This window comes from Schistocerca nitens, chromosome 8, assembly GCF_023898315.1.
Source record: "Schistocerca nitens isolate TAMUIC-IGC-003100 chromosome 8, iqSchNite1.1, whole genome shotgun sequence".
Lineage (NCBI taxonomy): Eukaryota > Metazoa > Arthropoda > Insecta > Orthoptera > Acrididae > Schistocerca > Schistocerca nitens.
The window spans coordinates 431886049-432174406 of NC_064621.1; the positions used below are offsets into that span (position 1 = coordinate 431886049).

Sequence of the window (288358 nt, forward strand, 5' to 3'; positions counted from 1 at the left end):
TCTCGAAAACGGCGAAGCTGGTAGAATGTTCATGTGCTACTGTCGTGAATATCTACGGAAAGGGGTAGGAGGACAGTGAAACTACCACTTGGCACTAAATGGCTGGAAGTCGACGACTCTTCACAGAACGTGGACTTCGAAGGCTTGTCTCCTCTGTAAAGTAGGATAGATGGTGATCTGTAGCACCGGTGCCGAAAGAGCACAATGCTGGTACAATCACAAGTGTTTCGGAACACACCGTTCACCGTAAATTGTTGAACATGGAGCTCCGCAGCAGACCACCCCTACGTCTTCACACGTTGACCCAAAGACACCATCAACTACGATTGCAGTGGGCACGGGACCATCGGGATTCGATAGTCGATCAATGGAAACGTGTCGGCTCTTCAGCTGAATCACATCTTTGCTACCCTAATTCGATATCAGTCTCCAGAAAAGCGGTCATCGAGGCGAACGGCAGCTCGAAACGTGCAACGCGCCACGACGCAGGCTGGTGGGAGCAGTATTATGCTGTGGGAGAGATTCTCCTGCGCCTGTATGGGACCTGTGGTAGCAATCGAAGACACGCTGACAGCTGCAAACCACATGCATCCCTTCAAACTTTGCGTCTTTCCCGACGGCAATGTAATCTTTCAGCAGCAAAATTGTCCATGTCTCGGAGCCAGAACCGTGCCGCAGTGATTTGAGGAGCACTATAGTGAACTCACTTTGATGTCTCGACGACCAAATTCGCCTGATGTAAATTCTATGGAACCAATCTGGATCGCTGTCGGGCGCCATCACCTCGTACGCATATCAGCTGCCCGTTATTTACGCGAATTACATGACCTGTGCGTAGACATCAAATGCCACATACTACCACAAACCTACCAGCAAACTGTCGGATCCCTGAATCGAAGAACCAGTGATTTATTTCGTTCCATAGACGGACAAACGAACTATTAAGCAGGTGGTCATAAAGTTTTGATTCATCAGTGCAATTGATGTCGTTGGACCAACATAGGAACACGTAGTGGGTCGTCTGTTCCGGAGCCGCAAGTTCAAAACTATGCGCTGAGTATTATGCTCCAAAACGCTTGTGCCTGTATCAGCAATGTACTCTGTCTTCCGAACAGCCATAGATCGTCGCGTCGTTTGTGCTGCTTCACAGAGCGGGCGAGCGTCCAACGTCCATGTTCTCGTCGCCTACTAATGGTTTCACAGTCCAACGACTTTCTATCCATGCTCACGGTAGTGGCACGCCAAGGACCGACCAATTCTTCCTTTTCGATGATGTTCATTCCTAGGCGTCGGCCATGAAACCTGTTCTTTGTGAAAGTGTGATTTCCCCATTTGGAGCCTTTATCGTTGCTAGAATGATTCCTGGCGCGTATCTGCTCCGCTTACGTACTTTCCTTAAATCGTCATCATACGGGACGAGGTAGCTAACGTTGACGTAGACGCGACGAGACATCCGACCTCACGAGAGACAGCGCCGTCGTCACATCGGACGAGCTGGTTAACGCGATTGGCCTTCTCAATGCCCTCCTGTGCCCGTTGTTGGCTTCATTTGGCTCGTAAACCACACAGTTGCCTTATGACGTGCGTAAAATACACTGCTGGCCACCGTAAATGCAACACCAAGAAAGACAAGAGGTAGCACAACAAGATTTATTTTGTAGATAACATGTTGACCAAGTATCAAATGATTACGTTTACAGACGTCTGTGACATGTGGTTCCTGCCAGAATCAGTAGCCAGAGTAGCCGCCATTGTTGGAGATCACCGCTGCCACACGTCTCGGCATTGAGTCAAAGAGACGTTGGATGTGTTCCTGGGGTACTGCAGCCCAAGCAGCTTCCACACGTTGCCAAAGATCATCTGGTGTGGCAGCTGGGGATGTAATCTGGGTCACTCGTTGAGCAACCATGGACCACATGTTTTCTATCGGCGAAAGATCCGGAGAGCGAGCCGGCCAGGGAAGCAATTCAATCTGGTTATTGACGAAGAACCTTTGGAGAATGCGTGCCACGTGTGGTCGCGCATTATCCTGTTGAAATATGGCTGTGGCCGAGCCCTGAAGGTAAGGAAGGACAACCGGCTCCAGCACCTCGGATATGTAGTGCCGGCTATTTAAAGTACCGGCAATGCGTACTAGAGGCGTGCGAGAGTAATATCCAATACCGCCCCATACCATAATACTCGGTGCAAGACCAGTGTGGCGGTGCATAATGCAGCTGTCCAGCATCCTCTCTCCACGGTGTCTCCACACTCGAATCCGACCATCGTGGTGCTGCAGACAGAAGCGTGCCTCGTCAGTAAAGACAACGTCATTCCATTCTGCCGTCCACATCCGTCTGTCATCACACCATTGGCGACGGAGACGTCTGTGGTTCTGCGTCAATGGTAGACGAAGCAATGGACGTCTTGCGGACAGACCACTCTGCTGTAAACGGCGTCGAATGGTACACGCAGACACTGGATGATGCGTTACAGACGCAATGTGCTGTGCTATGGTTCGGGATGTCACTGAGCGATCCGTCACTGCCATGCGCACAATTAGCCTATCAGCACGTGCAGTGGTGCACCGAGGTGAATGCGATCGACCACATCGGTCCGTCGTACCCTCCTGCATCCAACGGTCACATATCCGCATTACAGTTGTTTGGTTTCGTCCAACACGACTAGCGATTTCTCTGTATGATAATCCACAATCTCGGTAAGCCACTATCCTTCCTCTGTCGAACTCGGATACTTGATCAAACGATGTGCGCTGTTGTCTACGAGGCATAACTGATCGTCTTGTGAAACAACCACAAGGTAAACACACCTGTCGAAGGTACACTCGTCGAAATCGCCAAGCCTTAAATGGCGCTATGAGGTGGCGCCACAGGCGCGCGTGATGTGCGTCTGCGCTGAAATTCTAATCAGTTGCATATCTCATCGCTGCAAACCCATGGTGTAAATTTCACTTGATTCGGATGCTTCCTTCAGGGTGTTGCATTTACGGTGGCCAGCAGTGTAGCTGCGTTAACTCTGTTAGCGACTGTCGAAGAAGAGGCGAGAAAATCTTGAGGAAGATTCTGGTGTGCGGAATTAGTATTTAATTTAGGGACGACTAGACACTTCAACCGCAGCTCGTGGTCTTGCGGTAGCGTTCTCGGTTCCCGCGCACGGGGTCCCGTGTTCGATTCCCGGCGGGGTCAGGGAGTTTCCCTGCCTCGAGATGACTGGGTGTTGTTATGTCGTCTTCACCATCATCATTCATCCCCATTACGGTCGGAGGAAGCAATGGCAAACCACCTTCGCTAGGACCTTGCCTAGTACGGCGGTGCGGGTTTCCCGCATCGTCCCGTACACTCCTCGGAGTATGGGACCTCATCATCATCAGACACTCCAACAAGAACAACAAACAACAGGATTAGCGTTGCCACAACTTAACAAATATTCTCTAGTCCCCTAATGTTACATCAGTGCCCGTTCCCAACTGGCCATGGTTGATTGGCTAATGGAGATGGGTGCCTTCAATAACTGCTTACACAACATTACTGATTTACGTAATTTATTAATAACAGTTTATTGAGAAACAAGTCTTAAAACACTTCATAGAAAGGCTGGTTAAATAACTGTTCCTTTGATTAATCGGGTAATAAAGTCTAAACCAATAACAGTAGCAAACAAAATCACTTCCAAATAAAAACTTACAGAATCGTAATGGTAGAGAGGTACGTTACAAACTTCAAAATTCACTTTCACTTAACACACAGATATAAAAACATATCAAAAACTCACAGTTAGCATATTTGTCAAATTTTAATATTTATAACCTGCTGAACTACAGCGCAGAACTGACAATTTTCCTGATAACAGAAAATTATGTTCACAAGTAAGAAATATAATAACTTTATGACAACGCCCATCCGGCATTGGCCACACTTTCACACAATCGTAAATTTCGTTAAAAAGTAACAGTTACCGTTTAATCTCCACACAGTTAAGTAAACTAGTACCGCAGAAGTCACTGGAGGTTAATACATGTACCGTATTCCACTGCTTTCTTCTCCAATATCATGACATCATTATCGCTGGCGAACACGCTACAGCACAGTGTGTTTAGGTTGGGCCCACGGTGTCTTGTTTATCTACCGTGGCGAAACACCCACAAAGCATCGGCCACAGCTCGCCGTAAATTGCGTCCATACAATTGCAGAGTGCATGGCTTATCGTTCCACAGCACCGTTGAATTCCCAAGCGTCTCGGTTTCACCATCAGTTCATTACCACAGAGTGCCAAAATTATTAATGCACTATTGGGACCATCCAGACCCCAACACTCCGCCGTTCTGTCCTTCTCGCTAGGTACTCTCCAACCCTCCTCTCCTCGTCGCCAGAGGGCCACTCGCCGCCAACTCGGCGCCCCAGTATCTCTGGCGAGGCCAATATCGACCTTAACACTCGCGACCGGAACACAATGGTGCCGAAAATCGGCACACTGGACTCGTCAACGGCTTGAACAGCGCCCTGCTGGTCACTACATAATGCTGTACAATGATCTGAGATACGTACTAGTAGAAGTTATTCGTTAACTCAGTTCCCTTCCCGGTTTTAAATTGAGTCTACTTGAGGAATAGTGTCTAATGCCAGTTTATACATGGATAGTATATACATTGTCTACGTCGCATTGACTGTCAACATTCTGAAATCATGTAGATGTCAAGAATCTTTTAGAAAACGAAAAGTGAAAAAAGATTTGGAGCGAGGTGGATGCGAAACTGCTACTTCTCTCTTTGCAAACCAGAACCACGTCGCTACCACCTGCGCTACATCTTCGACACAGCAATTGAATTTTCTTATATGGTATTCACTGTTTAAAGACTGTATTGGTAATTAATGTGCAAATTGTGTCAAAAGATGCGCTTTTGATAGATTGTATTGTGCAGTATTACTGAAACTGTATACTTTCATTAATACACAAGTTATGACACTAAAAACATCAACTACAGGTAGTCTTCGACTACCGACATGTAGTTTCCCGTAATTTTATTATAAAAAAGTCTTAGCTAAAACGACGCGTTCTCGAGAGATCCTCTATCTGCTGCTGCTTTACAGTTTATATTCGTACCACGTACTCTTCTTCTTCTTCTTCTTAGCGTTTACCACGCACTAGCAGGGTCCGCTTGTTGACACATCTGCCTCCATTTGGGTCTGTCAGGGGCATCTTCATAGGTAGCATTGATGAATTTCATATCCTTCTTGATACAGTCCATCCATCGTCGGTTGGTTGGTTGGGTGGTTTATTTGGGGGAGGGGACCGAACAGGGAAGCCATAGGTCCCATCAGATTAGATAAGGATGAGGAAGGCAGACGGCCGTGCACTTTCAAAGGAACCATCCCGGCATTTCCCTAAAGCGATTTAGGTAAATCACGGAAAACCTAAATGAGGAGGGCTGCACGTCGGTTTGACCGTCGTCCTCCGAATGTGAGTCCAGTACGCTAACCACTGCGCTACCTCGCACGTGACCATCCATCATGTCTTGGGTCTGCCACTAGGTCGTCGGACATTTACGTCCAGGTGAATAGCTGTTTCTTCCATCGCGTCTGCTGTGCAGAGCATGACGTGACCGTACCATCTGAAGTTTGTCTGAGATGGGTGCAACTCCAAGTCACCGTCGAACGTCTACGTTTCTAGCATGGTCAAATCGGGTAAGCCCAAGAGAGCATCGGAGAGTACGCATTTTTATCTTTTGGAGAGTCTGCTCATGCTTCATTGTCGTTGGGCAACCCTCCGACCCATGAAGTGCGAATGGGCGTACAATAGTCTTGTAAACCCTTGGCTAAAGGCATAAAGACATATGGCGATGACACAGGAAGCCAGTCACATGGCGCCTTTTTATCCAGGCTGTGTAGCTTTCACCATCACTGCATACGAGTGAGCCAGGATATTTCCATTGCTCCACTTTCTTCAGGTCTTCACCACTGACTTTGATGGTTCCATCGGTTTGAATACCACACTCGATGTATTCTATCGTCTTGATATTCACAGGCCAAATTTACTAAGTAGTTGTTCCCATTGCTGCGTCTGTCTTGGAGGTCTTCACGGTATTACCTTGCCAGAAAGCATCGTCAGCTCATAGGAGTGACCAGGGGAAGAGGGGGGGGGGTGACTGTAGGTCTATGTCAGAGTGTCCATACAGAGGATAAGCAGCAGAGGTGACAGTGCTGAATCTTGATGTACTCCGACATTGATAGAAAAAGGGGGTGATGTTCCCACTGCAAATCAGTTCTTGCTGGAAACGTTTCGCTACAGCAGCTGAACCCATCAGATGTAGGCTTCAGCGAAATTGTGAGACCGATATACATGCCAAATAAGCTGATGTGGGACATGGTCGAAGACCTTTTCTAGACCTATGAACGACATCTCAATATACTTGTTCTTCTCAAGGCCTTAATAAGTAAGTGAGCTGCATGAATGGCATCTGTGGTTCCACTTCCTTTTGACAAAACCGCATTGATTTGGGGTGATAGAAACAATTGCGCGGAGCCTGATGTTTACAACCTTCTCAAAGATCTACATGGTGTGACAAAGCAGTCGAACTGGTCGATGCTGCCAGCATTCTCTCACATCACCTTTCCCCTTCCAGGTTGGCAGTGTGACACTAGTTATCCAGATGCTGGTATTATGTCCTCATCAATGATTCTGTTGAAGAGGGTAGTAAGAATTGTGGCAACTTCGTGGCCAAGGACTTTCCATACTTCAGATGGATTGTCATCAGGGCCAATAGGCTTCCCATTCTTCATCTTCTCGACCGCTTCCTTGACCTCCTGGATGGTAACTGGTAGTACAGGTCCAGCAACGGGATCAGCACTCATGGTCTAATTCCTCATTGCTGATTTTGGAGAAGTAATCACTCCATCTGCGGAGAATGTTGAGAGGGTCTCGAAGGAGTCGATGATCCTTTATATATTTGACATGACCAATGTCTTGGTTAGCTCGGTGGCGTGCTTTGGCGAGGCCATAAATTTTATTTACTCCTTCAGGTGTGTCTAGCTCATACACACGGTCATAGTAAGAAAATTTGCCTGTTGCAGCTATTCTCGTGCCATCCAACTTCTGCGTCTTATAACGTTGCAGATGTTCATTACTGCTGGACTGGGAACCATGCTAATGAAGATCTGCAACGCTACAAGAGGCAGAGACTGGATTCTACATACTCTATGAGAAAGAAATCCACGACATAAGACATTTAACGCCATACAATATAGTAACTCTTATGTTCTACTTGTAAAACGATGTCGCATCTCACTGACAACGTTCCTCTATATGAACCAAAAATCTGACAGTCCATATTAATTACTTCACCCTCTACAGTGTAGTGGAACATGGAATTCCACACCGTGACGTCACCAGCTCCTCGTTCGCGTACGCTTTCACGTTCAGTGGGAGGACAGCCTTACCATATCACGTGCACACAACGCCACTAGATGACATTCACGCTCACGGTGGACAGCGGTCATAGTGTTTTGACTCGGCACTGATATACAGAGACTGGGGAAAAAAGGTCACAGCGGGTTAGGGAACGTCGAATCGAGAAAAATTCTCCAGATAATGCGTGTCGGAAGTCCTCTGTTCTGGAAACGCTGTCATAAAATGGCAGCCAATCAGCGAAGAACGCGCAGAAGTACATTGTATCCCAAGAAGATAGCAGCGGCTCAGACGGCGGGAGCGATATGGTGAAAGTTCACAGGATTTACAAGAGGGGGCGTCCAACCGGATGTATTCGGTGCGGCGGAACACTTGTCGAGACTGAGAGTTGTCATTCCGCTTAGACTGTACCGAAATGCCGGCTGGAGTGGCCGAGCGGTTCTAGGCGTTACAGTTTGGAACCGCGCGACCGCTACGGTCGCAGGTTCGAATCCTGCCTCGGGCATGGATGTTTGTGATATCCTTAGGTTAGTTAGGTTTAAGTACTTCCAAGTTCTAGGGGACTGATGACCTCAGAAGTTAAGACCCGTAGTGCTCAGAGCCATTTTTTTTGTACCGAAATACATTCTTTTTATAACATGACAAAATTTCGACGTTTCATCATCATCTTGAGATTATCTGGAGGCAAACAGTCGCCAAAAAAGTTAACGAAGTATACAAACCAGAACGTAAAGCAAAATGAGAATGTAGAATTACAACGTGTCGTATATTTGTTTTTGAGCTAGTGGGATGCACGTATGTCTTACCCAACATCTTTGACGTTTTATTGTAGCCCAACCTACCTTGTTGCTTTCAACCTCTTTGCTTGGGATATCTTTCTGCCATCAAACTAGCCTCTTCAATGCGCAGTTGTCTGTGGTGGGTCGTGAGTGAAGTAGTGTGACGGACTGAGAGTTCTCAGAGAGCAACACCATTTAACTGTGTTGGCACACGAGCGGGCTAAAATGCCTCACATCTGCACTACCGAAGAATGTGCAGATATGCTGTACTTTTACGGCAGAGGGTTTACCAGATTTTTCGGCATATTGGGTGATACGAGTATTCTTCTAAGTTCCTCTTTTACTTCTGAACGTACAGTTCAACAACCTTTGCAAGGACAGCAACACATTGTTGAAATAATGCAGCATAATCCTACCACCAGAACATGTCGACTTTCTGCATGTATCAGCGTCCTACTAACTCGTGTAAAGCGAACATTTCATGAGGAAAACTTATACACAATTCATGAGCAGCGTGTCCACAATCTTCACTTTGGTGACAATGCCACATGATTTCAATCTTGTTACTAGTTAAATGCCGATCGGCATTTCATTCCATTAATGCTATTCTACATCTACATCTACATGACTACTCTGCAATTCACATTTAAGTGCTTGGCAGAGGGTTCGTCGAACCACAATCATACTATCTCTCTACCATTCCACTCCCGAACAGCGCGCGGGAAAAACGAACACCTAAACCTTTCTGTTCGAGCTCTGATTTCTCTTATTTTATTTTGATGATCATTCCTACCTATGTAGGTTGGGCTCAACAAAATATTTTCGCATTCCGAAGAGAAAGTTGGTGACTGAAATTTCGTAAATAGATCTCGCCGCGACGAAAAACGTCTTTGCTGTAATGATTTCCATCCCAATTCGCGTATCATATCTGCCACACTCTCTCACCTACTACGTGATAATACAAAACGAGCTGCCCTTTTTTGCACCCTTTCGATGTCCTCCGTCAATCCCACCTGGTAAGGATCCCACACCTCGCAGCAATATTCTAACAGAGGACGAACGAGTGTAGTGTAAGCTGTCTCTTTAGTGGACTTGCATCTTCTAAGAGTCCTGCCAATGAAACGCAATCTTTGGCTCGCCTTCCCCACAATATTATCTATGTGGTCTTTCCAAATGAAGTTGTTCGTAATTTTAACACCCAGGTACTTAGTTGAATTGACAGCCTTGAGAATTGTAGTATTTATCGAGTAATCGAATTCCAACGGATTTCTTTTGGAACTCATGTGGATCACCTCACACTTTTCGTTATTTAGCGTCAACTGCCACCTGCTACACCACACGGCAATCTTTTCTAAATCGCTTTGCAACTGATACTGGTCTTCGGATGACCTTACAAGACGGTAAATTACAGCATCATCTGCGAATAACCTAAGAGAACTGCTCAGATTGTCAGCCAGGTCATTTATATAGATCAGGAACAGCAGAGGTCCTAGGACACTTCCCTGGGGAACACCTGATATCACTTCAGTTTTACTCGATGATTTGCCGTCTATTACTACGAACTGCGACCTTCCTGACAGGAAATCACGAATCCAGTCGCACAACTGAGACGATACCCCATAGGCCCGCAGCTTGATTAGAAGTCGCTTGTGAGGAACGGTGTCAAAAGCTTTCCGGAAATCTAGAAATACGGAATCAACTTGGGATCCCCTGTCGATAGCGGCCATTACTTCGTGCGAATAAGGAACTAGCTGCGTTGCACAAGAACGATGTTTTCTGAAACCATTCTGATTACGTATCAATAGATCGTTCCCTTCGAGGTGATTCATAATGTTTGAATACAGTATATGCTCCAAAACCCTACTGCAAACCGACGTCAACGATATAGGTCTGTAGTTCGATGGATTATTCCTACTACCCTTCTTAAACACTGGTGCGACCTGCGAAACTTTCCAATCTGTAGGTACAGATGTATACGTGAGCGAGCGGTTGTATATGATTGCTAAGTAGGGAGCTGTTGTATCAGCGTAATCTGAAAGGAACCTAATCGGTATACAATCTGGACCTGAGGACTTGGGCCCGCATCTCGTGGTCGTGCGGTAGCGTTCTCGCTTCCCACGCCCGGGTTCCCGGGTTCGATTCCCGGCGGGGTCAGGGATTTTCTCTGCCTCGTGATGGCTGGGTGTTGTGTGCTGTCCTTAGGTTAGTTAGGTTTAAGTAGTTCTAAGTTCTAGGGGACTGATGACCATAGATGTTAAGTCCCATAGTGCTCAGAGCCATTTGAACCTGAAGACTTGTCCGTATCAAGCGATTTGAGTTGCTTCGCAACCCCTAAGGTATCTACTTCTAAGAAACTCATGCTAGCAGCTGTTCGTGTTTCAAATTCTGGAATATTCCATTCATCTTCCCTGGTGAAGGAATTTCGGAAAACTGCGTTCAATAACTCCGCTTTACTGATGAAGCCACGTTTATACGGAATGGAATCAACAGGACGTTTGCTCGGCCACGCGAACTGCATCGTACTTTCAGCATGACGGTGCCCTCCACATTTTACCAGATGTATGAGGCAACGTCTCAACCGCACGTACCCTAATCGCTGGATTGGCCGTGGTAGTACCGTTAACATGCCACCAAGATCGCCATATCTTACGCGATTAGTTTTTTGTGTATGGGGTTGGAAGGAGTTGAGCAATAAAGAAAATAAATAACAATGTACATTAAATGTGTTGCGCCTCGGAAGCCGTTCAGAGCAGGGCATATATCCATTTGAAGTTTTTTGCTTCAGATGATCGTTCGTGACATATCCCTGAGTATTGACCCTCCTGGGATAGCCTATGTAGTCAGATGTGTGATCAGTGTCCGATAAACAATTCCAAAGATAGCAAACGCTTCAAAATAAAGTTCACCGAATTATAACGAACGTTCCCCACTATACCCTCAACACACACTTTTGGCGAAACACAACAGAACAACCACCTACCTACGATATTATTCAGAGGAAATCAATCAATTGCGATATAAACACTACTTTTTCGTCTCACGATCACGTCAGTTGACTAGACCAAGAACCCTCGAGTCCATCTCTTAAATAACCAAAGACGACCCTCGCACGACACTTCAGGAATAGATACAAACAATCACACTATATACAGTTCGCATCCCCTCATTTTACTACTCATCTATAGCACAGTCTGAAATCAGACAGGTATGATGCTGTGGTGAGCTTCTGTTTGTTTATATGGCTAACAAGCTTTTTTTTTAATCTCATTTTGTTCGTTTTCGTTCGTTGTATCTGGTCGGGGAGGACGTCGAAAGACACCCGTTTCAGTTCGTTGTTGATCCATTAACTCAGTTTTTTTTTATTACAGAGGGCAGCTAGCTCTCTGCTCTAAGGTGCCGGCTGTTTAGGAATGGGCGGTTCTTGGCTGGATCAGAAGCTTAAACAACTTCAACAACCGCGCTAAAGGGAGAGTTGTGATAGGGTACGACAGGATGGTCTGTTTACCCGCGCTCTGTGAACGAACCTGATTTGTGATCATGGACGAGCGGAACATTTTCGAACCGCTTTTTGGTCAAATGTTTGAGCAGAGCGGAAACAATACTCAGTGGAAATTACACAATGGATTTTTTGTCCGAATTTTCACAGCAAAATAAGGGGTCGAAAATGGACAAACGAGGTACGAAATTGATTAACGCGGGGTCTAATGTTGTAAAGAAAGATTAATATATTTTTAAATATTTTCTATCACAGTCTCAGTCTCAATTAGTCGCACTTGATAGCTAATTTCGATCACATTTAATTGTCGTCTTCAGACCTAAAAAGTCGTTATGAAATAACTACTTCTGTAGATAACATACAATGAACTTATTTGAACTTTGAAAATTCTTAAATTTTTTACCCGAAAAAGCAGATAATGTAGATCGCCAATATTTAAATTTTGATTCTGTAAATTGTACCTGCTTGATTACAACTTGTGAGATGTCAATTTTTTTTAAAAAGAAGGACAGCATAAGCTTAACATAAAAGGAACAGAAACAGTACATTCCTGACAACATTCAGTGGTAGGAAGCATTTGACTAAATCCACTTTGCATCATACACACCAGCACATCGTGGCTGATGAATTGGGGACGCTGGAAAAAGGGAGGGATATGGTAGAACACTGATACTGTGCGGTAATGTAAAACAGGTGTTGTCTAAAAGATATAAGACAATCAATATAAAACGAAGGAAAAATTTAGATAATGCAGCTAACACTGATACATAAGACATATTGTTAAAATTCATAATGAAACTAATCTAAAACATTTAGTGCATTCAGTTTTCACCAGAAGGAATCTGAGGTGTGAAACTTCCTGGCAGGTTAAAACTGTGTGCCGGATCGAGACTCCAACTCGGGACTTTTTGCCTTTCGCGGAAAAGTGCTCTACCAGCTGAGCTACCCAGGCACGGCTTACACCCGCCCTCACAGCTTCAATTCTGCCAGTACCTTGCCTCCTACCTCCCAAATTTCATAGAAGCTCTCCTGCGAAGAGTTCGCAAGTTTGGAAGTGAAGTTTGGAAGGTAGGAGATGCGTTATTGCCAGAATTGAAGCTGTGAGGGCAGGTCGTGAGTCGTGCTTGGGTAGCTCAGTTGGTAGAGGTAGTGACGCGCGTACCTTAAATCGGTCTTTAAAGTTGGTCCACAATGACATATATACTGTTTCTGACAACGTTCGCTTTAATTTTATACAGACCTGATACACTAAATTTAAAACTTTATTTATTTTCATTATGTTTTAGTTTCAGTTGGTGAGTTTCGCTTGTGTGGAAGCCTGCCCTAACCCAGTTTACCAAAATTGTCGCATTATTGTACCTGACACTCTTCTTCCGTATTCAGTTGGCATGTAAATAGAGGTTTGTGCTTAACGTTCTTCTTTTGATGTAATACTATCTGTGTTTGCTCTGCCTCATACATCTGTCTTGCTTGTGCAGCTTAACCTGCACTGATGCAACTGGTGTTTGCGGGTTCATAACAAAACAGAGTTTCTTTTCAATATAATTAAATATTAAGTTAGAATTTTGAATTTTACGTTTCACTTCATTATGAAATTTCGCTGTAAGACTCTTATTTACATCATTTATAGTACTGTTCACGATAACTTTTCAGTTTTACACATGTAGTCATTTTCATTCATAATCACTACACTGTTCTCTTTATCGACATTTATATAATGCTTTGTGCTGTTTTAATTTCTTATTTAAACACCGTATTGTTCTCTTATCATTATTTTTACTTCCTATCTGTATTTGTATTTGAACTGTTTTAATACAATTATTAACAACAACATTTATTTGACCTTTCCAGCACATTTTGCCACAGCTATCATTTGCTTTGACGAAATAAATCTCGGGTGAACAGCCTGATATGAGTGTGCATAGGACACAATATTTCGGCAATCGACCACGTTGCCATCATCAGCGCACCTGATGATGGCAACGTGGTCGATTGCCGAAATATTGTGTCCTATGCACACTCATACCAGACTGTTCACCCGAGATTTATTTCGTCATAAAATACTCCTGGAGAAATTGAAGAATCACATCATTTGCTTTATTTTTTTTTTTTTTTGTCACTTAAAGTGAGCTGTAGAGTACATTTAAGTCCTTTTGAAAGAAGGGAAATATGGTCGTTAGTGAGTATAATATCTGTTAAATTAACAAATTTGTCATAGAACTTATGTCCCTTAATTTGATCTCTCTCTAGCCCCAAGAGTTTTTTTCTGACGTCTAGTTCTAGGGCTGTCTTTCTCGTACTTTACTTTGCTGTCAATAACTTGAGACGTAAAACTGTTACTGGATCCAAATTAAGCAACGTTTAAATGCCTTATGTACAGCTTGTGATTAGGATTGTCTTTATTAGCATACGCCTCCGTAATCACAAATTTGACCGACGAATTATCACTCATTTGATGCCCTTCTTGCACTGTTAGCTTCTTATTTTTGTCTGAATTCTTGCATGAATTGTATGAATTGTTTTTGGTGGGACAAGAATATTTTATCAGCAATAAGAAAAATGTGGGCAGGCTAACGGTTTATCTGTCTAATGGTATGATTCAGGACTACAGATTTAAATGTTGACCACAAAAGAAGACTAATAGCTCAGGAAATGGGTTATTTACAAAGCAGCACCAGAATATCAAGAATTGAGGAAAAAACTAAGGCAGAAGTAAGATCCGAATGAGGGCAAATGAAACAGTGATAGAATTGAAAGAAAATCGTTAAAGTGGTATGGGCAGCTGCTAGCAGTGCAAGATGAACTGCGGCCTAAGGAAAGTTTTGATCGGAAACCACTTGGCGGACCTAACTGCAGGATGGTCATATCAGTGAAATAATGGAGTACAGGGTGAAAAGTATTTAAACAGACAAACTCTGGGAGGTTGTAGGGGACATCAAAACAAATATTTTTCCCTGATCTCATTTATTCCTATGAGCATTATTTAAACCGGCGGAGGCCGTATTACGATCTTCAGTTGTTAGGGGGCGTATTACGCTCTATCTGTTCTAGTAAACTGCTGTCCACCAGTGCAGTAGTGCACTGTCTCTGTTTACTAATGGAGCGAAACACCTGGAGTGAGTACACTGATATGGTTGGTGCGTACTACGTAGCGCAACATAACGGACGAGCTGCACAGCGGGTTTATCAACAACAATATCCTAATCGCCGTATCCCGCATCATACGGCCTTTGCTGCTGTGTACCAACGTCTGCGTGAGTCCGGGTCATTTAGCAGATTACCTGGACAGGGACGCCGTCGCACGGTAAGAACGATGCAATTTGAGAAAGCTGTCTTACAGCATGTGGAGCGGGATCCTTCAATCAGCACTTGTGCAATTTCAAGTAACATGGGGACGAACCAGACGAATGTAAGAACAGTCCTTCGAGAGCAATTGTTACGTCCATTTCACTTACAGCGTGTCCACAACCTGGAACCAGTTGATTATCGACCCAGAGTATAGTTTTCGCAGTGGTACCTGGAACAATGTGAAATGCATCCTACATTTCCATCCTCTGCGTCGTTTACCGATGAAGCAACGTTCGGGCGTGATGGAGTCTTCAACATGCACAATTCGCATGTTTAGAGTGAGGATAACCCACATGCCACAGTTACTAGCGCTCATCAAGTGCGGTTTTTTGTTAATGTGTGGGTCGGTGTTGTTGTGGTCTGTTTAATTGAGCTGTATCTGTTACCTAGACCATTAAATGTCAGGCACTATTACAATTTTCTAGCCAGAGCATTGCCAGAATTGCTGGAAGACGTCCCGTTCCCTACAAGACAACGCATGTGGTTCCAACATGACAGGGCGCCGGCACATTTCAGTCGTCGTGTGCGTCGATTCCTGGACCGACGGTTCCCAGAAACGTGCATTGGCAGAGGTGGTCCTGTACCAAGGCCTGCTCGATCCCCAGATATGTCCCCTCTGGACTTTTTTGTGCGGGAGAGATGCGCAACCTTGTTTACGCAGTTCCTGTTGCATCAGAAGAGGATCTGGTTGCCCGGATAGTAGCAGCAGCAGGAACAATTCAGGATACTCCTGGGGTTTTTGCCCGTGTCAGACAGAACATGATCCGACAGTGTAACCTTTGTTTACGTGTCAATGGAGGCGTTTTTGAAAATCTACTGTAATTGATATTCGGTTGTGTTAATGTGTTGTCTCTTGGTCATAAAAAAATGGAAAAGTGTTTGTTGATTTAACTAATTTGCGGCCAGAGAAATTTTCCTCTACCGGTTTAAATACTCCTCATAGGAAAAAATGACATTAGGGAAAAATATTTGTTTTGATGTCCCCTACAACCTCCCAGAGTTTGTCGGTTTAAATACTTTTCACCCTGAATAACGGAGTATCACAGTGTATGTCAGAATGATCTCCTGAATAGGAGATGCTTGGCGGAATATGATAAGACTACACAAAACGTTGTTATTAATTGATCTTTTTATTAATTAATCTTGTAATAATAATACAGTTCTTGTATACTTTGGAGTCAAATCACATACATTCTTTATTCCATTTAATGGGAGGGGAGGTATTGGCATAAAGTTCCTGATCATCAGTTTTTGCACAAAATGTCCTGGGTTAAAATTCAAACATCTCTCCAATGTCTCATGAAGTAAGGACGTGTGTCACTGTTGATGGTGACCCGTCTTGAATGGGTATTTTAAACTCGCCGGCCTCCTCGGTGAGAGTAGCAGGTTTTGTGCTGGTACCAGATTTCACACTCTTCCTTCTTCCATAATCTCAACACGAACATGACACTACTCTCCACATACACCCATTACAGTCACCGACACATAACAGATACTCTTCATACACAGTTCGTACTTTGCAAAGAATAGGTACCTGTGGGTATGAAGGATAGGGAAAACCATTCCAATAAGGTACTTGAATCTGCAGTTCAAGATCTTCCAGTCATTTATGCCAAATACCTTCACTTTACTTTACTATTACAATTAATTTTAGAATTTAAAACTTAGTTTCTTAAAATAGTAACTGTCTCTCACTGCCTTAATTGGCACGTGAGAGGTGCCACAACTGTATCAATTCTTTAAAAATATTTATTATAACAGTCTCCATTACAATTAGTTATACTTGATAACTAGTTTTGATCACATTTAATGATCGTCTTCAGAACTAAAGGTAAAATAAAATAATACATTATAAATAACTAACTCGAAAGATAACATACTGAAATTGTTTGAACTCTAAAAATTCTTAATTTTTGTACCTGAATAAGCAGATAATATAGATTGAGAAAAATTAAAATTGAATATTCTTAAAATTGTACCTGATTTATCACAAATTGTGAGAAATCATATTTCTTTAAAAAAGAACATAGTTGTAAACTGTAACGTAAAAGAAACAGCACTACAGTACATTCCTGGTAATAATCCGTGGCATCAAAAATTTTACTAAATCCACTTTGCATCATACAGACACACACTTCATGGATGATGAATAGGGGAGGGATAAAAATAGGCTGAGGTATGGAAAAGCACTGACACTGTGGTTTATTTAAATGTAACACAGATACTGTGTAAAAGATGTAAAACAATTAATTTAAAACTATGCACCAATTTGGGTAGTGTAGTGAACATTGATACACAAAACACTTTATTGAAATTCATAATTACACTAAAACATTGATATAAAACTTTCACCCCAAAGTAACATTTACTGTTGAACATGAATGGAAAGACATAATCAATTTCTTTGATCCCTGTTACTAAAGAAAATGGTAGATATAAAGTCAACATCTACAGGAAACGCACATATCTCATTATAGCTTTTTCACCATGGCATCCAGCTGTATACGAAATGATACATTTCATCCCTCAGTTATCAGGTTACTTATGTTATCATTGACTGAGCAGGTCAGGAAGAATGAATTAGTCATTCTTAAGCAAATTGCTGTAAGTAATACACTAGCGCTATAAAAAATGTTTAAGTAGGAAATACTAACAGAAGCTGTAATTCTAGTAAGGCTTTGAATCAGTTAGAAAGTATTCAGTAAAATCATTTGTTTCATCTTTCATTACTACTTCTGACAGCTAACAAAAGATTAAACCTATTGCATATTCTTTATGTAAATTGAACATTAATAATGTAATATTTTATTTTTTGTCACTTTTACGGGAATTTAGTCTTGTGTGTACGATTTATTTCCTGTGTCATGGTTTTAGTTCTTCTTTTGTTGGAAAATAATCCCAAGTGGACTTGTCCTCTCTAGCTAACATGGAACATTACTTTAGTGAATCAATCGTAAGGGGGCAATTTCTATTTTGTATAGTTGTATCTTTTTATAACAGTTACAATTTCTGTTTATGTTGAACCATTCAACAGAAACAAGTGTATATAACTTAGTCTCCATTTGATTCAAACTTAATTTTTGTTTAAAAGGCTTGTATAAGACAATGTATATAATTTTATCCATCCTCTACAAAGATGGATAAAAATGATTACACTCTTATTTATGCTTTAGTTTATGCTACTCTGCTTTTATGTTTTAGTTTATACCACTCGATATGAAACATATATTAGTCTTCAATATAAAATAAGTTCATTTTATAATGTTCAACGGTTATTATGGAGAAAAGTAATAATGATCTTCTTCAGCAATAGACTTTAACTTTCTCTGTTTATTGCTTTTCAGTATTATGTAAGGCATTCTAGATTCACTGAACTTAGAATTTGGAACTCCTGGCTTCACACTATAATACCAAGCCTGAAGGCTTTGCTGTGATGCAATTAAATAACCTGCTAGACGCACTGAACTTGGAATTCATGGGCTAACATTGTATAATGCCAAGCCAATTGACTCTGTCAAAATGGTAGGATTACCTAACTTTCAGCTGTAAAATAATCATTACGATTAAATTTTTCATTATCACATAGATTTTCTTCTTTTAAAATTATGATATTTTTTGTAAAAATTTACAGTATCTTCTGGTGGTTCCTCTAGAGTACATTGCAGTCTGTTTAAATTAACAAGCAGTGGTGAAAGTTTCTGGTCAAATTTCACTTTTCATTTTAGTTCACAATTCCTTTATTTTCTAAAATCGCAAAATACTGTTTGCAATATTCAACGAAGACATCCGAATCTCAGCTTCCATTAGCCATGTAAAATCGTTGAGCTACTTCTCTGTGGCACAGCTGAAGCGTGTTTGCATCTTTGGACTGCTTCTTGGATCTTCAGCCAATGATAAATGTTGGCGGTTGTCGGGACAAGGAGGCCGTGTAGATTTGAAATGGGAATTGCATTGCATTGTACGGTGTTTTCGCAGCGAGGCAGCTCGGAGATCTGCGACGTTCGAGACTTCGGTTGACAGTGGTTAATACGTGATGTGTAGGTCATTTCAGTCGTATGATATAAATGTTTGAACGGCTCTTTTTGCAATCATTCTGCCTGCAGAACTTGCAGTGGGTTGTAATGTAATTTGGTATTAATGTATGTGGTGCCACAAAGGCTCAACTCGCTCACTTTCGTAAACTAGATGCTTACTTACAGGATCGAGTAATATCTATGCAATTCGTTACGTTGTGTATTCGTTCTTATCAACGGCTCCTGCATTATGAATGGTTTACTCTCTTACTGGAAGATGTATCTAAGGGACCTGTAATTTCATGCCAAGTACTAGAACTTCAGTTTATGTTACGTGCAATGAGGACCCATATGGGTTTTGTCATCTGTCTGAGTACAATATAGTAACTATATTTAGTATTCCTGATAATTATTTCGCTCTTCCTAAGCCATTAACTTATTCTACACGCTGGTGTGTCACCATCAAGTGGAGGGCTGTTGTTAATATCTTTGCCCCAGCAGTGATAAGTCAGTGTGCGAAATTTAAATTCATCACTCGTACTCAACTATTTCAGTTTCTTAATGTTAAATATCCATCGCTGCGTATGATTTCAGAACGTTGTTCCGAATCACAGATTGCTGTGGGAGACTATGCTGTGTGTTTGTTGGTGTAATAGTAAAATATTTTGTGTAACACACGGTACTGAGGTATCTCCTGTTTTCAGTGCAACGCATAGGTTTCGCTTTTGAATTACGCCATGTTCCTATTGGTTTGACGAAGCGTTTCGATAACAAATCGTTTTCGGGTCCAAGTTCCGTAATTAGAGCCACGAGGAAACATTCTCGTAGCACTACTTTTGACTATAATCTCATGTATCCACATTACATGATTTTTGGGTAGAACTTTATTATTATTTACCTGACGTTGATGTAGCGCACATTTAGGTGTGTGTGTGTGTGTGTGTGTGTGTGTGAATGTGTGCGAGTTGTGACTATTACGTTAATTACTTGTGGTCAGATCACATTTTCAATTGAAAACAGGGGCATTACCGTTGACTTTTTGGACCTTAAGTTCATAGATCAGGGCTTTATCTATCTACTCAGGGTTGCAGATCATGCACAAGGTCCATGGAGCCATAGTGATGGAGGTAACTGAATACACCCCAAGGAGACAGCGATTTGATACGAACAAAGTGAGTGATTATTTAAAAAATTTTAAGTAAACAGCACACCAACCAAAGAAGTTAATATTGCCTCATACTAGGCATCCTTCTCATTTGCCGTAAGATGCCCACAGCACATGCAAAACATTGTAAAGAACAACTTTAGTATCTACATATACATTTGTTAAATGTTTTGTATTGCCACTGTATACTGTAGATGAGTTTTGCACCTCGAAACGTGTTGCTTCATGAAATGATTTTTAAGAAAAAGAAGCGAAGGAAAAAAGTGGTAGTGGTCTCTGAAAAATGCTACGAGAAACGTTCTTAACTAGTAGATGCGCGAAGACTTGATACGAGGGCAGTTCAATAAGTAATGCAACACATTTTTTTTCTCGGCCAATTTTGGTTGAAAAAACCGGAAATTTCTTGTGGAATATTTTCAAACATTCCCGCTTCGTCTCGTATAGTTTCATTGACTTCCGACAGGTGGCAGCGCTGTACGGAGCTGTTAAAATGGCGTCTGTAACGGATGTGTGTTGCAAACAACGGGCAGTGATCGAGTTTCTTTTGGCGGAAAACCAGGGCATGTCAGAAATTCATAGGCGCTTGCAGAATGTCTACGGTGATCTGGCAGTGGACAAAAGCACGGTGAGTCGTTGGGCAAAGCGTGTGTCATCATCGCCGCAAGGTCAAGCAAGACTGTCTGATCTCCCGCGTGCGGGCCGGCCGTGCACAGCTGTGACTCCTGCAATGGCGGAGCGTCCGAACACACTCGTTCGAGATGATCGACGGATCACCATCAAACAACTCAGTGCTCAACTTGACATCTCTGTTGGTAGTGCTGTCACAATTGTTCACCAGTTGGGATATTCAAAGGTTTGTTCCCGCTGGGTCCCTCGTTGTCTAACCGAACACCATAAAGAGCAAAGGAGAACCATCTGTGCGGAATTGCTTGCTCGTCATGTGGCTGAGGGTGACAATTTCTTGTCAAAGATTGTTACAGGCGATGAAACATGGGTTCATCACTTCGAACCTGAAACAAAACGGCAATCAATGGAGTGGCGCCACACCCACTCCCCTACCAAGAAAAAGTTTAAAGCCATACCCTCAGCCGGTAAAGTCATGGTTACAGTCTTCTGGGACGCTGAAGGGGTTATTCTGTTCGATGTCCTTCCCCATGGTCAAACGATCAACTCTGAAGTGTATTGTGCTACTCTTCAGAAATTGAAGAAACGACTTCAGCGTGTTCGTAGGCACAAAAATCTGAACGAACTTCTCCTTCTTCATGACAACGCAAGACCTCACACAAGTCTTCGCACCCGAGAGGAGCTCACAAAACTTCAGTGGACTGTTCTTCCTCATGCACCCTACAGCCCCGATCTCGCACCGTCGGATTTCCACATGTTTGGCCCAATGAAGGACGCAATCCTTGGGAGGCACTACGCGGATGATGAAGAAGTTATTGATGCAGTATGACGTTGGCTCTGACATCTACCAGTGGAATGGTACCGTGCAGGCATACAGGCCCTCATTTCAAGGTGGCGTAAGGCCGTAGCATTGAATGGAGATTACGTCGAAAAATAGTGTTGTGTAGCTAAAAGATTGGGGAATAACCTGGTGTATTTCAATGCTGAATAAAACAACCCCTGTTTCAGAAAAAAATGTGTTGCATTACTTATTGAACTGCCCTCGTACTTATCGCGGGAACCTGATTAGAAAAAACCAGGAACCGGCATTAAGGGTACAAAGTACTAATATTCTCGGGCTTTCTACGTGTCTATCCCGTAGATACTGTGCAGATAAAATTCGGCTTGTAACGTAACAACTTGGATGGAGCCGTACCAGCAGTTATTTTTTTCCATCTTTTATCCGTGAACGGATGGAGAATAAACCTTAGTATATGGCTCAATAAACGGTTCTGCCAGGCACTTCATCAGAGTACAAATTCAGAAGCTGATGGCACTCAGACTGAAGCATAGAGAATAATTCATTTCGCAACAGGGCACCGACTATTGCAACACAACAAGTGTCAGCTTCATGCTATTACTCATGAACTCGCAAAGTAGAGTAGTGAAAGGAATACTCGTGATGAAATTATTTTAGTGAGTTTGTACAATGTGCTGAGAAATGAAAGCGCTGGTGAATATTGACTGAAGAAGTTTGCATAGCACATAAATCTTAGAATATACACTCCTGGAAATGGAAAAAAGAACACATTGACACCGGTGTGTCAGGCCCACCATACTTGCTCCGGACACTGCGAGAGGGCTGTACAAGCAATGATCACACGCACGGCACAGCGGACACACCAGGAACCGCGGTGTTGGCCGTCGAATGGCGCTAGCTGCGCAGCATTTGTGCACCGCCGCCGTCCGTGTCAGCCAGTTTGCCGTGGCATACGGAGCTCCATCGCAGTCTTTAACACTGGTAGCATGCCGCGACAGCGTGGACGTGAACCGCATGTGCAGTTGACGGACTTTGAGCGAGGGCGTATAGTGGGCATGCGGGAGGCCGGGTGGACGTACCGCCGAATTGCTCAACACGTGGGGCGTGAGGTCTCCACAGTACATCGATGTTGTCGCCAGTGGTCGGCGGAAGGTGCACGTGCCCGTCGACCTGGGACCGGACCGCAGCGACGCACGGATGCACGCCAAGACCGTAGGATCCTACGCAGTGCCGTAGGGGACCGCACCGCCACTTCCCAGCAAATTAGGGACACTGTTGCTCCTGGGGTATCGGCGAGGACCATTCGCAACCGTCTCCATGAAGCTGGGCTACGGTCCCGCACACCGTTAGGCCGTCTTCCGCTCACGCCCCAACATCGTGCAGCCCGCCTCCAGTGGAGTCGCGACAGGCGTGAATGGAGGGACGAATGGAGACGTGTCGTCTTCAGCGATGAGAGTCGCTTCTGCCTTGGTGCCAATGATGGTCGTATGCGTGTTTGGCGCCGTGCAGGTGAGCGCCACAATCAGGACTGCATACGACCGAGGCACACAGGGCCAACACCCGGCATCATGGTGTGGGGAGCGATCTCCTACACTGGCCGTACACCACTGGTGATCGTCGAGGGGACACTGAATAGTGCACGGTACATCCAAACCGTCATCGAACCCATCGTTCTACCATTCCTAGACCGGCAAGGGAACTTGCTGTTCCAACAGGAAAATGCACGTCCGCATGTATCCCATGCCACCCAACGTGCTCTAGAAGGTGTAAGTCAGCTACCCTGGCCAGCAAGATCTCCGGATCTGTCCCCCATTGAGCATGTTTGGGACTGGATGAAGCGTCGTCTCACGCGGTCTGCACGTCCAGCACGAACGCTGGCCCAACTGAGGCGCCAGGTGGAAATGGCATGGCAAGCCGTTCCACAGGACTACATCCAGCATCTCTACGATCGTCTCCATGGGAGAATAGCAGCCTGCATTGCTGCGAAAGGTGGATATACACTGTACTAGTGCCGACATTGTGCATGCTCTGTTGCCTGTGTCTATGTGCCTGTGGTTCTGTCAGTGTGATCATGTGATGTATCTGACCCCAGGAATGTGTCAATAAAGTTTCCCCTTCCTGGGACAATGAATTCACGGTGTTCTTATTTCCATTTCCAGGAGTGTATTATCAAGGGAGACAGAATAACTTTAGACGCAACGGACCAGCGTGCAGTTACGATTCAGGGAGAAGTTCTCCACCACGTGACCGACAAGAAAGAAACTATGGAATCTACCGACATGACGACAGACGATATGATCGTAACGACAGACCTGAATTTCATCAGAACTGGCGAGATTCAAACAGAGCAGGGCACTCTCGACAAGGTGAATTTGTAGAAGTTAGGTCTCCTAATCCCAATAACGGCGCACGCCAACAAAGAGATAGCAGACAATGACTCGCACCTCAGGCAGCCACGTGCGCCGGCTGGCTCAGAGAAAAATAACATAGATGCTAACATTGAGAAAAATTCCAGTATTCTTTACCGACGTATACCGTATGAGAATTGGTTCAAGTTGAAACTCTGTGTACTAGGAAAATTAAAGGTTTACACCACATTTCACATGTAACACCGTTTATTGAAAGATAATCCGCTTTTTAACTTTGTCTTTGCCATAAAACTTTTCACTTTACGTTACTAGTATGCTTTGTCAGACTTAGAATCTGTTAATATGCAACAATGTTTGAAGTTAAATATCCAGTCAAGAACCAAGAGAACTTATTTAAACAGAAATTAGGAATGCGTTGTTATTGTGAACAGACGACACAGTGTTATTGTGTGTGTACATTCTTGCTTGTTAGTTGCACGATTACGTAACGACTATAAGGCTCACATACTTAGAACATGTACCGGTACTGCTAATGATATCTTAATGCAACATTTTGGTTTACTTGAAAATACATTCTGTATTTAAAGTACTTTCAGTGAGATACCAGATGACACAGTGGTTAGTTTATGTGACAGCTACACGATTTTATCACGACGCTACTAATGAGTGACAATTTACAATGTTGCTTTTGCAGTGTTTCTGTTTTATATCTGCACAGTTTTCTGTTTTATTCTGGAAAGTAAAACATGTTTTAGTAGTAACTTTTGTGGTATAGCTATGGTGAGACAGCCTTTTCCGTAGCACAACAATACATTACAGTACAGTACTTTCTTCATCACAACAATAAGCGTAATAACTACGATATCTATACACAAAGCATTTCACTTTTGTTTGTCATGAGGTAAGTACATTGACTTCTGCAGAACTTAGCTTTCGGAGGACGATAACTACGAGAGTTCCACAGAGATTATCTTACAACATGACGCACAGTTTAGCGCTACAGTACACGTATTTGAGTGACTAATTTCGCACTTAAAACATTTATTTTTTAAGATATTTTAAGTACAATGATACAAGGGTTTTCCGTGATACATTTCATTCTATTGCTGTAACCTGCAACACCTGAGGGTATAATTACATTAATCCTCAGGGGGGTACACACTTACTTTGTGTACCATGTGTTTGGCAAGCACAAGGAGCCCTAGCTAATATGGCATTTGCTTATACAACTTTACACATCGGTACCACATTTCTCTAACACACAAATTACACAGGTATCGGATCATTTAACTGAGAGATAAACATTTTTTTTACTACGTCAGTGACACATGTTTACGCAATTACAGAGTTGGATTACTTCACACTTACGAAATTGTATTTTGTCTGTACTTTGTGAACTGTTCATATTTTTTCAGAACCATTGTGATACTATGAGAGCGTTGAATGATGTATTTGGTAAGGGAGCATGATTTTAAAGTACGTTTGAGTTAGATGACACTATTGAAATGAGCAGAGAATATTTTTTTAGGTTTTGACATTATTGCAGAAAGCTACGACGTTTTTGAGATTTGACTGAGATGTTATGATGTTATTTTTACGACGACGATGTGTATTATGCTGCTGAGGTATGTTTATGGTCAATAAGCTGATGCTATATGAGGAATTTGATTATGCTACGTATCTGTTATGATGAAATATTGAAGAAGTGTCGACGAATATTTATATGTGTAATAAGGTAAGGAATAATGAATAGTGGTTAGGGACTCTGACTTGTGAAAAACGATGTTGGAGACCAAGAATCGTACTTAAAGAGTTATGAAATGTGTGTATATGTGTAATGTATGACAATGCCGGCAAAAAGTTTTTGGACGCTGTCATATTTATAGGATTTTGTTTCTACACATTTGTAAGGCAAATTCTCGACCTTTGAATTTTTTTTTTTTATATGAGACTGTCATTGCAGCGCAAACTGCTGTCGTAAATATTTCGGTAAGGAAGCTAAGTGACCCAGGTGGCGCCCAGGTATGCCAGTCGCCTGGAGAAAAAGCCATTAGTGTGTGCCTTTCAGAGGCACAGGTGGAGAAAAAAAGGAGGCCATTATCCTCGCTATTGACATTCCTTTGTAGAAAGTATCGCAAATACGACACGCTCATTACTTGGAAAGGTACTTACATCTGCACACCTGATTATGACAAGAGTCTTTCTACCAGAGTTGAGAGAATTTCTACTAACTTATGAAATGTCACATGACTATTGAATGATATTTTTATGCTTTGCTTTTCATAGTTGCTTATTTCATTTGATATCTGGTTTCCAGCTATGTTGCAGCATTGGTTTTATAAAATAAAATTAAATGAATTTGCTAATGTGAACACTTTCTGTCAACAGATTTATTAAATAATTATTTTATGACCCACATTCTTCGAAAAAGAAACTCTTGGAATGGAAAGAACAATAAGAAGGGACTAATAACAGTAACTGCATATATAACTTTCTTTTCAAGTACTTGGTAATTTCTTTTGTAGAAATAGTTGTGGTGCACCACTTTAATTACATAGACATTAAGATGTGATTATACATTTCCTTTATCTGCATTGTTGTCTTTAGTGTACTATTTTTTCTGCTTGAGCTTTGTCATGCTTAGATATAAGTTATAGCATTTACTGCTGCTGTTTGCCAGGCATAGTGCTACTAAATTTCACTTTGTATTACTCTGTTAAGCCAGTTTTACTACGGATTTATTTTTCTTGTTTGCTGTGCATTGCCTTATATTAGTTGTAATATTGCATTTGCTTTGCTAATTTATGCTGCTTGCTTTGCCATTTGTATTTTTTATCATTGCTGTTTGTCTTAATTGTTTTGTGCTGCTGCATTGCCTCGTTTCTTAGTTAAGCATCTGAGCTCAGTAGATTTAAGTTAGCTTAAGATGGGGTAGCCTATATAAGAGAACGAGTTGTGATGAATTGGAAGAAATGCATTGAGAAGCTGTAAGAAAATGGTTTGGCCAAAAAAGTATTTTGAAAGGGGATATGAACAAAAAAGTAGGGTTTAGGGACAACAGGTTTAGGTAGGATTTTCTTGAAAAAAATTGATGAGGTAAGATAATGGAAAATAAATAATGAGGTAAGACATATGTGAACATATAAATACAGAAAGCATGCTTGGATATGATATTTTTTTTGGTGGAAACAAATGTTGAAATAAGAGGAAAGATCTACAGAACGAAGTTTTGGGTTGGACTGCAGTACCAAATGTCACACTGAAAACAAACCCTGTCCTTTCCCCCTGTGTTATTCTGCTGTGTGTTTGTGTACTCTTGTATATTTGTGTTTTTCCTGTCTTTATGTATTTAGCTGATATGAGTTATGTTGTGCAATTTTTCTAATAATATGTTATTTTCTTTGTAAAGATGTTTAGACATTATTTATTCTGTTCTGTTTTAATGCTCATGTGTGAAGTTAATGTTTCAAAAGTTATTCTGATCTTTTATATATGTACTTATGTCATAATTCTTGTAACATTGATGTGCATGTTTATTTCTATTCTTTTGTAAAGCCTGTTTTACTACAAATGTTATCTGTTTTGTTTTGTTCTTTAATGATGCGTTTTGTACCTTTGTAATTGTATTATTATGTTGTAAATTTATAATTGTATAGACACCAGTTCTTCAAATTAAGTATCATTTCACTGCACACGTTTCTGTTGGTCATAATATATGCACAGTATGTGAGAAGTTGGGACTGTTAGTGTTTGCACGTGTGTTAATAATTCAGCAAGGAACTGGTTAACAGCATTGCTGGTTATAAGGACATTTCAAACAATTTTTTTGTGAGTGGACAAGTGGTGGTTTATGGACTTGCTATATTCTCCGCAAGACTCTTCGATGGTGATTGTGCACCTGCACAGTCGCAACAGATGGTTGCTAGCCGTCTCTACAAGGACTACAGTGGGTCTGCATCTTTGATGGCCCACCAATACCATTATCTCTACAAGGACTATAGTGGGTCTGCATCTTTGATGGCCCACCAATACTGTAATCTCTACCAGGACTACAATGGGTCTGCTCTGAGACGACCTACCTACCAATATTCTTCAAAACTTCGACTGACTCTGCGGTGGGTTTGCTCTGTTGTGGCCCGTTACCTGTCTGCATGTCGAGAGTCAGCACTATCTTTCCGTTGGAAGGACAACACTACTTCTTCAAGACAGCATGGAAACCCACTACTTCCGTGTGCATTTTCTTTTACTGCTCAGACTTTGAAAAAAAAACTGCAATTTTACTGTGATGAATGATCAGGACTGTCTTTATGGACTGTGAGAAAATTTCAGCTTTTGACCAACATTGTATCAATAAGTGTGTGCATTTGATATCTTTGTTATTGTAATTATGAAAAATATTTTCAAATCTGCAGTGGCCACTGCCCAAAACAATTTGTAAAAATTTTTGTGGGGAGCATGGGGGCTATGTAAGTAGGCTGTTTATGTTTTCCTATTGGCAACGTTACGTAGCGCTCTGTATGAAAATCACTGGCTGTGCTGTGTGCAGTCTGTGGCTAGTTTGCATTGTTGTCTGCCATTGTAGTGTTGGGCAGCGGCAGCTGGATGTGAACAGCGCGTAGCGTTGCGCAGTTGGAGGTGAGCCGCCAGCAGTGGTGGATGTGGGGAGAGAAATGGCGGAGTTTTGATATTTGTAAGAATGGATGTTATGAACTCCTATATATATTATGACTTTTGATGACTATTAAGGTAAATACATTGTTTGTTCTCTATCAAAATCTTTCATTTGCTAACTATGCCTATCAGTAGTTAGTGCCTTCCGTAGTTTGAATCTTTTATTTAGCTGGCAGTAGTGGCGCTCGCTGTATTGCAGTAGTTCGAGTAACGAAGATTTTTGTGAGGTAAGTGATTTGTGAAAGGTATAGGTTAATGTTATAGTCAGGGCCATTCTTTTGTAGGGATTTTTTGAAAGTCAGATTGCATTGCGCTAAAAATATTGTGTGTCAGTTTAAGCACAGTCATGTATAATTGTTCTAAGGGGACATTTCAAAGTAAGTGAGGAGCATATTTTTTTTGTTTGTTGTTCTATATGGAACAAGGAGGATGAAGATGGCAGACTAGAACACTCAAGTAGAAGGAAGATAGTCTACACACACACTTTGTTAAATCAATAAGCAGTATTTTTTATTTTATTTATTTATTTATTTATTTATTTATTTATTTTTTTTTTTGAGAGAGGAAGTAATTGCTTATCTTGGCACACTGACAGTTGTTCAGCAACCGTACATTTTGATTTGGCTTGGCAAACATTGGTCTTGACATGATGACTATGACGTTGACTAACTATTATTGACTGTTATACATTGCTGCCACTACTACTTGATACACAAGTTGAACATAAAATTTTGGACAGAATTACATTTACACAGTTAACACTATTCAATTACACAGTAGTACTTAATGTGGATGAAAGATGAGTGAGTGTGTTTTGTGTGTTTTCCTTTCCTAATCCCAAATAATTGGTACCGACCTGTCTCCTAAATATTTTTTTATTTGTTTGTTGTGGTTTGCACTGACACCCATAATTATTATAGGTTTACTGGTATTTCCGCCCCTCGTGGTCTCGCGGTAGCGTTCTCGCTTCCCGAGCACGGGGTCCCGGGTTCGATTCCCGGCGGGGTCAGAGATTTTTCCTGCCTCGAGATGACTGGGTGTTGTTGTGTCGTCTTCATCATCATCATTCATCCCCATTACGGTCGGAGGAAGGCAACGGCAAACCACCTCCATTAGGACCTTGCCTAGTAAGGCGGTGCGGGTCTCTCGCATCGTTCCCCTACGCTCTGTAAAGAAGCATGGGACTTCATTTCATTTTTTCCAATATTTAATATGACAATTATCTGATATAATTTGTGTGTTTATTATAATTTGTATGTTTAGTGTAAGAGCATTGATAATAATTTTGTAAAAGCAATTGTGTGTGCCTTCAAACTGTTGTTCGTGCTTGCACCTATTCAACATTGCTGGGTGCCACTTGGAAATGTATAATTTCTGCTGATAAACTCTGATGAACTGTCTAATTAGTGATAGTGAATATTATGGACTGTTACGTGCACTTGTTCAACATGATGGGTGCCACTAGGAGATGTTTAATTTGTGCTAATGAACTCTGATGAACTGTCTAATTAGTGATAGTGAATATTATGGACTGTTACGTGCACTTGTTCAACATGACGGGTGCCACTAGGAGATGTTTAATTTGTGCTAATGAACTCTGATGAACTGGCTAATTAGTGTTAGTGAATATTATGGACTGTTACCTGCACCTGTTCAACATTGCTGGGTGCCACTGTTGGAACTGCTTCTACTGAGATAATGTCACTTGTTGGTGTCTGCACCTGCTCAACATTACTGGGTGCCACTGCTGGAACTGTTTCTACTGACATAATGTCACTTGTTGGTGTCTGCACCTGCTTAACATTGCTTGGTGCCACTGATGGAACTGCTTCTACTGAAATGATGTCGCTTGTTGGTGTCTGCACCTGTTCAACGTTACTGGGTGCCACTAATGGAACTGCTTCTACTGAAATGATGTTACTTGTTGGTGTCTGCGCCTGCTCGCCATTGCTGGGTGCCACTGTTGGAGCTGTTTAAACACTGCCGATGAAATGTTATGAGACTGCTATTTGCACCTGTTGTTCACTGCTGGGTGCTACTGTTGGAACTGTCAACTACTCTGAGGAGTTCTACTTGTTTATTGAACTACTGAAAGGATTTTATGTGAATATTTGTATAAACTGATTTTTTGTGTGTTTACTGTTTATGAGATGTTATGAGACTCTTACCTCCACCTATTCGTCATTGCTGGTGCTATTGATTGAATGATACTTGTGTAAACTATTATGTAAAATCACATGTATGCAAGCATTTGTATTCCTAACTGTATTTTATATATTAGGTTATTGAAGGGTCAGTGCAAAGCCAAATTTTATTTAGTTATGTGATATTTACTTATTAATATTACTTTTTAATTTTTGTCTGTATTTTTTGGACGAATTTGGTGGTATTTTCACCACCAATGCTGGCAAAAATACCATCAAATTCTAGCCCGTGGAGGAGGGGCATATGAAAGGTGGCTACACTGAGTCACAGCGCCAGAGACTGCGCCAAAGAGTATTATTCAGCCGCCTCCACTGGCAGTGCTTGTTCAGAAGTTCCCGTAGTTAGTGCTTGTTGAGATGTGGTAGTGGAGGGTGCTTATTGAGAAGTGGGCAGTAGGAGTTCCGATGTAGCCGTGACTAGTTGTGAGCATGTTGTATGCAGTTGTTCTGATGGGCTAGACAGCCGATGCTGTTCGATTGCGGATGTTGTAATGATCAGAGTGTATGTTTCGTCAATATATTAGAAGGTAATAATTTTTTTATTTTTATTTCAAATGTCTTAAACAATAATGCCTCTTTGTCACAGGTTCAGTCAACAAAGCATCTGGCTTGTGTTCATGTATTAGAGTGTAATTCTGGTTTCTATGTGCAAGTATAGTATTTCAGTTTTATTTAATTAATTCAGTTTAAATGGTATTTAAAATATCTTGTCTTTTTGAGGAAGAACCGTGCCAGATGTGTACGTTGAATCACACTTCCACACACAGAACAGTTACATTTGTGTTTTGTTGTTTCGTAGGTTTTATAGTTGCTGGAGACTTGTCAGGGCCAACCGGTTACGAGACTGCGTAATCGGACAGTCAGCTACTAAAATCAAAATTATTTGCATTATATTTAATTATGCCCCCATGCAATGTTGAGTCTAGATTTTGCTCACTCCAACTTGCATATGCTTTGACCATTGAATATCAAAAGCTAGGATACTTACCTACTTCCCATTGAGTACATGAGAGTTTTTTCATTGGTTCAAAAAGCAAATTTCCTCTTTCCTGTGATAAAAAATTTTCATGTGTAGAGATAACAATTTTAATAATCATCATTTCAATATGTCCAAGAATTAAATATTTTGTTACTGAGTGTCAAAAGTAATTGAACACGATTGTTGTTTATCACTTGACCCCTGAAAGCAACAGTTGATAAATTATATGTAGAATAAAAAAGGGAATAGCTGAGTTGTCTTTCTAGAATAGACCCTAAACTTTCACTTTTATTAATTCATGAATTCTAGGTACATGGCAGCATCATGCATATCTTTCGATCAGCACCTGATATTACCTGCCTTACAGGGCCAAGGTCATATTTATTTAGAATATCTGTTTGACACCCTGGGCTTGAGAAGACAGTTCAAATGTTTTGTCCATTTGCGCACTAAGTGGTAAGCTAAGTTTGCACACGTTAGTATACTCACTCTGCAGATGCAAAGGTCGGAAGTATGAGACATGCTGATCAATGGGTATAGACCACACTTTATTTTAAAGTATGCTTTGTTGAAGGAAGACATACAATTTTTAAAATCCGTGTTTGTAATACCGTTTTAATGTTTCCCATTATGTTTTTGTAACTCTGGGTCCGACAGAGAGTAAAAGAAATTATAATCACTACCTATTGTGAAAATTTAGGCATTACAGTTCTTGTTCGAGTACCTCCAGTCCTCTTCAGCAGCATGCCACGTAAGGGCCCTTGCCTTTGGTTTTTCTATCTGCTAGGCAAGTCGCTTAGTTGGGAAGGTGGAGATTATTGTACCCTTCCTCACCCTACTGTGCGTGCAAATTTCGATGGGTTCAGTCTAGAGGACACCGGTCGACCGGGACCTTGACCTGTTTAAAAGTAGTGAAAATACCGTCTAAATAGTGATGGTTATTTTATTTAATGTGGTCGTTTTCGGCCTAGTCTTAGGCTATCTTCAGGGTAGCACCATCAGCTGAAGCTGACATCCAGAACAGAAACCGCTCAGTTTCAGCGACAGAGTTCTACCGGCTGTTCAGGACGTCAGCTTCAGCTTTCGAGTTCGCTGTTTCTCAAAAGTTTTACCAGAAATCTTGACGTGTATGCCTGCTCTCAAGTTCCCATGCGCTCTAACAACGGGCTACTGTCGCCTCCAAATGGTGCACAGATCTGGATACTGCACGATTCGACCAGCCGACCAAACAAGGATCCACAATGTGGTCCCTTTCAAACTCGGGCACGTCCTGATAGTGCTACCTCACACGAGTTCGCGACGTTACCGTGTCCTTCACAGTCATCACAGTGTTCACCCCCCACTGATATTCTACTAGGCCTGGTAACAACACTGAACAATAGCAATGCACTCTGGGGGCCGTTCTACCTGTCACAGAGAATTATAAGATTAATCATTTTCATACCGGTCGATGGTGTGCACCTGAACGAAGCTACATTGACATCCCACTATGTTTTCTGAGTGCTCCACTTGTCAGGCAGCGTATACTAAAGCAGCTGTAGGAAACAGAGACTTACAGACCTCTTTCCTTCGTTGACTATGCGAATGGCATAGGACAGAAAATCACTAGCGTTGTATCGTAATGCCCTCAGCCAGGCACTGTACAGTGGCTTTAGTCGTTTACACCATATGTGAGAGGTAAAATGGCGTAAGTCCAGATCCCACTGTTTCGACTTACACTGAAGCGCCAGAGAAACTGGTATAGGCATGCGTATTCAAATGCTGTACAGAGATATGTAAACAGACGGAATACGGCGCTACAGTCGACAACGCCTGTAAAGACAACAATTTCAAATGGTTCAAATGGCTCTGAGCACTATGGGACTTAACTTCTGAGGTCATCAGTCCCCTAGAACTTAGAACTACTTAAACCTAACTAACCTAAGGACATCACACACATCCATGCCCGAGGTAGGATTCGAACCTGCGACCGTAGCGGTCGCGCGGTTCCAGACTGAAGCGCCTAGAACCGCTCGGCCACCACGGCCGGCAAAGACAACAAGTGTCTGGCGCAGTTGTTAGATCGGTTACCGCTGCTAAAATGGCAGGTTAGCAAGATTTAAGTGAGTTTGAACGTGGCGTTGCCGGCCGCTGTGGCCAAGCGGTTCTAGGCGCTTCAGTCCGGAACCGCGCTGCTGCTGCGGTCGCAGGTTCGAATCCTGCCTCGGGCATGAATGTGTGTGATGTCCTTCGGTTGGTTAGGTTTAAGTAGTTCTAAGTCTAGGGGACTGATGACCTCAGCTGTTAAGTCCCGTAGTGCTTAGAGCCATTTGATTTTTGAACGTCGTGTTATAGTCAGAGGAAGCGATGAAGTGGGAATTTTCTCGTACGATAATTTCACGAGTGTACCGTGGATATCAGGAATCCGGTAAAACATCAAATCTCCGACATCGCTAAGGCCGGAAAAATATCCTGCAAGAACGGGACCAACGACGACTGAAGAGAATCGCTCAACGTGACAGAAGTGCAACCCTCCCGCATATTGCTGCAGCTTTCAGTGCTGGGTCATCAACAACTGTCAGCGTGTTGACATTCAACGAAACATCATCGGCATGGGCTTTCGTCGCTGAAAGCCCAATCGTGTACCCTTGGTGACTGCACGACACAAAGCTTTACGCCTCGCCTGGGCCCATCAACACCGATATTGGACTGTTGGTGGCTGGAAACGTGTTGCCTGGTCGGACGAGTCTCGTTTCAAATTGTATCGAGAGGATGGACGTCTGTATGGAGACAACCTGATGAATCCATAGACCCTGCATGTCAGCAGGGGACTGTTCAGGCTGGTAGAGGCTCTGTAATGGTGTGGGGCGTGTGCAGTTGGACGTCTAGATACGACTCTGACAAGTAACACATACGTAAGCATTCGGTCTGATCACCTGCACCCATTCATGTCCATTGTGCACTTCGACGGACTTGCGTAATTCCAGCTGGACAATGTGACGCCCACACGTCCATAATTGCTACAGAGTTGCTCCAGGAACACTTTTCTGAGTTTAAATAGTTCCACTGGCCACCAAACTCACCAGACATGAACATTATTGAGCATATGTGGGATGCCTTGCAACGTGCTGTTCAGAAGAGATCTCCACCCCCTCGTACTCTTACGGATTTATGGACAGCCCTGCAGGATTCATGGTGTCAGTTCCCTCCAGCGCTACTTCAGACATTAATTGAGTTCATGCCACGTCGTGGTGCCGCACTTCTGCGTGCTCGCGGGTGCCCTACACGACATTAGACAAGTGTACCACTTTCTTTGTATTTTCAGTGTATGACCATGTTGGTATTCCTCACACATTGCATTACTTGTGAAATACGGATGGCAGTCGGTGGTCTATCCCATCGCCGATTTAGGTAGTTTTAAATGGGCATACGCCCTTTTAACGTTTTATAAAGCCGGACTGTCAGCGTTCTTCTTCCTCAAATGAAGCAGGGTCTTCAGTTAAATTTGCGGAAATTGGCCTCTCAGGTAGAGATACGAGGTGTGATCAAACGTAACGGGAATTTTTTAATTTCGCTGCCTTTGTAATCAGATTTTCCAAATTATTATATCTTGTCGGCACACATGTTCCTAAGGCATTTTTGCATTTTCAGCTGTTTTGAAGATTTAATTTAGCCGAGCGGTTCTAGGCGCTACAGACTGGAACCGCGCGACCGCTACGGTCACAGGTTCGAATCCTGCCTCGGGCATGGATGTGTGTGATGTCCTTAGGTTAGTTAGGTTTAAGTAGTTCTAAGTTCTAGAGGACTGATGACCTCAGAAGTTAAGTCCCATAGTGCTCAGAGCCATTTGAACCATTTTTTGAAGATTTAATTTACTGTTGACAGTCGAAAAGGTTATTCGTGTTTTCCAGTGCTCGAAGGATATTTACTTTCGAAAAAGATGAATCAAAGAACTTGCGCTGAATTTGCTTGAAAAATGGTACAAATTGCAGCATCACATTCGAAATGTTGATTGTGGTTTTTAGCGAATCTACTACAAGCAGGACAAGGGTTTACGAATAGTGTAACGTTTCAAAGCGGGTCGACAAGACGTTCAAGACGACGACCGCCATGGACGCCCTAGCACATCAGTTGTTGACGACAGTGTGGAAGAGGTAAAGAAAATTGTTATGGAAAATCGCCGGATCACCATCAGAGTGATTCTGATGATGTCTACATATCTGTGGCCCACGCCAAGCAGAATATTTGGAATGTTTTGGGCATGAAACGTGTAGCAGCAAAGTTTGTTCCGAAATTGTTGAATTTTGACCAGAAAAGACGTCGATTAGACATCGTTCGTGATTTGCTGAACGAACCCGACAACGATCCAGAAGCTCTAAAGAAAGTTGTAAGAAGTGACGAAACATGGGTATATGGGTATGATGTCGAAATTAATGTTGTCCCAGCCACTGTATTCACCGGACAAGGCCCCCTGCGACTTCTTTCTGTTCCCGAGGTTGAAGAGAACCATGAGAGGACGTTGTTTTGCTACCATTTTTTGAGAAACAGTATCACTCAACGCGTAAACACTGTAACGAGAACTGAATTCCAGAAATGCTTCCAGGATTGGAAAAAGCGCTGGCACAAATGTATTACATCTGAGGGGGATTACTTAAAGGGGACAAAGTTAATGCTGATGAATAAAGAAAGAGTCTTTAAGAAAAATAAAATTTCTCGTTACCTTTTGATCACATCTCGTATGTAGATGCTAGCTGGCGGGGAGAGAGCAATGAACCTTACGGCGTTCTGGGACGATTACCCAACCTCAACTCCACCTTGCTGAAATAACCTGTGGATTTCTGTGTAATTCCCGAGTGCACATTTAACGTTCAGATGGAGGCAGGGTACAATGCCGGTTGAATCCCGGAGGCAGCGAGCGTGCAGTAGTGGCGCGGTCCGCCGGTGGTTGGTGCGTGCCCTTCGGCGTGGGTGCTGTTTCCAGCGTTGCGCAGTCCCCGGCCGCCGGCTCCCCCTGTCTCACGGTCGCACCCTCCGCGTGTTCGCGGCCCGCGCCAGTCGATACAGCCGCCGTCGGCGTCCTCTGCGCAGCGGCACTGCGCAGCGCGGTCACGTGGCCTGCCCCCACCGCGTGCCGTCCGGGCTCTGCCCGGCTCCCGCCGAGGCGCGGCGTCTCCGTGCCCGCCAGTTATGTTCTGGCGTAAGGTCTGAGAGGTGGTGAGTGAATGTTGATGGGACTGGCTGGTGGGCCGGAGTATCCTTTGTGTTGAAGAGGGAGTGCACACTCGCTGGCGAGAGAATTGACACGGTTTCTGATCGGACCACAAGTCTTACCGACAGCTGCTGTCTCATTCTCGGGATCTGTTGGATGGCGTCTTTGAGGTAAGTCCCAATCGGTGTCGCATCTGTCAGGTACCCCTCCAGTCTACCGAGGCGAGTTTGACGGCAAGTTACCGGCTCGCGGCGGAGCAGTTGGCCTTATGGCGGGACCGGCGAACAAAGGAGCCTGCCAGGATGTAGCAGTATATCTCGTTATTGAATCCTCCTACCGGTACCCGTGAAGCCGGCAATTAGTGCGACCGGCGGTGAGCCTCAGGGGTGTTAAGTGCGTCCGCGGGAACCTTCTGGAGGCCCAGCTTCCTTTGTTCTGGCGGCGTGGCGGCGCGCCGGCAGACAAAGAACGCGTTGGGCCCGCCCAAAGCTGGCGGGCGGGAAAAGCGGACAGCGGCGCCCCAGACACCACCGGCGAGTCGACCGGTCTGCCTGCCTTTGTTTACAGGTTGCTCTCTTTTTCCTTCCCCGGTCTTGGTAGATAAGTCGCCGCTAATCACACTGCGCGCGTTCTCCGGTATTGTTGGGTAGTATCGATTATTTATTCCGCTCATTTAAAATTTGCTCTGTCGATCTGCGCAACCCGAACGAGTACATTCGTAAACAATAATATTGATGAACATGTCAAAATGAAAGTGAAAGATTTTTCTCCTCTGCTGAATTGGACATGTTAGTCATACAGCTTAGTTTTGTGATCATTTTCGACACATAGACACCACGATAACCGCATTTAGAAATCACTCGGAGCTGTATAAATAAACTCACATTTGCTTTGACCAATAGCGAAATAATGTTTTTCAGGATAAAGTACATCTGCATATCTGTTCGAATCCTGATTCACAGTACTTTCCGTGGGTCTACTTCAGGTAGCTACCCCGTCTAGAACGGTATGTAATAAGTCTATTGAACATACTGTCTAGAGGCAAGGGCGCATTAAAGATCTGTAAAAAGCGCGTAATTCGTGGTACAGTCGGAATCGAGAAAAGTAAAAGTATCCCTCCACCTTAATTAGCGACGAAAGACTGACAGTTAATTTCTCTACACTGATTCATGACGTGCCTCACACGTTTTTGTGCCCTCATCGCGCATGCTTGCGCAATAACTTTCATCGTTGTGTATCTGCAGTTCAAGACACTTGTCACAGATGCTGTAGTGTTGATAGTCATTCAGACTGCATTTGCTTCTGCTTCCATGTGTAGAATAGGAAATGTTTACCAATGTTTTGACCTTTTTACATACGTAGTAAGGGTTGAACGAAGGACTTGTACAACAGGTGGCCTGCGAAAGCAGACAGAACCTCGTCTTCGGCGATTTTGAACAGCACATAGTTATCAAAATGGTTTTCACATTAATTTAGTGACTTAATATTGAAGCAAGAACAAAAATTCCCCGCAGATATTCTTGATATTCCAGTACGTTTATATTTGAAAAAGTTGTTACCAAGCTCCTAGTAAATAAGTTACAAACACGCCCGGTAGGAAAACTGATCGTTCCTTCTTCGTGAATAGCTGTTTAGCAGTTTATTCCCGAAGGGCGTAAGTGTTCTTTGACCGGAGTTCCATATGCCATTTTTTCGTTTGGTTGCTGAGTGGTGGCGGCCGTCTTGTGTCTGCTCGGTGTTCTTTTCGTTTATTTAGCGGGTATGCAACGTCATGGTGCCAAAGTTGCCCGTGAATTTTTTCAAAACACCTGGCAAATACAGTCACCGCTTGTTCGTGCGATCGAGCGTTTTCAGTTTACTCGTGTGATGGTTGTTCCTCAAATGGACAGTTCGCGAGGAGTATTTTAGTAATGGTAGGTTTGTACTTCGGTAACATTGGAGAGACTGTGTTTTGTCGAACTGTCAACGTGACGAGAGGGGTGGAGGGGTTTCTATAATAGTCACACTGGTCGGATAGTAGTTGGTGAGAGATTCAGCAGCTGATTTAGTTTTGTAAGTTATAAAATGCCCTGTACTAAGTTTGTTGTTTTGTGAGCAAACTGAGGACGCAGCCATTTTCTTGATTCTGCGTAAAGATACACCGCAGTAAAAAATAAAAAAGCACCAGTAATTTATGTTAAAGTAGTACATGCACTCATAATAGCTGTCTTAATTTTGCAGGGCCCGAGTGTGTAATGCATCAAATGGATGATTCCCGGGCCACATAGCACATATTTTGCGCTGATTTCTCTCTCTCTCTCTCTCTCTCTCTCTCTCTCTCTCTCTCGCAGCAACTTGGTTAGTCTAGTTGTCAACATTAATTGAAATGTTTACGTATAAGATCACTATAGATGACCACTAGTGGCCATCCCGTGGGCAATCAGCCACAAAGAGCTGTGCGTAGTGGCAAACTTCTGCCTACGTTGTTAATGTAAGAAAGGCGTACATGACGTACAGCAAAGTATCTGTGTGTGTGTGTGTGTGTGTGTGTGTGTGTATAGAGGTTTTCTGAATCTACCATTCAGTAACGGATAGTGCATTACGTATGGAGGCGGCCATAGAGCGGGCTACGCTGCAGATATGTCACCACAGGTGTTTTATTTCGTGTTCGCTCTTTGGCTACAGTTGCGGTAATTCACAGGCAAATTAGTACCTTATTACCTAAAACAACCATCGGACTGCACCACATACGTCGTACCGCAACCAGTATTTCGAATGTGGTACTGTTATTCAAAGTTTGTTACCTATTGAAACGAGATTTTCCATTTTTCTCTAAAATCATCCATGGTTTAAAAACCCGTTTAGGTTTTTAAGGAAGCCAGAGACCGCCTCTAGGCAGTTGCTGTATGTTCATTTATGCTTCTACTACTTTGTATTGTAAACAAAGGAAGTTGAGAAGTCCCAGGAGTAAACATAAACAGTGCAGCTAATGGGATGAAAATTTGGATTATGCAACCATGAGCCAACATTGTGTAATGTTTACTTGTTAATACAACAAATGCAGGTGATTGCGATTTGCAGAAGGGAGAAGCGTCTTGATGTTGGGAGGATTAAAATTAGAGAATTAACCAAACAAAAGCTTTTCGTCAGTGTAGCTCATTTCACCGTTTCCTTTGATAAGAATGACTAAATTACATGGCAGCTGTTGATGGCGTGGGTCCACAAATTTCTTTGATTGCATGTTCAGCCGAACACTGTTAAGTTCTTTAATCGTGAAAGCGTTCTGTGCAGCGTCTTCATATCGCTCGAATGTGTACGGAACCAAGGTTACTCACTTGAATGAGCATGGAAGATGCGGTTTGGTTGAAGGGAAAGACAACTGATGTAAGAAGAAAGTATTAGGGCGTTAATAAAATTAGGGGGAAAGTCTTAAGTCTTCGTAGAGCTCTTGCATTCTTAATCTGAACAAATTAGTGCGTTACCACTGTCTCTACGCGCAAATTTCCGCCATGCACCCACAAAGGAACGCTCATTGTGAGTAGAATCCACAGACAGCTTTCTTACCTACTGGTGTTCTGCGGCGTTGTTTCACGCCTTCGTTTGTGACGTTTTCTCCTTCCTTCCGGTCGCATCGTGTTTCAGTATTGCGTAACAACTAACAAGGGCCCCTCAGCGCGCCCTTAAGAAACTGAGTCCCAAGTGCTGTTCGTAGCTGTCAAGACTACTTTACTGTTTGCTGTTAAGTTTGCTCTGTGGAGTACACGTTAGGTAGTGTGACCTTCAGGCTTTTATAGAGATGAGTGTTTTTATTTGTACTGGTAGTCGGTTTCACCACCTGATCTTTTGTGATCCTTCTAGGTTACAGTGAAAGTTCATTAATATTTTCTAAAAATTTGACGTACTTTGTTGCAGATAGTTTATGTATTTATGTGCGGTTTGGTGTTTTCCAGAAAATACCATCCATTCCTCCTGTGAATATTGGCAGTGTAATGTCATGCTACTGGCAATTTGCTGCGATAAGAGTTGTCATCAAAGAATGTCATGTGAGGGTTCGCTAATGGTTTTAGTTATTAAGCTGTAAAATTTACGTTGCTGATACATACGATTTTGGAGTGCTTGCACTTCTAGGAACGCAATGTTTATTAACAGGGTTCCAGAAAGCATATTTTTAAACACATCGTACTGAGTAAAGAGTAACAAAGAATTTAGACATCATTCGCCAGTCTTATTTTGTTGTTGCTAATGGTCATGGTTGTCGCCGGGAAGAGAAGCTTCAGTATCGTTGGCAGCCAGGATGCGGACAGCACTGTTTGTGATGTGTAACTTCCGTCGACGTTCTTTGGTTACATTGCTGCAGCAACTGTTAATTGTTGATACATGGTGACGCTACCAGTCAATTTGTTCGTTGGCATGTGACTCATACTAAGAGTTTGATTAAATGTCTTTTGTTCATCTCGCAGTGAAACGCACAATTAACCTACGTACGTTTGATACTCCCACATTGGTAAGGATGTGTTGTAGGTGCAACGTAATCTTCTCGCCACATGATATCTAAAGGTATTAAATTACTCTACATTTACTTTCTAGCAAGTTATACTAAACATGTATCAGAAAAGCCAAAGACCGTTGTAAAATTACTCTCCTTTGAAAATCTCAGGTTTATTGACCGTTTAAACACGTCTGTACTGGATATTTATTTGATGTCGTGAAGACTCGGCACGTGGTGGTTGTAATGCTCGAAACCATTTTGTGGTAAGAGATTGGATAATAATTACTGATTATCCAGTATAGAGCACTCAAGAGCCTAATTTGGAATGTTTGGCACTGCGTTGTAGGAAATTCAGTATAAATTGTTTAAAGGTGCGGTGTAGATAGTTTTTAATCGTTAAAGTCGGTTTACAGGATATAAAAAAAAGTTTATTCTGATACTGAACATTATTATCTTCAGTTCAGTATTTTATTAACATCGATTTATTTCTGTGTAAAATTTCAAAAGGTTGATAACAGTTAACGTCTTCATTTTACAGAAGTTGAGTATTTTCTTCCAGAATAGTTGACGATTGCTTTTATCACATTTATTCCATAGTTTACATATACACCATGATTTAACAATATCGTGTTGTGATTTCGTTGGGAGACTCGCATCGTCATAATTGTGTAATGAAATATTTTCTATGAATTTTAAATCGAAAGTTTAATTTTGAGAGTATATGTGGAATGTGATACGAACTGAAGTCGTCGTGTGTCATTGCGAAGGTGCATCTGTTGCAACTGGGTAGCTTCTCTTCAGTAATATCAAGCGTAGCCGTTTTGTGATAAAGCAGTGTCTGTCTATTCTACTTTGAAAGCGAAGCGTGTGAAAGCAGTAATGCAAACCATCATCCGTATCACCATATTGTAGAATGGAAATGTCTCGCTTTTTGTGATATAAATTTACGTATGTCCATACATTTAGTTGTCAAAGGTAAAGGAACCAATAATGCTGTGAGAACAGTGGTATTTCTAATTAAATTGTTTTAATTTTTTCTGCTCTTAACTTAAAAATAGCCACACAGCCGGCATAACGATAACACGAGCCGAGGTGGAGCTCCACACTTTTCGTGATTGTGAAGCAAATACACAGATGGAAATTAGCTTCTGCCGAGGAACTCATTAGGTTTGTCAACGATTGAACCCTAAAACTGACTTTGTAGGTAATGGAAATCACACCTGCAGTGAAGCGTTCGTATCTTTCGTTATTGTTTTGTTTGTATCAAATCCGTATACTTCTCCAGCTGTGTTGTCTTTATTTACATTGGCCTTAGATAGTGATGTGTGAATAGAGAATTGAAGCTATGTCAGGATTATATATAATTGTCGGACGAGGAGAATGCGTTTGTCTAGTGCGACAAAGGAAAAACGCTGGTTTGGGATCGTGTTGCATAATTTTATGCTGGGTTTTTAATATCTATCGTCTCGTGTCATGTGTACGCATATTTAAGCCAACACAAATAGGTTGACAGTAGTTGTTTACAGGGCCCAATGACTATAGCTGTTTACAGGGCAGTTGCCATAGCAACAGCCAATGTAAGAACGAATTTGGTCATACCGCCCTATACTGTTAATTATTGCCTATCTGTTTGCACTGCTCCTGGTACAAGTCTGTTGCAGACGATGATAGCCAGTGACATCTGATTGTTGTGATCCGCTTTCGTTGTTTCTCTGTGCAGCATGTTTTGAGTGACAGAATATGAAAAACTGTGTGCGATACTGCAGAGAAGGCTATTGTGAAGGGGATTCAGTAATGTACGTTAATAGAGAATCATGTGAATGAATTTGGTGAGAAACCAATACAGCTGTAGCTACCTCAGCCATATTCCGCGCGCAAGTAATAGTGGACTGACATCACTTTCTACATATTAAACTGTACTGGGCCAGTCACTTTTTCAATCGAGTTACAGCTTGACTGCTCTGAATCCCTCTTACTACTTCAGTGTACTGTTGTAACAAAACCTACCTGGGGTCAGTGATCATTTCGTGGCAGATGAAAAATGACACTATGCGCTTGGAGAGGCTATCGACGAAATATAATCGTGGAAAAAGAATTAATGTGTCTTAGCCAGGAGGGCGTTGATAAATGAGTAATAGGGTCCTTGCTACGAAGAAATAACAGAACTTACTTGTGACATCACTCTAGGCCAAGAGTTTTCCACTAACAAAACGCTTTGAGAATCCTGGTACTTCGAACACTGTTTATGTTGAATGTTAATATAGTTTTTGAAAAGTGTGGAACATGCCTTATTCAGGAATTACTTCAATTTTAAATCGTAACTAATAACACAGATTTCAGAACAAATGTTTAAAAAACATCGGAATAAGCCATGTTGTTAATAGTTTCACACGGACCACGTAACCCTGTAATAGGCAAATGTCAACGAAGGGGTTGCGTCAGGAAATGACTAAACCAAATATTGGAGACTTTGTTAATATAGACCTAAGTGTGCTGTGGTATTAACAGTGGATCGCTGCAGCCACTGATAACGGGAATGATCTGACTTGACAGGCTGCTTCAAGAAACCAAATAGACTTCCTCTGCAAGTCTTGTTCCATTGGCCCTATCTGGGTAACTGTTTTCTGTAATTTTTATCGCGAGAGCTCTGGCCATGCAAGGTAACCTTTTCCTCCCACTTTCGTGCTGTTTGTCATTATCTGTAAAATAACATTTTGTGACAAATGAATGTCGTCCATTAATAACCTCTTACTTTTGTTAAACACCTTTTTGTGCAGCGAGCACGTTAGACGATCTTCGCAACCATTTCGTAGTTACTTTTTGTGGAAGTGTACTCAAACGTGGTAAAATCTCTGTCCATCTTTCAGAGACGGTTGCGGGACTCAGCTGTTGGCTACAGGATGTCAAATCAAACACCTTACAGTCGTCTAATTGCCAGACTTATTTTATTTGGCTACCAGTTTCGACGGATTACTACGCCAGGGTCAGGGGCCTGGAAATGCAGTAGTCAAACGCCGAAGCTGCTAACCAAATAAAATAAGCTTGAAAATTAGCCCGTGAAATGCGTAAGTTCGTTCTTAAGAGAAATGGTTTTTTCTTTGACTAAAATGCCTCCTACAGCATATTAGCTTGATGTTCATATTAAGCATCCAACCTCTGTAAATTGCCTATAAGTTAATTACATATACACAGCCGCGAAAAGTGGGCACAATAGTAGTAAACTAGCACGATCACACCTAGATTGTGAGACGAAATTTCAGGTGTTAATACGTAGTAAAAGGAAATGTTTGAAGACAGTCCTCTGTCAAGATTTAACCACGATATAAAATCTGTCAGCGAGTTAAATTTGAAAACAGAAAAATTTTGTCCTTGAAAAATTTCTGTGAAATTCATCTTCATGGTGGTGGATATAAATTGCAAAACTGTGCTAGTAAAATAAAAATAAAATTGTAAATGGCCAAGCTGTAGCCCTATTTACATATGAGTGCAAATGATACCTACATGAAACTAACCACAGCAGTTGCTTCCCCATTTAAACAAAATTTTCTTCCTTAGCTGTATAGAAACAAGTAATTCAGACCTTGTAAGCAAAGCTAAATTCGTAGAACATTGTTACGAATGACTTAAGTTGGTACTATCACATTAATAATGTAGAGAAGATAAAATTTTATTGGCAGAACGTATAGTTGCAACAAAATCGGGTCGTTAAGACATCGTAAAAGTTCAAAAAAAGGGCGGCTCGTTCTTATCACGAAATAGTGGGTATCATGGATACGATTAGTGTTGGCAGAGCAGTAATCAAAAGAGAATTTTTGACACATTTTCACGAAATTGTCTGCTTTCTTCTCTAAACGCCAAGGTATTTCGTTACTTCCTAATTGCATAGAAACGACGACAGTGATTAATCACAGGTCGCTCGGAAAGATTTGTATATTAATCACTCCCAAGTGCTATTAGTGGAGTGGTAGGGATAATTTGAAAAACGTGGTCTTGCACACTCTGCCAAATATAGAAGTGTCAAATGCGCAGTAATCATGTTCCAGGCGTAATTGTGAAGGCAGATGGTGATTAACCTGCTGGCTTTGTCTAACATGTTAATATGAAAAAAATAAGTTGTTTAATATCTTGCCTCCTAATATACCCAGATGACTGTATGGTCTTCAGGTAAACAAAGTAAAACAATGAAATAGTGCCACTGACAGGATTATAATTATACTAATGAATTGTTCCATAAATTGCAAGTAGAGCAATTTCATATTCAAGCATGAAAAGCAAACTGCATTCTGTTCCACTAATATTAATTACAAAACCGTTTTTTATATCGCTGTATGATAACTGACCAGTGTCTACAAGTCACTGAACGAATAAGACTATACTTACAAGGGAACCTCTCCATCGCACCCCCCTCACATTTAGTTAAAAGTTGGCACAATCGATAGGCCTTGAAAAACTGAACACAAGTCAATCGCGAAAACAGGAAGAAGTTGAACTATGAAAAAATAAGCAAAATATACAAACTGAGTAGTCCATGCACTAGATAGGCAACATCGAGGATAGTGTGAGCTTAGGAGCGCGGTGGTCCCGCGGTTAGCGTGAGCAGCTACGGAACGAGAGGTCCTTGGTTCAAGTCTTCCCTTGAGTGAAGAGTTTACTTTCTTTTTCGCAAAGCTATGATCTGTCCGTTCGCTCATTGAAGTCTCTGTTCACTGTAATAAGTTAGTGTCTGTTTTGCGGCCGCACCGCAAAACCGTGCGATTAGTAGACGAAAGGACGTGCCTCTCCAATGGGAACCGAAAAAATTTCGCAAAGTCATAGGTCAACCGATTCCTCCACAGGAAAACACGTCTGATATATTCTATAAGACACTGGTGACGGCATGCGCGTCACATGACAGCAATATGTTATCGACCCACCTAACTTGCACACTTGGCGAGTGGGTAGCAAGATTCTTCTACCTTGCCCGATTTAGGTTTTCTTGTGGATGTGATAATCACTCCCAAAAAAGTGATGAAAACATAAGAGTTTGTCACATAAACTGCAACAAATGAATGCAACAATTTCACAGTCGCACAGTTTTCCCTGTGCTCTGTCAAAACTTATGTTTTTAACGTTTTCAAATTTTTCCGTGTGTAGACCGTCAAATCCTGCATATGTCCTGGAATTTTGGAGGGCGAAGTTGATTATGCATGAGTGCCTGAACGTTGATAATTGTCTGAAAATGAAAAATTGAACTTTTCACTCGAGCGAAGACTCTAACCAAGGACCTTTGGTACCGCTGCTGCTCACGCTAACCACGGGTCCACGGCGCCCCTGAGCTCACACTATCCTTGATGTTGCCTATCTTACGCATGGACTACTCAATTTGTATATTTTGCTTATTTTTTATAGTTCCTCACAACTTCTCCCTGTTTTCTCGATTGATCTGTGTTCAGTTTTTCAAGGCCTATCCACTGTGCCAGCTTATTACTAAATCTGAGGGGGGTGCGATGGGGAGGTTCCCTTGTTAGAGTACTGAAGATGTTAGTGGTGCACAGAATGTGGTCATGACATTCGGCACAAAATATCAGTGCTCATCATGTCAGTCATAAGTATCAAACATTTTAAAATTGTAAATTAGGTAAAATATTTTTTTGTTGGCCTACAGTTAACCCATTGATGGATTGGATTTACCTTTTCTCCCGGAACTGCTTCACTCTTTGCCTTTTCTTCCGCTCATTTGAGATAGTACCATCTTCTCGTGTATGCCCCACAAGCTACTGCCGTTATCGTCTATCCTTTTGTCAGAATTTCTGGCTAATTGGTCAATGTGTACTTTGTTTCCCCTCCACTTAACTCCTTTCGATCTCTTCGGGCCCATCTCCCACCTCTTTTAGAGCGCAGAATTTCTTTCTCCAGTTTGGAACTATCCATGTGTGCATAGTGTTAGATCTCAGTTTCAGTTAGTCCGCATTGCTCACTGTAGCCATTTAGTATCCATAGGCTTTGCTTCCGTTGACGTATTTTTGTGATAACAAGGAAGACCAAACTTCATCTTCACCTTCTCTATTACCGACCCACTGCTTTCGTTTGTTAGTTATCTCGCGGGTATTTAAATATGGCCACATTTTGCACGTTGCTATCTTGTGTGTTCTAGTCCTCAGTGATATTCAGTTTTTTGTATTGAAGGTGATCCTTAGTTTTACTGTTCTGGATATCTTACTCAAATATATTTCATAATTTAAACATATATTACATGTGTTTATACACACATTTTACCCGTATGTCGAGCGAATTTCACCCTGCAATTTGTGTTTCATGTAGCATCCTCTGAACTGAGAGTAGTGAGATGACATTTTACTGGTACATTTAGTGGCGCACGTAAATACTGTCCGAAACTAGTCGCGAGTGCAGTTACTAGTAAAGAAGCATTAAAACGACGTGCAGCAACGATAAAAAAGTAGTAAGTGATAAACTTACTTTCATCATTTTCTTGGTGGGCTGTCCGCGAGGAACTTTCGTATAGGTTTGGAGTTCAGTAAAGCTTTTGCCAGTCGCTAAGTGCTCATATTGCCCAATAGTGCAAGAATATAAAGTACGGGTATGTGTGCGTCCTGGGCTACTCTGCTTTTTCATCTTTAACTCAGCTCTTTTGGTAAGTAGTTCTTATCGTCACAACGAAACTTTTCAGTGGGCGAGTGATGTATGAAGTTAGGTTGAAGTCGGTCCAGTGACTTAGAAGATATGGGACTTACATGCATACTAGGTGTGAGAAAAAATAACGAATTGTTTTTTCTTAAACGATCTATCGTTATTGAACATCTACTTTGCCCCTTTCACTGTAATCCCCCTCAGATATACACTTGTCAGTGCTTTTTCCAATCTTGGAAGCATTTCTGGAATTCACTTTCCATTGTGGTGTTCGGCTCGTTCAGTGATTGTTTCTCAAAAATGTGGCAAAACGACTCCCTTTCATGGTCCTCTCCAGCCTCGGGAATAGAATGTCACACGGCGAATACGGTGGCTGAGGCAACATAACGGTTTGATTTTTTACTAAAAAATCACGAACAAACATTGAGTGTGAGACCTTTATCGGGGTGCAATTTCCAAGAGTCGTTTTTCCACAATCCTGATATTGTTCGGACTGCACGCAAACGGCGCAAACGCAAATCTTCCAGATAGTATTCCTTATTGACTTTACGACCATAAGGGAGGAACTAAAGATGCACTATCCCATTGTAATTTAACGAAAGACTGAGAAGAACCTTCATATGTGATCGAACTTGCCTAGTTTTTTACGTTGTTGGTTCATCAGGTAGTTCACATTGGGACGATTGGGCCTTAGTTTAGACGTCATACCAGTACAAACATGTTCAGTCACGTGTTATAATCTTTAGAAGTTCTGAATCGTTGTCGACTTCATTCAGCAATTCCTAAGGGAAGTCTACGCGACGAAATCCAATTTCGGAACAAACCTTGCCGGTACACGTTTCATGCTCAAAATATCTGGAAAAAATTGCTCGGCATGAGCCAAAGGATATGCCGACACCATCGGCATCCTCTGATAGTGATTCGGCGATTTTCCATAGCCATTATCTTTACTTCTTCCACATTGTCAGTAACTGATGTTCTATAATCCGTTCATCATAAGAATAAGCCTAATGTAAACACTGCACTATGTATTCTTCCGCGTTTGCTGGCACCTAATTGGATTTCCGTTTCTCGTGGGACTGCAGCCAAGCTGTCTAGAGTACTGTCAAGTTCGATAATAAGGGTACGTTTTAAGCTGTGCGTTACGCGCACATCGACTTAGCGATAATACGGGACAACAGATTTACCGTCCCATTTGTCTTGGACAGCACTGGCCGGCCAGCTGGTACAGCTAAAGTGCAGTGACGTGGTCAGCTGCGGTACACACGTAAGAAGACTATGGGAGGACCAATACAGATTCGAATGTCATTTAATTTTTAAGCACAATGAAATAATACACTGCAAATCTGCCACAATACGCTCTTTAGACGAAAACCGCAACACGTTATCGTTTTTAACTAATATACCATTGTAATTGAAATTGAGAACGATGAAAATTCCTGACTTAAGCACAGGGTAATTTCCTTGCATGAGCTGTGTGTAACGTAAGATTATTGAGATTTAACCATATAGTTAAATATTGAAGCCAGTGAAGGTATTACTTAGTCGTCTGGTAATCGCTTAGCTCCTTCCTTTTCCGTATCCGAGAAATACGTTTCAGTTCTGGAAGTGTTACATGCCACGTAGATAACGAACCTTTCAACATCATAATCCACGAAGCTAACCAGGCGCAGCATTCTCTTTTATGACGAGCCCTTCTATATCCCGCCAGCGTTCGGCAGTGACGCGTGAAAAAGCTGCATGCGTTAGTTCCAGTACGACTGGCAGCTTAACTTTAACCGTTTTGTTACTACTCGGGCCAAATCCCGCAGCTTGGCTCCAGATAGAGGCGATTCTAGAAGTCGATCGGGGGGGGGGGGGGGGGGACTGGAATATCTCGTAACAGAAGGAAAGTAGGAGTCCTCCACCGACATCTGGTTCACATGCCAATACGCTACCGACTGCACTACACGTTCGACGTGAGTTTTGTTAATAACTGCATTGCGTACAACTCGGGAAAACTTCGAAGCCGATTATCTCCATAAGTTTATGAAAAACATTAGGAACAGCCTATTTATCGGCACTCATTAACCATGATCCACGCGTGTGTTTCACTACAGAACAGAAAGCAGCCTCAACCATTTTCATAATGCGCATTAACTGCGCGACAGTAAAGAGCACAACGCTGCAGAGGCTGTGACTACACGATTTTTGAAATAAAAACTACATAGCTAAAGCGTGATTAAGAAAAACGTTGATGGCTGTTTATACATTTGAATATCTTAGTTTCATTTAACGTAACTTAGTAATACGATGCCTCACATAAGTTGGACCTACTTCCAGGAGCGTAACAACACGTGTACTTCTGCTACGGCTTTTGTGACCAATCATGGCGTTTTGTTTGTTTACATTGGGTTTATTCTTATGATGAACGGATATAGGACATCCAGAACGGTGGTTGTCAACGTCTTATTGACCCTCTCTGAAACGTACATGTTGTTGTTACCATTCGTAAACTCTTGTCTTACTCGTAGTAGTTTCGCCAAAAGCCATAGTCAACATTTCGAATGTGGTGTTGCACTTTTTCCGTTTTCAAGCGAAATGTAATGAAAGTTCTTTGATCTTTTTCGGAAGTAAAAATTCATCGCTCGCTGGAAAACACGTATAACGTTTTTTGCCTATCAACAATAAACTAAGTATTCAAAACCGCTGATAATGCAAACGTACGTCAGGAAAGTGTGTACCAAAAAGAAAAAAAATTGAAAATCGGATGTATAAATTCCCGTTGCTTTTTGATCACACACCATGTATATACATACGTACATTACATACATACATACATATACATTTTTAGAGTCTACATCTATATTCAGCAAACCGGCGCGAGGTGCAAGTCAGAGGTCACGTCCCATTGTACCTGTTATTAGGATTTCTTTCTGTTCCATTCGCTTATGGAGCGCGAGAAGAATGATTGTTAGAATACCTCTGTACGTGAAGTAATTATTCAGTCTTATACTCACGATCCCTAAGTGAGCGATACGTAAAGGGTTGTAATATATTCCTAAAGTAATCATTTAAAGCTCGATCTTGAAATTTATTTAATGGTCTTTCTCGGGATAGTTTACTACGTCTTTCTTAAAGAGTCCCATATTAGTTCCTTCAGTATCTGACACTCTGGCACGTATTAAACAAACCTGTGACCATTTGTGCTGCCCTTCTCTGTATACGTTCAGTACCCCCGTTTGTCCTGTCTGTACGGATCCCAAACAATAGAACAATATTCTAGGATCACAATATTGATTTGTAAGCACTTGTTTTGTAGACTGATTGCACTTCCTCAGTATTCTACCAACAAACCGAAGTTTACCACCTGCTTTACCCACGACTGAACTTGTGTGCTCATTCCATTTCATATCCCTACAAAGTGTTACACCCAGGCGTGCTTAAGAGTTTGCAGATTCCAACAGTAATAGGATATTACGGTTTTTCTTTTTGTGAAGTTTAAAATGAAGTACCGACTTTTTATAGGCCACGTCCAAGGTAGGTGGTGAAAACACTGGCAATTAACATGGTACCGACAAGAATCCTTCATCGGCCAGCATAGCAACCAGCTTTTAAGCGGAAAAAAATGCTGCTCCGGTCGGGCGGGCGGAGAAACTAGACATGGCGTGGCGTGCGGTGCGGCGGTGTCGCGTGGAGGGGGCACGGCCCAGTTGCTGCAGAGGAGCCGTGGGCAGCCGCCGCCTGAAAGTGAAAGCGGCGGGACCGGTTTGGCGGGCAGGCCGCGCGAAAGGCCAGCCCGCATCCCACAGGCATCTGTGTGTCTGCTCCGCTCCACCCCGGCCTGCAAGCGCGCACACTCTCAGCTGTCTCTCGATGCAGCTGCTCGCTGCTCTGCAGGCGCGCGGCCCGCCACCGAACCTTAGTTCTCCGTGGAGCGAATGAGTGCGAACACAAGAAGACGAGCACTCGGTTTGCTACTTTTCACCACGAGTTGCCCGTACACGAGCGTCCTCCCTAGACTGAACAGAAGCGAGCACAGGAATCGACGCATGCAAACATTAACACCTTTGAACTAAATCTTCTCGTCATACTGATGTGACAACCGTCTGTGCTCGACTCAACGTGCAATAACCACTCAGGCGGCAGCACTAGCAGTGGAGGGCAAATAGTGTGTGGCAGGGGAAGCTGCAAAAACATGTCAGGCTTAGTCGTAATGCAGAAAGTGATTCATCTGGCATCCAGAACATCGTGATCACTGGCTTTCGAATCAAGACTGGATGCATTTCCGAAAGTTGGTGAACTGTTCGTGTGCCGCCGTGGTTAAAGTACCGGGTGATTCAAAAAAGATTTCAGTTGTTCATTACAAACTACAAAGATAAATACATTGCGCATTTCACTGGATTAGGAAGGCTCAAAGTTTTGATACAACTTAGCTATTTATAACAAGAAGCCGACTACAGGATAAGAAGAATCAAAATATTTGTTGGAATTTGCGCCAAGTCAGTTCGCTGTGGAAGTGCAACGTGCATCCCTCTGTCGATCCCGCAAGAATCTGCCACTGTATAGGCAGATCTATGACTGGTGTGCAAAATTTTTGCAAATGTGCAAAGGGAGGTGGCCTGGACGGCCACGCACGTCTGATGAAAATGTCTAGCGTTCAGAAATGAGTTCACACGGAGCCCTTGGAAGCCCACAGGACGGGCTGGCCAGAAACATAAAACTTCCTCAATAGTGATGTTTTCTGGGATAGTACCTGTTTATGAACCCCTAAAAGTTGCAGTTACTGCAGTTGCATTCCGGCGACTAGAACAGAAGGTACGAATTTTGCATTTCAGTTCCACAGGAAATCGCAGAAGACACTATTTCCGTACTACCCATCTTTTCAGGTGAAATGGCGTTCCATGTATTGCAGGGCGTCCAATCGGGGGCCGCATGCGGCCAAAGCCAGTATCGAAGTGGCCCAGGACGTCTACACTATCGGCAAAAAGAAGTGGCCTTAATATTCTGACTATGTGAAGTTAGAATAAATTAAATTTTTTTAGATTCTGTCCACACCAAGGTATTCTCTCTTTGGTCCATTAGTTTTTCCTCTCAGCGGTTATTCAGTATATTATGTGGGGCCCAAAAATACTCTTCTTCCAAGTGGCCCATGTAAGCTAAAAGGCTGGAGACCCATGATTAATCACGTAAAGTAAATGCCTGATTGTAAGAATTTGGGGGTCACAGAATCCTGGCGTTGTCGTCGAACATGATTCACCGAAACTTAGTGTTTCGTGACGTTACTGTCCACAAACTTTGTGAACCTTTAGTTTTTACAGAGGAAACGGACAGGAATGTCATTCCTGGACATGTCGCAAACTTGATATATTATTCAACGAAGATTCCAGTCATTTAGTTTTTATGCATGACTGCGCCCCGTCTCACTTTCTCCTTGATGTGCGACGATATCTTACCACCAACCATTCCACAACGTTCGATTGGAAGAGTTGGACAAGCTCTTGTGCATTGCTGTTGGCCTCAAAGGTCACCAGCCTTCATACCTTGAGATTTTTTTCTATGAGTACATAAGACAGAACTTTGTCCTTCCTATGGCAACTGCTCATAAAGAGCTGAGAAATCGAATAGTTAAAGCAATCGAGTTCATAAAAAGGGACCTGTTGATTAGTGTGTGGAATAAAATGGATTAACGTTTCGATGTTTACCGAGCAACGTATGCTGCTCATTTTGAGTGCACTGTAAAAAAAAAAAAGTGCCAATGCGAACATAAAACTTCGAACCTTCTGCTGTCTAGTTGCATGCCCAGTGTTTAAATTTTTCATAGCTTGTCTTTAATACACAACTGAAACCTTCCGTCTTTTTGAATCACCGTGTATACCATGCATGGCAAAATGGCGCTACCCATAACTGACGCAGAGGCATCTGTGGTGCACCCCGTGCCATAGATGACTTTGGTTGGAAATGTGTATAAGTGAATAAAGTAAATCTGTTGAGCAGCCGACCGCTCCAATGAACCAAGAGGCTACCAACGCTGTGGACCGTTCGACGAACGTTGCTGCGTATGAGCCCCCGCAACAGGCGCCCGGTTCTTGCATCCATGCGGACTCCAGTTCATCGGCAGCTACGGCTGCAATTTGCACCCCTGAACAGCAACTGGAAGGTCACTGAGTGGCAATATGGGCGATCTCGGATGAATCACGCTTTGATGTTCCGTCGTACGGATGACACAACCAGAAACAGTCGTCGAAAAGGTCAAAGCTGGGGAGGGAGCGTTATGATCTGGAGAATATTTTCGTGACACCCCCTGGGTGATACTGTCATTCTGGAAGGCACAGCGGATTAACGTATGCATTTATCCTTAGGGTGACCATGTTTCATCCCTACTTGCAGATTGTTTTCCGCACGGTACCAGCAGGGCAGTGCAACGTGTCTCACAGCTCGCAGTATACGTGCGTAGTTTGAAGAGCAAGAGGATGACATTACCATACACTCCTGGCCACCAAACTCCCAGGATTCAAAGCTAGTCGAGCATCTGTGGAACCACCCCCATTGGGCTGTTCGTACCATGACTCCACATCCCGGTCTGTACCTCCCAGAACACCATGGACTCTTCCTACACATCTCGTAGCGGTCTGCGCTGAAAGATACTTTTCACGCGTGGTCGCATTGATGTGACTAGACGGTCTAACGTTAGTTGGCCGTCTTACAAGGGAACCTCCCCATCGCACCCCCCTCAGATTTAGTTATAAGCTGGCACAGTGGATAGACCTTGAAAAAATGAACACAGATCAATCGAGAAAACAGGAAGTTGTGGAACTATGAAAAAATAAGCAAAATATACAAACTAAGTAGTCCATGCGCAAGATAGGCAACATCAAGGATAATGTGAGCTCAGGAGCGCCGTGGTCCCGTGGTTAACGTGAGCAGCCGCGGAACGAGTGGTCCTTGGTTCAAGTCTTCCCTCAAGTGAAAAGTTTAATTTTTATTTTCAGACAATTATCTGTCGGTCCGTCCGATGCGAGGTAACTGCGCCGTAGTATGGAGACGTTACACCTAAACAAACCTCGAAACAGTCAGTCGAACACAGCGCACAAACTCTGTTATCATCACTTTTTTTGGGAGTGATTATCACATCCACAAGAACCTAAATCGGGCAAGGTAGAAGAATCTTCTTACCCATTCGCCAAATGTACAAGTTAGGTGGGTCGAGAACATATTCCTGTCATGTGACGCACATGCAGTCACCAGTGTCGTATTGAATAAATCAGACGTGTTTTCCTGTGGAGGAATCGGTTGACCTATGACCTTGCGATCAAATGTGTTCGGTTCCCATTGGAGTGGCACGTTCTTCCGTCTACTAATCGCACGGTTTTGCGGTGCGGTCGCAAAACACACACTAAACTTATTACAGTGAACAGAGGCGTCAATGAACGAATGGACAGATCAAAACTTTGCGAAAATAAAGTAAATTTTTCACTTGAGAGAAGACTTGAACCAAGGACCCTCTCGTTCCGCAGCTGCTCACCTTAAACACATGCCCACGGCGCTCCTGAGCTCACATTATCCTTGATGTTGCCTACCTTACGCATGGACTACTCAGTTTGTATATTTTGCTTCTTTTTTTCATAGTTCCAAACAACTTCTTCCTGTTTTCTCGATTGATCTGTGTTCAGTTTTTCAAGGCCTATCCACTGTGCCAACTTACAACCAAATGTGAGGGGGGTGCGATGGGGAGGTTCCCTTGTTAGAACCAGTGTTTCCAACCATTTTGACTGTTCTCAGTATTTTGTTTTTAATCAGTTGTTTCTCATACATACACTGGATAGCGCGGCGTTCATCTGAGCAGTTAATACCAGTTACTGGTTGTCACATCCCTGATTCTGAAGTCGCCACCGGTGTTGTGAAGATAACTCAAGTTTTAGTAGTCTTCCAATTGGATACCCATTTCCTGTAAATCGTCTATGACGTACACGTTTTCGGTTTTGAGTCAAAGAAATTGAAAGTGCGTATCCCACTGACGTGGTAGTCTTCCAACCAAAGAATGGTTTGGCTCTAGTATATCTGTACAAGCCTCGTGTCCGAAGAGCTGTTGCAACGTACAGCCATTTCAACTTACTGTGTTAATCCTGCAATCTCCCTCTATAATTTATATCCCCTACATTTCCCTCCATTACGAAACAGAAGATTCCTTGAAACCTGATGATGTGTCCTATCAACCGAATCATTTCACTAAAGTTGCGCCATGATTTTTTTTTCCTCCCCAGTTTGATTCGGTTTAGTACATCCTCGTTAGTTACTCGTTCTACTCACCTAGTCTTACGCATTCTTCTGTAGCATAAAGTTTCAAAAGCTTGTTTTCTTTCCCGAATTGCTTAAATTTATATTTGGTGCAATAAATTCGTCCTTTTCATAAATGCTATTCGTGCTATGACCAGTCTGCGTTTTATATCCTCCACTTCGTCTATGACCTACTCTTTTGCTGCGAAAATCTACTTTTAGGGTTTTATTTCCTAATCATATATTTAGCTTCATCTGTTTTAATCGGAATCATTCTTTTCCCTTGTCTTAATTTTGTTAATCGTCCTATGACCTATTTGCAAGACACTGTCCATTCCATTCAACTGCCCTTTAAATTCCGTTAGTATCTGACTGAATTATTCATCAGCAGACCGCGATTTTTTCCCCCACTGAAAAATTCCTTCTAAAATACCCCATTTTCCCTTTACATATCCGTAAAATTGATACACTGAAATGAATTTGAGACGTGTGTGTACTGCCTTTACAATACGGTATCCACCATTAACAAAAACTGCGTATTCTGTTCGTTGCACGACTTCGCAAATCTCAATTAAGAAGGCACTGTAACTTCACACAGTTCAGTTTGTGGCATGTTGACATCGGGATGAAGGTCTTTGATAAACGATTAAAGCGAGGTAATTTTAACTACACTCCAGATAGGGCAGTGTCCTTTTAAGTGGCGATCCTCCCCACTGCTCTCAGCCGTGGACGGTGAGACTCCTTTTACTTCAGTGCCCCTATTTTAATCCGCTACGCGCTCGTTAACAGCTGTCGCCTGATACATCTTCCCTTCTAGCAGATGACATGCGCTTAGCCGATCGCGTCCTTGAGTTTGTGTCAGTGAGATGACATTGGTCATTTGAAGCTCTTTCGGGGACCACAACCCCCCCTTCAATAGTAGTTTTTTAAGATTTCCTTCCGTTTTTAGTTTCTCTCCTTTTTGAATTTAACTCCCATTGCTGGTGATTTAACATTCGGTTTTTTACCCTTCCCTGAGCCACAGAATGGGCGCGTATGACTGTAGCAGTTTTGCGCCCTAAAACCATAAAAAAGCCCTTGTTGCAGATCTGTGCTTCACAAATTTAATATTTCGAAGTAAATAACGTATTGAAATCACAGTAGACGAACTTATGGAGTTGGTTGCTCGCTCGGGTGTGAACCAGGCTTAATGCGCTCCGTTCAGGGAATAAGCTGTTTAAATTCTGCACCATACGGAACAGCTGCAAGTTTCCCGTAGTTTTTATACCCAGAAACGTTCAGGGCGCCTGTTCTAGTCGTAACTGCTGCAGGAGTAGCAATCACATCTACATAATTACCAAACAGTCCACTTTATAGCACATAGCGAAGGGTGCCTCGCACTGTTACGACCTTACTTTCCTGGCCCCTTTCGCAAATGGCACGCGAGAGAAGTTTGTATATGTCTGTACTCACTTTAATCTCCCATCTTATTCGCCTGGCCCTTCCACTAGATTTTAATAATCGCGGTAGAATAATTTGTGTACGGCAATAGTGTTTCTTCTGAAAATCCCCCGAACATCTCCGCAGTACTGTCGTAGTGACTAAGCCTGTCAAATCTATGAATATGCCTCATAATTTTTCTGTAAGCTGGGCTGTGAGGATAGTCAGCAATCCAACGGTGCTAAAGTCGTCAGTCTAACGTGGTATAAATAATATTAGTCCCGAACGTACAGCTTTCATTCGAATCGTTCATTTTAGTTGGAAACCTTTTCTTAGTAACGGTTACGTTGAATGCCAGTTAATGGTGACTGGTTGAAGCATTTGTAATACTTTCGAATAACAGAAAAGTAACTTGCAGTTTTTCTTCAGTATCCTATCACATAACATGAAAAACGAAGGGAACATACGGCATAACGCTTTTACTTGTGAACCCGAGCCGTTAATTTCAAAGGGTCAGATTTGACGTTTGTTTTGAGAATCTAAATCATCTGGCTAAACTGTGACAGCTTCGTTAAGGTTCTGTCACTTCACCTCTGTGGATTTCATTCATTATCAAGATGGGCGCCATTGTCGTACAACTTGGTAGCAACTCCTAGCGCACTGTCGTACACTGGCAAAAGTTTCCCAGGCGGATGTTGCGTCGCACTGGTGATTTGGGTGTCACTCCTTACTCTTGAATAACTCATAGCGATTGAATTTTAGGTTAGTGTTGTGTATGGAGCTAATATAAAAAGTTGTTGAATTGTCAAGTTACTAGTCAGCTTTAATTTTTTAGTTTAAAACTCGATGCACATACTAGTGGTTAGTGTTATCATTCATTTTGTAGGCCTGTTTTGTCACTTACCAGTGGTGACCGTTAGGTATCGTCGTGTAGTCAAACAACGAACCAAGTCTGGCAACAAGGCTCGCTCCCCGCTGAGGACCCCCAATGGCTTGCCACAAATTTTTCTGTCCCGTTAGCCCCCGCGGGAATGCTTTAACCTTAGCGTTCGCAGCCGCCCTATTACTGAAAACGTCCCTTCTACCATCTCCTATAGATTTCCACGCGCCTTGAGGACGCGAAGTCGGTTGATTTCGAGCGGGCGCACTTGGTCTGTTTCGTTACGTGGGAGTGACAGTTCTAATGAGGCCGGTAAATATTTTCATTTTCTCATATTGTCACTCACTCTTCCTCCACCCAACGCATACACGCGCGACTCTTGCGTATTCATTATTCAGTAATAGTTTTCACTTGTTCATCTTACAGGTGCTATGATGGAGTATTATTTCGTATCTTTGTAGAGTTATGAAATGCAACAGGTGGTTTTGTTCAAATGGTTCAAATGGCTCTGAGCACTATGGGACTTAACATCTATGGTCATCAGTCCCCTAGAACTTAGAACTACTTAAACCTAACTAACCTAAGGACAGCACACAACACCCAGCCATCACGAGGCAGAGAAAATCCCTGACCCCGCCGGGAATCGAACCCGGGAACCCGGGTGTGGAAAGCGAGAATGCTACCGCACGACCACGAGATGCGGGCGGTGGTTTTGTGCGTTTGTCGTTTATGCCTCGGCTAGCTTAGATATTGTTTGTCGTGTACTAACTTTTGTGCACTGGATCAGATTAAACTGCAATTCTAGCTGTGTGAAGCACAGATGATTGTGTTTATTTCATTGTAGTGGGAGTGTAGTTACTGAAACCTGTTTAATGTACACTTACAAACGATTAGAGGTGATAAATGTATTGCTGATTTGAGTGAAGTTACTTGATATATATTTTTTTTTTTTTTTTTGCCGAATATAAACAGAAGTTAGTCGACAGTTTTTGACTGTTAGTCATTAAGGAAATAATATGCGAAAATGGATTCAGCTATGAAAGTGTTTAAAATTCAGCAGATATTTATACTCCTTTCACGTTTTTCTTTGTTCCTATGCTCTGCTACACACTAAACAGTGGTGATTGTGTCTGGTAGCTGCCGGTAACAAGCTAATTCGATCTATGTGACAAGGCCTAGAGGTTATTAGTTACTCCCTAATAGGATTTGGTCTGGGTTATATGGATCCATTGAAAAAGACGCTAGGCGGAGTTATTCATACTTTTAAAAAAAGCACAAATTTTTGTGTACTGTTTTGAAAATTCGATATTCATTTTGTTTCCAGCAAATTAATAAACATTAATGATAAACCCGAGATTTTCAATCTCTCTAAATGCTTCCTTGTGGAACATTCATTCTGCCACAATTCCTCGCATAACTAGAACCTGTCTATTCTAATTATATGGGAATATTATTGCAAACATCACGACTGGTTCTTACGGCATAATGCACGTGTGGAACCAAGAAAATTCTAAAAGACAGCGAGACAGTGAGACAGTGTCGTAGCAGTGGGGGAGGGGACGACGACACGTAGTTTTATGTCTCTCTCTCTCTCTCTCTCTCTCTCTCTCTCTCTGTCTGTGTGTGTGTGGGGGGGGGGGGGGGGAGGAGGAGGAGGAGGTTATAAGCAAACTTGATACTGAATCAATGCATGGTGTACTAACCTCAAGGTCACCATGTTGGTTTCTGCCATTCGTGCTTTTATAATTTTTTGCTGCATAGTGCTTTACCACAAGGAAGATAACTGAATACTGTTTTAATGGAATTTACGTAGGCCTACATGTTTCCTTCGTCGATGGGGTTGAACGTTATCTGTCGTTTTCAAAGCTCCTAACAAGTCTTTTGATGGGTTCCGGGGTTGATTGAACAAAGCGTGACTTCGTAGTTCAAATTTTGCCTCTTGCGGCTGGGTTTCTCTCGACGCGTGGCTGAGTAGTTAACAAAATCTGCTACGGTCCATTTCAGCGAGCAATGACGCGTGGTGTTGGCGATAGCAGACGCCGCTGTAGGAGCTATGTCTTAGGTGCCAGCGATTAACGGCCTGGTCTGTCCCACAGACTGAAATATGTAGTGCTGCGCCAAGGAACTACTTAGTTCAGTCACATAAGCATGGATGTTAACTGATATTGGTGAGTGTTGAAATACTCCCCCCGCAATGAAATTGGCGCATTTGTCTGCAACGGAACGCAGCCTTCCCCTGCGAGGCGAACATTATTCAGGATAGAGTTAAAAGCCTCCGAAAAATCCGTTAACAGTCTGGCTGTAAGTATTCGTGCTTGGTTTGTAAGATAATGGTCGTTGAGCTTTTTCGTAGCACATGGAATGTCAGTATAATTCATTGGTCATTGCAGGTAAACCTCAACTGGCAAAGAACTAATCCGGTAACAGTGTTAACATTCGTGGATTATGTTTTCAGTAGTAGTTAATTCGGTAGGATATTCACTATCGAATACGAATACTTTTCCTTGCATTTCTGTGTAAATTGCACATTAAGTGTGAATCAGCAAGTAAAATATTTTTATCGATTGTCTACATAACATGGAAATTAATAGTTCTCCTTTGAACCGACATAATAGTAATCACTTTTACTTAGAGGTGTTACATTGTTTGGAGGTAGTAAAAAGTGTTTAACTTTTTGAGAATCTGTATAGATTGTTAGTCGAGCTTGTTATTGTCAGTAGTATTGGAAGGAGTTAATTATTGTCTTAAGTATCCAGTTGAAAACAATAATTAAAACAGAATTGATTTATTTATTAAGAACAATTATTCGTGTTAGTTATTTGGCGGCCGGCCGGTGTGGCCGAGCGGTTCTAGGCGCTTCAGTCTGGAACCGCGCGACCGCTACGGTCGCAGGTTCGAATCCTGCCTCGGGCATGGGTGTGTGTGTGATGTCCTTAGGTTAGTTAGGTTTAAGTAGTTCTAAGTTCTAGGGGACTGATGACCTGAGATGTTAAGTCCCATAGTGCTCAGAGCCTTTTGAACCATTTTTTTACTTATTTGGCTGACAAATTTGTTATAGTGGAAAGTCAAACCGTCCAAGTTGTGTTGTAAGCAATAATTGCCCCGAATTTGGTATTTATATTGTCACAGTACACTGTGAATTACTGAGCCATTTAAATCGCATTGTATTCTTTTCGCGAAATTTCAATATACCGCATAGCCGATTGTCGCGAGAACTAAGCTTGTTTGGATTGCTGTCACTTCAGTACCAAGCACTCTCTCTATTGTGCAATTCTGTTTCAGTAATCATTGTACACTAGCTTCCATTCGGTATCTACAACGTTCTAAAGCATACGCTTTATTCTTGTTTCTGATGTTATCTAGCTTGCGTTCATTCGTGCGCACTGGAACCACCGCCGTAGAAGACATGAGGCGCCGCACATACATTCATAGCGACATATTTCTCGGCTGTCTGGCATTTGCTTAAATAACTGAAAACGTAATTGCGGTAATTATATTGCTACCTGAAATCATTTTCTTTGAAGCACTAATATCTTAAAAGATAAAATAGCAAGACACGAATTGTGCACAACGAAGCATTCGAAAAAAGAATAAAGCTTTTGGTGTGCATCCCATGCTCAACCAGCGTTGTAACACCTCTGGAAAATGTTTCTAAATATGGTTTCTTTCAGCACAGATTGGGTATCATTATGCTGATAATGTGTAAATATAGTAAGCTAATTAAAGATATTGAGTGCTGCGGAAGAAATAAGTTGTTAGAGCAAAATACGAGCGATTCGTATACAAAATTTGGAAAGTAGGCAAAGGAATGTGGTGTCCTAGAAGGTAAAATGCCTCGTTGATAAACCTGCTTAGCGCTCGATTCTGCGATGGCGTTTGCCTCGAGGGTATCTGGTTTGTAACCTGGTGCAGGGAGGAATTTTCATCGTGACTTTGGGCAGCAAAGATGAGATACGGTTGCATGCAGCGTCCTAGGTTAATTTACATACGTCTCTGCAGTGTTAAACCATGAGGGTTTACAGCAAAGTTAATGGTTAAACAAACTCGTACTACGCAAGAGCTGTGTCCAGTACTGGGGAACAGGCATGGGTGTCTGGGTGTTCTATAGAGTTGTTTCAATTTTATGCACAATATTTCCACGACCGACCCAGTTGCGCCCTCTTCTTCGGGCGCTGATAGTTTAGCTACTGTGCACCCGCTGCCTGCAATCCAACAAGACATTGAAACTATTGTTGGTCTCACGCAGCTGTTTGTACTACAGTGTTTTATTCCAGACTCTCAGTACGCCCCTTGACGCTTTTTCGTTTTTCAGAGCCGGCCTGATATTCCGTGAAACGCAAATTCTCCCGTCCTGCAACTCTGGTGGATGTGATGGCCCGCGGGATTTTAATAAATTGAAAGCCAGCCCCCAGACATTATTTTAAACTGAAACCGCCGATTATCTGTATTAGATTTTTTTACATCTTTATTTCGATGGATTTCTTAATTATGCTGTCCCAGAAAGTGTTTGCACCACAGTACTGCTGTCGTCGTATTTCATTTCACGATTACATTCGAGGCAGTGTTCGGCGGCAGCTGATTTGCTTGGTTGTTTTAGTCGGGTATGTGTCTGATGTTTATTTGAATCTCTCCTCGATTGTTCTGAAAGTGTGCCCCTCACAAGCCAAGCTATATTAGCACGCGGTGTGATACACACCTGGCATTCGGATACTTAGATTAACATTGTAAAGAAGACTTTTTGGTCTTAGTTGAAGAGAGCGAAATACACTGGATGTTTCCTTAAGAGTCGACCCATCGCCCCGCGTATTAGGCCAGCATCAGGTAGATAGCGATTATTGGCTCCTCTTCCGCGGTCCGTGTAAAACATCTTTCTTAGGCCTTCTTAATTTTGATTGCGTCGCCCTTTCAGTTTTATGATAGTAACACTGTTCATAGGTGTTGTAATACTTCGGCGAGACTTTGTCTGAAAATGTTAGACCTGTATGGACCAGAGTCTTTTGCACCAAATTTCTTTGTGATAGATGATGACGGCGACTTTAGCCTTCCAGACATTGGCCAACGTGCGTCGATTTTCTAAATCAGCAGTGCCCAATTACACCTACGACTAGTGTTACGTAGGACTGGATATTCAAATAATCAAATGGAATGCGCGATGCAATCAAAGTATAACTTCCGAAAGAGGTTGAGATTGGAACCGAGGAAGAGAAGCCAAAAAAGCGTATTCAACCTTATGCTGGCGCAGTTCCCGGAGAGATCGGTAGACTCCTAAGTAAACATGGCACCCAGTGTATTTTGCTCCCTTCAACGAAAATAGAAGTATTATTTGTAATTTTAAAGATAATATAGAACTCCGAAGATAGTGTGTGTCGCGTTCCGTGCGAATTGTAGCATGCCGTTTGTGGGACAGACTTCATAACAATCGAAGGAGAATGCAAAACATTGGCGACATACCCAGTGAAAACAACCAAGCAAATCTGCCTTGAATATAATCATGAAATAAAATACAAGGGTCCAGTATGTTGGTGCAAACGCAGTTCTGGGACAATATAATTAAGGACTCTCTCGAAATAAATATCAGAAAACTAAATAACAAGGACGGCTATTTCAGTTTTTTTAACGCGTGTGGTAGGGCGACTGGTTGTAAAATGCCTGAGCATTTGTAAGTTGGGACAAATGCCCTGGATAAATCCATGGGCAAATGGCCAAAATTCATAAATATCCTTACATTTGTGCGTTTTAAGATAAATTTACAAGCAACGCTTACAAAAAATATAAAGCTGATATTTTGCTATTGTGTGTTGGAAAATGTTTCTGCAACTCGATTCTTTATTAAATCTTTGTTAGTGTTGTCATTTTATCTTCACACCAGTGCTGTCCTACGAAAGCACATACAGAAAGAAGAATAGAAGTTAGTCACTCAAATGCCATTACAAATGACAACAAAGCATTTTTTTTCTTAAAACAGTTGTAACATTTGAAAATAAGTTTTTATCAAGAAACACAAGTAAGCTGCTTAATGTATTCAGTAATAATTTTGCCATCAGTAATCATTCTTCAATAATACTCAGATTTGACACTGAATATAAAGTGTGTTACATTACAAAACAAGATTTTATACCGGCGTATCACTGAACATCTGTTCAAAGTGGCGCCGCGCGCGCGATTTTGTGTGCGTGTACGAGAGAGAGAGAGAGGGTAGTAGTAAAAAGAAATAAATAAGACATATAAATATAAGCAGCTGTTAGCAACACCTAGCATTCCTTGGTACCGGAAGTTGGAATACTAGTAAAAGAAAAAGCTTCTGTTCTTTCCTTTTAATAAGGCAGTGAATGTTTCAGCCCACATTTTGGGCATTTTCAGCTGGTTCGGCCAGGTTTCCTGGAAAATGTCAGTTTATAAATGTCCTTTCTACTGGATACTTTCCCGTCCCAAATCACTAGGTGAGGCGTTCATTTACCAATCTCGCTGGCCCTCATATTCACCATAGTTCGAGAACTGAGGGAATTTGCGTTTCACGGAGTATCAGTGCCGGCTCTGAAAAACAGGAAGACATCAAAAGGACGTAGTGGGCGCCGGAAATCGAACTGGCTTTATAAATAGCGGCTTGCGACCAACAATAGTTACTTGTCTGCTTAGAGTCCAGAAAGCGATTACGCTTACCACAGAACTAGTAGCACCTGAAGATGACAGTGTCTGTCGTTGAAATATTATGCATAAAATAGAAAAAACTCGGCAGAATACCCGGGAGCACATCGTTAAACACGCTGAGAAAACGTGATCTCTCACACGCGGCTTGTTGTTCGAAAACGTTATGTTCATGGGATACGCAGGAGGTAAATCTAATTGCTGTCTTCACACATCGATATAGGACTGCCTTATGATGTCAATCTTTAGCGTCGGTGTGTCATGGGTAGTCGGGTTCTCCTACAGCGACCGAAAAATCTTACACATGAAAATATCTGGATTCTTTCACCAGCCGTCGCAGAATAGCACAGCAGGTTTTACAGGCTCAGATAAAACTCAGATAAAAAATGTGTAATTCACTTATTTTCTCCCACGACGCGTTTGGAGAGTTTATATTCTCATTTTCAAGTGGAAAACAGCGATATGTTGTTACATGTGTACCAGCTGAATGAAGTTAGTTATTTATGGTTTAATTTTGCTACAAAAATTATAACGGGCACATGCCACTAAGATTATACATTTGAAATGATGGAGTTACTTAACAACCTATTCCAGTGTACATAACCGTGCAGTTAGTAATAAATATTTTTGGCCTCATTTTTCACACAAACACGATCCACTAGTATAAACACACCAAAGAGCATGAATTAAAGATACGGTAATTTGCCTCAGATCATTCATAGCCAGTTTATATTGTGAATCAGCGATACAAACAGCTATTATAAAACTATTTCTCTCCTTACAACATCTTGTTAAAGTATTAAATTACAAAATACCTGACAGTGATTTTGTGAAGTAACATTTTTTGTTATCAGAGGAATGCCGTGTCCTGAATGTGTGTAACCATGGAAGATATGTTGGGTGTGTTGTATCTAACTGGATTGTGTTCTTTGAATCTAGTTCAAGTTATATATATATTAGCGTAACGAAGAGTAAAGTCGGTATCAACGAGTGTCGCAGATTGGCCTCTAACACGGTAAAAAAAGTTCATGCATGTGTTACTGAATAGGGCAACATTTTTGACCGTCTGTTACAGTTTGTCAGTTTACGAAATCTTAATGCAGTTGATTACTTTTGATTTGTGCGTTATTCCGATCGCCCTGTAGAACTTTCTCCTCTAGAGCGGTGGGTTGCCCTAACTGCGACACTGAAAGAGCATTTCTTGGCGTAAGTCGAGGCTTTTTTCGCGTCTTCTGGCCGCCAGCGTTGCAGGCTGTTGGGCTTGAGTAACGCGGGCGTTACAACAGCGGATCGGATCGGCGGGTTTTTTCTTCGGAAACGCGACGCCCGTGTCGGCCTAATTACCCAATAGCGCCGGCATTGGGGCAGACCGCCAGCCAGCAGGGGCAATTCTTCGCGTCGCTTGCTCAACGCCGTCATATCGGCTAGCTAGACTCCACGCTCAGCGGAGTCCGCACTCGATCGGTTTGAGAACGCGTTGTCTGGTTACTATAGGCTGCCAGGCAACCTGTTGAGGCAGCATCCTGCATCGGGCTGGGCCACTGGAGGTATTGTGCTACATTGGTTGATGTACTTCACTACCATTCGTAAGTAGCTCGGCACAAATCCACGTCGGACATAGACATGTAGGCTACGGACACACGAATGATTTTCGACAAAAGAAGAAATAGAATACCGCCTAAGCGAGGGTGGTTATCCAGCTTCGGAATTCACACTGCTGGTGCACAGACATCTTAAAGGTAGCAAGCAGCAGAATGCGTCCCGATCTATTTATCATCGGCAATTCCAGTTTATGACGCGGCGTCAGTGTTTCGCGCACCTATCAGACATTTGAGTGTTGAGAAGTGCGACATGGATTCTGTCGACGTACACATCATCTGTGTATTTACGATGTAAGATCCCGAGGCAAAAAAGGTACATGAAGAGTGAGTCGTGGCTAGCAATAACCATACCACGTTTCGGGAAGTGAGTGAACAAGTGAAACTGCAAGAAGGAAATAGTGTTGATATGTAGGAAAGTAAAGTTTTTACTTTATACCTTCGTACAAGAAAGTTCATATTCTCTTTCTGATAGTCATTTGAGATATAGCCCTTACAGTAAGTTTGCCAAGGCACTGCTACGTGATAACTCTCGCTGCAAATTGATCTCTCAAACTTTCCACTTGGTGCCTCCAGTTCCAAACGCAGTCATATTTCTCACGGACTCGACAGTGTGTCCTCAAAGTTGTAAGTCGGCAATAATTATAAGATTTTGAACGAAACCTGTTGAAACTATGTCAATAAATTCAACATACGTTTCTAAGAAACTAATACTAAACTCCACCCGAACAGACCATGAAAGCCCAACTGCCCCGACAGGCCGCAGTGTCATCCTCAGACCAAAGACGTCACTAGATACGGATGTGGAGGCGCATTTGGTCAGCACACCGCTCTCCCGGCCGTACGTCAGTTCTCGAGACCAGAGCCGCTACTTCTCAATATACATATCGGCCGGTGAAAAATCAGCCATTTACTTGCTAAAATACCAAAATGAACACTCAACAAAAAGTCCAGTGCTTGATAATCTGTCGTTGGAAAAAAAAAGTTAAGGTGTACAGTTTTTCTGCAAAAGGTTCTGAGGTCTGTGTATGGGCCAGTTCCCTCGTAAGCCACAAATGCAAATGAAAGGACAGTTTGCAAGAGGCAATTTAATGTCTGCACAAATTAATTTTATCTATATCAGTTGCTTTGAACAGTTCTGAGTCTTTTTGATGGCCGTAGCCTCGCACCTCAGTGTATGTGAAATAGTTGTTGCTATCGCTACAGGTACTAGAACAGTTGAAAAGATCAATCCCTGATCACTGTGTTTGATTAGAAATCAGTTTTCGCAGTAGATGAGTCTTGGTAATAAATTGAGATAGATAATACTCTAAAAAATATACAGCGTATTCTGGCAGAAGAAAGACTTTCTCTTTATTAACTTCGATGAGCGACTAATAAGATTGCGAAAGGTGAATTGCTGTCAAAGGAAACACTGTATGTTATACTTTCGAAGTTTCCTCAGTGCCCTGCCCTTCTGACTTCCAACTCTTGGCAGCTTGTCCTAACGTGTGTGATCGGCACACTTGCTAAGATTCCCGCCACGTTTTTTACCACTGGAAAATTTAGCACGTGGCCATAGCCATAAGTTTTAATGTAGCTTACCTAAATCTGTTACGGCAAAAACTACGATGGTAGCGATAAAAAGAACACTGCCAGATTTGCTTTCCCCGCTTACTGGCCCAGGAAGAAATGTGACTACTCCTAAGCTGCTTCACTCATTTTTCTTGGCTGTTAAGATTACAGGTTGGTCGTATTTTCGCTGTCTGTCAGCTTATTCCCATTATCATTTGGCAGTGCTGTATTTTTGGGGTCTGAAATATTAAGTGGATATAAAATTACGTGTTACAGGTTGGTATTTTGTGTAATAAAAATATCGATCAACGCGGTGTAACCTAAATATTTCAGTCCTGCTGAACTAATATCGGATACTAGGCACATGTTCAGCGACATCATTAAAAATACTCATACACTCATACAGAAAAGACACATTACACATGTTTTATCATAGTAAGCAAAGCTGTCATCCAGTTACGGCCCAGTAAGAAAACCCGAAACTTGAATAGAATGTCACAAAGAACAAACTGTTCGTGATGCAAGGAAATAAACATCGAACACACACGTTTAATGCTTCTTACGCAGTATGGGTTTTAATCATGTCGCTGAAGACGGCCGTAATTCCAGAAACTACTTCTACAACATTGTAAATATTCATTTTGCGTAGCTATAATCAGTATATCAGAAATGAGATGATCAAGCTGATGAGCACCAGTGATTTAAGTTTCTTTAAGATTACTTCTCGTTTGACAGTTGAGGCTTATGACAGCACATTTACATCCATACATTCGAATCCTGCCTCGGGCATGGATGTGTGTGATGTCCTTAGGTTAGTTAGGTGTAAGTAGTTCTAAGTTCTAGGGGACTGATGACCACGGATGTTAAGTCCCATGGTGCTCAGAACCATTTGAACATCCATACAGTTGCTGGTGCTTACTGCCTGTCTTCGAAGAAATAGTGGTTGAAGTGGCTGGTGTAACTTCAACACTTAAGCATAGCTATGTTGACAGTGCCTCTACCGAAAAAGAGGTGAACCGTGCGACAGTGTGAAACGTCCCCTTTTGAACAATTATACAGGACTGTCCTGAAACTGACACACAGTATTTTTAGCGCAACGCAATCTGACTTTCAAAACTCCCTACAAAAGAATGGCCCTGACTAACATTAACCTATACCTTTCACAAATCACTTACCTCACAAAAATCTTCGTTACTCGAACTACTGCAATACAGCGAGCGCCACTACTGCCAGCTAAATAAAAGATTCAAACTACGGAAGGCACTAACTACTGATAGGCATAGTTAGCAAATGAAAGATTTTAATAGAGAACAAACAATTATTTACCTTAATAGTCATAATATATATAGCAGTTAATGACATCCAGTCTTACAAATTTCAAAACTCCGCCATTTCTCTCCCCACATCCACCACTGCTGGCGGCTCACCTCCAACTGCGCAACGCTACGCGCTGTTAACAGACAACTGCCCAACGCTACAATGGCAGACAACAATGCAAACTAGCCACCGATTGCACATAGCACAGCCAGTGATTTTCATACAGAGCGCTACGTGGCGTTAACCAATAAAAAAACCTAAACAGCCTACTTACATAGCCCCATGCTTCCCACAAAAAATTTTACAAATTGTTTTGGGCAGTGGCCAATACAGATTTGAAAAATTCTTTCATAATTACAATAACAAAGAAATCAAATGCACACACTTACTGATACAATGTTGGTCAAAATCCATAAAGACAGTCCTGATCGTTCATCACAGCAAAATTGTAGTGTTTTTCTCAGTCTCAGCAGTAAAAGAAAATGCACATGGAAGTAGTGGATTTCCAAGCAGTCTTGAAGAAGTAGCGGTGTCCTTCCAACGGAAAGACAGTGCTGACTCTCGACATGCAGACAGGTAATGGGCCACAACAGAGCAAACCTACAGCAGAGTCAGTCGAAGTTTCGAAGAATATTGGTAGCTAGGTCATCACAGAGCAGACCACTGTAGTCTTGTTAGAGATTACGGTATTGGTGGGCCACCAGCGGTGCAGACCCACTGCAGTCCTTGTAGAAATAATGGTGTTGGTGAGTCATCAAAGGTGTAGACCCACTGTAGTCCTTACAGAGACGGCCAGCAACGATCTGTTGCGACTGTGCTGTGCTGTGTGCTGTCTGTGGCCTGTTTCCATTGTTGTCTGCCATTGTAGCGTTGGGCAGTTGTCTGTTAACAGCGCGTAGCGTTCCGCAGTTGGAGGTGAGCCGCCAGCAGTGGTGGATGTGGGGAGAGAAATGGCCGAGTTTTGAAATTTATAAGACTGGATGTCATTAACTGCTATATATATTATGACTATTAAGGTAAATACATTGTTTGTTCTCTATTAAAATCTTTCATTTGCTAACTATGCCTATCAGTAGTTGGTGCCTTCCGTAGTTTGAATCTTTTATTTAGCTGGCAGTAGTGGCGCTCGCTGTATTGCAGTAGTTCGAGTAACGAAGATTTTTGTGAGGTAAGTGATTTGTGAAAGGTATAGGTTAATGTTAGTCAGGGCCATTCTTTTGTAGGGAGTTTTGAAAGTCAGATTGCGTTGCGCTAAAAATACTGTGTGTCAGTTTAATCAGTCATGTATAATTTTTTTAACGGGAGGGACGTTTCAAGTGGAAGGGAACTGCGAAGCTGATAAACACGTATCAGCTTAACGTTGAACTTCATCAAGGTGAAGTCAACAGCGTGTTCGCCGTTTTTCATAGTATCAGTAATTAGAACCTTTATTCTTGCGGTAACAAGTACTATGCAGCCAAGATACCATCATTACGCTCACGTGTTGAGTGCTTAATCCCTGTATACGAAAATACATTTCTGAATCGTTTCTAACACTTCCTTGACGATGGGTCACATCGATGTTCTGACTAACTTGATGGCTACGGGAGGAAGAGAAATAATTTAGAAGCTTACGTCAGGGAGCTGTGTGAAATACTTCACGCGGTCGATCTTGTTTGTGCTGTTGTCAGCTATGGTCAACCGCTGCGGTTTACTGAAACTATGAGCACACGCTTCACAAATGGACACCGTCTGTGATTTGTTTGTACGTCAACGTGTCGTGTTCACCAGACAAAATGCAGCTCTTGTAAAGCCCTGTGAATACCAGCTAATAACAGCTGTTACATCAACCCTTGCACCGTCCAGGAGATTTTCATGAAAGACCATTTGTGCAGGCTGCTTTGTTGAACGAAAGTATTTAATGCACTGTAGCTATGAATAGGGTAAAGCTATTTACACTGAAGTATCTTCATTTTTCTAAGTGGCATTTTCACCAGATTTCTTGCGTCAATGGAAACAAGTTGTGTACCTGATCACCCAGTTACGACTGTTACCGTGGAAAGGCTGGTACAATGCGGAGTAAGCAGAACGGTCACCTTTCACTAACTGATTGCTGCTGCTTTGAGGTTGTCATCTCGGCAGCTAATGTGTAACATATCACCTGGTAGAGTTGACGAGTGCTTGTAGTGATAGCAATACTTGTGGTGCATAATATGTAGAGTAGCGTAGGGTGCTTGTCACTAACTTCTCTGGAAGTGTCATTCAGGCATGGCACATGTTTTCAGATGGTGAAGTAGATCCAGATACTCAGCCGCGTTAGTTGCAAACCTAACGTATCGTAGCCTCTCTTAAGGAGTGGAATGTACAAGCACCGTTTCAGCGTGTTCGTTCGAAATAGGATGCGGTGCAAGGATACTGTTAGTGCCTCATTGCATTTGCAGTCACGTGATCCACTGTAACATACTTCCACGCTAGTTTATATTTTAAAGGTCGTAAGGGCGTAGCAATGTAAAGGTGAAGCGAAAATAACCATGGCGAAAGCCTGTGGGTAAGACTTGAATTTCGTATTACCTTCAGCAACATAGCTAGGTGATTGGCGGTTAGTAAGCTTGACTCCTTTCCCGAAAAAGCTGTGTTCTAATCCCTGTCGAGCTACAGAGATGTATGTTTACCATAGTTTACCTAAATAGCGTTAACTCCTACCTTGGAAATGGGACTGTCTATATCTTTTACCAGAGTTGGTGCTGTCTCCAGTGACCTTGTTGCGTCGGAATATGAAATCTCTCTTCCATCGGCCAGGTTATGGGAAGATCAAAAATAAAGACGTCTCACCAGATTTCCGTTTCTTAACAAGCAGTCACTGATAACTATAGTTAATAGTGGCCTTGTACATAACTAGTGGGTACTTGAATCAGTAATGGAAGATAAGCGATTTGAAATTCCGGGAAAATGGAGAAATTAACAAATTTCCAAATTCTAATTCGTGTCATAGGTCAGTATCCATATTAAACGGCGTATGATACATTTCGTTGAGGTAGTCGTCACGATTTCTTGTCTAAAGCGTTGAAATCTTGATGGACAAGAGGGACGGTTCAATTCCCCATCCACCTATCATGGTGAATCTTTTCTCATATCGATCTTACCGGATGCTGGAATGACTCCATGAACTCGGTGTGACAACTTGGCAATGCCCTTAAACTCTCTCGCTCCAGTGCAAGCGGAAAGGTCAGTTTACAGTATACTGCCTATCAGCAATAAAAACCTGTAGCTTTCGTCAAGGACAATCTTAACAAGAGTGAAATCATAAGACTCCATCTAGATTCGCGGAGATTTTAAGAAAAATAAAACAGCTTTTGGACTATGATAAATTCTTAATTTACTTACTAAATCGACTGTTTTTCTTTCAACTCCTCTAATACAGAGTGACAATTATTGAACTATATTAAATAAAATCTTCAGAACTTCTGAAAGGTTTGCGTTAGGACGTTCAAACTGCACGATTGGCCGCGGGGCGTGATGGGAATTAGTATGTACATGTTCGGTACGGTGTAGCTACGAAGCCCACTTTCATTTGGATGGGTATCGTCAGTAAGAAAAATTGGCGCATTAGGGGGACTGAGAATCCGCATTTCGCGGTCGACAAGTATCTTCACCCTCAACGAGTGACTATGCGATGTGCAATGTCGTGTCACGGAATAATCGGTGCGATATTCGTTGATGACACGGTGAACGGTACGTGAATGTTTTTGAAAATGATTTCTTCCCCATTATCGAAAGTGACCGTGATTTCGAGAAGATGTGGTTCATGCAAGATGGAGCTCGACCCCATCGAAGCAGGAGTGTGTTTGTTGTCCTGGAGGAGCACTTCAAGACCGCATTCTGTCTCTGGGGCCGTAGGAGCACTTCAGGACCGCATTCTGTCTCTGGGGCCGTCATATTCTCCGGATCTGAACAGGTGCGACCCTTTCTTGTGGGACCATATTAAAGAAAAGATGTACAGCAATAATCCCAAAACCATTGGTGAGCCGAAAAGTTATTGAGGTTATCGGCAGCATCGATGTTCCGACACTTCCGATTTTCCGACAATTCAGCGGGTCGTGCAGAATTTCGCTGGTCGCTTGCGTCATATCGTCAATGATGGCAGGAATATTGAACATGTCATACCCTAAATCTGAATATCTGTAGTGGCGTTTACCTGTTGAATAAAGTATGTGCACGCCGTAGTTCGTAACTAATTCGCGTTTTTTTCGTATGGTTCAATAATTGTCATCCTGTATATTTCAGAACTTTGAAATCTTTATCAGATGCCCCAAATGTATTCCAAAACTATACCAACTGGCTGTTTATTAAAATTACTTGCCAGTTGACAATGCGTTGGAACTGGTTTCGAAGAATCAGTGCTCAACGTCACACCTAAGATGCCCACGACTTAAGACTTCAAATTCCTTGTCACGCACGCGCACGCACGCGCGCGCGCGCGCGCGCACGTTTCATACACAGAAGTAGCCAGACACTAATCATCACAGGGATCAGCTTAAAACAGGCAACTTGCATAAGACATTGGACGAGAACGAAATTTTTTGAGGCAGTACCTGTAGCAAAATAAATATCACGCAGAAACGGTATGTGGTGCTGCAACATAATGGATGAGTTAGTTCTTACGCGCAGATAATCTTCGGTTCGAGTCTCGGAAAGTTATAAAGTTTCATTTTAATTTTTTTCAAAATGACAATTACTTTCATTCAGGTATTTGGCTTGTCATATTTAATTCTTTGTCACGTCATTTTGACAATCGTGTAACTTTATTTTCCCTTGTTTTGTACTAGTCATTCTTTGTTTGGAATCTGCCTGTGTTGACTATAACCTGTAATAGATTGTCAAAAAGTACTGCTCATCGGTTGGTATCGCAATAGCTCGTGTAAAAAGTGAGGATAGTTTCCGGTAGCCAGTGAATCTGTGAAAATACATTTCGCTTTTTTTGCTGTACTGAAACTTTACTGATTAACAGTTCTGCCGCAGATTGACAGCCGTTTTCATGCATACATTGCGAGTCAGAAGGTTTTGTTAAGGTTAGAATAAGAGTGTAAATTCAGACCTGCAGAACGCATCGTCTGGTGCAGTTCCGTCATTGGTCACTTAAAATCAGCTCTCGACGCTCTCATTTCCGTCATACCTCGTGGCGGTCGCTTCGTACATTGTTCCGCGTTACACGTTAACCAGTATTTTTAAAGTGACCCGCCGTGGTTTTGTGACGTACGTAACCGATCGGGAGCCGGCAGGGGATGTGGCAGCTCAGTAACGGGAAGTGACAGACGCCTAACTATAAAGCAATATTAGAGTATAGCAAGTAATTTTAATCGAACTATAGGTCATTCGTCAAGGCCATATATACGAGCGGGAGATAGTGATCTGTCGATACGACGGGAAAACTTGCGAATCAGCTAAATCGATCCAGGCAAATGTTAAGATGGTTTCTTTGAAAGAGCATATGTGCTTTCCTTGCCCGCCCCCGAAACACAGCTTCTGCCGCGTCACTAATGACCTAGCTGTCGACGGGATACTAAACCCTAATCTTCCTCCCACCTTCCTTCCTAGAGAATGACGAAACAGTTTCTTTGCGTTTTTCAGATATGCAGAAGTTATCTCTAGTTGCACGATGCTAGCGCAGTACAAACCTCGGCGGAGCGCAACGTGAGGCGACTTTGCTGACTGCTCCTGTGTCGGCGTTCTGGGAAAGGCAGGCAGGCGAGCCGCTCTTCTCGCCGCGCCGGCCGGGAAGTGGCTTGTGTGAGATAAGCGCGCTGGCTGCATGTCTCCCAGCCCTTCCGTCCCACACCACTCGCGCCGGCGTCGCTTGCTCTGGCAGATAATGTTAGCCACAACACTCTAAATTGCAGAGCTAAGATTTTTTAAAAACTGATGTTTTGACCGCAATGAAATAGAGTGGTTAGCGGTTTCGGTCAAAATGTGGGCATCTTCAGACTATTTTTACCAGGTGTCTCCGACCCGTTGCCAGCATGCGGTCCAAAGAAATTATTAACGTGACCCAAGAAGCGCGCATCTCACACAGTAGATGAAAAATTCCATAAATTCAGTTTAGAGAAAGTTATAATAAATCCTAAAGACCGGATGAAATACGCAACTACACATTCAGATTTTATGCAGAGATTTGAAAAAATTTCAGGATTTTCAAAAAAATAATGAAAATTGTTGCATTTATGCGACAACTTTTATAAACAATACAGATGCATTCCATAAGATTTTCAGATGGAATGCATATAGTTGCAATCTGACTCCCAACTGAAATAAAAATTTGATTATGTGGTCTTTACAAATCATACCTGCCCAGAGACGAATCACTTGCAGCACAGACGTCTTGTATGTCGTCCTTGTGTGGAAGCATGTACGTTTGTGAAGTTACTTTCGTGCAGAGTAAAGATAAAACCAAAATCTCAGATGAACACCCTTAAAATTGCAACCATTCAGATCGAAATTTAAAGTGATAAATTAATTTTTCAAAGTCAAATCTCACATAATTCACATTCTTGCTTTTTCAGAGTGAAGAATCTCAAAATTTAACTACCTTTGACCTCTCTCTCTCTCTCTCTCTCTCTCTCTCTCTCTCTCTCTCTCTCTCCTTCCTCTGTGTCTGTCTGTCTGTCTGTCTGTCTGTGTGTGTGTGTGTGTGTGTGTGTGTGTGTGTGTGTGTCTCTGTGTGTGTGTGTGTGTGTGTGTGTGTGTGTGTGTGTGTCTCTGTGTGTGTGTGTGTGTGTGTGTGTGTGTGTGTGTGTGTCTCTCTGTGTGTGTGTGTGTGTGTGTGTGTGTGTCTGTGTCTGTGTGTCTCTCTGTGTGTGTGTGTGTGTGTGTGTGTGTGTGTGTGTGTGTGTGTCTGTCTCTCTCTGTGTGTGTGTGTGTGTGTGTGTGTGTGTGTGTGTGTGTGTGTGTGTGTGTGTGTGTGTGTGTGTGTGTCTCTCTGTGTGTGTGTGTGTGTGTCTCTCTGTGTGTGTGTGTGTGTGTGTGTGTGTGAGATCAAATGTACTCGTGTTCTTCTAATGTGGTGCAGGTAAGCAAAAAGGTGGACACAATTGATTTGTACCATGATGGTAGGCGGTGACGATGGACGGAGCAGGCGATGTTATTCCAGCAACTACTGCTCATCCATTTTTAAAGTATTTTAGCCAGACAGCTGTTTCTCTCCTCGAGAAATGTTCTCAGAGTAAGATTGTTTTGTCATAGAGTTCAGGCAAAACTGATAAAACCAGATAAAATTACATCACCCAATGATACAAACGAGCACTGAAATACTTAAGTTCAAACGTGAAAAAACTTTTCACTTGCTATGCAAAATGTATGGGACAGGCGTAATTTCTACATTCAGGGAGATCATTTCAAAGAAGACAGGTCTCGACACGTGTGAAGCATCAGTCTGTCACAGAATACTGACTCTGATTATTTACAGACGAATGGAAACACTGGTAGAAGTAGACTGTGGCGAAGATCAGCTGGGTTCCTGAGAAATGTTGGTATATGCGGTGTAATACTGGCCGTTCAACTTTGAATATCGTATACGTTGAGAGATGCAAACCTACGAGGGGCGTTCAATAAGTAATAAAAACACAATTTCTTTTCTGAAACCAGCTTTTACTCAGGATTCCAATACACCACATTGTTTCCCACTCTTTTGGCTACAGAATCCTATTTATCTACATTATCTCCGTACAAAGCGCCGGCCTTAAGCCACTTTACTTGGAAGGCCTATATGCCCGCATGGCACCATTCCACTGGTACGTAGAAGGCAACGTCTTTCTGCATCAATAAGTCATCCAAGTACTGCTTCCAGCGGAGTGCACCCGTCGTTGGGCAGACAGTCTTTGTTGCTATGATGACGCCACGGCCAAAGACTTCGTGTTCAGTGATATTTCTTCATAGATATTCTACGAGCGCCAATGCATATCTGCAATGGTCAGTTTTCTCGCCAGAGACCCACTGACAGCTCTCCGCTGGAACGCACTTTCGTTACGACGCCATTTTGAAGGTTGTATGTGTAGCGCCCCACTCTCACATTTATGGAACTATAGGGGCCGAAACGAGAATATTCCACGATCTCCCAAAACATATTCCACATTTTTCAAACGGAATTGGCCAGGGAAAAAAATTTGGATTACTTATTGAACGGTCCTCGTAGATTTCTTGGATTTGTAGATTAAAATGTTGCTTGGACTTGCCTGTTAGAAATTCTGAAGTTAACTGGGATAAAATGCAGAGAGAGGAAGGTTTTTCACAACGTATTCAGAAGACAGACAGCATTTTTGAGTTGTAATACATCAAAGGTAAGCAGCGGCTGAAAAGGGAATGAGATGGAATTGTAGCCTATCTCCGATGTTATTCATTGTGAACGTACTTTGAGCAAATGACGAAAAATGTGATAAGAGAATTAAGCTTTAAGGGAGTGGGAATGAAAACTTCTAGATTTGCCGTCTAAATTATATTTCTCTGAGAAGACGAAAGGCGTAGAAGAGCAGTAGCACGAAGTTGGTAGTGTCCAGAAAAGACGTAGTGTGAACACAAAAATCAAAGGAAGGGTAATAGAGTGTAGTCGAATTAAATCAGGCGACGCTGAGGAATTAGATTAGGAAATTAGATGCTAAAAGTAGAAGAGTTCTGACAGTGTACGTAACCACCCCCACCTCCCTCTCGCAGAGCTGAAACGTTGCCGTAGACATTGCCGATCTTTTCTGGTGTCTTTCTAGTCGCTCTCGAAATCTGTGATGCAGCCAAGATTAGTATTTTCACCCATTTCAAAATTATTATTGTAAGATCAATATAAAGCTCAATTAATAACATTTTGCTGTATCTATCTTCTGCGAAGTGTCTCTGTTCCTGGCATTGTTGCGTACATCGCGATGGTCCGTTACTTCATTGTTCTGTTCTTTCGAAGAACGTCGGTGCTTCCTGCGTTGGCGTCTGTCAGTTGGTTTGCATTAAAAAAAATTTGACTGCCGACCGTATGGCATTTTCAACACGTGTATAGACTAACATTGATCATTTTTATTTCAATTCTCTCTCTCAGCTTCATTTTAGCTCTTACTCAATTACTTTTTCCGATTCTTAATATTGTGGCGCCCCTTCGTAAATAGTTTCCACAGTCAGCCCACTGCGGGTCGGGGGGGGGGGGGTTAGAATAGGCTCAAGGTATTCCTGCCTGTCGTAAGAGGCGACTAAAAGGAGTCTCATACGTTTTGGCTTCTATGTAATGATGCCCTGTAGGGTTTGACCTCCATTTTTCAAAATTTTCCCGAAGAGCTAGCCAATTGGTGAAGGGCGCCTTACATGGTGCATAGTGCCCATCATACGCTCAGACCTCTCGCATCCTTCGTCGACGTGGATCTGCACTTCCGCCCATTGTCCAGCTGTTGGGTGAGGTCACACTCGGGTGGGGCCGCCATGTACCCTGTTGGTTGTAGCCCCCTGACCACAAAAGGGATCGCCCTGCTGATGCCGGCGCCGTTAATTCCCCCGCATATGCCAAGAAGTAGATGCCCCTCACTCTGGGGCATCGGGACTCGCGGCGATGACCATCCTGCCAGATGGCCTTTGCTACGGCTGGGTGGCGCCCGTGGGAAAGGCCCCTGGTCGGAGTGGGTGGCATCAGGGCGGATGACACGCGTAGTACGTCATCTTTTGCTGGTGGTCAAACACCAGCAGTCTGTAAGAGATAAAGGTCTAACTTCAATGCTAAGAAGTATGACCCCCAAATCTCCCCCCCCCCCTCCTCCTGGCCACACCATGGGACGAACACCAGGCTAACGATGGCAGCGAGGCTTATTCACTCCGGTACCCCATGTACGAGAGTTAATGGGGAGTCTTTGTCATGCGGACCAATAATTATAGCTATTACGCGTACTATGGTTTAAGATTAGTTAGTCCCGTTACCAACCGTGTACACACAAGTACTGACAGGAATATTCTAAACTGATTCGCTCAAACGCAGGCAGTGTTTGTTGGCGTAATTTCAGTAAGTTTTTGAGACCAAGTGTGCGTTTCATTTCATTTTGGAGTCCACGGCCGGCTGTGACGTAGGGCAGAGCGAGGCTGCTGACGCCTCCATGCTCTGGAACGCCTGACTTGGCACATGTTGTGGGAACCTGTGCGCACGACACCGCCAGGCACTCACGGATGCAGTGTTGGCGTTTGGACGCCTGAAGCTAATGAAAGAAGCCAACTTTCTATGTACTCTCCTTAATGCACCAACCAGCTAATCTTGGTTTTGAGTGGACAGGCTTTTCTTCATGCACAGCCGAGAAAGATTTAGTGCACTGACAACTAATAAGTCTTACATGTTCGTGAGTTTTGACCGTGTGAAATTATTTTGGTTATTGGTCTCAAGCCAGATTTGTTGCTAATATATTCATCTCCACATAAATACCATATTCTTGCGAAGTAAATAATACCATAGACAGTGGATATCAAGTTGTTTCAGAGCTGCGTTGTTTCGAGGGGGCTTTTGACGCGATTCCTCAAAACGGCTTACTAATCAAATCCTGTGCCTATGGAATACTGTCTCAGTGCTGCAGTTGGATTTCTGATAATTTATTAGAAGATTATAGTTCGTAACAACTGATGAAACAGAAGTAACATAAGGGGTTTCTTAAAGAACTGTTGTATGCCCTACACTGCTCTTAGACTATATTAACAATATGGGACACAATCTTAGCATCACTTATTGATTGTTGGCTTATAGCACCCTTATTTACCGTCTAGTAAAGTCACCAGATCATCAAAACTAATTGCAAACAGATTCAGACAAGATATCTGCGTGGTGCGAAAATTGGTGATTGCCCCTAAACGAGAAAATACGGTAGGTCTCTACAGGTGTTCTAAAAAGATCATAAATTCTGGTTACATGATAAATCACACAAATTGAAAGATAATCTTTTCAGTTATATACTTCAGGATTACATTTACAACTGTTTAAATTTGAAACATAACATAGAAAAAGTTTGGGGGGGGGGGGGAAGAGAACCAGATACTTTTATTGACACATCGTTTAGAATACGCAACAAATACAGAAGAGACTGCTTACACTACGCTTCTCGGCCCACTTTCGGAGTACTGTTGCGCGTATGAAATCTTTACCGGGTACGATTAACGGAAGAGATCTAAAAAGATCGAAGTACAGCTCGCATTGTATTATAGAACGTAAGGAGGTTAGGGTGGTAATCATAGAAACATAAGCGTTTTTAGTTGCGGCGAGATTTGTTAGAGATGTTTTAATCACGAATTTTTGAATGCCAAAATATTTTGACTCCCATCTACGTAGAGATCATGGCCATTGTAATAAACGAGAGAAATCTGAGCTTACATGGGAAGATTCAGGTGTTCTTTTTTTCCTACATGCTTTTAGAGCATAGTCTGAAATGTGTTCTTGGAACCCTCTGGCAAAAACATAAGTATGTAAGACTTCTAATGTTTTACATATTATTCTGACATTAGTCAACAACTGTTTCTTAGTCGTCTATCTCCCCTGACAGAACCAAGTTAATTTCTGCACGTCGTACATGCCCCGCCAGTGTCCATTTTTCAGGCAAAGGTGTTCGTTCCATCGATTTCCTCCCGTACCCGCTTCGTACTTAATTTGTTCACTTAATTTTTTTTTTACTTTCTTAGGTAGCATCACAAATCCGTGTTTTCGAGGGTCTAATTTACTCTTGCATAAAATATTGCTCTCAAGATGCATAGTTCCAGGGGTTTTCCAGATATACCTAATACGAGTAGGGTAGGGGGAGAGGGGGAGAAAAAAATTGTCAAGTTTCCAGCGGGGTTTGCACTGATAGGAAACTTCTTGGCAGATTAAAACTTCGTACCGTACCGAGACTCAAACTCGGGACCTTTGCCTTCGCGGGAAAGTGTTCTATCGACTGAGCTGCACAAGCACGAGCCACGTGAGTTATACTTCTATAACACAGTCGTAGAGCACTTGCGCGTGAAAGGTAAAAGTACCGTGTTAAATTCTCAGTTACACACAATTTTAATCTGGCAGGAAGTTTAATTCCATGCAGTTTTTTACTACCACTTCTGTGTCCATAAATTATTTTGCATAACGAGCCATTATAGTGTGTAGCCACCCCTACTCAGTCTGCAGCTGTGGCATCGATCGACGGTCAGTGTTGCTGTCAAACTATGCAAGCAGGATCGAACCGAAGCCCTTTAATACAGGGCATTCGTATTTAGTGTTGGGGCGCGACTACTGTTTCAAAGCACTCGTAGAGATAGTGTTAATGGTATTTTACGCAATTATCTCGTCTAGCCATATAAAGACGCAGTCGGTGTCATCGATAATGAATTGATCTGAGCTGGAGAGAGAGGGGGGGGGGTTGGGGAACGGGCAACAGTCAGTACAATTAGTGAAACCAGTGGCGTCGCAGTTAGGGCGAAAATATTCCATTGTGTGTGTGTGTGTGTGTGTGTGTGTGTGTGTGTGTGTGTGTGTAAACTTTATCCTAGGCCCACGCAGGATGCGTCAGCCACGAGTGGTTTTTGGCTGCAGTGTTGGCCGCGCGGAGAGGGACGGGCTCGTTACTTCCCCTCTGCGCCGTGGCGCGGCGCTGGAGAGGCTGCTGGCTCTCCACATGGCGTGCACCCGCCGTGCCGTGGAGGAGATGGGAGGCAGTGGCAGAGTGCTCCAGTGCTCCCGCACTGCTAGAGCGGGCCTGCAGCTCGCTGTTTAGGCACTCCGTACCGCGGGTAGCGAAGCTCTCCAACTGGCAGGCCTCTACTTCACGGGGGCGTCCTTCAAACCCCCTGGCTGACTTTTTTGGGCTAAACGTTCAAAGAATGCAAAGCGTTTTCCGCTCTTTATGAACCGCTTTGGATACGAAGACGAAATAATTCCCAGTGTTCCTGTTTTGGAACCTGTCTGCTATAAGCAATCTAATAGTAACGGATTACACGCCCCCTTTCGTCGACCTATTATCACCCATGACCCGACAGTAGCGATGAAATGTCATTGGAAATGTGATGTAATTCCGTAATCTATCATCGAAGCGAAGTCGATCGTGACAACTAAACACTCACAAACAAACTGTAACTTACATAAAGTGAATTTCATATTTCTGTATTTTAGGTGTTTGACAGCAGCAGAGTATTTTCTGGTGCTGAGTCCATTGATACAATACAATACTGACGAAATTTCAGGATTCCTGTAAGAAATTCGTATTTCGAATGTTGAAAAAAAAAGTCACCCCTTATTTTATTACTAACGAACTGGTAAAGACTGTAGTAGGATAATAGATTCCGTGAGGTACCAACTTGTTTGGCTAGTTCCATAATTGTACCTCACATAAAGGTAGCCGTAGCGTAATAGTAGAATTAAAGCAAAACTGTTTAGGAAAGTAACCATTATTTAGCAGATCTGCAGGATACAAAATGTTCTACATACAAAAGTTGGCCTAACGCATCAGCTGAATTAATATTAAAATATAAATCATATTATTAAATCCTCCGCAGCTCTGGAAGATTACAATCTCGGAAAATCCAAGCAGTGTTGGAATCACCAAAAAAACCTTACTTGAGAGGAGGCATTTTACAGATATATTATCAGTTGTTTCAAAGGCAGCAAAGGTTTCTCTCTTTTCTGGACGATAGACAGGTTTCTGGAAATCAGTGGAGTCAAGCAGTACTGCTGTCACATAAATTTAGTCACACAGATTTAACGTGAACATAATACTTCTAACTTAATCAATCAATCCATCCACCCATCCATACTAATGAAAAATATATGTTGCATGTTTCACATCTCATCCTAAGCTACTGGTTAGATTCCTACAGAACTTGGTATGCACATCCCTTACAGCCAGGCAACAGTCGCCATGTAAGAACCATCTACCTATTGTAGTTCAGGAGATGTGACATCATAATGACACCTGAAAATCCGCGTCATGCATGAAGTGTTAATAAAGTTATGTTTCACTACTGTCACACTCCCAGCACACGTGAGGAAATCCCCGACACCTGGCAGCGCCTTTGGAAGCTTTAAACTGCGAAATGCAAACGGCTATAGGCAAAAACAGTCGCCCTCTGTAGATCTGTGGAGAGACGTTGCTACAGAAACGCTTACAAAATCGCTACGTAAACAGGCGAAGTAGTGCGTCCAGCATACACACTTGATTTCTTGTTTCAGTTTCCAATAGAAAACTAGCTGCTAGTACTAATATAAATCAGTTAATCAGACAGCTAAATTATATTACAGGATACATTTTTAGACTTTGTTTTGAGACGTCACTTACCTTAACATGTGTGCAGGAGGATGTTTTTAAATGTAATATAATGATAAAATGACCATTTTGTGAGTTAACGTTGTAGGTCACGCAAAACTGCCATACTTTTAATTTTTATGAATGTCAATCAATGAAATGGAATCGTATGGCGTTATTGGGCATAAGATCCCGTATGGGGTTATTCGGCCACCTAGTGCAAGTCTTTTTATTTGACGAGACCGGCGACTTGCGCGACAACGACGACAATGGAATAACGCAACACCGTAGTCCAGATCCAACGAAGAGCGGCGCGTTCAGTCACAGTAGCCTTTAGCCGGCGTGAGAACGTCACGGAGTTGCTCAACAAACCCCATTGGCAGACGTTACAATAGAGGCCTTGTGCACCACAGAGATAATACTCCTGAAATTTTGAGAGTACTTTCCGGGAAGAGTCGGATATTACCTCCCCGCACATTCTATCTCACGTGATGACCACGAGGAGAAAATTGGAGAAATTAGAGCCAATACAGAGGCTCAGACGATCATTCTTTCCACGTGAGTGGAACAGCGTTGGAGGGACTCAGTGATTTAAAAAGTACCCTCTGCCACACACCATTAGGCGGCTTGGGAATATTATATAGATGTAGATGAACATGGCGAAACGTCTGCTCTGTGTATCAGCGTTTGGCGGTGACAAATTCGCGAGAGTCGTGAAAATTGGCACATTTCGCTGTTGCTGCGATGAAGCGTGATTATGAAATTTGCGAGCAGTGTCGGTAGTGGGAGCCTGGCCCTGTTGTGTGGCCGCTGCCTGTCGACTCGGCTGGTCGATACAGCGCCGCAGGTGGTTCCGTTTCGTCATCGTCCGGCGAGCAGGCCATTAATCCCGCCCCGCCCCTTCCCTTCCCACGGCGCCGCTATCGGACGAGCCCGACGCACACCGGAGAAGTAACTGCGAAACTCCCGCGCCGGGGCCGTAAACAAGCGCGGCACGCTCTTTCCGACCAAAAACTGCCCGCCGGCCGCGCACGACTCGCCGCTAAACAACTCGGTCGCGAGGAACAATGGCACCGCCTGATCGCAGCCCCCTCTTTACGGTCCACTAAACAAAACGAGGACTGCCGTTGCATAAATCTTCCACCTATCTGCGAACTGAGATAGCGTAAAACTTCACCCTGCAGGTTGATGTCGTGTTTCCAGACGTCCACAAAGCTCTAGGCATAGACGAGCAACGTTGCCACGGAAACTAAATTCCTATAAAAATCTTCGGATGTCATCTTTGAACTATTTGTCGATAATGTAGTCTCGTACGGAAGAGAAATGTGGACGATGAACAATGTAAGGATAAAGTAATGATACTGCTACGATTTATCGAATGTTACTGTTAGTCATTAGTTGCAGGGCTGAAGATCGCAAGTGGCACTAGAATGGCTAGTCATTTAGGTAGTGGGGTGAACTAAGCTACGGAAAAGGCGAGTACGCAGTCCGTCTGCAGAATCGATTCACGGGGTGACTAAGTAAGAACATAGGCGCAGGCCCATTGCCGCGAAGTAGCTATTCTATGGTTTCTTGTTGTTCAATAAGAAACGGTTCAATTATTTTACGACGACCGAAGGGAATAAAGGATAGTAGCGTGCTCAAAATTGTGAAGTGTGCGTGCCTGTGTTGTGCGTGCCTGTGTTGTGCGTGCCTGTGTTGTGCGTGCCTGTGTTGTGCGTGCCTGTGTTGTGCGTGCCTGTGTTGTGCGTGCCTGTGTTGTGCGTGCCTGTGTTGTGCGTGCCTGTGTTGTGCGTGCCTGTGTTGTGCGTGCCTGTGTTGTGCGTGCCTGTGTTGTGCGTGCCTGTGTTGTGCGTGCCTGTGTTGTGCGTGCGCTCGAAGTGAACTCACGATCGAGGTAGGAACATTTCATAGACTCGAAATGTAATAAACGAATTGTTATTCGAAAACTGTTCAATTTAAAAATCCCTTCTCATCATTGTGTATTTTTAGATAAGTTGAGATGCTGAGTTGAATTGGGAGAAGAGATTCACGAATCTCACGAGAACGTCTCTAAAAGAAGAGAGGTTGCAGGACCCACCCGGAGACATCAAGGATGAGTCAGTTTCGCAGTTCACAGAAGTGTAAGATGGGTTAGAAGACTTAATTGTAAGAGACGAAGGTTAAACTACTGCAGGCATGTTTAAATATGTACTGGATACAGAGTGTTTGACTATTACATGTACAGCCGCATTGGGCGAATAGAGAACAATGAAATAAACTAATAATGCTAATACACATATAATCGGAAACCAACGGTTGCCTTGATACGACGTAATACGACAGATTACATTGCAACATTCTTCCTAGGGTCCAAACTGTAAGTACGCACGTCGAGGACATTGTTCAACAACTGCCCCGCTAGACTCAAGTTCCCGTGAAGGAGGCTTCAGCACGACTCTTCATTCAAAAATCCTGGCGTGTTAAGAGTGCATAAACCACCACCCATAATGCTCTCCCAGAGTCTCTCTATGAACAGAGCTGTAATACACACAAACGTTTTAATATCCTGTCACAAAAAATCCAAAGGGGTTCTCATGTCTTAAGTTTGGCTACATACAGTGGTTTTCAGCCCATTTTTAGCTTCAGTTATACTCTTCTCCCGAAGAAACAAGGGCATCAATATATCTAGTTCACAAAATCATGTCATTTTATCCATAATACAACGTGGTGACTTACATGGCTTAACTAGATTGTTTAGGGAGATATCAGCGCGGTGTAATTGGTTAAAGAATAGATTCTGGGCCATTATATTAGTCTTCTATAGCTACAATTAACAAGAAATCGTCTTATGATCCTGTAACGTATTCCATTGAATGCTGATGCCAGTAATGACTGTGTGTGTGTGTGTGTGTGTGTGTGTGTGTGTGTGTGTGTGTGTGTGTGTGTGTGTGTACACTTCAGTGGCCAAGCAACTCATTGGACGTGTGTAATGGTACAGAGCCGTGCTGTAAGAGAATGGTTCTCTTTGCGCATCGCGCTGATCCGGGTTTCGTGCCCACGCGGCGGCTGGATTATTTTTACAGGCCTCAAAGGAAAAGGGGCCTGCGAGAGCTGCTTTAACAGGCCGCGTGAGTTATAAACACTGGCGCCGTAGACGCCTTGCTGGGTCCACGCATCGCCTTACTTTCACAGAAATCTGAGAACTGACAAGTATCATCTGACTGCGTAGTGGGTTTCGTCGTAGCGCTGAGCTCCTACAGAAGCTAATCAGGAACTCTGAGCTGCCACACCGCCTCAACAATGTCTCAGCCCGAGAGAGACGTTTACTGTTTAAATTTCCTATATATCAATTAAAGTACAGAGTGGGCGAGAAGTCCCCGCCACTTAGTATCGCATGGTAGTTGATTTTCTTTAGTGCAAGCACTTACGTAAGTGGTAATTAAGTGTCCATTATATCGGTATATACCCTGGATATTAAACCGGGGATACGGGGACTTTCCACTAATCACGCTTGTAACCACTGGTACAGCTTATCGAACCACTTAGAACCGCTCTGTAGGCACAGTTAGCCGCTTAGTGGAGTCTGTGGTGCCCACGAATTGTTCCTTTCACTTTCGGAGAAAAAACGGTCCGCGAATGTGATATCTGAGCAGTGTGGTGGATCAACTTAAGAATTCAGAAAAGCTTGTTTCGGCTTAAGTGTAAGCAGCGTATCTAGTGTACATGTGGTGAAATATCCATACGCTCTGAAGAAACCGGACATAATTCCTCCATACACTCTGTTTCCATTTCTGTTGGACGAGCATCATGAGTGGTGGTTTAGACATTGCACTGTAAAACAATTTGATCTATGTAAACTTGTAACAAATAGTACACTGAAGACAGAAATGGTTTTTGAGGTGACACATTATTGGATACCTCCTAATATCGTGTCAGACCTCGTTTTGCCGGCGTGCTGCAGCAACTCGACGTGGTTTGGACGCAACATGTCGTTGGAAGTCCCTGCAGATATATTGTGCCATGTTGCCCCCATAGTCATCCATAATAGCGAAACTGTTGCCGGCGTAGGATTTTGTGCGCGAACTGCTCTCTATTGTCTCCCATAAATGTTCCATGGGATTCATGTCAGGTGATGTGGGTGCCCAAATCATTCACTCGAATTGTCGAGAATATTCTGACATTCCGCAGTGTCGTCCGCAAAAGTTCCATCGTTGTTTCGGAACAAGACTTTCGTGAACGGCTGCAGGTGGTCTCCAAGTAACCGAACATAACGATTTCCAGTATATGATCGGTTTAGTTCGAACAAAGACCCAGCCCATTCCATGTAAACACAACCCACACCATTATCGAGCCGCCACCAGCTTTCACAGTGCCATTTAGATAGCCTCGTGAGGTCTGCGCCATCTCGAACCCCACCATCAGCTCTTACCAACCGAAATCTGGGCTCATCTGACCAGTCGACTGTTTTCCAATCTAGGGTCAAACCGACACGCTCACTAACCCAGCAGAGGCGCTGCAGGCGATGTGCTGTTAGCGGAGTGACTCCCGTCCGTCTTCCACAGCCGTAGCCGAATTTAGCTGCGCTGTCCTAAAGGGTACGTTCATCTTACGCCCCACACTGATTTCTACGGTTATTACACGCAGTGTTACTTGTCTGTTAGCACTGAAAAGTCTCCGCAAACGCAGCTGCTCTCGGTCATCTAATGAAGGCCATTGGCCACTGCGTTGTCAGTGACAAGAGGTATTGCTGATTGGGTGTTCTCGTCACACTCTTGACACTATGGATATCGGAATATTGAATTCCGTTAATATTTCGAAATGGAATGTGCATGCGTCTAGCTCCAACTACTGTTCCGCGTTTAAAGTTAAATTCCCGTCGTCCAGCCATAATCAAGTCGGAAACATTTTTTATATTAATCGCTTAGGTACAGACGACAGCTTCACCAATGCATTGCCCTTTTGTATCTTGTTTACGCGATACTACGGCTGTCTGTATGTGTACATATCGCTATCCTACGACTTTCGTCTCATTATTGTGGGATCACTGTAGTTGTATTACGCAACGCGTCAGAGAATGTTCAGTCAAAGAATGAGACCGGTTTGACTTACAAAGGATAGGATCTGCCGATACGATAGCGTAAAATCAGTTTTTCGTTAAATCTAATATGCCTCTGTAAGAACGTAGTGAAGTCTTTTCAACGAAGGCTGACACGCGGATAAACCTGCGCCTGGCAGTGCTGCAAGCCTTCGAGCCGTACTGCTCCCAGCGGCGCTCACACGCATTCGGCTGTGACGTCACCCCGCTGAGTAATTGCTACGAATACACGGGTTCAAACAGATAAGTAAAACAAGTGCCGGGCGGTGTGTGCTTGTGGGCGCCGGCTGCTGGTCACTGTGGGACACTCGTATTTGGGCGGGCTTCGTGGGTGGCTTCTATCTTAAAAACTCCACACCACACAGCGATAGGATGTGTTGGCATTGGCACAGAACAACAGAAACATTTAAATATTACTTGTCAAATCCTTATAGACTGGAATCAAATTGAAAAAAATTGTTTCTATATCCAAGCCGTTATTTATTATGCGGCATATGCAAAGACAACATATGATTATTTTTTTCTTCTACAGTAGAGGAAATCAGGGTAGAGGCATTAATATTTGCAGGAAAATTAAAATTATCAGTTGGAACAATGGTGCACAGTGCAAATGCAGTAATGCGAAATCTTGTGTAGAAAGGATTACTTTTGTGCAAAACAAGGGCCGCAAACAGTTGTGCTTTCCAGCTTGTTGCTGATTTACTGTTGCCAATAACTGCCAGACTTGTACAACAAAATTTTTTCAAATTACAATCATCCTACAGTCAAGGAAAGACTGCAGAAACCCGCTCTATCACACAAACATAAACAGGCTAGATTGGAGTTCACTGAAAAAATGTCATGGACTTCAGAATGGGATAAAGTGATCTTCAGTGATTAAAAGTTTAATTTAGATGCGCTGGATGAGTTTCGATAGTATTGACATGATCTGAGAACAGAGCAGTTAAGAATGAGCAGAAATTTTGATAGTGAAAGTGTTAAAATTTGCGTAGCCTTCCGTGCTAAAAGTCAGTCAAGCATTGTGTAGCGGAACACTAGAATGAACACAAACATCAACGCTAAGATGGTAGATACATAACTGATTTGAATGTACGATGACCTAGAGGACGAAAGTCTGTTTCGACAAGATAGAGCATTGTGTGTGTTTCTGCTACAATTAAAAAGTGGTTTGGATATAAATATATCTACCTTTTGCTGAGGCTTGCAGCCTGTAGGGCTTGTTTGGCAATGGAAGACAATTTGAGGCCGTGTGTGAGCTGAAAAGAGCGACAGAAGAGAGGGCGACGGTTTCACTGCAAGAGCTACCAACCCTAACAAAATAAATGCCCAAGTGTGTTTTTGAGGTAATTAGGTTGAACGAAGTACTGATACTGCAACAACTCGACCTGACAGTGAATGTCTTTATACCAGTTACATCCAAGAAATGCAAAAGCTTGATTGTGTCCCTCGTGCAACGAAAGAAACACTGTAATTAAATATGATTGTGCAGGTCTTACATGAATCTGCTACTTTCATAGTTCCATATAGTTAATTCGATACATACATGCAGGCATCTTTGTACCGTCACTTTCGTGGAACCGTGCAGATGTTGACACTGCTGTACAAGGAAGTTCGATGTAATGCATCGAACACTTCGTAACATTGCTTGTACCGACTGTCACCTTTTTGTTACCGTTGGAACGAACGCAAATTGATTTGTTGAGCGCAGTCCGTCGTAACCGTACCGAACATTTCAACACTATAAAAGGCCGCAAACAACTCGCAGATCCCTCCCTGAACTAACGGTCTATTTTATGTATTAGTGCTCTGATGCAATGGGAGATACTGTCGTTAAATAGTAATACTTGGACCTCATAAGTGCGTCGTTAATGCCGTAACGTAAAAATCTTGGCCTCATCTGCATTTCACAACCCCTAATTGAACACTTCGTTGAGTTTACAGCATGGTCACAAAACATAACTTTAACGGTACTTCGTCACGAAGAGCTCGAAATACGGGATCGAGATGACAGCAATAGCTGATATTGCGCTGCTCTGTTGTTAGTGCCCGTAACTTTATCCATTGAGACAGTACTGCGGGGTTTGTCGCCTCCCGGTTCCTCCTGAAACTAGTACAAAAGGAATAACATATATTAGTGTTACACTTCAGTCATATTCTTGGGATTTAATGAAGCTGAAGGTCAGTACTGCCAGCACAGCACACGTTCATATTTCTTCCTTACCATTGATCAGGAGGATGCAATTACTTCGCAGATTCCTCGACCGTATTTTGTTGTACCCAATCATTAACAAACGCACAACACTGTATTGTTTCATCGAAGATACTTAATTGCCTGTACGTTTAAGACTTCAGTCATAAATCACACAGATGCGCTCTTCCAATATCTGATGCATTGAACCATAGCTGTGTACTTCGTAACCTGCTTGTAATCTTTAAATTGCATGTGCCAGCCTCCATAGCTGGGAAGTTAGCGTAGAAGGCTGTCATGCGGCGGATCAGAGTTAGATCCTCGCTACTGCTAAGAATTTTTCGTTGGTGAGAGGAGTGGTACGGAGTGCACTCAACTTCGTGATGCCAATTGAGAAGTTGCGTGTCCACGGCCGGGAGAACGGTGTGCTGACCACGTGCTTTTCTGTACCGCATCCACATGACCCTGCAAAGCAGGGGATGATGCGACGGCCGGTCGACTTCCCTTGTGGCTTAGAGACTCGGACGAGGAGCTTGTTCTTTGTAATTATAGCTGCGACCCGTATATTACCCGCGGTGAAACAATTGTTCATAAAAATAAATAATGCTTGAACTCACTATCCACCTGAACCATCGCCACAAAAGTTTTCTCGCGGAGGTATCGAGGCGTGAGCCACTTGCGCCGCACGAAACTGCGCGACATCGGAAAATAAATAAAAAAAAAAATAAAAAAAAAATTGAGACGATGGGAGAAGTTAACAGGATACATGTCGCTCACGACACACTCGTGTATGTGAGGAAAATTACAGGATGTGCCGGAAAAGGGCGTAAATAATTTCGCGACGGTTTAACTTACACCTAGCAAGGAAAAGATCATCTAAGCGTTTGAACTGGAAAGGCAAGTTTGTTGGGATGATAGGAATTCGTGGTGTCTGTTTCATCTGCCAAAACAGTTAAAAACACTCCAAATGTAATGCAATCTTTTTGTGGATGACTGTTTAGTCACGTTACCCATCCCACGGGAACAGTGACTTTTTTTTTTTTTCGGAATAAAAGGTAGCCTATGTGTTAGGTCAGGATACAGGCTAGTTCCCTTCCAAAGTTCATCCAAATCAGTCCAGCTCCTTCAGCGTGAAGGAGTAACAAAAATACTAACTCGACGAAGAAAGAAAACAAACAATTTCTAATTCCGTTCAGCGCAAATTTGATAATCTTCGTACGTGCAGTCACATCATCGGCCCTCACGTGTGCGCCAGCTACCAGCGGATACCCTCGTATATCATCAAATCCAGCCTCACTAAAAGCCTGCCACACACTGCTTGTACATGCAAAGTCAAGACTTATGTCACCCAACATTTAAATGACACCGACGTTTTGAGTCTTGAAGCGTCTAAAGCTGTAAGACACGGCTGACGCTGATCGGCTAAATTGCATAGGATTTGTATGGATTAAACCCTTTGAGTCTCGTATAGCGTTGTATTAATTCCGTTGACTCGTATTGTACACGATATATTAAACGGCAAGTACAATACAGTTCTAAGTAAATAGCTTTTACTAAGAGTAATACTGTTCCACATTTCGCGCCATATTCTTCAAATCGATAAGTACTACACACTTTTAAAAGTAGCCTGTGTTAAATCAGAGTATAAGCTAATTACATTACGAAGTTATTCTAAATCCGTCCAGCCGTTTCAGCGCGAAGGAGTAACAAACACCCACAACTTCCGAATTTATAATGTATACGGATTAGGTAGGCAAATTTAAATTGCAGTGTAAACTGCTCACATCAGGAGTTCTAAGCTGGCTATTGCCTCTAGCGTTAAAGTTGCGTGTGTTACTAAGCGGCTCACTCGGGGGTACGGTCCCAGTTGCAAGCTGCCTAAGTAACGGCTTTTCAGGGGCAACAAGCATTAGGTATTCATTATAACGTACACTTGTCGCTTCAGGCAGGATGGTTCCTTCGAAAGGGCACGGCCGACTTCTTTCCCCATCCTTCCCTAATCCGATGGAACCGATGACCTTGCTGTTGTTTGGTTCCCCTACCCGAAATCATCCAACCAACCAATACGTGTTTTCAAACAGTTAGAAGCTGTCTGTCTTAAAGCAGCATAACGTACAGCTCGCAAATTAAACACCGTCGGAACAGACCTCGGAAGGCCCAATGGCTCCGACCGACAGCCGTGCCATCCTCACCGAAAGTTGTCACTGGATGTGAATATGGAGGAGCATCCAGTCGGCCCACTGCTCTTCCAGCGGTTTCAGCTTTAGTGATCTGAGCTGCTACTTCTCAATCAACTCCTCAATTGGCCTCACAAGGGCTGAGGGCACCCCACTTGTCAACAACAGTGCTCAGCAGACCCGGACAGTCACCCATCCAAATGATTCTCCAGCCCGACAGTGCTTAACTACAGTGATCTGGCAGGAACTTGAGTTACCACTGTGACAAGGCCGTTGGCACAGCCCACATATTACCCAGACTATAATCATACATTATTAGAGAATGAGAGCACTCCGCGACTTCTAACCAACTTTAGACACACTTAAAATTTTCCTCTCGCTCACAGCCTTTTCCTCTACAACAAAAGATAGGAAAAAAGTTATAGGTTCCTACATTTTCGGTGTTCATGCAGTAAACATGCATCATTAGGCAAGACTTGTTTTATCATTGACTCCATTTGCAATAAATTTTGCAGACAGTGTCAACGTGTACCATTGAATGTACCTGCAAAATATAATGATACAATACACAGTTCGCGAGATAAGTTTTCTATATGAAGTTAGTTACGCAAAGGAGTGTAAGGGTCTACTGCTATTCATATGACAGTGCATGTCAGCTAGGAACTGTTAGATCGTTATACTCTCCATACACTGTGCTTCAGAATGTGCTTTCACTTTCTCTCTAATTTTTCATAGCAGAAAAACCATGCACTACGCCATTCATGGTCCCGGGCGGATTTAAAGTAATGCATTTATTATAGAAGGCACTACGTAAACCTGAACTGAGCAGCCGGACGTCTTTGCTGAAGCGTGCCGGAGCGTCGCATAGCGGTCCAGGCGCTATCAAGCTAGCGCTGGCCGCTGCGCGCGCCGTGTTTTTGCCGTGCGTTGCCTTGCCTTGTAGGCCGTGACGCAACTCTGCAGGCGCGGACGGCGGCTTGAGAGTTACCACGCCTTCCAGATGGCGGCCAGATGCCCTCAGCTCCAAACAAGGCTTCCGCCTCCTGCGCCGACTAACGACTGTTTCGCGAACGCTGCAGACTTGGGTCACAACGGCCACGGCTTACACTTAGGACTTAAGACTACTTTTCGTTAGTATAATTTGTTTGCATTTAGGTTCGTAAATTTCACAATGGGTGATTCTAAAGAATTTAGTCCTGAAGTTCATTGTCAGTGTTGCGTACGACTTCGTACACAACGGTACGGATAGGTTGGCTACAGAGTGGAGCAGCAACTGTCGTCGTAGGAAAGTAGGACAGGAGCAGAAGTGAGCAGCGAAAAAGTACACAGCAAACAGAAGATTTACTTAACTTTCATTTCTCCAGTCGTTCGAAGACTCATTACAAATGATGTGGCAAGAAATAGTTCAGCTATCACAACATAAACTGTACTTAAGCACCAATGCGTAGCATCACGTGGCGAAGTTTCTCAGATCGAGTGAGGCTGAGTCGCTGCCGCTGGCCGTACTGCGACGGCAGAGGGCGCTCGAACTATAGAGCCGCTGGAGGTATCGCTCAGCGAGCAAGCTCTACTGGGTCCACCAGATACCGCACGTCCCCTGTGGGCGCTGGATGGAATCTTGTCATTCAGTTATCAATATCTAGACGCCTGTCGAGTGGTATCGATACATGATACCACTGTCAGCATCAGTTGCGTATGATCTTCCACAGTTTCCCTCGGTGACTGAAAGCTCATCTGTAGTGTGCTAGACGTATCAATAGGCTGATGTTTCCATCTGGGAGCCACCAGTTTCCATAGTGCAATGATACTATTTAACTTGTATTCTCAAACTGCAAACACAATTTTACATTGATAGTGTACTGCCAGTACCAAGCCCCTTCCTATCCCCACCATCGCAACTTCAAACATTTGATTGTAAATGAGTTAATGTGTTAAATATTTTATGCTAACCCATTACAACGGTTGAAGACACGGAATCCCAATTACTTTGGTTTTATTAGCTTTGGATTAATCATACGTAGATAAATTAAGTTCAGGAAAGTTTTTAAATTTTTTACGTGGCTGAAGCAGCAATGGTAGGATGAAATCTTCTTGAAGAAATAAATAGCCAGTCAGTTGCAAAAGGGAAAGAAGATTTATTTGTAACACCTTGACCCTGGTTTGGTGGTTCGGATTGTGGGGCGCTCAACTGCGCCGTTATCAGCGCCCGTACAAATTCTCAACCTTTACCCAGTCCAATCTCGCCACGTACATGAATGATGATGAAACGATGAGAACATCTCCAGGCAGGTGAAAATCCCTGACCCCGCTAGGAATAGAACCCGGGACCCCGTGTTCGGGAAGTGAGAACACGACCACGAGCTGCGGACGAAAACATGTTAAGAAATACTATGCACACAGGTATAATAGTATCTTGTTACGAATACAAGTACTTATTACGTTACGTGTTGTGGTGGAGGTATTTTGAAATATAGGCCAAAGGTGGGAGTAAAATATAGAATTGTACCTCTGTAACAGTTAAAATAGGCACATCCTGGTGGCTGTCATTTAGTATCACCTCTCCGATGTATAGCTAGTGCAATAACGTTGCCTGCGCAACTCTTGGGGTAAGTTTAGCTCCCAGCAAGAGAGGGCGCATGATAGTGAATAAACATTATGCTACACCTGCTTTAAACGTTAAAATTGCAAAGTATCAAGTTGTTGCTATTTAAGCTAGATATGATAGTTCTTAATTTCGAAACTTTAATTAAACATTTAAAGTAAGTATAGCATAATAATGCTCATTCACTATCGTGCACTCTCCTCGCACATACTACCAGTGCCTTCTCTTACTGGAAACTTACCTTAGCCCAAGAGTTGAGTATGCTACGCTAGCACTCCGCCTATACATTGGTGAGATAATACTAAATGAGTCACCATGATGTGCACGTTTTAACTGTTATAGAGGTAAAATTTTATGTTTTACTGTCGCCTTTCGGCTGTATTTTAACGTACCTCTGCCACAACATGTAACCCAGTCAACCTGAATATTTTTGGGTATTCGTAACGAGATACTAGTATTTCGGAAATGGAATGCCCCTTGCATCTAGCTCAAACTGCTATTCCGCGTTCAGTCTGTTAATTCCCGACGTGCGGCCATAATAACGTGTGAAACCTCAAAAAGAATCACCTGAGTACAAATAACTGCACTTCTATACCTTGCGTACGCGGTAGTACCCCCCCCCCCCCCCCCAATGATATATGTCATATCGCTATGCCGTCAATTTTGTCACCTCGGGTATGTTCAGGCCGGCCGAAGTGGCCGTGCGGTTAAAGGCGCTGCAGTCTGGAACCGCAAGGCCGCTACGGTCGCAGGTTCGAATCCTGCCTCGGGCATGGATATTTGTGATGTCCTTAGGTTAGTTAGGTTTAACTAGTTCTAAGTTCTAGGGGACTAATGACCTCAGCAGTTGAGTCCCATAGTGCTCAGAGCCATTTGAACCATTTTTGGTATGTTCAGCCGTAACACATCTGTCCTAACGAATGCCCACAATCCGGGTTGGAAGCGAAGGACACTTCAAATGATCTGCCAGGACGTTGCTCGTTAGTTACTAGGGTTCAACCGTTTATGAACTGTTGCAGAAAAAAACTCGTTTGCAAAAATTTTCGTGATTAATGCAACTTCCACCATACCGTAATATCGGAGAGAAGAAAACAAACGGCTCTGAGCACTATGGGACTGAACTTCTGAGGTCATCAGTCCCCTAGAACTTAGAACTACTAAAACCTAACTAACCTAAGGACATTACACACATCCATGCCCGAGGCAGAATTCGAACCTGCGACCGTAGCGGTCGCTCGGTTCCAGACTGTAGCCTCTAGAACCGCTCGGCCAGGCTGGCTCAGAGGGAAGATTTTTAACCCTTTCCCACCTGCAGAAAGCAAAAAACGGATGAACGAAATTCTTCGAGCAGGGTCACCATCTGTAAAAGCTATGTTAGGGTTGTTTTGATAACAATTTTTATCCGTTAGCTGTTCTTTAGCTCATCCCAGTGATGCAACCAGAAGTCATGAATGTGTAAAACTCCTCTGCAAACTTCCATTTGTACATAAATTTGACTTATTATTGAATGACTTTCGTAGTAAGAGATTGAGGCTTGCACATACAAATTAGCGTGGAGAGTTACACCAGACAAGTCTTCGAAATGGACTAAAATCTCTGAACGCTGACAAGTCAGCCTTTCGCTGTCAGTCGCGTCAGTAAGGTAGAAGGTTCTGGAGACTGCTTCTCTCTCCTTGCCGGTCAGATTGCGTGTGTTGTGCGGCGGTCGGCGCTTGGCATTTGCGCTGTGGCCTTCTGCAGAACTGCTCATTGCGGAGGCGCGGCGCGCCAGTTTTGTAATGCTACTCTCCTCTCGACTCCGCTCCTTTCCATTTGATTGAGACCGTTAACCTTCCAGTTCACGCCACCCGCTTGAAATCACCGGGGCGTTAACCCTAGTTACAGCCGTCTGGCTGAGAATAGATGGGCGTGAAAATGGCAGGAAACGCGCAATTCGGCCGCGTTTCTGCGCCACCTAATATCTCGTTCCCGGGAAGCAAGTCCCACAGGAGTTTCCCAGGCGGGCTGTTCGTTTGTACTTCCTCAGGTGACAGCGTTAAGTGGCGTTTCAGATACCGTAGAGCAATGCAGATCTTATTGAGAGCTTATTTCTTGGAAAGCAGTTGATGGGAGAAATTTGCGCTAATTCAGGGAAAACCTTTCTTAGTTTGCTGTCGCCAGAATTTGTTTTCGAAATTTAAAGATTTAAATTTCTGTCTTCAGATTTTTGTTTGAGGTAGAAACTTCAGAGGCACAAAAAGTGGAGCACTATGGCGGATGCCGGCACACGTTACTTCTTGATGTGCTAAGTGATTACAAACTGTTTTCCGTTTGGAGCACAGTCTGGTGCGAAGCTTTCTGCTGTATATTGCGTGTAATTTGTAGTGCCTTATTGAAAATGTAAGAGGGAGTGTATGAACTCCGATTTCGCCACATAGTACTCTCGCGATATCGCGATTTGTAAAAGGCTACTGTAGTACTGACTGAATGGCATAGCTGCCTAGAGGTACAGCGTCGCTAGGCATTGCTATAGGAATTTAAACAAAATTATTAGCCGCACGGTCTTAGGCGTCATGTCACGGTCCGCGCGGCTCGTCCCGTCGGAGGTTAGAGCCCTCCCTTGTGTGTGTGTGTGTGTGTGTGTGTGTGTGTATTTTGTCCTTAGCGTAAGTTAGATTAAGTAGTGCGTAAGCTTAGGAACCGTTGACCTCAGCAATTTGGTCGCATAAGACCTTACCACGCGTTTCCAAAATTATGTAGCGTGAAAAGTCGAGACAGAGGCAAAGATCTTCAGAGGCCGAGCGGACAACACGGCTCCGAGCTTGACACCCCTGTCAGACAGCGACTTAAGTGCTGACAGCTTGTATATTTTACGTACACCATTGATGCAGTACCAGATGACGTCGAACTATTCTGAATCATTATTCATCTTTCCCTGTGCTTTCCTTTCTCTCTCTCTCTCTCTCTCTCTCTCTCTCTAGAATACGATCTTAGCCACGAATAACAAATCCGCGCGGAGCTATTGGCGGAACACTGACTGCGATCTAACGGGCAGTTGTTGCCCGAATAACAGACAGCGGGGCTGAGAGATGGAATTAGAGGCTAGAATATTAGTGTTCTGCCTTAAATTACTGAAATTTTAACAATGATAAAAGTATTGTAATCAAACTGTGTATTTGTCACATGACTAGAACGACTTTTTTCTGTTCGCAAATACTATCTTGCAGACACTACTTCGTATTGTACTAAGATATTACAAACTGCTTTCTGTTTGAAGCAATATCTGGGGGCAAAGTTTTCTGCTGTACATTGCGGACTTCGGCGGCAGTTCTCTCAGGTTGGGAATCACTGCTAGAGACTCTGCGTAATTTTGATCCGAAATGTGTGTTTATGGTACATCACCTTTCTCTGTAGGCGTACGTGTGAAGATGGTGCTGCGCGCTCAGAGTAAGACGTGTTTAGATTTCGGATCAGTGACGAAATCTTGTGAAGTTCTTACTGCCTTTCATTTTCATAAGCATTTTATGTATATCTTTAAATTGCAGTATTTTCTTGAGCTAAAAATTTAAACGAAAGCACTGAGCGAACCGCTAGTAGTCAAAGCGTAGATCGCTAGCGGTATGGCTAGGTTGTCTGCTTTAGCGGGAAGAGGGGCATGTTTTCGTTGTACATTAGAGCAGAACAATCGGGATTAGCCGCCTGAAGTCAGAAAGCAGATGTACAAGAGTATAAATTCTCACACGTATTTTCCTCCAACACGCAGAAGACTCCCTAACAAGTACATGATGCGCACTTCTACGTGAAAGCGAAGCTCTGCAGTTCTGGTAGTCCGAACGGTAGACCCTTTCTCGACCGTTAATGAATTGGAGTTCATGCCCTCCCGCTTTGTTAGCAGACCTGCAGTCAATTATAGGCGCTTGTTTGCCGAATTTGCGTTTCATGTCTGCCCAATCTACTAGGTATGAGATGTTGGTATGCCGGGGATCTCCCATGTCTCATGTAAATTATCAGCCTACCACAATTTTTGAAAACAATATTTTGCATTGTTTTCCAGTCTATATTCGTATTTTAATGATTCATCGTAGACGGTGGACTTTTTGAAGATGGTTTGTGCTAATCTGAGAAATGTGGGGGGAGAGGAAATACTTTCGCGTAGCCTTTAGCATTTTTGAGTTTTATGTATTGTAACCATTCGGTCACACACAAATTTTTGTTATAACTTGTCACTTATGTCAATGTTTGTTCTGAAAAATGCTGGCAGGTTAAAGTATAGGTGCCCCTGTAACGGGCTTAGTCATCCGTTTCAAAGGGCGGAGGAAACAAGGCGCTACCACCTGTAATACGACTGCCATCAAACAGTCTCCCGTATGGACGTTAGTAATAAGCATCCCTGGAGCAGAGAAACAACGGGAGGAGTCGAAAACAGATGTCAGCAGGTCCAGATGGAATAACAGTTCGGTTTGTTAACGAGTACTCTACGGTATTGGCCCCGCAGTTAGCTTGCATTTATCGCGATTCTGTCGAACAGCACAGTGCCCCAAGCGACTGGGAAAAAGGGCAGGTGACTTGTGTATAACAAGGCCAAAGAAAGGACCCGCAAAACTACAGACCAATATCCCTAACGTCAGTTTACTGTGTACACCTTGAAATCATTCTCTGTTCGAATATAATAAATTTTCTTGAGACTGAGTCTTATGTCCACGAATCAGCACGATTCTACCGAAAGCATCGCTCGCACGAAACTCTGCTTGCGACCTTTCCTCAGATGACATGCTGTTGACTGTGGATGAAGGCTACAGGCAGATTCCATAGTTCTATATTTACGGAGAGCGTTTGACACGGTGCCCCACTCAAGACTGTTAAAAGAAGGCACGAGCTTGTAGAGTAGATTCACAGATATATGGGAGTGCCTCGAAGACTTCATAAGTTACAGAACACAATGTTGTTTTCGACGGCGAGTACTCTTGCTGTGGCATACTGTACGGTGTCGAAGTTCAGTGACTGTAGCAGGATTCAAGATGACTTAAAATCTCTGAGAGTCGTTTATAAGTAATGCCCCACATTTTTTAAAAAAAGCTATAAATATACATAGACAAATGTCCTTGTTGGTGCTTAACATTTGATTTTCGTTCCGTGCGCCGGTCAAGTTTCGAACCGTTTTCGCAGATCGCAGAGCCGTAGTATAGCGTCAGAGGCGTACGTCGCAAGCAGCGCGCTGTAATTGAATTCTTGTATGCATAAAAAGAAATGTTTGTGTTCAGTGTATGGCGATGCTGCAGTTGATATGAGTATAGTTGGGCGATGGATGAAGAAAATTACAGCTTCAGGAAATGCAGAAACAGAGCTCCATGATCAGCCGCGCTCGAGACGCCCTGGGTTGGAGGCCCTTGCCTCATCCACCCTGCAGTCGAGACCTGGCACCCTCAGACTTCCATCTCTGGTCCGCTTAGATTCACTACAGGCAACGTGGTTTGGAGATAAGTGTCAGTCATGCAGCGAAAACACGGCTATGCCAACAGGACAAGATCTTTTACCACCAGGGAATACATGCTTTTCCACAATGTTGGCGTACGGCCATAGAACGTGATGGACACTGCATAGAAAAGCAAGACATGTTGATGTATATTGTAACCAAATTCTGAACTTATCAACAAATATGTCCAGAGATAGAGAAGTAGGGCATCACTTTTTGAACGACCCTCGTACTTGGTCTGATGAATGGCAACTACCCCTAAATGTAGAAAATGTAAGTTAATGCTGAACCAGTAATTACAGCGTCAGTAGTGTCCTGCTTGAGTCATGTCGTTTTAATATCAGGGCGTAACGTTGCAAAACGATATGAAATGAAACGTTCATGTGAGGATTGTTGTAGGAAAGGCGAATGACCGACTACGGTTTATTGCGGAATTCCAAAAAAGTGTGGTTCATTTGTAAAGGAGACCGCATTTAGGACATCGCTGCGACATGTTTCTGAATACTGTTTGTGTTTGGGATCCGTACCAGGAAGACGCCGGAACAGTTTAGATTGGTTCAAATGGCTCTGAGCACTATGGGACTCAACATCTTAGGTCATAAGTCCCCTAGAACTTAGAACTACTTAAACCTAACTAACCTAAGGACATCACACACACCCATGCCCGAGGCAGGATTCGAACCTGCGACCGTAGCAGTCCCGCGGTTCCGGACTGCAGCGCCAGAACCACAGTTTAGATGCAGGCTGCTAGATGTGTAACCGGTAGATTCGAAATACACGTATTACGGTGACGCTTCGGGAACTCAAAAACGGGAATTCCAGAACGAAGGCGAGGTTCTTTTCGAGAACCACTAGTTTAGAGAACAGCAGTTTGAAGATGATTGCAGGAAGATTCTGCTGCCACCAGCATACATTTCGCGCAAGGACCACGAAGATAGGAGAGGTCAGCGTCCATACAAAAGTATAACAGTCTTTTTTCCCTAGTTCGTTTGCGAGTGGAACGGGAAAGGAAACGGCTAATAGTGGTACGGAGTACCCTCCGCCAAGCGGCGTAAGATGGATTGCGGAATATTGATACAGATGTAGTAAAACAGTGTGTTCAAACCGATCTAAAGGCTGACTGCAGCTTTAGCCCCATCTTACCGCCTCATACAGTATTTGTAACAGCGCTGATAACTGTGTGCTGCCAAAATAAGCAGTTTCGGTGCTAAACACTGCCAGACTCAGAGCACTTTGGGTATGCACCACCGTTTGCCTCTAAGGTTCACCCAACATTCTCCATAACGCGCACGCTAAGGAGCAGGCGCAGCGGGCTAGCTACCTGATAGTTGACGGGCTTGTTCAGCGAAAGCTGAGCGCCGGCGCCGGGATACTGCATGTTTACAGCGTCACGCAGGAAACGCAATGCGTCCGCCGCCTCCGGAGAAGTCGGACGGACACAACGGTGTCAAGGCGCAGCAGGCTATCATTGCTATGCAGCCGCTGCGTGCAGCATGAAGTCACCCGTGCACGAGGGCATTCAAGGCCGCCGCCGTCGCAATCGAGAGACGCGTGCCAGACTCCCGTCTTGTTTGTCTGCGAGCCTTTCGTGTTCATGTCTACAGCAATCTGCGGAATACAAAATCCCCGCGTAATTGGCTGATGTCGACGTCCATGCAACTGCAGTTTACAAGCCAGCCTATCGTTCGTGCGAACAAAGCCGGATTATACCGGTACGTTTTCTTTGTCATGTTAGTAATCAGGTGTGACACCACTAAGGGTATATAAAACATGAAAATGTCTATTGTGGTCTCGACAGATTTCTCACTCTTAGCGCATTAACCTTGTAATTAGGGCTACCCCAATAGATCAAACCCGCCCGTACGGCTCGGCAGACTTCCTCTCGTCCATCTCGCCGCGAGTTTAACTATAGTCAGATTGAAATTACTTAATAGTTAACAATTGGCGCGTTAGAGCTGGTTTGCTCCAATCGGGGAGCTCGAAGTCACGTCCGAACTGTTAGCCGTTAGCAAACTGCCACAACAATTCGTCAGTCATTATAATTAGAGATCCGCTTACATTAGAGAAGCTTCGCTCGACGTTGCGTGAAGCGGAATCTTTGAAGTATGCTAATCTTCGTTGCGATTGGGCCACCAGAGACCTAAATACAACTACCTAACGCAGTGTAGTAGAGTAGCTCAGTGGTTAGCGTATGAACTTGCTGCGTGGAACTCCATTGATTCGAGGCTCGTCAAATGAAGTCGAAGTTTTTCTAACTATAGCTAATCAAGACTATTATTTCTGTTCAGTTAATGGGTTAAATTTTATTTTTTATTTATAGTACTTTGCCAACTCATTTCCGTTACCGTATTGACTTTCTTTGCTCTTATTCTTCCTACTTTTTTTCGTTTGGAATCTTAATGTCATCTGTAATCAGCAAACCAGTGCCGATCAGGACTGCTTATCGGTTGGTAGCGCGGCAGCTCGTGTAGCCAGTGTGAGCGTAGCTTCTGTGAACCAATGACAGCGAGAAACTGCAGTTTGCTTTTAGCGCTAAAACTGATACGGAGATTCAAATTCTCTGACGGCAATGCAGATCTATGTTTTCGTCGTTTCACGTAAGTTCAAATGGCTCTGAGCACTATGGGACTCAACTGCTGTGGTCATAAGTCCCCTAGAACTTAGAACTACTTAAACCTAACTAACCTAAGGACAGCACACAACACCCAGCCATCACGAGGCAGAGAAAATCCCTGACCCCGCCGGGAATCGAACCCGGGCGTGGGAAGCGAGAACGCTACCGCACGACCACGAGATGCGGGCTTCACGTAAGTCGCTTAAGGGAAATGCCGGGTGGTACTTCGAAAAAGTACACGGCAGTTTTCTCAGTGGTCGTCAGATTGAGGCCCGCGGGACGAATGGAGCCCGTATAAAGTATTCGTGCGGTCCGCGGGTCTCGGCCATATTTTATACTAAGATGCATGTAATAATCGAATGAAAAATTAAGTCACGTTAAGACCTTCTAACAAGGGAAGGTAATAGTAAGATAGCCTAGTCGATAGCTCGTCAAAAACTGAACACAGAAAAAACATGAAACAGGAAAAAGGTGTACTGAATTGTGAAAAAGAAGCAAAATAGAAACAATGAACAGTCAAACCTCAAGATACGCAACATAGAGCGAATTTAAATAGCATCGGCGTCGTGGTTGTGGGGTCACGGTATTGGACTTCGAAAGGGGTGATCCGTGTGCATGTGCAAATCTCCCTCGTGGCCCTTTTTTCCCACAAAATTATGAACTGTAGTTCCGGTAATTTAGGCCTCTGTTGTATTCAGTTTTGTGTCTGTGTCTGTCTTGTAAAGTCTGTTTGCTATAACAAGGCGCAAGACGTACGCAACTCCGTTTCACATGTCACATCTTGAGTCTATCGTTCCGTTTTGGAAGTTTAGTCTCTTGAATATCTTTGTCTATGGGGCATCTCGCATGCTCTGAATGTTAATGACATTTTACTTGCGACGGTAATACCTGACTAGTCCAGTGCGTAGTATGACAATTGCCAAGACTACAGAAGAACAGACACGTCGATGACCTAACGGAAAGCTCATACTTTGTTTTGCTTCTTTTTACACAGTTCAGTACACCTTCCTGTTTTCATGCTTGATCTATGTTCAGTTTTTGTCTGTCTATCCTCTGGGCTGTCTTACCACTAAATCAGAGGGAGGGGTGCGAAGGGAGTTTCCCATGTCAGGAGTGTAGGTTTCCTACTCCGTAACCAACAAAAATACGTGGTGAGACAGTATTTTTAATTGACGGAGGTGAATTTGGTTTGGCCGCTGACCTCAGGAGCAGAGGGGTAAGCACCGTAGACAATGCGGGGTTTGTTGGTGTCGGCGGGGGGGGGGGAGATTATGTTTTGTTGTCTTTCAGTATCGACAACTTAACAACTTAAGGGCTTGGGCGAGTCAGTGAGCAGCTGCTGTGGTATAAATTTTAACACAGAAATAACGGGGATTCACGAGCGCACATTTTAGAAGCGGTTATATCTTCAAATCCAGTACTTTTTTTTGTAGGAAGTAATATGAAATTAAATTAAACTGTATTAGTTGTTGTACAACGCAGCGAGTATAAGGAAGACATTAGAAACACTTAGTACGCAACATTAGAAACATTCAGTAAACGTTTATGATCCTGTCTTAAATTGAATTTTACAATTACTGTTCTTAATCAGTTAATCATCCGCTCACACAGTCAGCACAATAAAACGTGGGCAGCAGTCTGAAACAGAACAACTGACACGAGATCTTCCGAAAGTGCTGACTCCTAACGATCAGTGCTAGGTGGTTCGGCTGCCAACTTATCGCGCCCTCAGTATAGCATGACTATTTGGGGCTCATAACGTACTACGAGGTGCATTCAAGTTCTAAGGCCTCTGATTTTTTTTTCTCCGGACTGGAAAGAGATAGAAACATGCGCATTGTTTTAAAATGAGGAAATACTTAAAATGGCGACGTTTTCCTTACTTGAACAGCGTGCAATCATTCGTTTTCTGAATTTGCGTGGTGTGAAACCAACTGAAATTCATAGACAGTCGAAGGAGACATGTGGTGATGGAGTTATGGATGTGCCGAAAGTGCGTTCGGGGGTGCGACAGTTTAATGAAGGCAGAACATCGTGTGACAACAAACCGAAACAACCTCGGGCTCACACAAGCCGGTCTGACGACATGATCGAGAAAGTGGAGAGAATTGTTTTGGGGGATCGCCGAATGACTGTTGAACAGATCGCCTCCAGAGTTGGCATTTCTGTGGGTTCTGTGCACACAATCCTGCATGGCGACCTGAAAATGCGAAAAGTGTCATCCAGGTTGGTGCCACGAATGCTGACGGACGACCACACGGCTGCCCGTGTGGCATGTTGCCAAGCAATGTTGACGCGCAACGACAGCATGAATGGGACTTTCTTTTCGTCGGTTGTGACAATGGATGAGACGCGGATGCCATTTTTCAATCCAGAAACAAAGCGCCAGTCAGTTCAATGGAAGCACACAGATTCACCGCCACCAAAAAAATTTCGGGTAACCGCCAGGGCTGAAAAAATGGTGTCCATGTTCTGGGACAGCGAGGGCGTAATCTTTACCCATTGCGTTCCAAAGGGCACTACGGTAACAGGTGAATTCTACGAAAATGTTTTGAAGAACAAATTCCTTCCAGCACTGCAACAAAAACGTCCGGGAAGGGCTGCGAGTGTGCTGTTTCACCAAGACAATGCACCCGCACATCGAGCTAACGTTACGCAACAGTTTCTTCGTGATAACAACTTTGAAGTGATTCCTCATGCTCCCTACTCACCTGACCTGGCTCCCAGTGACTTGGCTTTTTCCAACAATGAAAGACACTCTCCGTGGCCGCACATTCACCAGCCGTGCTGCTATTGCCTCAGCGATTTTCCAGTGGTCAAAACAGACTCCTAAAGAAGCCTTCGCCGCTGCCACAGAATCATGGCGTCAGCGTTGTGAAAAACGTGTGTCTGCAGGGCGATTACGTCGAGAAGTAACGCCAGTTTCATCGATTTCGGGTGAGTAGTTAATTAGAAAAAAAAATCGGAGACCTTAGAACTTCAATGCACCTCGTAATTTATGTAGCTCGGTACATGTGCGGCCCGAGGTGCTATCCAACAATGTCAGTATTGGTTCCCGAGCAAAAAGTTCAACCACCAGAATGGAACTATTACTCTTGGAAAGCGCAGTAGGACAATTAATCACCACTCAGTTTTAACTTCACAGAAAAATTGTTCATTGCATCGCGTAATCCGCCAAATGTCTCTTTTCATTTGTAGTAATTGCCATGTTAATTTCCTTTCATGTGTTCGTAAATATACGAAACGCCAGGCAGAAGTGAAAGAGACCTGAAAATTTAAGTTTGAGTTTTGCGCCAATTCTGAGCCATGGAATTAGAGTTTAAACACTCCAAACTCGTAATATATGCACAAGTTTGCTTCAGTTGAAAGGCACTGGCTTTGTTTTGGAAACCTGCATACAAATAGCAGACATTGTACAGCCTGGAGGCTGTTGGTGAAAGGCTGTGTACCTGATACTGCTAGGGTAGTGAAGTCCCGCCTGTAGTATTCGTCGTGTCTGGAGTGAAATGAGGTGATTGTTGCAGTTCAGATTTCTGCACATTTATTAGAATTCTCCTATATTAAAGGTGAATACTTGAACTTCATTTCTCATTCGGTTTGTGACCTCACATAGCCCCCCTATTAGTATCTCGAAGGCCCCCATAAATAAATCTGTCCTGAAGCCTGAGATCGCTTTGACTATCAATTTCACATTACTGTAGGATAGGAGAGCTTCTCTTTTCTTCCTCTCCCCCTCCCTTCCCTCGCAAATACGTTCCCTACTTTTAATGTGCCACAGATTTCTAGTACTTTCATGACAAATACTTAAATTAATGAATACGTAAAATATTTCAACGTAATTCTAGTATTGCCGCGAACTGCTCTGCATGCAGTGTGAAATAGTTGTTAGTGTCGATGGCTGGCCTGCTGCTCATCGCCAGTTCAAATCCAGTTACTAGTCAGATAATTTTTATTTAGTATATATCGTTTTTAGAAGGTTCTCGAAATTTATGTTCGTAATGTTTCCTTATTCTGAATACCAGTTAATATCTACCCCTAATCTTCAAAGAATTGGACTCCCATATACGAAACGTCGTATTTTCCGAACTATATGTTGTACAATTACGTAATTCTGCAGGTATATCCTTTGATATATTTGGATAGTCTGCGAAATGTATTGGGAACAGTTAGTATTAACCAAAGTAATGAGTTAAAATATGCATGATGCCGCAACTATAATGCATCATTTTTTCTATAGTCGTTGGGTGGGTGGCGTCAACGAACAAGTGTTTCGTAAAAGCTTCAGGTTTTGTGTGAAGTCAGTTGGAAGTCGCAAGTGCTGTCATTATTAAACACGGGATGAAAATAGCGGGAGTAATTTGCGCGTCGTCCTTGTTATAGCTCTTAACGAGTATATAATGACATTATTTTAAATATATGTATGAAATCTTGAAAATAAAGTTTTTGTTGCCACTAGAACCCATTAAACAGGCAATCTGCAACTAGGATTTAGTATCGTGCACCCGATTACCGATTGGTAACAAATATTCCATGTTCTTTATTATTTGTTTATGGCTTTTGGTCGTTACCCTTCCAGTTCGCGTTAAAATTGTTTTAAACTTTCTTGTAACAATCTGGACCATTAAACAATAATCATCAGATTCGCCCATTTAACATAAAACTAATGTTCCAAGAAAAAAGATACATTCATTTACTGTATTGCAAATGACCCCCCCCCATGAACCATGGACCTTGCCGTTGGTGGGGAGGCTTGCGTGCCTCAGCGATACAGATAGCCGTACCGTAGGTACAACCACAACGGAGGGGTATCTGTTGAGAGGCCAGACAAACGAGTGGTTCCTGAAGAGGGGCAGCAGCCTTTTCAGTAGTTGCAAGGGCAACAGTCTGGATGATTGACTGATCTGGTCTTGTAACAATAACCAAAACGGCCTTGCTGTGCTGGTACTGCGAACGACTGAAAGCAAGGGGAAACTACGGCCGTAATTTTTCCCGAGGGCATGCAGCTTTACTGTATGATTAAATGATGGCGTCCTCTTGGGTAAAATATTCCGGAGGTAAAATAGTCCCCCATTCGGATCTCCGGGCGGGGACTACTCAAGAGGATGTCGTTATCAGGAGAAAGAAAACTGGCGTTCTACGGATCGGAGCGTGGAATGTCAGGTCCCTTAATTGGGCAGGTAGGTTAGAAAATTTGAAAAGGGAAATGCATAGGTTAAAGTTAGATATAGTGGGAATTAGTGAAGTTCGGTGGCAGGAGGAACAAGACTTCTGGTCAGGTGACTACAGGGTTATAAACACAGTCAAATAGGGGTAATGCAGGAGTAGGTTTAATAATGAATAGGAAAATAGGAACGCGGGTAAGCTACTACAAACAGCTTAGTGAACGCATTATTGTGGCCAAGATAGATACGAAGCCCACACCTACTACAGTAGTAAAAGTTTATATGCCAACTAGCTCTGCAGATGACGAAGAAATTGAAGAAATGTATGATGAAATAAAAGAAATTATTCAGATTGTGAAGGGAGACGAAAATTTAAGTCATGGGTGACTGGAATTCGAGAGTAGGAAAAGGGAGAGAAGGAAACGTAGTAGGTGAATATGGATTGGGGCTAAGAAATGAAAGAGGAAGCCGCCTGGTAGAATTTTGCACAGAGCACAACTTAATCATAGCTAACACTTGGTTTAAGAATCGTGATAGAAGATAGTATACATGGAAGAACCCTGGAGATACTAAAAGGTATCAGATAGATTATATAATGGTAAGACAGAGATTTAGGAACCAGGTTTTAAATTGTAAGACATTTCCAGGGGCAGATGTGGACTCTGACCACAATCTGTTGGTTATGAACTATACATTAAAACTGAAGAAACTGCAAAAAGGTGGGAATTTAAGGAGATGGGACCTGGATAAAGTGAAAGAACCAGAGGTTGTAGAGAGTTTCAGGGAGAGCATAAGGGAACAATTGACTGGAATGGGGGAAAGAAATACAGTAGAAGAAGAATGGGTAGCTTTGAGGGATGAAGTAGTGAAGGTAGCAGAGGATCAAGTAGGTAAAAAGACGAGGGCTAGTAGAAATCCTTGGGTAACAGAAGAAATATTGAATTTAATTGATGAAAGGAGAAAATATAAAAATGCAGTAAATAAAGCAGGCAAAAAGGAATACAAACGTCTCAAAAATGAGATCGACAGGAAGTGCAAAATGGCTAAGCAGGGATGGTTAGATGTAGAGGCTTATCTCACTAGGGGTGAGATAGATACTGCCTACAGGAAAATTAAAGACCTTTGGAGAAAAGAGAACCACTTGTATGAACATCAAGAGCTCAGATGGAAACCCAGTTCTAAGCAAAGAAGGGAAAGCAGAAAGGTGGAAGGAGTATATAGAGGGTCTATACAAGGGCGATGTACTTGAGGACAATATTATGGAAATGGAAGAGGATGTAGATGAAGATGAAATGGGAGATACGATACTGCGTGAAGAGTTTGACAGAGAACTGAAAGACCCGAGTCGAAACAAGGCCCCCGGAGTTGACAACATTCCATTGGAACTACTGACGGCCTTGGGAGAGCCAGTCCTGACAAAACTCTACCATCTGGTGAGCAAGATGTATGGAACAGGCGAAATACCCTCAGACTTCAAGAAGAATATAATAATTCCAATCCCAAAGAAAGCAGGTCTTGACAGATGTGAGAATTACCGAACAATCAGTTTAATAAGCCACAGCTGCAAAATACTAACACGAATTCTTTACAGACGAATGGAAAAACTGGTAGAAGCCGACCTCGGGGAAGATCAGTTTGGATTCCGTAGAAATACTGGAACGCGTGAGGCAATACTGACCTTACGACTTATCTTAGAAGAAAGATTAAGAAAAGGCAAACCTACGTTTCTAGCATTTGTAGACTTAGAGAAAGCTTTTGACAATGTTGACTGGAATACTCTCTTTCAAATTCTAAAGGTGGCAGGGGTAAAATACAGGGAGCGAAAGGCTATTTACAATTTGTACAGGAACCAGATGGCAGTTATAAGAGTCGAGGGACATGAAAGGGAAGCAGCGGTTGGGAAGGGAGTGAGACAGGGTTGTAGCCTCTCCCCGATGTTATTCAATCTGTATATTGAGCAAGCAGTAAAGGAAACAAAAGATAAATTCGGAGTAGGTATTAAAATCCATGGAGAAGAAATAAAAACTTTGAGGTTCGCCGATGACATTGTAATTCTGTCAGAGACAGCAAAGGACTTGGAAGAGCAGTTGAACGGAGTGGATGGTGTCTTGAAGGGAGGATATAAGATGAACATCAACAAAAGCAAAACGAGGATAATGGAATGTACTCGAATTAAGTCGGGTGATGTTGAGGGTATTAGATTAGGAAATGAGACACTTAAAGTAGTAAAGGAGTTTTGCTATTTGGGGAGCAAAATAACTGATGATGGTCGAAGTAGAGAGGATATAAAATGTAGACTGGCAATGGCAAGGAAAGCGTTTCTGAAGAAGAGAAATTTGTTAACATCGAGTATAGATTTAAGTGTCAAGAAGTCTTTTCTGAAAGTATTTGTATGGAGTGTAGCCATGTATGGAAGTGAAACATGGACGATAAATAGTTTGGACAAGAAGAGAATAGAAGCTTTCGAAATGTGGTGCTACAGAAGAATGCTGAAGATTAGATGGGTAGATCACGTAACTAATGAGGAGGTATTGAATAGGATTGGGGAGAAGAGTAGTTTGTGGCACAACTTGACCAGAAGAAGGGATCGGTTGGTAGGACATGTTCTGAGGCATCAAGGGATTACCAATTTAGTATTGGAGGGCATCGTGGAGGGTAAAAATCGTAGGGGGAGACCAAGAGATACATACACTAAGCAGATTCAGAAGGATGTAGGTTGCAGTAGGTACTGGGAGATGAAGCTTGCACGGGATAGAGTAGCATGGAGAGCTGCATCAAACCAGTCTCAGGACTGAAGACCACAACAACAACAACATTGCAAATGAAAGGTGGTATAAAAAGAAGCGGTGGCTCTAGGCGTCAGTTCTGGTCTCCCCGTAAGTTCATTTCCATAATATAGTCTCAGGTGACAAGTCATGGGACACCACATAACATCGTGTTGGACCTCTTTTGGCCGAGCGTAGTGCAGCAACTCGATGTGGCGGGCTGGAGTTAATGTTCGAAATGACCTGTGTTACGTCCCGTAAATGATCGTTGGGGTTCAAGCCGGGCCATCTGGTTCACCAGATCATTCGCCCGAACTGTCCAGAACATTCTTCAAACCAATCGCGAACAAATGTGGACCAGTCACATTGCGTATTGCCATCCATAAAAAAAGCTACAGTTGTTGGTTATCAGACGTCTAAGAATGGCTGCAAATGATCTCAAAGGAGCCGAACAGCCATTTTTAGTCAGATTGGTTCAGTCGGACCAGGGAACCCAGTCCATTCCGTGTAGACACAGCCCACACCATCATGGAGCCACCACCGGCTTGCACAGTGCCTTGTTGACAACTTGGGTCCATGGTTTCGCGGGGTCCGCACCACACTCTAACCCCATCAGTTCTCACCAACTGAAATCGGGAGTCATCTGACCAGGCCACTGCTTTCCACTCGACTAGCCCACGTCCTCGTACAACTAGCAAAGGCACTAGCGTTGGTTGTCTGCTGCCATAGTCCATTTACGTGTTTTCGCCGCAATGTCCTAACGGATATGTTCGTCGAACGCCCCACATTGATTTCTGCAGTTATTTCCTGCTGTATTCTTTGTTAGCACCGGCAACTATACGCAAACGCCTCTGCTCTCTGTCTTTAAGTGAAGGCCGTGACCCAATCCATTGTTCGTCGTGAGACGTAATGCATAAAATATTGTATTCTCGGTACACTCATGACACCGTGGATCTCGGAATGTGGTATTCGCATAAGATTCACGAAATTGAATCCCTTGTCTAACTCCAACTACCATTCCGCGTTCTCGTCATGCGGTCATAACTTCAAAAACATTTTCACGTGAAACACCGGAGTACAAATGACAACTCAACTGATGCATTTTGTAAACCCTCGTCGCCAGTTCCGTAAAGGCCTCGTCGCTACTACTGTGGAGGCAGTGTGTGAAGAGTTCGTGAATGGCTTCTGGAGCAGTACACCGCTAAGACAATTCCCCTCTGCCACAAATGCAGAGCTCTACTCAAAGGTCAGATAACAGGATAGGAGAACGAAGGTCCTAAAACACTCCAACAAAGTCACACAAGTTAGTTCAAAAGGTTTACTTATCTTTGTGACTTGTTGAATGATTGTCTGAAACACTGCATGTAGTATAATACAAAAAAGACCCTCAATGGCTAGGGGCAAATAATCGTTGAACTTCACCGTACATAGCAAATGCAATTTTACAACAGTCTGTTCACTTCTAAGACTAAACGACATTCCCTTTCTATGTCATTTCTGGATGGGGAGTGGGCTAGAGCTGCTCTTCTATCTTCCGAGTAGGCTTCTGTCTGTTGTCCGGCCATTAGAGGATTGTACTCGGCCGGCAATTGGCCGAGGTGAAGTCGATATCTTCATCCTCAGCGCCGCCCCTGGCGCTGGTGGAACTGGCGCAAGTGGCGAATATCTATGGCACTGGCACCGTCTCACATCTTTGCGCCTGTAGTGCTTTTCCCTGGCTGTGTCTTGTTCGGACGACACAGCAATGCGCTGTCCTTTTATATCTTGTATACAAGATACTTCGGCCGTTCGTGTTTGCATGTCGCATGACTTTCGTCACTTCAGTGTAAATAATAGCACTGATCACCTAGGAGTCAGTTCTGCTCCAAGTGAAGTGTCCCTAATATACGTAATTTCTGTACTGTGTGTTGTAATCAGTTTACTAGCCTGTTTCCGGATTTGGACTGGATTGTGAGTAAGATGTGGTATTCGTTTACATCAGTGAATAGTACGGGGTCTGATGTTTTTCATTTTCACTATTTCAGAAAGATAGTTGATACATGGTTGTGGCTGCTTATGACCCTTAGAGCGCGTAAGTTTCATAAAGATATGATGATCCTCCACGAACCCCACAGAATGGAATGTACGTTTGAGATCAGGCGACCGTGGAGACCGGAGGCTCAATTGTACACCAGTAAGCGGTACACATACCAAATGCTTCCGTCTTCATTAACGTAGAAGATGTGCTCTTGTGAAATCGGGTAAATGTCTTTGAGACGCTCTGTACAACCGTGTGGGAGCGCTTTGCCAAGTAAGACGTCATCCTTGTTTGTTGTGACGGGTGTGTACGGCATCGGGAAGGGACATGGGGTCCATGGCGGTGGTTGCCGGGCCACGTGCACCCGGCGACGCCGAACAAAAGGCGTGGGAGCGCCGGCCCTGGCCGGACTGGTTCTCTGCTGAGCCGAGGCGCTGGGCGCTGCCCTCCCTTTGTTCAGGCTGCGTGCTTGCCGCTTGCTAGCTCCGGGCCCAGTTACACATCACGCACTCCCGTACCGTTTCTCACCAGCCTACCATCTCTCTCTCTCTCTCTCTCTCTCTCTCTCTCTCTCTCTCTCTCTGTGTGTGTGTGTGTGTGTGTGTGTGTGTGTGTGTGTGTGTGTGTGTGTGTGTGTGTGTGTGTGGTGGTGGTTGTTGTTGTTGTTGTTGTTGTACGCCCTCCCTGTTGGCATTTACTATTAAATTACCACCACACACGACTTTACTCTCCAGCAGCATCGAAACAGAACTTCTAAGAGTCCACTCGTAAACTGACGGAGGCTTCCGAATGTTACACTGACAACACCACCCATATCACGGTGCTCATCGGCTCGTGCCGATAGCGCCCGAAACAAGAATAACACCTGTTTCCTATTGCAGTAGTATTCACTTGTTGAATTTATATTACGTAGTTTCCAACTATCTTAACACGGGACAGGAGGCAAAGGCTTTCACTTGTTAAACACAGAGCATCATGTGGAAAGATGTGTTGATTAAGTACTTAAATTTTGGACGTCATAACTTCGACCAGTAACGAAAGATAGCGAGTTAACTATAAAGTGGCTATGTAAGGTAATAAGGAAAACATTTAACTTATTAGTTTCCTCAAAACGTCTTCAAAAAGCTGAGCGTAGCAAAACACACCGATCTAAAAACATTTTATTTCATACAAGAAGTTATATATTCTAGGAACATAACTTAACAAACATACATACTTTTGCGTGATGTAAACAGAACTGTTTCTTAGTAGATGCACAAAAGACGCGAAATATTACATAATCGCACCAGTCATGGTAGGATAAACATCGTAAACGCTTACGGAACATCTGCTCCGTGGCGGAAACGTACAGTGGCCCCTAACAGCTAGGCTGTACTGCATTATTGTTTTTTTTTCTATTCTGTTGTAGAGAACAGTTATCGATTCTGTTCACCATCCAGACAGACGCAACAGAACTGCCCGTAAGGGCGGTATAACGGATCAGTACCAAACCATATCTAAATTGAAATCAGTGAAGTAGTGAATGAATGATCAGTTGCAATGACTGAATTAACGAGGATCCGTCGCACATTTGTGTATTTTGCCAGACCTCATTCAGCTAATTTTACACGGTGTATTATTGACAATTTACCACAGTGTTGTAGAGGTGGTCGAGACGACCAATTTTGTACTAGATAGTTGTGGACTATGAAGTCGAGCAACTACCTCAAACTGGCCTACAAAAGCCACCTAACCTTGCGTGTCGCCCGAGATTTTCAGTATTCTCTCGCTCCTTTCGCGCAAACTGTCAGCCCTACAGAAAAATATGGCTTCCATTCTAGAAAATTAAGTGTAGTTTAACTTTGTAGTGGGGTAAGCTTTCTCACTAGGGGCCGTGGTTTTGGACTTGCTCATGAAAAACGAAAAAATGACGTTCAAACGACCCCCACTTAGGATTTCTCGTATGTCTTCCATGGCGCTCTCTACTACCGCTGTACAAAAATGTGAGTACACGAATAATTTAAAATATAATACTCTTTCTGGTCTTCATTTACTGGGCAGTTAAGCCACCGGCTTAATCGGCTAATCCCATATTCTTCTTGTAGTAGTAGTAGTAGTAGTAGTAGTAGTAGTAGTAGTAGTAGTAGTAGTAGTAGTAGTAGTAGTAGTAGAAGAAGAAGAAGAAGAAGAAGAAGAAGAAGATCTCGAGAAGAGACAAACGAAAGAAAACTCTTAAGATGTATATAAAAAAGTAATTGCGTTTGAAATTCGATCAAAACTTAAACCTGACATTGTAGTAGCCTTGTGAGGCCAGCCAAACAAAGTTTTGATACTTGGATGCTATTAAAATTTTTAAATATACTATTAAGCCAGTGGTATAATAGCCCAGTCAGTGAAGAAGAGTCCAGTATGGGAAATCATTCGTGTAGTACAAAATTTTTGTACGTTGCTAGGAGGGAGTGGCATTATCAAAGTACTAACAATCCTCACCGGATTTGCGGGGAAGGAGCGTTTGAAGGTCGCTTTTGTGTGTTTCTTGAATACCTCTAAAACCACCGTCTCTGGCGAAAACTTATCCCAGTCTACAATAGAGTAAAATGCCTGCAATAAACGTCATTCATTCTTTTGTCATGCGCTGTAGCTTACGTAGTACGTGGTTCGTCCCGACTTTTGTAAAACACTGTGGTACGTTGTAAACAGTTGTCTTTACATTATTAATACAATGCTGGATTGAATCTGTTAATTTAAAGACCAAGGTAAACATTTTATTTACGTAGATTGTGACACTACCTATGATGACGAGGAAGGTTTTGCATAAAAGATCGGCTTAGTTACTTTAAATGTCCACGTTTGGCACTTCTACAGAATTTCACATCGGACGCAAAAGTACGTCGTCGGGCGAGTACAGCGACAGGTGGTTGGTGACTAGGGAGACATCTCGCGTGGTCGGCAGCCCTTACTATTTAATTCCAGGTGACGCGTCTCCATCTGGTTATCTATATCCATACTCCGTCGTGGCAAAAGGTACTTTCTTATACCAGCTATTGGAGACTCCTTCCCGTTCAACATGTATAGAACGCGGTAAGAATGTTTGAATCCCTCTGTGCACGCTGTAATTAATCTAATCTTGTCCTCAGGATCCCTACGGGAGCGATACGTAGGGAATTCTATGCTGTATTTCTAGATTCAGCATTTAAAGCTGGCTCTTGAGGCTTTATAAATGGGCTTCATCTGGATAGACGCGAACTGTCTTCAGCATTCCTATGACACTCACGGGTCAAACAAACCTGAGACAATATATGCTGCCTCCCTGTACTCCAATGTCGCCTGTTAGTGCTATTTAGTTTATAGGTTCCACACAGTATAACGCTGTTATATGATACATCAGTGATAGCTTAAAAATCTCCTTCATAGATAGGGCATTTCTATAGTATTCTACCAATGAACCGAAGTTTACCATCAGACGTACTTAAGACTGATCTTATGTGATCGTCCCCTATCATACCTTCTACAAATTGTTGCATCCAGGTATTTGTATGAATTGACCAATTTCAACTTTGATTTGTTGATACTATAGTAACAACATTATTATTTTTCTATGTGGAGTGCATAGTTTAACTTTTCTGAACATATAAAGCAAGTTGCCAATTGTAGCAACACTTGGAAACCGTATAAAGATCTTCTACATATTAGTCAAGCATTTTTCAGGCGTTAGTAAATCCTATCTCCTGTTACATTGTTCCCTAGTATTCAGTTCGTGTCTCCGCGAATCCACCGCCTGCTTGTTCGATGAGATTTTCTCTGCATCTCGGTATTGCTCCTCTGTTGATCAGGTTGGTTCCCCCAGCATTCCCCCAGCTGTAATGCCATGCAGGAAATAAGTAGCCCACAAAGAAGCATGTAGTGGCGGCTTTAGTTCGGTGTGCCGTCCACCCACATGACACCTTGTCGTTGTCCGACAAGAGGATTATGAAACTAGCGCCAATCAAATGAATGACGCAGTATTGGCGAACCTCATGCCAGCTACACTTCAGGTGCGAAATGACTCTCACCAGTTTATGAATAGCACATTGTCCACTTACACACACACCTACTCCGACGGAATGATCCACCAATTCGTAAAGATTGTGAAATATCGTTTTCATCTCACCATATTTGACTACATCTGTTTGTGGAAAAGTTTACAGGGACGCTGAGAGTTGTCCTTAACGTAAACACACACAGCAGATAATGGGAAGTGTCACATTTCGAAATTTTGCGAAAAATCGTGTCTGCTACCTAAAGGGTTGGAGAGAGGATGTCGGTGAGCTCAGAGTGAATGGCGTTCCCACGGTAATAAGTGACCAACATTTTTTGAGAGTATTTGATTGTCAGTGATGAATGACATTTTGGGTCATTAACGCGACTTTCGGAGGGAAATTGCTATTAAAGTAACTGTCTTTTCTGACATGAGAGCTTCTTCATATCATGATCTTTAATTTGTCGACTAATAACTACTTCGTTAAGACTTCTCGAATTCTGTAAAACTTGAAAAATGACGACTTAGGATACGACTATAACTTGCGGAATTTTAAGTACAACAATGTCTTTGGTAGTACGTTGAACACCATCCCCTCTTTCGTTTTATATCCTACGTGAAGCGCCTGTTACTCGTTTGGGTAGGGTATAGCGTGTTTATAAAGCTCGATTCTATTGCTTGTTAATAAATGTCGACAGTAATTGCACCCGCCAAGAATTCACATCTGCAAGCAATCCAGCCAACGTAAACGAGAGGTTCCTCCAAGGTGTGCCGTTCCTGCCGAGTCAGTGTGTCTTATCCGTCGTCCACATAAAACACGTGCAGTGTCCTCCATCCTGGCATTGTCAGAACACCCTTCTGAGAGAATAGGAGACAGTTTTCTTGCTGAAGGACGTTAGCTTGTTACACGATTGTATGCAGTAAACCGTAAATGGAAATTACCTCCGGCTATATTTTTAGGATTAGACGTAATAGTAAAGTAGTCAGTGGCACAGAAGTGCGTGTTTATTATCGGTACACATTGGTTCGATCATTCCAACTGTGAGGGGTAGGGGTCAAACAAAATTTTGGTAGCTAGTTAAAAAATAATTTGGGTAGATATGGGGAGGAAAGAAGCCTGTTACTGCAGCACAGAACACTATTATTATTATTATTATTATTATTATTATTTTAGCTTTCTAGTTTTAAAAGTTGACCGCATAGTCTGCAAAAGTGAAGAAAAATTTAATTTGATGTTATGAAATTGCAACATATATTTCGCAAAAGTTTGGAAACCTCCTTTAACTACGTCTATTAATTTTTATTTTTGTTGGTCTTGCTGCAAATTTCACCAAAATTCGTCAAACCCCCCCCCCCCCTTTTAGGATGTCTTTCTTCGTCGCCTCCGGGTAGTAAATTGTAGATACCAAACTATTCTTTTCTCTCTTATGGCTGCAAAACATTGTTCTTAAGTGTTGATGCTATGGCACATTTAATATTCCCCTCTTTCGGCAGTAGCGGCTGGCACTCCGTTATCGTAAGAGGTGTTCGTGACTGCGTCCCTACCGATTTAGGTGGCGCTGTGGTAAAGATTGCCGTCTCATTTTTGTAAGAATTTAGTTTCATTTCCTGTTCGGCTACCCAGATTTAGGTCTTCCCTGGTTTCCATAAATTACTTCGCGTATACCCTTTCAGAAGGATACGACTGATTTTCTTCGCCGATCCGATATTGTATTCCATCTCAATGAGTTCGTCGTCGGGAACTTAAATAATGTTATCGATAGGTTCAGCCCACCTTTAATTTCGTCTCTATGAAATTACGCTAAGAACAACTTCTTAACACAGCTGTTTACGACATATCATTTGCCACTTTCGAAACTTAAAAGTGGACCTTATTTATGTCTATATGTATGTATTAAACCGGGGACTTAGAAACGACGGAGACGTCCCGCCGTTGCCCGCAGTGGTTCACAACCCCACAGCAGTCCACCCACCCCACCGCCGCTGCCACACCTATCCCAGGGTTATTGTGCGGTTACGCCCCCAGTGGACACCCCCGGGAACGTCTCACACCAGACGAGTGTAACTCCAATGTTTGTATCCGCCGGGCGGATTCGTGCCGGGGACCGGCACGTCTTCCCGCTCGGGAAACAGCGCGGTAGACCGCGCGGCTAGCCGGTCGGGCTAAAATAGGCTTAGGTGAAACTGAACAAAATTATCTTGCCAGTAAAATGTTTTAGTGCACTAAAGTGAGAGAAGTTTCACTCTAAAGAAAAATTAAAAATTCACACCTTTATTTGGTTAGGCAGCACTGGACTTCCAGAGAAACTAATACACTCTACGGCCTCCGATAGGTCATAAATTAGTGCACATAAATCATTTTATTATTAAGTTACGTGCACCTATGATTAATTTCCAATGTAGTTGCTGATATAATTAAGGCATTTGTAGTATATGTGGACAAGCTTTCCAGTAATACTCGCTTCATAAGTGTTTCTACCAGTGAATTGCGGCAATTTATGAGACTTGGGTATGATACGACCAACCTGAAACAAAAGGAACAGCAGTGGATGCACACACGTTAATGTAACAAATTAAACCTTCAACGTCCGAAAGGTTGTGGCTGCTGTGTTAGGGAACCGAAAATGTGTATTGCTTGTTGAGTTCCTGTAAACGGGGGCCACAATTAATACAACTGTTTCTTTTGAAACTTTAAGCGGAGAACCACTCAAAACAAGAGGCATGCTGACTTCTGGATTTGTTCTGACCAATGACGATGCCCATCCACACAGTGCTGATGCAAACCAACGGCTCCTTGAGTAACTTCAGTGGAAAATTTTAGATTGTCCGCCGTACAGTACCTATCTAGCACTGAGGGAGACCCTTCAATTCATCGACGGCAACATTTTATGTACAGGGTATTGGACATCTTATGCACATGTACAGAAAATGCGTCTATCGTTACCGTGATTAAGTCGAAAAGAGATCATTAATGTGTGAAACTTACAGTAATTCATTTATGGCTAACCAAAGGTTGAGAAAAAGAAAACAACGCGCGGTGTCTTTGCCTCGCTGAACATTTGTGTAAGTCGGAACTGCTTGTACGAAAAGCAACAGAGGGGACCCCTCAAAACTCTGTGCCTAGTTCGCCCGTCAAGTAGCCACGCGGAATCTGGTGGAGAAATTTTAGTGGAGAGGCAGCCGAGCGGAGCCTTTCCTGCTCTTTCTGCGCTGTTTGCTTTGTGACTACGGGCCCCTCCGGCGGCTTACGGACCACGGGAGGCGGACAATACGCCAGAAGTGCATTAGGCTTCCCTCGTGTGCTGGCTCGCTCTCGGGCTTCGTTGCTCGGGGAAAATCTCACGTTTCACAGCAGCTCGCTTACGTAAGCGCGATATTGCCCGCGTATTTTAATGGTATCTCAACGCCATGACAGCGGCCGAATGGTTGGTTGTGTGTGTGTGTGTGTGTGTGTGTGTGTGTGTGTGTGTGTGTGTGTGTGTGTGTGTGTGTCGTACTAACGAGCGCGCACGTGCCAGAAGATTATAGTATTACATTCTAATGTTGACACTGAGCCACCGAGCTACAGTGTTAAGTACCAGACTACGGATCCAAAAGAACTTCTAGTTCGATGGTCGGTGAGTCCGAAGGTTTTTGTCACTTTTTTTCATGACTGCTGTAGTCCGATTAAAATTACTTGACAGTTGACACATCGCGCACTGGAGCTGGCTTCCTCCAGTCAGAGCACTCAGCGTCATGCCCGAACCGCTTGCCGTTGCCAAACTGCCGCAATAATTGGTCAGTTCATTTTCACTTGCAGTTCCTTGTGCGGCTTTCTTGATGTATCCTGAATCACTGGTCTGGTACTTCTCATATACAGTTGTCTTCAGAGGTAGGCTTACATTAGATAAGCTTCGCACAACATTTTGAAGACTGCAATCATCGTTGCGACTGGGCTCCCACAGTTACAAATGCAATATTAAACTCAGTCGTGGTATAGCGCAATGTACAGGAGGTCGTAAGTTCGAATCACGTAAAATATAGTGGAACTTTATTTCTAAATCTATTTGAGTTTATAACTTTCATTCAGTTAATTTGTTTAAATGTATTTCCAATACTGTGTCGCATTATTTGCTCTTATTCTTCCTATCATTCTTCTTTCGTTTTGAATTTACTTGCGCCACCTATAATCTGTAAGAAAGTACCAACGAGGGCTAATCATCGGTTGGTAACGCAGCAGCTCGTGCAGCCAGTGTGAGGATGGATAGTTCCAGATGACCAATGATACCGAGAGATTACAGTTTGCTTTTAGCACTGAAACAGAATTTTGTACGCCTTGAGTTTGCTTGTAGAAGTTAGCTTCAATCGCTGTGAGCAGTGCCATCGCGGTTTTAGTTCTGCCGCAGATTCTTGATCGCCGTTTTCTAGGATACATTGCACATAAAGAGCGTGTGGTTAGCTTACAACAATAGTTTTTCATTGCTCCAAAACGCGTCGTTTGTCGCACTTAACTCATTGCTCACCTAAAATAAGCTGTCGACAGAGCATCTCACATTTCCGTTATATCTCGGGGCGGCCAATTACAACATTGCTCTGTGTCACACGTTAATCAGTATTTGTGAAGTGACCCGCCGTGTTCGTGTCACCTATAACAGAGCGGTACCCGACAGTCGATGAGGCAACACTTCTGCGACAAGTGACAGGCGTCAACTATAAAGTAATTTTAATCGGACTGTATACTCAAAATTAATTGTAGGTTCCGCTAAAACTGGCGGGGTGTGTTAATGAAAAGATTAGAGCAAGGCATAAGACGTCCAATAGGACCATGCCTATTACAGCACTATGGTGTTAAAGCCTACCGTTGGATTGATCGCGGCTTTCGCTAATAATGTTACACTAATAAACTTCGTAACACGGGAAGTGTTTATCACGAAGCACGACAGACATTGTCCGTTTTGGTTGTGGTTGTGGCACGCTCTGAACGACCTGCATCTCACGGAGCGTGCTTCTCACAAAGCTTTGCTACTTCAGCGCTCTCCCGCGGCAGTTTCCGGATGCATCTGGCGCGCTAATCTGTTTCTTTACGAAAATGGACGCGCGTACAATAGCTGCGTTATCTCTGTTAGCTATTGTCAAAGAACAGCTGAGAAAACCGCGAAGAAGATTCTGGACTCGATAATGCTGTACAGCGACCTGACAATACATATTAGAAGTTGCTACTGAACTCTGTTAAACCTTCATCCTATTTTACATTAAAAGTGAATATAGTTAGTATGTCAGTTTGCGTCCTCGATGTTGCATTGACTACCAAGACTCTAAAGTAGCGTACGCGTATATGCAAAATAGCTTCATAACGGGAATACTAAGAGCGGAAGACCAAGTAGTAGTCCTCGGATTAAATAGGGTGCAGTCTTTTTCGCCCCTACTGTTCAGTCGTCACATCGAAGACGCAATGATGGAAATAAAAGAAAGGTTTAAGAGTAGAATTAAAATCCAAGGTGAAAGGATATTAAGACTCGCTGGTGACATCGCTATCCTCAGTGAAAGCGAGAAAGAATTACAGAATTCGTGGAGTGGACCAAACAGCCTAATGAGTACAGAATATGGGTTGACGAGTAAGTCGAAGAAAGACGAAAGTAATGAAGTATCAGAAATAAGAACAGCGTGAAACTTACCAGGATTGCTGATCACAAAGTAGACGAAATTAGAATTCAGCTACCTAGACAGCAAAATAACCAAAGGCGGAAGGAGCAAGGACGACATAAAAAGCAGACTGGCATTGGCGATAAGCTCATTCCTGAGAACGAGAAGTATACTAGTAACGAACATACGCCCTAATTTGAGGAAGAAATTTAGAGTATGTACTTCTGGAGCACAGCATTGTGTGGTAGTGGAACATGGACTGTGGGAAAACAGGAAGTTGAAAGAATTGAAGCTTTTTTAAGATGTAGTGCTACAGACGAATGTTGAAAATTAAGTGGAATGATGTGACACTCTGCAGGAACGGCAAGGAAAGGAATAGAGGGGAAACATGGACAATAAGAAAGGAAATGATTATAAGACATCTGTTAAGACATCAGGGAGTAACTTCCATGGTACCAGAGGAAGCTGTAGAGGGCAGAAACCGTAGAGGAAGAGAGTGTGCAATACATCCAGCAAATAATTGACGACGTAGGTTGCAAGTGCTATTCTGATATAGAGAGGCTAGCACAGGAGAGGAATTTGTGGCTGGGTGCATCAAACCAGTCAGAAGACGATAATCAGACATAGAGGCAAGGGAAATGCGGAAACCATTATGGCAACGTTATTACCAAATGCGTCCGAACAGGACTAGTGTGCTGACGCGCTGTTTTCGTGGCTGCTGGAGGACATACACCAGAGACAGAACAATGTTGTAATGTTGCTGCTTTAATTTGTTCTGAAAGTGGTGCTGATATTAAAGACCATAAGTGTGTTAAAAGCTGTGAGCTACCTGAGGAAGTTAACCATGCATTACTGCGCAACTGTTTCACCAGGTATCCAGTCTAGCTTACCAAATTCCCACCCAGACTAACATTAATTATAATCTTTTAGTACTCATCTTTCGATAACCGGTGATTTATATATATAAAAAGACAATTTAAATAAAAAAATTAATCAGTTTATATTTGGACATTTATTTTAACATTGATCATTGTTCCGTTAAAATTTCAGCATATCAAACTTCATTCATTACTAAACTGGTGCCTTATTTAGGATTGTGAAAATGTGAGTTTGTAATCTTACGGAACACATCAAATAGGGAGCCAAGATTGAGAGACTACATACAACACTGCATTCATAAAATAACACACGAAGAACGTTGAAACATATCATAGAGGAAATTAACCATAACCAACCGATTCAATTTTCACCCAAAGAAGTTACGTTCGTAGCGCAATCCTGTCCGTCATGAAATTACCACACACTGGTATACTAAATTCATACTAACTCTCTGTGAAATCTTCCCGAAAAGAATAGCTGAGGGCTACTTTGATGTTTACACCACATGCTTCACGTGGGCAACTTGGTTTACACAAAGAGTGTAACTCCACAATAATTTTGATAATTAAAATAAATTACATCGATTGCAATTTACAAAAGAAAAACCTCGAACTGGTTACTATCGTCTTACCATTAACCTGATGGGTCAAACAATTGTATAAGCACGTGGTACTGGTCTCACAAAGTACACCCCACGTGGGTTGAACATAAAAGTTGCTATATTGAAAAATATTAAGACGAGACGTTATAATCTCACGCACATTCGCAATTAAGATTGATGATCTTAGTTAGCGTTACTGATCAACACGTGGTTCCACTTTACTCACAAAGTAGTGACAAAGCAACTACCGGAATATATTCTGAACTTCACACTCGAATTACACTGCGTAGCAATTTAAGATGACATTAGATATTTTAGATCCAAACCGGAAACAAAGGTGGTTAAATTTTCAGTTAGGCTGAACTTAACAAATACATTCTCCTACGGACTTAGCAGACACGCGCTTAGCCGGAGATCTTACCACTTCAGACGCTCGCCGCGGACAGACTGACCTGGGCTCCTACCGAGCGTGCTTCCCAAATACAAACGGAAGTGACCAGAGAGGCAGCTCCCTATACCAACATGACAAGGGACGGACAGGACCATACTAAGAATAGAAACCTCTCTGCTTTTAGAAAGCGTAGCTACCTGTTCCGATGTTGGTCTTACTGTTCTCTAGCAGACAGGCTTGTCTGCTACCATCAAGCATGCAACTAGAAATACATTTGCTCATTCATCCTCTCACACAGAAGGGAAGGGGATGACAGTATCTTATCATATACAGTATATAAAAGAAAGCGGATGTCGGTTCCGTATGAGACTGTGTGACATGAATTACATATAAACTGTGTTTTAAAGTGTAGTAGTGTGACAGATCGTTCTTGTTTATGTGTAAAAGTAACACGTTCCACTGCTCAGTCTCCTCCCAGATAGAAAAACCACAGTAAATTTAGATGAGGAATTTATGCCGTAAAGGACAACATATTTAAGAAATTAACATGAAAGGAATCCAACAGAGACCTTTCCATGTGTATGTCTGCGTAAAACGACCGTCGTGTAATGATGCGCCAAGTTCATTGCTGGTCGCGGTTCGACTCAGACTCCGGTAAATATGGGAGATCAGCCTCATTCATTATGGTAAAGTGGGAAGTACCCGCCCTATAGTCCTAATCTCTCCCCATGCATTTATCGCACCTCCGGTCCCTTCAGGCCTTGAAGAGTCGACAGTTCCTATCGGAGAAGGATGTGCAGCACGCAGTTACACTTCACGCAGCAGGGCACGGTGTTTTGCCAGGTAGTCGGTCGGTAGTTGGTGTGATGAATGGCAGCTAGCTTTAAATGCGGATTCGTAGCAGGAACAAACGTGTATGTTCGGATACAGTATTGAGTGTCCTGCTTGACGCAGTCACATTGTTTAAATGTCTGGGTGTGTAACGTTGCAAGAGATACGAACAGGAACTTTTTGATTTACCCTTATTTTATTCTTATCTAAAGAGAGAATGAAACTTAACAAGTCTTTTCGCCTGTAATAGCTCTGTGGTACCCGTTGTTGCCATTTCCGAATTTATACGGTTTTGCGTATATACATGGGGATTCAGCTAAGCTGTTAAATACCGTAATTCTGTTGGGATTTTCTGTGCCTGGGGACTGGGTGTTTGTGTTGTCCTAATCATTTCATCACCATCATTCGTGACAGTGGCTAGAATGGACTGCATAAAAAGTGGAACTTTGTACGGGCGCTGATGACCGCGCAGTTGAGCGCTCCCACAAACCAATCATCAACCACCTTATGAATTCTGAGAAAATCCTCACTAAATGACGTTCAGTCAGTTTTCATAGCTACGTTTATTACAGATAACGTTATCCTCTTTGCTTTGTCAAATGGCGCTACAGTAATTTCTTCCGTTTGTGTCGTAGTTCTAAGTAGTAGTTCTACTCTTCAAACTGCGATTGCTAGTTTCAGAGAAATTACTGTATTTAGAAGTATGTTTCCAACATGAAACAGATTGCTGCCCTATGCGAAAGTTCGTGATTTCACACTTCGCTTCGGATAAGAACGGAACAGTGTTCTGCACCGCCAGGATCCACGTATAAAAAGGGCACAAACGTTTACTTATTAAGAACGTGACATCGCCTTTTCGAGGTTTCTTGTATTAAATATGTGCGTTACATGCGAAACGAGAAACGATGCTAAATTTCTGTTCTTTTGTTACAGGTTAGTATGCTGAAAAGACTATGGGTGAGTAACAGTCCTTACTATACCAGTTGCTCTTGAAAGTAAATTCTTCTTAATGTTTTGAAACCAACCTACCGCCCACTTCGTATAAAGTTCCTTTCCTAACCATCACTCATGACTTGAAATGTTATCTACTAATCAGACGACGTGAAGAATAAATTTGGAGACATGTGGGTTTGTACGATATTTACTGCAGATGCAAATAGAGAAATGCAGTCGCCTTACAGAGCTACAGTCTGTATAAGAGGTTTATTCATGTTAATAACTCACTGACTTACGGAAAAAAGGAAAGAGAATAAAAGAATCACAGTAAAAACTTTTATTATTAGTTCGTCTGCTCTACATTCAACAACAAGGTTGAGACGAGATGTTGAGGGTGTAATAGTTGGATTGTGGCTGACGCAATTTTGAGTACTTCAAAGTGACTCAGTTGGTAATGCTTGGTATGCGTAAAATCATGTCATGCTACCTCGTAGTTAACATTCCTCGCTACTCTCGATATTCGTGTATCCTGGTTCTACCGTCGGAAGAGGGCAAATTAAATACATAGAGTACGACGTTACGAGAAACTGCCTCGATAAACTGCTCTTGAAGTTGTCAAAATCGATTTTTACCAAGTTAGGTTTCTCTGCACAATTAGATTGTTGAACAAAAGAATTATACTTCGTATTCGTTAGGTAAAACGGCGGTTAAAAAGTTTGTTTCGTGTTACTTGTCCTTTCATATGTCTAACATGTCGCCATATTGTGCATCCAGTCATACTGTGCAAACCACAGTGAAACGATATTCGCGGTGTACAACGTATCTCTGTCAAACCCAATTTTTTTCTGTAGGAGGGAAAATTTTTCTGTGGTAATGCTGTTAGGTGGTCTTCTAAAGGGTTTAGACGCAAGATTTATAAAAAAAGTATCCGTTTTCAAATTATATATCGTTCACTTTGCTTCATTTTATGGACTAAAATAGTTACGAACTATTCCCTACTGTAGTGAATAGTAAAATTATCATTCAATAATTACCATACAAAATAACAATAAAAATATCCAATTATACAGTGGAATATAACGAAACAACCGGGTATTTTGGTTGTCGTGGGCTGCTGCGCACTGCCACGAGCTGCTGAACACTGCATCAGACTTGCTGATATTTTTATAGGGATGCCCACAGTCGGCAGCACATGTGCATAAGAGGGTTGAACATTCGCAAATGTGTACTTTAGATTTGTATTGGGAAAAATACTTCAATTGCAACTAAGGCACAGTAAAAGTTAACGTACACACCTTTAATCAGAAGTCCTGAAAGGAGAATGCGCGTTTCTTCCTGTGTCTTTGGGGTCAGAACGCGGGAAGATAAATTATTCAGTGTATCTGTGCTAGCAGTAATTAACCTGAGGTTCACGGACTACTAAGAGAGCGATACATAAAGATCTGCAGTAGATTTCTGGATATGTCACTGCGGTTCTTGAAACTCAGTCGTAGGTAAAGCAAGTGGCACAGGTCGGATTGGCAACCCGCTGTAGAACACTGCTCAGGTGTGTGGGACCCGTACCAGATACGACCAGCAGGGGATATTGAATGGTGACAGGTTTGTTTGACGCTTGGAGTATCACGGTGACGCTGAGTGCCGACTCTTGGAGATAAACGTGAATACTCTTAATATATATATATATATATATATATATATATATATATATATATATATATATATATATATATATATATATAACCACCCTTACGTGTCGCTCACGTAGGAATCGTGAGGACAAGATTCAATTAATTGCAGCACCCACGGAGGCATTTAAACATTCTTACCGCGCTCCCTATGTGAATGGAACGCGAAGAAACCCTAATAGCGTACAATGTGACTTGGCCTCTGCCACGTAGTTAAGTGGTTTGCAGAGTATAGATCAGATGTACATGCAGACGCCGATTTTCAAGCGCCTGGTAATTCAGATTTTTTCAGGAATTCCTGAACGCTGTTCTGTGAGTGAAAAAAATTGACAATTCGTGCATTTGTTTGCCTACGTTAAATATCGCCATCAAAGCCCACTTCTAGGTAAGCCCAATAGATTAGTCTTCTGTGGCCAGTCAGCCTCCCAAAGAGACGCGAAAAAAAAAAGATAACTCTTATATAAGTCCCACAGTACTTTAGGAATTGGGCGCCCGGGTGTTGTGTAAACTGTATCCATTTTAGACAGAATGCATTTTCCTATTATCCTACCAATGAACGAACATACGTGTGCCATCCGCATTACCTGCGACTGAGTTTGTCCAACCATTCCATTTCATATCCCCAAAAATAACGTCTCGATTATTTGTTACAGCTTTGGCTCATTTATATTCTGTTTTCGTTTTGTAAAGTGCGCAGTTTTTCATTTCGGAGCTTTTTAAAACGCGTCGTCTATCTTTTCACCACCGCCTTGAAATGTTACGAACTAAATATTTGTATAGCTTCTACAGATAGTTACTTATATATTATTGCACCGTCTGCAAAGAGTCTGAGGTTACTATTATTGTCTGCCACATCACGAAAATAACGTGGTAGGGAGGATGAACACACTTTTTCGAGGCACACCAGAAGTTGCTTACTGTCCAGTCAAGGCTGCGTCCTCCATACTAAGAAATATAGTCTAATCACAAATTGTTGTTCTAAAACGTGTCCATGTATAAAAACCCATACAGTCGAGCGGTGACCGAAGTAACGATCAATTCTCAGAAAGGAAAGTGAAAAGGCTTTATTTGCGGCCAGTCATGAAAGGCGTGCATTCTCTCGATTACACCTTGGAGAGCAATAACGCTGTTACGCAGTCAGTGTTAGCAGTTGGGAATATTTCCTGCGATATGTAATTTGCTGAGAATTTAATACAGTTCTGTCCCGGCAGAGCCCCCCCTAAGTCGCGTAGCCACCACCCCTCCCTGTTAGAGGGATGCGGACGCTGGGACGGCAACGCCGCTGGGGCGTCGGCCGCACTCGGAGCACCCCGGCGCCCGCCGAGGCTGGCCGAAGCGCTGGCCCCACTGCGCAGGCGCGAGTGCGCGCGTTGCGCCGTGTTTACACTCGGCTTCCCCCTCCTCGGGGCCGGCGCGCCGTGGTATCTCAAGGTTGCGGCGTGCGTTGGGCACGCAGCGCACGTCCCGCTGCGTCTCTTTATGTAGCTGCGGCGTCTGCGCCCACGCGACAGGAGCCTCAGTTGGGCGCATCAGTCACGTTGCGTTCCAACAGCACACCACTTGTAAGATGTGAAGCTGCACAGAGGTTACAGAGCTGATAAGTTGCTATGTAACGTATTCAGATTATCTGATGACGAATTGGTAGTAAGATACAGCTAATAATATTTACTGTTATCCGAGGCTGAAATACAATAAAAAATTAGCCATGTGAAAAATTACTTAGAACAATAGTTGCCAGATACGAGAAGAGCCGAAAGAAAACATCCAACAAGTTTTTGCTAGGAGCCCAATCGTTCATAGCTGTAAAAGACCTGCCAAAAAGAATTGAAATACTGATTCTGTAATTTGGCCTTTTTTAATAACTACTGTGCAGTTCATATCAAACCGTTTGGTGGATTTCATTTTTCCAACCGTTCCACTCTAGAATAGCAAGAGGTAAATGAATGTGGAAATCTTTGTGCGAGCCCTTCTTTGTGTTGCTTTATTACGTTGGTCATTCGGCCCTATGTAGAAGGGAACTAGCAAAATATTGTCGCATTCGGATGATTTTGATGGCCGCAACTACAGCTACCCCAGCCCGTCTGTCATATCCGTGGCTTTCTCTCCTTCATTTCGCGAGAATAGGAAAGGAGCTGCCCTCCTTTGGACTTTCTCGGCGTCCTCCGTCAACAAAATGGTTCAAATGGCTCTGAGCACTATGGGACTTAACATCTGAGGTCATCAGTCCCCTAGAACTTAGAACTACTTAAACCTAACTAACCTAAGGACATCACACACATCCATGCCCGAGGCAGGATTCGAACCTGCGACCGTAGCGGTCGCTCGGCTCCAGACTGTAGCGCCTAGAACCGCACGGCGACTCCGGCCGGCCCTCCGTCAACCTACCTGGTAAGGTTCCCACGCCGCGGCAGGAAGACGAAGTTTACGGACAAGCAGAGTGTTAACGAAATCTCTTCAGTAAAATTGTTAAATTTTCGAAGGGATTTCCCAGTAAAACGGTCTTCGGTTCACCTTCCCCTCAACTCTCTCTGTGATGATGGTTCCAGTTCAGTTCTTCGTAATTGTAATCTGTGTATTTAATAGAATCGGCACTGTTAGTGGGAAATGCATAATTAAAGAAAAGTAAAATTTGCCTGGCTTTGAATGACGGCTGTTAGGTACACACAATTTTTGTCGTAGTTCGCTCTTAGATAAACTTCGTCCAGTGTTCTTTGTTTTTTAGTTGGCAGTGTGAGCTGCCATTTTCTACTAAATAATTTTTATTAACACAGTCCGATCTGAAGATAATAAAGTAAAATTTCTAATGACATAAAATCGTCGCTGTCAACGCCTGACAAAGATGCTACGTATCCTATCCATCGAAGACCAGTCTACCACAAATTGCGCGACAGAGCCTGCAAAATAACGGATCGTTTGAAGACCTCGTTCTCTGTATTTATTGGAACAAAAAGAGAATGACTAATTTCAAAAGCTGTATAAACACACACTTCACTGATTAGTACATGGTAGAATTAAGTTATTCTGAGAAATGTACATTAAAAAAAGTGTAGCAACGAATTTTGTCTTTGCTGTATTAGATAAAAATTTGCTCAGTATCGCCTTGCTTATTGTTTCGGTAAATAATAGATGATACACACTTCTTCAGATGACGGATCTTAGTCGTAAATTTACTGGCTCATTCGCCTGTACATATTTTAATGTTAGCTTGATCACCACCACCCAGTTGGTAGAAATCCAGATCTTTAAATCGTTAAGATAATTTGTTCGCGTCTTAGAATAGTGAAGAAATAAAAACTGTTTCTCATTAGTATTCAACCAGTACTCATTTGTACTAGTTTATTCATTTGTCAAAAATATATTCTTAAAACTGGTGCTTGAGAATTCCACTTCACAGGTTAGCATCGCGACGGAGCCCTTCGCAGATCGTACACGGCTGCACTAAGCTTAACCACCAAATTAAACTTAAACGTAATGTAACTGACAAGTAACGTAGCCCGATGAAACTTCATCCATACATAGAGCTGCTGCATGGTAGTACAGATAACTGAAAGAAATAACCTGTGAGACGAACAGAAATGACTCCTTTATTCGAAACAATAATTACATCGAAGTCGCCGCGATTTGTGATGTTCGCCTGAATGTTACAAAAGGCGGGTCATTGTTTTTAACAGTGTGTCTGATCACCATGAACGGCAGCTCGCAACGAAGCTGGTTTTTTAAAAGCACATTTCATTTCTTCTTCTGAGAGGAGAAGACGAGCCTTTCTAGGGCTTATCTGTTTGTCCTTTATCAGCCAGGTGTTACAATTTTTATTTTCTTTATTTCCAATTTTTCATATGTTTGATTAAATGCTACCACTTTATATTGAACATTTTTGGTTTTACATTGCTTTTTTGCGTGTTTAACAAGATAAATAAATTACCAAGAGAAATGAAATTAACAAGTGGAAATTGCATAAGATAAATGGAAGTGACAAGTTAATCCAATGGGAGATTCTTATAGTATATACACTTGTTTCTCATATGCTATTACTCAAAGAGGTAAATCGTCTCGTTCAAAGAGTTGCTCCACCAGCGCTGTTCTATGGGGTCGCACATTCAGACATAGAAAAGAAGTCTGACCGAATGCACCCCTGAGAAGACGCACATTGGGAAGGGAGTACAGTCACGCAGTTGACCGCTGATAGTTTCGTATTAAAAGATTCGGAGTCACTGCGCCGATGCAACATTATGCCTCCCCCACACAATGTTCCTATCTCAAAAACGGTCTTGCTCTAAAACGCTGGGCGTACCCTCGTATGGCGAGAGTTGGAACACTTAATGCATCCACGAACATTGGTGATCCAGGTATTACGGAAAGGGAAGGCGTAATGTTGCATGGGGTTACTGACCTCCAAATCTTTGAACACGGTACACTCGCCTATCAACGTTATTGTGAAACTGTACTCCATCCTTGCGTGGGTCTTCGCAACGGTGCGTTCGGCCCTGACTGCATTTTTATGGATGAAAAAATTCGCAATCGCATCGAACAACGCCGGGAGAGGAGCTTTGAAACGAAAGTACGTTTCCAGATCGGACTGACCTGTCCGTTTCCCCGTCGCCAGCACATTCACGTGCACCAGCGACGATCTAACAATCGTCAGCCGCGCTGGTGGAGAAAATGCAGAAATGCGATGTCCTGCCGTACCAACCATGTGCCATCCGTGGTGATCACACGCGCCTTGCCTCGCCACCATAAATCGCGTTGACGACAGTGCGATTACTGTCTTTATCAAGTCATTTCTGTTGTTGCACTTTTCTTCGCTACCTTCTATAATATATTGTAGCAGTCGTTTCCTATATGGTCAAAATGTCATCGAGCTATGTTTGTTTGGCAGTGACACACAATGCGAAAGTTACTTTCGTCCTTTCGGCCCATCATTGTAATAAGAGTTCTGTTAGGAAACTATCCTTAGATTTCACGAAGCGTGGGAAGTACTAGGGGAAAGGAATAGTCGGTGTATACTCTGGCCTAGTTAGGTCTGCATACTTAAGACTGCAGTGGCGAGGAAGTAACTACTTTTTGTGGACCTCAAGTGGTCTTCCAGAATGAGTGTTGCAGTTGATCCTGTCAAGTGTGAAACACGTTCGTTGAACATCTTAAAGCTATTAACATTAATGAAATTTGTGCTGTATACGGGCCGGACGTTGAGAGAAGGGACTGTTCGTCCATGGTGTCGATAAGAGCGGAAGGACCAATATTGTTGACAGAAGCGGCCATCTGTCTGTAGTTCGCAAGGGGAATGGACACACGAAAATTGGTGTATCAGAATAATTTTCTGGAGTAAAGATTGCCTCAGTCCTCCCGATGTTTCGCATGCGATCGTGACTAAACAAGTAGTTAGGGCACCCCAAGTTCTGCGTTCTTGAGGTTCAGAGCTCATTTCTGAGAATCAGAAATCTCATTGGATTTTGAACTTCGTTTTCCATTACTATGCGAAAGTAGCGCCGCTCGACAATATCGTGACCGGTGACGAGAAAGAAATTTCCTACGCCAGCGCGGATACAAAAGCCGAGTGCACGATTTCGGTTAAAATAAGCTCGTTAACCAAACCAGAAAGTATAAAAACTAGGTAGATATGCTACGGCTAATGGTTTTGCGACGCCAATGGAATGTTAGGTATTTTTGGAACACGCAAGGACATCGGTCGAAAAGCATATGAGACTGAGAAAACAGAAGTACTAAAAACGCCGCCTGCCTCTCGATGACCCGTGTCATGCTTCTGCAAGATGCTTCGCCCACACACTGCCTGACAAAGTATTCTCGACCCTGTTCAGATGGGACCGTAAGATAAATGGTAAATGCTTAAAAACAGGACTTGGCTAAGAGAAGTTACACACAAGTGTAGCTGTAGGATTCTTTTGATAAATTTGACTAGTCTGGTACTTAATTTACAGCCTGACGAAGATTGAGGTTTGGGTAGTCATCGAATATTGCGGAATAAGAAGTTTCTCTTTCCGTAGAGGGAAGTAACAGCTGTTACATTATTATGCTGGTTGGCGCGCGAGTCTCGAACTCGGGGCCTTTGTGTAAGAGTTGCGTGAGCAGTAGAGTTGGGGAGGAGGGCGACAGGTATGTTGGTGTTGCTGCCCTGCGGCGTTGCCAGACGCACGGGCGCAGCTGCTAGGGCCCAGCCTTCACCAAACTGTAACTCCGGCGCATTCACATCGCATTCTCCGACAATGTTCTGTAGCGATATTACTGTTAGGTGCAAGTGTCGGCACTTCCCTTTAGGTGCGCACAATATCCCTATATCGATAATTTCGTAGCGTTCTAAAAAAAGTCAATATCTATGTGGGAAACGTGAAGTGGGAGGAAAAACGGTCACTGTTTTGGTAGAATTAAAATTGATGTAGAATATATGTAGAAAACAAATTCTGTAATGAAATCTACATACCATTCACTGTCGGTTTTCAGTCAGAAGACTGGGTCAATCTTCTAAGAGACACGTCCCCGCATAGCTACAAAAATAACGTACATACATATGAACTCAACTAACCGTAGTAAGTCTTGGTTCCCTGCGAACCGCAGTCAGATTCAGTACCTCTTAATTACTTACCCGTTGCGCCTATCAAATCTAACATTCTGCTGTAGTACCACGTCCCAAAAGCGTCTGTCGTTTCTGAACTCCTTTATCATCCACATTTCACGCATACTATTCTACATTAAAGACATTCAGAAAAGACTAGCTAACACTTCAATTTCCATATTCATTGTTACCAAATATAAATTCTTCGCCGGCTGGAGTGGGCGAGCGGTTCTAGGCGCTACAGTTTGGAACCGCGCGACCGCTGCGGTCGCAGGTTCGAATCCTGCCTCGGGCATGGAAGTGTGTGATGTCCTTAGGTTAGTTAGGTTTAAGTAGTTCTAAGTTCTAGGGGACTGATGACCTCAGCAGTTGAGTCCCATAGTGCTCAGAGCCATTTGAACCATTTTTAAATTCTTCCTTTTTGTCAGTCTGCATTTTGTCATATCTAATTAGGCTGTCGTCGGATATTGCACTGCCCCTATAACAAAACTCGCCTACTGCTTTACTGTTCCATTTCGGAATCAATTTCCTCAGTATCGCCTGTTGTAATTAACTACGCCGTATTACTTAGGGGTTGTATTATTTGTAGATGTTGCAATGGTGATAACAGATTGCAGCATTAGCGTTGTGTACCCACTTGCCTTTGAAAATAGTTTCGGGTATTCAGATCTATGTTCAACAAACAAAGGTAAACGATGACGTTAATAAGTAACAGAACTGGTTTTCAATAAACTTCATCGTGCTGTGTGTTACTGAACGGCTCTGAATCTGAGAGGCCCCATTTTATGCAGCAGCAGTCACACGACATCCACAGCAATTAGCAAATTGGGAAGTTTCTCGTCTGGAGAAAGTTTCTCTGGCAAAGCTGAGTAACATATTACTGCAAATAGCCTGCTCATGGCCAGAAAAGGAGAAACGTTTATTCGTCGTAGCAGTCTTTGTCCTCGACAAGCACAGTGATCCTAACGAAACAAATCCTCTTTAACAGTGGCAAGTCCTGTACATTTTCCCCTAGAATATAAAAGGTCAAGAATTCATGTACCGACATGGCTGCTTTCGTGTCTAACGTTTTCTTCTTGAAAGGTGTAGCCATTCACTCGACAGGAATTTTGGCCACCAAAACATTTTCGCTGGTAATGATGTCACGTGTATTATGAAATGTAGGTCAAGGCGTAAATTTTTGTACTGAAATATTTATCCTTTGCTGTTTACATTTGGCTTACGGTTCTCTGAAGAGAAGACGGTTTGTATCAACTTTTGGCGATATAAAGCGTTCCTTCCGCCATCCTTACATCTCGGTCCCGTTGTTCTCCCATTCGTGGAAACAACTAAGTTTCTAGGGCTCACGTTGGACAGGAAACTGCGTTGGTCTCCGCATGTCTCCTATTTGGCGGCCCGTTGTACACGTTCCCTTAATGTCCTCAGGGTTCTTAGTGGTTAATCTTGGGGAGCGGATCGCACTGTCCTGCTTCGCTTGTATCGGTCCATAGTCCGATCGAAGCTGGATTATGGGAGCTTCGTCTACTCGTCTGCTCGGCCATCCCTCTTACGCCGTCTCAACTCCATCCACCATCGGGGGTTACGTCTTGCGACCGGAGCCTTCTACACTAGTCCTGTCGAGAGTCTTTATGCTGAAGCTGCCGAATTACCATTGACCTACCGGCGCGACGTACTGCTTTGTCGGTATGCCTGCCGGCTGTTGTCTATGCCCGACCACCCCTCTTACCAGTCCTTCTTCGCCGATTCTCTCGACCGTCAGTACGGGTTGTATGTGTCTGCCCTGCTGCCCCCCGGAGTCCGCTTCCGTCGCCTGCTTCGACAATTGGATTTTGCCCTCCCTACCACCTTCAGAGAGGGTGAGAGCCCGACACCACCTTGGCTCCAGGCTCCGGTTCATATTTACCTCGACCTCAGCTCACTCCCGAAGGAGGGTACTCCGGCTGCAGTGTATTGCTCACGGTTTGTCGAACTTCGTGCTCGACTTGCCGGTCACACCTTTATTTACACCGATGGCTCCAAAACTGACGATGGTGTCGGCTGTGCCTTTGTCGTCGGGGCCGCCACCTTTAAATACCGGCTCCTCGACCAATGTTCCAGCTTTACGGCCGAGCTTTTTGCTCTCTTTCAGGCCGTTCAGTATGCCCGCCGCCACCGCCATTCATCGTATGTACTCTGCTCTGACTCACTCAGTGCTCTTCAGAGCCTTGGAGCTCCCTATCCGGTCCATCCCTTGGTTCAACGGATACAGCAGTCCCTCCATTCTTTCGCTGATAATGGTTCTCCTGTCAGCTTTCTGTGGGTTCCCGGACATGTAGGAGTGCCTGGGAATGAGGCTGCGGATGCTGCAGCCAAGGCTGCAGTCCTCCTGCCTCGACCAGCCTCCGATTGTGTCCCGTCATCTGACGTTCGTGGGGATGTTTGTAAGAGGCTTGTGTCGTTGTGGTGGGATGCTTGGTCGTCCCTCCAAGGAAACAAGCTCCGGGCAGTAAAACCGCTCCCAACTGCTTGGACAACCTCCTCCCGACCATCTCGGCGAGAGGAGGTCCTTCTGACCAGGTTGCGGATTGGGCATTGCCGGTTTAGCCACCGCTACCTGCTCTCCGGTGACCCAGCCCCGCAGTGCCCTTGTGGTCAGGCATTAACAGTGCGCCATGTTTTATTGTCGTGTCCCCGCTTTAGTCAATCTCGTGTTGTCCTGTCTCTGCCATCTACTTTACCGGATATTTTAGCTGATGACGCTCGAGCAGCTGCTCGTGTTCTGCGTTTTATAACTTTGACTGGCTTGTCCGAAGACATCTAAATTTTTTACTTATTTTATCAGCATCTTTGTCAAGCCTTTCTGGTGTCCCCCCCTCCCCTTGAGTTTTACTAGATTCCATGTGCTCTAATAACTGTGACTGGGCGCTAATGACCTCAGTAGTTGAGCGCCCTTAAACCCCACAAAAAAAAATTGTATTTGATTTTTTACTCTTTTCTTGCAAATACACTCCTGGAAATGGAAAAAAGAACACATTGACACCGGTGTGTCAGACCCACCATACTTGCTCCGGACACTGCGAGAGGGCTGTACAAGCAATGATCACACGCACGGCACAGCGGACACACCAGGAACCGCGGTGTTGGCCGTCGAATGGTGCTAGCTGCGCAGCATTTGTGCACCGCCGCCGTCAGTGTCAGCCAGTTTGCCGTGGCATACGGAGCTCCATCGCAGTCTTTAACACTGGTAGCATGCCGCGACAGCGTGGACGTGAACCGTATGTGCAGTTGACGGACTTTGAGCGAGGGCGTATAGTGGGCATGCGGGAGGCCGGGTGGACGTACCGCCGAATTGCTCAGCACGTGGGGCGTGAGGTCTCCACAGTACATCGATGTTGTCGCCAGTGGTCGGCGGAAGGTGCACGTGCCCGTCGACCTGGGACCGGACCGCAGCGACGCACGGATGCACGCCAAGACCGTAGGATCCTACGCAGTGCCGTAGGGGACCGCACCGCCACTTCCCAGCAAATTAGGGACACTGTTGCTCCTGTGGTATCGGCGAGGACCATTCGCAACCGTCTCCATGACGCTGGGCTACGGTCCCGCACACCGTTAGGCCGTCTTCCGCTCACGCCCCAACATCGTGCAGCCCGCCTCCAGTGGTGTCGCGACAGGCGTGAATGGAGGGACGAATGGAGACGTGTCGTCTTCAGCGATGAGAGTCGCTTCTGCCTTGGTGCCAGTGATGGTCGTATGCGTGTTTGGCGCCGTGCAGGTGAGCGCCACAATCAGGACTGCATACGACCGAGGCACACAGGGCCAACACCCGGCATCATGGTGTGGGGAGCGATCTCCTACACTGGCCGTACACCACTGGTGATCGTCGAGGGGACACTGAATAGTGCACGGTACATCCAAACCGTCATCGAACCCATCGTTCTACCATTCCTAGACCGGCAAGGGAACTTGCTGTTCCAACAGGACAATGCACGTCCGCATGTATCCCGTGCCACCCAACGTGCTCTAGAAGGTGTAAGTCAACTACCCTGGCCAGCAAGATCTCCGGATCTGTCCCCCATTGAGCATGTTTGGGACTGGATGAAGCGTCGTCTCACGCGGTCTGCACGTCCAGCACGAACGCTGGTCCAACTGAGGCGCCAGGTGGAAATGGCACGGCAAGCCGTTCCACAGGACTACATCCAGCATCTCTACGATCGTCTCCATGGGAGAATAGCAGCCTGCATTGCTGCGAAAGGTGGATATACACTGTACTAGTGCCGACATTGTGCATGCTCTGTTGCCTGTGTCTATGTGCCTGTGGTTCTGTCAGTGTGATCATGTGATGTATCTGACCCCAGGAATGTGTCAATAAATTTTCCCCTTCCTGGGACAATGAATTCGCGGTGTTCTTATTTCAATTTCCAGGAGTGTATATAAAGACTAGGATTTTGCTAGTTATTCTAAATAAGTTCTGTCGTGATAACGAAACCAATAAAAATTAGTTAATAAAGCGCTGGTATCCTGCGATATTGCGATAAGTCAGTTCCAATATTACCGTGGTATGTATACCAAACAGCATATCTAATCTGGTGTTGGTACGTGCATAAGTCTCACAGACCCAGGCTGAAGAGTGTTGCTGAAGCAACTCTAGCTGCCCAGTAAAAACGCTTGGAAAGCTAGCTGAATTAATGGTTTTGTGGCATTTACTGCTCGGTGAAAGCTGACAATTACTGCTAATTCAGTAGCCTGGCTGGTTGTTGGCTACTGGCGAAACGATGGAACGCCTCCGCTCTAACGACAGGCTACTATTGCCGTTGACAGCTGCTTTAGTTCGGCGGGCCCTGAATTGCACAGTTCGACGTTTAAATGGTCACAACAACTTCAGTATAGTGGTGTTTCACAATATTTTTTTTACACTTGTATTGCTACTTGGAGGCTACCTGCGTCTTTCCCAGAGTCGACCTCTTAAGAGGTACTGTAGTTAACATTCCAATATTAAATGTTGGAAAAACCAGATTGGAAATAACAGTAATATGAAAAGGATGGTTGCTACTCACCATATAGCGGAGATGCTGAATCTCAGATTGGCATAACAGACTCTCAGAAAAATGAGCTTTCGGCCAACCAGGCCTTCGTAGGTGGTGGTGGTGGTGGTGGTGGTGGTGGTGTTACCCAATCCAGCCATATCACACTGTCAGCCATGCCTTCGATAAAGAACGCCCACGGAAGAACTGGTTTTAGGAAACCTTAATCAGTGTGAGGACGTTGATTTGAAAACGTTGCTGCTCACGAATTCAAATGCAACCTTACCCACTGCTTCACATCGACTAGTACTCAGATTGGGACTGACAAGTATTTGAAACCATGTGGATTACTACTGTAAAATTTTTTGAAAGAGCAGCCTTAAGTTATAAACATGATTTTTGGGTGCTGCACAACAAAGGTTAGAACTGTTAAGTCTTCACGCGCTGCTTCCAGTAAATACTTCGTTCCACGTCGTCGCTTTCTGGAGATTTTCTACTCCTTTTTCGTGCTGCTTCAGTGCATCATCAGTGAACTACTACTTCGCCAGTTTTAGAGTATGTAACTACTGTCAACATAAAAATAAACATGTGCAGGAGCTGGTGTTCTCTTCCTCCTCCTTGCAAGGCCAAGGGCAAAATGCGTGTTCGGACTTCCAGTGAGATTCTAATTAACTTAATCCTTTCCTCGGCCGTCCCTGGCCACTGTTCATGGGAGGTTTGTGTAGGAGCATGTGAATCAGAAACGTTAGATCGTTTCGTCAATCTGGTGTTCAGTTCTCTGTTAAGTTTTATGGTAAAGCCTTTAAATTGCAGTCGAATGTCTTAGTTTTTAATACGTTGAAATATGTAGATCTCAAAAAAATAAATAAATCTTCAGGAAGCTACTCTGGGATGATTCAATCCTTGATTGATCTTACGCTGAATAAAGTTATTCCTTCCGTAGAATAGGGCAGAAACTGCCATTATTTTGTAATTTTTGAAATGGCAGTGCATTGTCACACACATCTCGACATGTTTTGTCATTTCTAAGTTTTCTGTAATATCACATAACACTTGGTCGAACTATTGCCATATGTCTGACTTATTTCTTTGAAATACAATACTTCTGTGGAAAAGCTGATCTTCCCAAGATTACACTGAACCAGAAATGCTGCAGCAACTGCTTGCTCTTACCTACGTCCTCGCTTATTTCACACGAATTGTACAGAAAAGTGTTCTGAAAAACGGAGCCGCGCGGGATTAGCCGAGCGGTCTCAGCTGCAGAGTCCTCCCTCGTGTGTGTGTGTGTGTGTGTGTGTGTGTGTGTGTGTGTGTGTGTGTGTGTGTGTGTGTGTGTGTGTGTGTGTCCTTAGGATAATTTAGGTTAAGTAGTGTGTAAGCTTAGAGACTGATGACCTTATCAGTTAAGTCCCTTAAGATTTCACACACTTTTCAACATTTTTTAAAAAAGGAATCTTCGCATCAGACAAACGTTTTGTTTACCACCACCTTCTAAAGCCTCGGACTTCCTTCGGTTTCCCCAAGGTTGTTCCTTCCAATAACTTTGTTACAAACTTACTGTGCGTTTAGTGTCCATACATGTTTCTCCTGTGGTTGCTGCGAGGTTTCTCGGTACATTGTCTTGCAGAACATCTTCGTCTCGTTGTCCTCTTCGTCCCCGTCAGCCTTCGGCAACGCCACAGTTCCATCACGCTAACCGCTTTTTGTCTCAAACAGTGACCAGCTTTCACAGCCGTTTACAGAAGCACACGTCAGACAAATGTCTTGACATAGTTTTCTCCTCTCTGTACTAAAATTCTTCCACATTATTAGTCGTCTTCATCAGTTGAAAGGTTGTGTAGCTGCTTGCATGGTTTTATTTACATGCGACACGTATTTTCTATAGTCAAGATGAGTTGTTAATAGTTACAGGAAATTGAAGCACACAAGTGAAGGGGTCGGAGGGAGAAAGTACTAACCCTCAATTTAGTAAGAGATGAGCTGATCACGTGATTAGTGGTTTTTTCCGAATTCACCTCATGATAGTTAAAAGTAGTTCAAATGTACCGTTAAAACTAATGTAGGTAACATAAATTGCCCTGTCTCATTATGCTTATGTTCCTATCGGAATTTAGAAGACATTTTTGGACTCGGTTATGGGCGAACTCATATTGCACGCACTTTGAAGAGCAAGAAAGAAGAAATTTCGTTCGTTCGGTCAACACCTCACAAACAGCAGGATAATAATCAGATTCACAACCTGAGAAGGGGATGTTTGTGGCTTGTGTGTATGACTGGACTAGTGGATTGCACAGATAATAGACACCAGTTATAAGTTTAACGAAATTGTAGTGAACTTTATGCTACCACATGGACCAGCTGCTGGATATAGGTTTCCATCTGAAGGACAGCAACCACGCCATGAGTGCTCACTTCCTGTTCACAATGTTTCGAAGATTGTAAGTGCTCCAGTTCCTGTGGGTTCAACAGGAAGGCATCGCGCTATATCAAAGGAAGATACTGAAGCAGTGGAACACATTTTTAGTTCATTGACTGGCCAACTTCAGTACAAAAGAGTGCACAGAAGTTGTATAAATTGAAACCTTTGTCTCTGGACCCTTCACATACATTTGGAACCATTTAAAATGCTTGAAAACTGATTTTCTTACTCAAGTTTCATAAATAAGCCTAGGTTTTGATTTTTATGAGCCTGTTCCATGATCAGGTGGTAATAAAACAGGTTTTATGTATGGCAAAAATTGTTTATAAAACATATTCAACCTGAAAGTGGAAGCTGTCCTCATGGAATGTAGAACTATATGGTACTAATCAACAGAAAAATCCATTTTATGGATTGGAATTTTTGAAAAAAAAAAATTCCATAAATTATAAAGTTCATCACGCTATAGTAAAAGAACATTGACATATGTCCAAATGGAGCATTTCTTTGTAATCATTAAGCATTTACCTTTCAAATAAAAAAACCCAACAAAATATCTAGAACTGTTCGAGATACGGCATCTTAAAATTTTTCCAAAAATTCGCATCTTCAAAATGTGTGCTGTTTCATCTTTGGAGGCTATATCTCGGAACAGAAATTTTTTGGAAAAAAGTGTTCCTTACTTAATCCTTCATTTTAACATACACTAAATTAAATAACGTCAGAGACTATGAAGGTAAGATTTTTTTCCTAACCTGCCTCAATTGATATGGACTATGCAGTCTTAAACTGCGAAATGTTGCGGTGCAGGATTTTGTATACGTACTGGCCTCAGTTTTGTCCCACAAATGTTAAATGGGATCTGGGTGGCCAGATCATTTGCACAAATTGTAAGAATGTTCTCCTCCAACATGCGAGCAGTTCTGGTCCAGGACATGACATTACAGTTTGAAAACATGAAGTCCATGAATGAATGGGTGCGAATGGTCCCAAAGTAGCCGAACATAACCATTTCAATCAGTAATAGGTTCAGCTGGATCAGAGGACCCAGTACATTCGATGTAAATAGAACCCACACCATTATAGAGCTACCACCAGCTTGCACAGTAACTTGTTGACGATTTGGGTGTATGGCTTCGTAGGGTCAGTGCCACACTCTAACCCCACCATCAGCTCTTACCAACTGAAATTGGGACTCATGTGGCCAGACAACGGTTTTTCAGTCGTCTAGGGTCCAACCGATACGGTCTCTAGTCCAGGAGAGGCAATGTGCTGTTAACAAAAGCACTCGCGTCGGTCTGCTGCTACCATAGCCCATTAACGCCAAATTTCGCCGCATTTTTCTAACGGATACATTAGTCGTAAGCCCCACATTGATTTCTGCGGCTATTTCACACTTGTGTGTCAACACTGACACCCTTTCACAAACGCCACTGCTGTCGTCAACTGTATTGTCCGTGGTGAGAGGTAATGCCTGAAATGTGGTATTCTCAGCACACACTTTGACACTATGGCTCGGAACATTGTATTCCCAACAATTAGCAAAGTGGAATGTCCCGTGCGTCTAGCTCCAACTACCACTCCGCTTTCGAAGACTGTTAACTCCCATTCTGCGACCATAATCATGTTGGAGACTTTTTCATATGAGTATGATAGCTCCGCCAATTCACTTCTCTTATACCTTGTGTACGCGAGACATACTGCCATATGTATGTGTGCATATCGCTATCCCCATGACTTCTCACCTCAGTGTACACACACACACACACACACACACACACACACACACACACACACACACACACAGTAAGTGTACTTCCAGCAGGTAGGGTGCTTGTTTCAAAGACGGCACTTTCGTGCCCCGCTGCTATACCGGGCAGCCAAGGTAGCAACTATTTCCATTGTGGGTAAACCTAACCATTAAAGGAGCGTGAGCGAGCCCGTTGCCGGTCGGTGTTGCGTGTGTAGCTGCCGCTCGCGCCCTGCCGGTGTTCCGTGGTCAGGGCGGTGCGTGACCTTGGCCGCGCCGAGACACAGCCGGGCCCCGCAGTAGCAGCAGCAGCCAGTGGTGCTGTCTGGCAGCTGGGCCGTAAAACTGGCCGTCCGTCCGTCACACCGGCTTATACGGTGCACCTGGAACACATGCCTGCCGTCAGGTCTCACCGAATATTCCCAACATGTCAAGGGTTCCCACTACGTTGCTGTTGAACAGTTCAGTTAGATATACTCACTCCTGAGCGCTGCCTTGCCACGGCCCTTATCGATATGATTTGTAATTGCCTTCCGTCCCTAGTTCTAGCATGACCAGTCACTACTTTTACTTCTGATGATCATGTTGGAGACAGCTGTTGAAAGCGCGACGACTTTAATTGGAAGCGACGCAGCTTGAAAACGAATGCTTGTTTAGCATACTTCATTGATCACGTCGATGATCAGGTCTGCGAACATAAAAATCTTGGACTTAAGCCCCGTGTGAAAGCTCAACTCTGCGAAAACCAGCAACTTAATTTTTTCCTGTTAATACAACGGAGAGTGTCCTGAAAAGCGGTTATAAGATGGACTCCAGCAAAAGTAAAATAGGGTGAAGGAATGTAGACGAATTATATTGTCCAATCACATTGTGATCACTTACCTAGAGCCTAGATACCCACGTTTTGCAGCGCGGGCCTCTGCGAGGCGTGCAGGAAGTCATTGAGGTTCTGGAAGGTATCAACAGGGATGTGAAGCCATGGGAACTAAGTTTTTCGCGACGGCACGTAGGTATAAAACATTCTCGGTATTCTTGTCGCGTCAGTTCTAGACAAAACCTCGAGCTTTCGACGATTACCTCCATCGTCATCGTCAGGAGCTGTCTGTCGTCACTGCTGCTATGGTAGCCTCTATATAGCCCGAAGACGGCTTCTGATTGGTCGGCTTATGATTGGTCGGCGATTACGTACTGCTGTCTCAGACGGTGTCACTGAAGAACTGGAGAAATCGGCAATTGCGGAACACAGCCTCACGAACAAACATAAAATATTGTCCGATGAAACTAAAATTCTGTCCCATGCCTCCACGTACTGGGATTCTGTTATTAAGGAGGCTGTTGAAATAAGAATGAGCCAAAAGAACTTTAACCGCGATAGCGGATACCATCTAAGCTGTGCGTGGAAACGAGCGCTTGATGTAGATAAGCATCAGAGACGTTCCTTCGAAGGTCTACGTTCAAACTGAAGCGGTGGCGCCACCGGCGCACACAGTGACACAGTGTGAGACAGCAGTACGTAATAGTAGCAGTGAAAACAGTCAGCTCCTGACGATGACTATGGAGGTAATCGTCGAAAGCTCGAGATTTTATCTAGAACTGACGCGGCAAGAATACCCAGAATGTTTTATACGTGTGGAGCCATGCCGACTCCAGTGCCGTGGTGAACTGTGCTATTTTTCTCGGTTGAGGATCCATGGCGCGAACAGCCCTAGCGACGTGGTCCCACAGATTCTTGACTGGGTTAAAGTTCGGGGAGTTTGGTGGCCATGGGAGTAGGATAAACCGATCCTGGTGCTCGTCGAACCACGCACGCACACTGCGAGCTGTGTGACCATTCCACTGTTCTGCTGGCAGATGCCATCGTGCCGACCAAACACTGATGTAATGGTTGACATGATCCCCAAGGACAGCTGATCTCTCTTCATTAATTGTGCCCTCTGGAATGACGTTATCACCTAGGTAGTGCCACTAAAAGGTTTCACAGACCGTAGTGCTCAATCCTCCACTCTGGAGGCCATCTGTCCAATGGCGTATAAAACTTGATTCATCTGAAAAGGCAACCTGTCGCCTGTCAGTGGACGCCCAGTTGTGGTGTTGAGGCTCAAATTCCAGCCTTCGTCACCGATGAACAGCAGGCACTATTGGTAGCCCCTTGGTTCATCTGTGCGGTCGACTACTGGACAGTTGCAGGCCTATTCGCCCGTACATCTCTCTCCAGTCGTCCACCACCGCTGTCATCTATGGCCCGTGGTGCACCACAGTTTCCTCAAGAATTAGAGGTAGAGTTCCGGTCCAGCATAAAGTTTTAACCTTCAAATTATAACTACATTTGTGTTTAGCGTAACAAATGAATTTGCACGGCTGTTTACATCCCAGATTTGTCACATTTACCCAATAACTGTAACCCGGCAAAGCGATTTGGAAGACATAGGGTGGCAGCCCGAGATACACTTTGGAGAGGTAGTAACAGCGTAAGCTCCAATACTCTTTACAAATGGAGCGCTGTCGTATTCATACGTCCTGCACGGCAGGGATATTAAACACTGACCGGTGCTGTACTTTGAAAATGCTCGTCGCACACTAACACCGTGAGAGCATTGTCACAGTGCATTGTGCCTGAATAAACCACTGCCCCATGTCATAAAGATATAGGGTGTCCCAGGAGGAATTGTCAGTGTCCATTGATACGACAGGAACGATAATTGGAAAGAAAAGTCTGGTAAATATGGGCTCTAAAATACCTACTTAAAGAGCTATTAGCACTTCTTCAGTAGAACATAAATTTGATACCTTGGATGAAATACGGCTCCTTACTCTTAATATATGCAGTTTGTGGAGCCCTTTATACGTGTGGTGTCCCTCATAAGAGTTGTCAAGCGTGTTTTTGTGTTTTTGTAGATGTTTGCAGTTCCGTTTTTGCAATGTGGCCTGGCGCACCGGCCCGCGCTAACTGCTATCGCCATGGATCACGATGTTCAGTTGCTGCTGTAAACGTCATTTGTAACAGGTAAAGAAATAGCTTTCCGTCGACGCTGGGCGTCGCTTGAAAGCAAGGGTTAGCAGTATTTGTTGGGACAGAGCCTGAAAGCTACCTCAGCTTGGCGTACATAAGCTACAGCGCACAAACTATTACTTCTTGAGAAAAATTAATAGGACTTTTTAGTGCAGTTAAACTGTGTACCGAGACAAGTTTTCGCCGGAGGGTGTGGTTTGAGTTATTAAAGAAAAATTGACGAAAGTTAAACATGTTCTAACTTGGAAATCATTCGGAATAGACATCCGCTCATATAAAGATTCGTTTCTTCAGAATGGCTAATGCTGTCCCTCTCAAAGCATGTGTTTATATATATATATATATCATGATCAAATCCCGTAGCAAAATCGTTATATTATTTGTAATACCCAGAAGTTGCTGCCTACTAACAAATGTATTCCTTTCGAAGACTGGTATTTATTGTGAATACTTTATTGCGTCTTATTTGGGATAGATACTTCAATCTCACTTCTCTCAGCATAGGGGTACCTCCTGTCGCAATTTATCCATCTCGGAATTAACTCTCGGTAAATTTTGCTTGCTTCTTCCGTCACCTTTTCCTTCAGCACTCATCTTTTACTTTCTCATCAGTAATTTGCGGGGGCAGTTTCCCCTCTCTCTTCCCCTGCTTGCCTGGCGAAATAACAGTGCGTGCCACTTCACACTGGTACGTACGTGGCTGCATGCATCTAGTGACGCAACCAAATTTAGTTTGCGCTAAGGCGTTGTGTACGGTACACGTAGTTGAGTGATAGCTAATTAGCTCTGTGTACAGCAGGTTTGGGGGATGAGAGCCTTCTCTGGTAAGGTACCTGGGCGTTCAAACAATTAAAACCTTTTTTTACTTCACCGGCGAAGAACAGCTCATATTGCGTGGAGGCGATTCAGACCTGGGAACTGCGGGAAGCCGCCGTTGGTAGTGTGGTTACGAGTAGGGCTGTTGATAAAATATAGATGTCGATATTTTTCCAAAAAACCATGAACACGTGACAGTCAGATTGCACTGACGGTGGCAGTGTGAATGGAGTAACAAGATTTCTGATATGAAGAAATAGCACATCAGTCTCGTTAAACAATTTTAACGCAATTAGTGTGCTATTTCTTCACATTTGCGCTCCTCAGAAATAGTTCCTGGAAATAAACAAAAATCTAAAAAAGATTGGTCTTCGTGGTGGCGGGTACGTGGGAGGGTAAATGCTGCCTTAATAGGCGCGTTTGCAGAAATGAAAAAACCAGGAGGTAGACATAAAGTGTTCCGGACAAATCAGATAAGACGAAATTAAACGACTGACCCATCGGACATTTTTATTATGCCACTTCCATGGAGTTAAAAGTGGTTATCGCCAAGCGTGAACGTGGTTTTTTGCTTTTAGTTCTTGCTAGAAGGGAGATAATAAAGCTGCTAGCTTGTTGATGTACGGAATATCTAATAATAAATCAATACTTAAATGTACAGCTCTAAACCGGCAGCGTATTTGCGACGTGCAGCCGATACTTTCATAGGCCAGTGCATCTATATTGTTTCCGTCGACGTATCAGTACCTCGTCTCGATATATCGAGGGCCGCAAATGATTTTGTAAATATCGATATCGGATTACCAATATTTTGCAAATTATCAGCAGTCCTCGTTAAGAGACGGCTCGGAGCGCTGTAAGGAGACCACGCGCGCCCTATCTACTTCCGGAACTCCAACTAGTCAGGCCTTTCCGCAGCGCGCGAGGGACAAGATTGTAACAGTTGGAGCGACATCACAACCACACATACATACTCGTACATGTGCCAGCGTAGGCGCCGCACAAAGGAAGTTCCTGGTTCCCGGCATGTAACGAATTCTTGGAGTTCCTTGCTCGTCATGATTTCCATTTGTTTTGTAATTCTGTCGTGGAGATTGTCTTGTTTGAACAATCATAAATAATCTTTTCGTATATTAGCCTCTAAGAAATTGTAACTTAACTCCTGTCGTCGCCCTGTCAGTGTGAGATATGTTTAGTCAATAATTCAGTCAAAATATCGAGTGCCATGTCACAACCTTGGTACTGCACCGAGCGAGGTGGCGCAGTGGTTAGCACACTGGACTCGCATTCGGGAGGACGACGGTTCAATCCCGTCTCCGGCCATCCTGATTTAGGTTTTCCGTGATTTCCCTAAATCGTTTCAGGCAAATGCCGGGATGGTTCCTTTGAAAGGGCACGGCCGATTTCCTTCCCAATCCTTCCCTAACCCGAGCTTGCGGTCCGTCTCTAATGACCTCGTTGTCGACGGGACGTTAAACACTAACCACCACCACCACCACCACCACCACCACCACCACCACCACCTATGGTACTGGTTTTAGATTGTCGGGTATGTCTGCAGTATGTAAAAAGCGTTTACATCAAAAATCGTGAGTGTTGTTTTCCAATCACTTCACTCGCGCGACGTATTATTCGAACCTCCTTTCCACATATTTGGAACACACAAGAGTGCTGATTTCAGCTTGCGAAAACTGGTTTGCAGTAAGTAGCAGAGCTACTGTATAACTAAGATGTTTTCAGATGAACTGCATAAGTAAACAGTTTGGCCTTCCTGTCTACAGTTCTGCTGTTTATGCTGTAATTTTGTATCTGTCTGTCTAGTAATGCTGTAAATCTTGTCAGTCACGTTGGGATACGCTTTTGTGCTGCCTTTCCTGCAGTTTACGCTGTTAAATACGTTACCTGAAATACGAATAACGGTGCGACTCGAAATTTCTAAAATCAGCAAGTCTATGCCGAAGATGGAGAGTAGCGACCAGTGATAACTCTACTTAGAGCACTCGGCACCATGTCATGTAAACAGTTTTCCTACTACCTGATACGGAGTTGACGTTTAAAAATTCTGCTTAGAATGGAAGCATTATTGGAACCGACTGAAGCTAGTTCAAATTACGTATATTTTGGTTAGCTATTTAACAATATAGACGACTTCAACGAGGTCTTCCGCCGGATACAACTAGAGTAGAGCTGTCGGAAGAAAAACAGTTGTCAAATGTAAAAGTCAGTAAACTTTTCGACCTAGGTGTACTTAACGTTTTTAATGTACGCCTGCGAAAGTTAAGATTCTAAACGAATTTGCGATAGTCAGAGAACTACGTAGAGAGATACAGAAAGAGAAGAGGCTAGGCTTGAGTTGGAGCGGCCATAAGCGCAAACGATTTTCATGCTGTGACCAAAGTCAGTAAAGTATACGAAGGTCCAAGCCCGGGATGAACTACACTTCAGATACATGATGAAAACAATGGAACAAGCGGATCCAGCGACACTTAAAACTCGAACATAAACATTCTTTTATGAGACTAGGGTCTTATTATAGTGCCGTGGAGAAATGGCGTTTACATTGTTGTTATAACTCGTATTTTCAAGTGAGCAACCTCTACATCGAGAGAGTAACCGCAAAACTGTATCTATGGAGAAAACAAAATTTCCACAACGATGTTGGTGGTTTTTGTTAGATTTACCCATCTTCCAGCATAATTATACTTTTGTAAATGACTAGCCAGACAAATTGAATATTTGTGCTGTAAACAACGAAAAAGTTTTGGCCTAATTTTCCGTCGTCAAATTTTTGATACCGTTTTTACCCGTTCTCATAATGAATTGTTTACCGACACAGCATCCGAACTTTGAGTTTAGATCTTGCGAACCCGTAACACAAACAGAAAAGTCAAAATTCTAGATAGAAGACTATGCAATCATTTCTATTGGAGCAGTAGCAGCAAGGAGCACGTCAGAAAATTAAGTTTATCGGCCTAAAGCAGGATCATTGCAATACTGCTAAGATTAACCTATTCATTAACGAGCCTTATTGCCAGTTCGATTATGCATACATTCGGGTGGTGTGCTCACGGAAATGCAGGAGACGGCTGTCTGTGGGCTATTGACTTAATCTGAACGGAGCGGAAGCCACTTCCGTCGCCTTCAAAGGAAACGCCTGGTTGCAGAACACAGGTGTAGACCAGCAAAATGTCATGGCATTTGCAATCGTAAATCTGTTTTCACTTTTCTGTTTTTACTTGTTTTCATTATTTCGTGCATCAGGGTCAGCTCGTTCTCGTAGGTCACGGGGCGTTGCCCCAGCCTAGTTAAACCCGCGGTCTAAGCACTAAAATGGAAATAATCGTGGCATGTGGCAAGAAGGTTGTAGTTTTCCCGAAATTTCTCCAAAATTGGAAAAGAAACTAATTTGGAGTCGCTGACAACAGCACCTTGCACGGACAGTCGCCGAATCTCTTCAGGAACGTCGAAGTTACGTTCACACAAGTTCTGTTAGTGAACAGAGACGCGGCTTCAAAGAATGATGAGAGCTGTTATAAGATTCTAACACTTGCATTAATTTCAAAGTTCGTCAACGGAACTGCCTGTTAAAATACGGAAAGTGATGTTTCGCTGAACAGAAATGCGACTACAGGCATACAGGTGGCTAGCTACTGTAAAGTAGCGGCCTTCTGTTTGAGATCTGAAGTTGTTGGGCAAGAGTCTAAATTGGTCCTCTTCTATATCGATGGAGGATCTGTTGGAAGGTGAGTTGTTAGAACTTTTCGCTTGAAGTAACAAAACCGGATCGTGCAATAGCAGCTTTTGCGTCTGTGAGCCCTCATTTAGAATGGAAAATTAAGTGTAACGTTACGCGTAAGTAGCCGATCTAATCGGCCGCGCAGAATTGGTACAAGGTAAGGTGAATTTGTTTGCGAAGCTGTGCGGCGCCAGGGCCAAGAGCGGGTCGCCGCCTGGCAGGCGAACCAGGTGCGTCAGCGAAGGACCGGATGTGGGTAAATCCCAATACGGGGTTTTGGCGACGGACAGTCGCTTAGGTGGAGAAGAAATGACGGAGTGTCAGACAAGCTTAAAGATAGCGATTTAGAGCTCTCTGAACTTAGACAACAAATCCGGTACATGTGAAGGGGAATCTGAATACACCTGCCGTCTCTGAAAAATGAGGCGCATCCAGTGACACAACAACGTTTCAAAGTCTTTAAAATTACATAAGTTAATATTTCACAGCGAATAAACAATCCAAGAAATGCGCGGAGAAACGGGCTAACCATCAAATGTAAAAACTTGTAAGTGTTGCCATGTGTTGCTGGGTATGGGAACTATAAAAACTCTCATTGGTTTGACCCCTAAGTGATATTTTGGGGTGATACTGTCAGTTTGATAGTTCCCATAACCAAGATTTTACATTTGAGGGCTAGCCCGTTTTTCCACGCATGTCTTCAATTACACAGTGAACCTCTGAATTAAAAACTTTTAAACCTTAATACAATTTCAGCATGTGATATCCCAGATGATAGCATAGCATTGTAGTAGCTGTATGACCGAAAGCTACATATTTGTATCTATTTTATTTCTTGATTTATTAATTTATCTTTTCATTATGCAAATTTCTGTAATAACAACGTATCCTCCAGAATTACACAAGAAATGAATGCTACATGAATACCTCAAATTTTGTGATACGCGTGTTATTTAATGAACAGTTAACGATTTTGCCAGTAACCTTATTTAAATGTTGGCTGAAAGTGCAATTAAAGTGCTTGTTTGAAAGTGGTCAGTCGCATGTGTTAGTGGACACCACACTTCAAAAGGGAACCAAAAAACGCTTAATTTTAGAAGGCATAAATAATTGTTTAAACAAAATTTAAGGACGATCTGTTGTCATTCATCATGAACACACTTGAGCAAGAACGCTGGCTTATTTGTGAACCAACTATTACTTACAATTAATGTAAATTATGAGTGTAACATATTAGTTTAGTACGGGAAACGGGAAAGTTGGGTCAAATCATGTCTGCACAACGTAAGAACGATGTAATTTCGTAGGGACGGCCGTCAGCCAGTGGAAAAACACAGTCGTGAAACACTGCGGGAGCTATGTGGAGACGGAGTTCTCGAGTGAATCGCTCAAGGGTGCGATTCTGGACACTTAATGACGAGTGCTGGAAGGAGGCAGAGTTGCTGTAGTAACGAGATATCGATCGTGGAGGTTTTTGATTCTGGGATGGGGGACGGTCACTACCGTACATTCACTTCTGAAGGGGCTTGACTGTATTTCGAGAAGTCTGAACGTCCTCCAGAATAGGAGTCTTAAATATTTTCGCTTGATTTACAGAACTGAGAAGAGACAGCGTATAAGTTACTGTTTTTCTGTACTGCGTGAGTTAATTTGCGGATCATCATATTGAACTCTGAACTGTTTTGCGCTGGTGGATATTTTGTGTATTATGATAGCGAAATGGACTTAGTTTTCATGTATATTTGATGACTTTAGTCTGGGAAATTTGCAACCAATCTCCTAACACTCTCAACGTAACTATAATGCATTTGGTGAGGGTATTGTGTGTCTGGATTTTAACTGAATATTGTAGTAGGGCCACTTCCTGTTTCGAGATGTTCTTTCTGGATAATCATTATTCAACATAATTCTGCCGTCTGCATCAATTACAGACGTTATAATAGAACCCTTGTTACTAAATTACCCATTTAATTTTTATTTTGTATTTCTGTGTATGTTATTAACTCGTAATTCTAGCCAGTGCATAGACAATTTGATTGCAGGATCCAGAGCTACAGGTTGTTGCTTGCAGCGAATTAGCTGCGGGGCGGGAGAGCAAAAGTTTGCGTCTCGACTCTGTGACTGGGTCGAGTTACTCTTTTCTCAGCCGTACATAGCCAAAGTACCGAAAGTACGGATAACCACAGATAAATACGCAACTGGTTTTCTCGTATGAGCTACTGTTTTGAAGAGCTGCTGTTCAAGCAGTAACTGTTAGGTACCGTCACAATATCACTGGACGCAGCGGGAAGGCGAGTTGTTAACTGCTCGCTTGAAGTAGCAAGAACTGATCGTGAAATAGTAGCGTTTGCGTCTGCGAGCCCGCATTTAGAACGGAGAACTGCGTGCGCGAGATGAGTAGCCGGATGTAGCTACGTCGGCCGCTTCCTGTTTTCTGGCCAGGCGCCAGCTGCGTAGCTGTGATAAGCCAAGAGCCCGTGCACCTCTTATGAACCGCTATAAGCTAAACTGCTGTGACTTTTTGTCATCAACAGTTATTTCCGGTGTGTCGCCCTCCGCACTTTTCTACAACTTCTCGGTGTATTTGTTCTTGCTCTCCTGGCGTATTGTCCTTCCTCTTACTTAAGCATTTACGCACCAGCTACTCTCTCTCTCTAAAGCACTATTCTATTTTGGTGGCTACTGTTATCGCTACTCACAGCTGATATGCAGCAGTTCTTCGCATGTACAGTATTCACGTAAACTTGACATTGCTCTGGCTGTCGGTTGTCATTTAACCTTTCAGCTCCCCTCCCCCTTTTTTCCCCCCTCCTCTCTCCAGTGGTCTGTCACACTGTTACCTGCGTGAGAAAGCCCAAGTGGTGCACAAAATAGGAAACGAGCTAATGAAAGAGGAAAAGAACGTGCTGTTCACGCTAAACGTTGAACTACTCTATCGGTAGTAGAAATGGTGAAATCTCAACACCATTTGATGAAATCGGAAACTACATTGAATGTGTGGAGACAGTTGTGGTGGAGCCAGGAGTGAAAGTGACATTGTTGATGTTGACGGGGCAGTAAAGACGTGGCTAGTGCTTATAGCGTGACGATGAAATGAGGAAAGATCAGATGGCAAGAAAACTCACGAAGACCTTGTGGACGAAAAAGAACAAATGACGTGTTTTGGTGTAAGTGTTGATGTTGTGTTAAGGGTGCGAACAGTGAAAACAAAACTCTAAGTAACCCGGCGAAATGGGTCAGTAATGATGCTGTCAAATAGTTCGTGGCTGTTCACGGCGCTCGGCAAAACATGGAGCGTGACCACCATCAATGTTAAATGTTAATGAATTCGCAGATACGTCCTAGTTGCAATCTTTTTCACGATTTACATATTCTCAACAACAAAAAGTATAGTTGAACAAGAACTTTGAAAATACCGATTCTGATAATATTCTTTTTTTAGTGAATACTGTGTATGGAGATCCTTCGGGGTTGCAGAACGAGCACAGTTTCATTAATTGGCAGATGCAAACTTAAGTAAAATATACGAACGGATTAGTGCGAGTGAACTCCCAATCAAACGAAAATGCTTGTAGATTACTTTATATGTATGTATGTATGTATGTATGTATGTATGTATGTATGTATGTATGTAGTTACATTAGGAGAAAAGCAGCTACTTGAAGTCCGTTGCCCCAGCCTCCCCACCATTCAGCTGTTAACTCTCGTCGACATTATTATTATTATTATTATTATTATTATTATTATTATTATTATTATTACTTCCCTTTCTCAGACGTTATGTCTGGTTAGAAATGGAAAGTGACGCGGACCTTGATCAAGCGTGCATTTAGGAACGTTCGGGTAATTGTATATATACGTTTGGATGTAGCTGTATTGCGTTGATGTACTGGTGGATATTGTGTGATATGACTCCTGTAGTTGATAGTATAATCGGTATAATGTCAACTTTATCCTGATGCCACATGTCCTTGACTTCCTCAGCCAGTTGGATGTATTTTTCAATTTTTTCTCCTGTTTTCTTTTGTATATTTGTTGTATTTGATATGGATATTTCGATTAGTTGTGTTAATTTCTTCGTTTTATTGGTGAGTATGATGTCAGGTTTGTTATGTGGTGTTGTTTTATCTGTTACAATGGTTCTGTTACAGTATAATTTGTATTCATCATTGTCCAGTACATTTTGTGGTGCATACTTGTATGTGGGGATGTGTTGTTTTATTAGTTTATGTTGTATGGCAAGTTGTTGTTGTATTAGGATCTTTAATAATATGCTTGCTGTAATATCTGGTGTTTATTGTTTGATCCTGTATTGCAGTCATGAATCCTTACGTCTCACTGTATATATTGCCTTTCCTTAGCCATGTGTTGGATGCCTCTTGATCGATGTGTGGCTGTGTTAGATGATATGGGTGCTTGCCATGTAGCGTTTTCTTTTTCCAATTTACTTTCTTCGTATCTGTTGATGTTATGTGATCTAAAGGGTTGTAGAAGTGGTTATGAAATTGCAATGGTGTAGCCGATGTATTTATGAGTGATTGCTTTGTGTATTTTGCTAGTTTCTTCTCGTTCTATAAAGAATTTTCTTAAATTGTCTACCTGTTCATAATATAGGTTTTTATGTCGATAAATCCCCTTCCTCCTTCCTTTCTGCTTAATGTGAATCTTTCTGTTGCTGAATGTATGTGATGTATTCTATATTTGTGCCATTGTGATCGTGAAACTGTATTGAGTGCTTCTAGGTCTGTGGTACTCCAGTTCACTACTCCAAATGAGTAAGTCAATATTGGTATAGCTTAAGTATTTATAGCTTTTGTCTTGTTTCTTGCTGTCAATTCTGTTTTCAGTATTTTTGTTAGTCTTTGTCTATATTTTTCTTTTAGTTCTTCTTTAATATTTGTATTATCTATTCTGTGGGAAAAGTTAATAAAAGATGTTTAAAATCAACATAACTGTTGATTCGTTACATATGACAGAGCGAATGCATAACTTATTGGAGCTACTCTGAGACTCGCTCTTTAACATTTACGCCTGTTTCTACAGAGCAGTTGGATTATGTTAATCGTAAAGATAAGATACCAACAGAAAATTTGCAGTTGGTTAAAAATATGTGGAAGTTGCAACTAAGTTATTGTTTTGGAGGCTGAATTGAGTGTGTATTTAGAGCAACGTGGAAACCTGATTCAGTGTACTCAGCTGCTCTCTTAAATTTCGGCAGTCTAGAAAATATTCCTTGTCTTCTGGAGTACGTTAGTACTAAGCGCATTCCAACACTAAAGTCAGTCTTAATATTGTTAATCATAGTGGATCCTATTGATCGTCTTTTATCATCCCATCTTTGTCGACGCCCAAATCGCCCAAATGGCGTCATGTAGAGACTTCCACCAGGTGGCCGAACAACACCAGATGCGATCTCCCAGCCAGGAATGCCGTTTGATCAATTCTCTGTTAAGCATTTTTTCTTGTTGAAATATTGATCGCTCTGGTATCACTTGTAATCTTAGAGCGATAGCGAAAATAAACAGGTCTTCGAAATCCGTAATAGAAACTTTCAGTCTCGTGACATTACATTCGTTGACTTTGGGACACCAGCAAGGTGTCACCTTCCAGCATAACCTAGACTTCGGGCGACGTAGCATATCGTTTGTTTCCACAACTTACTAGTTGAGAAAATATAGAAGCAAGATATATATTGTCAGTGTTGTTATATCTCCGTCTGCACACATCTCACACTCGAAATCGTCACACGTCAAAACTGACATTCGATAAGGATCGTCTTGCACAAAGTTTCAGAGCCTCGCTGTTGTCAATGTTTAGACCCTTACAGAACACTGCTTCACAGCTTTTAGTGAATATTTCAACGGCTACGGAAAGAAACTGCAACACAAAAAATTAATGTAGGGTGATGAAATTTAGAGAACACTTTTGTCTAGGTAACATTTAAGTGATTAACATTGCAAGATCACAGGTTTATGTAAGCGCGAGATAAACCATTGCAAATTGGAAATGCTGGTACACTACTAACCGGCGTAACTGCTAGACGGTTGAATGCAAGCATGCAGACGGGCATGCATTGTTTTAAAAAATGGTTCAAATGGCTCTGAGCAATAAGAGACTTAATTGCTAAGGTCATCAGTCGCCTAGAACTTAATCTACTTAAACCAAACTAACCTAAGGACATCACACACTTCCATGCCCGAGGCAGGATTGCCGGCCATTGTTTCACAGGTGCCGGATGTTACTTTGTGATGTAGTAACATGCCTGTTGCACTTGGTCGTTCAATACAAGGACGGTTACTGTTGATTGTGATGACGCTGGAGTTAGGCATCCGATGATGCCCCATGTCTACTCTGTCGATGGTGATGGAGCAGGCCAAGGCAACGTGTTGACACTCTATGGAGAATGTTGAGATACAACAGCGGTATGTGGGCGACCGTTCTTCTGTTGGAAAACATCTCCTGGAATACTATTCGTGAATGGCAGCACAACAGGTAGTCACCAGACTGACGTACAAATTTGTAGTTAGGGTGGGTGGGATAACGACGGGAGTGCTCCTGCTGTCGCACGAAATCGCACCTCAGACCATAACTCAAGGTGTACGTCCAGTGTATCTAACGTGGAGACAGTTCGGTTGCAGGCACTCAGCTGACCGGTTGCAGGCCCTCAGGTGACGTCCTAACAAACTGTCTTCCGTGGCACCTAAACAGAACCAGCTTTCATCGGAAAACACAGCAGACCTACACCCAGCTCTCCAATGAAAGCTCTCGCTTGACACCACTGAAGTCTCAAATGGCGGTGGCTTGGGGTCAGTGGAATATACGCTACAGAGCATCTTACTCGGAGCTGACGTTGAAGTAACAGATTTGTAACAGTTCGTTGTCTCTGAGATGCTAATTACTGTTCAAATTGCTGCTGCAGATGCAGTACGACGCGCCAGAGCCATACTCCGAAAACGATGGTCTCTCTCGGTAGTGCCACGTAGCCGTCCGGAGTCTGGTGTTCTTGCGACCTTACATTCCCGTGACCATAGCTGCAAGCATTCATGTGCAGTGGCTACATTCCTGCCAAGTGTCTCTACAGTAACCTTGCCAGATTACACGACCTCGTTCAAACTCATTGAGGTGCTGAGTGGCGTCTTCATCGCCTTAAAGGCATTCTTGACTAACATCAACTCACTAAGTCCAATCAAATAGGTAACTAAAATCACGACCGTGAGTATTTACAGCAAACCTTGGTTTCATCCTTATAGTGGCGGTACTAGCGCCACTGTTATGCAACTCGTGCACAATTTGAATAGACATCCTTCAGATGTGGAAATGCCCCTACCAACTTAAATTTACGTCGCACAACTCCTGCTTCGTGTTGAGATATTTTTCCGACAAAATATTTTTGGACTTTCGTGGCGCTGTCACCGTAAATGTAGCACAGCCTCTGGCTGTACACCGTGGCCAAAATCCGCCGAGCCGGTGGCTGTGCAGTGGCAGCGTGTAATGAGAGGGCTGCACAAGTGTGCGCAAAGCGTCGGTTCCACGTGAGCCGCTTAACCGGCCTTGGTGCGCGCGCAATCCCGCCATGTCAAACCGCGCGTGGCCTTTGATGTCGGGCAGCGCGTCACTGCCGGCCCACCATTTGTGGCCAGTCGCGTAGCGGGATTACAGGGCCGCGCCCCTATTGCCTCGCCATCGGGAGACCGCCGTTGACGCCGCGTGTGGCCCGACAGCCAACTACAGCGTCCACGGCGCTTCTGAGACCGTATCACACTCTGAAGTGACTTGATCACTGATGTTTTATAAAAGACGTTTAATAAAATAGTGTATTGCTGTCATACTGTATCGTCTATAAAAGCTACGGTTTCATTTAAATTACTTGATAGTTGGCACTTCACGGGCTGCAGATGGTTTCGTTCCAGAGTGCTTAACGTTACGTCAGAATCGTTCGCCGTTACCAAGCTCCAACAACAGTCACTCAGTTCACATTGTTCTTTCTTGCTTTTTGAATCCCGCATCCTGGAACTGGCACTTTAATTTCGTATCTCATGACACACCTAAGCAAATGCTAACGACATACATAGTAAGAGTAGTAACCAAACTCTATTGGATCCTTCCGCTTTACACGCGATTCAGCATCACGTTTACGGTTGCTATAATCACAAACATCGCCTTACATGAGAAAAGTTTCGTAGTAGTGTAGTGGGTAGCGCATTAACGAGTGGTGTAGAACGTCGTAGGTTCGAAACTCGTGAAAGATTTTTAATTTTTAAACCTACATAAAAAACTTACTTAGGTAATGGACTTAAATATTTTTTTTAAATTCTAATATTTTGCCGCGTCATTTTCATATCGTATTGGCTTTGTCTTCAGTTTTCTTCATATCATTCTTTATTCATTTGGAATCTGCCAATATCGTTTATAATGTACTACTGCTCATCGGTTGGTAAAGCGTAAATTTTTCTATCGTGATTTTGCTCGTAGATGTTTTCATCGCCGTGAATAAAGTGATCGTTACTCAGTTTTGCCACAGATGATTATCCGCCTTTTCCGGATACGTTGCACATATAGAGGTTGGGGTTAGGTTGGGACAAGAGTTTAAATTCAGTGTTACAGGACGAGTTCGTTCATTGGTCAGTTAAAATCAGCTCTCGACAGAGCATCTTGCATTTCGGTCATACCTCGCGGCGGCCGCTTCCAACATTGCTCCGCGTTACACGTTAAGCATTAAGAAATAACTCGTGGTGTTAGTGTGTCACCTATAAATGAGCGGTAGCCGGCAGCCGATGTGGCAACACTGTAGCAGAAAGTGACAGACCCCAACTATTAAGTAAATTAATCTGACAATAGGCTCACACTAATTTCTACTAGCGTTGCCCAGAAAGTAATGCCCGCATTTTTTCTCAGCTGGAAACAGTGCTACGAATACGAAACGTTGCGTAAGTATTATTTAAAGTCTCCGACAGATGTGTAGCTGCAGGACTGTTTCAAAATGGCGTCTTTAGGTGATGTACGTTACAAACAACGTGCCGTCATTGAAGTTCTTACTGCAGCGAAAGAAACTGTGGGTAATATCGCCAAAGTCTATGGAGCATCTGCTGTCAACAGAACTACAGTTAGTAGCTGGACACGGAGGGTGAGGTCAGCAGAAGGCGGTTCGGCGGAGCTCGAAAGATTTGCGGCGGTCGGGGAGACCATCCACGGCGGTCACACCTGACATGTTGCAGTGAGCTGACGTCATTCGTGGAAGACATTTTGAGAAAGATGTGATTCACACAGTGAAGCTCTCTTCCGTCACCGGGACAAGGTTTCGTACGACAGGACATACCCTTGTTTCGCACTGGAGGAAGGCCTTAGAGCGGAATTGAGATTACATGGAAAAATAGGATGTGTAGATAAAACCCCATTATTTCGTGTGTGTAATTCTCTTTATGTTCAATGCAGAATTGTTGAAGAGAAAATGCGGTGCATTACATTCTGGTCAACGAACCTACAAAAGATACGGAGGTATTAAAATGTCGAAAGTCTTCCTAAGTAAAAATAGTCACGTCAACAGGGAAATATTCCGTGAAATTAATCATATGACGAAAATGTAACAGTTTTCATTACTTAAGAAAACACGTGACGGCGGCGGCTTTCCGTGTTTACCTGAACGTTGCACTCAGCGACCATTTGAACCCTCTGTACACAAGCGTATGCACGAGAAAGCAAATAGAATATCCCGCGGCGTTAAGTAATAGTCAATTATTGATACCCCCCATGCTTTAAAGTTGTGCCATAAATTTTTCTCTTCGGCATTCTTTTGTAACACCACATTTCAAAATCTTCTCACCTAAAGTGTTCGTACGTTAACAAATTTCTTTGAAAATGCTATTGCCACTCCGTGATCGAAGCAAAGAGGATATAAAAAGCAGTTATTTTGCTGCCCGTCTATTATGTCCAGCGTTTCATTTCGTAATGTAAATAGCTCATGACCTGATGTAATTAGACTAGTGTATTATAATTGAAGTTCGTTGATATTCTCCTTGTAACCTCTTCACGCTGTATTCTATTCAGCAGTAGTGTGTTGGGAGGGGTTTCAGGGAGTAGTTAAGCCAGGATGTCTCACACTTTCTCCGTCGCGCCCACCTACATGAAAAATTTGCACCCCCCCCCCCCCGCCACGTTTTCTGGTTTCCTTTCCTTCCTAAGTAATTCCCACGCTGGGCACAATAACGGCCCAAGATATCTATTTACTTATTATTGCTACTATGTTACTATAATAATAATCATCATTCTTCGAGGACATCACAGTTAAACTTTGATTATCATGCATTTGTCTTAAAGATGTTAAAGGTTAACAGATAAAACTAGTAGTTCATAAATAACCGCGGCTGCGTGTTCAGTTTATTGGAACTGAACAAATGTGTAAGACACTACAATCGTTTTTTACAAAAAGTTTTGTTTCCATCCGTATTGCTTTCAATTCATTTATAATGTTTTTATATTGGAAAGATCACGACATACTAATGACGATAGGACAATGGTCAACATTTAAATGCCAGTTTAAAACTTTTATGAAAAACTCGTCATCAAGAAAGAAAATAAACAAAACAAAAACGTACCTAGTTCAAAACTGGGAAATTTTCAGAAATTCACACATTTAGTGTGATGAGTGCTTGAACTCGCCAAGAACGCAGTTCCAGTCTTTGTCGAATCTTTCAAACAGCAGTTCGTAGATCCCCTCCCAGCTGTAGCCGAGACCCATGTTTCGTCGTGATTAATGCCATTGCGGAAAATGTCTCATATAATTAAGTTGAAGGGAAGGATAATATGTCCACTGCCCTTCTTGCTAAATTTGGTTATTCAGAGTCTGTACCCTAAAAATTTCTAGAGACTTAGATTTAAATTTATTTCGAAGTGTTCTATTATCAATTGAGTTCTATTAGCTCCTCATGTTTTGCTTTTGACAAGTGATGTGCTCCGATCGTATTGGTCGGATTGTGGATCCAGTCATACTCAGGTGGAGGTTCTCGAAATTGATCCTCGGACTGTTGATGAAGGGGCTGCGTAATGAATCATTACTCGCGACTTTCCTCGGCATTCCTACTGACAGGATCTACTAGTCAATTCTTGTGAAATAAGGCAGCAAATTAACGATGAGGGAGCTACCGAACTTGCTTCATGGAGGTGAGAATCAGACGCTGGCAGTATTTATCGGAAATCTTTTTCTTACATAATGTGAAATAAAAATATTTCAATGAAAACTGTAGCTCCACTTTATTACTGTCTGCACCCCCCTCCCAAGGTTTAAAGCAAGGTGCCGGCACACAACCTGCTCCCTTCCAATAGCACCACAAAGGGAGGTGAGGTCACAGAGATTAACGTCAGCATTCGACAGATGGTTCTTTCCACACTCTCATGCCATTACTGCGTGAGCCACTGTGGACAGATTTGAAATTTAACCAGGGACATTGACGCATAGTAATCGGGAAGTATGCACCACTGCTTCTCATCCCTATGCTGGCCATATACTAGTGAACTTTCTTCCCTTATGATTAGAACTATCTAGCTCATTCGAATACACTACCGTGTTCTATTGTAGCTTCACACAATCACAGCCACTGTTTTTCCTCGGGTCTGGTTTCAGTTTGTGGCGATTGACGTAGTGCCACGCTGAATTCATTTCAGCGCTTAATGTGCCTACCCGGAGAGAATTTTCACAAAACCGCCTTCCTTGCCTAGGCAATGCAGTACTATCACAAAAACAGCAGTACTATCACAAAAACAGCCTACCTCTTACTAATGAAAGGATGTGACAGTCAAATCGTGCTGCTCGTTAGAATTTCGTGTAGACGCTGGTAGATCTTGGACGCTCGTAGATCTTATTCTACGTTCACTAGAAAGGAAGAACGTGCTTCTCGTTACTGGACTGGTTGTTGAAGGGGTGAGAGAAGAAATCGAATTTTCCCCTTTCAGTTAATAACGCTATGTTAAGTGGCAGTTAAAATGCGGTTCGTTTAATAGCTCTATAAGGTGCCAGAATCTTCTTGTGGCTTTTTGTTAAGGTGTGTTTACACTGCACGATACGTGCTCCGTGAAAATGTTGCATGAAGCTGTTCAGCGTAGTGTAAACGCTTTTAGATATATTTTTTCATCTACGGAAAGGTGTTACATATGTCGATGCTAAGGGCGGCTACAATATCCCTAATACACGTTGTCGACATCCATCTGGAAGAAATTAGGGTTTCCTCAGACGGATAGACACAACCGCGCGATTTAGGACGAGCCACCTAGCTCCGCGCGCAAGAATGTCTGTATGGCGCACTCCTATCAAGTAGGCAGGTGTTAGGTTAAGCTGCGGTCAGATGCTTCCCGTACATATCAGCCAGCGCGTGCGGCATGCGTCGTTCTCGCGCATGCTATTGTGCGCTCTTCCGCAGATTCCTTTTCACAAACCACAATACGCGAGGCGATTATCGCGGACTCCCGATTCAGGACTAAGGACTTCAAGTTTCAGTGTGTACAAAGAGCAACGGTGCTTCTCCAAAGTGAGCTCCGTAGACTATATAAAAAGCAAATGGATTTTTTCTGTAGGCGTGGCTAAAGCTATCGCTGACGCTGAGGATAATATGGAATTCACCAAGAGGACAGTTACGAAACAGCAACGTAAAACCTGTAGCAAAGAGTCGTGTATCTGTGTAGTTAAAGAGGACAGTAACTACTGTATTTCGTGACAATAAAACGTTGGGCTAGTCTCGCATAATAAACACGTTAGGCTCTTAAGAATGTAGCATGGCTTCTCGCCAGGGTACCCGGAGGTACAAGTCTTAGAGTAGCCGTAAGAATTTTCTCCGAAGAAATGCTATTCCTCATAATTGTGTCGCCACGGCTGATACTGTCCTTGACAAAAGCCCAATAATATATTAGACTAACTGTACCTGGCCACGTTTTGCTGTGGCTCAGTCTGGTTAAATGGAAAATTATGTGAGAAGTGGATATATGCCATATATCCTCTCTCTCTCTCTCTCTCTCTCTCTCTCTCTCTCTCTCTCTGACTGGAACTAATGTACTAACCGCCAACATGCCACTCTGTCGCTAGTCCTCCAGTACGGGTTTCACTGTCCACACGTAGGCTGTTGCATGTTGTACTCCTGAACGCGGAGTCCATTAACTTCTCTCAGAGCACCTTGAGAGCCACGTGTCTGCTCGCGTTCAGCCGTGTGCTCCGATCCGCCTCAGTCGTTCTCGCGCTGTTAAAACCACACGAGTGAGGGCATTTATTACCCTAATGAGCTGTTGCCTGTCTTAAAGAACGCGTGTCGGGAGAGCGCCTCAGTCGAAGTCCGGAGACTGTAGCCTCTAAAAGTTACGCCGCCGATGGAGAAACGGGTTATCTAACGCACCGCCTGGCCAGTAATAAAAGCGAGAGGAGAGGAGGCGAGAGGAAGCGACTTTCACCGTCGCTTTCCGGCCGGCGTAACGCGTCTGCGTAACGTAACGGAACGCAGAGCTGCCGCGCAGCCTCGGGTTTCAGCTTTCACTGCGCGGCCGAGGCCGCTTCCCGTTGGTAAGCTCCCCGACCGCGGCGGTGGCGCCCGCTAGTCAGTCATCACGATCCTCCTCGCAGCCTACAGGTTCCCCTTTCACCCTGCATTATTGTATATTCCAACGAATCTAAACAGCTCACGTTTATATCTGCGACGTGCGAGGGCCTAAGCCGTCGTCACACGGACCGTGCCTTCGAACACAAACGTTGAGCGTGCCCATTTCAACCCGCTGCTGAAAACTCAGAAGTTAGATTTTTGCATATGAGGGTGATATGGTATACTCGATCGCAGCGGGCTACCGCTATAGTTGTCAGCTGTATCTCGCTCGCAGATCGCATAGTAAGAGATGGATGGGCGTAAAATTCCTACGTTAGCCCTGCTAAAACGGAAGTTTCCTCCCTTGTTCATATTCTAGTCACTTGTTACGCCTGTAGTATGCCTTGTGAACATGTTGTAAGGCAAAAAGGAAAGTACCATGTCCAGTCAGTAACGTCATCGGCTTTTAAAATTTCCATTACAAATAGTGCGGTACAAATTTACAAAGTTCTCCACATGAGATAAAAATTATTTCATTATTCTCAATTTTTAGTAAAACTCTTAAGTCACCCTTACTTTCATCACTGTACCTATTCAGTAGCAGAATCTTTAAGGCATATGATTACAAGACTTGAAATAAGAATACGCAAAAAGTTTTACTGCAAGCAGCGCAAGCTGTCTTGTACATAAAAACAATCAAAAAACTCAAACCTCCTAAAGAGTGCACTTCATTTATATGACCATTAAAATTACATTAAATCGAATATTATAGAATACATCTCTATTAAACTGATACATTATCAGAAGCTATTATAAAACGCGAAGGTCAGTAAAAAATATTTGGATCCAATGAGACCCAAACCAGCAACACGGCACCTGTTGAATAATGTACGACCATACTTTCTGATCATCTCCTCAAAGCTTTAACCATAGGTATGTTAAAGTGGCATTTTTTATAACAAATTCTACCAAGAACAATGGATTTTTGGTGGCTGTAGAACCTCAACATGCCATTGCTGTGAAATGGCTTACTTTCATAATACGCAAGTCAAAATAATTCTTTAACCACCTGCATGACGTTCTCGTCATTTCATTACATACACAAGAGCTTAAACAGAAAACCAATATGGCGTCTCGCGACTGTACTGAGGAGAGATGGCGTCATGTGACGTGCTATCGTTCTTCCATCTATCTGGTCTACATTTAGACACACTTTCAGAATATCTGACACGGTAGTTACTCCTTTGCACGTTCGGAAAGCCCTCTCCAACGTACTTGTCCCACGCTATGACGTCAGAAACTGTGCAAGCCCGATGTTTGAATGCACTGTCCTTGCGCCGACCCCTTTAGTCAAGGGAACAGGGAGTTATAGTGCCAAGAGAAAGAAAAATAACTAGTGAATAAAATAAAACGCTAACTTAACGTTTTAGGAAAACTATAATCTCCCCTACAAAAATAGGCACGAGTTTCGCAAACACATCTTGGAAAGACCAAGTTCGCCTCGTTCCTCCATAGATACACAGCGCTGTACATCGGCGGTCAGGTTGATGACTTATTTCTTGACTTCAGAAACGCATTTGACACAGTTCCACTGTCGTTTAGTGAAAAAAGAGCGTATAATACATACTGGATTCGAGTTTCCTTGCAAGTGAAACTCATCGCGTCTCTTAACGGAACAAAGTCGACAGATGTAAAGGCCATTTCAGGATTCCAACGAAGTGTGATAGAATTGTTACCACTTAAAATACATCTAATTGATGTATTTAACATAAGGTGCGTGAGGTTTGAGGCGGATGATGTTGGGTGTGAAAAGGAGTCAGAAGATCATATCGGACTGGCAGTTTACCCTGGGCATAAATAAATGTAACACAATGCGCGTTCACAAGAGAAGAAATCCACCGCTGTACGATTACACTGTTAGTGACAAATTGCGAACCAGAAACTACCGTAAAATACCTAGAAGCGACATGGTGACCACTGTAATGTATACCATTCAAAATAAACGAAGATATGAGATTGAAATGAAATGTATTAGACATGAAATGAAATTTAACACAAGAAATTTAGACCGCAAGGTTCGACTTACGAAAACTGCAAATATGCATGTAATGAAGCGAAAGCGTGCAATCTACACAACAGACCAACCGCTTCCGGATGTAATTGAAAGCTGAAAAAGTCAAATCTGAATACGTAATTAGTAGCAGGATTTCTGCTTTACTGCTATGAAATGAAAGTATGACTTCATGTGAAATTATAAATTACAAGAAAATGCGACCTTACAAGAGTGCGGAAGAAGAAAGGCTACACGTGTCTCGGTTATTTTTATGATCAAGAACGAAAATGTCAGTGGTGGCTATAGGGTAAATACAATATACAATTTTGTCTTTGAAGTGTAAGAAGAGATTAATTTATTACTCCGCATAAAAACTAATAATAAGGAAAGCCGATGTAGGAAGAATCTGAAGGAAATAAAATTCATCTACAAAACAAGTGGCTTACCAACACATGTTTGACCGATTCTTTTCTCGTCAGTCTCGGATTTTTACCAGGTTGGATTAGTACGGGGGGGCGGGGGGGGGGGCGGCACGTTTCGTCACGCGGTATCGTTTTGTGGGCACGAAAGATTTACGGCGCCCACACCAGGCCAACAAACAACAACCCACCGCTTCGTTGAAACATACTTGCTTAGTGTCTGCGGGCGGCAAATCTGAGCCAACGAAGCTGTTGGCATTCGTTGGGCTTCGGTCTCCTTCGGTAACACCAAAGCGTTGGCGGTGGTTTGGTCCCGAAAATCCTCTCCGAGTAGACAAGTAGTGTGTTCGTTGGTTCGGTAGGGATTTGTTACGTCTTTTGAACGGATGTGTATTCATTGTGTTTGAAATATACTTGAGTTGGGAGTGAAATACGGAGACTAATAATAATAATAATAATAATAGAGCAGTTATCAGAGACAATTGCGATTCCATATGGCCGAATCTCTTCATTTTTATCCGCCAGTTCCTGTTCCATTGGTCATTCAGGGTTCGGGTTGGTACTGTTTTTAGTTCTCCACGGACCCAGGAGACGGGCATCCCACAGGGTTCTGTCTTGAGTGTCCTTCTTTTCCTCATTGCTATCGATGGACTTGTGGCCTCTATCAGTCCTTTGGTCGCTCCTGCCCTGTATGTGGATGGTTTCTGCATTTGGGTTAGTTCCTCTTCGATGGCCTCTGCAATTCGGCAGCTCCAGGGAGCTATTCGGCGTGCCTCTGCATGGACCCTCCCACACTGGTTTCAATTCTCTCCTCTAAAATCGCGGGTGGTCCACTTCTGTCGCCGTACTACGATCCACCCTGATCCAGAGCTCTATCTCGATGCACAACGATTGCCTGTGGTCCCACAGTTTAGTTTCCTGGGTCTTCTTTTCGACAACAAGCTCACTTTGCTGCCCCATATCAGACTCCTGAAGGTAGGATGTCTCTGTAAACTCAATTCCTTCGCTTCCTTGCCCATTCCTCTTGGGGTACGGAACGTTCCCTCCTTCTCCGCCTTTATCGTGATCTAGTTCTGTCTCGCTTGGATTATGGTTGTCAAGTTTATGGTTCAGCTGCTCCTTCCACACTGCACGTGCTGGATCCAGTCCACCATTGTGGTATCCGTTTGGCCACCGTTGCCTTCCCTACTAGCCCTGTTCATAGTCTCCTGGTTGAAACTGGGATCTCCCCCCCCCCCCCCCCCCTCCTTCCTGTTCGGCTGTCCCAGCTTCTGGTGTCTTATGCACTCGCTATCCGTTCCTCTCCCACTCATCCTTCTTATTCTATCCTGTTCCCAGACTATGGGCGTCGCCCACCCGATTCCCGCCCTCGGGCGGGTTTACCGGTTGGGCTCCGCCTTGGGTCTCTTTGCCGTGATTTTCAGCTTCCTTCTTTGTCCTGTCTTCCTCGCTCCCTCCGCTCCACCCACCCCACCTGGTTAGTTCCTCGGCCTCGAATTCGGATGGATCTCCGCCGAGGTCCGAAAGATTCCATCCCCCCCGATGGTGTTCCATTCCCTTTTCCACCGAATTTTATGGGAATTTCGGGATGCTGTTGTGTTTTACACTGATGGCTCTAAATCTGCTGATCATGTGGGGTATACCTTCACGTCCTCTGTTGGAACAGAAAATAATCTGCTGCCACCTACATGTGGGGTGTCTACTGAGGAATTGATGGCAATTTCCCAGGCCCTTACCTCTATTAAACAGTCCCAACACAATCACGTTTTGTTATGTACGGACTCAATGAGTGGCCTTCTGGCCATTGACCGGTGTTTTTCGCGCCATCCCTTGGTCTCTGCCATCCATGACCATCTTGCTGATATTCACCGTGCTGCTTGTTTCGTTGACTTCCTTTGGGTCCCTGGCCATGTGGATATCCCGGGTAATGAGTTCGCTGATCGTTTTGCTGGGGGAGCAGTCACTTACTCCCAGTTTTCTGTAACCCCTGCTGCAGCGGATTTACGGCTTCACATCAACTCCCAATTCGCACAGTCATGGGCCAACTCTTGGGAGGCTACTCCCCTGTCTAATAAACTTCGTGAGATTAAGGTGACAACCAGGCCCGTGGCGCATTGGCCATACCAGGCTGACCCATGGTTTTCTTTTGCGTGATGAGCCACCCTCACTTTGTGGTTGTGGAGCCTTCCAGTCAGTAGCCCACATTTTGGTTGATTGCCCCCTTCTTTTGGCTCTGCGTGCTAAGTACAGACTCCCCCACACTTCACCTTTGATGTTGGCTGACGATTCCCGGATGGTCTCCCTGGTTCTCACTTTCCCCCGGGAAAGTGGTTTTTATTCTCAGTTTTAAGGTTTTAAGGTTTCAATCTCTCTCTGGTGTTGGGGCAGGGCGGTGAGTGTTGGGGTATCTCCCACTGTAACCCGTGTTTGGAGATTACCGACTCACGTCCCTGACAGAGATACTCTTTCCCCCCTGCGGGTCCGGGGATTAGAATAGGCCCGAGGTATTCCTGCCTGTCGTAAGAGGCGACTAAAAGGAGTCCATCCCCCTCACGGGGGTAGTTAGCGCCTGCGTCCGGAGACGGACGGTTTCACGACCTATAATCGTGGTCTTTTTGGTTTTTCACTTCTCGTTTCTTCCTTCCTTTTGTTGGTTCCTTTCTTTGCTCTTCTCCACTTCACTGTCTTCCTTACTCTTTCCCTTGACTCCTCCTTGCCTTCTCATTGCCTTTTTCTCCTTGCCTTCTCATTGCCTTCTTCTCCTTGCCTTCTCCTTGCCTCCTCCTCCTTGCTTTCTCATTGCCTTCTTCTCCTTGCCTTCTCTGGTCTCCGCCTCGGCGTTTGAGACAGTCTGTCCTCTTTCTCCCTCTCTCTTCTTTTTCCTCTTCTTCCTTCCTCCCTGTGCGTGTCTGAAGGCCGACCCACGCGTTCGCACGCGTAGCCGGTGACGGGGTAACGCGTAAGTCCCCGCCCTGGGTAGACATGTAAGGCACGCGCGTACCCCCTGGTAAAGGCCAGGCCTGGGGAGGGGTGATTGCCTGAGCTGATACCTTCTGACCATGCCGATTGGTCCCTCCGTCTGTTTCTCGGGAGGTGTGACCTGAGGTGTAAACATTCACCTAAGGCGGGAGTGCCCTCTGAGAGGGTCCCCACAAGGAAGGAGCGCGCCATCGGAGACGCTGGCAATCATGGGGGATTCATCCGCAATGGATTCTACTCCATCGCTTTCGACTTCGACCCATAAACGGAAACGTGACCAGCCAACAGTGACAAAAATACTACCGCCTGCCCCACAGTTCCTCGTAGTTTCTCGATCTGAGGACGGAAAGGATTTTTCCTCTGTCAACCCTTTCGTTATCCAGAAGGGCGTAGATGCCATAGCCGGATCTGTCAAATCTTGTACCAGGTTGCGTAACGGTACCTTATTACTAGAAACTGAGAGCGCCTTTCAGGCACAAAAACTGCTTCGGGCCACACTCCTGTACACATTCCCTGTCCGGGTGGAGGCTCACCGAACTTTGAATTCGTCTCGTGGTGTGGTCTACACTAGATCCCTCGACGGTTTGACTGACGAGGAGATTCAATCTTTCCTCGCTGAGCAGGGCGTGACGGCTGTCCATCGGGTCATGAAAAAGGTCAACAATGACCTTGTACCGACCCGGACACTTTTCTTAACCTTCGATAGTGTTAAGCTGCCATCGCGCATCAAGGCGGGCTACGAGGTTATTTCTGTTCGCCCCTATGTCCCGACACCTACGCGCTGCTACCAGTGTCAGCGTTTCAATCACACTCGACAGTCTTGTTCCAATGCGGCTAAATGTGTCACTTGTGGCAGGGATGCCCATGAGGGTGACTGTCCACCTCCGTCTCCTCGTTGTGTGAACTGTCAGGGTGACCATGCCGCATCCTCCCGCGACTGTCCTGTCTATAAGGAAGAACGCTGTATCCAGGAAATTAGAGTCAAAGAGAAAGTGTCCACCTCGGCTGCTCGCAAGCTATTGGCTAGTAGGAAGCCCACGCTGCTCCCAGCGGGGAAATACAGCACTGTCCTCGCCTCTCCTCGGACTACCCGGGAGGTCGCAACCCAGACATGCGATCTGACCTTCAGCACCACGGTCGTCCGTTCGGCCAGTGCTAAGATCGCGCGGTCGACGTCTCCTCTTCGTCCCATCACCCCACAGACACCAGCCCCTTCATCAGCTTCTGCTAAGACGAAGACCCAGAAGTCAGATGCACGGGCCTTCAAGAAGGAACCGTCCCGTGCAGACTTCCTACGTACCTCGACCTCCCAGCCTTCGTCCGGTACTTCCACCAAACGACTATCCAAGAAGGCTAATAGGAAGCACAGTTCTCCTTCTCCGCCACGGCGCATTTCTTCTCCTGCGCCACCCAGCGGTTGCCGCCCCAGGCCGTCATCCCTTTCGCCTGGCCGCACCGCTGGTAGCCGAACATCTGGCCGTTCACCGGCGGAGGAAGCTCCCCCTCCCGGCCATCTTCCCAAGATGGCCGATGAACCTATAGAACCAATGGACGATGACTGTCCGCCTACTGATAGCGGCGGCAGTGCTCGCTCGAAGCCAGGCCCTCAGCGGCCTTCGAGGTGACCCCTTCTCTCATCTTCCTTTTCTTCCGATGGCACTTATTAACTGGAATATTCGCAGCGTTCGCTCCAACCGAGAGGACTTGAAGTTGCTGCTCCGCTCGCATCGTCCGCTCGTCGTAGCCCTCCAGGAAACGAAGCTACGCCCATGCGATCAAATTGCCTTGGCACACTACACCTCTGTGCGTTTTGACCTACCCCCTGTGGTAGGTATCCCAGCTCATGGAGGGGTTATGTTGCTGGTCCGGGATGATATTTACTACGATCCCATCACGTTGCACACCGGCCTGCAGGCAGTTGCCATCCGCATTACTCTCCCCACTTTTACGTTTTCCTTTTGTACCGTTTACGCTCCATCGTCATCTGCCGTTACCAGGGCAGACATGACGCAACTTGTTGCTCAGCTACCTGCACCATTTTTGTTAACTGGAGACTTCAATGCCCACCATCCTCTTTGGGGCTCTCCAGCATCCTGCCCGAGGGGCTCCTTGTTAGCAGACCTTTTCAACCAGCTCAATCTTGTCTGCCTCAATACTGGCGCCCCTACTTTTCTTTCGGACACATCTCATACCTATTCCCATTTAGACCTCTCTATATGTACTCCCCAACTTGCACGCCGGTTTGAGTGGTATGCCCTTGCTGATACATATTCGAGCGACCACTTCCCGTGTATTATCCATCTCTTGCAGCATACTCCCTCTCCGTGCTCCTCTCGTTGGACCATCTCCAAGGCAGACTGGGGGCTCTTCTCTTCCAGGGCGACCTTTCAGGATCAAACCTTCACAAGCTGCGATCGTCAGGTCGCATACCTCACGGAAGTCATTCTCGCTGCTGCTGAATATTCCATCCCTCACCCTACCTCTTCTCCACGTCGCGTACCGGTCCCCTGGTGGACCGCAGCATGTAGGGACGCTATACGTGCTCGTCGACGTGCTTTACGCACCTTTCAACGCCACCCTACAGTGGCGAATTGTATTAATTATAAACGATTACGTGCTCAGTGTCGTCGTATTATTAAAGAAAGCAAGAAAGCCAGCTGGGCTGCTTTCACCAGCACCTTCAACAGTTCTACTCCTTCTTCTGTTGTCTGGGGTAGCCTGCGCCGGCTATCTGGCACTAAGGTCCACTCCCCAATTTCTGGCTTGAAGGTCGCGAATGAAGTCCTTGTGGCCCCTGAGGCTGTCTCCAATGCCTTCGGCCGCTTTTTCGCCGAGGTTTCGAGCTCCGCTCATTACCACCCTGCCTTCCTCCCCCGCAAACAGGCCGAGGAGGCTAGGCCACGTGACTTCCGCTCCTCGAATTGTGAAAGTTATAATGCCCCATTCACCATGCGGGAACTCGAAACCGCACTTGGCCGATCACGGTCCTCCGCTCCAGGGCCTGATTCTATTCATATTCAGATGCTGAAGAACCTTTCTCCTGCGGGTAAAGGTTTTCTTCTTCGTACATACAATCGCATCTGGATTGAGGGACATGTTCCCGCATGCTGGCGCGAGTCTATTGTTGTCCCGATTCCTAAGCCGGGGAAGGACAGGCACTTGCCTTCCAGTTATCGACCTATCTCGCTTACCAGCTGTGTCTGTAAAGTGATGGAGCGAATGGTTAACTCTCGATTGGTTTGGCTGCTCGAGTCTCGCCGCCTACTTACCAATGTACAATGTGGATTTCGAAGGCGCCGCTCTGCTGTCGACCATCTGGTTACCTTGTCGACCTTCATCATGAATAACTTCTTGCGGAAGCGCCCGACCGCGGCTGTGTTCTTTGATTTGGAGAAGGCTTACGACACCTGTTGGAGGGCGGGCATTCTCCGCACCATGCATACGTGGGGCTTTCGCGGTCGCCTCCCTCTTTTTATTCGTTCCTTTTTAATGGATCGACAGTTTCGGGTACGTGTGGGTTCTGTCCTGTCCGACACCTTTCGCCAGGAGAATGGGGTGCCACAGGGCTCAGTTTTGAGCGTCGCTCTCTTCGCCATCGCGATCAATCCAATAATGGATTGCCTCCCAGCTGATGTATCAGGCTCCCTTTTCGTGGACGATTTTACCATCTATTGCAGCGCGCAGTGTCCACGTGTCTTGGAGCGCTGTCTTCAGCGTTCTCTTGACCGTCTTTACTCCTGGAGTGTCGCCAATGGCTTCCGTTTTTCTGCCGAGAAGACGGTCTGTATTAACTTCTGGCGCTACAAAGAGTTTCTCCCACCGTCCTTACGACTCGGTCCCGTTGCTCTCCCACTCGTGGAGACAATCAAATTTTTAGGCCTTACCTTTGACAGGAAACTTAGCTGGTCTCCACATGTGTCATATTTGGCCGCCCGTTGTACCCGTTCTTTAAATGTCCTCCGTGTTCTCAGTGGTATGTCGTGGGGAGCGGATCGAACCGTCCTACTTCGTCTATATCGGTCGATCGTCCGCTCCAAGCTGGATTATGGGAGCTTCGTATACTCCTCTGCACGGCCATCCATCTTACGCCGCCTCAACTCCATACAACATCGGGGTTTACGACTTGCGATCGGAGCATTTTATACCAGTCCCGTAGAGAGTCTTCATGCTGACGCTGGCGAATTGCCACTCACCTACCGGCGCGATATACTGCTTTGTCGGTATGCCTGTCGGCTACTGTCAATGCCCGACCATCCTTCTTATCGTTCCTTTTTTGACGACTCTCTTGACCTTCAATACGGGTTGTATGTCTCTGCCTTGCTACCCCCTGGAGTTCGCTTTCGTCGCCTCCTTCAACACCTTCATTTTTCACTCCCTGCAACCCTTCGAGTGGGCGAGAGCCGCACGCCACCTTGGCTCCAGGCTCAGGTCCGCGTTCACCTCGACCTCAGCTCGCTCCCAAAAGAGGTCACCCCCGGTTCGGTCTACCACTCCCGTTTTTTGGAACTTCGTTCGAAGTTCAACAACATGACTTTCATTTATACGGATGGCTCTAAGACCAATGACGGGGTCGGGTGTTCCTTTATTGTCGGGGCACAAAGTTTCCAATACCGGCTCCATGGCCATTGTTCGGTCTTCACAGCTGAGCTCTTTGCCCTCTACCAGGCTGTTCTGTACATCTGCCGCCACCGACATTCTGCTTATGTCATCTGCTCAGATTCCCTGAGCGCCATCCAGAGCCTCAGTGATCCGTACCCGGTTCACCCTTTCGTACACCGGATCCAACGCTCTCTTCAGCAGCTGGTGGACGTCGGTACGCCGGTTAGCTTTATGTGGGTTCCTGGCCATGTCGGTATCCCTGGGAACGAAGCTGCAGATGCCGCGGCCAAGGCTGCGGTCCTCCAGCCTCGGACAGCTTCTTGTTGTGTCCCTTCGTCCGATTTTAGCAGGGTCATTTGTCGGCGCGTTGTGTCGCTGTGGCATGCCGATTGGGCTGCACTTACCGACAACAAGCTTCGGGCCTTAAAACCTCTTCCCGTGGCTTGGACGTCCTCCTCACGCCTTTCTCGGCGGGAGGAGGTCGTTTTAGCAAGGTTAAGAATTGGACACTGCCGGTTCAGCCATCGCCATCTGCTGACGGCTGCGCCGGCGCCGTTCTGCCCATGTGGGCACTTGCTGACGGTTCGTCACATTTTAATGTCCTGTCCCGATCTTAAAACACTGCGCCTCGATCTTAACCTGCCTACTACTTTAGATGCCATTTTAGCGGATGACCCACGAGCAGCTGCTCGTGTTCTTTGTTTTATCAATTTGACAAACCTCGCTAAGGACATTTGATGATGTTTTTTAATCCTATGCCTGTCAGTCTGTCTTTTATTGTGTTTTCCCTTTTAGTTGTTGTTGTCAACTTGTGCCTCGCGGTGCATTCTTAGAGTAGTCAGGGCGCTAATGACCATTGAAGTTGTGCGCCCGAAAACCACAAAAAAAAAAAAAATACTCTTTTCTTCCCCTTTTAATCTGTGTTTACCTTTTTTTTTTATAAGGATTGGTTAGTCTCCTTTTCCCATACGTACTTCTCCATTCTCGCGGTTGCACCTTTTAAGTCGCAGGTGGTCTTGCCTCTGCTGCTTCAGCATAGCGTTGGGTTCGTTCTCGTGCTGACTTCCCTCATTTTGTTTTTTACCATTGACAGCATGACTGCCCTTTTACATTTCTCGCCTTTTCCCTTTTATTGTTTTGACTTTCCTGAGATGTCACACTAGCGGAATGGACCACATTTGAAACAAGGGACTGATGACCTTGCTGTTTGGTGCCTTAAACCCCAAACAACCAACCAACCGAATCTCCTCGTCCCCCCAACTCCTTGGTTTGGCGTGGATAAGAGGCCGAACGCAAGTGCGTTGGCGACCCACGTTCGGTCGAATCTTTTTCCTGTCCTTCGTTGGCCTACCGTGCGCGCACCTTCACGGAGAAGCTCGAGAAACTCAAGTAGCAGACGGCACGATAGGCGCTCCGCATAACGATGTGGTCCCGAGAGAGCTTATTCCGGAAGTCGAGCTACACATAACTTACCTCCACAAACGTCTCGCGAAACAACCACAACGAGAAAACCCAAGAAATTAAAGATAATGAGTGTTGACGGCAATCATTGTCCCTGCGTTCGCGGATGTAATAGGCAAGAGGGGAAGAGATTATGGTAGCCGATGCAGCCTCCGCCACTCGCAGTCAGGTGGCTGGCGTAGTATAGGCTTAAATCTGTGATATCTCAACATGTTGCTGGATAATATTGTGATGGTTTTGATCCGTAACATGCAGTGTAACCTATTGGTGTCTTACTTGGCATGCTGCACACAATGGGGTCTTCCACGGGGTGCTTCTAAGGTCATCCAGTGTGAGAGTTGTTGCGACGACACATTAAAAGTTCCATCTGGTCCCAAGCATACTTAATTGGGTTAGTATCAGCAGATAACGGTGCTTTATGACCCTCTTGAGGAAGATGCTAACGAAGTGGGCGTGGTGGACAAGAGCGTGTCATGAACGAAATTTTGAGTTGTTGTTGTTGTTGTTGTTGTTGTTGTTGTTGTTTTGGTCTTCAGTCCTGAGACTGGTTTGATGCAGCTCTCCATGCTACTCTATCCTGTGCAAGTTTCTTCATCTCCCAGTACTTACTGCAACCTACATCCTTCTGAATCTGCTTAGTGTATTCATCTCTTGGTCTCCCTTTACGATTTTTACCCACCACGCTGCCCTCCAATACTAAATTGGTGATCCCTTGATGCCTCAGAACATGTCCTACCAACCGATCCCTTCTTCTAGTCAAGTTGTGCCACAAGCTCCTCTTCTCCCCAATTCTATTCAATACCTCCCCATTAGTTATTTGATCTACCCATCTAATATTAAGCATTCTTCTGTAGCACCACATTTCGAAAGCTTCTATTCTCTTCCTGTCCAAACTATTTATCGTCCATGTTTCACTTCCATACATGGCTACACTCCATACAAATACTTTCAGAAACGACTTCCTGACACTTAAATCTATACTCGATGTTAACAAATTCCTCTTCTTCAGAAACGCTTTCCTTGCCATTGCCAGTCTACATTTTATATCTTCTCTACTTCGACCATTATCAGTTATTTTGCTCCCCAAATAGCAAAACTCCTTTAGTACTTTGTCTCATTTCCTAATCTACTTCCCTCAGCATCACCATACTTAATTCAACTACATTCCATTATCCTCGTTTTGCTTTTCGTTATGTTCATCTCATATCATCCTTTCAAGGCACTGTCCATTCCGTTCAACTGCTCTTCCAAATCCTATGCTGTCTCTGAGAGAATTACTATGTCATCGGCGAACCTTAAAGGTTTTTATTTCTTCTCCATGGATTTTAATACCTACTCCGAACTTTTCTTTTGTTTCCTTTACTGCTTGCTCAATATACAGATTGAATAACATCGGGGAGAGGCTACAACCCTGTCTCACTCCCTTCCCAACCGCTGCTTCCCTTTCATGTCCCTCGACTCTTATAACTGCCATCTGGTTTCTGTACAAATTGTAAATAGCCTTTCGCTCCCTGTATTTTACCCCTGCCACCTTTAGAATTTGAAAGAGAGTATTCCAGTCAACATTGTCAAAAGCTTTCTCTAAGTCTACAAATGCTAGAAACGTAGGTTTGCCTTTCCTTAATCTTTCTTCTAAGATAAGTCGTAAGGGTAGTATTGCCTCACGTGTTCCAACATTTCTACGGAATCCAAACTGATCTTCCCCGAGGTCGGCTTCTATCCGTTTTTCCATTCGTCTGTAAAGAATTCGCGTTAGTATTTCGCAGCCGTGACTTATTAAACTGATAGTTCGGTAATTTTCACATCTGTCAACACCTGCTTTCTTTGGGATTGGAATTATTATATTCTTCTTGAAGTCTGAGGGTATTTCGCCTGTCTCATACATCTTGCTCACCAGATGGTAGAGTTTTGTCAGGACTGGCTCTCCCAGGGCCGTCAGTAGTTCCAATGGAATGTTGTCTACTCCAGGGGCCTTGTTTAGACTCAGGTCTTTCAGTGCTCTGTCAAACTCTTCACGCAGTATCATATCTCCCATTTCATCTACATCCTCTTCCATTTCCATAATATTGTCCTCAAGTACATCGCCCTTGTATAGACCCTCTATATACTCCTTCCACCTTTCTGCTTTCCCTTCTTTGCTTAGAACTGGGTTTCCATCAAAGCTCTTGATATTCATGCAAGTGGTTCTCCTTTCTCCAAAGGTCTCTTTATTTTTCCTGTAGGAAGTATCTATTTTACCCCTAGTGAGATAAGCCTCTACATCCTTACATTTGTCCTCTAGCCATGCCTGCTTAGTCATTTTACACTTCCTGTCTCTCATTTTTGAGATGTTTGTATTCCTTTTTGCCTGCTTCACTTACTGCATTTTTGTATTTTCTCCTTTCATCAATTAAATTCAGTATCTCTTCTGTTTTACCCAAGGATTTCTACTAGCCCTCGTCTTTTTACCTACTTGATCCTCTGCTGCCTTCACTATTTCATTCCTCAAAGCTACCCATTCTTCTTCTACTCTTTCTTTCACTCATTCCTGTCAATTGTTCCCTTACGCTCTCCCTGAAACTCTGTACAACCGCTGGTTCTTTCAGTGTATCCAGGTCCCATCTCCTTAAATTCCCACCTTTTTGCAGTTTCTTCAGTTTTAATCTACAGTTCATAACCAACAGATTGTGGTCAGAGTCCACATCTGCCCCTGGAAATATCTTAAAATTTAAAATCTGGTTCCTAAATCTGTCTTACCATTATATAATCTATCTGAAACCTTCTAGTATCTCCAGGGTTCTTCCATGTATACAACCTTCTTTCATGATTCTTGAACCAAGTGTTAGTTATGATTCAGTTATTCTCTGCGCAAAATTCTACCAGGCGGCTTCCTCTTTCATTTCTTAGCCCCAATCCATATTCACCTATGTTTCCTTCTCTCCCTTTTCCTACTCCCGAATTCCAGTCACCCATGACTATTAAATTTTCGTCTCCCTTCACTATCTGAATAATTTCTTTTATCTCATACATTTCATCAATTTCTTCGTCATCTGCAGAGCTAGTTGGCATATAAACTTGTACTACTGTAATAGGTGTGGGCTTTGTGTCTATCTTGGCCACAATAATGCGTTCACTATGCTGTTTGTAGTAGCTTACCCGCACGCCTATTTTTTAATTCATTATTAAATCTACTCCTGCATTACCTGTATTTCATTTTTTATTTATAACCCTGTATTCACCTGACCAAAAGTCTTGTTCCTCCTGCCACCGAACTTCACTAATTCCCACCATATCCAACTTTAACCTATCAGTTTCCCTTTTTAAATTGTCTAACCTACCTGCCCGATTAAGGGATCTGACATTCCACGCTCCGATCCGTAGAACGCCAGTTTTCTTTCTCCTGATAACAACGTCCTCTTGAGTAGTCCCCGCCCGGAGATCCGAATGGGGGACTATTTTACCTCCGGGCTATTTTACCTCCGGGCTATTTTACCTCCGGGCTATTTTACCTCCGGGCTATTTTACCTCCGGGCTATTTTACCCAAGAGGACACCATCATTTAACCATACAGCAAAGCTGCATGCCCTCGGGAAAAATTAGGTTATGGTTTCCCCTTGCTTTCAGCCGTTTGCAGTACCAGAACAGCAAGGCCATTTTGGTTAGTGTTAGAAGGCCAGATCAGTCAATCATCCAGACTGTTGCCACTGCAACTACTGAAAAGGCTTCTACCCCTCTTCAGGAACCACATGTTTGTCTGGCCTCTCAACAGATACCCCTCCGTTGTGGTTGCACCTACGGTACGGATATCTGTATCGTTGAGGCACGCAAGCCTCACCACCAACGGCAAGGTCCATGGTTCATGGGGATTTTGAGTGTAGGTCTGCAAAATAGAGAAGACTATGTCGATACTGCGCCTTACACTGTTAACGCCTAGAGGCCAAATTGATGGTGTGTGAACTGTTGCGCACTGTCTACGTCGACATGCCCTTGAAAGTTCCTTCGAAAACTCCGCCCACAGTTCTGATGGATTATCGTCCAGGTATCTAAGTTTCAGTTTTTATGCGTCCGCTGCTGTTGACGGTGGGTAACCACTATGAGAGATATATTCAATTTTTAGTGGCTCACAATAGCGGTTGAGTACTCAATTGATGTTGCTGTTGTGTATGCCTATACAGCGGTACGCTTCCTGTTGTGACAACTCTTCTCCCCTTCATGACAATGAGAGTGCTGTTTCAGCTTGAAGTTGAAGAGCAATATCGACAGAGTGAACAGTGTACGCGACTCACATTGTCCGGTTACGTATTGGAAACAGCACGATTTAATTATCTGCACTAAGAATACAGGACATTGAACTAGGCAATTTAGTTCTCCAACGTACTTTGAAACTTGGGCATTTCCATCTTCTTGACCCACCTGAAATCTGGGTATAGGCCTTTTTTACTCATTACACAATTCTCTCAGATCTCTACCAGTGATTGAGACTCAACTGAAGTGCAGCTCTAAGATGGCAGACCTCGACGGGAAATACTGATTGCTAGTTCATATATTCACCAGAAATTAAACCTATTCCTTGCTGCGGGCGGTCTTTTCGGCGCTGTTTCGCTATGTAGATGGATGTGAAACTTCATAAAACCGTGCCCACATAGTACCTTCCATCTTTTCAGTCCTCGTAGAGCCCTTATCGAGCTGCAGAAAGAGAAGAGTTCAACGCCATGATGCGCGTTCCCTTGCAGATTACATTTTCTTCTTCTTCTTCTTCGCGGCAACGCTATATGGTACCCCGAAAAGCAATACGTTCAATCAGAGTTCTGCAACCTGTTGAACATGGCTGCACAGTAACGTGACAAACTGGTGGGATGACTTAGTTCAGTACTAGGCTGTTAAGTCTTTTCTAGCGGCCCATTTGAGGGTATTTTCGGAAACATTCCACGTTACTCCACGAGGACGTATTAAGAAGTAATGTCTCCGAATTTTTATGTTTGAACTTCTATTTTTAAACTCTTAAAGATTTTTAAATAAAGCAAACGTAAGATTTTACATCTGTATTCTTCTGGTCTACACCTTTCTTTTTCAACATTATCACTTGGCGATGAACACATTTCTCCCAACGAGAGCCCGATTTGTTGATACCGTCACAGTAGAATCTTAGACGTCGTTGAGGCAGCCGCAACCTTATCTCTGCTTCCACCGCTTCATCACTATCAAAGTGGAGTCCTCGAAGATTCCCTTTAAATTTTTGGAACCAAATGAAAATGGGACCAAGTCAGAACTGTATGGATGATGGACGATGACAGTGATCCAAAGGCGTCGGGTTGTTGCAGATGTCTCAGCGCTCGTGCATCGTCTGACATTATGTTGCTGAAGGCGAGGGTGCCCCATGTGTGGACGAACTATCAGAATTCGTGCTTGGAGTTTCCTGAGGGTCTCGCAGTACTTGCAGATTTTACGGTAGTGCCTTCAGGCGTGAATTCAAAGTTCACCAGAGCTTGAACATCCCATAACTCGGAGCTTGTGCCGGAATTCCATTGGTACTATCTTAGTTTAGGGGTCAAAATGGTGAACCCAGCTTTCATCAACTGTCACAGAGTTAAGGACCTAATCTACCTTAATTGACTAATGTTTGATCTCTCTTGTTGCATCTCTTAGCATGCGTTAGTGGCACCCACTGTGCACAATTTTCTGTATCGCTCTTCTGCAATAATGGCCTGTACTCTCTCTAATGATGCGCCACACCTGCCTGAGAGTTGTGTGTTGCCCGACGATTTTCAGTGTCATCAACTCTGTTTCTGGTGAGTCCCATCGGTTGCTGTAAGCGGTCGTCCACCCAGAGCAGTGTCACACACGTTGAGCATAGCGCCACCGTTTCTTCATTACGAGCATGAACAACTCAACGTCGCTCATTACTGATGCCGATAAAACTATAATCGTACAGGTTTCGTTCCTCTATGGATTTCAATTGGAGGCGCGTTTTCTGCGGTTGGAAACTCGATTACAACTAACTCTCTCTCTCTCTCTCACACACACACACACGCGGTTTCGTTAACACCGTCATATTACATGTTACAATTGGGATCCCTCTAGCGGCAGAACGTTGCAGCTTGCGTCAGCAAAGCGGGAAACTCGACCGCGTAAAACGCACGACATGAGTACTTCAACCGGTATTGAGAACCGAATAAAAGTTTCGGAGGCATTACTTTTCAGCAAGCCCACGTAGTAATATCTGGCCTTCGACTGCACTTCACCGAACCAACCCAAAACATTTAATTCCCAAAAGTATTTTGTTACTCAGTTATGCCAATCAACAATAAAAAAAAAAGCATGAAAACAACGAAATGAATCTAGTAACTTGATCTGATGAACTTCTGTAAGAAAACTATTGTTGATGGCATCAACAAAGTTCATTTCCCAATTCTTCCAGTTTGATGAGTTTATTTTGTTGGTTATTTTTAATTCCCAAAAATCTTTTCTCAGTCCCGATTTCTTTTATGTCAAATGTCTGACAAGGGGACCCTCCACACTGTAAATCACGGGTTTTGATGCGCTTCAAATATGTTGTAGAGGCACTTACCCTGATGACCTGGCTATGCGGTTTTTTTTAGCGACGGGCCTGGGTTTTTGAGAAAATCGATTTTGAAGTTCATTGCGCTTTATATACCCGTAACATTACATATATTTCGAGCAAGTCAGCGTAGCGCAGCTGTGAAGGTTCACGGCTACCGCGCAAGAAGTACCGTGTTCGAATCCTGCTCCCATGTTTTTTTTATGTATGCAAGAACCGTCCGGAAAATTTGGACCTAACGTTCAAAAACGAGTTGACGAATTTACTGGGAAGTACAGAAATGTAGTCGTGTCCTGCACGAAATCGGGGAAGTACACGAAACTGGTGTACAAAGAATTTTTGCGTTCTGTAATTCATCCGTACATGGGATATAATTTTTTTTGTACACTATCGATTCGTGGGGAGGGCGAACCGATTCAGCTTTATACTATCATATATTCACTGATGAAAGGAAAGCGAGCACCTGCACCCTAAAGTGGTCCCACCAAAGTGCACTCATTATTTGCCAGCCCTGCGATGTTTGTTTTTGCTGACTGGTGAAAATCTTCACAAATTATTCAGAATGCTCCCGACTTGATGAAAGACAATACAGAGATCTCTTCTAGGGAAGATTCGATAAAATTACATTTGCTAATTATACATCAATTCAGCGGACCTAATTTTAAAAGCATGACTAGATGCGCATGGTCCGCATCGAAATTAGCGGATGAAAGATATCTTTTTGAATGCAACAGAATTGTTTACCGGTATCGCTTATGAAGAAACCGTGCGCCTGCAAGACTGTTGCTTTCATAAAATGCGCGTGGTGTTGTGAAAATTTGCTCTTCGGTTGTTTCTATGATAAGTATTACCCACAATATTGTTCTGGAACATCAAGCAATGTGGATGATGAAAAATTATATTTTGTAATATTGTATGATACAAAAATAACTAAACATATCTTTAGAATTTCGCACACCTTACACTGTATTGATATTCCTTGAAATAAAATTGAAAAATTAGGTCGATTTTGAAAACAAAAAGGTACATGAGCAGGATTCAAACAAGGTACCTCGAGCACGGCAGCCGTGAACCTTTACCGCTGCGCTACGCTACGCTGACTTGCTCGGAATACATGTTATGGTTAAACAAATCTCGCAATGAACTTCAAAATCGTTTTTCTCAAAAACCAAGGCGCGTCGCTAAAAAACAGGATAGCCAGGTACTCAGGGCAAGTGCCTCCACAACATACACTCCTGGAAATGGAAAAAAGAACACATTGACACCGGTGTGTCAGACCCACCATACTTGCTCCGGACACTGCGAGAGGGCTGTACAAGCAATGATCACACGCACGGCACAGCGGACACACCAGGAACCGCGGTGCTGGCCGTCGAATGGCGCTAGCTGCGCAGCATTTGTGCACCGCCGCCGTCAGTGTCAGCCAGTTTGCCGTGGCATACGGAGCTCCATCGCAGTCTTTAACACTGGTAGCATGCCGCGACAGCGTGGACGTGAACCGTATGTGCAGTTGACGGACTTTGAGCGAGGGCGTATAGTGGGCATGCGGGAGGCCGGGTGGACGTACCGCCGAATTGCTCAACACGTGGGGCGTGAGGTCTCCACAGTACATCGATGTTGTCGCCAGTGGTCGGCGGAAGGTGCACGTGCCCGTCGACCTGGGACCGGACGGCAGCGACGCACAGATGCACGCCAAGACCGTAGGATCCTACGCAGTGCCGTAGGGGACCGCACCGCCACTTCCCAGCAAATTAGGGACACTGTTGCTCCTGGGGTATCGGCGAGGACCATTCGCAACCGTCTCCATGAAGCTGGGCTACAGTCCCGCACACCGTTAGGCCGTCTTCCGCTCACGCCCCAACATCGTGCAGCCCGCCTCCAGTGGTGTCGCGACAGGCGTGAATGGAGGGACGAATGGAGACGTGTCGTCTTCAGCGATGAGAGTCGCTTCTGCCTTGGTGCCAATGATGGTCGTATGCGTGTTTGGCGCCGTGCAGGTGAGCGCCACAATCAGGACTGCATACGACCGAGGCACACAGGGCCAACACCCGGCATCATGGTGTGGGGAGCGATCTCCTACACTGGCCGTACACCACTGGTGATCGTCGAGGGGACACTGAATAGTGCACGGTACATCCAAACCGTCATCGAACCCATCGTTCTACCATTCCTAGACCGGCAAGGGAACTTGCTGTTCCAACAGGACAATGCACGTCCGCATGTATCCCGTGCCACCCAACGTGCTCTAGAAGGTGTAAGTCAACTACCCTGGCCAGCAAGATCTCCGGATCTGTCCCCCATTGAGCATGTTTGGGACTGGATGAAGCGTCGTCTCACGCGGTCTGCACGTCCAGCACGAACGCTGGTCCAACTGAGGCGCCAGGTGGAAATTTCATGGCAAGCCGTTCCACAGGACTACATCCAGCATCTCTACGATCGTCTCCATGGGAGAATAGCAGCCTGCATTGCTGCGAAAGGTGGATATACACTGTACTAGTGCCGACATTGTGCATGCTCTGTTGCCTGTGTCTATGTGCCTGTGGTTCTGTCAGTGTGATCATGTGATGTATCTGACCCCAGGAATGTGTCAATAAAGTTTCCCCTTCCTGGGACAATGAATTCACGGTGTTCTTATTTCAATTTCCAGGAGTGTATTTGATGCGCATCAAAACCCATGATTTACAGTATGGAGTGTCCCCTTGAGTTTTTTGTCATGGAATACGAAAAGAGTTTGAACATGTTACCTTTATTTCGTAACTTCAGGGACACTTCGGATTTAATCATGAGGGTATTATTATTTTTATTTTTTAAAGTATGGCTAATACAGACATATCATTAAATTAAATTACATATGCATATTTACATATGAAACTTAAGTTTGGCTTTACAATTGAATATTTAGTCTTTCAATCCAGCGCACTGCATCGGGAGTTGCTAGCAGGAAGTCCTCTTCAGCACTGTGATAGGCTCGAATCCTGCGTTCACTGACAATGTGAACAGTCTGGTATGAAGCCCCGCAAGCACAGGCTGGATTAGGCAGCTTTTCCCACTTATCCCTCCATACCCCTGCATCGGCCATGGCCGGTACGGACTCTTGTTGAGGGTAGTCCATGTCTTGCGTGCTAGCTCGAATCCACTTCGAAGTTCAGCACTTGAGAAGGTGTTATACAAGCGCACATGTCACTGCTTTCCACAGACCTTTCCGTTCTTCGAGTGGTTTGAAATTCTTAGCAATCATGTCAGCAGCATCGCACAGAGTTGGATGGCGTGATTTCAGTCTCTTAAGATTTAAAAGTGGCAGGTCGCTATGCACGGGTATGTTATAATTCCGGAAGATCTTGTGAAATTCCCTCATAAGAGTCGTACATCTGCGTAGATCAGGTGGCATTATATCGGTTAACAGTGGAAGCCAATAAACTAGAGTAGATCTGATTACGCCAGATATGCGCATTGTCGTATTCAACTCGGTGTCAACAAGCCTTTTGTGATGATTGTTCATCCAAACAGGTGCTCAATACTCGGCACTTGAGTACACCAAATCCAGAGCTAAAGATCCTCAGGTAGTTCCGCAATGCTTATGGAGGATCAGTTGGCAATGACATATCAACTAAACAACAGAAACTGTTCTTTTCTGAGCTCATTAACAAGAAACATTGGACCAACTATCAGACTCCAACAGAATAGGAGGGTATAATTCAGATAATTGAATCGAAAAGCTGACATCCATATTCATAGCAATAAAATAGTATGTACATTGTATAGACTAAATATCTCCGTTTCGGCATCAAAGTAATGTATCTTAAAAGTATTATATGCATAACAAGCAACCGCTTGACATAGGCCTTCCATAAGTTCAGTGTACCTTGGCACGATACTACTTCGAACTCACATCAGTTCTGTCAAGTTGGCAGTTTAAACTCCTTCCTGTCGAGAATTTCTGCGTACGCACATGGCACGCATGTCATTAATTTTTCTGATTTATTACTTTCGTCGGCGTAAAAATACTTTCGGAATTTGAGAAGTCAGCAGATTTTTTTTTTTCTCTGTACGCACGTCAGTGTAGTTTCGGCCGACGGTCCTGCAATTTATTTGAAGGAGCCAAGTGTCAAATTAATGTTGCTCGTTTTGCAGCGTGACACTATCATCAGTTACAATTACAAGCGATTAGTTCAGAAAAAGAACAGCACAAGGGGCTGGAGAGCTACCTCGATGCGTGGCTCTGAACATGATACGTACTCTCTGAAAAGGGCCAAAGCTACTGATTTCCTAATATTTGCTTTTATAACGGTTTTCTTGTATATACCACGGGAGCTGGAGAGGTGCCAGGTGCTATTTATTTGTAAAATGCGATTAGAGGAGGAATCGGCGGTTTTTCTGATAATCTTATCGGGAATGTAAGGGTTCTTTGTCATCACTCCCAACTCATATGATCCTGTCCTCCATTCCTTCCGTCCCCTGCTGATAAAAGATGCCTCCAACGTTTAGGATGGAAGTTACACTGACGATAGAGAATCCTTAACGCAGTAATTTGCTATAGTGTAAGATTGCTTACAGGGTTGAAGATTATTATCCTGGTAGCATGTTTGAAATCATAGTGAGTTGCTGCAAACTGTTCACACTGCTTAACTGCACTGATAAATAACAGAACCAAAACAGCGGGTTTTAAGTTCAGTTAGCGCCATATTAATTTTTATTAGGACGCAGCAGAGCGAAGACCAGTTCTTTATGCAGTCCTTCATAAAGTTGAAAGTTCAGAGTTCATTATTAATTCAGCCAAGCAAGAACCCTACTCATCGAAATCAGGCAGTAGTTAAAAAATTTAGTGGTAGCTCTGGGTTCACTTGCAAGTCCGTACAAATATTCACCTATAGCAGTTAACGGTTCCAGAATGAGACTTCCACTCTGTAGCGTAGGGTGTGCTGATATGAAGCTTCCTGGCTGATTAATACTGTGCCATATTCACAAAAACACAATAAGGAATTCTACCAAGTAGACATCTCATTATTCTCAATCCGCAGCTCGTGGTCCAGTAGCTAGCGTTGCTGCCTCTGGCTCACGGGGTCCAGGGTTAGGTTCCAAGCCGGGTTGTGGATTTTCTCTGCCCGGGGACAGGGTGTTAGTGTTATGCTCATCCTTTCATCGTCACAATCATCATTCGTGACAGTGGCTAGATTATAATGTGTAATGATAATAATAATAATAACAATAATAATAATAATAATAATAATAAAATTGGGACTGCGTACGGGCTTTTGACCGCGCGGTTCAGCACCAAAGATCGTTATTCACAATGTTGGTCTAGCCGCGTGTCGAGCACGGATAGCCAAATCGGTTAAGGCGACCGCTCACGTAAAGCGGGAAATACGGTTTGGAATCCCGCTCCGGAACAAATTTTCGTTGTCATTCTTTTTTTACAGCTGCTTGTTAGCAACTGCGAATGCACTTCGTGTATTTCTAGATGGCTGTAGTTTCCAACGGGTAGTAGCCATGGACAGCAAGGAAATACGCCATTCCACAGATCTACTGGAAAAATTCTAAATTTAATCTGTATCGATTTTAATTTCTTCAAACAAGGAGCCTAAATAGTCTGGTAGTTTCGTGGCAACAGCGTGAACTAAAGTTGAGAGACAGTATATGGAGAAAGTGTATAAAATTGCCACGTAAAGGCGAGGCACTATGGTGGAGCGGACTTCCAACGTGGTCAGGTGATCGTCACTTGTCATACGCCTGTAAGCGAGATTTCCACACTCCTAAACATCACTAGCTCCACTGTTTCCGATGTGATAGTGAAGTGGAAACGTGAAGGGACACGTACAGCAAAAAAAGCGTACAGGCCGACCTCGTCTGTCGACTGACAAGTGCTATGACAGTTAGGCGGATGTGAGAAAACTTAGGTTTTATGGTCGAACGGCTGCTCATAAGCCACACATCACGTTGGTAAATCCCAAACGACGCCTTCCTAGGTGTAAGGAGCGTAAACATTGGACGATTGATCAGCGGAAAAACGTTGTGTGGAGTGACGATCCGATAGCCGTGTGTGGGTGTGGCGAATGACCGGTGAACATCTGCCAACGTGTGTAGTGCCAACAGTAAAATTCGGAGGCGGTAGTGTTATGGTGTGTTCGTGTTTTTCATGGGTGGGGCTTGCGCCCCTTGTTCTTTAGCGAGGCACTATCATAGCACAGGCGTACATTGATCTTTTAAGCACCTTCTTGCTTCCCGCTATTGAAGAGCAAATTGGGGGTTAGCGATTGCATCTTCCAACACGATCGAGCACCTGCTCATAATGCACGGTCCGTACATCACACGACAATAACATCCCTATAATGGAATGGCCTGCACAGTGTCCTGACCTGAATTCCTATAGAACTCCTTTGGGATGTTTTGGAACGCCGGCTTCGTGCCAGGCCTCACCGACCGACATCGATAAATCTCTTCAGTGCAGCACTCCGTGAAGAATGGGATGCCGTTTCCCAAGAAACCTTCCAACGCCTGGTTGAACGTATGCCTGCGACAGTGGAAGCTGCCATCAAAGCTAAGGGTGGGCGAACACGATATTGAATTCCGGCATTACCTATGGAGGGCGCCACGAGCTTGTAATTCATTTTCAGCCAGATGTCTGTATACTTTTGATCACATAGTGTATGTGTTGATAACGGTCCGGCACGCCCGTAAGTTATTTGCTGTTGAATAAAACAAAGCCTGTTAGGTACTGTGCACAGCGTCGTTTGTTGCTACTGGACCTAGACAAGACGCGGAAATGAGATACGAAGTGGAACTGACACCTCCACCTGCGAAGAGGGTAAGCAGGCCACGTGGATATTTTTTTTGGTGGGGGGGAGGGGAGATCCTGAAATTTAGAGAGCGTACAATACTTGTAGGCTATCTTCCTCAGATTCTCACAAGTCAGGGGAGAGATGAGTATGAAGTATTTTAGCCGTGGTTCTAGGTCCGTAACGCTCTTTCAGTAAACAGAACCAGCCGATGTCAAAGATGCTATGAGATCTCGAAGACAGTGCGAGCTCTTCCCGAAAAGCAGTCTTACGTAACTAATCTTAGAGGATGATGATTTCTATTGCTTATTATAATGCGATAGTAATATTACAATGCACAGCAGCACCCAGTTATCTTCAGGCTCACTTACCGAGTGAAAATGTAAAAAGTAACTCAATACGATAGAGCCTCGGCAGCAGAGGGTAGTTCACAAAGAAGTCACTGTGAAAAAGTCTAACTAGTGTGTGCTAGTGTGCAGTAACAGGTAAAAGTTTTACACTGGGAACAATTTACCTAACCATATGGAACGTACCCATTGCTGAATTAGGGTCCTGCATCTCGTGAAATGGTGCTGCAAGTTGAAGTTTCTGCGGCATCAGCGTTGCACCTGATATCTGGACACCGAACAGATGTACAGAGCGATCCAAGGAACTGACGCGGCGGCAGTGTTGGAACATCTCGGCTGCTTCGCAGCGCCGCAGCTGCCCCGGCGCACTGCTCCTTGGAGGCCGAACCGGATGTCCCTGCGGAGGTTCAAGGACTCCGCCATTAAGGATATCCGGCCTCCACCTCCTCAACCCGTGCCGACGAAATTCCGCAGACCAGCGTATTGCCTACGCCAGGTTCACTAGTTGAAACGCATGTAAATGTTCCAGTCCATCCTTAGTCTTTTACGCTGGGATGAAAAATTCATGAGATACCTCCTAATACATGCTCGGACTTCCTTTTGCCCGGCGTAGTGCAGCAGCTTGACGTGACATGGACGCAACAAGTCTTTGAAACAAACAATCCTGTTGGCAGAACATCCGCAACGGAGTATTATAGCAGAGGTTGAAAATCTGCTACAGTTGTAAATTACTTTATCACACGACCGGCTTCGGACAGTTAAAAGCCCATCCTCAGGTGTCTTACTGAAAATAGTAAAAGACGGGAGGTAATTTACACACGCCGCTACACACACAAAAACAAATTTTTCCAAAAAGTTAAACTTTTTAAAAACATTTCAAAACCGCCGGTCGGGCAAGGTGCTACGGAACATATGCCAATGCGCAAGTGGCACCAGATAGTACTACGGACAACTGCCTGGGTAAGGAATATATACAAATGATATGACGACACTTAAGCTGAGCTGTGGTCCCCGAGCGCCGCGTGTACAAGGCGCGGTGTGCAGCCTATGAACGCAGAACAGGGAGTAGCGGATGCGAACGAGGCGGCAAATTGGTAAGCCAGAGTGGTAAAAGTGCTGCCATCTATTGACGGAGAGAACAGCACGGGTCCACTAGCCCGGCTGTTCACATTTTAAATTTAGTTGTTTACATTTAAAATGAAGAAAAAACGAAAAATTACATACAAAAAGTCATGTTCTTTTAACTGATGACTGTGGCGCGTAGTTCCACGTTGCCACTTATATACACGCACAAAGTTTAAAACTTGTTTGCCACTCGTGTAAAAGGAAAGTTCCATTGCGCTTCACGGTTTATATAATAATTTTATATCGCACCTTCCACTCAGTTTTACCACAGTTCTGGATCGATCTGTTCAATACGCTAAACATAATGCACTTTTAACTTATATCGTGTGTTTTTTGTATGTAATTTTTGGTTCATTCTTCATTTTAAATGTAAACCACAAAATTCAAATTTTGAACAGCCGGGCTAGTGGCGACGTATTGCCGGTGCAAGATTTTGTGCACAAACTGAGCTCTTCATTATGTCCGTGTCGGGGGATCTGGGTGGCCAGATCATTCGCTCGAATTGTTCAGAATGTTCTTCTAACTAATCGCGAACAATTGTGGCCCGGTGGCAGGGCACATTGTTATCCATAAAAATTCCATCGTTGTTTGAAAACAGGAAGTTTACGAATGGCTGCAAATGCTCACTAAGTAGACGAACATAAAAATTTTTGTCACTGATCGGTTCGATTGGACTAGAGGACCCAGTACAGTCCATTCCATATAAACACAGCCCTCACCATTATGGAACAACAAGTGTCCTGTTGACAACTGGGCTCCATGGCTCCGTGGGGTCTGCGCCCCACTCGAACCCTATCAGCTCTCAGCAACTGAGATTCGGACTCATCTGGCCAGGCCACGGTTTTCCAGTCGTCGAGGGTCGAGCCGATATGTTCGCTAGCCCGGGAGAGGCGCTGCAGGCGAGGTCGTGCTGTTAGCAAAGGCACTCGTGCCGGTCATCTGCTGCCACAGACCATTAACACCAAATGTTGCCGCACTAGCCCAACGGATAAGTTTGTCGTACCTCCCACATTGATGCCTGCGGTTATTTCACGCAGTGTTGCTTGTCTGTTATCACTGACAACTTTCGCAAACTTCAGGGCCACTGCGAAGCCCATGGTGAGAGGTATTGCCTGAAATCTGGTATTTTCGGCACACTCTTGACACTTTGGATCTCGGGTTATTGTATTCCCTAACGATTCCTGAAAGGGAGTATCCCTTGCGTCTAGCTCCAGCTACCATTCCGCTATGAAAGTATGTTTAATTCCCATCGTGCGGTCATAATGACGCCGGAAACCTTTTCAGACGAATCACCGGAATACAAATGGCAGCTCCGCCAATGCACTGCCCTGTCAATCCTTGTGTTCGCGATACTACTGCCACCTCTAAGTGTGCATCTCGCTATCCCATGACTTCAGTGTAGATGCTAAAGCTAAACGGCGGTAGACTAGTGTAGAAAGTAGTGTACAGAGTTCCTGTTACCGAAAAAGTGTGTACACACTCACTCACTCACTCACGCACTCTTTTTCGGTAACAGGAACTCTGTACACTACTTTCTACACTAGTCTACCGCCGTTTAGCTTTAGCATCTACACTGAAGTCTAATTCCCATCATGCGGTCATAATGACGGTCTGTACGTAACTAGAGTTACTGTGGTTGCTCTCCTTGTAAAGATATCCTTGGCTTTCTCGAAGGCATAGATAGATGGGTCTGCAGTTCGTGGTCTAGTGGTTAGCGTTGCTGCCTCTGGATCACGGAGTACCGGGTTAGATTCCCGGCCGAGTTGGGGACTTTCTGTTCCTGGGGACCGGGTGCTTGTGTTGTCCTCGTCATTTCATCATCATTTGTGTCAGTGGCTAAATTTGAATGTTTGAAAACTTGGACTGTGTAAAAATTGGGGCTTTGTGGGGACGCTGATGACCGCGCAGTTGAGCGCCCCGTAAGCCATACATCATCACATTCCTGTGACATAAGGGAAGTGGGGTTTTATGGGGTGCATGCGAGCACATTTACTGTGATGCATTTTTATTCTAGCAACAAAAAAGTTTCTCAGCAACGTAAATTCCTCCTTAATGGAAATCAGCAAGTTTGTTCCGTGGATCTATTCTTGGACCCTTCTTCATTGCAGCAATCAGTGATTTGCCGTAGGACATACCTTACTCAAAATTTTCAACAAATTGCAAGTCTGTGTTCGGTCTATTCATCTAAGAATTTTTAAAATTAAATGGTATGTCTGGCTATCAGATCTTCCCATTCTACCATGTTTTAGAATTCTGTAGTCTACTGCATCATTATGTGCTGTGTTTGTGTATAATTATGCTTCTATGTTCTATATTTATGTCCTTTATACTCTCCAATTATTATTGCACAGTGTTTGTACCGTAGTACTTCATAGTGTAACACCAGCTCTTCACAAACCCTACGCTATCGCATTTTATTATTGTGTTGTTTAATATGTATGGTACAGTTGACATCAGTTTAAAAGATATACCCATATATATTACTACATCCTGTATTATACAATGACGAAGCCTATTTCATTGTAAAATGATAATTGGTGAATATAAGTTACAGATTCTTCTTGACGAAATCCAATATGGCCCCACCCAGGTGCTTCGGCCAGTGTAAGTTTTTAAAAGCAGTACAACCACAGTACCTCTCGCAACATACATATCTACATCTACATCTATACTCCGCGAGCCACCTTACGGTGTGTGGCGGAGGGTACTTATTGTACCACTATCTGATCCCCCCTTCCCTGTTCCATTCACGAATTGTGCGTGGGAAGAACGACTGCTTGTAAGTCTCCGTATTTGCTCTAATTTCTCGGATCTTTTCGTTCTGATCATTACGCGAGATATATGTGGGCGGTAGTAATATGTTGCCCATCTCTTCCCGGAATGTGCTCTCTCGTAATTTCGATAATAAACCTCTCCGTATTGCGTAACGCCTTTCTTGAAGTGTCCGCCACTGGAGCTTGTTCAGCATCTCCGTAACGCTCTCGCGCTGACTAAATGTCCCCATGACGAATCGCGCTGCTTTTCGCTGGATCATGTCTATCTCTTCTATTAATCCAACCTGGTAAGGGTCCCATACTGATGAGCAATACTCAAGAATCGGACGAACAAGCGTTTTGTAAGCTACTTCTTTCGTCGATGAGTCACATTTTCTTAGAATTCTTCCTATGAATCTCAACCTGGCGCCTGCTTTTCCCACTATTTGTTTTATGTGATCATTCCACTTCAGATCGCTCCGGATAGTAACTCCTAAGTATTTTACGGTCGTTACCGCTTCCAATGATTTACCACCTATGGCATAATCGTACTGGAATGGATTTCTGCCCCTATGTATGCGCATTATATTACATTTATCTACGTTTAGGGAAAGCTGCCAGCTGTCGCACCATTCATTAATCCTCTGCAGGTCTTCCTGGAGTACGTACGAGTCTTCTGATGTTGCTACTTTCTTGTAGACAACCGTGTCATCTGCAAATAGCCTCACGGAGCTACCGATGTTGTCAACTAAGTCATTTATGTATATTGTAAACAATAAGGGTCCTATCACGCTTCCTTGCGGTACTCCCGAAATTACCTCTACATCTGCAGATTTTGAACCGTTAAGAATGACATACATATAAATAAAAGCGCGTGCCTGCGTGCGTGCTCCAGGCGCCAGTGTAAAGTTACGTCGCTTAGATATATAGGAAATACAGGTCTGTTTTAGGGCGTAACCGTTTACTGTCCAAGCCTTGAAATACTATCCCAAAAAAATTTAAAATTGAGGGAGAATATTACCAAAGCAAATACAAACTGTGCATTCCGATTTTTCTTTAAATTCTTATGCAAAACAAAAGTGGGACTTGGAGTTCCGTCAGGAAGTAATCGTGGTATCTGACCAGGTGAATTAGTTAACTTTTCTGGAAATGGGCATGAAAACTTAGAGTAGATTATAAACATCAAAACCATCACTTTCACGTCAGCAGGCCCCTAGTCTTAAGACGTAAGGAGTAAGACAATGTGCGACAGTCTTTTCCTGCCATCTGTGGACAGAGATTCCGACTACCACTGCCACGGTGTGTCCTGTGCTGCAGCAGACGTCCGACAGGACCCAGATGCGTGAATTCAACTCCATGACACCAGAAACAGGATGGGACTTAAAGTCCCGTTGGTCGGGAAAGTGTCGATGATGGAATCCTCTTGGGTGCAGTAGTCCCGATTCGGATGTTAGGTGTAGAGTACTCGGGAGGATTTAGGCATCATCGATGAGTGTCTCGGGCAGATACTGTAAAAAATATTAACAATCGAAGGGTAAGAGTAATTTAATGTAGTCGAATCGAATCGGGAGATGGTAATGGAATTAGAAAATAAGAGACGAAAAATAGTGCACTAGTTTACTATTTGGGCGTCAGCAGTAGCAAGGAAGACGTTTCTGAAAGAGGTATCTATCTCATCTGTTAGATATCTAATCTAAATTTAATGTCCACGGAATAACCGCCTCCTGTTATTATGCTCTCATGTAGTAGTCTCAAGTGTTCAGAAGTATTTTCTGAAAGCATTTGTCCAGAGTAAAGTTCGTATGGAAGTTAAAGGTGAAGGACGAGAAGAGAATACATGCTTCTAAAATGTGATGCTACAGAATAAAGCTGAAGATGAGAATATCGGATGACTAATGGATAGGTTCTGATTCTGATCAAAGAGAAAAGTACACCATGATTTTACTGGAAGAAGGGATTGGTTGACAGGATACATTCTGTGACACCAGGGAATAGCTAGTTAATTTAAAATATATATATATATTGCAGAGAGAGATACAGACTTAAATACAGTAAGTACACTGAAACGGATGTATTGTTCAGAGACTGAGGCTTGCACTAACGTGGTTAGCTCCATGAAACTGGATTTCGTACCAGATGCCACAACACGTTACCGGACCATCAGAACAACCATATTTTTCAGACCACACACAAATCGCCCCAGGGATGCAAATACAGTCGCAGACTACGCTGGTAAAGAGGCATATTCCAGCGGGAAACACACAACTCGATGCATCGTAGCATACTGGGTCAGGCTCACAGTTTCTTCGCTCGGGTGGCTAAAAACAGCTGTCCTGTTGAAGCGGCCAACTTACTCGGGGCCAGATTGTAGGAAATAACGCTTCCAGCGAATGCCTCGCGTACCGTGGGGAATTTTGTTCGCACCTCTCGAGGTGTAAGGCCGGATGGGCGTGTGTGGCACATGGGAGACTACCTCCGCGGTGTCACGTGACCTGGCGGCTGAGTCACCAGTTTCCGCGCGGCCTTGGAAATGCTAATGTTCGCCTTCGCCGCCGCAGAGGAGCACTGCCCTCCGTTGTGTGAGCCGCTGTGGCCACATTGGGAGGTGTTCTACTATAATCCAATGATTAAAGTATTATTCACAAGCGCAGAAATATTTCCTTCACAGAATGGGGTGTCACAAGGTTCGGTCTTGGGTCCTCTGCTGTTCTTAATATATATTTCTGACTTGCCATTCTATATTCACGAAGGAAGATGCAAAGCTGGTACTTTTTGCCGATGATAAAAGTATAGCTATCACACCCAACAGACAAGAATTAACTGGTGAAATTGTAAACGATGTTTTTGAGAAAATCATTAAGTGGTTCTCTGCAAATGGGCTATCATTCAACTTTGGCAAAACACAGTACATACAGTCCCACACAGTAAATGGAATGACACCATTAATAAATATAGACTTCGATCAGAAATAGGTAGCTAAGGTAGAATATTCAAAATTTCTAGCTGTATGCATTGATGAGAGGTTGAACTGGAAGCGCACGCACGCACGCGATCTGCTGAAACGTTTGAGTTCAGCTGCTTATGCTATTAGTGTCATTGCAAATTTTGGAGATATACATCTGAGTAAACAGCTTACTACGCCTATTTTCATTCTCTGCTTTCGTATGGCATCATATTCTGGGGTAACTCATCATTGAGTAAAAGAGTACTCATTGCACAAAAGCGTGCAATCAGAATAATTGCTGGAGCTCATCCAAGATCATACTGCAGGCTCTTATTTAAAGAGCTAGGGATCTTCACTGTAGCCCCTATAGCACGGGGGTTTTTTAGGTTAGAGGGACCCCCCCTTGGGCGAAACGATAAAATACCTGACGGCTTACCAGAGAGAACATCATCATCGTTGATAAAGAACGTCCGTCCTCAGAGACCAAAAACAGGAAAAGTTAACGTAATATTGGTAAACTGCAGGAGTATCCAGGGCAAGGTTCCTGAATTAGTATCTCTTATTGAAGGAAATAGTGCGCATATAGTATTAGGAACGGAAAGTTGGTTAAAACCGGAAGTGAACAGTAACGAAATCCTAGACACAGAATGGAATATATACCGCAAGGATAGGATAAACGCCAATGGTGGAGGAGTATTTATAGCAGTAAAGAATTCAATAATATCCAGTGAAGTTATTAGCGAATGCGAATGTGAAATAATCTGGGTTAAGTTAAGTATCAAAGGTGGGTCAGATATGATAGTCGGATGCTTCTATAGACCACCTGCATCAGCAACCGTAGTGGTTGAGCGCCTCAGAGAGAACCTGCAGAACGTCGTGAAGAAGTTTCGTGATCATACTATTGTAATAGGGGGAGACTTCAATCTACCAGGTATAGAATGGGATAGTCACACAATCAGAACTGGAGCCAGGGACAGAGACTCTTGTGACATTATCCTGACTGCCTTGTCCGAGAATTACTTCGAGCAGATAGTTAGAGAACCAACTCGTGAAGCTAACGTTTTAGACCTCATAGCAACAAATAGACCGGAACTTTTCGACTCCGTGAATGTAGAAGAGGGTATCAGTGATCATAAGTCAGTGGTTGCATCAATGACTACAAGTGTAATAAGAAATGCCAAGAAAGGAAGGAAAATATATTTGCTTAACAAGAGTGATAGGGCACAAATCGCAGAATATCTGAGTGACCACCATCAAACGTTCATTTCTGAGGAAGAGGATGTGGAACAAAAATGGAAAAAATTCAGAAACATCGTCCAGTACGCCTTGGATAAGTTCGTGCCGACTAAGGTCCAAAGCGAGGGGAAAGATCCACCGTGGTATAACAATCATGTACGAAAGGTGCTACGGAAACAAAGAAAGCTTCATCATAGGTTTAAGAGTAGTCGAATCATAGCTGATAAGGAAAAGCTGAACGAAGCGAAAAAGAGCGTAAAGAGAGCAATGAGAGAAGCATTCAACGAATTCGAACATAAAACATTGGCAAACAATCTAAACAAGAACCCTAAAAAGTTTTGGTCATATGTAAAATCGGTAAGCGGATCTAAATCCCCTATTCAGTCACTCGTTGACCACGATGGCACCGAAACAGAGGACGACCGAAGAAAGGCAGAAATACTGAATTCAGTGTTCCGAAACTGTTTCACTGCGGAAAATCGTAACACGGTCCCTGACTTCAGACGTCGCACGGACGCCAAAATGGAAAATATTGAAATAAACGATATCGGAATTGAAAAACAACTGCTATCACTTAGTAGCGGAAAAGCATCCGGACCAGACGAGATACCCTTAAGATTCTACAGTGATTATGCTAAAGAACTTGCCCCCTTTCTATCAGCAATTTATCGTAGATCTCTGGAAGAACGTAAAGTACCTAGCGACTGGAAGAAAGCGCAGGTCGTTCCCATTTTCAAGAAGGGTCATAAATCAGATGCGAATAATTATAGGCCTATTTCGCTTACGTCAATCTGTTGTAGAATAATGGAACATGTTTTATGTTCTCGTATTATGACGTTCTTAGATAATACAAATCTCCTTCATCATAACCAACATGGATTCCGCAAACAGAGATCATGTGAAACTCAGCTCGCCCTATTTGTCCAAGAAATTCACAGTGCCGTAGACACTGGCGAGCAGATTGATGCCGTATTCCTGGACTTCAGGAAGGCATTTGATACGGTTCCGCACTTACGTTTAGTGAAAAAAATACGAGCTTACGGAATATCGGACCAGGTTTGTGATTGGATTCAGGATTTCCTAGAAGAAAGAACACAACATGTCATTCTTAACGGTTCAAAATCTGCAGATGTAGAGGTAATTTCGGGAGTACCGCAAGGAAGCGTGATAGGACCTTTATTGTTTACAATATACATAAATGACTTAGTTGACAACATCGGTAGCTCCGTGAGGCTATTTGCAGATGACACGGTTGTCTACAAGAAAGTAGCAACATCAGAAGACTCGTACGTACTCCAGGAAGACCTGCAGAGGATTAATGAATGGTGCGACAGCTGGCAGCTTTCCCTAAACGTAGATAAATGTAATATAATGCGCATACATAGGGGCAGAAATCCATTCCAGTACGATTATGCCATAGGTGGTAAATCATTGGAAGCGGTAACGACCGTAAAATACTTAGGAGTTACTATCCGGAGCGATCTGAAGTGGAATGATCACATAAAACAAATAGTGGGAAAAGCAGGCGCCAGGTTGAGATTCATAGGAAGAATTCTAAGAAAATGTGACTCATCGACGAAAGAAGTAGCTTACAAAACGCTTGTTCGTCCGATTCTTGAGTATTGCTCATCAGTATGGGACCCTTACCAGGTTGGATTAATAGAAGAGATAGACATGATCCAGCGAAAAGCAGCGCGATTCGTCATGGGGACATTTAGTCAGCGCGAGAGCGTTACGGAGATGCTGAACAAGCTCCAGTGGCGGACACTTCAAGAAAGGCGTTACGCAATACGGAGAGGTTTATTATCGAAATTACGAGAGAGCACATTCCGGGAAGAGATGGGCAACATATTACTACCGCCCACATATATCTCGCGTAATGATCACAACGAAAAGATCCGAGAAATTAGAGCAAATACGGAGACTTACAAGCAGTCGTTCTTCCCACGCACAATTCGTGAATGGAACAGGGAAGGGGGGATCAGATAGTGGTACAATAAGTACCCTCCGCCACACACCGTAAGGTGGCTCGCGGAGTATAGATGTAGATGTAGATGTAGATATATATATATATATATATATATATATATATATATATATATATATATATACTGCTATTACTTTTGAATTCGTTCGGATTGTCAATAACAAATTTCATAAGTAAGTGTGTGTGTGTGTGTGTGTGTGTGTGTGTGTGTGTGTGTGTGTGTGTGTGTATATATTCACTTATGAAATTTGTTATTAACAATCCGAACGAATTCAAAAGTAATAGCAGTGTACATGGCTACAACACTAGGAGAAAGGATGATCTTCACTACTCAAGGTTAAATCTAACTTTGGCTCAGAAGGGGTAAAATATGCTGCCACAAGTCTTTGGTCACTTAACTAATAGCATCAAAAGTCTGACAGGTAGCCATATAGCATGTAAAAGGAAATTTAAAGCATTTCTTAATGGCAACTCCTACTCATTGGATGAATTTTTGGATATAGTAAGTGGGTAATTTCCCCAACCCCCACAAAAAGTAAAGATATTGAGTGTTGTGTAATATTTTGTGTAAGTAATATCTTGTATAGACACCTTTTATTAAAGTGACACGTTCCACATCATTACGAAGTGTCTTATTCATGATCTATGGAACAAGTACTAATCTCATCTATCGTGCAGACGCTGTTAATCATTCAAAGTAATCGAATTTTAGAACTTCTTCAGCTATAAATACAAACCGCCCTCTCCCCGGGGGACTCGGAGCTCCTTTCTGAGTACGTGCTTGGCTACCAAGGGGCCCCAGCCTTGGGCAGCATTACTTCCTTTCCGTGCTGTAGCCTTATACTGCCACTCTCTCTTTCCCTCACTGCCTCTCCATCGGATAATTTTCTTGGTGCAGATCCTGCTTGAAACTGGTTTATGATTGGGAATGGAGTTTCCACTTCCAGCGTTTCCTAAAACTTTCAATTACATAAGCACATGATTTCCATTGTTGAGTTTTCCTGTCACCAATTTTCAAAATTCTCCAGAAGTGCGGATCGTACAGGGAAGTTCGCCCAATGCGATGTACGCTCCACCGTTGTACCCGAGCAGTTTTTCATGGGGGTGTTGCATCAACTAAATGCAGTGTCGTAGCCCCCTGACTGCAACCGTTGCTGCGTGAGCTGAAAACTCCCCATCCGTGCCAAGGAGTATGTGCCTGTCGTGACTGTGGGGCCGGGTAGCCGTTGCAGAGGACGGGTGACGCCATGGGAGAGCCCTCGTTTGGAGTGGGTGGCACCATGCCGTACGAGCCGCAAATGAAGAGGATGAAGTTTTCTCCTGCTTGTGGCCATAGAGCCCCAGCAATTTCTATCAAAAGACAGTCCTCGTTTAATGCAGAGAGATAGATATGACACTAGAGAGTTTCGTTCCCTGGTTACACCGTGGGAGAAATCTAGGGTTAACCGGCAAGTCGAAAAATACTCCCCCCCCCCCCTCCCCAAATACTTCGTTTGCCTAAGGACTGATGGGGATTTCGTCTTCGCCACAAAGCCTTTATTCTGCGTAGAAACTGTAGAGGACAAGAATGAGATTTTCACTCTGCAGCGGAGTGTGCGCTGATATGAAACTTCCTGGCAGATTAAAACTGTGTGCCCGACCGAGACTCGAACTAGAGTTCGTGTCTCGGTCGGGCACACAGTTTTAATCTGCCAGGAAGTTTTATAGAGGACAAGTTTGAGAAAGTTGCAGCCATCTCGAAAATGAGTGGGCAATGTTGATCAAAACAGCATCTCCTCAGTGACGGGCACTACTCGTTTGTAATAAGCTGTGTGACAACGGTGATTGTCACTCCCCATAACAGCCTAAATTTGATTCAGGGCATCGTTAGCCACAGAGACCTACTCTTGCAATCTGATGAGCTACGTGCCAGCTTGGAGCGACGTGGTACACACCTCGTTCCTTATGTACATAGGGGGCCAAAGAACAACAGGATGGCCACCGGTGCCTTCATCTTTGCCCTTGAGGGCGATTCATTGCTTGAGAAGGTAAAGGTGGTGGTATACCGATGCGATGAGAAACCATATGTTCTCTCCCCCCTCCCCCCCCCCCCCCCCCACCTTCTCCGCATGCGGTGCTTCGTGTTCGGAATTTGGACACATGTCTTCGCGTTGTAGCGCTATGTCCATGTGTAGGACTGTGGACGACTGCTGCATGCAAACGCAACTTGTGCCTTCACCCCCAATCTGTTTGGGGAAAGCACCGTTCTTCCTGCTCCGGACAAACTACCTTACCACGAGGCCAGGAAGTAATACGAGCAGTTGCGTGTACAACAATGTCATATGATACGGTTAGGACGACGTCGCCCCATTTTGGCGACTGTACTCCCGCCCGTTACCTCATACTGTGGGACATCAGGGACGCTCACCCATGCCTGCCACTCTGATAGTTAAGGGCTCCCCTCTTGCTGCTTCCCCTACACTTGCCTTGGGATCAATGGTTTCCCGTCCAAAAGGGACATTGGTCCCCACCTCCCTGCCAGAGACGATCGCCTTCCTCCAGCTTCTCTTACTAGGAAGGACTGCCTTGGGATATCTCTTTCCAAGGTTTTAGCCGGTCTGCAACTGGATACCAGCCAGTGGCTGAAGAAACAGGGCTTCACGATCATCATCTTTACCTGAAACTGATTCGGAGGAGCCCTCACCATCATCGAAATCCTCTAAGAAGAAAAAAGGCAAGAAAAGTTCTCAAAGGAGGACACTTGGGCAACCTCCACGCAACTACATCCCGCCTGTTTCAATCCTGTGGCCTAGGCGGAGAATATGGCGGCCCCAGTTTGCACCACACAACGGAACCTGAAACCTGTCTGTTGATGCTATAACCCCCTGAACCAGTGGCAGCAGGTGACTTTGGACACACAACCGGCCTCTTTGGTCCTTTCATGGCCTCACTGTACAGCGACAACATTATTCTCCAGTGGAATTATAGTGGTTTCTTCCACCACCTGGCTGATTTACGACATCTTTGAAATACTTATCCTGCCTTCTGCATTGCCCTACCAGCAATCTGGACCGCGGCTCTTCGTGGATACCAGGGATACTACGAGAATCGTGCTACCTAATGACAGGGTGTCGGGCAGAGTTCGCACTTACGTTCTGAATGCTATAATACATCTTCAGAGGCTGTTGCTGTTCGGGTAAGGGTATTTCACAGTACTACCATCTGCAATGTTTATCTCCCTCCCCGATTGTGAAGATTGTTTGCGTTGGTTTCTGAGCTCCTCCCCCCCCCCCCCCCCCTCTTTCCTAACCATATGTGATTTCAACGCCCATAACTCTTTGGGAGGAGGGGGGGAGGGCAACCACGATCACTGCCTGTGATAAAACCTCGATAAATTCATGACACAACATGACCTTTCCCTCTGGAACACTGGTATCCCCACGCACTTCAGTGTGGTGCACAGAACTTTCTCGGCCGTTGACCTATCCATTAGGAGTCCGTGTCTTCTCTCATTCATCGACTGACGACCTGTTGTGAGCACTTCCCCATCTTCCTCTCCCTTCCTCAGCGTCACTCATGTGGACACTTCCCGCCACATGGAAATACTGATATGGCAGTCCAGAATACGATTACAGCCAATTTTTCGGCAGCTGATACAGCGATCTCTTGTTTCGTCTGGACCTATCAGACTTGATCCCTTCTGGGGACCTCTGCGACCAATTCTTCTCCATCCTGGGGTTCGGTGGTGGTGGTGGTGGTGGTGGTGGTGGTGGTGGTGGTGGTGGTGGTGGTGGTGGTGGCGGCGGCTCGAGGCTTGCCAGTCGCATGAACTTTGCTTGTACTCGCAAGGCATATATTCGACTGTGTTCCTTGCTGGATGGATGTAGTTTTCTCATTGTGGAATTGGTAGCCAACTCTCTTGCTCTTGAGTATATCTGTTCCTGCGTCGATTGGTTCTTTCTCGTCTGTGACGACTCCTTGAGCAGTTTGCAAGCTCTCGACCAGTGTTGACCCTCGCCATCCCTTGGTCATTGGTATCCAGGATTCCCTGCATGACCTTGAACAATGTGGATGCTCATTGTCCTTCGTCTGGACGCAAGGCCACGTCGGGATCTTGGTGAATGAACTAGCTGGTAGCCTAGTCAAACTAGCTACCAGTAAAGTCTCTTCAAATCGGTATTCCGGGAACACTTCAGATTTGTGTTAAGCTTTCGAGTTTTATTAAGACTCTGGAATACAGAATGATTCACTCTTACTTCACCAGACAAACCACAGGTGATAATGAGAGTACGGGGCTCCTCCACGCAGACCTCTCAGGACTCTGCCGTCCTTTGCCGGCTCCGCATCGGCCGTACGTTGCTGGCTCATGTTCATCTCCTCCGTCTCTAGTACAAAAACCCACTGTCGTTATGGTTCCCGTTTCTCGATGGTCAGCATTTTGCCTCAGCGCCTGACTCTAAGTTCTATTCGTGATGGGGCTCTTTCACCACCCTCTTTATGGGAGGGCCACTTAATATTAACAGCCCATTAAGGGGTTGGCAGAGCACTCCGTTGCCTCCTGTGCCCAGACTAGTACTCACACTGCCTTTTCCTTTACTCTCCTTCCCCCTCTTGCGTGGTCTATTAAACTAGTTCATGTTTTCTCTCTCTCTCTCTCTCTCTCTCTCTCTCTCTCTCTCTCTCTCTCTCTCTCTCTCCCTCTCCCTGTCCGTGTTGCTAGACTTTCCTAGGCAATTTCTGAATGGAGTACCTCTGGTAAGTGGCAGGTGCTGGGGGATGTTGGCCCCCCCCCCCCCTCATTGCATTCAGCTTTCAGGGGCTTCTTGCTGCTCGGAAGATGGGGCACCTTGCCTGCCTTTATTCCTCTCTCCTTTTCTTCTTGTCCGTTGTCACGCCTTCGTTGGCCTTTCGTATACCTTAGCCCCCCCTCCTCCCCCCGCCCACGGGTTTGCGCGGAGGCTCTTTCTGATTTCCAATCGTGTATGCCTGTATGTTAGAGGAGAATGGATTTGATGATATCTAATAGTTTGATCTCTTCAATCATCCAGCCAACAGATCACTGTTGCGACTAGTCACTTATGTACCAGTTGATTTCTATTAACAAGTTTTCTAGATCTTTTCAGATGAAGCACACAGTAGTTGCGTATTAATGTTTATAGCATGACGCGTGGTACTGGAGGTACCATATTGCAGCACAATGGGTAGCGCTCAAAATTCGTAGTCGTATTACAAATTAGTTAATGATTTATTTCATTTTCAGCACCTGAAAAGTCTGCTGGAAGTATATATATATATATATATATATATATATATATATATATATGTGTGTGTGTGTGTGTGTGTGTGTGTGTGTGTGTGTACTAAAGCTACGAATGGAAATTTGTAAAGTCTGGGATCCGAACCCCCGGGACTCCTGCTCTCTAGGCAGAGGCGCTAACCACTACGCCACCCTGGCACAGTGCCACGGACTAGCCTAGCCTAGCCCACTTGGTATTCCCCATGAAGTCGAACAGCATTGCTGAGGTGCGAATGGGACTTTGGATTGATGACGGAGGCGTGCTAGGGTAGTTCGTCCACTTGGGCAAAGCCACTAGTGCCAAGGTGGCTTAGTGGTTCACATATCTGCCTAGTGAGCAGGAGACCTGAGTTCGAATCCCAGGCTTCATACAAATTGTCACTTCTCGCTTCTGCCTGCACATATCCATCATAGATGTTTGAGACTTAATTTGGATGAATAAAGTGGGAGTAATTTGCGCAGAGTGTTCGCTACTTCAAGGCACACAGTTCGTAACTGTAATACTTGCCACAATGTTAACCTTCAGTATAAAGTTGTACTTCCTAACGAGTAAATTATGACAATTTAAATTTAATCAAAGGAAATAATGGAAAATTAGTGTTGCTCTTGGAAACCGCTATAGGGGAACCTGCAACTGCGTCGTGCCCAGGATTAGTCATTTAGTAATAAGGATGTCTACCTTAGTAACAAAGATGTCCGTCAGTTCCCATTTTCATTGCCTATCGGCCACAGAATTAAGCACTGTTCACTACAAACACTTGAGTGTCACTGTACAATTGAACACATTCGATGTCTGTAGACGGCCGACATGGTCATTGTGATGTAATGCAGAAGTTGCAAATGCCACCAGATAATTATCTGACACGGAACGTTAGTAGCTTTCTGACTCCCAGGGAGTAGTGTCCCAGTTAGCGAGTGCTGTTGGCTGAAACACCGAACTCATCCTTGCGTGAGGAGAATAGTTAAGTCCCATCTGGCGATATAAGTTCCAGTTTCCCGTGGGTTTACCTATATGGCTCAAAACGAATGCTGGAATGGTTCCTTTGGAAAGAACACGACTCGTATATCTCTACAGTTAGAGCTTGTGCCCTGTCTCCAACGACCTGGTCGTTGATTGTTCGTTAAGCCGTCGTCACAGAAACAAGGTAACTAACGTTATCTGATGTAGACGCGGGCGAGAAATCCAACATCACGAGATACAGCTCCGTCAGCACTCGGCGCATGGGACGGACTAGTACACATTATTTTGCACTCTTTAAGTGCTCCCCATTGGCAGTTGTGGCGTTAATTTAGCTCGCAAACCACACAGTTTAAGAAAATGGACGCGCGTAACATCCTTGCGGTAGCTGTATTAAAACACGCATTTCCTCCCTTGACACAGAGCGCATCTGTGTGCACACACACACACACACACACACACACACACACAATGTGATCAGAAGTATCCGCACAAGTTTTTCATATTAGGTGCATTATGCTGCCACCTGCTGCCAGGTACTCTGTATCAGCTACGTCAGAACTCATTGGGCATCGAAAGAGCAGAATGGTGCGCTCCGCGGAACTCAGGGACTTCGAACGTGGTCATGTGATTGGGTGTCACTTGCCATACGTCTGCAAGTGAGATTTCCACACTCCTAAACATCGCTAGGTCCACTGTTTCCTATGTGATAGTGAAGTGGAAACGTGAAGGGACACGTACAGCACAAAAGCGTACATGCCGATCTCGTCTGTTGCCTGACAAGAGACTGCCTACTGTTAAATAGGGTCGTAATGTGTGATAGGTAGACATCTATCCACACCATCACACAGGAATTCCAAACTGCATCAGTATCCACTGCAAGTACTACGACAGTTACGCCGGAAGTGAGAAAACTTTGATTTTATTTTCAAGTGGCTGCTCATAAGCCACATATCACACCAATAAATGCCAAACAACACCTCGCTTGGTGTAAGGAGTGTAAACACTGGACGATTGAACAGCGGAAAAACGTTGTGTGGAGTGACGAATTACGGATCCCTTGGGTCACTCTCTTCCAGGTTTCTGCTAGTGGGAAAGAAGACACCCACCAGTGGCTAAAGAGCCCGAAAGCAGCTGGTTTTAGGGCTTCACGCCCATCCGCTGTTCCGGAGACTGAGCCACGGAAATCCTCCCAGCTAAGGAAACCCAACGAGCAGCGCGAGAAATACAAAAAGAAAACCCCCAAGACTAAGGAAGTTGCGGTGGCACCCACACCACTGCTACCTATAAGCTCTGCGTCTGAGGATGGGGTGCAGATTTTGGCGTCCGCTGAGGACCTAGATCTCGCTAGACCCTCAGACACAATGGATGTAGATTGTTCAGGCAATAAGTCGGTGGCAGCAGGTGACTCTGATACATAAACCACCTCATTGAGTGCTCCATGTCTTCCCACTGTCGCGATGACGTCATCCTCCAGTGGAATTGCGGCAACTGTTAAGCTCCACACCTGCTATCCGCGTTGCCCTCCAGGAAACATGGTTCCCAGCAATGCGGACCCCTGCCCTCCGCGGCTATAAGGGATATTACAGGAACCGTAGCGACTATAATCGAGTGTCAGGTGGAGTTTGCGTTTATGTCCTAAACTCGATCTGTAGTGAACATGTGCCCCTTCAAAGCCATCTTGAGGTTGTCGCTGTCAGAATAAAGACGACGCAGGAAATAAGTCTGCAATGTATATCTTCCTCCATTTGGTGCCCTACCCCTAAATGTATTAGCTGCACTAGCTGATCACATCCCTAAACCTTTCCTACTTTTGGGAGATTCTAACACCCATAACCCCTTGTGGGGTGGCACCGTGCATACTGTCTCAGTTCGACCTCTGCCTCTTAAATACTGGGGCCGCCACTCATTTCAGTGTGGCTCAAGGTAGTTACTCGGCCATTGATTTATCAATTTGCAGCCCAGGACTTCACCCATCTATCAACTGGAGAGCACATGACTACCTGTGGGGTAGTGACCACTTCCCCATCTTCCTGTCACTGCCCAGCGTCAGGCCCGTGGACGCTTGCGCAGATGGGCTTTAAACAAGGCGGACTGGGAAACTTTCACCCCTGCTGTCACCGTTGACTCTCCCACACACGGTAACATCGACGTGATAGTTGAGCAGGTGACTAGCACAATCGTGTCTGCGGCAGTAAACGCGATCCTTCGCTACTTAAAGGCGCCCCCAGCGTAAGGCAGTCCCTTGGTGGTCGCCGGAAGTCGCTGAAGCAATTACGGAGCGTCGGCAAGCTCTACAGCGGCATAAGCGGCACCCTTCCTTAAAGCTCCGTGCTCGGGTTCGCCAACTTATCAAACGACGGAAGCAGGAATGTTGGTCGAGATACATCTCGACCATTGGGTGCCATACATCACCTTCCCAAGTCTGGGTAAAGATAAAACGTGTTTTCGGATACGAGACACCCCCCCCCCCCCCCCACAGGTGTTCCCGGTGTGACTATAAATGGCGTGTTATACCGACGCAACCACGATTGCCAACGGAGGCTGGAAGGGATCGTCCTCTCATTCAGTACATGCTACCATGAATCCTATAACGCCCCATTTACAGAGTGGAAGCTCCACAGTGCCCTTGCACATTGCCCCGACACAACACCTGGGCCTGGTCGCATCCACAGCCAAATGATTAAACATCTCTCATATGAGTACTGGCGAAATCTCGTTATCTTCAACTGGATCTGGTGCGATGGCATCTTTCCATCGCAATGGCGGGAGAGCACCACATTCTGGTGCTCAAACCCGCTAAAAACCCACTTGATGTGGATAGCTATTTGCCCATCAGCCTCACCACTGTTCTTTGTAAGCTGCTGGAACGTATGGTATGTCTGCGGTTGGGTTGGGCCCTGGAATCACGTGGCCTACTGGCTCCATGTCAGAGCGACTTCCGCCAGGGTCGCTCTATCACTGATAATCTTGTGTCCCTCGAGTCAGCCATCCGAACAGCCTTTTCCAGACGGCATAACTTGGTTGCCTTGTTTTTTGACTTACGTAAAGCATATGAAACGACCTAGCGTCATCATATCCTTGCCACATTGTATGAGGGGGGGGGGGTCTCCGGTGCCCGCACCCGATTTTTATCCAAAACTTCCTGTCCCTCCGTACTTTGTCTGATTTGGTGCCTCCCATAGTTCCATCCATATCCAGGAGACTGAAATCCCGCAGGGCTCTGTATTGTCTTTTTAGTGGGCATTAACGGTCTAGCTGCCGCTGTCGGGCCGTCCGTCTCACCTTCTCTGTAAGCAGACGATTTCTACTTTTCATACTGCTGCTCCAGTACTGGTGTTGCTGGGCGTCGCCTACAGGGAGCCATCCACAAGGCGCAGTCTTGGGCTCTAGCCCACGGCCTCCAATTTTCAGCCGCAAAGTTGTCTCACGCACTTCTGTCGGCGTCGTAACATTCATCCGGACCCAGAATATTACCTTCATGACGATCCACTCACTGTAGTGGAGACACATCGATTCTTAGGACTTGTTTTCGATGCACGATTGACTTGGCTACCTCACATTCGTCAGCTTAAGCGGAAGTGCTGGCAGCTCTTCAGAGCCCTTGTCCAATCCTTGTGGTTTATGGTTCGGCAACGCCCTCAGCGTTGCCTTTACTCGTCCCTGTACACCACTGCGGGGTTCGACCTGCGACAGGAGCTTTTAGGACAAGTCCGGTGACCAGCGTATTGGTGGAGGCTGGGGTCCCTCCATTGCATATCAGAGGTGTAAAACTGCTTGCCAGTTACACAGCACACATTCATAGTTCTGAGCATCACAATTAGTCTCCTTTTCCCGCCCGCGGCAGGCCATCTCTCGCATTGGTGGCCCAGGTCGTGGCTAAAGATTGCGGTTCTCGTGCGGTCCCTTCTCTCCGAACTGGAGTCCTTCCCTTTCCCACCTTTACTTGCGGTCCGTTCACATATGCCTCCATGGTGTACGCCTCGGCCGCAGCTTCGTCTGGACCTGTCACGTGGCACTAAGGACTCCGTTAACCCTGCGGCTCTCCAATGTCACTTCCTCTCGATTCTTGACGTGTTCCGGGACTCTGAAGTGGTTTACACCGACGGCTCGGTGGCTGATGGTCGCGCAGGCTTTGCCTACGTTCACGGCGTCCATGTTGAAACAGCATTCCTTACCTGATGGCTGCAGTGTATTCACTACAGAGCTGGTGGCCATTTCTCGTGCGTTTCAGTGTCTCCGTTCATGCCATGGGGAGTCTTTTCTTTTATGTACTGACTCCTTAAGCAGCATAAAAACTATCGATCAGTGCTATCCTCGTCATCCTTTGGTAGCGTCCATCAGGAGTCCCATCTATACGCTGAAGCGATCCAGTCATTCAGCGGTGTGCGTCCGGACCCCTGGTCATGTTGGAAGCAAAGGAAATGAACTTGCTGGCAGGTTGACCAAACAGACTACACGGAAACCACTTCTGGAGATGGGCATCCCTGCAACTGACCTGCGTTCGTCATTACGCCGCAAGGTTTTTCAGCTTTGAGAGACAGAATGGCAAAATATCAGTACGTACAACAAACTAAGATCAATTAAGGGGACAACGAATGTGTGGAACTCCTCGATAAGAGGGCCTCTCGCAGGGACTCTGTGGTTCTCTGCCGGCTCCGCATTGGTCATGCCTGGGCGACACACGGCTACCTCAGTGTCGGTGCGGCGCCCGGTTGACAGTGGCCCATATTACTCTGCTGTCCTTCTTTGGTTGCCCTGCAACTTAATCTTTGGTTGCTGGACTCATTATCATTGATTTCAGCAGACAACGCCTCATCGGCTGATTTGGTTTTACGTTTCATCCGTGTATGGATGAAATCTTAAAATCTTTCTTCATAATAGTGCACACGGATTCACGACTTCAGCTGAACTCAACGTGCGTGTCCTAGAGCAGTCAGCGCGTCTCACCATTGGTTTTCCGTTGTCCTTTTCTCCTTCGTAGGACCGGTGGCTTTTTTTGCAATACTTAATTCCTTTCTTTCACGGACAGGTAAACCACCTGAGAATCGTACTCCTGCTCCTGCTGGAAATATACCACGGCGTCCACTGTTGAAATGAAAACGGAAAAAGTCTCTGCAGTGGCGTGACACTTAGCATTTCGCAAATACGCGTCATACGCAAATATGCGGTGCTCTTCCTGCCACAGCTTCATCGCTGCTGAAACAGCGTCCGATAGCGAGAGCGCTGTTGGAGGTTCCGCCATTCCACCACGAGGGACATGGTACTAATCATTTCAAAAACGTCTGGTTCTCTTCAGTCGCTTGGTATCTATCATAGCAAGAACTTTCTTTTCGAAAGCCATTTTGCTGCTCACCCACGATGGGTTCGTAGTGTCTGTACAATTTATTTTTGGTGATATTGGCAAAAATTTACATGTAGAGTTCAGTAAGCTTACTATCCGGTGATCACAATTTTTAAAATGTCCATATTTTGAAGATAGGGATGACAGTTGGCTTACTGCAGCTTTCAGGTATACTATCTTCTGCCGAGATATTTAACATGTGATAATAATGATTCTGTGTTCAGCGTCACGGAGAACTACGTAGAGAACCATAACAGGGTGGTACAGACAAAACGAAAAAGTTACTTGAACCATCCGTTCACACGAATCCCTGCTAGTAAGTGTATAGAATCTGTTTTCCAGGAGATGGTAAAGTTAAACTGTTACCATCGGTTTTTTCGTCCTTTCCCAAAATAAATTAGGGCACTTACTGGCCAAAACTCTATCGGATCATTTTTTGCAAACTTTTATACATAAATACGTTACATTGAGTGATTAATTGAATGAAAAGTTGTTTTGAAAATTTTCAGTTTATTAGAACAAAAACTACAGACCGCCCATTTTTGGGACATTGGCCAAATGTGCTATCCAAATTCACAACCTTTTTCTCCATGCATAATATTGTAAGAAACAACACAAACAATAAATAAATGTTTTAATATTATTGAATGTCTATTCAGTATGAAATAAAGCAAAACACTAGTCGTGTACACCAATTGCACATATCACAATTTTTTTTTTCAGTAAGCACATCTCTTATGTGTTTTACTCTCTTCTGTGTTTTACTTGACACAATGAAATTATTTCCTGGATCTAGTCGTACATCTGTGCTCACCCATCCTCCCATCAATTTGCTTCCTTGTGTTCCTCTGCGTTTTGGTACTACTGATCCTGTTTTCTTTGATAGGTAAAACATCACTATTCTCTGTCGGACATCCAAAAGCGAGAGCTTCTCTCTAAAGTACCGGCTACATCTTGTAAAACAGACTCATTGTTCAATACATTTTTGTCAATGTCTTCATCTGTTATTACATCTGCATCGGGTGGAATAATCGCCAATTCTACATCATCTTCATCGTCACTCTCTTGATGGTGCGCTAGTTCTGCTAGAATTTCTTTAAGTGTAAGTCTACGCGGCATGTTTTTATCCTGTTGGAATCTTAAAATTCGAATAGAACATGAAAAAAGCAGATATAAAGAACGTACAATGCAATTCTTCTCTGTATAATACGTGTATACAAGAATAGGGCACATCAACAATAAATGATAGCGTAACATGCCATTGTCCCATTATTGGGGCGCATGAAATATATCGATATTGCACTTTTTGAAAAAATCTAAAGTATACTTAATCTTAGATGAACATCCATATGTTCATAACAAACACGCCCAGACAACTAAATCACAGCTCATTGTCTCCAGGAACTACCAGCAGACATACAGTGCTGCCAAGTGCGAGAACTAAAAATCGGCAAGTTTATAATTTTCCTGACGTGAAGTACTCAGAAAAAAGTTATTTATTTTACATTTACAGGCATTATAGCAGTTAGTTGAATCTACAGGTGCAACAATAAAGGCTTAGAGCTCCATTGCTAATGTAGAAATAAGTGAAGTATACGCGTCCCAAAAAAGGGACAACGGCCAGTAATGGGTTAAGGAGAGAAACTAAAACTCACGAAATAGTGAAGGAATGGCTGATACTTGTGTAGATTGCACTCCCTCCGTGTACTGCGGAGTGCGTTGTGTGTAGGTTTTATTATTATTATTATTATTGAACTCGGATTTATTCTCTTGTTTTCAGCTTCGATCAGCTAGAAAAGCAGTCCGTGGCTGTGCAACTCACGTCTTTATTCCTTCCAGACTTATCGTCCTAGTAAATTCAATCAATAATAATTTTCGAATGTGTGATAGCACTTTTCTGATGATGCTGGTGGGTACAAAATACGTTTAGAATGTCTGAGCAGCATGTAGGTAGTAGCTTTTCTCGTCAGCATAGGTTTCTGAATAGCAACAGAAATCTGTGCTCGGCACCCCCTTCTGTGGAGACATAACACAAAGACAAATGCACGTGTTAAAAATAAAAGCTTTCTAACTGGCGTTGTGATGTGTTCTTAGGGATACTCCATTTATTGATGTACATAATGGTGTTGAGTACCACGCAGTAAAAATAGGGCTATGTGGCGCCGTCGGCTCGTGCAGTTTTGGTGTCTAAGCGTGGCGTCACCCCGCCCCAACAGATGGGCTGTTTACCACTAGAGGATCCGTGGCGCCGTGGGCGGGGTTATGCAAACAGGCTGTAGGCTGGCGTCGACTGGTCGGCGGGCTGTGGTCGGAAGCGTCGACGTATCGATCGCTAGGCCAGTCCGGAATGGCGCCCACTGGTGGTTATGTCTCCTCGAAGCAGTGTGGAGAGTCGATTTGCATATAAAGCAACCTGGTTCTCTCTCACACACACACTGCACCTTCAGTTTACCCCTTCCGCGTTCGACTACATATTTCGAAAGCGAAGTTCCATTTTCGCGAAGGCTTGTTTCAGTGGCCTTTAAAATTCAGTAGCTCACTGCCGTATCCCGTAATAAACTTAAGAGGTAAACGCAATAGTTAAATGTTTTTAAGTATGACTCGTCGCATAATTAAACATTGTTTCGATGTATAAATGCGTTAAGATTTCAGAGCTGTGTGTTGGTGAACATCAGCGACTGAGTTGGCTGAAGTGACATTGAAAGAAAATCTCTCTCTCCACGGGCGCTACAATATAATCTTTATTCTATTACATAACACGGGTTTGGCATACAGCCCTTGATACTGATCGCTGGGAAGTGCATACTCTTAAATTGCAGACGGTACCGTTCGTCTAGCGAACCGCAAGCCTTGCATTCTCAAGATATGACGCCGACTAAGAGACTGTGGCGCCTCGTATCGTCCACCTACTTCGTCGAAGCACTTAACTGCAGCGACTTGATTCGAATGAAAAAGTAGTTTTGTCTGAGTACTGGTAGTCAAATTAACTTATTGTTTCTGCTTACGTATAGTCATCTGCAGCTACGAAACAAATTCCTCGGAAATATCTCGATGCCATTAACACAATCTTCGCTCGAGATCGAAGTTTATAGCCCAGAACAGCAGTGCTTCCGCGATGTTTTTCAAAGTGACTCTGCGCAGTTGGTGGTTTTTAAGTCTAGAAACAATACGCGATTACGGTTTTTTCTCCAAAAATATTAAGTCTTAAAACGACCATGAAATGAGGTCGTTAGACGTGACGCGTGACGGTGGCACATAAACACAAGCAGGACTAACTCAATCTTGGTCTCTTCCCATTTTATTTTAACGGTTAACCAGTTTAGAGTTCATAACCATAATCAGAAAGATAAGGGAAAAAAATTATTTAATTAAAAATAAATTTTTAATGTACCACATTTTTAAATTGGATTAAAAAGAATAGATTCCTAATCCCCAGACATAGTCCTGGAAATTTGTGATGGTGAGTTTTTAACAGCTACGCAAGTACTTGCAGGATATGAAACGAAAAACTTGGGGTGCATGCAGTAGATAATAAGCGGGGACCTATTTATGCATTAATTGTACTGTGTGTTCTATAAGGAATGGTCAGTATTCAGGGATGTGATAGGAACCATCATTCAAAGCAAAAAAAGTAAGCAAGGGCTCTAAAATGTATATCGTAAGAGCAATTAGCATATCTTGAAGATTATATGGTAATAGATCTCACAGTACGCACTTTAGAGCCCTTCGAATGACCGTTCCTGTTACGTCCTGGAATACTGACCATTCCATCCGGGACACAGTGTTGATTGCATGCGCCCTACGTTTTTCGGTTTAAATCTTGAGCGTATTTTCATAGTTGAAAATGGATTCGACCTCTCACTGACAAGGCTTACCAGCAGTCGTTCTTCCCGCAAACTGTTAGCGACTGGCACTGGAAAAAGGGAAATGGCCTTGGTAAACAAAATACTCTTCACCACACGCCAGACGAAAGATTTGCGTTTTATTGTCGTCCAGTTCTGATTAATTTTTAACTTTCGAAGCATGTGCTCATAAGCAGGTTAGTGTAAAATTGGAAAAAAAAATTGTATATAACAGGTGGCCAAGAACTGATTCACAGTGTGCAGGATATTAAAAAAAAGGTAAAAGTTTATATTCTTGGCGCCAGTGGCATTGGTGTGAGGTGCGGTTTAGTTATTAAATTATTATTAAATTATGGATTATTAAATTATGGATTTGAAACTGCCCCAACCACTAGCGCCAATAATTGTTAGTATCCAACCATTATTTAAGCATCACATACATTGTTAATCAGCTAAGTTCACGACTACACGGTCTCTGTATCAATGCATACATAAGGTAATTAGCTTACTTGTTTATCGTGACGATGCAACAGGTTCATGTTCAGGTTTCAGAATCCTGCAGCGTCTTTATTTTTATGCTCCTCATGTAGATAAGACGATGGCTGTGAATCTGAAACCAATTATTTGTCCAAGTAAATTAAAATGTGATATAAAGACAGAGTTCTACAGTTTATCAGAACAAAGCGGCTAACAGCTTGTTTCAAATATTCTTTTCATCAACATGAAGGAACTTCTTGGTATTTCGAAGTGCGGGGTATCACAGAAAAACTCCGAATAAACGAGTTCACTGTAACACAAGTTTAAGATAAAATAAAGAAAATTTCAAAAAAACGTGGCCGAAGTACCATAATTCTTTGTAAAGAGAAGCAGAAAATGGAACTAAAACTAAAAATATTGATTTTATATACCTTATTTGTTTTAATATTTCACATGAAAGGCGCATACAGATTTGTGAAAAAATATAACGAGTTGAATTTGCAAATAGATCAGGCATATTTTCTGCTTACTGTCTTTGAGTGTGTCCTCCTCCTCCTTCTGCTTCATCAGAATCTATTTAGTCATAATCTTTGTTCTTGTTGCACATAACAGGCAAAATTTCAGCATCGGTCAGGGTGCCATGTAATAGTCAAAATGTACGAAGTCATCAAATGGTAGATTTTTCTTCAAATTTAGTATGCAGGTTGGAAACTGAAACCTGTGGGGAAAAGTTCCTGAAGTAATAGATGTGGATCCTGTTACTTGTGCCCATGCTACAGAGTTTTGCACAGCATACAAAAATAGCATAAATGAAAATCAGGAAGCAGTGCCCATGGTACATTATCTTATGAGACTTGATGCCAAATTTTGGCGTGACAAACCTTCATATTTCAACAAGGGATAGATTGTAAAAAAAAACTCTTGGAATGAGATAATTTGTCAGAGCATTTTATGTCTGCCCATCAGAAAATTAGTGAACCATTAACTTCCCTACACATAGATAAGCTATACTATCAGCCTCAAAAATTACCAATTTTTTTTCTGGCTTTAACTTCTTGTATTTTAAAATTGACATGTGATTTAATTATTAGCACCACTGAAAAGAGTGCATTTAAAGATATAAGGACCTATTTTCATTCCAGTGCTCCTACATTTAATGTGCAAAACCTTTGGCTTAAATATTTGGGTTTTATCAATATTTAAATAGTGTTTCAACATCGGGTTTTTGAGTGTAGTTGGCTGTACCAGAATTGCTCGAAAGATAGCTCATTACACCTCCAGCAGTTCTTGGTTCCTGGTGATAACTGCAGTGATTCTGTTTACTAAGTCACCAGTTTAAAGTGTAAAAATCCTTATCTTAAATGTAAATAGGAAAGCAAGCACCCACAGAGAACTGGTCAACAACTGACAAAGAGAAAGTTTACTTGACTGGAACCCATAAGGAAATTGGTATGTCTTACCTTTGTTTCTATAATTTCTGTTAACAGAAGGAAAATACGTTAGTTTGCCTCATAAACAGGATTATTAGTTAAACCACTTGCTCACTTGTAGAAGCATGCAGGTAAAAAAAATTTAAGTTGTTCAAGGATTTGTCCCACTGGAGGTCTTCTGGAAAGCCACATAAACCTAAATAAAGATAACTGAAAAGGATTTTAGACTGCGCGTTGATAACAAAATGGTCTGGAAAAACATTTTTTTTGTAGTTCCACTATATGGAAACAGCTATATAACTAGAAGAATTTGGCAAATTTGAACACAACTTGGTGACTAGCTGGAGGAGAGAAGAAACCCAGCCTGGTAAGTAAGACAGTGGCACATGGGATAACCCACCTAGAATTATTTCAAAACTAGCTCATTTTGGCAGAATAATTAAACATTACTAGTGTTCTATTCCTACCAAAACCCAGTTCACGAATCTTTATCGCCAGATTTGACAAACCTGAAACAAAAATGTGAATTACAATCATTATCCAAAATTTATGTTTTTATTCCCATCAGAACGAGAGCTCAGGTTTTCGTGCAAATCCAGTGGAACCATCTTCAGTTAAGCATTGCTGTGCTCAAGAAAATAGATGTCCTTCTTTGGACGACAACAGACTGTTACACATTAGAATCTCTGCATTCATACTGCTATTGTTTGAATGAGAGCTCACTTCCCTTCTGCTTTCCTACACACACCAAACGGCAAGCTACTGTAACTACTTAGCATTCTCACTGCTTGGCATTTGCCCAGAAGATGCATTGTTCATAAATCCATGTTAGAGGAAAAACTCTTACCTCACTATTAGATATTATGTAACATTACTGTGGTTTTTTTTGTCATTATTATGTAAGAGAGTTTTATAGACTTAAATTTTCACATAAATTTCTCATGGAAAAACTGTGGTTTGTATTAGCATAGTTCATTGCCGGCAGGGATGAGTGGTGACTGAAGATGGCGACCCCGCCGCCTGCTGCCTCTGCTGTGGACGTCGCGCCTGGAGCCATCCCAAGCCCCGACGCAGTCAACGCCATATCTGAAACTCCAGACGCAGAACGCCTGAGCCTCAGCAGCAGCTGTTCCTCCTCTAGTTCCAGCTCACCTTGTGTGCTCTGCTCGGACACCCATCCACTCGAAGTGAGTGTTCCTTAATGATGATGTAGAATATAGAGTGCTTCTAGGGAAGACATTCACTTGAAAACTTAACTTTATCTCACTGTACATTCTTCGATAGTGATAGTCGCAGGAGAAATGCAGCTATGCATTAAATAATTATCTTAGATGTCATTATCTTTTGCAGCAGATCTAGAGCAGTTTGTAGTCGTATTTAACACATTGGGTTTTGTAGTAACTTCTTTCAACTATACCTTCTTTGTAGTTTATCCACTCCTTACTTTACAAAATCATCAGCTGACTGTGGAAGTAGTAATCGTCAGTTCTGTATGGGAAAATGCAAAATTCTTAGTAAATCTTTTCCATGGTAATACAGCTGCGTTTAGATCCAATTAAAATTCTTCAGGGCTGTATTATTAGTGCCACTTCAAAGCAAATGCTCCAATTAACAAATCTGAAGCGTACAAATTCCAGTCTGCTTTGATGCAGAATTAAATACATAGCTTTCCATTTTGCAGTATTTGTACTGTTGTTAGAGGTTTTGTTAATGAATTCTTTTCTCATACCTTCCCTAGCTTCTTTTGTATTTGTTTTCATTATTATTTCTGTAACAGAAATGAAAGTTTCTCTAATGATAAAATTTGTCACTGTATTATTGCACCTGGTAATTTTTACATTTAATATCTTACCTTTCTCCTTGAATGTATAGCATATCTTTAATTTTACACAAATTTGTGCAGGTTTACACTAAATAATTTGTTGAAATATTTGCTGCAGTATTTCCATTCTTCTGGTTAGATTTTTTGTTGAAGTATTAAATTCTTTGAATTTTAACTTTTGCACTGTCTGTTCCGTGATGTTTCCTGCTACACTTGACATTGCTTGGCTGATTAAACTGTGCTATCTTCCCTACCTGGGTCCTTACTTTTGTGCGATTTGTGTACGCGCTGTGCAGAAGAAACACATACGAACATTTTGCAATGCTGTATTCATCAAATTAATATGCTTGTTACAAAGCATACTCCTTACTACCTGCCTGTTTCATCTTACTGTCTTGGCTAAACTTCAACACCAAATTCTGTCTCTCATAAGTGTATGTACTTAACAGCTGTTTGTTATAAATACAGTGCTACAATTCGTAAATAGACAGAACTAAACTGTAATTCCAGTGCCAGATAGGGATCATAGGTTTCCTATTGTGCTAGATTTCAGGGTGCAGTTTTTTATGGATTTGCACTTCTGTGGAAGTTTCAATTTTCACTTCATGAGGCTGTTGAAGAAGCAGATGTTTTCTGATGTTGTTGCTGTAGATATTTAGCAATCCTGATACAGAAATCCAACAATTTCAGCACATTTGTGAAGACTGTATAAAAATCTTGTTCACCTTGCCAAGATAGGTCCATCAGATCACAAGAGCTACTCAGGTCCATTAAAAATTAGCTAGTGCATGCATTTAACTCATCTCATTTTGCCAAAAGTGCTTCTGTGATATGGCTACCTGTAAGTTTCTAAGCATTCATTAATTCATGCTTACCTCTAAACATGGTTAAAATTTCTAGAAGAAAAGTGCATGTAGCATTTATCCATACAAGAACATGGGAAACCTCTAGAGCATGTACAAAAATACATTTTAATTTTGTCTGCAGCCACATCTTTCACAGCCCTGCACTGGCTGTAGATCAAGAGATACAGGCGCAGTAGCACGTTGCTTTGACTGTAACCATTTCCTGTGCACTGCCTGCATGATGGCCCACCAGTTCATGCACTGCTTTGAGGGCCACACAGTCCATTCACTTGAGAAAGAAGAGCTAATGCAAGTGACAATTGGTGCCAACCCTAACAACAAAGCTGGTTCCCCTGTATTGTCACCAGGCATTCAGTTACAGGTATTAAGTGATTCTTAAGGAAGACAGTGGTGCATGTGTGTGCTTAGGGGAGGGCTGTAGTCTCAGTAAAAATTACAGGTGAGTTAGTTTTGAAGTGTTTCTTGTGAGCCTTTGTGGGGAACTTATAGTGGGGTTGTTGTTGTTACCAGTGAATGGTACTATTGTTTTCTGTAAAATTAAGAACAACTTGAAGTGGTGTGGTATTGTTGCTGTAGGAGTCTTCATTAGCTTCAAATTGCTTTCTACTGTTTCTACCACAGTGTAATATAATTTGATATCCTTATCAGGTAAAAGTAAATAGCCTGTTTAGTAACACTTGTCATTCTCTCTAGTAGTTGCATTTATTAAACAGATAAAAACAAATTCTGTTATGTAGGCAGTGGTTTTTAGTAATTGCTATCCATGCATGTCGACATGTGATGTGAAAGTGCTGAAAAATAAATTTTTTCTTTATAAATCTTGTATTAGAATTTTTCAGTCCTACTGTTTGAAACAAGAACTTGCCTGTTGTTCAACGAAATGTTACACTTTCCTCTATAATAGCTCTTTTACACTTAAGCACAAAAACCAATAATGATGCTGAAGCATCCATACCCTGTGCAGCACAGTTCATGCATGTAACATTGTTACTGAATTGCAGATGTTTGTTTCGTAACTTCTTTGCAATGATTTTCCTGATGACATTTGTGTTTTAATGGATATATGAAACCCTAAGACTTATCTTAGAAGCTAGATTAAGGAAGGGCAAACCTACGTTTCTAGCATTTGTAGACTTAGAGAAAGCTTTTGACAATGTTGACTGGAATACTCTTTCAAATTCTGAAGGTGGCAGGGGTAAAATACAGGGAGCGAAAGGCTATTTAAAATTTGTACAGAAACCAGATGGCAGTTATAAGAGTCGAGGGGCATGAAAGGGAAGCAGTGGTTGGGAAGGGAGTGAGACAGGGTTGTAGCCTCTCCCCGATGTTATTCAATCTGTATATTGAGCAAGCAGTAAAGGAAACAAAAGAAAAATTCGGAGTAGGTATTAAAATTCATGGAGAAGAAGTAAAAACTTTGAGGTTTGCCGATGACATTGTAATTCTGTCCGAGACAGCAAAGGACTTGGAAGAGGTGTTGAACGGAATGGACAGTGTCTTGAAAGGAGGATATAAGATGAACATCAACAAAAGCAAAACGAGGATAATGGAATGTAGTCGAATTAAGTCAGGTGATGCTGAGGGAATTGGATTAGAAAATGAGACACTTAAAGTAGTAAAGGAGTTTTGCTATTTGGGGAGCAAAATAACTGATGATGGTCAAAGTAGAGAAGATATAAAATGTAGACTGGCAATGGCAAGGAAAGCGTTTCTGAAGAAGAGAAATTTGTTAACATCGAGTATAGATTTAAGTGTCAGGAAGTCATTTCTGAAAGTATTTGTATGGAGTGTAGCCATGTATGGAAGTGAAACATGGACGATAAATGGTTTGGACAGGAAGAGAATAGAAGCTTTTGAAATGTGGTGCTACAGAAGAATGCTGGAGATTAGATGGGTAGATCATATAACTAATGAGGAGGTATTGAATAGGATTGGGGAGAAGAGAAGTTTGTGGCACAACTTGACTAGAAGAAGGGATCGGTTGGTAGGACATGTTCTGAGGCATCAACGGATCACCAATTTAGTATTGGAGGGCAGAGTGGAGGGTGAAAATCGTAGAGGGAGACCAAGAGATGAATACACTAAGCAGATTCAGAAGGATGTAGGTTGCGGTAGGTACTGGGAGATGAAGAAGCTTGCACGGGATAGAGTAGCATGGAGAGCTGCATCAAACCAGTCTCAGGACTGAAGACCACGTCAACAACAACATGAAACGTGTCTCGGTCGGGCACACAGTTTTAATCTGCCAGGAAGTTTCATATCAGTGCACACTCCGCTGCAGAGTGAAAATCTCATTCTGGAAACATGAAACATTGTTTGCTTTTTTGTAAAATTTATCAACAAAATAATCTAGCAATTTCGGAGTGGAAATAGGTACATTTACATTCATATTTGTAATGTAAATGTCCAGTAGACTTGTGCTGGTTCTAGGAAAGTTAGTTAACCAGTGGTGTATGCAAAGTTAAAAGTTCTGTACTTTGTGGCCTGTTTATTGGCTCTACTGCAGTAATCATAATGATCATTGTAACTAAATGATTTCCAGTAATTAAATATCTTGACATTAGCATTTGTCACAAATATTTTTATGATCAGTTAGTGATAAAACTGCCACTTCCTCTATAGCAATCACGTTGTCACCATTATTCAGTGATAGATAACTGAAACAATCATGTGCATGTCTTCATTGTCTGAGCAGATTAAATGTTCTACACATTTAGACGAATTACTGTTGTTTTTTCCCACTTTAATCCTCCTCCTGTAACTGTAGCACAAAGTATCCTCTGCCATACATTTCATGCCTTGTTGAGCATACTTCTTGGTGGCCAGAAGCCATGGGAAGGAAATGTATGTAATGTTGGTAGAAAGTCAGTCCTCCAGTACTGAAGCCTTTGTGTTGTGTCTGTCTCCATAGTCCTGTTTGAAATGAGTTCGGGCAATCTACATTCAAATCATTGGTGGTCTGACTTGTTGTAGACCTTCAGTTACCTCATACGGTTCTATGGCGGTAATGTAGTCTCCTGTGCAGCAGTTTATGCATGTGGAGAACATTATCTGCAATACTGAAATTCCTGGAAACCCGACTTCTTCTGTAAGCACAGATAAGCCTCAGATCTTCTGGCTTTCTTTATGCACCCCATCAATTACTCTAGTGTGCACACCTCTTCACAATGGTGTAGCAATTATGCCCATTGTTTCCAATCTGTCTTCCCCCTACAGTTTTGCCCTCTATGGCTCCCTGTAGTACCATGGATGTTATTCCATTATGTCTAATAACAAATGTCTTCTCATTCTTCCTGTCATTGTTCCTCATATATTCATTTTCTTGCCAATTACACAGACAACCACCTGATTGCTCATCAGAACAGTACACTTGAGTTTTCGGTATCTTTCTGTAACACACCATCTTGAGTACTTCAGTCCTTTTTTTATTTTATTTTTTCTTATTTTACCATAGTCTTTGATTTGCTTCAGTACAATGCATTGCTTCATGTATATATTCTCAGAATATTCCTGCTCAGATTAAGACCTACATTTGATACTAGTAGATGGCTATAAATGAAAAATGCTCTTTGTGCCTGTTTGAGTTCGATCCTTACATCCCCCTTGCTTCAGACATCTCGCATTATTTTGCTGCTGAGGTAATGGTATTCCTTCACCTAGTCTACTGTGCAGTTAACAATTTTGATAAGTTTGTATCCAACCGTGTTTCTGCTTTTTCTCGTTACTTTCTGAAGTTTAATCTCAATCGATAGTGTGAAATCAGTAAACTATTCATTCTATTTCAATAGTCCAGTAATTCTTTAATTTTCATTGACAGTAGTAATGTCATTTGTGAATCTTGCGATTGATATTATAAGGTTACGGTTGTAAGATTACTATCTGTGTTGAGGTAATTGGATTATGTTGAGTGAGGCTGAAGCTAAAATCTTTAGTGGAGTAATAGCTGAAGTCAGAAAGGTATCAAGAGTACTAAGCAATAGAGGAAAAAGAGAAGCAGGTGTGTTTATTCGTTTGTCATCATAAATAAGTGTTCCAATAAAATAAACAATTTTTATTTAACTGGTAAAGTAATAAGATTTTACTTCTATAGTAAAAACGAGTGACATAGTACATGGTGATTCATTTCTTTGTAGCGTAGGTGGTGCATCTTATCCAACAAGACAATCACAAGCTAGAGCATCAGAATGTAAGAAGGTACATTTTATGTTTACAACAAATTTTGTTGTACAAATTAATGTACAGGGTGTACTGTTCATCTAATGACTGCAAGCACAGGGTGGTTTGTCGGTCGTTGAAACCACACAGGCTGGTGAAATGGGCTCTTGCCTTGTAGGTTTCTTGCTCATCAGAGCTCATGGCTCTATGGCAAAGTTAGAGCAGATGAAATAGATTTCTTTTTTCCTGCAGACCTACAGGTTCTTGCACACACTTCGGCTGTTCGGTTTCAGATGTGAAGCTGTAGACCTGGGTCTCCGTCACAGTAACAAATTGGCTTACAAAATTAGTTTACTTTTTTGCCAAATATTTAAACCTTAACAAATCCAAAATTTTGCTATTGGTCAAAACGCAGCAAATGCAGTAGACAGAAACAGAAGTCCCCACATAAGAACAAAGACACCTCATTGAAGCTTGTATGCCTATGCGCTGATAGCTTTCCTATTCTCCGACAAAATTGTTTCGGCATAATGCAGTATGTAAATCCGTGACAGTGTTTTGCTTTTGCCAAAGCCTTATTAGAAATGCAAGAAGTGATATTTGTATTTGCATGTACAAAAGTAGCCTGTGAGTTGAAGATGGATGTTACACTACTAGGTTGCCACTCAACTGTGAAGTTTCTGCAGTGGATTGAAATAACAAATAGTTATTTATCTTGAAAATCATTTGACTGCAGACCAGTTGTGTGTAAACAAAATTTCATTGTTGTGACAAAACATAGTGACAAAACATCCCACATGTTTCAAAATGAATCCTGTGTCATGACTCTTGGCCCAGACTTTTTTCCCCGAAAACTGAGGAGTTAACACTAAACTCCTTAAGAGTTACCTTGTGTATGGCCCCATATTAATATGCTGTAGATTGTTGAAATCAGTGAATTACAGGTAATATGTTAGTATTAAAATTGAGGATGCCATGTTTAAATGGAGAAAGAGATGTGGCTGTAAGTGTTGAAAAATTATCTGTATAGCTGGAAGTTGATCTTTCGCTGAGCACCTCCAACAAATTTTTGCTGATATTTCTGATTGTATTTCTTTCTTGTTGTAAAAGTACCAGTATGGCAAATAAGTATTAAAGTTGACATTTGACTACTATTATTGTTCACTTCATACTTCAAAATCACTCTTTCCTGCCACACGCCCCCTAATTTCTGAACAACCTGTATAGTACCAACATAAAAATTCTGTTGACATCACCACTATCTGTGTCAAGCCAAGAACATTCACCTTCCTCCATACGGAACAAATGAACATGTTACTCTTTGCAGCTTCAAAAAGACCGCTTACCAGATGATGGCTTTTATTCTGGCACATAATGGGTTTTCTTTGTTTCATGGGAACGCTTTCAAAACATTCATTATTTTGTTGTTTGTACCTGAAGTAGAGTGATGCCTTCAAAAAATTTGATCCCAGATCAGTGGCTGCCTTGGCAAGTGCTGTGTAGAGTATTGACACACATTGGTAAAGTAGTAAATGGACTTTCTTTTAACAGTATTTTTTTCTTTCTCTCTTCAAATCAGCAACCAACAACACTTCTTGGTGAAAAGGGAACAAACAGTTCAGCTGCCTGGTGCGCTCGTCACAAGTCAGAAGCTGTGTCACTTTTCTGTCGCACGTGTCTTGTTGTGGCGTGTGCAGAGTGTGTACGTGTGGATCACAGTGGAGGTTCACATGAAATAGAGCGTGTTTCGGAAGCGGGTCCTAGACAACAAGAAATGGTGGCACGTACTGTTCTAGAGGGGCGTAGCAAAGCTGCAGACATAAGAGCTACTGTCAAAAATATAGAGCTAGCTGCCAGTCGACTACAGGTAATTGCTGAAAATCATCTCTGTCTAGTTCTTTATGGTTTCAGATACCATATGCATGATATAACATAAAGACTGCAATTTTTATTATAAATTCTGCTTAGTTTAGTCTGCAATGCTGAATGTAAACTTCTGTTTTTGTGTCTATGTAAATGTCAGTTTGTCAAGCTGTGGCTGATGGTTATAAAGCTTCAAAGAATTCTTAAAGTCAATAACTGTTGAGAGAGATGTTCCTAGATGTGGATGTGGATAGTGTAAACTGCCATAGGAGTTTCCAGCATCTTCTCTGATTTGATCTGTTAAATCAAAAATCATTGGTGAGTGGGGGATATAACAAAATTGATGTTCATACTTCTTATATTTGCCCAAAATGTTACTATTCTTCTATGCTTATGTCTCACGAAAGTAGTAGCAGAGACTTGATTCCCCCCCCCCCCCCCCCTAAAGTAAAGCAGCATATATATTGAAAGTTGTATTTTCTTTAGGCGTGCTTGCTTTTAAAAAATCTCTTAATACATTATTAATAATCGTATGATGATGATTACGGTAAATTAGTACGAAAGTATTGTCCTGTCAAGTTTGCCATATGTAGTACCAGACCTCCAAACAGCTTGTAAGAGTTTAAGCAAGGCAACAGGCACAATCCAGACTCCTGTACACACCAGTGGTTATGATAAGCAAATTTTGTATGTGTTGTAGAAAAGTACTTTAGCTTATGGCACACACACTAGCTGTGGGAAATGCTTTTTTGCTGATTACTAAATACTTCAGATTCTGATGTAAGAAAAGTTATTTCTATTGGATTTTGTGTTTTTGTTTTATTTTAAATGCCAGTTTTAATCTTACAGGTGCAGTACCATAAGGCTCAAAATGAGATACACGAAACATTCCAATTTTATCGCTCCATGATAGAAGAACGGAAGCAGGAACTTCTGAAGGAATTGGAGAGTATTTTCTCAGCTCGGCACATGTCTCTTGGAGCACTTGGACAGCGTGCACAAGAAGCTGCTGACAGAATTATCAACACTTGCGAATTTGCTGAGAGGTTAGCTAAACATGCATCTTTGCCAGAAACATTGATGCTTAGAAAGGTTCTTGATTCTCGGTTTGCCACATTCTCAAGCTATGGACAGGATGCTACTACTACACCAGTCATGACCAACTGTGACTTGGAGTTTGTCTCAAATTACCAGGCAATACAGGTGAGTTCTCAGATTATTTTCCACTCGTAGTATTAGACTTAACCTTCAAGACATGGCTCTTACTAGCAGTTACCACATACTGTTATTCAATAAGTCAGTCATTCATCATGAGTTCCTCTTGTCTTCCTTCTCAACACACAATTTGAAAGTCAAAGTGAATGGCATACTTACAGAAATGGTAGACTGGAACTGAACTAATAATGAATATTTAAAATTAAAGATTTTAACGTGTGTGTTGTTTCCTGAATAGTGCCAAAGACTAATGTTAGTAAATGTAAGCCAGTGTATTATTTAGTATCATGTAAACGGCTATCGTGTAACCACACCCAACAAACAAATTGTGTACATGCTTCTTGCAAATGGAGTCATTCCACATCATTCCAATAAAAAAACATTGGAAATACTGTACAGAATTTGTAACTAACAAAACTAAAGTATTGGAATAACACTGATCTTGGATATTTATCAAATGTTGGTTCAATAGATCACACACACAAAATTGGAACTCGGGAGTTACCTAGAGTAGACGTTTTTCATTAATGTAATACTTAATTTAGGTAAAATATTTTCACTTAGTTTAGCTTAAGAATTTCAGTTGTGGTTTTGCTTATGTATTCCATGTAAATACAATTTGTTCATTGTTATAGGTTGGTGTTCGTAACACATTTGGATATGTGCGATCCAGTGCAGGGTCTGAGTTACCTGCAGTAGGCCCTACTAAACAACCACCTATAGCTCGTCCAGTGAATGGAACTACAGTTGGAAGTCTCACAAATGGTGGCATAAATGGGCTTCATCATGCTCCTCAACAACCTACCAATGGAGTATTAGAGAGGCCGTATTCGAATGGGCTGGCACCATCACCGTCACCATTTGAGTCAAACATAATTTCAAAACGTTTCAGCAGTGCCAACAGTCTTGGGCCTTTTGGGGCAACTGTAAGTGGTGACATTAATGGATTAAATGGAAGCAATCCATACGAGAAATGGTCAAATGGTGGTTCGGAAGGAGGGAGTCCATTTCAGAATGGTTGTGGAAGTGGAGATGCATATGGCTTAACATCACATGACAGTGTACTTGAGCTCACATCCAAATTGGTTTCAGCTGCAGCATTTCCACCAAAGTCACAAATAAAGCGACAGAAGATGATATATCATTGTAAGTTTGGTGAATTTGGTGTAATGGAAGGCCAGTTTACAGAACCGAGTGGAGTTGCAGTAAATGCACAGAATGACATAATTGTAGCGGATACCAACAACCACCGCATACAGATATTTGACAGAGAAGGCCGATTCAAGTTCCAATTTGGTGAATGTGGAAAAAGAGATGGGCAGCTCTTGTATCCAAATCGTGTAGCTGTCGTTCGCACATCAGGTGATATTATCGTCACGGAGCGTTCACCAACTCATCAGATCCAAATCTACAACCAATATGGCCAGTTTGTGCGCAAATTTGGTGCCAACATTTTGCAGCACCCACGTGGTGTTACTGTTGATGGGAAAGGGCGTATTGTAGTTGTGGAATGCAAAGTTATGCGTGTTATCATCTTTGACCAGTCGGGCAACGTACTGCAGAAATTTGGTTGTTCTAAGCACTTGGAATTTCCAAATGGTGTTGTTGTTAATGATCGCCAGGAGATTTTTATAAGCGACAATCGTGCTCATTGTGTTAAAGTGTTCAATTATGAAGGTGCATACCTCAGGCAAATTGGTGGCGAAGGAATCACAAACTATCCCATTGGAGTTGGTATAAATTCTGCTGGTGAAATACTCATTGCAGACAATCATAACAATTTCAATTTAACAATCTTTACACAAGATGGACAGCTTGTATCTGCATTAGAGTCAAAAGTCAAACATGCGCAGTGCTTTGATGTTGCCCTCATGGATGATGGCTCTGTTGTCCTTGCAAGTAAGGATTACAGACTGTATATTTACCGTTATGTCCAAGTCCCTCCTATCGGCTTATGAATGCAGTATCACAAATTCAGTAAAAGTCTGAGGGACAATCTGTGCAAGAACAACTCCTTTTAATGTGGAATTGTGTATAAATCCAGCTTTTAGCATTGTGCATTTCTTTGTTATCTTGTCCTTGTCCTTTCTTACACAAATGTTAGTTTCCAGTACTTAACATCTCAAAATGAGAAACTGTTGTATTGACCATTCCTTTGTGCCATCGGATAAGTTTCTCTGTAGAGAACTTTCTCATAAATCCTGGCAGAAACATATCCTTTTTTTTTTATACACACATTGCTGTGAATTGCTCCATTCTGATGTTTAGATTGCATTCCATAATGGAATGTAACAGTTTCAGAATGACTGACTGAAGGAATGAAGTACTGGCTAAAGAAAAGTTTGAAAGTGGAGTAACCATTCCTAATGCTGTTAACTGTTCATGCATTTTTAAATGAGACAGGAGTGCAGATGAGCTTGTGTTCATGCAGATGTGTATTCTTTGAATCATATATACATAGTCTCCTCTCTTCATAATTATGAACAGTAGTGTTAGTTTTGTACTATGCTACAGTGTTAACTCTCACAGCTGCATGAAATACATTCTAAAGTCCCAGTTCTACCAATTGACCACTGAATAATTTATGTGCTTTTATGTATACCATTTCTGTGTTTCTCCCAGCTAACAGAAATGGGTGAAACATTTTGTTTTTTATATATTGTAACAATCTTCTGAGCAGTGTACCATTTAAAAGAAAAAGCAATGGTGCCTGGGCCATGTTGTATAGTTCTGGAAATCTTGCACCTGTTTCATAATAAGCTCTATTTTACTATAAGTGTTTTTGTGCCGTTTTGTGACATAGGAGTAGAATAGCTTAGAAATGACATTTATAAATTCACAAACAGAATGCTGTTATATATTTGATGAAGGGAGTCCAAAGATTTCTACAAAAAGGCAACACTGTTAACATAACAGCTTCCTGTTAAATTTTTATTTAAAAGAAAATTTTGAAGTGTTTGCTGTTTGAATGGCAGTGTTGGCTTTCCTTTGTTATACTGTTCTCATTTTATTATTTGTTATGTTCTTTGAAGTGCAACATTTCAAGATCAGTTATGTCCTAGTCACTCTGCGTAACATTGCCTACACCACTGTGACATAGCTACAGTCTTTGTCGGTGGCGAAGCACAAGAACATGACCAATTTATATTATTGTTTTGTATTTTCAGTTTGTTGTTGTTACTTTTTTCTGTAAGAAAATGCATTGAGTAGGATGTCATCAGTGACCTCCAGAACTGTGTTTTGATACAAGGTACTGCCACTAATAAGATATACTGAAGTTGATTATTGTGTGCGTGTATATATCTTTTTATACTTTCTGATTTCACTTTGAGGTAATTGTATGATCTGGAGATAGATTATAAATCCTTTCCATTACACCCTCAACAATATTTTAGTGCTTACATTTTGACGTGTCTTTGAAATAGAGCTGTAGTTTTTACTTGCGATAAACAGAAGGTTCCTGAGTTCTTAAAAAATATATACTGTTTTTGAAGTTCTCATTTGTTAGTTAGTTTCTTCTTTCAGATGAAATATTATGCCTATTGAGTTCTGAGAAATTCTGTTGTTTTGGTAGTGACCCCTTGCTATTCATATATATTAGTGATTTACGTTTAGTGAATTGCAACAGTCATCCAGTAGATATTTTTCTGAATTGTGTTGAAGGGATTTTTTAACATTGATTAATAAAAGCCATTGTCTGTTTCTTTGTTAGTACTTACAACTAAGTTCTCTTGTTTCTGAAATCTTTTGAACAAAGGAAAGTTGACAACTTTTAAAACTTGTTTTTTATACATAGGGAAAATTTTAAGTATTTTGCAATAGGACTTAGAAGTTCAGCAGTCTGTAGATGGTGCTTCATCTGCAAATGCTCTTATACTTGCAGCCTTATATATGAGAGATTTTTGTTAAAAATTTTGCAGCCTTTCATATAAAGAAGTAAGAAACAAAACATTTTATTTTTTCTATATAATCTTCCAGAAAAACCTTCTTTTACACAATAAATTTAATATTTCCTTCTGCTAGGTGTGTGCGTGACACTGATCTGCTGTAGGTTTTTGTTTAGAATAAAAACTTGGATTTAGGGTAATACTCAACTTCTATACTTTAAATCTGCAGGACATCAGCATGTCAGGTTCCATTGTAATTAAGTACAAAATTTTGTAAAATAGTGAATTGGAATGTTATGTATGAGAAGTGTAAAGTAATGGGTAAGACTGACAGGTTGAGTTTTAAAAAAAAAAAAATCTTGTACGCCTCTTTTTATAGTGAAGTTTCTACTCAGTTATTGAAAAAAAAATTGACTGTTCTTTAGGTTGGATAAGCTAAGCTGAAAGCAGTCCACTGGTTGAATGCTTTCAAATATTGTGTAATAATTATCTATTTTGATAGCATGTGTTGATACTTTAAAACTGTATGTTGTGGCTATTGTTAATTTCTGTAGGTCTGACAAATCTGTGATGGGTTGTGTGCTCCACAGAAAACTGTGTTGGTAACCTCAATTGTGGTGCAATTGAAGTGAAATATGCAATTCAATTTAAAGGGGGTATCATGCCTGTCCTTCATTGCTGCAAGCAGTTTTATCAAATACTTGTTAAACAAGTCAATTACTCTTGGGAACATTTATCCACTGGGTGTTTGAGATAGTATTTAAAAAATGTAGCGTTTTCCTGCTTTTTGTAACTGCGATACAATGCTCTAAACATAAAGTATCTCATCTAGTTTGTTACAATATTGTGGATTGCTTCTGTAAAGTTTTTGCCTTCCATCGAGGACTAATCATTGCAGTTTCCTCATATAAGGTTAGTGGAGAACTGTGAAGTATCTGAAACTGTTCCTTAAGTTACCCCTGTGAAACACACAAGGAGGACTTGATATTAGTTGTTAAATTTGTGAAAAAAATAATAATGAATATAATTTTTGTCATTGAATTACTGTTAAACTCAGTGTTGTAGTACTAGAACGAATATTTGGAGTCTGACATTTAAACAATTCTGCAGCTGTTCGAAGAAATAGTGAATAAGGGGCAGGAGTGGTTATGAAAACTAGTTTGTACAGTATTCATTACAAACAAGATGTTACAGAAGTGAGCACACACAGATTTCTTTTTAATATTCCAAAATAAAGTGATGGCAAATATTAAGATACATAGTAATTGAAATAGTCACTGATGATCCTTGGGCAGAGCAGACCCATGTTTTTCAAGGTACATGGAATAATGCAAGAAGACGGCAACACAGTGTATCTGAGTGCACATTGTATTTGGTTTTGTTTATTGTTCTTAATAGTGTATATTATCTTACAGAAACAAAAAAAAAACTAGTCTAGTACAATTAGGTTTCAACAGCATATTAGGTTTCCCATATCTGGACAATTCAGAAAGTGCTCACTTCTGATGACTATAGAAGAATTCAAATTACTCCTGTCAGAGCACCCAGTGACACCAGGTTTATAATCAGTTTTAGGAAGTGGCAGTTCCAGACTATTGTTAAAAAATATCATATAACACCAATAAACATTCTTAGCCTAATGTAGTTCGAAATTTTAAGATAAAAATGTGAGCACGTTTTCATTTTGTCAGAGCTTTAATTTTATAGCAAACATTTATTTGATAATGTGTAATTGATTACTATTCAAACTTCGCTTCTTATCGCACAAAAGTATTTTTTATAAAAGAAAAGCATTTGCAGGTGTCATTTTTAAAAGTCCATAGGGACTTTTATGATGTTTTTAGCCCTTCTTGTTCTAGCTCGATTTTAATCTGACTGATCTATCTGCAGCAGTTATCTTATTTGTCCATCCAGTTGAAGTCGCACAGACCAATTCATGACAAATGGTCCAATTTTTCAGAGCTGCTTTTATATAATCTTTTCACTAATAATTTGCTTCACTATTTTTTAAATGTGACCAGTTATTGGTTGCCCCTTGAACGTATTTTCTGTGAGCACATAGATTATTGAAGCTCACAGACTGTTTCCAAGATATATGCCAATGTAAGTGTATTTTTATGGTATAATAAAACTTGCAAAATAATATTGCCATGTTGTATTGTTCGTCATCTATATTTATGGAATCCTAAATAAGTGGGTAAACCTCTTTATAGTAAAAAATGTTGTGGTATTTACATTTTTGTAGTTTAGTCCTATTACCAGTTGAATATTGTTGACAAAACCGAAAAGTGTGCGGTGTATAATATCGTCAAAACACATGTAACATGTAGTATTGCTTCTTTTTTATCATGCTGTAGATAATTAGCTCAAATGAGAGCTGTTTTAACTGTGAATTTTCATGATACTTTGACAGATGACAAGAGTGTACTTAACACTTTAGTACTTACAGTTCTGTGGATGTTTCATGAAATTGAAGTCATGTTTGGGTAACTGAGAGGGGGCTCCAGAAATGAGAAGCTTGATGTTGTAGGCCTATTACTGCCACTTTTTGTTAGTTTATAAGGAAAGAATACAGTGTGTACTAAGTTATAGGACCAACAGGTTGTACTTGTGTGTATTGTAAATGTTATAATTTATTTAATAGAAATAATAGAATAATAGCACTTGAATTGGATTACCTTCTAAGGCAGGTGTTCTTACATTTCTTCGTTTAGTCAGATACTCATTTTATTGGAAATGTTGCTGCTATAAATCACTTTATTAAAACTAACAATTAAAATGATAAACGTTGTTGGAACATAACATATTTGTAAGGTTATTTGACCTGCATTGCAGTTCTATTTCATAGACTCAATGAGTCAGTTTACAAATTTAATTTAATATATTAAAATTAATTTGAGTTATTGCTGAAATTTTATATTTATTAATTTTTATCAGAAATGTATTCATCACAGAAATGTAAGAATAATCGCAATCTTGCATATTAAGTCCATTAGAAACAACATTTTTAATGTAATGTGTTGCTTGGTAGATCTGTAGGTAAAGTACTATTGTGTGTGTGTGTGTGTCTGTGTGCATGTATATATACTTATCTTTCATTCATAATGTCACTCTTGAATGATTGATTGACTGATTCAAATCCAAAAGATCTGTAAGGTCGTTGGTCCAATAATGGTGGTCCATTTTGTTACTCATATCTAAGGGTTTTTGGTACAAAATGAAGACTTTCCTTTCTTTTTAAGTATGATGTGCCAAGAGTTGATGGTACAGATGTTATCAAACTTAAGATTTGTGCATTGGTTACTTTGCTAGTCCTTTTTTGTGTGCAGACTGCAGTTCTGCCACAGTTCACTTAATGAGTTAAAAATATATGTTTGAAAAGTAAAAGTATCACAGGTATTGTTTTCAATGTATACATTTCTTTGAACCATGTTATTATACTGTTTTTATTGATGACATTAAGTTTGTTAGCATTCTGTTGTAGTTCATAAGAAACTGTCACTTCATTGCTTAAGCATGTTTGTTATTTCATCAAGTTTCTGCGAACTTGTTTTACTTAAGTTTGTGTTGTATTTATCACCAAGTATTTGTTGTTCATTTTATCTGTTTCTTTTTAATATTTTGGTTTATGTAACAATAATGTAGATTTTATAATTTGATATTTGCTTTCATTTTTATCTTTCATTGTTTTTTTTTATGTTACATTACTTGAATATTTGTGAGCAGGCGACACACCTTTTCCCAATTACGTTTGAACCTATGCTCAAATTTAAAAAGAAAATCTAAATAGGACACAACTGTCAAATTACTTGTTGATCTTAATGTTGTATGATACAGTCAGAATTTAAGAGCCCTTTTCTACCAATAATCCTTTTGGATTGTTGCAAGACTTTAGACAAAAAGTTGTTCAATCAAATATTTTGTACTGGAAATCTCTAAACGATGGATTTGTAATGTTGATATTTGTAATATTGTAGGTGTTTGGTATAGAGAGATCTGTCAGTGACATATCCTAATATATTTGTAAGCAAGGATTAAAAAAAAGTAGGATTTGTACCTGTAGTTTGACTGGCTTCATTTTTCTATATTAGATGCTTCGTAGTGTGAGGCTTCACTTTCATATGCATATTTGATTTTTGTAATTACCTTATTAATGCCAGACATAACAAGTCTTGGTACTTGCCTTCACTGTTTACAATTCAGTGACTGTATAGATGCAGGGGGGGATGGCAAAATAAAATTGTTGCCTAGTTTGTTAAAATTTGAATTTTGTCCTATACCTGCAACTCAAGGCGCAGACAAGGCCTATTTAACTCAACCTTTGAAGACTGAAATAAATGAATAATATTAAAAAAGAAAGAAAGCAGGCTTTTAAGTTTTTTAATGGAAGTTGTGGTATTGGTGTGTCATTTGATCTGCTTGTTACCAGTCAATTCTTTTAATATGGTTCACATATTAAGAAAAGGTACTGAATATTTAAAAGTTAACTTTATTTATTTTAAAATTGTCGATATTAAGAATATTTTACTGAAATATAACAAGAGGACACTTGTTTCTTTAATTTTGGCTTAAAGGTGATATACTCAAGGCTTAAAACTCGGTAGTTTGCTTCTGATCTCTGGCACTGTAATTTGTCATTTTACAGGCTGCTACTGTTCACCTGTTCCTAGCAATGTCAGTTTACTCAGTCTGTACTTTCTGTAGAATCAAATTCTGATTATAGATATTCAATAGTCTCTGTAAAATTGCTCCACAGGACATTATCAGGTACAAATTTGCGTAACATATTGAGTTCAAAAGCTGGCCACTTTGCCCATGTTGGCTATTTTTGCTTGGGAGGACTCTTTTTTTTAACAATTCACTGTTCATAGTATTATAACAGTGGACAATAATCTGTTGGTTTTAGTATGTTGCAAAGGAATTTTTCAGTATGTTGTTGCTCTGTTGTACCAAGTGTTGTTCGACAAAAAAAAATAACTTTACAAGCCTGAGCCTTAAACTGTTATTCATGTGTATCTGAAATGTAATGAACCAAATAACTAAATTGTTAAATTGTTCTGGGGTACTTTTATTTTATTGACAAACTTATTTGAAAATATCCATCATATACATTGGGGAGGGGGGGGGGGGGATTTTTCACTCCTGTAGCCTCATGACAATTGGGTGTAATTGAAATTCATCCATACTTCACACTGTACTGATGCATCTTTGATTATGTTTCTGAACGTCTTGTTTTATATGTCAGTAAATGCAATTAAACCAGCAGTATTTCTAACAACTGTTGTTCTGTCTGAATATCACAGGAACTGTGTATTAAACAGAACTCAGTTGTTTTGGTAACTGTCAAGTAAGTATACATTCACCATGAAGAATAAAAGCAATACCGTACTTTGTTGTGATTTAAACACAATTTTTTAGTGATCATTTGAAAAATCTGTAATGATTAGTTCAAGATTTCCAATGTACAGATTAATAATGTGTTACATGCAACATTCCAAAGACAAATATTTGACCATGTTATGCTCCCATATTATATCAGAAGCTCTGTATTTATATGTTATGTGGAGTACGTATTTGAAAGATGCCACAGAGTGTTGTGAGAATATTGAGGATATGTTTAGTTTTGTAATTCAGTAAGGAGCAGTTAAAAAAAAATATATGGTTCATTGTAGTTGAGCAGATATTTCATGATCTTGAATTTTTTGTTTCATTATTTTGTCAGAAGTTTCTATTTTTCCATAGAACATTTTTTCTTGTTAAAATGTGTGCCTAGTCATAGAGTTCAGGTCAGTTTTATGAAATAATACATAAAATTAAAAAAAAAAGACTGTTGTGGTGTTCCATGGATATAATTAAGATTGTTACACATTTACCACATGTTAATTGACAGAAGACAGAGCACAAGCTGTGAAATATCAGGTAGAATCATTCATTATGATACGTCAGTGGAGACAAAAGTTGAAATTCGAAAAGGCAGCGTCTTGTTATTTTTGTGTATGGGAGGTGGGAATCTGTTTCAGCAGTGTTCTGTTAGTACACACATTACAGAACAAAAATTACCATTGCTTTGAACTTTGCAGTGTCTGAAGTATCAATTCTACTTGAAAAGGGCTTAAACTTTTTCTTGTGAAAAGTTAATAAGACATGATTATAATGATCTTACAGCATTCAGGAAAAGAAATGGTGATCTGTAATGTTCTTCCTCATTATCCGGTACACTGAAAACAATTATTTGTTTCAAAATGTCATCTTATGTTAATGTCATATATTCATTATCACTTTTCCTTTTTGTTGAAAGGTTCTTGTAACTAGACAGTTAAGTCTTTCGTGTCATTTTGTTGTCTATGTATTACAATGGTATTCAATAAAATATTTTGTTTGCTTGAATTTCGACTTCTCTTAAATACCTTGATGGCATTGTAGTTAGCTGAATGTTACATGAAGAAATACAGTACATTGAAGACAACAAATTTGACCGTACAGTATGACTTAAGTCTGCAGTAAATTGAAATGTTTCACTCTTTTTTATGACAACATAATTGGTCAGTATATTAGACATTCTAGAACAAGTATGCTTCCTTTCTTACCTACATGTAGCTGCACTATTCTACCATGTTGTGTGAAACATTTGCTGTAGTAAAAGCCATTTTCCATGGTAACTGGCCACAGCAGTTGGTCTTCTGTTGAATATTTTACTTTCTTGCAATAGTGTAGCAAAATACAGATTGCTACTTACCGTAAAGAAGACATTTCAAGTTGCAGACAGGCACAATTAAGACACACTAAGTATTTGTTTTGTAAATAAAAAATGCCTTCTCTTGGTGCACTGTGTTTTGTTCTCCCAGTTGCATATAATGTCTTTCATTTTAAGGCATTAACAATGGGATCTATAATGATACACTTTTGTTTTGATATGTATTATTTGTAGATTTTAAAACAGTTAGTCTTCCTTTTTATGTAAATAAGTGGTTATTTACTGTTCTTCGTGTCTTTAGCTGGCATTTGTTTTTCCTCTCATCTGCTCACATGCTGGAGGTCACACCATCGCTCAATTTACGAAACATAAGCATGCTTTTTAGGTCTCTAACATTTTTCTTCCCACTTTTCGTTAGTCGTTGTTATGCACTATGTTTTCTACTAACATATACATTTGATCGAAAATGATTAAGTTAGACATAACTACTTATAGTTTTATTTACAACACAAATTTTTCTGTGCTTGTTGTAGGTGGTGGCCATGTAAACAGACTCGTTACGTACACAACTTTTGGCCACAGCTTTTGTCAGTATGAGACATACACCATCCATACACACAAGCAAGCACACCTCGCACACATGTGACCAACTTTCCAGTTACTTTCTTAAACATACCTTTGTGGGCATCTTAATATAAACAATAAACATCTCCCTCTGCTAAAATGTTGGGCATAAGCTTGAGTGAGGAGAAGCTTGTTTGATTGTCTCATCAAGTAGTATGGGTTTTTAGTCAAGTTGATTTAGACAAATCCCGATGGGGACTACTGTACACTTGTGCCACTTGTCTGTTAGCACTTCATTAATTTGTGAAAATAATCACTCTGAGTATGTGTTTGAAAGTGCAACCTAAACTGCCTTCAGTCCAACTGCAGCAAATTGGGGGTTATAGAGTTTTGTTGCCTCCAAGCATTTAATGATGTCCGCAGTGCCTGCTGAAAGCTGCTGTTCAATTAAATTCTGAAGAGATTTGTATTCCTTCAGAATATCTATGCTGCTAAGGGCTGCCATTCAAAGTACACATCAGAGACTCTTGGCCATGTCAACAGTAGTTTGTGATTACTATCCTGGGGTCGAAAAATAGTGTTAGGAATGGGAACAGATACTTACATGGATGTGTAGCCATGAGCTTTGCCACCTTTGATTGGAGATGCAGTCTGGTATGCGTAAGGGTTTCTCTCATTTCCGCCTAAAGACTCTCTCTCTTCACCTTATTCACAAGCTTGCTGGTTTCCTCATCAAAAATTCCATCTGCCACAGTAGCAAAGTCATTTTCCAGCTGTTTTTAATGTTATTCATTTGAGGTAGGATGATTTGAAGACTTAAGTAGACACTGATGTCCATCAGTGTTTGCATGTTCCTTAATGAACATGGTCTACACAAGAATTGAACTTACATCACCACAAGATGGTGAATTAATGTAATCGATTTCACTATGTCTTCAAAATTTTCTGCCACATAACTGGCTGTGGAAAACAATTTGGATCCATCTTAAAAACTCCAGATATAAATGTTTTCTCGTCCCGGTACTCGGGATAGCACTCTTTATGTTGGTTATAGTGGAGTTCATTTTCATTCAAAAGATGTTTGGAAAAAACATTTGCAGCCAGATTCAGCTTGTGTGCCCAACATTGAACATGGCGCAAACAGTCTCATATGAATGTTTTCGGCGAATTTACACACCTTTTCATATACATAGCACTGTCAGTTACAATAGCTTTAACTGTGTACACTGAATATTATAGTCTTGCAAAAAGACCCAGTATTGTACGAACACAATGAGTAGAGTTTGCTGTGTCAGAAAACTTACACTTGCAACAAAAAGTTTGTTCTCTACACACCTCAACAGTTTTTATAATCACGTCAAAAACATGACGACCTCTTTTGTCAGTGGTCTCATCTGCTAACACTAAAACATCCTTGCTAGCTAGTTGCTACATCACCTCATCCTTTCATCATTTTGAAGGTACAACAGTTTGCCTCATTGCCTTGACACATGAAATGTGACCGGCTCCTCAAACGAAAGTAACTCCACTGTAACCATTCAATTTAAAAATAATTTATATCTGTGCTAACAAAATTTATTACTTAAATATACAGTAGCAAGCTGAAAACTTCAATTTGATTATCATGTTATTTACTATTAGTAACCACAGCTTAGCTTCAATTAATTAATTCCTCCACTGCTGAAAATCATCTGTTTCCAGTTTATGAAGTGGAATGTTCACTTTTGTGTTTAAACAGTCCTTCGAGCCAGATATTCAGTAGTTTTTAGTTTTCTTGGCTACTTCAGAGGTGCAGCTGATCGAAGCTTGGGGCTTCATTTGCACATTGGAATTGACTTTATTTCCTTTGTGCTTCTTGCTCTGCACATTTAGTATAGTATCTTCTCTGTCTCAAAATATTATGCTGTTGCAGTATTTACAGAATATCAGAAGCATGCAGACCATCAGCTTCAAACTCCCGTGCTTTTTTGTTGGAATTACTGTGGGCTTCGGGATTTTTTACAATTACGAAAACTGCTTTTGTGAATGAGATCTAAGTAAACAGCGAGAAAGCACAACAAAAAGTGGACAGTACTTTGCTCTTTGGACAAAGGCATGAAGAATAACAACCACTTTGCATGGCCAAAGAATTATAGCGCGCACACACACAGACTGTGTGCGAGTGTATACCTGTCCCTTTTTCCCCCTAAGGTAAGTCTTTCCACTCCCGGGATTGGAATGACTCCTTACCCTCTCCCTTCAAACCCACATCCTTTAGTCTTTCCCTCTCCTTCCCTCTTTCCTGATGAAGCAACCGTGGGTTGCAAAAGCTTGAAATTTGTGTGTTTTATTGTATCTATCCATCAGCGCTTTCTCGTTTGGTAAGTCACAGAATCTCTGTTTTTTAATATACGAGGTGTCGCTAGAAAAAAACCGGACTAGTACTGGTGAAACAATAAAACGAATGCAATAAGGCTGAAAGTCGCGTGGCCTGTCACGTGACTCTCGCTCCGCCTACTGCTAGAGTTTCATCTGCCTCCTGCACTCAGTCTGCCCGTGGCGTCTGTTTTAAGTAGTTGACGTTTTGTCTGTGCGTCGGAAAATGTTGAGTGTACAGAAAGAACAGCGTGTTAACATCAAATTTTGTTTCAAACTAGGAAAATCTGCAAATGAAACGTTTGTAATGTTACAACAAGTGTACGGCGATGATTATCGCGAACACAAGTGTTTGAGTGGTTTAAACGATTTAAAGATGGCCGCGAAGACACCAGTGATGACACTCGCACTGGCAGACCATTGTCAGCAAAAACTGATGCAAACATTGAAAAAAATCGGTAAACTTGTTCGACAAGATCGCCGTTTAACAATCTGCTCTGATTGTTAAACGGCGATCTTGTCGAACAAGTTTACCGATTTTTTTCAATGTTTGCATCAGTTTTTGCTGACAATGGTCTGCCAGTGCGAGTGTCATCACTGGTGTCTTAGCGGCCATCTTTAAATCGTTTAAACCACTCAAACACTTGTGTTCGCGATAATCATCGCCGTACACTTGTTGTAACATTACAAACGTTTCACTTGCAGATTTTCCTAGTTTGAAACAAAATTTGATGTTAACACGCTGTTCTTTCTGTACACTCAACATTTTCCGACGCACAGACAAAACGTCAACTACTTAAAACAGATGCCACGGGCAGACTGAGTGCAGGAGGCAGATGAAACTCTAGCAGTAGGCGGAGCGAGAGTCACGTGACAGGCCACGCGACTTTCAGCATTATTGCATTCGTTTTATTGTTTCACCAGTACTAGTCCGGTTTTTTTTTCTAGCCACACCTTGTAACTACACAGTTATATTTATTGACATCAAAGACCCAATTTATTTGCATTACTAGAAAAGAAACATTGCAACCATTCACCACTGAAAGTTTTTCAAAAAAAAACATTGAAGTTACGACAAAATTCTCTTCTAAGACTTGACAATATATCACTGTAGTGGGAAAACAAGTACCCGGAGTCTAAATTTGAACATGGAAGACTCTCACTTCAACACGCCACCAGCCATTTGACAATGTCAACATATTCTGTTGGCATTGAAAGCTGCTTTTGCACTAAAGTGTGAAGGGATCTGTATCTCTTCAGAATATTGTACAGAGTTAAGACTTGCCATTAGAGGTGTCCATAAGACACACTGCCATGTTGTCATTTACTTCATCTATAAAATTTGGCTCTGGGAACAGGCATGATACATAAGTCTGTGACTACAAGAATTATCAGCCTAATTTGAAAGTGCAACACAGTGTGTTTCATTCACTTCTGCCTGAAGTGATTGTCACTTCATCTTCCCCAAAAGATTAATGGATTACTCATGGAAAAATTAATTTTTCCACAAGCAATATTCATTTTTAACTTGGAATATAGGTACTGTTTGATCCAGCAATGTCAGATGTTATGATATTTTTGTGCAACAAATCGTACCAAAAATGATTCGGTGTGGAGAGAGCATTAGCATGTTGTCAGTTTTGTAGTACATCTGTGTAAATATGTAAATAAAAAATTGCGGGACTTGAGCTTCACAAACAGGCAAATCAACATTGCGCCCACTCAGTTTGCTTCCAGTAGCCAATCAACGCACAGGACATGTGACCTAATGCAAACTTGTCCCATAAAACAGAATACAGTGGAATCTCAATAGCACGTTTTTGAAAGAACCACAGTTTTTGAACATCATAAGTGGAAAAACCTCCTACGGAAAATCACAATTTGATGATGTGTAGATGTTTCCATTGTGGGGTAATATAGTCTTCCTGACACCCTATTTCTATAAGTTATATTTCAAAATGCGTCTTTTTAAAGATCATGTTTGGAATATCAAACTTAGAAGCCCTAAGAATTTTATGTTAAGAGGTGTACAACTTTGTTTCCGCCGTTTTTTTCCCAACATTTAAGGCTTTAATGAAACGGATTGCTTACACCTGTATCATTCAAAGTATTTTCCATCTCTGGCCACTACTTTCTCTCATCTTTTGGGCAGTGTATGAATCCCGCGTCGAAAAAATTGTTCATCTTTTGAAGCGATCCACAAATCGATCCAAGATGTGACTTCTTCATGAGATTGGAACTGTTGGTCAGCCAGGCCATGCGCCATTGATATAAATAGGTGATGGTCAGAGGGAGCAGTGACAGGAGAATACAGCGGGTGGGGTAGGACTTCCCATTTTAACTTTTTGACCTCTTTTGCAACATGGGTTTGAGCGTTGTCATGCTGCAAAATCACTTTAATCATGCCTCTCACTGTATTGCGACAGTTTGTCTATTAATGCTCAGCTCAAACGCATTAATTGCATTCAATAATAAGCACCTGTGATTGTTTCACTTGGTTTTAACACCTCATAGTACGCGACGCCAAGCTGGTCACACCAAATGTAGAGCATTATCTTGGAGCTGTGAATATTCGGTTTGACCATCTATGTGGAAGCAGGGTCGGGATATCCCCACGATTTTTTGCATTTAGGGTTATCATAATGAACCCATTTTCCGTCCCTGGTCACAATGCGATGCAGAAAACCCTTCCATTTTTGCCTCTGAAGCAACTGTTCACAAACACACACATTCTGTTAAACGTCTCTTGGTTTCAGCCCACACGGGATCCAAGTTCCTCCTTTCTGAATCGTGCCCATAGCCTCGAGACGTTTTGAAATTAAATGCTTGCTGTGTCACTCTGACTAATGGTGCCAGTTCTTCTTGAGTCTGACAAGAGTCTTCACTCAGCATTGTCTCCAATTGTGAGAGACTCAGCTGCTGTTTCCTTCATATTCAAACAAAACAGTAACACCTCCCGCAAAGGACGAGAATTAGCTTCGTAAACTGACATTCTCAATCAAGAACAACTTTATGATGCAGACACAAATCGACTAATGTTTGAATAAGGTTATGTTGATAGAGGTCCAAGCTAACTGCCTGATGTTTGTGATCTGTTTCTTCCGACCTATTGGCAAACGGCGGAAGCAAAGTTGTACACCTTGTAGTATACAAGAAACAAAAGTGTTAAATAGGGCAACATAGGCCAAATACGATATCAGACATGTACACTTCTATCAGCTAATTTGAAAATCATGTGACGTGAATGTAATCTCTAGTGTCAAAATATGCACCTGACATTTGATGTAAAAATATATAATTACACTAAAATTGCAATATTTATTATACTTCTCAAAACTAAAGTCATTCATATAGCACCTCCATTAGTGAATCACTACTGCTATTGAATAGGAGTTGTCATTTTAACAAACTTTACATCAACTATAGCACAATAATGTATAGTGCATAGTCCTGACTTCACACTGTATTGCCTATCTTAGTTATCGTGTTCGCCTCATCTTCGTCAACTCCAAAACTCAATACATAATGCTTAACTGTGTGAAGTGCATCCATAGTTTTTGGTGTAGTGGGAACCAGAAAAGCTTCCAGGTCTTTCTCTTCACTTTCATCGTGTTTCTCTGCTATCTGTTCCTAAAAGACTTCATCAGTTGTCATGGACTGACAGACTGCAACACCTTTGTCAAATTCAAAATATTCATCAAAGCTAAGGTAGTCGGCATTTTCTTCTTGCCTCTTCATTTGCAGTCATTGTTAAGCTGCAATTACTTCATTTTCTAGTGTGATGTTCTGTAAGTATCCGCTGAAACCCAGGCGTCTTGAAGCAGTCTGAGATTGTGGTTTCTTACAAAATGCATAGCGTAAAAGATGGTAATGTTCCTCACTGTGGTATCAAGACAGGCCAGCCTCTTCCATACAAGAGTCTTCCTGTACATTTGTTTCTGAAATTTAATAATGCTTCGGTCAAGTGGCTGAAAGCAGTTTGTGCAATTGGGAGGAGAAAAAAACTACATTTATATTATGTACATTCGATGTAACTTGATAATGCTCTGCACACTGTTCGATAAATTGGGTGACTTTCCTACTTGGAACACCTATCCTTGCATCCCAGGTGCACAAGAATATTACAGATATAGTTGTTCCCCACACATCGCATTAGATGTATATTTACATGTAAATGTCCACACAATGTTGAAGCATTGTGCACTCTTCAACTTTCAAAATACGAGTGGCGTCAACTTTTCTGTTTCACTGCAACAGTAACACTTAGCCTCAAATTTCTCATTTTGGCATTTCTCTCCTCTGAATTTGAGAGTTTTGTCAGGCAGGAAATGAAAAAAATAAGCCTATTGCTGCAATAAAACATAAAGACTGTACTTTTCTATTATTGATGGAAGCATATAGTCTCTCTCTCTCTCTCTCTCTCTCTCTCTCTCTCTGTGTGTGTGTGTGTGTGTGTGTGTGTGTGTGTGTGTGTGTGTGTGTGTGTGTGTGTGTCCACACACTTTTGTGCCACATATATATTACTTTATTAAGAGTTTCTTTTGTCCACTTTAGTAGGAAGGTTCCAGTTCTGGAAACTGACCGTCGCATACGTGTTTTTGTTTGCTGCTTTCGTTTTGTAAACATACTGCTTGAATATCCTTCATTTTCTCACTATTGCATTTAATGTTCATGGAGGAATGTTCAGTATGTGAAATATCAGCAGAGCTCATGTGAATTTTTGCCCACTTCCTAAAAATGCGCTTCTCTTCGTTAACTGTATCAGGTCTTTTTATCCGGGACATAAGTGTAATGTTTAATGAGGGTTAAAACATCCTATTCAAATTATCTGCTGCTTACCAGTATTTTTCCTGCACAAGGGCAAGCTTAAAATTTTTTGGGGATATTCAAAGTACAATATTCATACAATTCCCAAAAGATGCAAACTGTAACTTCATAAACTACATGGTGGGTTGCTGAATGTAAGGCAGTCCATGAAAAAGATGCCAGGTGTAACAGACATAGTGAATTTCTGAATGTAACAGCTGTGCCCACTTTCCCTAGCAAAACTGCATGTAACTTGCATACATCTTTTGTCTTTTAAAGATTACTTAGTCGCTAGTCCCAATCGGTTTCGTCTCTGCTGGCCACTGATTCTGCCGCACAGAAATAAACAGTGCGTAATGAAGTGACAAATGGAAAAAATCTCAGTGTGGAAAAAAAAAAAGAAATTAAGAAATATTGGGAACACACTTGATTTAGTGAATTTATACATAGAATCACAAAATCAAGAAAATTATTGCTAGAGCCAGTCTACAATTAATACTCATAGCAAAGTTTCTGTGTACTTATTATTTCCAGAGCACTGTAAAAAGTTACAAAAAATGCTTCATGTGATATTAGAATTCTAGAGATCACACATGTATGTTTTATGGGGCAACTTTTAGCCATTTTGTCACATATCCTCCCCAGAAACCAAGCATGATTTTAAGATCAACTTGGTATTGCACATGAACGTCATCTGAGACAGTTTCCAACAAATTGTTCTGTTTTACACACGATCAGACGTCATACTTGAATTCATGTATTATCTCTCCAGAATCCGATCTTACACTAGCAGTGATCTATGTTACCTTTGTGGGACCTGCCCAGGGCACACTTTTGATTGGTTCTTCTTATCCACTAGTGACTATCTATAGTTACTGAAATTTGTAATTGCTCTGACTGTGAAATGAAGTTACAGAAATTATTGTCAACAAGTTCTCAGTGCAAGTAACATCAGGAGCATGGACGGTGGTGTGAATTAACATTTAAACAGTAAATATAAATAAGAAAAGATACGCTGTTGGCATCCAGCGTCTCAGAAAAATCTCTGCTATCCCTCTTATGTTCCAGCATGATACAGCTTCCACTAGACACACTGTTCTCACACTTGAAGACCCTCTGGCATGTAGTGGGATGTGTACACCTAATGATCGTATTACCTTGGTGCTAACTTCCAGTAATGAAAATTGAAATGCAGCAGGGAGGTGGTGTTGAATGGAAAGGTACTGAGCTATAATGGATTTATTAACGTTTCTAAAAATGCTAATGAATTTATTTTTTAAAAAAAGCAAAATTCCAAAATAACATCAACAGAACTGAAAAGATTAAATTTCAACAACACAACTGATAGCAAATACCTCAAAACAGCAACAGTGTAAAATCACTTCCTTTTAGTAAAGAATATTAAATGAAGTAAAAGGTACATTTACATTACAAAAAGTGAAACTTACGATCAAATGAATGTCACAAATATCAGTAATTATCAAAATGCCATTGCCTTCAAAGTAGCCAAGATGACCGACAAATGTGGTGCGAATTTATGATGATACAGGCTGTGGCAGAGGCAATGCCAGTAGCAATAATTCCTGTTTCTGTAGTAACATAGGATGATAGTTGCCGCTACAATGGCAGTAGAAACCTTAATTAAAAACTTCCACCATGGTACACAGGCATCTTTAACTGGACCACAGTTAACAAGAGATACAATCACATATCTTGTAACAGACAGAGAACTCATTAATTATTTAGTAAAAATTAAACATACTACAAATGCAGGAAACTTTGACTTGACTATTGAGGCATAAAATTTTCCTTAATTTTGTTTTTAGTAGATTCAAACAGTTAAGTAAACAGCTCAAGCTCATGATATAAGCCAACAGGTAACTATAGACATGCCTCAGAAATAAGGTACCTAGATTAAACAATTTTCACGGACTATAAAGTACAATTCGTATATATAACGACGGGCAACCAGGATACGGAGTCAAAATAGCCACCGCACGACACCAAGTGACGTGCGCACTAATTGGATGTTCACCGTGATTCGCTGTAAAATCCAGTGCCCATTGACAAATGCTTGCTTAGAGAGCACCGAGAGAAGGGTGTAACTAAGATTACTCGTAGTCAGAAACCCATGGGTATCATCCGACAGATGCCCACGCATCCAGTACTTGCAAAGGTCAGACCGGACTCCAATGCGGCACCACAGTGCACACAAACTGCTTGCAACTTCAATAGCAGAAGACATGCCGAGTACTCTGCATCCAGCTGAAGTAGCTTTTAATGAGCAATGTTCACTGTTGCGACCAGCACTCGGCCCCACCAAACCCGCAGTGAGCAAAGACACCACACTTGCCAACGGGCCACGGCAGATGCTTGGCCACAACAACACTTGCGCTCCTCGCTGCTCGTGTCACACTCGTCGTTCTCCAGATTGCTGCAGCCCTTAACTACCTTCTCTTCCGACCTGCCCTCTACCGGCAACAGTAACGCTCCATAAGTTCTTGTGCCCAGAGGGATTCCAAATCCATGTGAATTATCTAAATGAAACACGGGCACCCGGCACAATTCTGCTTGAAAAGGTGGTGTGGGGGATCCATTGGATTCTGCCCCAGCATCCTCGTTACCCCTGCCCACGAGTTGGCTTATACGGGCTCTTTTAAGTTTCTGGGAAAATGGATCTTGGATCAGAAAACTGACTGAGGAATAGCTGTTTTGACCGTATAAGGCCCAACAAATCTAGGAAGTATTTTAGCAGTGATCTTCTGAGCACCTTTACTTTGTGCTCAGAAATTCTTCAGAAATACTGTACTACCCACCGGTAACGAGACCGGAGGCCTTCCCTGAGTGTAGCAAGCAGCCTCCCTTCTATGCGCCAGCTGAGTATTTTCTTAGCAGCCTCCCAATTTTTTTCTTTATGGTTTCATGCTCACTATCCTCCGGGAACAAATTGTTGATCCCCCATAAGTTAGAAAGTGGAGAACTGACAGTATAAGAAAACATCAACTTGGCAGGAGTCATCTTGTGGGCCTCATGTCAAAGGAAAGTTTAGCCACCCAACAGATTGATCCCATTTGGTCTGCGAGTATGAGTGAAAGATGGTAAGAGCCGACTTCAATTACCAGTTCACTCTCTTTGCGAACGATGGCTGGGGGTATGGTGGTTATGTGGCCTGAGCTCCCAGTCGCTGCACATCGACAGCGCAGAAAGGTATGTATATAGCTTCTTTTCTGTGTTTACTTCGTAGATTCTTACTTAAATTGCGTGTGAGTTTCGTATAGGAGGTGTAATTTCGAGTTTTTGTTACTATAATTGTAAATTCAGGCAGATTGTAGCACAGTCGTTAGGTATTTGTACAGGTTAGTTCATACATTCTTTGCGTGTTTCCCTTGCGTTATCTAGGCTACGGACTCGTGTTTCAGTAACTGTTGTTCAACATTGATTAGAATGGACAGGGACTGTGATGGCTGTGTTCGGATGAGGGCTGAGTTGGCATCCCTTCACTCACAGCTGCAGGCGGCGCTGACTAAAGTCGCGCAGCTTGAGGCTGTTGCCAATGCGCACCACTGTGGGGAGCCGGACTTGGGTATCACGGGGATGTCAACCTCGTCCCGTCTGTCCCCAGATCAGTCTGCCGCTGTGGTTGCCCCGGTTGCTGCCCGCAGTGGGGCTGAGCCCTCGCCTGTGGTTGATTGGGAGGTCGTTCCAAGGCGTGGCAGGCAGCGGAAGACGTCCCCGGAGGCTGATCAGAAAGCCTCCCCAATACGTCTGACAAACAGGTTTCAGGTACTGTCTCTGGCTGAGCCAGATGTAGCTGCCTGCCCTGTTTCAGAGGATGGTTTTCAGCCTTCAAGGTCCGGGCAATCGCAGAGGGTGGGCTTATTGGTAGTTGGGAGCTCCAATGTTAGGCGCGTAATGTGGCCCCTTAGGGATATGGCGGCTAAGGAGGGGAAGAAATCCAGTGTGCACTCCGTGTGCATTCCAGGTGGAGTCATTCCTGATGTGGAAAGGGTCCTTTCAGATGCCATGAAGAGCACAGGTGGTGGCACATGTCGGCACTAATGATGTGTGTCGCTTTGGATCTGAGGAAATTCTCTCTGGATTCCAGCGGCTATCTGATTTGGTGAAGGCTGCCGGTCTTGCTTACGAGATGAAGGCAGAGCTCACCATCTGCAGCATCGTTGACAGAACCGACTGCGGACCTTTGGTGCAGAGCCGGGTGGAGGGTCTAAATCAGAGGCTCAGACGGTTTTGCGACCGTGTTGGCTGCAGATTCCTTGACTTGCACAATAGGGTGGTGGGGTTTCGGGTTCCGCTGAATAGGTCAGGAGTTCACTACACTCAGCTGGCGGCTACATGGGTAGTGGAGGGTGTGTGGCGTGGACTGGGCGGTTTTTTAGGTTAGAAGGCCTCGGGAAAGTACGGGGTGGGCTGCAATCTGAAAGGGTGCATGGCAAATACAGGACGTGGTTGGATCAAGGAACAGTCAGAATTGTAGTTGTAAATGGTTGTATTTGTGCTGGGAAAGTCCCTGAGTTTCAAGTGCTAATAGAAAGCACAGAAGCTGAAATCGTTATAGGTAAAGAAAGCTGGCTAAAGCCTGAAATAAGTTCTGCAGAAATTTTTACGAAGTCTCAGATGGTGTTCAGGAAAGATAGATTAGGCAGAATTGGTGGTGGAGTATTTGTGTCTGTCAGTAGTGGTTTATCTTGTAGTGAAGTCAAAGTAGATACTCCGTGCGAATTGGTATGGGTGGAGGTTATACTTAGCAGATGAACTAAGTTAATAATTGGCTCCTTCTACTGACCCCCAGACTCTGATGATATAGTTGCTGAACAGTTCAGAGAAAATTTGAGTCTCGTAACAAATAAATACCCCACTCATACGGTTATAGTTGGTGGGGACTTCAACCTTCCCTCAATATGTTTGCAAAAATACTTGTTCAAAACCGGTGGTAGGCAGAAAACATCTTCCGATATTGTCGTAAATGCTTTCTCCGAAAATTATTTCGAGCAGTTAGTCCACGAACCCACACGAATGGTAAATGATTGCGAAAACACACTTGACCTCAGCCACAAACAATCCAGAGCTTATAGAGAGCATCATGACTGACACAGGAATTAGTGATCACAAGGTCATTGTAGCTAGGCTCAATACCGTTTCTTCCAAATCCACCAGAAACAAACGCAAAATAATTTTATTTAAAAAAGCAGATAAAGTGTCACTAAAAGCCTTGCTAAGAGACAATCTCCATTCCTTCCGAACTGACTATGCAAAAGGAGACGAGATGTGGCTCAAATTCAAAAGTATAGTAGCAACAGCAATTGAGAGATTCGTACCTCATAAATTGGTAAGAGATGGAACTGATCCCCCATGGTACACAAAACAGGTCCGAACGCTGTTGCATAGGCAATGGAAAAAGCATGCGAAGTTCCGAAGAACGCGAAATCCCGAAGATTGGCTAAAATTTACAGACGCACAAAATTTGGCACGGACTTAAATGCGAGATGCCTTTAATAGGTTCCACAATGAAACATTGTCTCGAAATTTGGTAGAAAATCCTAAGAAATTCCGGTTGTACATAAAGTACACAAGCGGCAAGATGCAGTCAATACCTTCGCTGCGTAGTGCCGACGGTACTGTTACCAACGACTGTACCGCTAAAGTGGAGTTATTGAACGCAGTTTTCCGAAATTCCTTCACCAGGGAAGACGAATGGAATATTCCAGAGTTTGAAACACGAACAGCTGCTAGCATGAGTTTCTTAGAAGTAGATACCTTGGGGTTGCGAAGCAACTCAAATCACTTGATACGGGCAAGTCTTCAGGTCCAGATTGTATACCAATCAGGTTCCTTTCAGATTACGCTGATACAATAGCTCCCTACTTAGCAATCATATACAACCGCTCGCTCACCGATAGATCTGTACCTACAGATTGGAAAATTGCGCAGGTCGCACCAGTGTTTAAGAAGGGTAGTAGGAGTAATCCATCGAACTACAGACCTATATCATTGACGATGGTTTGCAGTAGGGTTTTGGAGCATATATTGTATTCAGAGATTATGAATCACCTCGAAGGGAATGATATGTTGATACGTAATCAGCATGGTTTCAGAAAACATCATTCTTGTGCAACGCAGCTCGCTCTTTATTCGCACGAAGTAATGGCTGCTATCGACAGGGGATCTCAAGTTGATTTCGTATTTCTAGATTTCCGGAAAGCTTTTGACACCTTTCCTCACAAGTGACTTATAATCAAGCTGCGGGTCTATGGGGTATCGTCTCAGTTGTGCCACTGGATTCGTGATTTCCTGTCAGGAAGGTCGCAGTTCGTAGTAATAGACGGCAAATCATCGAGTGAAATTGAAATGTTATCAGGTATTCCCCAGGGAAGTGTCCTGGGACCTCTGCTGTTCCTGATCTATATAAATGACCTGGGTGACAATCTGAGCAGTTCTCTTAGGTTGTTCGCAGATGATGCTGTAATTTACCGTCTAGTAAGGTCATCCGAAGACCAGTATCAGTTGCAAAGCGATTTAGAAAAGATTGCTGTATGGTGTGGCAGGTGGCAGTTGACACTAAATAACGAAAAATGTGAGGTGATCCACATGAGTACCAAAAGAAATCTGTTGGAATTTGATTACTCGATAAATAGTACAATTCTCAAGGCAGTCAATTCAACTAAGTACCTGGGTGTTAAAATTACGAACAACTTCATTTGGAAAGACCACATAGAAAATATTGTGGGGAAGGCGAGCCAAAGGTTGTGTTTCATTGGCAGGGCACTTAGAAGATGCAACAAGTCCACTAAAGAGACAGCTTACACTGCACTCGTTCGTCCTCTGTTAGAATATTGCTGCGTGGTGTGGGATCCTTAGCAGGTGGGATTGACGGAGGACATCGAAAGGGTGCAAAAAAGGGCAGCTCGTTTTGTATTATCACATAATAGGAGAGAGAATGTGGCAGATATGATATGCGAGTTGGGATGGAAGTCAAGACGTTTTTCGTCGCGGCGAGATCTATTTACGAAATTTCAGTCACCAACTTTCTCTTCCGAATGCGAAAATATTTTGTTGAGCCCAACCTACATAGGTAGGAATGATCATCAAAATAAAATAAGGGAAATCAGAGCTCGAACAGAAAGGTTTAGGTGTTCGTTTTTCCCACGCGCTGTTCGGGAGTGGAATGGTAGAGAGATAATATGATTGTGGTTCGATGAACCCTCTGCCAAGCACTTAAATGTGAATTGCAGAGTAATCATGTAGATGTAGACGTAGATATCCCACTACCAAAACGGAGACTTTTAAATTGTTTTGAGACAAATGCCGGTGCATTATCACTCACTAATACTCTGGGAGGACTAAACAAGGCAAACAACCGACCCAAAAGTTCAATACTGGTTCCCGATGTTCCTGACTTGCTCGGCATTAACCACACAAATCTAGAGAACACATCAACCATGATGAAGAGACACCTATTTCCATGCCAGGTGCATGGCAAGGGTCCAAGATAATCGACACAGATTTTGTTCATGGGGTTTTCCTCCCTGGTTGAAGTTAGTTCTCCTTTACACGTATGCTGAACAAGTTTTGCTTTACAGACTCTTGGCATCAGCCCACTAACTACTGAACGTCCCCATTTAAGGTGGGCCAGGTAAGGTGTTGCTATGTTTTCATGATGGTCTTATAAACACCCAAATGACCCGCATATAAGGACTTATGGAAATACTGAAACTCAGCCAGCACCAACCCCTTGGGGAGACACAACTTCTCTTTGCCATCATAACGAATCCCAAAACACAGAATTCACCTTTTAATGGAATATCACGGAACCTCTACCCCTTTAACTGAGGATCCTCATCCTGCTGCTGACTCAGATCACCAAACCAGCCCAGAATCTCGGCTAAAACTGCTCCCACACAAACATACTCCTGGTCACACTCACTGGATTGGCCATAATCATCTTCAGGAAACATTCGATGTAGGGCATCAGCCACTTTATTATCCATGCCCTTGATATGACGCACCTGAAAACGGAATACAGAAACTCTCACCGCCCATCTGGCTTGCGTCCTGTTTTCCACGGCCAAGCTGGAAGCCATGACAATGCTTGGTTGTTGGTTTCTAACAGGAAAGATTTATGTTCAAGATAGATCTTGAAACACTCCAAGCCAAATAACACCACCAACGCTTCTAACTCATATACCAAATGGTGGACTAAGATCTCGAGGCATAGCCAACTGGCTGTATTTCACCCTCGTTTTCTTGCAAGAGGACCATGGCAATCCTAGAATTAGAAGCATTGGTTTGGGGAACAAAATCCTTCTCAAAATAAGATATGGCCAAAACCGGAGCATTAGATAAAGTGACTTTCAGAGTGTCGAAGAATGCTTGCTGAGATTCGCCCCAAATAAGTTTCTCCCCCTTCCGCCTCAGTTGATTAAGAGGGGCCACTAGATGTGCAAACTTTGGCACAAATTTTTGAAAAAAATTTGTCATCCCGACGAATCTTGCAATATCCTTCTTATTCTGGGGCACTGGAAACTGATGGATGGCTTTAGGACGTCCTTGATCAGTTCTTACCCCACTGCCCGAAACTACGTGATCCCAGAAAGAAATTTCCTTCCTAGTCAGGCTAACTTTTCATGGCTTAACCATTAACCCCGCATTCTGCAGCCAGCATAACACCTGACCTAAATGCCTTAAGATTTCTTTAAAGTTCTCGCTATAAATCATGACATCATCTAGGTAAATACATACACACTTTAAGTCCCTCAACACAGAATCTGAAAGAAGGGACAACACAGCAGCTCCCATAGCCAAACGAAAAGGGACACGATTATATTCAAACATATTCCAGACAGTACAAAATGCAGTCAAGGGCTTTGTCTCCTCTGCTAACAGTATCTGATGATATGCTTGATTCAGATCCAGGATAGAAAAATACCACGCACCTACCTGAAAACCAGGTAAAACAATCATGTAGATCCGAAAGCGGGACTGAGTCTAAAGGCACCTTCTGGTTCAACTGGCGGTAATCAACGACTGCCCGGAACCCTTGATCCCCGGCCTCTGCCACTAAAAATACTGGAAAGGCATAGGAAGAGGTGGATGGATGAATAACCCCATCGTCCAATTGATGAATGATTATCTTGCGAAGTTCTTTCATTTTAGGGGGTGATAATCACTAAGGGGATTGCCAAGCTGGCATCTTGCCTGTTAGCTGAATGATGTATTTAATCTTATTAGTGGTGTGCGTCCAGGTACTGATTTAACACCTGTAATATAGCTTTGACCCGCTCAGTTCCAAATGTGAAACATTAAAGGAAGACCCATCTTCCACCACAGCACATATTCGTCATGATAGCTTATGATAACAAGGGGTACTTTCTTCCAGGACAAAATTTATTTAATTCAACATGCAACCAGTGTGTTCAAAGAAATCACACCCTAACAATACTGTTCAATCTTCAGATACAAAACCACATTTCCTATGATTGAAATTATCCCGCCATTAACACTCTGACACTTAACTTGGGACTTTTGGAGCTTAGGAAATTTACAAATTCGAGATAACCTACGATACCAAGATTCACTAAGTAGCGAAAGGTTGCTGCCAGAATCTAAAAACGCACAAACTGGCTCACGGCCTAAAGGGGCATGCATAAAAGGCAGATTCCCTGGAGCGGGCGCTCTGATTTTACAGGTCCTGCTTATTAATTTTACGCAGGCTTCCACAGAAACCTGCACCCTTCTGGCGTCAGCTCAGTTTCCCTTTCTCTCAGGGTGCCGAACATTCACGCACAAAATGTCCAGGCTGATTACAACGATAACAAGCACCCGACTTTATGGGTCTACACTCTAACAAACTTTCTCTGCCAACAGATCTCTCACCTATTAAGCTAGAATCATCTGGAATAGCGCCCCACCTCTTATCGCTAAAACAAAATTCCTCAATCTCTGTAACTAACCCATCAAGGTCCAAAAAACTTTGTGGCCTCTCAACAAAAAGCACTCGCGACCAATCCACAGGATGCATTCCTTCGATAATATTGTTCACAACTTCCAGTTCAGGCACATTAAGAGAGAACACTGTAACTGCCATTCTAATTTCCTCAATATACCAGGCCAAATTCTCCTCAGGACCCTGGACACAACAAAAATACCGATTATTGAGTCCTTAACGAAACCTGCTAGACAAACCATTTTCTAACAACTTTTGCCTAAACCCGGTGAGTGACATCCCCCCTGCAACAGTGTCAGCAATTACTATGCTAAGTTTGCCTTGGGCTAACGGATATATAGCCTGAAAAATGACAATATCAGCAAGTTGTAACACCCTGCCCTGATTCTGCAAACAAACTGTTAACCCTAACAAGTCAACAATTTGATCATTCGTGTCCATACCCAACTTTGAAATGCCCTGAAGTATAGTCAGAAGTGGATTAGGCAACTTACTAAATAAATTCCAGTTATGACAATTATCCCCCTCTACAGTACCAACTATGTTAGAACCATAACCTTCCCTGGGATCAGAACACTCTTCCTTCGCCGCATTCACTTGCCAGTTCAAGAGACTCCTATCAATCTGAAGCTTAATTACTTTATCCTTCAATCTTTCAATGACTGTCTTCTGCTTAGGATCTGAATTAATTACACTAAGGTTGCCAACGCGATTAACAAGGTGATTCATTTGTGCTGGAATGCGAAACAATTGTGCACACGTAGGCGCACTGCCCTGCTATAGCTGAAGGTTGGCCTGCAAGCTGTGCAGGAGGCTGTTGCAAACAGAACAACTGTTGCATACCTCACCTACGGTGTCCGTGTTGACAACAATTGCATGACTCAGCCACCCGTGCAGGCGCTGTACCTTTTCACCCATGCTACCTTCCTGATTTTCCCCATGTACAGCCAGCTCATACTTAATTTCTTGTTTTGTCAAATAAGAAATTCCGACCGCCGATCTTGGATCCATGTTCCACCATCGGTAACAAATACACCTGAAACCAAAAATATTCAAACAGTAATTTGGTTCACACAAATGTAATCATAAAATTTTACCCCTACCACTAGAAAGGATCAGAATCCTGCCACTCGTTTACAAGCTCGCTCTGCTACCAGTGAAATGCGGTAGGTAGCTTGTGTGGAGTGGAAAGGTACTGAGCCGTAATGGATTTATTAACGTTTCTTACTAATGAATTTATTTTTAAAAAAGCAAAATTCCAAGAATAACATTAACAAATTGCCTCCAGAACTGAAAAGATTAAATTTCAATAACACGACTGATAGCAAACACCTCAAAACGGCATCAGTACAAAATCACTTCCTTTTGGTAAAGAATATTAAATGAAGTAAAAATACCTTTACATTACAAACAGCAAAACATACGATCAAATGAATATGTCACAAATATCAACCATCAGCTACTGCCAGTAATTATCAAAATGCCATTGCCTTCGAGTAGCCAGAATGACTGACAAATTCGGTTCAAATTTATGATGATAGAAGTGGTGGCAGAGGCAATGCCAGTAGCAATAATTCCTCCTTCTCTAGTAACATAGGACAGCAATTGCCACTACGACAGTACTTGAAACCTTCATTAAAAACTTCCACATGGTACACAGGCATATTTAAGCAGACCATACTTAACAAGAGCTACAATCACCTATCCTGTAACACATAGACAACTCATTAATTATTTAGTAAAAATTAAACATACTACAAATGCAGAAAATCACAAATGTTATGCAGGAAACTTTGACTTGACTACTGAGGCATAAAATTTTCCTTAATTTTGTTTTCAGTAGATGCAAACAGTTAAGTAAACAGCTCAAGCTCATGATACAAGCCAACAGGTAACTATAGACATGCCTCAGAAATAAGGTAGCTAGATTAAACAGTTTTCACTGACTATAAAGTACAATTCATATATATAACTATGGGCAACCAGGTTACGAAGTCAAAACAGCCACCTCGCGACACCAAGTGACGTGCACATTAAAGATGAGTGTGTCACAGGCATATTTTTGGATCTTTCTAAGGCCTTTGATGCAGTTGACCACAAGATTCTGTTAAATAAATTAGAAGCAATAGGAGTAAGAGGGGTAGCTAATGACTGGTTTCGATCATACCTAGCAGATAGGGTACAAAGAGCAGAGATAACACATACTTTAAATAGATCTAAACATTTAGTAAAACACTTATCAGAACCAAAATACATTAATATAGGGGTTCTGCAATGTAGCATATTAGGACCAATCTATTACTGATATACATCAATGACTTTCCCAGTAGTGTTATTCATGGTGAAAGAATTCTCTTGGCTCATGACAGCATTATTTGTAGTCACTGAGAAAACAAGAGAACTCCTTGCAAAGAATGCTCTCAAGGAAGTTTATGACTGGTCAATAAGCAATGAAGTGACATTGAACACAAAGAAAACTAATGCCATGAATTTGAGTTTGAAGAGAGAAAATGACAATGTTAAATTAAATGTAGATGGCACCTCTACATACTGTGTAACAAATGCAAAATTTCTAGGAATGAATATTGATTCTCAGTTGAAGTGGTGTCAACACCAAAGGTACTTGCAAACAGAATATCTTTTTTTAGGAAATGCACAAAATATGGACATAATTTTCAAACTCCAGAAAAGAGCCATAAGAATCGTAACCAAAAATGGTAGTCGAGGTCGTAAAGATCTGTTCAAAACACTGGGGATTTTTTTATCTGCTCCATGTGAATATATTTACCAGTCAGTTTTACACATAAAAAATAACATTGATAATTACTGCACAAACAGTTCTGTCCATGACCATGGAACAAGAGCTAGACTCAATTTACATTTGCCAAGAAAAAATAAACATAAAACTCAAAACAGCATTTTCTATCAGGGAATAAAACTGTACAATAGATTACCAAAACAGATTAAAGAAATTGCAAAAATACACTTATTTAAAAAGGCAGCTAAAAAGTACCTGATATGCATACATTGAAGGATTACTTAGATAAAACAGAGTAGGGGTTTGGTAAAAAAAAGTTATTCAAATAAATAATAATAATAATGATTATAAAACATCCAACATTCCACATAACACCTTCACACAATGTTTTTTTCCTTTTCTAGAAAAAATTACCCCCAAGCTATGCATTGCACAATACTAACGCCTCTTCCTCTTTCTGAGCTCAACATCTCACTCATAAAAGAGGGACGCTGAGTTAGTTTTTCAGGGTAGCAAATGGGAAGTTGTGGTACAGAAAATGGCCCAGAGATCACCTGTGTGTGTGTGTGTGTGTGTGTGTGTGTGTGTGTGTGAAGTGTTATGAAACAATGTCTGTATAGTTTGTGCAGTGATTGATAGTGAGATATGAGTAAACAGTGTGGCATTACATTATTTAATAAGTTATTTGTAAAAAAAAAAAAAAAAAAAAAAAAGTATTGTATACCAGGAGTAAAACTAATGATTGCATCTAACCAGAAATCTGTAAATTTATGTGTATATGAATTAGCTGATTTTAAATTGATCTAAACTTGTAAATACTTTGACCTGTCCTATATCCTAAAGCTACTACTACTACTACTACTACTACTAATCGGATGCTCATCGTGATTTCTCATAAAATCCAGCACCCATTGACAGATGCTTGCTTAGAGAGTGCCAAGAGAAGGATGTAACTAAGACTACTCGTTGTCGGAAACCCATGGATCTCATCTGGCAGACATCACCACGTCCAGTACTTGCAAAGGTCAGACCGGACTCCAACCTGGCACCACAACGGGCACAAATTGCTTACAACTTCAATAGCAGAGGACACGCCGAATACTGTGTGTCCTGTTGAAGTAGCTTTTAATGAGCAATGTTCATGGTTGCGACCAACACTCGGCCCCACGAAACCCGCAGTGAGCAAAGGCACCACTCATGCCAACGGGCCAAGGCAGATGCTTGGCCACAACAACACACCACCTCATTTTGCGCACCTTGCCGCCTGTGTTACACTCACCATTCTCCAGGTTGCTGCGGCCCTTAACTACCTTCTCCTCCGACCTGCCCTCTACTGGCAACAGTAACACTCCCTGCACTTTTGAGGCCATAGGGATTCCAAATCCGTGAGAATTACATGAAATTAAACAGGGGCACATGGCACAAAAGTCTTTCTACATTGTATGTTAAAATGTAACAGAAAATGTAGGCAGAGATGTGGAATAAACTCTACACCAGCACACAGTTTGACAAGTTGATGAAATGCTTAACATCAACAAACAACACCAGCGACTGAATTACACATTATTCTGTACATTGTTTGGCCGCTACAGAAGTTGGAAGTCATCGGAGCTACTGCCAACCTATACAAACTACTTTTGCACATCATTCTACCATAGCAAACAATCTGTATGACTTGCCAAGGTACCTGCACAGAATAGCACTCTCTCTCTGCACCACACTCCTTCTTGACAGCAAAAGTCGCACCATCCAAACAGTACCAATACCACCAAATTTGAAAGCGCTAAGTGAGGAGGGAGACCACACAAATGAATCGTTTTAACACACATTTAATGCAATTGGGAGTGGTATTTCCAAAAATGGACATAGTATGTGAGGAGAACATGGTAATGAAGGACGTACTAGCAATATTACACTGTAAAGAATATTTATTTCTATATTTATTCAATATTATTTTTACTGTTTTACAAATGAAGTTTGTGGTGACAACACAATCTCTTGCGTAGGCTGGGGACTAAGTCGGATTGAAAGCTGCGACTCTATCTTGTTTACGTTGTTAGAAAACAAAAGTGCCTTATTTGATGTTTTTCATATTTCTGCTTGCATATCATGAAAATATCTAGTTTATTTGATACATCACATTAAAAATCTTTCAAAAATGTGTCATGTTCATGTGTCTGATGTTGCATCTAGAGCCATAGTCCTTTATACGAGGTATCAACTGCCGTTTTAAGATTACACACAGTTCTCAGAATTGAGAAAATAGACAAAATCCAACATTTCGGTGTCTATTAGTTACCAATATTAGTAAACTTCTGGCGTCACTTACATTATTTTTACACAGGAATGGGGAAAATGCCAAGTTTTGTGAAAGCTAGTAAAAACCAGTGATTATGCATTGTCGCAAAAATTTGCAGATCTCACATTATTTTTGCTCTGCATCATTTATGCAAAATTTTTCTATTCCACATTATGGCTCCTAACAGCTAAGGCATTTTGGTAGGGAGAAAAATTGGAAATTGTTTATACACAAATGTGTGGGCAAATACCTGTCTAGGAATCTACTCAACATTTGTTAATATTATTAATAGATTGCACAAAATATGAGACTTGGCAGCTAATGCCATAAATGTTGTCCTAGTAACATTGTGGTACTGAGCCAACAAACACTAGGAAAATTGACATGGGTTGCTCCTACCACAAACGCTGCTCCTCTCCAGGTGTCAAATAAAATATCACTATACAGGCTAAACTTATAACTATAATAAATGCACAACTGTTCCTCACTTTGTAAATCATTCCGTGCTCAGTGCTCGTAGTAACTCTCCCTTTGCCAGAGGCAGTGGTCTGTGGCGCATCACTACCTTAAAATAGCTCAGAGGTCACCAAACATTTTGCACAGCAGACCAGATAACTAACAAAATCACGAGTGTGGGCAGCGTCAACATTTTGTACAACACTTGCAAGCAACTCCGAAGAAAAAGATGGAAAACAAAGTTCAACATTCTGTGTTAATTGTAGGTGAGTGGCAAGCAATGCACAAAATCAAGGACAGCCAACATAGATTGACAGAAAAAAATCACAATACCAAAAAATAATTAATCTGGAGTAACAAAATTTTGGGAATACATTTGTCTAGGTAAAGTGATTAACATTGCAAGATCACACATTAATGTAAGTGCAAAACAAGCCATTGCAAATGTGAAACGCTGGTACATTAATAACGGATGTAACTGGCAGAATGTTGAATGCAAGCATTCAAACATTGAATGTACTGTGTTGTACGTGTGCCAGATGTCAGTTTACGGGACGGAGTTGCACTCGGTCAGTCACTACAAGGACGCTTAATGCCGATTGTGGATGACGCCGGAGTTGTCGTCCGATGACATCCCACGTGTGCTCGATTGGAAACAGATCTGATGATCTCGTCGGAAAACATCCCCTGGAATGCTGTTCACGAATGCAAGCACAACAGGTCAGTCAAATCACCAGTTTGATGAACAAATTTGCAGGAAGGGCGCACGAGATAACCACAATAGCGCTCCTGCTGTCGTACAAAAGCTCAGACCGTAACTCCAGGTGTAGGTCCAGTGTGCCTAGCACGCAGACAGATTGGTTGCAGACCCTCAACTGGCCTCCTCCTAACCAACACTGAGACAAAACCAGCTTTCATCAGAAAACACAAGAGATCTCCACCCTGCCCCCAAATGAGATCTTGATTGACACTATTGAAGTTGCAGGTGGTGGTGGTTTATTGTTGGTGGCGTCTGGCTCGGAGCTGTCCTTGAAGTAACCAGTTTGTCATGTCACTGTGGTGCTGCAGACACAGTGCAACGCACCAGAAGCATATGCCGAACATGACGGTCTTCCCTCAGTAGTGCCACGTGGCCGTCCGGAGCCCATTCTTCTGCAGCCTGTGACCACCGCTGCCTGCAATCGTCTATAGTGGCTACGTTTCTGCCAAGCCTCTCTGTAGTATTGGAAAAGGAACATCCAGCATCTCGTTGCCCTATTACGTGACCTTATTCAAACTGATAATGGCATCTTTGTAGCCTTAAAGGCATTTGTGACTGACGTCAACTCACCACATCCAATCTTGAAGGTAACTAAAGCTCATGGCAGTTACAGCACGTATTAAAGGCAAACCTGATTTGCGTTGTCATAGTGGCACTACTAGCACCTCTCTTATGCGACTGGTGTGAACTTTGAACAGACAAAATATTTTTGAAACACGCCTACCGAATTCCATTTGTCACACAACTTGTTGGCTTTGCGATTTTTTTTTTGTCATTTTATTTATTTACAAAAAAGTTATCAAAGGAGGCAATGGTAGCGAAAGGTAGTAACGTCAGACCTAGTGTGCACATACTCGAATCTCACAAACTAAGCAACAAAATACATTAGCGAGATTTGTTAAACTGTTCAAGATATCATCAGTGTGTGGTTTGGTATTGCTGCACTCAATAAAGAGAATTGCTTTCAAATGTTCTTCAGTCAATCTCATTTGGTGTGTGGATTTCACATGCTTCCTTTTTGAAAATGTTTGCCATACCAGCATCAAATTTTGGAAACTCAACATCAGATAAGCAGCGGTCAAATTCAAGAAGTTTTTCTTCTCTGTGATTCTATTTCAACAGTATTGGTTAAAAACAGTCTTGGTTCCAATTTTAGATTTTTTTATTTTTCAACAATGCATTTCACCTCATTTAGGCATCTTCAGGTTATCTTTTCTAGATGGACGCAAGAGGCACCAAGATCTGCATAACGAGTTCCCATGCGCTCCTGTGAACGGGAACACATTATGCAGATCTTGGTGCCTCTTGCGTCCATCTAGAAAAGATAACCTGAAGATGCTTAAATAAGGTGAAATGCGTCGTTGAAAAATAAAAAAAATAAAATTGCAACTAAGACTGTTTTTAACCAATACTGTTAAGCACTGGTTTGCTGTATGCCACATATGGATTGGAAGAATTTCTATTTCAACAATTCATTTGTTTGTAGATCATTGGCTCCAAGTGTATCATCATGGTTACAATGAAACAGATTCTGGAACAGAAGAATCTCACTCTCAGCTCTGTCGTGATCTGAAAATCTCTCCAAAAAATGCTTCAAATCACCAATGAAACAAATGGAAAATCCAGGATGGAATGTAACAGTATAAGAGAAAGGAAGTTGCTACTCACCATATAGCAGAGATGCCTAGTCACAGATAGGCACAAAAAAAAGCTCTCACGATTAAAGCCTTCGGCCATTAAGGCCTTCGTTAACAATAGACACAAATACACGCATGCTAGCATTAGCACTAGCACTAGCGCACACACACACACACACACACACACACACACACACACACACACACACACACACACACACACACACACACACACACAATTGCAGTCTCAGGCAACTGAAACCACACTGTGAGCAGCAGCACCAGTGCATGATGGGAGTGGCGTCTGGGTGGGGGTAAGGGGGAGGCTGGGGCAGGGAGGGGGAGGAATAATATGTGGGGGTGGTGGACAGTGAAGTGCTGCAGATTAGACGGAGGGCAGGGTAAGAGGTGGGGAGTGGGGAGGAAGTAGCAGAAAAGGAGAGAAATAAAAAGACTGGGTGAGGTGGCGGAATGACGGCTGTGCAGTGCTGGAATGGGAACAGGGCAGGGGCTGAATGGACGAGGACAATAACTAATGAAGGTTGAGGCCAGGAGGGTTGCAGGAACATAGGATGTATTGCAGGGAAAGTTCCCACCTGTGCAATTCAGAAAAGCTGGTGTTGGTGGGAAGGACCCATATGGCACAGGCTGTGAAGCAGTCATTGAAATGAAGGATGCCATGTTTGGCAGCGTGTTCAGCAACAGGGTGGTCCACTTGTTTCTTGGCCACAGTTTGTCGTTAGCCATTCCTGTGGGGAAAGAGCTTGTTGGTTGTCATTCCTACATAGAAAGCAGCACAGTGGTTGAAGTTTATCTTGTAGACCACATGCCTGGTTTCATATGTAGCCTTGCCTTTGATGGGATAGGTGATGAAACTTCCTGCCAGATTAAAACTGTGTGCTGGACTGAGACTCGAACTCGGGACCTTTGTCTTTCATGGGCAAGTGCTCTACCATCTGATATTGGGGAGGCATGGCTTTGCCACAGCCTGCGGGATGTTTCCAGAATGAAATTTTCAGTCTGCAGTGGAGTGTGCTCATTTGGGTAGCTCAGTTAGTAGAGCACTCGCCCGCGAAAGGCAAAGGTCCCGAGTTCGAGTCTCGGTCCAGTACACAGTTTTAATCTGCTAGGAAGTTTCATATCAGCGCACTCTCCACTGCAGAGTGAAAATTTCATTCTGGAAACATCCCCAGGCTGTGGCAAAGCCATGTTTCCACAAAATTCTTTCTTCCAGAAGTGCTAGTTTGCAAGTTTCACAGGAGAGCTTCTGTGAAATTTGGAAGGTAGGAGACGAGATACTGGCAGAAGTGAAGCTGTGAGGACATGGTGTGAGTTGTGCTTGGGTAGCTCAGATGGTATAGCACTTGCCAGTGAAAGGCAAAGGTCCCAAGTTCAAGTCTTGGTCCAGCACAGTTTTAATCTGCCAGGAAGTTTCATGTCAGCGTACACTCTGCTCCAGAGTGAAAATTTCATTCAGGGATAGGTGATGTTAGTGACCAGACTGGAATAAGTGGTGGTGGGAGGACGTATGGGACAGGTCTTGCATCCAGGTCTATTACAGAGGTGTGAGCCATGAGGTAAGGGATTGGGAGCAGGGGTTGTGTAAGGATGGACGAGTATATTGTGTAGGTTCGGTGGGCAGTAGAATATCACTGTGGGAGGGGTGGGAAGGATAGCGGGCACAACATTTCTCATTTCAGGGTACGACAAGAGGTAATTGAAACCCTGGCGGAGAATGTAATTCAGTTGTTCCAGTCCTGGGTGGTACTGAGTTATGAGGGGAATGCTCCTCTGTGGCCGGACGGTGGGGCTCTGGAAAGTGGTGGGAGACTGGAAAGGTAAAGCACGGTAGATACAAATACAAAAACAAATCTCCTGAGTCATGAGGTATCTGCCTTGGGTATCCACATGAGGAATCCACATAGCAGCTTCAAGCCTGCATGCCTTCAGAGACCTGGAAGTGACACCCAAATGACATGTACATGACCAGCAGCACATTTCGAGTAAGCTTAGTTTGACACAGACACCACCTTGTCCCCTGGCTGAATGGTCCACCAGAAATCTCAGAAATAACAGCTAAATATTCCACTCACAGCAATTTGTTCCCATTGCAGATGTAACAATGATGATAAATTTCATTGTACATGCTTGTACCAGGCAGAAATGGAGTAAATAAGCACAAGTCTTTATTAAAAGGAAGAGGTGCCAAGAACTCCTCTTGTGTGCCAACCTCTTTATCTCAAAGTAGCACTTGCAACCTATGTCCTCAACTATTTGCTGGATGTGTTCCAATCTCTGTCTTCCTCAACCATTTTCGCCCTCTACATCTCCCTCAGGTACCATCGAAGTCATTCCCTGATGTCTTAACGGATGTCCTGTCATCCTGTCCCTTCTCCTTGTCAGTGTTTTCCATATATTCCTTTCCTCTCCGATTCTGCCCAGAATCTACTCATTCCTTACCTTATCAGCCCACCTAATTTTCAATGTTTGTCTGTAGTACCACTTCTCAGATGCTTCGATTCTGTTCTGTTCTGGTTTTGCCACAGTCCATGTTTCTCAACCATACAATGCTGCACTCCAAATATGCGTTCTCAGAAATTTCTTCCTCAAATTAAGGCGTATGTTTGATACTAGTAGACCACTCTTGTCCAGAAATGCCTTTTTTGCCAGTGCTAATCTGCTTTTTATGTCCTCCTTGCTCCATCTATCATTGCTTATTTTGCTACCAAGGTAGCATAATTCCTTAACTTCATCTACTTTGTGACCATCAATCCTGATGTTAAGTTTCTCACTGTGCTCATTACTTGCATCTTTCTTCTGTTTACTCTCAATCCATATTCTGTACTCATTAGACTGTTCACTCTATTCAGCAGATCATGTAACTTTTCTTCACTTTCACTCAGGATGGCAATGTCATCAGCTAATCATATCATTGATATCCTTTCACCATGAATTTTAATTCCACTCCTGAACCTTTCTCTTATTTATGTCACTGCTTCCTCATTGTACAGATTGAACAGCAGGGTGAAAGACTACATCCCTGTCTTACACCCCTTTTAATCTGAGCACTTTGTTCTTGGTTGTCCACTCTTATTATTCCCACTCAGCTCTTGTACATATTGAATATTATCCATCTCTCCCTATAGCTTACCCCTATTTTTCTCAGAATGTCAAACATCTTGCATCATTTTACACTGGCAAAAGCTTTTTCCAAGCCAACAAATCCTATGAACGTGTCTTGAGTTTTCTTTAGTCTTGCTTCCATTATCAACTGCAGCATCAGAATTGCATCTCTGGTGCCTTTACGTTCCCTAAAGCCAAAATGATTGTCGTCCAACACATGCTCAATTTTCTTTTCCATTCTTCTGTATGTTATTCTTGTCGTCAACTTGGATGCATGAGCTGTTAAGCTGACTGTGCAATAATTCTCATACTTGACAGCTCTTGAAGTCTTCACAATTGTGTGGATGTTATTTTTCCGAAACTCACATAGTATGTCGCCAGACTCATACATTCTACAACCACTTCCCCCAGTGATTTTAGAAATTCTGATGGAATGTTATCCATCCCTTCTGCCTTATTTGATAATAAGTCCTCCAAAGCTCTCTTAAATTCTGATCCTAATACTGGATCCCTTATCTCTTCTAAACTGACTCCTGTTTCTTCTTCTACTATATCAGACAAATCTTCCCCCTCATAGACACTGATAGACAAGGATGGGTATCCAACTCAGTGCCACGTGACCAAATAACCAAAGGAAGGACTGGGCCAATTTTGGTTCATTTGCACACACTAGATGGGAGGTACCACAGACTTTATTTAACATTAAGTTAGCCTTGACTGTACAAGCTAGTGATCTTTATCAATTTATGAGTTATTTTAAAAACAATGGTAACAACTTAGCCAGATAAAATTTCCCACACACAGCCTGAAGGGCTAATTAAAGAAATACAATTAAAAACTCAGTAATTAACTAGTACTTGAAAAGTTAATTTTGAAACAGGCCTGAAGGCTATCTTAAACACATGCTATTTGAAAACAAGCTATTTGACTGAATAATTAACAAGACACATTAAACAGAAGCAAAATGTTTAGCAAAGGAATCACAGTAATAGGTAGACTTTAAAATTTCCACAGATAATAATTACAATCAGCAAAAAAATAACTGAAGATTTGGTTCTCAATTCTAAATTAGTGTGAGTTCTTTCACATTTTGCTCATACATGACCTGGCTGTTACACTACAGCCAGTTCGCAAATCACCAGTTTAATGTAGGAGTTTCCACAAGTCTACAACAGACTAAAACATTAAATTACCAGCCAGTACTGACAACTGAATACAATAATAAGAGAAATGAGAATGTAAACTGAATTATGCTGGCCCCACGTTATAAGTTGGTGCCGCAAGGAAACATTTTGTTACTGAAATACAAGTTTGCAGCCCCAGCTGCCAACTAAACAAACACACATGAGATACCAACACACCAGACAAATTGTACACAGCAGATACACCTTTCATGAAAACCGAGCATAAAATATCTTAATATAGGGAGGGGCATATTGAGCCGACACAGAGATCAGATCAATAAGTACAGTCATGCAATTCGAATTGCGTAACAACTAGCAGACTGCTGATTTCAATGCTGATCTAGCAAAACTGGAATGGATAGCCTCTAACAAATCCCACCTGTGCGTCTCACACAAACACCAAGGCCGTCATTCCATAATTCCTTATGAGTTGCAACTAGCACATTGCACCATGCCAAGATCCCATAGTGAAACCTCTAGAAGCATACGCATACTCATTCCTCTCCAGCAAGGCCAGGTGTCTTTTACTTCCTCATACAGGCCACTACTTCCCGCTAAAAGCACACAACATGCAATGTACACGCTATCACATGCCAAACCAATGCAGAACTCTCTGTATGACCACTCGCATTGACAGCCAAGGCATGCCTCTCTACTGCCCACCCCTCCAAAGACTCTCCCCCTGTGCTCACTAACCTCTCTGACAAAGATCACTAGTTGTAAATAGGAAAGATAAATTAGCCAATTGCTGATGGTGATCAGCCATTTGGCTCAGATGCCTCCAGTGTTCTCTTTCCGCCTATCTGCTCTCTCCTCTGCATTTAACAATGGAATTTAAGTTGCACTCTTAATGTTACCGCCTCTGCTTTTAATTTCACAGAAGATTGTTTTGACTTTCCTATATGCTGAGTCAGTCCTCTGCCACTCATTTCTTTTTCAATTTCTTCATCGTTTTCATGCAGCCACTTTGTCTTAGCTTCTGTGCACTTCCTATTTATTTCATTCCTCAGCATCTTATATTTGTGTATTCCTGAATTTCTCTGAACATTTTTAGACTCTCTTCTTTCATTGATCAACTAAAGAATTACTTCTGTTACCTATGATTTCTTCGTAGTTACCTTCTTTGTACCTACATTTTTCTTTCCAACTTCTGTGACTGCCCTTTTTAGAGATGTCGATTCCTCTTCAATTGCATTGCCCACTGAGCTGTTCCTTATTGCTATGTCTATAGCCTAAGAGAACTCAAGTGCATCTCATCCCTCCTTAGTACTTCCGTATTGCATATTTTTGCGTATTGATTCTTCCTGACTAATCTCTTAAACTTCAGCCTACTCTTCATCACTACTACATTGTGATCTGTGTCTATATCTGCTCCTGGGTATGCCTTAGAATCCAGTATCTGATTTCGGAATCTCTGCCTGACCATGGTGTAATCTAACTGAAATCTTCCTGTATGATCTGGTCTTTTCCCAGTATTCCTCCTCCTTTATTACACAGAACACAATCAGTCTTTCTCTTCACTCATTCCTTGTTCCAAGCCCATATTCTCCTGTAACCTTTTCTTCTGCTCCTTCCCCTACAACTGCATTTCGGTTCCCCATGACTATTAAATTTTCATCTCCCATTACGTACCACATTACCCTTCAATAACCTCATATACTTTCTTTATCTATTCATCTCCAGCTTGTGACATCAGCATGTATACCTGAACTATCATTGTCAGTGTTAATTTTCATCTCCCATTATGTACCACATTACCCTTCAATAACCTCATATACTTTCTGTATCTATTCATCTGCAGCTTGTGACATCAGCATGTATACCTGAACTATCATTGTCGGTGTTGTTTTGCTGTTGATTCGGATAAGAACAACCCTATCACTGATCTATTTTCAGTAAAAAACTCTCTGGTCTACCTTCCTATTCATAATGAATCTTACTCCTAGCTGTTATACCATTTTTTTGCTGCTGTTGATACTACCCAATACTCATCTGACCATAAATTCTTGTCTTCTTTCCACTTCACTTCTCTGATCCCTACTATATTGAGACTGAGCCTTTGCACTTCCCTTTTCAGATTTTCTAGCTTCCCTACCATGTTCAAGCTTCTGCTGCGACTCGTAGAATGTTATCCTTCCGTAGGTTATTCAATCTTTTTCTCGTGGTCATCTCTCCTTTGGCAGTCCCCTCCTGGAGATCTGAATGGGAGACTATTCCAGAATCTTTTGCCAATGGAAAGATCATCATGACACTGTTTCAATTACAGGCTACATGTCCTGTGGATACACATTATGTGTCTTTAATGCAGTGGTGTCCATTGACTTCTGCATCCTCATGCCTTTGATCATTGCTTTAGGGGCAATTCCCCATCCCAAGGACAAGAGAATGCCCTGAAACTGTGTCCACTTCTCAACCCTCATTTGACAAGGTCGTTTGGCAGAATGAGAGTGACTTCTTATGCTGGAAGTCTTCAGCCGCCAATACTGATTAATAATAAAAATTTAAGCGGTGGCAGGTTTTGAATGCAGGACCAAGGATGTTTTGATTAATAATCAAAGACACTAACCCCAGACCACAGGGGAGCTATATATGTGGCTATACGAAATTGTGAAAACGTCAACATGTTGTTGTTGTGGTCTTCAGTCCTGAGACTGGTTTGATGCAGCTCTCCATGCAACATCAACATATAGAAACACTTAATGTAATTATTATGATGATTATGACCTTCTTAAAAAGATAAGCAATGATAAACAATAATTTGTAGTTTATTTTTGAAATGTATGTTTCAAAGATGATTTTGTACAGATAGGTCAATAAATGATAGTATTTTCTTTGCTACATGTTGTTAGAGGTAAATTTTGTCTTTGGATAGTTAGTAGCCCAATTTTGAAGTGCGAAAATGGAGTACAAGTTATGTGCATTGTGTTAGCATCGTGGTTGATGTTTATTTGCACTCTTGACATGAAATGATTGAAAATATATGTGTTCAACATCACACAGTCCACCAGTGTTCATATTATTTAGCAAAATGAATCTGAGCATCCTCTAGATCAGTATAAATAATTACATTTGAGAATGGGCTTTGAGCCTACAACTTATAACAAAGAAGAAGAATAACAGATGAGTATTAAGAAAACTGTTTATTCAAATTCTACCGCTGTTACCATTCTCTGCAGTGTTTCACTATCTCAGAGTGTCAAGTGCTGTGGAAATGTGACCATCCGCTCAAATTATTAACTTACTTCAGAATTAATAAATCAAAATGGCTCTGAGCACTAAGGGACTTAACTTCTGAGGTCATCAGTCACCTAGAACTTAGAACTACTTAAACCTAACTAACCTAGGGACATTGCACACATCCATGCCCAAGGCAGGATTCGAACCTGCGATCGTAGCGGTTCCAGACTGTAGCGCCAAGAACCGCTCGGCCACTACGGCCGGCTAATAAATCAGCTTTGGGCTGCCATAGGATGGTGACAGAGTATGCATCTATTATGCTGATTAAAAATATATGACAGACCTGATCATGCTTGTTGCCAAAATTCGTGCTATTTGTAATTACAAGTGTGCTACATAGCTGTTATGACAGAGATTTTTGACTATAAATAAAAATGGTTTACCCTGGATCATGCTACCGGACCTCTAAAAAACTATGTACCAGACTTTATCAAAGTCTATTTCACATTTCATTACTCCTTGAATTGCTTTGCATATGACACTACATATCTCTCCGGCTACTAAAAACTGGAGTGTTAATCGCAGTCTTTCATCAGGTTGTGTTGGTCATCAGTAATTACTGTTCTGCTTTTAAATATCCTGCTCAGTTGTACTGAGAAGTTAGACTCGAAATCAAGGGGGGAAAAAAATATCCCGAATCTAAGCCGCACCTGAAATTTGAGACTCGAAATTCAATGGGAGAGCAAAGATTTAGACCGCACCTCCAAATCGAAACAATGTTGGACCATTGTAACATGAGACACAATTTAGGTCGAATGGATGAAGATACAGCTACAGTAGTTTGGTTCGAGTCGTAAGCTTAAGCAGTTAAGCTTTGCCACGTAGCCATGCTATGCGTCCGGCGCTCCGTCCGTATTTATACGGGAACCTTCCTTTTTCACGTGCTTCGTCGGGTTTGAATCGATTGCTTACTTTGCTTTGATCTGATGAGTGCAGTTCTTCGTTATAGGTGTTACGTCACTCTAAGCTGAAAATGCATTATTGCACTATGTCATGTATTATTCGTCGCATTCTGAATTTCTGATAATGACTGTTTACGACCTGTCGCCGCCCGCGGGATGCATTGCTTTTGTGAGAGCTATCACCGCTTACAATAAAAAAAAAAAGAGAGAAATTGTCTCACTAGCAAAACAATGGCAAGAGACTGCTATTTTTTGTTACTTACACTGCTGCTTTCTTTGATAAAGATCAACAAGAACCAAGTAATAGACTGCGTATGACAGAAGGTGCTCGCAAAAAGAGTTTAGCGAAAATTTTTCTTCGTTTGAAAATCTTTGCAGACGCATCTTTAGTACATTACATTCTGCACAGAAATTAGAGTCATATTAGATTTAAAAATCTAATCAGTTGCCGTGCTTCATTTCTGACTGTATCACTATTCAGCATAAGAATAATACGAATATAAACATGACATGATGTGTATATTCTTCCGCGTTTGCTGTTGTCTCGCTCAAGTTTCGTAGTTTATTAGGCAGACAGGATTTAAATGTGATAGCAGCAAACACAAGAATACATGGCATAATGTTTACATTCGTATTATTCTTATGACGAAGAGGATACTATATGTGATTCACGATTCATAAAAGTTCCTATTAGAAACTATCTCTTGTCACAGGTAGGATAAAATTCAGAATGTTGAGTTGGCCATATTGACATACATCCTTCGACCATAAATATCTATGGTCGAAGCATACATCCCAAACAGTCTTGCTAGTCGGATTTTCGTAGTAGATTTTTAGTGATGACTTCAAATGCAGTGTGTGTTGTTGTATTCAGTCCGTAGACTGGTTTGATGGAGCTCTCCACGCTATTCTATACTGTGTAATGTAGAGTAGCAACATTTATAAAATAAGAATGAAAATAACTTAGAAATTAAACGCTGAAATTTAAAACAAAATTTTATTAGGTTTGTAATACATTTTATACGAAATGTTAAAAATATCAGTCATAATTCTGAATCACTATCACTCGATTCTTTGTTGCTCATTTCTTCATACAGAGCATCGCCCTCCGTACCATCTAGTGCATTGGATATCGAACATTTTTTAAATGCTTGTTGCACAGTCTTATTTGGAACACACTTCCTTGCGTCATAAATCCATTGGCACACTTGCGACAAACTTGCACGTTTTACACGTCCTGTTGGTGTCAGTTGTCTGTCGCCGTTCCGGAGCCAGTCTGTGTACATGCGTTTGAGCTTGTCTGTAATGGTTTATTCAAACAGGCGTCAAGTGGTTGCAGAATTGACGTCATCTTGCCTGGAATTACTGCAAAGTCCGTTTTGCTTTCGTCTAATTCTCGTTTTACTGCAGGTGTTGTATGGCTTGCGTACGCATCTAATACCAACAGACTGCGTAAACCAAGCATTGCGCCAGGACGACGATTCCACACACGCCTAATCCATTCCAGCACCATGTCCTCCGAAAACCACCCAGTTTCGTTTGCTCGTACAATTACAGTTTTTGGAAACAATTCCGATTTCGGTAAAGTCTTTCGCTTGAAAACTATGAATGGCGGTAATTTATGTCCTTCTGCTGTGGAAGCAAGCATGACGGACATCCGCTGTTTTTCACCCTGTGATGTAAGAACACTGATGTCTTTCTTTCCTTTGGCGTCAACCGTATAATTTGACGGCATGTCAAAATATACGGGAGGTTGGTCAGCATTTCCTATCTGACCAAGAAGGTATTCCTTTTCTGTGCGCCGCCTGATTATGAAGCGCTGAAATCCCACAAGTTTTTCTTCGTAATTTTTCGGCAGCTTCTGTGCAACTGAAGTTCGCCTCCGAAGTGGAAAACCCCAGCGCTTCATAAACAGATCAATCCAGCTGGGACTAGCCATAAAATTTTCGATTTTTTGCTCTCTGGCAATTCCATGTGCCTTAATTTTTAAAACTTCGGCGTTCACAGGTAGGAATTACTGACGCTGTTACTTAACAAATTCAATTAAAATCACTTCTAGCGCATGATATCGCCCACACTTTGGCCCACTAAATGCTTTCCTGCTATTTGAACATTCAAATAATTTGTCTCTCTGCAGTCGCCATCGCCTGACGTTGCTCTCATCAATCCCATAGGCTATCGCAGACCTGCAGCACGATTAGAACTTTGTTCCGCATAAGAAATAACTCCCCTCTTGAATTCGGAACTATAATGAAAGCACTTCATTATGGTTCACTAACACCAACAAGCACTTCCAAAAATTTCTCGAAGCAATAGGTGCCGCTACGTGAAATCTTAATGAGCCCCAGCGTATCGACTCGTGCAACAATCCTAAAGCCTTGTGCATTGTTGTTACTTTCGTGTAACGAATTTTTTTTTTTTTTTTTTTTTGCTACAAATATTTGAAAGGCTACAACATTCGAAGATGAACAACACGGAATTTCTATTTACTTCGTTGGATAAAGTATGAAAATGCAGTGGTCGAAACTTCGGGTGGAGAAAAAAGCTCGTCTTCTACCTTTGTTTTTTTAAATTTATTTACTGACGCAGAGGTTTTGGCGCTAGTATTTATCTTTGTGCCTGCAAAGCATACCTGTGTAGCGCTACATATATTTGACGGCAGAAGTTAGTTGTGGCGGCACCTACCTACATTTTTCAGAACTTCCGCTTACTTTGCACTCGATTCTAAGTCGCAGGCGGTTTTTTGGATTACAAAAACCGAAAAAAGCGGGGCTTAGATTCGAGTAAATACGGTATGTTCAATGTAAGCTCTGACTTAAGTTCAGTGCGCAGTGCAATACCTCCATACAGTTCATAATTATGTGCATTTCTTGAACAAAAAAATGGTTCAAATGGCTCTGAGCACTATGGGACTGAACATCTGAGGTCATCAGTCCCCTAGAACTTAGAACTACTTATACCTAACTAACCTAAGGACATCACACACATCCATGCCCGAGGCAGGATTCGAACTTGCGACCGTAGCGGTCGCGCGATTCCAGACTGAAGCGCCTTTAACCGCTTGGCCACACTGGCCGGCGATTTCCTGAACACTTCAGCACAACAAACCATGCTGAAAATGATGAAATTTGGAGAGTTGTTTAATGTGGTACACCACAAAACCTGTGTGTTTTCATGATACGCCAATGTAAATACAGAAACCACCAAATACGACATGTTAGCTTCACATGAGGATGAATAAAATGTGATTGTTGGTACCAGAATCTCTTACAAAAGGTAAAGATAAAAAAAAATTAGTACAGCTGGACAGGAACCTCCTTTCATAGGCATCATAACTCGATGTCTTGATGCACATGGCCACTGTGAGTACATGAAACAATCAACATTATTATGGATCTTAAGATATCCTGAAGGTCGTACTGTCAATATGTCATTACTGACATTTGATTACAAGAACTGTACCAAGGATGATATTTTTATGTTTTAAATCTTCATTGCGTTGTTCCATCGAAACATTGAAACAGCATACTGCGTTTTAACGGAAAAAAAGCAAAAAGCCACAAAACCAATACGGTGAATGTCACATCGAGTATCATATTGGTTTGACATCACTTCCCACAGCAGTTGCTAGCAGGGGGGAGGAGAAGGGAGGGTGAAATAGGCATTAACGTTTGCTGGCACTCACTATCTCTAGCCGGTAGTGATCGATTGCACACGTGACGGATTTCTGCGATCCGTCACTCCTATGTGGGAACTCTATAACACGATCTCAAGATGGCAGTGAGTGATGATAGTAAATCACGTTTAAAGTGGAAGAAAACTAGTGAAAAGCACAGAAATAGTTTTAGTGACTAGATTGTGGTGTAGGAAGTCCTTCCACAATGATTGTGTAGGCCCAAGTAACAGTGAAGCTTTTTCTGAGAGGTGTTCAAAATAGCATATATGTTATTGTGAAGCTTGCATCAAAAGGCTAGTCATCAAACTTTTCAGTGAAAAAGGAACACAGAAACGTAAAAAATTAGAGTATTGTGTTAAGAATAATGTCAGCTTATTAAAATTAGTACAAAATCTTTTCAAGTTAACAAGTGAACTACCAAATGATAACTCGTCAATAAATACAGAGCTCGAAACAATTCTCATTTCAAATTCAAGATTAGAAAAATGTTTGTTGCAGTTGCCAAAGTACTTTGAAAAATGAACTGAAGAAACCACTGGCAACAGCAATGCCACCGAAGGTGCCTGACGAGACATAGGAATTTAGAGTTGTCGTCAGACATATGATGTAATTTGAACAGATGCTCCACAAGTGCAAACCGTGATACGGAGTTGTCCTCGTACAAAGGGGGCAGCTTTGGCAGACGGCCAGGGGATGGGACAAAGGCGGCTTCGGTGCATCTTGGAAGGCCTGCTGGTCCATGGTAGGAGGGGACGTACTGCAGCTCGGCACCATAGGCGTAGGTGTGTAATTGGCAAGCACGTCCGAAGAAACGGCGGGTTGCATTGTCCTTGACGAGTGGCGAAAACGCGATGGTCGGTACTTTTGTATCCTGCCTGGATGACGGCACGTGGGTCTGCTCCCGAAAACTTAAAGGTTGGCCGAATGAAGGAAGCAAGTAGGAGCAGGTGAGGTAAAACACGTCGGTGCTGCAAGTAAGTAAAAAGGGTTTACTGGTGCATGAATATATACATAAGTTTGTACAGATGAGCACGTAGGTGCGAAGCCTTAGTAGACCCATCGTAAGTGGTGCAAAGTCTCTATACCAAAGTCTCTCGATGAACTGGGCGAAAGTTGAGCGGCGCTCGTAGAGGTGTACAGCGTTGGCTAGAGGGCGCTGTGGTCGGCGAAGATCTTCCGCTCTCGTAGCGCCAACCTAAGAACGGGCACCTACGCTGCGGCATCGTAGCTATCGATACCACAGGTAACCTGGCAACGAGTGGTTGCGCAGCACGTGTGACGGTCCAGTAAACTGTACTGGAGGTTAGAGATACAGATCTGAAATTGTCCACCTGGGAAATGACGAGGAAGGCCGGCGCGGCATACACAGGCGGAACCGTGGGAGAGGCGAGCGGCTGAACGGTCGGAATCGGGGCCCTCTCCTGCGTGTGTGTATGTGGGGGGTGGGGGGGGGGGGGGTTGGTACTTCGTGCGACAACAGTGTGAGTTTTCTGTGCACATCGGGAACACACCCCGTGTGGTCGGACTATAAATTACCAGTGAAACTTGCTGAAGATCGCATTGTATCGGTAAAACGTTCCTGGAAGGCGAAGCTCTGTAAGATGTGCTCGAGCCCATTTGATCGAAAAACTGAGCAACACGTCTGGTAGGTGAGCAAGGGGAATTTCGTGCATGAAAATGTCCATCGTTAGTTTGTGAGTGAGGCAAAACCGGAATAGGTTGATAGTTGTTGATAGCATGTGCGTTTTGCAGAAATGGTGGCATTGCACACGGCACGACTGTAACCAACATTGTGGCCCCTTGAGAGTCAAAGTGCGTGTGTGAATTAGATCACTTTGAACATTACACGAGCAATCGGTAGTTACACAGTTTTGAAAATTATCCATTTCACATGTTGGCAGCACAGTCCGGTGACACAAAACCTGAGTCCATCGTTTGAGCTAAGGGTGTAGCACTCGACTGTTGTAGAACAACAAATTTTGAGGTTAACTTGGTTGGAGATTGTGAATCATTGTTGATTAGTGGAGAGCCGGCCATTGTGAATCACTGCCGGCTGTTGGCAAAGGATTGGAGTGGCCTGGTTGTCATAGTTGGGCCTCCAAATCTTCGAACAAAGCATTGGGTGAGGTAGCCATGGCATCATGCGCATAACCTGTTGATTAACAGCACCTGGCGTGGTAGTCGCGGAAAACGTTGAAACTTTGGGGTCACCAGTAGGGGAACGGGATACGATTATTGGTCAAATGCAATAACTATCCCCATTAAATTTCACATAGAGATATACTTCGTAGTTAGTCATAAACATGTACACAGTTTGAGATACAGAACAGAACTAAAAACTAACATGGAGGCTCGGCAGGGCAATAAGAGTCCGAAGATGGTGTTAATCGTGGTCGATACGACCTATCAATGCCACAGTCCTTTTGGTATGATTGGAGCCATGAACCAATGGTACCACCCAAACCATAATATTCTGCCTTTTTCAAAAGGCTTAGATGGTTTACACAATCAAAGGCTTTTGAGAGGTCGCAAAAAATAACTACTGGAGTCATTTTTTTGTTCATGGCTTCCAGAATTTGGTTGGTGAAACAGAATACTGCTTGTTCTGTAGAAAGACCAGCACGAAATCCAAACTGACTCTTGTTTAGGATATTGTGGAAGCTAAGATGGTTGACAATCAACCTGTGCAAGAATTTTTGAAAAGATGGTTAAGAGGGAGATTGGGTGATAGTTTGTAACATTGTTTGTCTCACCTTTTTTTGAAGAGTGGTATCACTACAGCCAGTTTTAGCCTGTCAGGGACTATTCCCTCTTGCAGAGATGTATTGAATATGTTGCATAAGACTGGACTTATATATTTATAGCAATATTTCACTATTTTACAGGAAATATTGTCCACACCAACACACTTTTTATTTTCAAATGAGGTAATAATTCTTTCAATCTCTTTTACTGTAACATGAGGTAAGTATAATTGTGGGGGACTATTACTGATAGCTATCTGTAGAAGAGGCAATGATTTGTCCACACAACCACGACAGCTTGTCTTCTCTGCTGCTGACTAAAAGTGCCTGTTGAAGATTTCTGCAACCATGTCAGGTTTCTTCACAATATTGGTACCTTCTTTAATTTCAATGGGTGTCCTGTTCCCCATTTTTTTGCCTGTTTCCCACTTCATTACATTCCAAATTGTTTTTATTTTGTTGTCAGACTTATCAATTTTAGACTTAATGCACATATTTTTTGACTTATTGATTACCTTCTTTAGGGTGCAACAGTAAAGTTTGTAGTGCTGACATTTCTTTGGATCATTACAAGTTCTGAGGGAATAATATAGCATCCTCTTTGTTCTGCAGGATGTTTTTATTCTTGCAGTGATCCATGACTTATTGACAGTGCTTATATGACTGTTTCTAATTTTTTTTGGGGGGGGGGGGATGTGATTCAATGGTAGACATAAATTCATTCAGAAATATATTATACTTTTTGTTCACATCTGTTTCATTGAAAACTGGACTCCAATCTATCTCTTGCAGGCTGGTGTTGAAATTTTGGAATTTTCAGACCTGTTGCTCAGCTTGATGTCAGTGAGAGTAAGCAATTGACCACCATGATCTGAAAGGCTAAGAATTGGATGTACACTTATATTGTTGACTCTTGACTTATCTATAAATATGTTGTCAATCAGACTCTGACAGTTGTCAGTAACTCTATTTGAAAAATTTACTACTGTTGTCAGATTATAAGAATCAACTAGATTTTCTAGATCTGCTTTACCATTGCTTTCATTTAGGAAATCTACACTGAAATCACCTGTAATTATTAGATCCTTGGATTTTGAGTACACTTGCGATAAGACAGAATCTAACTTCCTCAGGAACACCTTTATGTACCCCGAGGAAGCTCTGTATAGTGCTAACACTACAACTGTATGGTCACTTACATTAATTTCTGTGCCACATATTTCAATATCTTGTTCAATACAGTGACTCTTTAAATTCAATGTGCTATATGATATGTCCTTTATCTCTTGTGGGTCATCTAAATGAACAGTAATTTCGTTAACTTTGTTTATAAGTCCTTCTTCATTATGGTGAAAAATTGTCATAGCTTTGGTATTTGCTGCAAGCAGCTGCTTTTGCCTAAAAAATCATTTTTTGGGCTCAGAAACAAGAGGCTCATTGTTAACAGTTTCACGGAAATACTGAGCTTGAAAATTATTGTGATGGGATTGCTAGAGTCACTTAAGGGGAATAGGTTCCGAGTGAGGAGATATTTTGTTGATTTCTTTTGTGATTGCTGAATTTAAAAGAGTATCTAAGGTTTGTTTACCTGACCTGTTAAGGTGCATACCGTGTCTGGTAAACAACTCTGTTTGAAAATTACTCATATCTACAACACAAGTATTGCTAAACTGTTACAAATCTTTGCTAGTGTAGAGTTTGTTTAAGAGACAGCTTCACTTACACAGGACTATGGGATTAAGTCGTGTCTCTTTGGAATGTTCACAATAAATACCTTAGAATACTGAAACGCCGTTAATTTCTCCTTGAGTGATAGTGTAACATCAAAACTTTCATTGCAGGCTACATCGTTCGAAACACCTATTATAATCACATAATCGTTTTTTACTCTTTCAGGATCGCAGCCTGCTACGCCCACATCCCGTGGTCGTGCGGTAGCGTTCTCGCTTCCCACACCCGGATTCCCGGGTTCGATTCCCGGCGGGGTCAGGGATTTTCTCTGCCTCGTGATGGCTGGGTGTTGTGTGATGTCCTTAGGTTAGTTAGGTTTAAGTAGTTCTAAGTTCTAGGGGACTGATGACCATCGATGTTAAGTCCCATAGCGCTCAGAGCCATTTGAACCATTTTTTTTCGCAGCCTGCTACGACTTCCGGAATTTTCGCTCCAGGTTTCACGATTCCACAAACATCAGCACTATTAAAACTGTTTTTTACCATTTCGGCCATACCTCTTCCATGAGTGTATGCAAAAATATGAATGCGCTTTGCTGTTTTATTTACAGCAGAAATTTCTCTTCTCGACGCTGGAACTTCAGGCTTTGGCAAATCAAACGTAACTTTTTAAGACAATTTACACTTTCGGAACGTTTGCGAAGGTCGCTTTAACATTCGAATTCAGATTTAGTTCTGAGTCACTCACTGGAAAAGTGTTACTAGAACAGTGTATATTAAATTTACTTACATTCTCAAACCTCCTAACATTTACTGTCGGTGGCATTTTTGTGCCTAATGCGTTCCGTTTGTTGGATACTTTCTTCCATTCAGCCAAATAGTCGACATTCTTTTTCGGTAGATCACCCATGTTTTGCTTCGATTTCAGTTGCATATTTTCGTACTTCAGGCTGTCGTTTTCTCATCTGACGCTGTTGATTACACATTGTAAACCTGAAATACCGTACGTTCATTTCCCTTTTGCAATTCACACACGCTATCTTTTAGCTGCATCGCTATAATTCATTTTAGCAGCAAAATCACGCACACCCATATTCGTTGCCATCTTGTCACATCTCCCTCAAACTTGTGTAGTCCAGATGACTTTAACAATTGTTTTATTGACATTGTGGAAATCACCATAAATGCAAACCCAGACTTACAATCTAGACCCTACAGCTACTGTAAGAAATGACAAAAGGCGGACCATCATAAACAGTAGAAAAAAGAAAGATTGTAAGATCATATATGCCTTTTCATTATCAGAATGTATATAGAATGTCTACTGATGTCCTCAACAAAATTATTTATGAGATTGCTGAACCATTAACTATGAAATTAATCTGTGTCTCTCTGTTGGTATATTTCCCGACTGCCGGGACAGTGCCACTTTATAAAAAAATGTTACCCAGACATGACAACAAGCTTCACATCAATTTCAATAATTCCATTGTAACGTGACGTCCTCTTCTAGCATTACTTTTCCTCAACAGTAGTTGTCGATACCAGTATTATTTTTCGAATTTTGGACAAGTCAGTTATTATCTCAGTTGCTTTTCTGAAAACTTTCATATAATTTTATACACAGTATGTTATATTTCAAGCTAAAATCTATGAAAAGGAATTACTTTATAAAATATTTTAATCTTGATGTTGTAATAGATAAGTACTAGTTCAGAATATACAGTTAAAATTATTTTTTTAGAAACATTTGAAGTTACAAATTATTGGCAGAATTAAAATTTCTTTTATTAATCACGCGATCTCGTGCTGTTTACTATGTTTATTACTGGATTTATTTATAAAATAATAATCGAAACTAATAATGTAACAGAAACTAATACAAACTCATTTGTTGAGAAAAATGGTAAATCCTTTAGAATATTGTTATTTCCACAGAGTGTGAGAGTTATAAACATGCTTCTGATGTGATTGCATGTATTTTTGTGCGAACAATGTTATTTTGGCTTTGTTAATGTGAAAAATCAAAATTCTGTATGATATACTAAAATGTGAGCAAATATATTTACTTAAAAAATGGTGCAACAACAATCTTCAGATTTATTTACTTCAAACCAACCATGAGGACCTGGTGTGATATTTTCAGCTACAAGAATTAGATCCTAGACAATAAGAACCAACTCAACATGACAAGCTAAGTAAACTAGAAAGTTTATTGTAATCTTTGCTCCTCTAAAATCTTAAAATACTTTGGTTATTAATTACTTGGACTGAATATTGTTTAATGTGGACAATAGATTAAAGTAGGAAGGAGGGGGGGATTACACAGTCTTTGCTAAAATCACTGAGACTGGAAAGAAACACCAAATCTCTAAGTACATTGAAATTAATGAACGCTTTTCAAATGCATAACATGGCTTCAGCAAAGACATATCTACAACAACAGCAGCAGCAGCACTGGTTACTGGGATAAATCACAGTTGCGAAAGAAAAAAATCTTTAGCTCTGACACTTTATGACCTTAGTAAGGCATTTGACTGCATTCCTCATAGTGTTCTTCTAAATAACCTCAGTCTGTATGGAGTTGGGGGTACTGTTCTGGTAACACTCATATCTTATCTAGAAAACAGAAGGCAGATTGTATCAATCCAAGGAATACAATCATGTGAATGAAAGCTGGAATACTCTGTGCCACAGGGATTAGTAATGGCCCTCCTCCTGTGTCCCAGTTTTTGCAAATGGTTTAAGTTCTCATGGAAAATTCTTGCAGTTTGCAGATGACTCATCTTTGTACCTAAAAGGCATCAATGCCAGCAAGGCTCAAGAAGAGACAAATGCTTTGTTTGATGTGACAAAGGGATGATTTGCTATAAACAAATGAAAATAAAAGAAGAAGAAAAGCAAAAATTGGTATGTAACCTCAGTGACAAATGATAACTAAACTGTGTTGCGGCTGTGAACATTCTGGACAGCAAATTCACTGCATATGTGTGTGAAATACTGTCATGAGTAATTTACCTCCAGAGAAAATTGTAACATGACACAACTGATCATTATCTGCTAATAGATTATTGTTCATTGTTTCACGGCTATATCAGTTATGGCCTATTACTATGGGGTCATGCTACAGGATGGAAGAAAGTACTATTACTCCAAAAATAGGCAATAAGAATCATAATACTGATTAGGAGTCGGGAGCATCACAGGCCAATATTCACAAGATTGGAAATAATGACTGTTTCCAGTCATTATGTATTTTTGTGCCTCCTTTATATTAAGGAAACTCTATATTTATTCAGCAAGAGTATGAGATATGTGATCACAACACACATAAAAGTACCAACCAGTCAGCTGTTCGAAACAAGAGACAGTTTTCCAACAATAGTCCTGAGAAATGTTCAGATCACTACCCATGGAATTGCATGTCCTGCCACTGGAAAGATCCAAGGAAAAAATTTAAGAGGCTTAGTTTAAAGCCTTTGTACTCCGTACAGGGAATTTTTGACCATGAAGAAAGTGAATGGATTTACTGCACTTTCCTCAAAACTAGGAAATCTATCAGAGAAGTAAAATGTCAATAGCAGATGAAATACATCTGTAGTAAAAGGCTTAATCTGTTCAAAATTTTTGTACTGTGACATTTTTTCTTCCACAATATATTAGTTTTGCAATGTTTGATGCAGTCTATACACTAATGGCTTATGAATGACAAAGACTTTATAGTAGTAAATAAGGTAATAATATCCCCTCAGAACTCCATTTGTTTTGTTGTGCAGCTGCTGAGTCACCTGTCTTTCCCACTCCTGCTTCACATTGGCCTGCGATCCCCTCCTTGACTGGAGCATCCTTCCTTACACCCTCCCCACATGAATCAGCTCTGGCATCTTCTCTCAGTAACTGCTAATCAGTGATCAATGTTGCCACAGCTGCGAAAGTGCGTATTTGTGTGCTTGAAAGCTATTAAACACTGCTTTCTGTTTTGTGTGTCTACAAGCCACACATCAGTCTGCTATAGGTGAATGGTTGTCTTTTCCCTGTTTTACCTTTTATTCCATCCTGGAGTTTCCATTATTGCTATCAATTGAAATTTACAGTTTATGAAGGATTTTCTGGTGATTTCCCAGATTATTTTTGCATAAATACTGGATTCTTCCCACAGAGCTGAAGCTTGCTCCTGTGTGTGACACTGTTTGTCTCACTAGATGAGAGAGAGAATAGAGTTACTATTTATATTTTTGCTCTCCTGCTTGCAAGATTCAGTGATGTTATTAATTATTTTTCTAGGTCCACTGTCCCTTTCCCTCACTGAGGAGTGCAAGGAGTTTCTGGTGCTACCAGTGACAGGCCATGAATCATTACATAACTTATTAAGTAATGTATTAATCTGCAACACAACGCTGGCCGCTGTGGCCGAGCGGTTCTAGGCACTTCAGTCTGGAGCCGCATGATCACTACCGTTGCAGGTTCGAATCCTGCCTCAGGTATGGATGTGTGTGATGTCCTTAGGTTAGTTAGGTTGAAGTAGTTCTAAGTTCTAGGGGACTGATGACCTCAGATGTTAAGTCCCATAGTGCTCAGAGTCATTTGAACCATTTGCAACACAACACGCCACTACAATCCCTTTGCAATGGCTACATATTCTCCATAAATATGGAGCTGGAAGCACAGTTTTGGCTACCCTCAACTCTTATTTGGAAAACAGAATGCAGATTGTATCAGTTCAAGGAGTGTTATCATGTGAACGGAAGTTGGAATATGGTGTGCCACGGGGATCAGTAATACCACCCATCCTGTTCTTAGTATTTGTAAATGATTTAAGCTCATTCATGGTGGATAGTAAACTCACTTGGCAAGAACACACTGCACATGTGAGTCACAAACTGTAACGAGTCACATACATCCTGAGGAAACTCAACCATGTTACAACTAATCAGTATCTGCTGATGGTATATTAGCTGCTGTTCCACAGCCATATTAGCTATAGCCTGTTACTATGGTTTCACCTTACAGACTGCAAGAAAATTCTGCTACTACAAAAATAGCAACGAGGATCCTAAGATCATGCAGGAAACTGGACCACTGTAAACTCATTTTCACACGTCTAGGAGTGATGTCAAATTTCAGTCAATATGTCCTCACCTGTCTCATGTTTGTCTAAGAAAATCATGAAACATTCACAAACAGGAGTGATGTACACAATTATAACATGCATAGTAAGGAAGACTTAGACAGCTCAGGCTGTCAAATATCTGTGATGTGGGACAGTTTTGCAACAGTAGCTGATAAAATGTTCAACCACCTAAATATCAAAATGCAATCCTTGGACTTGGTGAAATTTCAAGGAAAGATGTTGCAAAATCTATACCAAAAACCGCTGTACAGCTTAAATGGGTTCTTTGGCAGTGAAACAGCAAATTGGAATCCTTAAACAATGCACTGCCATATGAAATTAAGTGAATATGTACTTGTTGAGAATTTCTCACTCTATATTTCATTAAGTGTTATGCTATACTTGTGAAAATTTGTTCTGTATTATTATACATACTTACACAAATTTTTTGTATTATAACACTTGCGTATATTTACCTTATAACATTGATGCAGTCTGTCCAGTCTTGAGTGGCGAACAACATACCTATGGTAATAAATGGCAATTAGATCACTGAGATTGGCTCCTATCAGCTTCTGCCAATCCAAAATCAGGGATCCCTCATTTATCTCTTCATGAACAGAATATAATCGTATTTTCTTTGATGGTGTCGTAGTGTCTTAATACCACCATTTGCTACATCTCTTAGAGGTATGATCACATACACTTATTTGGGATCTGTCTGACACATTTCAGGTTAATCTGTGAATAAAAATATCACCATTAATGGCGTCAAATATTTTTGACACATCCAAAAAAATGCAAGTAGAATGTTCTCTGTGCCAGTGCTTCACAGGGAGGAGCTAAATACACATACATCATTGTGGAAGCAGACTTTTCTAAATACATGCTACTTTCATGCAAATGAAATGTTTGTAATGTAGTTTGACACCTATATACAAAACCCATTCAATTATTTTGGAGAAAACACTGAGTTAGTTGTTTACACCTTTTTGTCCTTATTTAGATAAAGGAGATACTAGTCCTGTCTTTGTGGTACTGGGGAAAATTCCATTTGAGGAACAGAAGGAACAATGGTTATGGTTAACCTTTACCTCCCCAGATCATTTTTTTGTCACACACTGTCCTGGATGTGGTCTGAGTGACCATTAAAAGTAGCCACAAAAATTGCATCGACCTGTTTCAGTGAAACTGTTCAGATTTTATGGAAGTGGTTGCATTAATATCACACACAATATATATACTCAAATAAATTTTAAAGTTTATTGTTACGAGAAAATGCATTTAAACATAAAACTATATGAAATGAGCATAATATTACATGATAATGTTAATGATTTGAAAAATGATATATCTTGCACTATAAATTTTACTTTTTGCTATTTTTTATAGTTTATTACACATGTAATAATAAAAACTTTAAAAACTCCCGCAAAACATTCAAGAAATGAAAATTACACTAGTAGTTTGTTTCCTTCTCAGAGGTTTGCTTTGCACTTGCTGGAATTTTTGTAGAGATTTCGAGTCAAATTGGCTTCTCGCAATGGCAAATATAAGCTGTCTTTCTCTTCTTTTTGGGTCACATGTGGAGCATGTTCTGCGTTTTTCCAGTCGTTCTACAATGACTTCTACTCTTGGTTCTCTTACATCCAAAGCACGGTGAAGCATGCAAGACGTTCATGGGGTATGTGGTTGACTTGCTTTTTATCTGTGCTGTCCCAGCAAGTTTATAAGTGTCTTCAAAATTAAAGCTGTTGACTTGAGTGTTGTCTTTATAGGAACTATGAAGAACAAATGCATTCACCCCACTTATGTCCAACAAGTGAAAAAAATGATGTCATTGGCCATCGTTGGAAAAGGCTTCAATGAGCAGTGATATTTGTTTCAACCTAATGCATTTTTAGCAGAACTCTGGCTAAAGATACAGTCTCCACACTTCTGTATTCATCACTTTGATAACTTGGTTCATTCAAAAAATTTGCTGATGGCAAAATAAATTTGACTTCACTTTCGCGCTGTTCCTATACTGTATTATGTTCACTTTCAATTTTATTGTCACTACCTGATCCAACATCACTTCCTAAAATTTCCTCAAACCATTTTAAAACAGTAGTTTCAAAGTCAGGGTCTGTTAAATGTGAACAGGAGACGAAGACCTGGCTATTGAATCCATAACACAAACTCCCATGTGCGGT

The 288358-nt window shown here is 42.6% G+C and overlaps 1 protein-coding gene across 1 annotated transcript; it reads left to right on the plus strand.

The window, feature by feature from the left end:
- The first annotated feature begins 37028 nt into the window (after positions 1 to 37028).
- On the plus strand, positions 37029 to 238614 carry LOC126198518 (brain tumor protein). Its single transcript, XM_049934904.1, has 5 exons — positions 37029 to 37206; positions 219405 to 219606; positions 226842 to 227129; positions 227975 to 228328; positions 228976 to 238614. The coding sequence occupies exons 2-5, from the start codon at positions 219424 to 219426 to the stop codon at positions 230296 to 230298; spliced, it is 2148 nt and encodes a 715-aa protein (XP_049790861.1). The 5' UTR covers positions 37029 to 37206; positions 219405 to 219423; the 3' UTR covers positions 230299 to 238614.
- Positions 238615 to 288358: the final 49744 nt, after the last annotated feature.

Bases quoted from the DNA above. Each gene is read 5' to 3' on its own strand.
- LOC126198518 (XM_049934904.1), top strand. From the start codon at position 219,424: ATGGCGACCCCGCCGCCTGCTGCCTCTGCTGTGGACGTCGCGCCTGGA. The intron at 219,607-226,841 runs GTGAGTGTTCCT...TCTTCAAATCAG, and splicing joins CGGACACCCATCCACTCGAA to CAACCAACAACACTTCTTGG. The intron at 227,130-227,974 runs GTAATTGCTGAA...TTAATCTTACAG, and splicing joins TAGCTGCCAGTCGACTACAG to GTGCAGTACCATAAGGCTCA.